This window comes from Castor canadensis, chromosome 4 (genome assembly GCF_047511655.1).
Source record: "Castor canadensis chromosome 4, mCasCan1.hap1v2, whole genome shotgun sequence".
Lineage (NCBI taxonomy): Eukaryota > Metazoa > Chordata > Mammalia > Rodentia > Castoridae > Castor > Castor canadensis.
In genome coordinates, this window is record NC_133389.1 from 65,195,264 (window position 1) to 65,449,734 (window position 254,471).

Consider the following 254,471-nt stretch of genomic DNA (forward strand, 5'->3'; position numbering starts at 1 on the left):
AGCATTGTAAAGCCAAAAAACAGGCCTGTGTAACTCCATTTTGTACCCAGACTCCATTCTGTGGAGGCTTCTGCCTAACCTGGTTTATCTTTTTCAGACCAGACCCAACTAGTAACTTCTCTGTTTGATTCTGAGAAACCACAGAACCAAAAACCTTTGAATACATGTCTCTAGGCCAAACCCCACTGGGGTTGACAAGCCAGTGTAATTAGGAAACCCACCCCACCATCTGTCAGGGGGACCAACAACTGTCCCTTTCACTCCCCCACCCACTTTCCGGCAACCTCTGCCTCACAAACCACTTAAAACTTCACAACAATTATCCCACACCATCTTTGGTGTCTAGCCCCTTTCCTCCTTTGAAAAGTGAATCAAATTCTATCTCTGCTTTAACTCTGGCCTTTGTGAAATCGTTCACACCCCACAGGACAGCCACAGGCCTGGAACTAACAGGCATTGATGAAGGAGGAAGGGCTGAAGTCCTCGAGAGGGGGGTTAGCTGAAAGCTTGCACACTGAATAAGACTCCCACCCCACTCCCTACTCAGCTATCAGAATTGCTAGCATCAAGCTCAAACTTAGACTATAGTGGCAAAAACATAGAAGAAACTTCTAGGAAATCTGATCACCTAGGAAAAAAGGCCCAACGATGCTCAGCTGAGGAGACACCTTCCCCCACTGAAGCATTCTAGCCACTTACCAACAAGGGAGATGTCAGAGGCGATATCCACGTGTATAGGAATTCAACAAGCTTTTAAGTTTTGGAACAACTGAGGGCAAGGATACTGAAACAAAAGAGACTAAAATAAGCATAAAAAGAAAACAAATTCAAAAGTAAGAAAATTTCAGCTGGGTGTGATGGTGCATGCTTATAATCCCAGCTGCATGTGTAACAGGAACAGTAATTGATGCTCACAACTGTGGTTTTAGCCCAGTAACTAACTAAACAGACATTTTTTTCTTTCTCTTTGTCTTTTCTCCCTCCTCTTATTCCCCCACGCAAGGGAAATCGAGAATGTTATTACAGCTTCACACAAAATCGTCATGCTCTCCTCCTTCCCTCACTGGCCACAGGAATAAAGGAACGTCCAGGACAGCAGGGGACACAACTCCAGAGAGTCCTGCCAGCGCATCGAAGCAGACCCAAGGCCACCATCCGGCCCAGCATCACGGCTCAGCACGGACATGTGGAAGCCCATGTGCTGGAGCCTTTAAAAACCTGTGCATGTCCCCACTCATAATAGGACTATAGTTTTTGAGACAGCAGATCATACAGTCCTTATTTTGCCTGGCAAAAATTGATAAACCTTTACTTCCTGTTCTCCAAAAACCGTGTTCTCATTTGTGAGTTGGTGTTGAGTTCAAGGGACCAATTTTCCAGTATTACATAGGAATCAGAGGTAGGAGAATCTCAGATCAAAGATGGCGATCCTATCTGAAAAAAAAAAAAAAACACTAAAGCAAAAAACACAAGCACAAGTTTCTGAGTTTAAACCCCAGAGTTGCCAGAAAAGAAAGAGTAAGACAATTTCAAATACACTCATTAATATCTTCATAGAGGCAAAGAAAATATAAACTCATTAAACACAAACATAATGATTTTACATATATATTTCTACCAAAGGGGAAAAAAGTTTTGGAAATTAAGAGTTTGATAGCAGATTGAAAATCAATGATTGAACATCACTGGTTGTTAGAGGGAGACAAATTCAACCCACAATGAGATACATGGCACACACTAGGAGGACTATACTGCAAAAGGCAAAGAGGAACAAGTTCAAGTAAGGGTGTGAAGAAATTAGAACTTTCATAATGACTGGTGGAGGTATAAAATGGTACAGGTAAGAGTTCAGCAGTTCTTCAAAGAGTTAAACATGAACCAGCAATTCCCAAGAGAAATGGAAACACATTCAGAATGGAAGGTGAAAGCAATGCAAAGATGCAACTGCTGAGTGGATAAATAAAATGGACACTTCCATGCAATGGATCTTATTTTGCAATAAAAAGGAATGACATACTGCTGCAGGTTCCAACTCATATGAACCTTAAAAACATTGTGCTGAGTAAAAGAAAGTAGATACCAGAAGACCTCATCCTTTATGACTACATTCATATGAAATATCCAGAAAAGGTAAATCCATAGGGGCAGAATGTTGATTTGTGATTGCCAGAGGCTGGGGAAGTGACTGTTAAGAGGTAGGGAGATTCCTTGGAGGCTTTTGTGACAGTAAATTTTGGTTGTCAGCTTGATTGTATTGAGAGCTGCCTAAGAAATTAATAAAGCACACCTTTGGATGTCTCTGTGAGGGAATTTGCAGAGATGATTAAATCATGAGGACTCTGCCTTGCTAAATGACTTAATCCACTGAGGAGTCAAAATTTGAATACGCCACTAGGAGTGGTGCAACTGTGGGAGGTGGGACCTTGTTGGAGGAAGTAGGTCATTCAGGGCTGTCCCTAGGGGCTGCTTTGTGCTCTGCTCCCTTCCTGTGACAGATCCACTCTGCTTCCTGGCTGCTCTGAGTTGGAACACCCTCTTCCTCTACTGCCCCCACCATGTTCTTCCTCATAGCAGGCCCAGAAGCCAAGCGACCATGGATTGAACCTTCTGAAACCATGGAGCAAATAAATCTTTCCTCCCTTTAATCGCTTCTTAGCTATTTTATCACAGCTATGCAAAAATAAATAACATGGTGATGGGAAAATACTCTGGAACTGGAAGTAAGTGGGTAACTTGTGCATATAGTGTGAGAAACACTGAAGTGGATGTTGGGGGGCTTGTTTTTTCTTCTTTTGTTGTTTTTGTGTGTTTTGGGGGAGTTGGGCTTTTCTGTAGTTTTAATTTTGGCTTGGTTTTTAAGACAGGATCTCACTATGTAGCCCAGGCTGACCTCAAACTAGTGATCCTTTTGTCTTAGCCTCCCAAGTACTGGATTACAGTGTGAGCCACCAGGCCTGGCTAAGTGTGTGCTTTTAAAGGGTGAGTTATATGAATTACATCTCCATACATGTTTGTATTATTTTAAGAAAATGGTGAAAGCTTGAATTATTTTTAAAAAATGAAAAAATCACCCAAAAAGCAAATCAAACAAGACAACTAGAAAATAAAAGAGAAAAATAAGAAAATCACAAGAGTAGGAAGTCCAACATCTGAATGATCAGATTTCTTAAAAGAAAGAAACCAATAAGTAAAGCCTAAAAATGAAAAAAAGCAAGAAGTACTCAGCAAGATGACTCTAATTAGACTCATAGCAAAGCCCACACTGAAATTTCAGAATACTGAATGCAAGAAAAGTACCCATAAACTTCTGGATGAGGACCAGTTCCATACGAAGGCTCAAGAATCAGATGGTACTGAGTATTTGAAAAGAAACAATAGAAACTAAATATTTGCATAGTGTCTTAAAATGTCTAAAAGAGCTAATAGTATATCTCAGAGCTATAGCACTTACCTAGCCTGGGCAAGGCCCTGGGTTTGATCCCTAGCACTGCAAAAACAGAAAGAAAAGAAACTAAAATAAAAACATTTCTAATCTAGAATTCTATACCCAGCCAAATTAACAACTGAAGCATTGTGATGAAGCAATCTTAGATATCAAAGGTCTCAGAAAATCTACTTTCAAGGAACCTTTCTCAAGTAGTCATTAGAGGCTGTCTTTAACAAGGTAGAAGGAATAAAAAAAGACAAAGCCGTAGCATCCAGGAAGTAGGGGCTCCTACCCTCAAGAGAGGGGATGTAACATGAGTCACTAAGGTGCTCCACAGTATTTACCTAAATGAGTTGGAAAATTATATCTACACCAAAACCTGCACACAAGGGCTGGGGTTGTGGCTCGGTGGTTGAATGATTGGATTGCCTTGCATGCACAAGACTGTGGAGTTGATTCCCAGCAACACACACACACACACACACACACACACACACACACACACACGTACTGTGTCCAGAGGACTATTACCCATCATTAAGAAAAAATGAGCTCTCAAGCCATTAGAAGATGTGGAGAGATCATCAATGAAAGAAGCCATCTGAAAAAGCTACATGCCGTATGATTCCAAACATACCTGGAAAATGCAAAACTTTGGAGACAGTAAAAGAGCTAGTGGTTGTGAGGGGTTGTGGGGAGGAAGAAATAGATTAAGGAGAGCACGGAGGATTTTTAGGGCAGTGAACTACTTTGTATGATACTATAATAATGAAAACTCATCGTTATGCATTTTCCATCCCCTAGAATGTGTACCACCAAGAATGAACCCTAATGTGTCAGTGTAGGTTCTATGCCACACTCTGTGTGGGATGTTGATAGTGGGGAGACTATGTGGGGGGGCAGGAGGTAATTTGGGGAATTTCTATATTTTTCACTCAATTTTGCTGTGAAACTAAAACTGCTCCAAAGTGGTATTGGGATTTGAACCCAGGACCTTGTACTTGCTAGGCAGGCACTCCACCACTTGAGTCACACCCCAGTCCTTTTCTGACTTATTTTGTAGGTGGGGTCTTGCATTTTTGCCTGAGGAAGATCTGAACTGAGCTCCTCCTGTTTACATCTCCCTCATAACTGGAATTTCAGGCCTATACCACTACACTGGGCTTACAGATTAACTTTTTGTCTGGCCTGGCCTGGCCTTGAACCACAATCCTCCTGATCTCTGCCGCCTGAGTAACTGGGATTTATGGAAGTGAGCCACTCTACCTGGCCTTTTTTTTTTTTCTAATCTACTGTATTTCAACCAGTAGCACTGCTTCCAGAAACATTTTCTGGGGAAAGCATCAGGATGAATAAGAAAAATAATGTATGTGTAAACCAGGCATTGTGGCATATGTCTATAGTCACAGCTTCTTGAGAGGCTGAGGCTGGAGGGTTTCTTGATCCCAAGAGTTCAAAGCCAGTCTGGTCAACACAGTAGGAGCCCATCTCAAAATAACTAAGTTAATATAATGAATGCCTATGATGAAATGTTATGTAGTAATTGAATTTTTTGCTTTCAAACACTATGTAATGAAATAGGAATAAAAGACCAAAAAGAAAAAGAAGTGAAAATAACAAATGCGATGAGGATATTTCCCAGGGGAGCCCTCATGACAGCTGCATAACAGGCTGAGGGAGCAATCAGTCCAGACAGGGAGCAGATGAGCCACTTCCAATGGGAGATGATACCCGCAACCTGTGTGTGATTAAATGCTCAGAGGACGGTGTGGGGAGGGAGCAGACTGGAAACCAGAGGAGGCAAAGGGTGTACTTTCTTCAGAGGAAATAGATCGCGTGCAGAAAAGTGATTCTAACACACTCAGTGGTTCCGTGGCAAAGATTATTTACAAAGTCATAATGCTGTAGGTACTAAATACTAAATGAATCTCAGTAAAGCAGCTTTGGGATTTTGAGAGAACATGAGAGTAGCCGTGAATGGGAAGGGAGTTGGCCTAGAGTGAGGAAAAGGTGTTAATAGAGTGAAATTTCTACCTTGATGGAAGGCCCACAGGTAATGCTTCAATTGAACAAATCAAGAAAGATGTTAACAAGTAAATTATAGGAGTTAGATAAACATTTTTTTAAAAAACTAAGTTAAATCTGTTACCTCCAGAGAGTAAGAAATGAGTAGAAAGACGGAGGACTCCAAGCTGTTTTGCTTGGAGAGGGTTGTTTTATTTACAGGAGGATGTTTTTGAGTTTTGTTTGTTTTGGTGGCACTGGGTTCAAAGTCTGGCCTTTGCTCTTGCTAGGTAGGCACTTTACTGCTTGAGCCTCACCTCTAGCCCTAATTCTTGGTTTTTGAGACAGAATCTTGCTATGTAGCCAAGGATGGCCTCAAATTTTTGATCCTCCTGCCTCAGCCTTTTAAGTGCTGGATTATAGGCGCATACCACCACACCCAGTGACACCTGTCTTTCATAAACATCAGTTTGCACAATTTGGAGTGGTTTATTTTCATTGGTTTGTGGGAGTTCATTGTGGATACATGTATTGCAAATGCTGTTGTCAGGGGAGCAAACAGTGATGGGGAATAAATGGCAGAAATGGCTCTGGGAATGTAAAGGAAAAAAATGGCAGAAGTAACTTTGTCTTAGATAAAGGAGACAGGAAGGCATCCTTAAAAGCAAACATCTAAGGAGATGTGAGGATTGGGCTTCTCACCCAGATAATAAAGTGCTACGGTCTTTCTCCTAGATAAGGGAGACAAAGAAGCATTCTTAAAGGCAAACATCTAAGGAGATGAAATGTAGATCCCTTGAGGAAGACAGCACAGCAAACTTTCCCAAAATAAACAAAAAGGGGTCTCACCAAAATAATGAGCGGTAGTCATAAAATGTACATGGCAGGTCTCAAGGACAGGATGGACTAACAAGGCAGTCCTGGAACGTCCAGCCCGATAACAACGGGGTCAACAAAAGTTAATTAGACAGCCAATTACAGATGTAGCTCCAGAGTAAAACTAGGGGGTACCTAAGTCAGACAGAGCCCTATATCATCCAGCCATTCTTAAGCCATTCCTTCTCTTCGCTCTTTCACTAACTCCCACCTGTTAGGGTGCTTTGCTATCCTTTCAATAATCTTGTGCTGGCTTTAACTCTTAACTCCGGGTCCAGTGTCTTCAGTCATCTACTATGCCAGGACACAAACACTCCAGTATCACTTTCTCTCAGTTGACTTAGGTTAGTGCAGTATCTTACAATGAGCAGTTCAATCCCTGCTTATTTGGAGGTAAAACTTGAGGTAGGGAGAAAGTTTGGATCTTCTAATGTGAGCATCCAGTTGTTCCATCACCATTGTTATTAACACTTCCTTCCACTAAGTGACTTCGGCACCTTTGTGAAAACTCAATAGTCCATGTCAGTGTGAATCTTCTTCTGTCTCCACATTCTGCTTCAGTGATCTATTTTCCTGACCTTATACACCACACTCTCTCGATTGCTGTGTCTTTATAGTAAATTTTGTAAAAGGATAGTCTCATCCTCCAGCTTTAGGCTTCCCTATCAAACTCCTCTGGATAATCTAGTTATTTGCATTTTCATATAGATTTTAGAATCAGTTTATCAATTTCTCTGAGTAACACTTCTGGGATGACCATTAAGATTGCATTAAACTTGCAGATTAATTTTGGGGAAGTGGATACTGTGAGAGAATGTCTTTTCTGTCAATGGGTATGTCACCATTTTAATGGCCTGTATTTTGGGCTTGTCTGGATTCCTACTGATCCCCTCTACCTGCGAGAATTGCCCACTACACTGTGTATCTTAACACCTCCCCCAAGTAGGTATAGAATTCCAGCTGGTCGAGAAGAGTGTGAACTTTTGATCTGGGCCAATCCAGGGGAATGGACTGCCCACCCTCCTTTGCGCTGGCTTTGTCCACGTGCATGCTTGGCACCCTTCTGGCCAGAAGTAAAGTTTTATGGTGCTGAGACAATTCTTTGTTTCCGTGTCTTTAATGGGAATATTCCTTTCTAACAGATTTAGTGCGTTGGTGGGGAAACCTGACTTCCATCTGGAGAGAGGTGATTGGAGGCCCCTTGCTCCAGGGAAGGCAGGAATTGATACCAACAGGCTTATTTCTAAAGAGCACCATCTCCTGGACATTGTCCCACAAGGAAATCACTCCAAGAGGAACAAAGCGCTTGGGGTATCCTAAGAGCCACCTCCAGGAATCAGAGAGGTTGAACACCTACCAGATTCTCTCACCAAAGAGAATCTGGATGGGAAGCAACACCAGGTACACCAGGATGGGAAGCAACACAAGTAAAAAGAGCTCTGGGGAAAGTGGACCCACAAATAAAATCCCTTCAGACAGCCCCTTAGGGCAAATGTTAAGATACTGGTCCTTGGATCGGATAACCCAAGGACCAAAGGCAAAAGAAGCAACAGACGATTAAATAGTGCTGACTTATTTTGCTGCAGGGGGGCTCAGATGAGAAGATGGCACCAAAGCTTGCAGGAAGCAAGTTTATTAAGCAGGCCAGCAGCAGACTCAAGTCCAAAGGCTGAGCCCCGAGAACAAAGGGGACCTTTCTTATATACCTTTCAGAGCAGGTTACAGAAATGGGGGGGGGTTACAGCTTGTCCTATACATGGTCACATGCTATTTCATTGACCGCTTTAACCTCTGGAGTAAGGTGACCCTTTTCTGGCCTCTAGATAACATTCCCCAACTCTGGTTTTTCTTTGTTTTACTATAGCACTCATTAATCTCCCTTCCCCTCCCTGCCTTCCCACCACATTACCCACTTTGATGCGTGGACCCACTTGTGGGTCAAAGAGCATCATCTTGATCTAGTGGTTTAGATTTTCATAGCACCATTAGACGAGCAGCTGCCTTTCTTTTTATAGTGGCTTCCGTAACGGTCGTGAAGGACCACAGTACAGGGGGGATTAGGCAGGGTGATATCAGGCATGCTCCTAAGACAAGGAATGTTGTCCCCATTAAGGTCTTGAACCATGCTAGGGTTGAGAACCAGCCCCCGAATAGGTCATTGGGTCTCCATCCCTTCCAGGTCTGCACAGGGACATGGGCGAGCTTTTTCATCTTGTCAGTAATCTCTGGCTATTGCAAGTTTAGGGAAGTTGGCCAGCGGGTGAGGTTGGGGTTCCGTGTGACTGAGACCCCCCACCACTGAGTCTCCTGAGTAGCATCATTGTAAAACTTTTGTCCCAACCAGATCAAGTCCCCTACCAGGGAGCAGAATTGGCTTTGTGGATGGGAGATACAGTAGTTCTCAGTATTAGAGATTTTTAGGAGGCAAACACTCTCCCTGTAGCTAGGGGGAGTGGTTTCATAAAAGGGCTCTTGTGGGTTTAGCTCTTTTGCCTCCCATAGCCAATGGTCTCCCATATTCGTTCCTCTGCAAACATAACATAAAGTTACATTTAGAGTTTGTGCTTATAGACTCAGCTAGTGAGAGCAGCAGGTTTTTGGTTATAACTGAGATGGGAAACTCACTTTGTATCTCCTCATACAAAGTGATCATGATGAGTTGAAAATGCAGCAAATACTGAGGTCTGTTTCCTTTCCATTGATTAAAATGTCAAACTTTTTCCCAACTTCCCAGCCTGTTTCATTGAGGTTGAAAATAGTGAAATTTACAGGGTTACTGGCACCAAGAGTGCAGTCGAAGGGGTGCTTCCCTTTTTTGTAAAAGAGCAGCAGTTCTATGTGACGTATGGACCTCCCCTTTTAGCCAAGTTGCCCATCTTTCACAACCCCAATAAGGACAGTAGAGTTGTTATAGAATGCACAACCGGATGTCCCACTGTCATCTTCTGGGCACATATACTTGTCATTTAACCTATAGGTCCTTTCCCAGGCTAGCCTCCCACAGTTGCCCTAAGGCCCGGTGTTTTCAGCTATTGCAGCACATGCATCAAAGTATATGGACACAGGTTTCTTGGGGTCATTAACTCAGGTGCAATTAATAAGCTTCCCAGTGCTGGTGAAGCTTTGAACCTCTAGCCATTGCTCCTGAGGACAATAGATGGGGCTAAAACAGATATACTGACTATCATGAAAGCACACTGAGTAGGTGGTATGGTTGTGGGTGCACGATCAGCAATGGTGCCTGCACAGGAATAAGTATGGAAAAGCAGAGTTTTGGTAACAGCACTTCCCACTCAGGAAGTGCGCATACATGAGTAACATTCCAAAGCCTTGGGGGTCCCCAAGTAGAGAGCTGACCAAGATTAGCAAGAAAAATACACAGAACAGACTTATCCTCAACTTCCACCATTCATAGACTAGTCAGCTTCCAGAGTGACTAGAGCAGGGCTGACATCTCACAGTCCATGGTCTCCTGTTTTCTCCTGGGAAGCAGGGTCCTCTCAGGGAAGGGTGCAGGCATTCCAAAGGATGATCTTGCACAGTGAGGCTGAGTCAGGGATGCACATCCAGTCCAGGGAAACTAACTTCACTCGACTGTGGTGGATCCAGGGAATGATCTTTGCTGCTATTAACTGTGTTGGGGGTGGATAAAACAACAAAAGGGCCCTCCAGTGGAGCTTTAGCGATTGAACATTCCATTCTTTTACCCAAACAGCATCCCCTGGTTTATAAGGGTGTATGGGAGTTGTCAGGCTAACAGGGAGTCTCTCTTACCCAGTCATTGATTTTTGAAAGAGTCAACCCAAGGGCCTGTACCTACTGTCTTAGGGTGAGGTCACCTATTTCCTTAAGGTCCCCTCACAGGTCCTGGACTAAAGAGGGTGGATGCCCAAAAAGAATTTCAAAAGGGGAGAGACTCGTCCATTTGGTGGGGCCAGACCTAATCCTGAGCAAGGCTATGGGCAGTAATTGATCCCATTGTAGGTGGGTGTCCTAGCATAGTTTTCCCAATTGCAGTTTTAGAGTCCTGTTTATACATTCTACTTTCCCTGAACTCTGGGGGCAGTAGGCCAGGTGTAGTTTTTAAGTTATTTTTAATCCTTTAGCCATCAACTGTACCACCTCAGCCACAAAGGTCATCCCATTGTCTGACCCAATAGACACAGATATTCCAAATCAAGGGATGATTTCCTTTAACAGGTGCCTGGCCACATGTTGGGCTTTCTCAGTCTGAGTGGGGAAGGCTTCCATCCATCCTAAGAAAGTATAGACAAATACCAGCAAATATTTTCATATTGGCCCTTGTCGGAGAGTGTTTCTGGCACACAGACTGCACCTTTCACATACTGTCTTATTTATGCTGGAGAGCTTGGGGCAAGGTGACCCTTTTCTGGTCTCTAGGTAACATTCCCCAACTCTGGTTTTTCTTAGTTTCATTGTAGCACTCATTAACTCTCCCTTATCATTTATTATCTTCCTTCCCCCTCCATGCCTTCCTGCCACAATTTGGACTCAGGAACCCATCCTCAAACCAGCAGTTTTCTGACCAAAATTTGGGTTAGATGAGGACTGGGTCTGTCAATTACTGATTGAATATGTTAATGATAAAAGCCCAGGTTGCCAAGAAGAAATTGAATATGCTGTCTGTTGAAGACAGGGACCTGTAGTCCTAGTCCCTCTAAAATCACAGGAAGATGATAAAACTAAAAACCAAACAGAGCCAGAGGAAAAGCCCTCCAGATGGGACCCTCTTTTCTGTTTGCCACCCTCACACACACACACACACACACACACACACACACACACACACACACACATAATTCAGGAACTCCTCAAGCAGAATCCCAAGATCATAATGAAAGCCCCATTCAGGAGTCCCTGGGGATTCATCTAGCCCCACCTCTGAGCCCTTGAATGACTCCCAATCAGTCTCAGTCCTGCCTTCCAGTCACAATTTGTCCCATTCAGGGCTCAGACAGGAGCTTCAACAATGTCAGAGGGATATTCAAAACCTCCCCTTTCCCTCATCTCCCAAGACGCCATCCCGGACCGTCTACCCACTCAGAGAGGTCCCATCTGGAGATGGAAACTTTGGTTTTGTCAATGCTCTGCTGACGAGTTCTGAGGTCTAGAATTTTAAGAGAGAATTAAAGCTCCTTTTGGAAGATCTGCATGAGGTCACTGACCAGCTCAACCAACTCCTGGGCCCACAAACTTATAGCCAGGTGGAACTTCTGTCAATTCTGGGAATCTTATTCTCTGGAGAGGAGAGAATTATGATAAGGAGGGCCGCCATGGCCATATGGAGTTGACCGAGCTGGTAGAAGATTTCCTCTTGAGGATCCTCCTTAGAATAACAATGATCCCAATGACAGGGGGAAATGAGGAATGTGAAGAACTTGATTATCAAAGGAATCAGGGAATCTGTTCCACAGTCCCAAAACATAGCTGAGGCCTTTGATATACAGCAAAGAAAAGAAGAGGGACCTGCCGATTTCCTCCATAAATTAAAAGACCAGATAAGGAGTTATTCAGGGTTAAATATAGATGATCCCCTGGGGCAGGCAATGTTTAAGCTCAATTTTGTAACTAACAGTTGGTTGGACATTGCGAAGCCATTACAAAAAATAAAAAACCGGAGACAAAGAGTTTGGATGATTTATTAAGAGATACCCAAAAGATTTATGTAAGAGAGGATAAAGAAAAACAAAACAAAAGGCTAAGATTATGCTCTCTCCTCTGGGTCAGGCCCCTGGAGAGAAAAGCTCTTCTCAAAGAGCTAGATATAACTATCCCCAAAAGCCTCAGAAAGGAAGGCAGGGTTCACAGACCCCAGGGGGGAAGAAAGAAAATAAATGTTGTGGATGTGGAAAACCAGGACATTTCAGACAAGAACATCCTGAAGGGGCAAAGGAAGAGGGGATAATTCCCCTAGGGCCTTTGAGGAGGAGTAGGGGTGACAGAGGTTCTTTTATATGGATGAGTCCTACAGAAAACCCTTGACAAATTTAAAAGTAGGACCCAAAGAAAAAAGAGATCACATTTCTGGTAGACTCTGGGGCATCATCTCTCACTGTGGCCCCCACAGGTCTGTCTCTCTATACAGAATGGCTCTCAATTTCTGGGGTAAAGGGAGAGGAATTCAACATTCCTCTTTTTGAGCACACTCAAATGAAATTCCAAGATAAAGCAATGTGGTCATCCTCCTTTTCATACCTGAAGTTGGAACCAACCTATTAGGAAGGGATTTAATGTCTAAATTGGGCATAGGAATAAAAGTGGCTAAAAAGAATTTTTGAGATTTCTTTAAATTTGATGACTATGGAAAATTGAGAGCCAAATTCTTCCCTCAAGTTTGGACTAGGGAAGGAAATGGGGTGGGGAGTTACAAATTTCCCCAATCTATATTGACCTAAAGACCCCAATACAAAAGTACAGAGGAGGCAATACCTGATTTCCCTAGAGGGGAAATTAGGTCTGAAACCCATAATTGAGGGATTGTGGATGGCCTTCTGGAACCTTGCATAAAAAGAGATGACTGATGTCACAGTCAATCTTATAAATTTCCTAGGCCATCAAGGACTAAAGGTCTCAAAAACTAAATTACATTTTATAGAGGAACAGGTAAGATATCTGGGACACCTGATCAGGAAAGGAAAATGTAGACTGAGCCCTGAGAGGATAGAGAGGATTACTAGCTGCTTCTGCCTCTAACCAAGAGGGAACTTCAAAAATTCTCAGGATTGATTGGGCATTGTAGGCTTTGGATAGAATCCTACGTTCTTAAAACCAAAACATTATATTCCAAACTGTCAGAAGAGGAACCTGATCCCTTTGTGTGGAGACCAGAGAGAATTCTGATAATAGAAAACCTCAACTAGTCTCTGATCACTACCCCTGTGTTAGCTCTACCCTCTCTGAAGAAATCCTTTCACCTCTTTGTTAGTGTAGATAAAGGAACAGCCTTGGGGGTCCTCACCCAGAAACACAGAAGGAAGAAACAGCCTATAGCTTATTTGTCCAAAATTCTTGATCCAGTCACACAAGGATGGCCAGAATTTGTCCAAGGAATCCTTATTGACTAAAGAAAGCAAAAAGTTGACTTTTGGTGGATCTCTAACAGTCAGCACAACCCACCAGGTCAGGTTTATGCTTTAGAAGAAGGTGGGAAGATGGTTAACTGATTCCAGGATTTTAAAATATGAGGCTCTCCTACTATAAAGGGATCATATGACTCTGATTGCTGAGAATTATCTAAATCTAACAGAGTTTCTATTAGGAGAAAAAACACAAGATCCCATGAAACTTTATTGCTTAGATATTATTGACTATCAGACCAAGGTCAGACCAGATCTCAGAAAGTCTTCCTTTCTGGATGGATACAAATTGTTTATAGATGGTTCCTCTAAAATGATCCAAGGAAAAAGAAACAATGGGTATTCAGTGGTGGATGGAGAAAAGTTAAAAGTTGTTGAGTCAGGAAGATTACCTAATAACTGGTCAGCCCAGACCTGTGAGTTGTTTGCATTCAATCAGGCCCTGAAGTTCCTAAAGGACAAGGGAGGAACCATCTATAGAGATTCTAAGTGTGCATTGGGGTCGCACACACCTTTGGGAAGATATGGGGAAAGGGGATTAATTAACAAGGAATTGATTGTCAAGCTGTTAGAGAATCTCATGCAGAAATTACAATAATCCATGTCCTGGGACATCAGTGGGGTGACTCCCCTGAGGCTCAAGGAAACAATTTGGCTGATAAGGCTACAAAGAAGGCTGCCCTCCACCTGGAACTCCAAATGTTAGCTCTCACCCCTGTTATCCAAGCACCAGCCATGAACCCCATTTTCGCTCCCTCAGAGAGGGTCCAACTAGAGAAGTTGGGCATACTGAGCAATTCTCACAGGTAGAGGGGGCTCAGTAGGAATCCAAACAAAGGAGCCGAAAATACAGGCAATTAAAATGGTGACATATACTTTGACAGAAAAGACGTTTTCTCCCATGATTGCCCCCTTTTTTATTTTATATTATTTTCTTCAAACTCTTTTATTATTTTTTTTTTTTGGCTTATTACCTGTGTGACTTTATTTTTTTTTTTCATTTTTCTTTTATTATTCATATGTGCATACAAGGCTTGGTTTATTTCTCCCCCCTGCCCCCACCCCCTCCCTTACCACCCACTCCACCCCCTCCCGCTCCCCCCCTCAATACCCAGCAGAAACTATTTTGCCCTTATCTCTATCAAACTCTTTTAACATTTGTTGACTTTCTATTTCAGCTGTGCTTAATAATAGCTGGCGTGACACAGGAGTTTGTTTAGTTAAAGCAGTTTCTATGACTCAAATTGTCAATCCTCATATGCAGGGAATAATACAGCCCCCAAGTGGGTATAGAATTTCGGCTGGTCGAAAAGAGTGTGACCTTTTGATCTGGGCCAATCCATGTCAAGAGGCAAGCTATTCACATTAGGGATAAGGGGGAACGGACTGCCCACCCCACTTTGCACTGGTTTTGCCCACATGCATGCTGACATCCTTCTGGCCAGAAGTAAAGTTTTGCGTTGCTGAGACAATTCTTTGTTCCCATATTTTTAATTGGAATATTCGTTTCTAACAACACTAACAGGAGTCATCATTCATTGTTAGTTAGTGATCTGCAAAGATTTTAGTAAATTTAATATACAGACCTGCGAGGTTCACACCTTCTTAAGATTTCACTGCTAATTTTCTGTTTTCCCAGTTTCAAATTCTTTTCACTGACATCTCAAACCAGAAAATGAAGTAAGATTCACAGGCATGCACCCTGCAGATTCATACAGAGCCCTTGGTTTAATGCTCTGCTATCACTGTCTTAAGATTCTGAATTTTTCAGCAAGAGGCCACATTTTAATTTAAGTACTTAGGTTTAATAAATATCCATGCTATATTCCCATTTTCAGCTGGCTTTAATACATAAACAAAATATTATCTTTCTCATGTAATACTGGTTGATAAAATTTAGTTAATAAGTTATAATAGAGAAGCAATTTCTACCAGACCCTGAAGTGTCAGTTCAAACATCTCTTCCTTTGACAGGCCTTTTTTATCCAAAACACAACTCCACACACACACCAACTTAAATAGGATCTTCTCTTATTCTCAGAAAACCTATTATTTCCTTTCACAGCACTTTGCAATGTATGATATGTTTATTAATATTTACATGATTGAATACATTTCTACCTCATAGCTTATAAACACACAAGGACTGATGTATTTTTCCTCAACAAAAGCCAAGCTGTCTAGCACATTGGTAGGGCTTAATACCTTAAGCAAATGAATGGTGGGTAAATAGTGAAAATGATGATAATTGCTTTTTCTGATTGTCCAGGTTAGATTTTTCTATAGTCCTTTCTTCTATTATTGAAAGATCTAAAAGTTCACCATAAGTTTGGAAATATTTTTGGAATAATGATAGGTTAAAAGTGCTAGATGGTATATACATAGGTTATTAATATGACCTCAAATGTGAATTCCATATCCTCCAAGTTTACTTAAAAGTTTGATCAAATATAATATTTACACCAAGTACCAACTGGGACATTTACAGTGTGCTGCACTGCATGAAACAACCTAATCTCTTGTGTTAATGGTATTTATATTAGATATACTTATAATGCCCCATGTCATTTTTATTAAAATTAAGGACCTGTATTGTAGCAGGCTTATTTTTTAAAGGATATTTTGAAATGTTCATTTGTTACAAAAGCACAGTGAGATGATGTGCATGAAGGGGGAGACAGATGGGAAAGTGGGCCACCTGGTGGACCTGCATCTGCAGAGGCATGAAGCAAGCACACCAGCTCAGACTGTGCCTCCTTCCTATTTATGTTACATCATAGATTAGGAAATGAAAGTGTGCAAGTCCATATTTTCATTTCAGCAATATAAATAGTAATACAATTACCTATGTTATTATTTTTAAGCTTGGAGATTGTTGGAAGTGATATCATGGGCTTCCAGTAGTCCAGACATTGCTGAGATCAAAAGTATAGTAGTCTCAAGAGTGTGTGGGTGTGTGTGCATGCATGTAAGGTGTGAATGGAAAATGTGTGTCAACATTCAGTTGAAAGCCTTAAAGCCAGCACCTCTGTCCCTACACCTGGCTTGCTGTTATTTAACACCATCCAAGATCAAAGCTACCATGGTATTCTAAGTGCTACAACTGCAGTCCTGGTACCAATGAGCTGGCTGGGGCCCTTTTCCTCCACTCAGATGGAGATGACAAATAGGTGAGGAGTAGCTCTTTTAATGCTCTTTTAGTTCTGGATCCCTGTGTGCAGGCTTATAGCTCCAAGTCCTGAGAACTAGTACTTATGGCTTCAGTCTCTAGAGTCCAGACCTAGAGCTAAGTGCTCAGGCTAGTAGCTTTCCTCCCTGGGTTCCAACTCCCAGCAGCCCAGCACTCAGCAGCTAGTGAAATCCTCAGCAGCAGTTAATAACTAATATTAAGCAGGGAGGAGGGCGAGAAAGGAAACAAGCAAGTCTGTGTTCTGATAATGTAGCATGGGGGAGGGGGTGGCATAGCAGGAAGATAAAATTTAAAGAATCTAAACATGAAGAAGTTCACATAGCACTGAGGGGTAAAGTAGCCAATAGAGTTGCATGCAACCGCATATGGGTTAAACCTTGCTTCTTGCTTCTGTAACTTGCTTGCAAGGGTATATAAGGTAGGGTCCCTTTGTTCTCAGGGCTGAGCCTTTGGACACAAGTCCACTGAGTCTGTGCCAGCACAACAAAACATTGCTTCCTGCTGAACTGCCTTGGTGTCCCATTTCCCTGTCCTTAAGTATCCTGCAACGTCTCTTGGGCTCTCCCAGGATCCAAAGACAGTGGTTTTTTTTCTTTCACCTCCCTTGTCACCGGGGTGCATCCCCCAACCGCCAGAAGAGGTGATTCCCACAGGCACCAATGGATGTTTTGATCTGGAAGAGGGACTCATCCTCCCAGCAAGTCAGGGTGAGAGCCTCGGATGCACAACAGAATCTGATGAGGCACAGGAACCAGCGAGGGGAGTGCTGCCCATCAGACTGGTAAGAACCTGGCTTCAAATATTAGGTCTGCTTCTAAGTGGCAGAAGGGGAGCTTGATCACCTCCCAGAGTTACCTGAGTAACTTTGAGCAAAAGTGAAACTGTGACTCCTAGGTGCTGGGAGTAGGATGGAAACGTTGGATGCCTGCATGTGAACATGTGTGAATGAGACAGAGCTTGGTTACGAAGCCAGTGTGGAGTCCTGATCCATGAGTCTGTGGCAAACTCATATGGTCTAGGGTGAGCCCTAACAGGGCCTCTGGTCTGGGGCTTATGCTACTCACTGCAGCTAACAAGAACCTGAAGTTCCCGAGACGGACACGACCAGAGAAGGACAAAGTGAATGACATATTACTCACCCCTGTGTGTTGGAGAGGAGGATCCCTTACTTTTCCTCCAAAACCTCTACCCCTTCGTGTCTGTCTTGACATCTGGTAACGGGAGGAAATGGGTGGGAATTAGAGTAAAAATACTCCCTTGGAGTGTATGGTTAAACACTTGAAAAAGGAATTTAATGGAGACCATGGAGTTAACCCCTAACAAACTTAAGGTCCTTGTGAAGTAGATTGGCCTGCTCTTGGTGTACAGTGGCCCTCAGAAGGGTCACTAGACAAAAGTGTAGTTAATGAAGTTTATAGGGTAATTGTGGGGAAGTCTGGACACCCAGATCAGTTTCTCTATATTGACTGCTGGCAGGATGCTGTCCTCAGCCGACCCACATGGCTAAGGCCTTGTCTGGAAGAGACCTATAGGATTATGGTAGCTAGGGTGGCTGCAACTTCCAAGTGTAGGGAGAAAACAAAGGAGCCTATACTGGCTGAGAAGCCTGAGGAAATGCCACCACCCTATGTGCCACTTTATCCACCTCTGCCCCCAGCACCCAGTTCTGCACCCTCACCTTCAATATCATATGGGGAAACCCGACACACAGTCATACTTGTAAAATCTGGCCTGGAAACCCCTGGGGCCTCAACTTCCTTGACCTCCCTGAGTCCTTTGGACCCCATGCCCACTCTGAGTCATCTAGTTCTCACTCCACATCCCCCATTCGATAGGGAGCATCCAACTGTCTCTGTGAGGACCCCCTCCTCTCCTCAGATTTTCACTGCCCTGCAAATGCCCCTGAGGGAGGTCCAAGGCCCTATGTATTATCACCAGGATGGTCAAATACAAGGAGGAGGGTGAACATTTGTTTACCAGCCCTTTACTACCACAGACCTCCTAAACTGGAAACATCACACCCCCTCCTTCACCAATAAACCTCAGGTTCTGATTAATTTGATACAGTCTAGCATCCAAGCTCCCATAAACCCACCTGGACAGACTGTTGACAGCTTCTTCTGACTCTATTTAATGCTAAAGAGCAATGCCGTATAACGTTGGCAGCTCTAAAATGCTTAGAAGATCATGCACCCTAAATGCCCAAGACTATGCTCAAGTTCAGTTCCCTGAGGAAGACCCCCATTTGACCCTAGTGATGACCAAGGCTACCAGTGGCTCAAATGGTATCAGAAGGCACTACTCAGTGGATGAAGGAGGCAGGGGAAATGCCATGAACATGAGCAAAACATGAGAAGTCCTCCAAGGGCCAGTTTCATGAACGTTTATGTGAGGCCTTCCACTTGTACACCTCCTTGTGACTCAGAAGCCACGGAAAGCCAGCGGATGAGTAATGCTGCTTTTGTTGGTCAGGCCTGGGGGAGATAACAGTGAAAATTGCAGAAACTGGAGGGATTCACTGGATTGAATGCCAACCAGCTTCTGGAGGTGGCCACCAAGGTCTTTGTCAATTGAGATCAGGAGGCAAGGTGGGAGGCTGACAGGAAGATGAAAAGGAAAGGGAACCTCCTTGCAGCAGCCCTTGCTAAATAGTCAGGTGGGTCCTGGTGGGCTAATTAAGGCAGAGGCAGAGGCAATCACCACAGACGGCAACCAATGCCCCCAGGATGCCCCAGCCCTAAAGATGAACTAAAGTGAAATAACTGTCATCAAGAAGGGTACTGGAAGAATGAATGTCCCCAATGGGCCAGGAACTCCCAAAAGGACCAGGAGTAGAGGCCAGTTGTCAAGGGAAAATTATCAGCCCACTCACAGGGGAGCCAGCCCCTGGGAGAAAAACATTGTCAGACTAACAACCCTGGAAGGCTATGAGGAGGAATAGAATAGATTGGGCTCAATCCTTTTGGGCCCCCATGGGGCTATGGTCCAAATGAAAATAGGGGGCTATCCCATTGACTTCATGGTGGACAGGGGTGCAAAACATTCAGTTGTGACCCAACCAGTTGGGCCACCTTTCACAAAAATAAACAACTCTTATGGGGGATAAAAAGGACTGGGCCTGCTGCCCCTTCTTAGGCCCAGACAATGCAATCTTGGAAGGCATGAGTTCCTTTATCTCCCTGATTGCCCTATGGGCTTAATGGGCAAGGACTTATGCAAACTGAGGGCACAGATAACTTTTGATTCAGATGGCAACCTTAAAGTTGAGAGGACCTGAGGTAAAGACTCTAATCTTACAGTCACACAAGAAGAACAATAGCAGTTCTATGTCCCTGAGGGAAGGCCTCCTGAGATTCCTGAGTTTCCCTTAAAGATTCCAGGTATATGGGCTAAAGATAACCCCCCAGGCCTGGCCCAAAACATGCCTTAGTAGTGGTGGAACTAAAGCCCAGAGCCACCCCTGTCAGCCAAAAACAGTACTTCATTCCCTGCAAGGCTCAGGTTGGAATTCAAAAAAACCTTGACAGACTCTTAAGGTATGGGATCCTCTGGCCTTGCTAGTCATCCTGGAACACCACCTTATTGCCCATCCAGAAACCAGGGACCAAGGATTTCAGGCCAGTTTAGTACCTCTGGGCAATAAATTCAGCAACTGTCACTTTGCACCCATAGTCCCAAATCTTTACATGCTTTTAAGACTTTTCCCAGCTAGGACAAAGGTTTTTTTATCTGCCTGGATCATAAGGATGCATTTTTCCATATATGCCTAGTTCCACAGAGCCAGGCTATTTTTGCCTTCCAATGGGAAATCCCAATACTGGAGAAGAGGCAACTAACCTGGACTCGATTCCCACAAGGTTTCAACGCCCCCCCCCCCACTATCTTTGAAATTGCTTTGGCATCTGACCTCAAACCTTTCTCAGCCAACCAGCATGGCTGCACACTCCTCCAGTACACAGATGACCTCCTGCTGGCTGGACCAACTCAGGAGGACTGCATGAAGGGGACCTGCCTCCTCCTTTCTCTTTTATGGGAGGCAGGATACAAAGTCTCTCAGAAAAAGGCTCAGATTTGCCAAAACACTGTCAAATACCTCAGCTTTCACCTGTTCCAGGGGCAATGCAGGCTCAGCCCTGAGAGGAAAGAGGCTGTCTGTTCCATCCTAGCCCCCAAGACTCACCAGCAAATCAGAGAGTTTCTGGGAGCTGCAGGTTTTTTCTGAATCTGGATCCCTAACTATTCCCTCTTGGCCAAACCCCTCTACGCAGCCACAAAGCAGGGAGAACAGGAACCCTTAGTATGGGGAAAAAAACAAGAGAAAGCCTTTAAAGAAATCAAGAGGCCACTCACAAATGCCCCTGTGCTAGGCCTGCTATATGTGATTGATCCCTTTTCCTGTAAGTCCATGAGCAAAAGGGGACCAGCTATGGGGTCCTGACTCAGCTACTAGGCTTCTGGCATTGTCCGGTGGCTTACTTGTCAAAACAACTCAATGCTATCTCCCGAGGCTGGCATGCACCTTGCCTGCATGCCCTAGCAGCCACTGCTACCCCAGTGGCAGAAGCAGACAAGCTTACCCTAGGGCAAGAACTCACTGTCTGGTTTCCCCACTCCATCCTGACTCTCATGGAGTATGAGGGAAATTATTGGCTGACCAACTCTCGGATGGCCAAATACCAAAGTATGCTATAGGAAACCCACACATTCAGCTGGAGGCTGTTAAACCCAGCCACCCTATTACCAGTTGATTTGGGCCCCTAAGCATGATTGCTTAGAGGTTATGGACAAGGTTTCTCAAGCTGGCCAGATGTAACCAATCACACTATAGGCCATTTGGACATGGAGTGTTTCACAGATGGCAGCAGCCTTATCTGGGACAGCATGCACTTTGCTGGATATGAGTCACTGAGGCTCGCCTGCCACGGTTGGAACTTCTGTACAGAAGGCTGAACTTGTTACCCTCATGCAGGCACTCCAGCTCACGGCAGGAGTTTGGGTAAACATCTACACTGACTCTAAATATGCCTTCCCAACCATTCATGTCTATGTGACCTTATACACAGAGAGGGGACTCATTAACTCAGGAGGAAAAAGTATCAGGTATGGGCAGGAAATCCTCAAACCGCTAGACACTGGATGGGCCCCTAAACAGGTGGCAGTTATACATTGCCGAGGGCACCAAAAGGGAGATGTAGCAATTGCTCCAGGAAACCAGGAAGCTGACAGGTAGGTAAAACAAACAGACCTAACAAGGGAACCAGCCCCAACTGCCCTGACCACTGCTTTGTTCCCATGTCTCTTAGCTGAGTGGGACCCAAGGTACACACCATAAGAGCAGGCTTGGGTTAAGATTGAGGAGGGAAATTTTTTACCAGACAGATGGTGGAAGTTTGCTGATGGCTGCATTGACATCCCTGAGTCACTGGCTCCTACATTTGTCAAGCAGTTTCACGAAGGAACTCATTCAGGGCAAACAGCCCTTGAGACCACCCTGGCCCAGGACTTTTATGTCCCCAAGCTCTCCAGCATAAGTAAGGCAGTATGTGAAAGATACAGCCTATGTGCCAAAAACAACCCCCAGCAAGGGCCAAGGGCGCCTCCCCAGGTATAGAGTGTTAGCAGAATTCCTCTTAAAAACTTGATGGTGGACTGAAATGCCACAAGCATGAGGATGCAAATATCTGTTGGTGTTTGTCTACACCTTCTCAGGATGGGTGAAAGCCTTCCCCACATGAACTTAAAAAGCCCGGTAGGTGGCCAGGTGTCTACTAAAGGAAAATGTCCCTCAGTTTGGAATACCTGTGTCTATTGGGTCAGATTATGGGCCAGCATTTGTGGCAGAAGTGGTATAGCTGGTAACTAAGGGTTTTAGGAATCATCTGGAAGTTACATACACCCCCAGAGTTCAGGAAAAGTGGCACATATGAATAGAACCCTAAAATTTCAGTTGAGAAAACTATGTCAGGAGATCCATTTGCAATGGGATCAATTATTACCCACAGCATTACTGAGGATTAGGTCTAGCCCCACAAAACAGACAGGATTTCACCCTTTGAAGTCCTTTATGGATGTCCACCCCCCTTAATCAAGGGCATACAGGGGACCTCAAAGAAATAGGTAACCTCACCTTGAGGCAACAGATGCAGGTTCTTGGGTTGACGCTCTCAAAAAGCAATGACTGGGTCCAGGAGACATTTCCCATTAGCCTGACAACTCCCACACACCCTTACATGCCAGGGGATGCTCCTGGGTAAAGGAATGGAAGGTCCAAAAAAAACCTCATTGGAAAGGCCCTTTTGTTATTATTTTGTCTACCCCCACAGCAGTTAAAGTTTCAGAGATCACTCCTTGGATCCACCACAGCCAAGTAAAGCCAGCCTCTCTCAGATTGTAATGCATCCCTGACCCATCCTCACCATGAAAAAATCACCTTCCAGAATGCCCAAGGCCTTCCCCAGCAGGACTCTACTCCCCAGGAGAGCAGGAACATTGGGATGACAGCCCTGCTTTAGTCACTCCAGAGGATGACTAATATACGCATTGCAAAAGCTTGAGGAATGGCTTGTCCAATGAGATAAACTTTTTTCTGAGCCTGAAACAATGTCAACGCAAACATCAAATGGTGGGCCCCAGATGGACTATACTGGATACACGGGAGGACAGCCTATACTTTACTTCCCCTAAACTGGTCAGGATCTTGTGTGGTGGAGTCTATCCGTCCATCCTCCTCCCTGCTCCCACTTGCCAGGGGTGAACTTTTGGGGCCCAGGTATATGAAGATTTAAAAACCCAGAGAAAATGGCCATCCATATAATGATGCTGTGGAAATATAAACCCCTAAATCAGGATGATGCTCTTTGACCCTCAATGGGCTGGAGCAAGAGACAAGCAAGTCTGTGTCCTGATAATCCTGATAATGGGGGGGTGGGGAACAGCATAGCAGGGAGATAAAATTTGAAGAATCGGAAGGTCACATAGCACTGACGGTGAAGTAGCCATAGAGTTGCATGCAACCATGTATGAGTTAAACCTTGCTTCTTGCTTCTGTAACCTGCTTGCAAGGGTATATAAGGTGAGACCCCTTAGTTCCCAGGGGGGGCTCAGCCTTTGGACATGAGTCCGCTGAGTCTGCCAGCACAATAAAACACTGCTTCCCGCGGAACTGCCTCAATGTCTGGTTTCCCTGACCTTGAGTATCCTGCAACAGTATTGCAGCTCTTAAGCTTAGGATTTTGGGACCCTTGGCTCTGAACACTGACTAAGAGACCAGCGTTAGATCTCTCAGCCCTTAAGGCCTGGCAGCATGCTGGAACTCTGCTAGGGACCAGGGAGTCACAATCTGTCTCAGACTCTTTACAGCCTTCTGCTTCCCAGTCTTGACTTTCCACCTCCTCTTTGCGTCCTTGCATCAGTTTTGGTCGTGTCACTTGCCAGAGCTCCTGCAGTTTTTGCCTCCAGTAGCTGTCTGGAACTCTTCAGCTGCTTTCCCCCTGCTGCTGCTTGTTGCCTCTACCTGCTGTCTGCTCTTCACGTTGAAGACCATTTTGGAGAAGCCGTTTATTATACCACTTGTTGCAACACCAGGGAGCAGCACAAAAAGTGAGCTGAACAGCCTGCTAATATAGGGTAATGAGTTATGGATGTGAATAAAGGATTATATGTGTAAATAATATAATAAATTATAATATAGTACAATGTAATAAATTATAATATAATATAATAAATTATATGTGCAAATAAAGGATTATAGGGGCACCAATCACAGCACAACTTCCAATTCCACCAATCACTGGCTTCTTGCTGAGTAACTACAGAGGGGGGCTTCCACTCCCATTTTGAGTGAGAATAGCTGCAAAGGTCACAGAGGTTTGTCTTGCCTGGAGTGTTTCCTTCTAAGGCAGGTTGTCAGGAGCAAAGTTGACTGGAGCCAGGTCTCCTGGAGTCGTCCTGGTGAGTTGTTCGGTTGCAGTGGTCCTTGCAGCTACAGTGTCGAAACAGCAGAGCTGCCATGAGGGCTTGGCAGAGAAGGTGCTCCTTAGCTGATAGGTCCCTGTTCCAGGCTGCCAGGCATAAGGGAAGGGTCTAATGGCTGCCATTCGAAGGCCTGAAACACCTGCTTTGGGAGTTTCATTCACAGGAAAGGGGAGAAAAATGGTGCTTAAAATAAAAACTTAGAAGTTCAACACAAAACTAACCACCTCAACATCAAACAATGCTTAAGAGAGCTAGCCCCTGCTCCAGTGCCCCCAGGAGACCCGGATCCCTCCCTACCTGTCTGAGGCCCAGGTGGGGACCAAGCCGCCCCTGCAGCAGCCCAGGAGCTGACCATAGCGAAGGCCCCGCGTGCCAAGGTATGGATCTGCAGTCAGCCTGGGTGGCAGTATATACGGTAAAGAAGCCATCAGGAAGCGGTATTTACGGTAACCGGACCAGGCTAACAGGGCGGCGGTATTTACGGTAAAGGGGTGGGGGCCGGCCGGCTCCCCGCGTTATCAGGTGATCTCCGGCACCCGGAGGACGAGGCGACATGGCCTTCGGGGGCAGTGAGGGGCCGGGGCCCTTGAGCCCGGCCCGCCGCAGCGCCGCGCCAGGTGGTCCGCGTGTAGACCCCTAGCGCCCCGCCGAGGGGACCCGGGCCTGAGCCCGTGCGGGAACCCGCGGGACCCTCGGCCCGCCCAGCCGCGCCCACATGGGGCTGTGCTACAGTCTGCGGCCGCTGCTCTTCGGGGACCCCGGGGACGACCCCGGCACGGCCTCGGAGCCGCTGGGGGAGGACGCGCGGCCCGGCGCGGCTCCAGCCCGGCCCCTGACCGGGACCCCGCCACCTCCGGGCGGTGGCCAGAGCCCGACGCGCGCGCGGCCCGAGGAGGAGCAACGATCGGAGCGGCGGCGGCGGGCGGAACCCGTGCGCGCCGAGGAGCGCGAGGCGGCCCGGGAAGCGCGGAAAGTGAGCCGGGGCATCGACCGCATGCTGCGCGAGCAGAAGCGCGACCTGCAACGCACGCACCGGCTCCTGCTGCTGGGTAGGTCCCTGGGGGCGGGGGCGGCGGGGGGACCGCGCGGGGCGCGCACTCGGCAAACTCGCGCCGAATGACTTTGTCCCGACTTAGTGGGAATACGCTCCGGAGGTGACACACCTTGCCACTGTGGCCTGTCGCTCGCTGATTAATTAATAAGCTTCTCGGGGTAATTTCCTCCCGGATGCATTGATTTCCACGGCATGTGTCTAGGGGGCGGCTCGCGACACCTTGCGTTTCCTGCCGCAGTCCAGGCAATGCGCTGGGTTCTAAGACCACAAGTGACAGGAGGTCGCGAGGCTTTTTAGCTGGGCCGCACCGCTGTAGTTCCCATCACAGCGTCAGAGAAGAGCTGTTGGTAGGTGTGGCGCTGGGCCTTTTGAGAAATAACATCAGCGGCTCAAGAGGTGGCACTGTACCGAGTTCCTTGTCCATGTTCCACCCTGGTGCCATCGGCATTACACTCCCCTCGACCCCCTCTCACCGGGCGATTCCACAACGTGGGCTCCTGTCGCCAGTGTTCTAAAGTGATCCACTGCGCTCAGCTTTAGCAGCAAGCGTAAGTCTGCTTCTACTGATTACCGACCAGAAAAGTGTCCATGTACTGTACTGTGGCCAGGAAGGGAAAAAAACCGTGATTTTTTTTTTTTCCGGTACTGGGGCTTGAACTCAGGGCCTGCACCTTGACCACTCCGCCAGCCCTTTTTTGTGAAGGGTTTTTCAAGATAGGGTCTCGAGAACTATTTACCAGGCAGGCTTCGAACCACGATCCTCCTGATCTCTGCCTCCTGAGTAGCTAGGATTATATCGTGAGCCACCAGCCCCTGACAAAAACAAGACAAAACAAAAGACATGAATTTTTGATGCCACTTGTTGTCTTTCAAGTTTTAAAGGAAAAAAATGTGGGATTTTGATCCCAATTTTGTGAGACATACGGAAGAATTATTGTTGAGGCCTGTGCTCTGCTAATTCGTAGCAAAAGGAGCTATTTCATCCATGACTTGAGTATAAAGTCTGCTAATAAGTGTAACTTCTAAAATCTGGAGAACAAGACTCACTTTAAGAATAAATAATTAAAACATAATCCTGGCTGCTGTATCATGGTGAAATATCTGAACTCTAAAACAAAGGGTTTTTTCTTTTTCTTTTCTTTTTTTTTCTTTTGTTTTTTTTGGTTTTTTTTTTTTTTTTGAGAAACAATAAACACAATAGTCCTGCCTTTTCAGCAGTGGATACTTTCCAGGGCCCTGAAGATAGCTGAACCCATGGACAGTAGGGAATCCTGTATGTACTATGCTTTTTCCTATGCATACATACCTATGATAAAGTTTGATTTTTGTAAATTAGGCACAGTAAGTCATTAACGCATAATAAAAGACTATGAGAATATACCGTAATAAGAGTTTCGTGAATGTGGTCTCACTCTCTCAGAATCGTACTGTACTGAACTCGCTCTTGTGATGGCGTGAGATAGAGTGAGGTGAATGACTAGGACCTGTAACCATAGGGTTACTTGAACACAAGTGCTGTACTGCACAGTGAATCAAACCCACAGCTATTAAGTGACTAGCAGATAAGTAGCATATACAGCATGGATACACTGGACTGGAGGGAGTGGGTCAGCACATAATTAGAACAGATCAAATTTTTAAATTGATGAATTGTTGTATTTCTGGAATTTTCCATTTAATATTTTCCAACTACTATGAGTAATTGAACTGCAAGGAGGAAAAGCACAGACAAGGGGGACTACTGTATACTGCATAAATACCTAGGGTACCCTTCAAAAGAGATGAGGCTGGGCATTGTGGTTTATGCCTGCAATCCCAGCTACTCAGGAGGCAGAGATCAGGAGGACCGCATTTTGCCAGCTCAGGCAAAAAGTTATCAAGATCCCAACAAGTTGGGCACAGTGCGCATGCCTGTAATCCAGCTATGTAGGATGAGTAGGTAAGAGGAGGATCACCATCCAGAGGCCCTATGTGGAGAATAACTAAAAGCAAAAAGGGCTGAGGCCTGGCTCAAGTGGTAGAGCAGTCACCTAGCAAGTGGGAGGCCCTGAGTTCCAATCCAAGTATGGCAGAGAAAAAGAGAGAGAGATTGGGAGGACTAGGGATGCAGATTTCTAATTCTAGAATTTCATGCCTACTTAAACTGTAGTTGATATGTGAGGTAAAATAAATTTCAGCTCACTATAGCATATTTTCGATGACTGTCCACTTTGAAGACGTTATCTCAGAGATGACTGTATCGTGTATACCAACCTCGTATCTGAAATGACATGTGACTGTTCATTTTTCTGGAAAGAAATTAACTAGAAATCTTTCCAGTCAAAAAAAAAATTGTAAATGAATCAGATTAAAATAACTCAAAAGGGGGAATTGTGGTCTCAAGAAATAAAGAAACTAGATGAGGTCTAGAGTTATGACAATGCTTTAATGTGATAGTCAAACGTAAGCCTTAAAATAATAAAAAGTGGGACATTGTATGTGCAAGACCCTGGGTTCGATCCCAGCACCAAAACAACAGCAATAATAATAACAATAACAAATGACATATGCAACAGAAAATGCTTGATTCATAATAAAAATTACTAAGCTATGATTCCGTGGAAGAGAACAGGAGCAAAGGTGTGAAGAATGGAATGGTGAGCTCTGGGGAGTCCGTTTCTTTTAACACCTTTTGAATGACAATACAGCAGACCTTGGTATCTGCGAGTCTGTGGCTCCAAGGAGACGGCGTGGAGGAAAGCCTGGCATGCCCAGGGCGCAGAGGTCAGTGCTGCCCCGCAGATGCCAGCTCACTTTCCCACGACACTGTCTCCTGACTTCTGCTAGAGACATGCTGCCTTTCGACACATCTCAAAGTCTCACTTTATCACTTCGGTTGAGCACATTCACTTGGGCGCCATTTGCTTTTTGGGAGGTAGATTTTTTCACAAAATAAAGGGCAGGGAAACCACAATCACACAGAATTTAAACACAACTCAAGATATCACAGGACTGACTGAGTGCTTGTCCACAGAATGTGAGCAAGAATTTAAAATTTTTGTTTTTGAAATTTCTTTTGATTTTTATGTATTTGTTTACTAATTTTCTTTTATTGTGTTTGGTCAAAATCGTGTGTCATAAATCAGCAAGTAAAGCAAGACACTGTTTATCTCTTGGTGCAGTATATAGCTTGTGTATCAACGTCGGATCTGAAATGACAGTAAGTCAGAGGACTCGTACTTTGTAGAGAGAGTGTATTGCTACTCTCCACCCAGAAGATCAGCGCTGACACTCAGGCTGGGGCCTTGGGAGAGCACTTAACCTAGTGTGCACAAGGTCCTGGCTTCCATCCCCAGGAGTTAAAACAAAACATCAGTGGGTGTGGTTTATCTGATTTTGCATAGGTTTGAGTTAAACACAGAAAGGTTCTTGGTTTTGTTAGGAATTAGAATGGATTGAGCTGGACATTTTTTGAATCAGAAGCATGATTTGTGGGCCATTCACAAGCTCGAATGCTCACTTCTTCTGTCACTGTTCAATAGCCATTCACTTCTGCTCTCTGACTCCATTCACTTAACGATCCTGGAAGTGTGCACTGAGAGTGGAGGACTGGGGACAGAAGACACAGACATAGGGAGGGCCCATTCGCTCCTGTGCCCTCTGTGCTCCTGGCACACCATCCTGAGGCCACACTCAACTGCACAGTAACTACTCCTCCCAGACAGCTCTGGTGGAAATACATTTCTCCTTCAGGTTCCCATGAATCGTGTTTGTGCCTCTCATTCAGCCCTGGTTACAAACGCACTGCCCCACAGATCCTTATGTGCTCCGTTCCCCACAGGGCTTCATCCCACATGATTCGCACACAACAGCACAAGAATCTGGCATGCCTGTGACAGCGAAGGCTTCATGGTGTGAGTGGTGTGGTCCTGGTTTTAAATTTTAGCTGGAGCATCTTTCAGGTGTGTGATGGCTGGATGTTAAGGAGGTGCAGGGTGGGATGAAGGTTCCAGTTAGTAGGCAGCAGTGCAAGCAAGCGGTCATGGAGTCCAGCCCGAGCAGCATGCTGGGGTGTGAAGGGCAGGCGATGGGGAGGGGTTCTGGGAGAAAGCACAGTGCTGAGGGCTGGCAGTCTCAGACCATGTGTTGGCGCTGCCGGTTTCTGGTGAAGGCTGCTTCCTTAGTGCTCTCTCATGTGGCCTTTCATCTGGTGTGTACCAAGAGAGAGATCCCTGGTGTCTCTTCCCATTATGAGGACACCAACTCTGTCCTATTAGGAGCCACCCTGTGACCACATTCTACCTTAATGATCTTCTTAAAAGCTCCGTGTGCAAATGCAGTCAGATTGGGAGTTAGGGCTTGGTCATAGGAATGGGAGGTGGAGGAGACACAGTTGAGCCATCGGGGTAAAGCAGGATGTGTACACCACACCCTGTCTAGGGGGGCAGCTGAGTCCTTGCTTCACTCCATTGATGCTCCATGAGAATGCAGGTCCCAATGTTGCCAGTCTTCTGAATTTCCAGAATAAGACAGAAGTGCCAATTTTCATCTGAAGCCTACTTACTTGTAAGCATTACAATAGTAAAACAATCTGTGTGAGCAAGACAGTCCATGGGTCGCCAATTCTTGCCTCTGATCTGCCCCTAAACCACACAGACTTTGCTGTAGGCTATGCACAGGGCTCCTGGGTTCCACTCACATGGAAGGCCATTGACAGCAATTCTGGGTCCATACCAATTAAAAACATAATTGCCTTGACTAGGTGTATTAATGTTTTGTATTACTATAGTGAGTTACCTGAGGCTGGATAACTTTATAAAGAAAAGGGGTTTATTATGACACACTTCTGGAGGTCCAAGACTGAAAGGGCTGCCTCTGGAGCCCTTGGTCTCCAGGTAATTCGAGGGAGTGTACGTGTGTGTGTGTTTGTGTGTGTGTGTGTGTGTGTGTGTGTGTGTATCCTAATTCTCCCTCTTATTCTAAAACCACCAGCAATTCATGGGTGCTCCCCGCAATGACCTTATCTAATCCTAATTGCCCTCCCAAAGACCCCGCCCCAAAACCTCATAAGAGGACTAACTTTCCACCCTCTTAATGCCTCATCATGAGGATTACATTTCAACACAAGACACCTTAGAGGACACCCTCAAGCTACGTGCAAACCATCGCACTAGGTGTGGTGTCAGGAATTTAACCTACCTGAACACCTGTAGTGAGCAGGGCTGCATTTGCTCTTCAGGTGAGCTTTTCTGCCACCAAATTCATGGCTTTTGCTAGAGTTGAGCCCCCATGATTTTTCCACCTTTCATTGGCTGATGGAATTTGCCTGTCACCACATCCCTGTTAGGGAAGAACTCTCCGGGGTCCCACCTAATTCTTTGTTTGATACTCTTTCCCAGACTATTATGCAAATTTAAAATGGCTAGCTGTGCTTTTTAAAGTCAGTTACGGATTGTGTGTCTGGTATTTATCAGGAAGGCGCAGCATCTTGGGTACACGTGCTGTGCTCTTTGGCACCACGATGTTGGGGTGACATTGCCTTATGCCTTTAGGCATAGCTCCTCCACGAGGAAGAATATGGCACAGTTCCTCCCCAACGGCCTCTGGGGTTTTGGTCACTTTTCTTCCAAACCCTTTTCTCCCCCTTAATTAATGGTAATGCATACAATGACTGAGAAAGACAGCAGTTCTTGAGCTGTATGTCTGTCTGCATTTTTTTTTTTTGCCACATCCTGAGGTGTGGTGGCCTTTACAGTCTGTAGAAATCCCAGACGCTGTGCCTTAACTCTTTTTTTTTTTTTTTTGCAGTACTGGACTTGAATTCAGGGCCTTCTCCTTAAGACACTCCACCAGCCCTTTTTTGTGACGGGTTTTTTCAAGATAGGGTCTCACAACTTATTTGTCCAAGCTGGCTTCAAACCACGATCCTCCTGATCTCTGCTTCCTGAGTAGCTAGGATTTCAGGCGTGAGCCACCAGTGCAGCCCTTAACTCTTCTTAACTCACCAAAGCATAAACGTCCTTACAGCCTTGGAGGAGAATGCAGCAAGACTTGCATTTTACATACAACTTTTCTTTCTGTTGTATGAACTGCATCAACTCCAATGTTACAGACTCTGAGCTGCGTAGTTTACCTGAAGCCTTGTTTCATCCCAAGAATTCCTGTTCTTCCACCACACTGGAGGTTCGGAGCACTGCGTGCAGGCTGCTCAGGTGTCTTGGAAGCCCAAGTGTGTTCATACGGATGACAAGTACTGGCCCTTAAAACACTCCAAGCCGGATGTTGACTGCTGATAGAGCATGTGTATCTGGACTACATGACCATTTTACAGAGACACTTCCCTAAGACTTTGGGGACATATTCACAGCCCACTAATATATGCCTGTGAGCGTGATGTTTAAGAATATGGCACTGGGGGAGGATAGACCTTGACTGAAACCCTAGCACCCCACCAGCAGCTATGTGAACTTGGAAAGCCTCTCCCAGCTTCAGCTTGTACGTAGGTAATAATCCTAATGCCAGGGGCTTACTGAGAGCAGTAAAGAAACTAATTAAAGTAATGTACTTGAGCCGAACCTGACGTGGAGTTTCGTTCATGGTAAACACCCAGTGGAGGGGAATGAGTACCAGGTCCTCTATTCACCTGGGTGGATGGGAGGAAATAGCCTCAGTGACACACATACTCTGGATTGTAAACTGAATGCATTGCAAGGTCACACTCTGAAGAGACTCCTTCCTGCAGTTCCAGTCTCACTCGCCTGCCCTGTGACCAGCCCAGGCAGTCTACTTCACTGGGCACTGGCAGGTGGCCGTGGGCCAGCTGGAGATGGTGGCAATGGTCCAGTCGAGGTGTGAAGAGGTGAATGCAGGCAGATGCGGTGATGAGAGGGCAGGTGTGATGGTTGGTGACAGAAGAATGGAACCTCAAGGCCCTGAGGACTAATAAGGTGGAGGACAAAAAGCAGGGCATCTAGTTGAAGTGTTTTAAGTAACTGGATGTGAGATTCTGCACTGAGGAAGAAGAAACCACAAGCTTCGTTTTGGATGTATCCAGACTGATGCCTGTCGGAATCCAGTGGGCGAGCATGGGAAGTGGCTGGGTTGTTTCCTGTGGGATGTCAGCTGGAGACACATGTGCAGGTCAGCCCACTGGCCACTAGTGACACATGAGGTGTGCAGAGAGAGGAAGGGAGGGACAGTAGCTCATGGAACTCCAGCCTTTCAGAAGATGTTAGAGAAGAAGAGTATGAAGAATGGCAAAAAAAACCACTGGAAGAGCCAAAAAAAAAGGTGTTTGAGAGGAAGGGAATGTCAACCGTTTCAGCCAGGAGTTCAAGGATATTGAGAAAAAAAAAATCCACTGGGTTTGCCAGTTCATGTTGTTGGAATTGATAACCCTCCAGTGCTGAAAACAGACACACAAGAGACAGAAAATCTTGACAAGACAATTTTCTCTTGATGAAGAGGGTGCAAGCATGTGCTCACTCCTGCTAAGCCACACGCAAGCACAGAATGGCTGACAGTGGCTCCTCCTTATATCCCTGACCCTCACCTGGGCTTTGTCCAGGCCAAAGGTTCACAGTCTTTCCCAATTGGCTAAAAGGCTTGGGGGATGGGTCAGGGCATGCAGTTTGGTGGGCAATGGACTTGTACAGGAATCCGGAAGAAGAAGCAAAGACCCTTAAACATGCAAGTCACCTAAGATGCCGACCTGAGGAATTTTTAAGTAATCTCAGAGGGTAACAATTACTTTGATAGAAAAGATAATTTTTCTTGTAATTCTCCCCTTTTAATTTAAATTCTTTTCTTCAAACTCATTTAGGGCTCTCATGTTCCTGCGTTTCTAATAGAAACAAGTTATTTTGGTGGTTGGGGGTGATTGGTGAGGGCTGACTCAATGAACCGCTGTATTAGTCCTCGGACACAAGGAATTATGCAGCATCCTACTAAAATTAAAACTCCGGACACTATGACCAAGGAGGTTAAGAGTGAGATCATCCAGCCCTTCCATCTCCCAACCCAGTTTCCATTACGTCAGTGATCATTTATATCTGAGTTTTCAGCTAGCTTCTTAGATAGGGAAGTTAGGAGTGGGCCTTAGTAATAGCTCCATCTGGGGCTGTATTATTTGGTATGCAAACTCCTCCCTTTTTTGAGATGTTGTAGCACGGTCTGGGTATCTAAATGCTAGGGTGAAAGGGAATGCCAACTGCACCAAAGCACAGATGCCTGCCCAGTTACCTGGGAGTCTCGAGTAAAAGTCCTCCGCAGTACCACCAGACATTGGCTCTGCCCACCGAGAGTGTGGGCTGGTTTGTGAAGCTGTTGAAGGACCGGCTTTCACTGCATCCCATCAGGTGTCCCACATTTGTCAATCGTCCCCCATGTCTGGTGAGACACGGGGTATAATTGATGTCTAGGGTGGGTGGCCTAATAGTCCTCGGGGCCTGACCCGCAGGACCTCTGACCTCTGGGAACAGTAGTGATAGCATCCGGCAGGATTCGTTGCCGCAAGCTTTGGCATCCTGAAACAGAGACAACATGCAATACATTCCATGTGGATCTGAGGAATATCCTAATAAACGGGACCACCTGAGACTCTGGCCTCCCAGTAGTACAAACATAGCAATCGCTCTCATTTAATGTGCAGCCAGCATTTTATCCATTCATCCAAGCATTTGTATCCCTGTACCCAATTTCAATAGCCACAGTTTGTCTTAGGTCCTAGACTTCTACTACAGCTACCTGAGTTTGATTGTTGCACAAATGTGGAGGTAATGTTGGAGTGGAGGTAGAACTGGGTGTCACCTAGGAGGGGTTGGGAGCTAGATGGAGCTTAAAGGCACCAAACAGGTCTGTCCCTGAGATATCTGCCCCAACCCATATCTACGAAATATAGATGGTTCTTGTGTCATACTCCAAGGGCTTTCTGTGACTAATCTAAATGGGTTACATTGTTTAGCTTTACAAGTAGGAGAGGGGTGTGTCTGAAACATCTGTAATTTTGACTGTAGTCTGTTAAAAGACTGTCGATTGTTCTGGATGGTAGAAATTGGAGTCTTTCCAGTGCCCTGGGGTCTGGTCCAACCCTTAGGATTGTCATAAAAGGGAGAGTGTGTCCTTTATATCCAGTGTTTCACCCTACATCTGTCCACTCTGGACAGATACCAGCTTCCCTGTGGGTTCCAGGATGAGGCACATAGAAAAGGAATATCCTTAGAGTTGGGACATAAGGCCTCGACAAGGAAGGATCTGGCATGCATCAAATTCAACAGTTAAGGGAAAAGTACTCTGAGTTACACTAATAATAAGAATACCATTTCCCAAATGAAAGGGAAAGAATATTCTAACTATAGTCTTTTTAAAGTCACTTTGGTGTTGCCTGGATGTGAGAGCACAGCCCATTGTTCCTTCTGGTCAGGTGAGAGCACCTTATTTACCCGTATGTGATGAGTCCATCCCCGCTCCATGGTCTAGATGGCTGTCTCCATGGTCAGCAGGACCAGGAAGGGTCTGTCCTAAGCTGGCTCAAGCTTATTTTCTTTCCAGGTCTTAATTAGCACATAATCGCCAGGCTGGTGTGGATGAACAGGAAAGTCAAGTGGAGGAGCCTGTGATAACAATCCTTTTTTCCCAAGACAAAGTAAAGTAGAGGACAATCCAAGTACATAATTTTTGAGTAAATAGTCTTTGGTTTAAAAAGAAAGCACATCAGTAACAGCTAATGTAAAGAAGCCCATAAAGCGTTTCATAGGAGGAGAGGCCAGTGTCCTTCCGAGAGGCTGTCCTAATCCTTAGTAGTGCTATGGGAAGGCATTTAGTCCAAGGTAGTCTGGTCTCTGAGACTAATTTAGTGAGCTAGTTTTTAAGAGTCTGATTCATTCTTTCAACTCTCCCTTAGGAAGGTGGATGCCAGGGAGTATGATATTCCCGTTTGATCTCTAGAGCCTTCATAAGTCCCTTAAGGACATTGGCAGTAAAATGACTCCCGTTGCCTGAGTCTATATTTTCTATTACTCCAAATCTTGGGTTTATGTTTTCTAGTAATAACTTAAGATACTTGTTTGGCTAGTGTATAGATCCCTATACACCCTATAGGGTGTCCCTATACACCCATAGGCTCACAAAACTGCATCACACATGGCTTGGGGTCCCCAGCAGCTCCCCTGATGGAGATAGGTGAGGAGTTCTCTCATTAGGGGCTTTCAGATCATTTCCCTCCCATCAGGGAGAACCCATTTTCCCTGTTCAGTCCTGACTACCCCCAATTTTTTTTTTTTTTTAGTTCTTCCTCAGAGGGGGTAAAGATAGGGTGATGTGAAGAGCAGGGAGTTGCAGAATGAGACAAAAGACTGGGGCCTCAGAGGTGAGAGCGCCTGTTTTGTTGTCTCATCTGCAAAAGAATTTCCACGAGTCTCAAAGTTTACCCCCTTTTGGTGACCTGGCACATGGACTGTGGCTATTTCTTCAGATAGTTTTAGGATCTCTAATATTTGTTGAATTAATTCTCCATGTACTAAGTCTTGGCCCTTGCTATTGATTAAGCCCTGTTCCATCCAGATTTTTCCAAAGGTGTGGACCACACCAAATGCAAATTTTGAACCAGTGTATATGGTCTCTTCTTTGTCCTTTAAGGCCTGATTTAAGGCAAACAATTCACAAATCTGTGCTGACCAATTGTTAGGGAGACGGCCTGATTCTATTATAGCCATGACCTCCCCGTCTACTATAGAATATCCATTATGCTTTTTTCCCCTCGATTACCCAAGAGGATCCATCCACAAAGAAATGGAACCCAGTCTGGAAGGGAGTTTCCCTGAGATCTGGCCTCACTTTTGTTTGATATTCAATAATAACTAAACATTTATGTTCAGGGGCTCTTCCCTCCTGCCTTCCTGCCAAGAAAGTGGCTGAATTTAGGGCCTCATCAGTAGTTAAAGTTAGGTCATCCTTTTCTAGCAAGATAGCCTCATACTTTAGGATCCTGGAATCCGTAAGCCATCTACCCACCTTCTGATTTAAGATTGTCCTAACCTGATGGGGAGTGCTAATAATTAGGTCTCCCCAAAAGGTGATTTTTCTACTTTCTTCTGTTAGAAGGGCTGTAGCTGCCACTGCCTGAATGTGACAGGGTCTAGGAATTTAGATAAGAAGGCCACACGTTGACATTGACCCCCATGTTTTTGGGTGAGCACCTCAAGTGCAACTCCTTTATTTACGTGTAAACTGATTCCTAATCGAGTCATTAGATCTCTTCCAAATAGGTTGGTACCTGCCTCAGGGACTAGGAGAAATTGTATCTTAGTGGTCCTGTCTTGGAAATAAACATCTGTTCCTTGTAATATTTTAGCTGGAAAGCTTTCTCCCTTTACCCCAGAAGTTAGCATCCTCTCCAGGGAATAGATTAAGCCCTGGGCAGAAGACAGAGGGAGGATCTGCAAGCCTCTGAGTCAATCAGGAAGGTGACAGCTTCACATTGTGGTCCCGTTTCTAAATTATCAAGGGCTCTGAGTGGGACCTTTCAAGGTAAAAGAGCCCCTGGGCCCCTATTCTTCATCAAAGGTCATTAAGGGAACAGTTTCCTACACGCTCTTTCCCATTCTGGACATTCTTTCTTAAAGTGTCCAGTCTCCCCACATTTAAAGCACTTACTTTGCCCTCTACTTTGTTTCATCTCTGACTTTCTGGTCTCTTATACCCCATGAGGGAGGCCAGGCTGGTTGACGTCCAATAGGATATTGCTTTGGCCTTTCCTATTAACCTGCTGATCATGGATAACATAATCTTTGCTTTTTGTTTTTGTTTTTCTTCCTTTCTCCTTACATATACCTTTTGTGCCTCTCCTAATAATTCCTCTATAGATCTATTTTTTCCAATTTTCTAGTTTTTGTAATTTGAAGCAGAAGCCTGAGGGGCTGGGAGTTGAAGGGGTGGAGGTGGAGGGGTGGAAGCCTGGAGGGCAGGGCTGGGGCCAGCTCTGGCACCTGAGCCCAAGGAAGAGCAGGCAAAAGGGGAGGGAAGGGAGGAGAGTAAATCCAGTTCAAAAGGGGTTTGGGGTTTTTTGAGTTTTTTTTTTTTCTTTTTTTTTTTTTGATGGAAACAGGATTACAGGACTCTTGTCTCCAACAGAGGGCATATTCCATCTCCTCTTGAGTGACTGAGCTTTTGTCGTTACCATGCTCAATTAATAGTTGACAGACCCAGTCCTCATCAGACCCAAATTTTGACCAAAATAAAAACCAAAGACTTTAAGATCAGTTCTTGGGTCCAGATAAAAGAGCAGTATTTAACCATTCTTTGTTTCTCTTTCCTTTAGAATGGGGGCTGTCATCCCAATATTTTAACATCTTCCCTAAAGGACTCCCAGAGGGTATTTTATCCTGGGCCTTTGTTTTCTGGCCCCCCTCTTTGCTGTCTTTATTTCCCATTTCTCCCTTCTGGTCAACTGTGCTCTGTCAGAAGCTCAACACCCCCCCCCCACCTTTGCCTTGGAGGTTTCTTGCACTCTGATTCTTTTTCACTTGGTCCATCTCCACCCATGTCCTTCGTGAGAGCTTGAGGCACCCCTTGGCAGCCTGGGGGTCAGTGTAAGCTCTGACCTGGATTAGATTTAAGAATCTAATTCCTCCTTAAACAGTCTGATGTCACCTCAGAACAGCAGATCAGGACTTCACTTTCCCTGCATGTCACCCAACACATCCCATTCACACATCACACAGCCTCCAGTATCCCAACCACCAAAACATCTCACCCCGTGACATTTCTTGTCTTGGTTTTTGCACAAAATTTACGTGGTCACCATGGTCCCTGTCTTCAGAGCTCTTTTAACCACATTGTCAAGAAATTCTGCAGTCCAAGTTCATTCGCAGATGTGGAAAGTTGTCCTCAGCCAAACCTTGGGGCCACTGCAATCAGGCAGCAGGACGTGTCTTCTGGGGAAGGGCCGGGACCCCCTTCCTGGATGGAAGACAGGGAGGCTGTGCACCCGGAGAGCGGGGGCATATAGGAAATCTCCGTACCCTGCTCAACTTTGCTGTGAACTCAGATCTGCTCTGAAAAAATAAAGTATTTTTAAAGAATTCCTTACTAAGGAAAATGGATAGGTGAAAGGTTATGTCCTTGGGATCCTGAGGGGAGCTAGTGGGGAAGAAGAGAACATACAGTGGCTAGAGCAGAGGGACAGGATTATTCTAACAAGCCCATCTCAGGACTACAGCACCAGGCGAGACAGTGCCCCATTACTGAGTGTTTCCACTCAACAATTCCATTATGTGCTTATGAATAAGAAAAGAACCATTTAAAGACCTTTCCACCTGCAGTTCTAGTTTGTTCCCAACAACCAAGGCTTTACATTTGCACTGCAGAGCCACAGCTCACTGGAGAAGATGAATGGCACAGACAGGTGCTGGCCCCTACAGGCTGCCAGGCATCATTGGTAAACTGCCTTGTGCCCAGACCTTATCAGGAAGAACTGCAGTACTTCTACCCTGCTCTTGGTACCAGGTGTCATGCCCCGTGCCACCACAGAGGGGACCTAAGAAGCTTTCTATCTCAATGGTCAAGAGTCATCAGACACTCCATTCCACCTTTCCTGTCCTTACGCACTTTCTGGGGAAATGTTCGGAAGTGTGGGCCACAGGGAAAGCCACTGACTGGCAGAGAATAGAAGAGGATGCACACAGCACCAATCGGCTTTACTCTCACCCCCGCAGAAGAGACTTAGAGCAGATGGCAGTCAACATTGCCATGTTTTGGATTGATGTCCACTGGGTATGTTTTGAAAAGTGAGTGTTCTCCCTAAGGAAGTGAAATTCTCCAGGGGAGACCTTAGGAAAAGGCTGTGTTGGTGTAATAGGAAAATAAGGAGCAATTACACCTACACCTTGAGTTACAGGGGAAAGGAGGCTTTATTCCTCAAATCTCTTGTATTACTCACCAATCACAAACGTTTCTTCAAGTTCCCACTGTGTGCAAGTGCTTCTCTGAGTAATAACAGAGATTACACAAAGTAGAGGGCAGTCTTGGCCCTAGAGCAGTTTAGTCCTTGAAGAAAAATGACAAGAACCCAAAAGAAGAATAACAGTCTGAGCACACTTATACTATGAGATAAATGGCAACAGACTGGGTCAGTAATATAAGGATTCACATAGAAATCTTTTAAATTCCCCCTTCCTTAGGATATTTTATTAGTAGGGGAAATACAGGTAGGTAGAAACTTAATTGCTATAGTAATTTTGATGTTTGTACATAGATGCAAACTATCCATAGAAGCTTTGTGGAACCTGCAATGTGAAACTGGCAGCAGAGTTTCCTATTTACCATACTTCCGAACATTTCCCCAGAAAGTGCGTAAGGACAGGAAAGGTGGAATGGAGTGTCTGATAACTCTTGACCATTGAGGTAGAAAGCTTCTTAGGTCCCCTCTGTGGTGGCACTGGGCACGACACCTGGTACCAAGAGCAGGGTAGAAGTACTGCAGTTCTTCCTGATAAGGTCTGGGCACAAGGCAGTTTACCAATGAGCCACTCAAAGCACCCAAAAGTGCCTGCAGCTCCCAGGGTGCCACAGGGACCTGAGCACTCATCTGATGGAAGCAGTGGTTTAGAAAGACCAGGAAAGTGAGTAACAGTATGTGGTAATATCGATTGCTCCTTTTATCTCCAGCCAGCAAAGTGCTTCACAAATCAATGTTAAGAACTTCATGGAAGACTGGAATTGTCTAGAAACTGGCATGAAGAAAAAAATGGAAAGTCTATCTTTTTAAGAAATCAATTCACTGTGAAATTGAAGAGCTGTTATTTGGCCAAAACAACTGTCCACTTAAAAGCAATGAACACTGCTTACTTAACTGCTGTTACAAGATCTACATCGATTTTTTAAAAGTTTTCATTAAAGTGGTTTTTTTGTTTGTTTTGTTGTGATGAATGTGTTTTACAAAACCTTTTTTGGAGGGGAAGTAGCTAATCTAGGATCCAGGCAGCAGCCACTCTTCTCTGAACAGCTTGACCCTAGAGTTCTAATTAACTCTGGAAGGGAATCATTGCAAGGAAGGTAAGCTAAGCTGCAATATGGATCCTCTCACTTGACTGGAGAAGGAAGAGCAATTGTGTTTTGCAGGTGATTCTGGGAGCGTCTAGTTGGAAGTTTCCACCCAGCAAGCAGTAAGAGAAGCATAGATCAGAGTCTGACTCAGGAAATATACATTTAGTGAGACCCATGCTGTATTTTCTATCCCAGGGAAACACTCCCCCAGAATTAGGCGAGCTGCAGAAGTGTGTAGACACAGCTTGTCAGCATAGCAAGACCCAGAGAGCAGCAGCCAGGCATGCACCAAGATAGAAGGAGCAGGCGGTGGTCAGACCTCACCTTCCTTGCAGGGTCCAATGGAGAAAAGCCACAAGCCCACACCTCTTCAGATAAGTAGGCCTGGAACAAGGCCAGCCTGCAACAACATATCCCCAAATAGTGAGCACATGTCACAAATCCATCAGCTGCTTGATTTGTGGGACAACTTGCATACTCAGAAGGATGTCTGCACCGTGTTCTGACTATTCACTTGGATGGGTTTGTAGAGGAATTTCAAAATCCTGTTACTCAATTTAGAACACAAAAGAGTGGCATTGACATTCTCCAGCAAAGCCTGAATGTCATAGATTATGCAGTGAGTCCCGTGCTCTGGGCCACACCCTGGATCACTCCATGATCACATGGCAAATCACACATAGATTGCACACTGAGCCATGCCCTAGACCCATGGATCACATCCCAGATCATGCATAAGTCATGCTCCTATCACCTGATGGATATCTTAGTTCTTTTTATGCTGTTATAACAGAATACCACATGCTGAGTAGTGTACGAAGAACAGAGGTTCATTTCTCAGACTTCTGGAGGCTGGAAAGTCTGAGCCTACGGGTGGTAATGGCTGCGTTACTCCACTGCATCCCATGGCAGAGAGTACACTTGAGAGAAAGAGGGAAGAGGGCCAAACTGATCCTTCTGTAAGAGCCCACTTCTGTGGCAGAGCCTCATGGCCTGATCACCTCCTAAACGTCCCGCCTCCCATCATTGTTGTGACAGGGATTAAGTTTCCAACACTTGAGCCAATGTTCAGACTATACCAATGGATCACACTCCAGGTCACGTGGTGAATCACACATGGATCTTACCCTGGATCATGTGTATTTGGAATCACAGCTCATAGTGCCAAGAACAGAATTTCCTTTCCCTTCTACGAATGTAATCCTGGCCTCTAGAGCTGCCCTTCCATTGGAATCTTTGCTGTGGCCTGGTATACCTTGATTGGTAGGTGTCCAAGGGGCTACTTATGGCTCAGGGTCTTAAGGCAGAGGGTGAGAACAATGAGGAGTGGGTCCAGGGGTGATCAATGAGCAATAATGACAGACACACACACACCCCACCCAACTGTACCGTTAGCATGCCAAGGTGCTGTACTCCTACCAACGCACAGGTAAAAGGGCAGACTCAGGCCTGGCTCTGGTCTGATGTTCCAAGAAAAGGCCCTCCAGCCATCTGGCTTGTTCACTGGCTCCCCCATTTCCTGGAATTTCATGGAGTCACACGGCCTGCTGTAGGACCTTTGGACACTAACTCCTATGTTTTCTTGGCTCTTCTCTTCCTTGATATTAGTAGTTCCTTATCAAAGCTTGCTCTCAAATGGAGTAATGTACTCATTCCTATAAATTGTTAATTGGGTGAAAGGTTAATTCCATTACCTAATTTTTAAAAACTTAATTGCTTTAAGATAATTGATATACATAAAATTGCATATATGTATATAGTTTGATTCATTTTGACATGTATACACTCATGAAGCCATCACCAAAATCAAGACAATAAACATATCTACCACCTCCAAAAGTTTCCTCCTGCCCCTTTGTTTCATTTTGTTTACTGTGATAACAATACTTAACATGAGATATACCTTCTTAAATATTAAGTGTATGACACAGTACTCTTAACCATGGGATGGTATTGCCCAGCAGATCTCCAGAACTTACTCATCTATATAACCCTTAGGTACCAATTCCCTGTTTCCTCCTCCCTCAACCCCTAGAAACCACCATTTGACTCTTTTTTTTGGCTATTGGCTATTACAGATGCTTCATGCAAGTGAAATCAGGCAGCTTTTCTCCTGTGACTAACTGGTATATTTGACTCACATAGTATCCTCCAGGCTCATTCATCCATGTAAGTCACATATGGGAGGTCTTCCTTCTTTGTTAAGACTAAGTAATTGTATCTGTATGCCATGTTTTCTTTATCCATTCACCCACGAATAGACATCTAAGTTGTTCCTGTATCTTGCCTATTGTGAATAATGCTCCAATGAACACAGAATGCAGCTAGCTACCTCTGTGACATCTTGAGGATTTTTTGCCACAAGTGAGGTTGCTGAATCATGTGGTACTTTTATTTTGAATTGTTTTCCACAGCTGTGCCATTTTAAATTCCCACCGGTGTTTTGCAAGAGTCCTAATTTCTCCACTTCCTCGCCAGCACTTGCTATCTTTTGGTTTTTGCTAATAGCCATCCTAACATATGAGGTGATATCTCCTTGTGGTTTTAATTTGCATTTGCCTGATGGTTAGTAATATTAAGCATCTTTTTATAACCTGTTGGCCATTTGTATGTCTTCTTTGGTGATACACCTATTCAAGTCTTTCCCCCATTTTTATTTAGGTTGTTTGGTTTTTTGCCTTAGAGTTGAAGGAGTTCCTTGTATATTTTGGAGACTAACCCCTATCAGATATGTGGCTGTCACATATCTTCTCCCATTCCATAGGCTGCTTTTCACTGTGAATTGTTTCTGCTGCTGTGCGATCTCTTTTGTTTGATGGGGACCCATTTATATGTCTTGGCTTTGTTGTCTGTGTTTTCAGTTTTATTTCCAAGAAATCACTGCCTACACCAATGTCAAGAAGCATTTCTCCTGTGTTATATTCTAGTAGTCTCACAGGTTCAGGCCTTACATTTACTTATTTAATCCATTTTGTGTGTAGTGTAACAAGGGTCCAGTTTCATTCTTCTGCATTTGAATATACACTTTTCCTAACACCATTTGTTAAAGACACTGTCCTTTCCTCATTGTATACTCTTGGTCCCCTTGTTGAAGTCAGTTGACCATAGATGCATGGATTTATTTTTGGCATTTGTGATCTGTTCCAATGGTCCATGTGTCTCACCTTATGTCAGTGACTTACTATTTTAGTTACTGTACCTTTATAATATGTTTTGAGATCAGGAAGTGGGATGCCTCCAGCTTTGTTCTTCTTTTTTTAAGATTGCTTTCTCTAGTCATGATCATTTGTGATTCCATATGAATTTGGGAATTATTTCTCCATTTCTATAAAAATGCTATTATGATTTTCATAGGCCACGCATGGTAGCACATGCCTGTAAATCGTAGGCTAAGGCTGGAGGATGGTGAGCTCCAGGCCAACAAGAGGGATAGAAAGAAAAGAAGAAGGAAGAAGAGGAGGAGAGGAGGAAGAAGAAGAAGAAAGGGGAGGAGGAAGAAGAGGGAGTGAGGGAGGGGAGGAAAGAAGGAAGGAAGGAACAAATGAAGGGAGACGAGATCTTCATGGGGTGTGTGTTGATCTTTGGGTAGGTTTGTGCAGTATAGGCATTTCAGCAATATGAAGTTATCCAATGGATGAACATGAGATGTCTTCCCACTTATCTGTGTCTTCTTTAATTTCTTACATCACTGTTTTTAAATTTTCAGTTTACAAGTCTTTCACCTTCTTGGTTAATTCCTAAGTATTTTACTATTTTTATGTTACCATAAGTGGGATTGATTTCTTAATTTTATTTTTGGATAGTTCGTTTTTTTGTATAGAAATGCAGCAGAGTTTGTACATTGACTTTGTGTCCTACAATTTTACTGAATTTTTTGTTCTAGCAGGTTTTTTTCCTTTTGTTGGTATCCTTAGAGATTTTTGCCTATAAGATCATGCCATCTACACCAGATCATTTGCCTTCATTCCAATTTGGATGCCCTGTATTTCTTTTTCTTGCCTGATTGCTCTAAGATTTCTAGTACTCAGTTGAATAGACGTGGAAGGGTGGGCGTGGTATCCTGGCCTTGTTCCTGATCTGAAAGAAAAGCTTGCAGTTTTTCACCATGGAATATGATGTCAGCTGTGGTCTTTTCACACACACCCTTTATTATATTCCATACCTTGTTTATTAAGAGTTTGGTGTTGGGTTTTGTTGAATGCTTTTCTGCATCTATCAAGGAGATCATGTGACTTTTAGCCTTCGCTCTGTTAATGTGGCATATCACATTGATTTGCATATGTTAAGCTATCTTTGCATTCCAGGAATAAACCCCATGTTGGACTTGAAAGAAAGCTTTGCTTGTTTCATGTGCTGTTGAAATCATTGTGCTGATACTTTGTTGAAGATGTTGCATGTATGTCATCAAGGATATTAAGTGTCTTTTCTTACCTTGTCTTGGATTTATTATGAGGGTAACTGGCCTCATACAATGAGTTTGGAAGTGCTCCCTCCTCTTCACTTTTTTGAGAGTTTGGTGTTAATTCCTCTGTAAATGTTTGGTGGAATTCACCAATGAGGCCACCTGGCTCTGCGGTTCATTGGAAAGTTCAGATTACTGATGTGATCCCTTTATCTGTTCTTGGTCTGGGTTCAGATCTTCTGTCTTCATGGCTCAGACATGGTGAGCTGTGTATTTTCTAGACATCTATCTTTTGCTTCCAGGTTACCCAGTTTGTTGGCGTGTGGTAGTCCTTTACGATCATTTTACTTCTGTGGCATCCGTTGTAATGTCACCTCTCTCCTTTCTGAATTTGAGTCTTCTCTTCTTTTAGTCTTAGTCCAGTTGAAAGTTTATCTTTGAAAGTTTATCCCCACTCCAGAGTTCAAAATGTTGGTTTGGATTTCTTTTTTTTTCTCTCTCTCTCTCTTTTGTAGTACTGGGATTTGAACTCAGGGCCTTGCGCTTGCTAGGCAGACTTTCTACCACTTGAGCCACTTTGTCAGCTTTTTTCCTTTTTTTCTTTTTGCTGTAGTTATTTTTCAGATAGGTTCTTATCCTTTTTGCTCGGGGCCACAAGTAGAAGAAACCCATGAAAATTCTGGATTTCCTTGTCTTAAAGTCATGCTATGTGTTGGTATTAAAGTGCCTGATCCTTGGAGGCCTGCTTGGGTTGTAGCTCTTGGAGTGAAATCCAGTGCATCTGTGATGGCAGAAGCCAGTAACTGATGCTCCCGCAGGCCACACCCCTGTGCCCTGTGGCAGCATCAGGGAAACACAGCATATGTGTGCCATTGGACATAGTGCAGTCAGAGCCAAACCAGCACAGCTGCTCACTGTTCTCTGCAAGTGTTCCAAAGGGGCTTCTCAGATTTCATATACATAGGAATTCCCTAAGGATTTTGGTAACACCCAGGCTGGTTCAGTAGGCATGAGTGGGAGCCGCAGTTACACATCCCTGGCAGAGCACCATATTTTGCTGTTCATGCTGGACTGTGAGCTGCACTTTGAGTAGCAAGTTGAGTCACACCAGGTATTAGCAAACTATTTCTGCAGAGGAATAGTTTAAATTTCATAGGCCAAATGGTAAAACCAAATAACAGGACTGTTTTGGGGGAAGGGAAACATTTCATTTAATTAGGGTCCAAAGTAAGGGTTCCCTATCATCAAAATCAGCAGCAAATGTTCACCCAGTAATGCTGCCTTCTAATGAGATGTCACGTGGTTCACCTTTGCAAATGCCTTTTCACATTTGCAGATGTGGAGATCAACCCATAGGCAGATGATTCCAGCCAGATCATTTTCCCACTCCTGTTTTCTGTGTTGAAATGCTGAATCTGTTAGGAAATCATGAAAATTTGCTGTTACCAAGCAAAACTTTACATCAGGGAGCATTAAAAAACTAGTCTTTGGGCTGAGGTGTGGCTCAAGTGGCAGAGTACCTGCCCAGCAAGCACAAAGCCCTGAGTTCAAACCCCAGTACTGCAAAAAACCAAACCAAAATCAAAACTAGTCTTTCTTTGTCACACCCAAGTCCATTCTACATATGGGGATTCATGCTAGCCAGCATGTTAGAAATTGTGGGGCTGGGAAGGTGCTACAGAGATTTAATTAAATCTATTTTATTGAGATTTTTAATACACTCCCTAATAAATCTGCATTTCACTACCTTCATTATGTTTCCAGCGCTTTGCATATTTCTCAACTAAAATTTCTGAACGCCCTCATCCTTGCTTGTATTAAAAATCCAAATACATTACCATGGCAGAGAAGCCTGTCCAGTCCAGCAGCTATCAACCTCCTCTCCTTCCTTCCTCTGGGCTCTCATGTTCCCAGCACAAAGCATCACCATTCCCCAAGCCCACTGGGGCAGTTCTCCCCACCGTAGTAGTGCCCTTCCTCCTGCTTGATAATGGGCACCGTTCAACTCTCAGCCCACTGTCAACTCCTCCAATGGCCTTCTTGACTACCATCCACCTCATCTCTGTTTTACTGTGTCAACAGCAGTTATTCTCACTTGAATTATCTTTGACTTATTTGTTGTGCCTTGCACACATTTGACTGTGTGCTCCTGAGGGCAGGAACTGTGTATGTCCTTCTGACTCTGTAGGCCCAGGACCTTCGACATCACAGGCTCATAGTCAACATTCATGAGCATTTGTTACATGAACTAATGGAAGTGTCAACTTGTCACTACCCACTAAAACATGAGCTCCCAGACGAGAGAGGAACTGACATACCATAGCAACTCAGTTACATCTGTCAGATGAACAAATGATCAACCTATCTGCCATAACTGATTTCTGCTTGCATAAAGTGTTTAAAAGCTGGACATGGTGGTGCACATTTGTAATCCCAGCTACTCAGGAGGTAGAGGCAAGAGAATTGTGGTACAAGGCCAGCCAGGGCAAAATTTAGCAAGACCCTATCTCAAAAACAAACTGAGTGTGGTGGTTCATGCCTATAATTGTGGCTACTCAGAAGGCAGAGATGAGGATCTCAGTCTGAGGCCAGCCTGGGCAAAAGTGTAAGATCCTGTCTGAAAAATGCAAAAAGGGCTGGGGTGTGGCTCAAATGGTAGAATGCTTGCCTAACAATTGTAAGACCTTGGGTTCAATCCCAAGTACCACAAAAGTGTCTCAAGAAAGCAGATTTTGAGATTTGTCCTGTGCTGCTGTCCACCCAGGCCAGTGCTTGTGCTTTTGTCAGGGATTTTCCTCTGCAGGCACAACTCTGCCCCTGAACAGCTATATGCTCACTGTCTACTGCATTCAAATGCTTTTTCAAATATCATCTCTCTTCACAGATGCCTTCCTGGAGCATCCTACCCAAAAGACACCAGCCACACCCCATCCCCTTACTCCATTTTCCAAGTAAATTCCATCAGGAAGATTATTTCCCATGCTTCTCCCTCCTCTAGGTCATAGGTCCATAAGAGTAGAGACTTCGTGTTTGGTTCACTGTTACCTCCCCTAAGACTTAATGTAAGTGGTGGGTACCTTCTGCATATTGGTTGCACTATTTTTAAAAGCTAGATAACTCAGCTTTCAATCACTATAACAAAATACCTGAAGCAAGTAAATTATAAAGAGAAATGGATCATTCTGCTTTGGGGTTCTGAAAGTTACAGTCCAAGATCAGTTAGCTCCATTGCTTTGGTCTCTGGTAGAAAGAGCACATTATGGCAGGAGCCACTTATATCACAAGCCAAGAAGCAAAGTAGAAGAGGAATAAGTTGGGGTCCTACTATTTCCTTCAAAGGCATACCTCCATTGACCTAACTTCCTCCACTAGGACCCACCTCCTGAGGGTTCCACCACTTCCCAAAAGTAACACCCTAGGGACCTAGCATTTAACACATGAGCCTTTGGGGAACTCTCATCCAAACCACAGCATAGCCCTGAATTGATTTTTCTGCCAAAACTATTATTGTTCTTCATATTTATTCTGGTCAATTGACCGTGACAAACAGAGAGATGGAGCCAACCAATTCTAGGACCATTCAATGGAATCAAATCTAAAATGGCATCATTAAAGTGCTAGGGTAGGATTCTTTTTAAGTTGAAAATAAAGTAGGGGGTATATAATTATTCATGCTACAGTCTCTGTGAGTTAAAACACTATATAGATTCTAGGATATTAATGTTAACTCAGACTAAATATTTGTCACCATAACCTTTTTTTTTTTTAAATTCAAATATCATCTTTATCTTTTTTTTTTTCATTTTTCTTTTATTATTCATATGTGCATACAAGGCTTGGTTCATTTCTCCCCCCTGCCCCCACCCCCTCCCTTACCACCCACTCCACCCCCTCCCGCTCCCCCCCTCAATACCCAGCAGAAACTATTTTGCCCTTATCTCTAATTTTGTTGTAGAGAGAGTATAAGCAATAATAGGAAGGAACAAGGGGTTTTGCTGGTTGAGATAAGGATAGCTATACAGGGCATTGACTCACATTGATTTCCTGTGCGTGGGTGTTACCTTCTAGGTTAATTCTTTTTGATCTAACCTTTTCTCTAGTTCCTGGTCCCCTTTTCCTATTGGCCTCAGTTGCTTTAAGGTATCTGCTTTAGTTTCTCTGCATTAAGGGCAACGAATAGAAGGAAAGTTCCTCAACATTATAAAAGCTATATATGACAAACCTACAGCCAGCATTATACTTAACGGAGAAAAATTAAAACCGTTCCCTCTAAAATCAGGAACCAGACAAGGATGCCCACTATCTCCACTCCTATTCAACATAGTACTGGAATTCCTAGCCAGAGCAATTAGGCAAGAAGAAGGAATAAAAGGAATACAAATAGGTAAAGAAACTGTCAAAATATCCCTATTTGCAGACGACATGATCCTATACCTTAAAGACCCAAAAAACTCTACTCAGAAGCTTCTAGACATCATCAATAGCTATAGCAAAGTAGCAGGATATAAAATCAACATAGAAAAATCATTAGCATTTCTATACACTAACAATGAGCAAACGGAAAAAGAATGTATGAAAACAATTCCATTTACAATAGCCTCAAAAAAAATCAAATACCTAGGTGTAAACCTAACAAAAGATGTGAAAGACCTCTACAAGGAAAACTATACACTTCTGAAGAAAGAGATTGAGGAAGACTATAGAAAGTGGAGAGATCTCCCATGCTCATGGTAGAATCAACATAGTAAAAATGTCGATACTCACCATAACCTTTTGATGTCTCCTTGGTGACAAAGTTTATAAAAACAAATAGTAAGTTTAGCCCTGGTTTGGGAAAGTATGACAAACCAGGGAGTTTTAGAGAACACCCCACAGGTACTCATTGGGTACTAGCAAGGTCTAGATAGAATTCAGTGATTTTGTTTGACCATGGGTGAAAATACTTTGTCATTTTAAAATATTAGCAATATACAAATGTAAAAAGTGTTACTGTTATTAAAAAAAGAAGACTCAAACTAAAAATTAAGAAGTCATTTTATCACCTGTAAATGAAAGGGTGAAGCCAGGTGTGGTGGTGCACATCTATAATCCCAGCACTGAAGTTGCTGAGAGAGGAGGATCATGAGGTGGAGGGCAGCTTGGTCTACACAGTGAGTTTAAGGCCAGCCTGAGCTGGATAACAAGACCCTGTCTCAAATAAATTAATTTAATTAAATAACTTTAAGAAAAAAATAAATAAGGGAGTGGTACTTGACTTTTTCCATAAAGCTGTCTTTGGAGATCCTTACCAACACCCAATTTTAAAATGGCAAATACCACAATAAATCACGATAGCCTTGTCTAAATTCCAAATTCTTGTTGGATGAATGGCTTGGCCTAAGTCTAGCCTCTTCCCACAGGCCCTCAGTCATAGGCAAAGACTTTTGGAATAAAATTTTGCCTTCCAAGGCCATGTCGTAGACATCTGTGACATCAGCTGATCAAGATGTGTCTCTTGTCCTTAGTTCCTCCATACCGAATGAGCATTCCTGAAGGCTTATACCTCATAGAGGTACGCAAGCAATTGACTTAAACTGAGCATATGAAACATTGGAAATTAATAAGTTCTATTTGGATCTTGATACTGCCTTTCATCATACCATTATGTTGCAAATTAATCACTTTCAATTGAAAGCCAAGTGCAATCTCGTCAATTGCACAGTTAAATGGATTTCTAATTTGGAAATTTCCATCACACTATGTTAAAGGCTGAAAAATACTCCTGGAATTGTCATCTGAGCTTGGAAAAATCTTCTGCTGCAAATTTGTGTGAAAACGGAGCTCGCACTTCTTACTTTAACTTCTGATAGCAGCTTAACAGCATTTACATTGGTGTCCTAAATGACTTGATTGCAGCATAAAACTTGCATATACATGCAGTTTTGCCTTATAGTTTTAAGTTGAATTACCTAAGAAACAAATCTTGACCAAAAGCAAATTCCCAAAGCAATTCAATGTCTAACAATAAAGAGTGTCAGAGGTTCTCCTCTTGAGCTCAGAATGTCACAGTAAAATGTTACTGTGGCTTAGCCACTGAAGTGCTGTAAGGCAAGTCAAGGTACATTAGTGGAGCTCGTGATGTCCACAGAGGTAAATGCAGTTCCTTGCTGAGGTAGCGGCTCAATAGCTCATTACAGATTCAAACGTTTTCTGCAGAGTTCCTGCTGGCAAGTAGCGAGATGAATAATGAGATTAAAACCCTTTTCTTTTCACAAGCTTTGTAAGTTTGTCCAACTAAGCCTTTTCCTAGTCCACATGTGTTTCTATCACCCTCAGTGGTAACTCAGTGGATTCTGCTGCATGTCGCACTAAATTGGTGCTTTCTTAATGTCTTTGAAAATATCCTCACCATAGTTGCCATGAAAACTGTTCATGGAGGCTAACTCTTCAGTCGCTTTGAGCTTGGCATTGACTCCTTGAATAAACAACAGCAACTGAGCATCATCTGGACAACTTCCATCACCTCCTCACAAGCCAAGGAAAACCACCTGAAATCACTCACCTGGGTTTTTTTTTTTTTCACCTGGGTTTTTAATTGACTATTAATCTTATTCCCAATGTACTCAATTCTTTAAGCAAGTGTTGACAAAAGACTAATAGCTTACTTTTTCTAGACACATTTTACAGCTGCTACAATTAAACATGATTTATACCACCAACAGGTATTTTTTTTCTTGCTTGGCTAACAAATGAGCCATTCAGAAATTTACTTAGGGAACAAAATTCTGCAGTAATGAGCCATTCCATTTTAATTCCTGACAGTCACTTTTGTGTGAGTTGGGATTGTTGTGATGTTGGTTCTATTGATGGTGACACACGTTGTGTCTTTGAACAGAGCTGTGGCATCACTGCATGATACAACAATGCATGCCACTGACTTCTTAGGAAATAATGCATATACTACTGTGCCAAAAAATGTGAAATCTGAAGTCTACCTTTTGTTTTGTATTGTGACATAGTTTGTTTTGTATAGTGATAATAAAAAATAAAATATGGTAGTATGCATGACACGGAAGTGGCCAGAAAACAGCACATAAATGAGGGAGTATGGCCAGGTTCCAGTAAAATTTTGTAGACACTGAAGTTTAATTTCCTACCATTTTCACATATCATGAAATAGTCTTTTGGCATTTTATTCAGCCACTTAAAAATGGGAAAACCATTGTTAGCTCATACAAAAACAGGTAGATTTATCCCATAAGCCCTGTAGCTAACTCCTGGTTTAGACTCTGGACAATCCAAACATATGAACCCATATTTATTCTGAAAGATGACTTTTATAAGGCTGATAATGATCCCTGTTTATTACCATGTAGAAGTTACACAGTAGATACTCAAATATTGATGAATGCATGGAGAATGATTCAGCTCTTCCTTAACACACAGGCAGAATAATCCAGATTAAGGTACACTTTCCCTTCTCCTAACATCCCAGAAGTGGGTGGGGCCCTGTAGGAAGTCCTCTCCTCCCCAGTGTCATCACCGAGTTCCTGGAGACAAGAGCACTGTGGTGATGTGCTTAGTCACTCCCTGTTCTCTCTCCATGGCCCTGGGAGTGACTGTACCTCCCCTGACAGTCGTAACATGACAGAGCAGTGGCCCCAGTGGAAGTGTGGTACCTCTCCTCCAGTCTGCTCAGGTGCTTTCATTCCAAAAAAGAACTCCTAAGCCTGAAAGTAGCTTTGGCCTGAGCTGAGGGAAGGAACTACTCTGGGGACGTGGATGGGGCAAAGGGTTTGCTTTGGCTTGGATCTTAAATGTCCCCCAAAGACCTATGCGTAAAGGCTTAGTCCCCAACACAACAGTAATGGGAGGCAGTAGAACCTGTAAGAGGTGAGGTGAAATCCTGGGTCATTTGGGGCATGCCTTTGAAAGAGATAATCAACCTGTGGTCTGTTCCCTTTTCTTTCCAGTCCCCTCTGTTTGATTTCCAGACATGAGGTAATCAAGTCTACACTACCAGTACTTCCAGTATGATACACTGTGTTGCCACAGGCCCAAAGCACTGAAGGAAATCCATCATGGCCTTACGCCTCCAAAACTATGAGCCAAAGTGAACCTTTCCTCTCGTTAGATTTATCTCAGATATTTGTTATAGTAATGGAAAGCTGGCTAACACAAGCTGAAAGCCTGAAGTATTTGTTTCCTGTTGCTGATATAACTAATTGTCACAAATGTAGCTTGAAACAGCCCAGATTCATTATCTTCCACTCTGTAGATTGGAGGCCCTACAGGATTCTCTCTGACCTAGGGTAAAGGAGTCAGCAGGACTACGTTTCCTTTTGGAGGCCCCAGGGAAAAATCTGTTTCTAGCTTCTACCCACATTCCTTGGCATGGGGCTCCTTCCTCAGCTACATGGGCAAGTCTTTCTCACACCGCCATCTCTGGCTCTGCCCCTTTTCTCCCCTTCTTCACTTTTAAGGACCTCCGTGATGACATTGGCCCACAGAATAATCCAGGATGATGTCCAGTTTTAAGGCCAGCCAATTAGTGACTTAGTCCCCCTTTGCCATGGAGCCTAGCATATCCACAGCCCCCAGACTCAGATCCCTCCATCCACTCCTGTCTTCTGCCTGGCAGTTCACCCATCTCCTGGTCAGTTCCGTCCTTTCTCACTGTAGAAGAAAAGGCTCCTCTTTTGCTGTCATTTTCTTGTCTTTTTGTCTGATTTTGTTTCTTCTTTTACATTTTAAGCCATGACTAGGAGAGGTTTAAGACAGTACTTCTCAGACTCCACTGTGCATCAGAGCCACAGAGGGTCTCTTTCAAACAGATTCCTGGGCATCCTCACAGTCTTTGGCTCCCCTAGGCCTGCACTGGGGTGTAAAGACTTGCCCCCAGACAATTCAGACCGCACTCTGAGTGGCACACCATAGAGTGCTGCCTTGACAGGAGTTAGTGCTGGACATTTGTCATTGGTTTTGGCCTCCTGGCCTCCTGCCATCCAACCTTCTCCCCTAGTGCATAGGCTTGTACAACCTCTTCCTCTGCTGAACTCTCCTCCCACTGCAGAAGCTGTAAAGGCCAGGCAGGTGCCCAGGAAGCCAGCACAGCAAGAAGCGGCAGTTCCAGGACCTCTGGTGGCCACACCTGGTGTCCAGGGGATGCCTGGTTCCAGGCAGGTCTGGGATGTCGTGGGGCTGCTGTGTATACCCTGGCTTTGTTCCACTGCGCCATTTTGGATGTTGCCGTGACCTGCATAGGCTCTGGGCTCTGATCTGTAAGTTGTGCTGTCTCCTTTATCTTTGGCTTTTTTTTTTAATTAATAAACTAATTCTTAGAGCCATCTTAGGTTTACAGAAAAGTTGAGCAGAGTACATAGTGCCTACAGAGCTCTCCTCTCAGTTAATATCGTACTTTAGTAGGGTGCATCTGTCATATTAGTGAGCAAATTAAGCCATTGATATTAAAAACGTTAATATGCTAAGCCATTGTTATTATCTAGTTTACATTAGGGTTCACTCGTGTGAATTCTATGGATTCAGATAACTGTCAGACGTGTATTCATCATTATACTGTCATGTTTACTGCCCTAAGAAATCCTGTGTTGGAGGTCTCATATGAGAGGGGGAGGGTAAAAGAAGGAAATTAAGAAGGTGAATATGGTTGATATACTCTCTATAAAAAATGCATATAGAATTTTTAAATCATTTGAAACCACTATAAGAAAGGGACTAAGGCAAAAATGAGAAAAATAGAGGGAACGAACCAGTTCAGATTATAATACATATGCACATGGGAAACTCCCTGTAGAGCTATCTTAAACAAGCAAAAATGTCAGGTTTTTTTTCTTTTTTCTTCTACAAAATCAGAGAACAGGAGGGCAGAACAGGTCTTTGGGAGGGGGGTTGATACCAGAGGGGCGAGGAGGTGGGGAAATGGTGTAGGAGAGTGAATATGGTACAAATACTGAGAACACATGTATATAAATGTAAAAATGATACCTGTTAAAAACTATTCCAGGAATGAGAGAGGGGAGGATAAAGGGAGGTGGAGGGGTTGAATTCAACTCTGATATATTTGATACATTGTAAGAACTTTTGTAAATGCCACAATGGTCCCCCACCCAGCACAACAATAAAAAAAAGAAAAAGAAATCCCCTTTGTCAGCTGGGCATGGTGATACATAACTGTAATCCCAGCTCTGGGGAAACTGAGGAAGGAGGATCATGAATTCAAGTCCAACCTGGATTATACCATAAGAACCTGTCTCAAAAAAAACAAAAAGAAAAAAGAAATCCCTGTGCTTCCTCTTCTACCCCCAACCACCAATGTTTTTGTCATCACCATACTTTTGTCTTTTCCAGAATGTCCCCCAGTTGGAATCCCATACAGGTTCGGCCCTTATCTAAAATGCTTAGGACCAGAAGTGATTTGGATTTCAGATATTTTGGATATTTTGGATATTTTGGATATTTTGGATATTTGCAGATGCATAATGAGGTATCTTGGAGATGGACCAAAAGCTAAACACAGAATTTCTGGTTTTGCTATAGCTTGGGTCTTGAATATCCCTCAAAGGACCATGTCTTAAAGGCTTAGCCCTGGAGTGGTGCTATTGGGAGGTGATGGGAATATTAAAATATGGTGCCTGATGGATCCTTCCGTTGTTGGGGAGGTGCCCTTCAAGGAGGTGGTGGGACCTCAGCCCCTTTACCCTCTCTTCTCTTTTCTTCCTCATGATGAGGTAGAAAAGTCTTGTTCCATTATGTACTCCCACCATGATGTACTGCCTTACTACAGGCCCAAAACAATGAGCCAAAATACGACTTTCCTCTTTGTATGTTGGTTATCTCAGGCATTTTGATACAGGAATGGAAGTGACAAACATAGTTTCATATACACATGACCTAAGACATGTGTACCTGCACTTTGACTGTAATCTGTCACATGAGGTAAAATATGGAATTTTCCACTTTGTGTTGTCACTGAAAAAGCTTCAGAATGAGGAATGATAAACCTAGAGAATGTAGTCTTTTCACCCCGGCTTCTGTCACTTAGCAATATGTCTGAGTATAATTTGTATTAGCTTCCTGCATCTTCTGTAACACAGTGCCACAGATTTCTGTTAAACAACCCAAGTTCATTTTCCCACGGCTCTGCCCCTGGGAGGATTCCCTTCTGCACAGTCCTTCAGGGACATCACATCCAGGCTGCAGTGCTACAGCTGCCCTCTTCCAGGTGGTGCCTGCACCCCTGCAGAACCATCTGTGTACATGGCCCATCACCCATCCCTCAGCCAGCTGAGCCTAGGTGACTTCCCATGAAGCCACAGGCTGGGAAAGAGCAGCAGTGCAGCAGGACTGAGGTTGCAGGCTTTTGGGCCACTTCTTCATGGGCCTGCTCAGCCCCATCAGGTGTACACCATTTCCATTTACTCATGCAGTGCTGCTGCGCCCTCCCAACTTCATGGATCTGTGGGTCAGATAATCTGATGGGCAGCTCAGATCACATGGTCACTCGGTGGCCATTTTTCAAAAGGAGAGCAGTGATCCCCAGAGAACTAGGCTTTGTTCTAGAATGCTAAGGGTGTGCACGGGGATTCACCTGTAGGGACCTGCCACGGCCTCAAGCAGCATTTCCCTCCACCCCAACACTCCCAGCACCATGGGACCTCCTGCATCACATGACATTGTGACAGAGTGGCCTGGACCTGTGCAGAGCCTCCCTTCTGCACCTACTCAAAGCTAGCAGCTTTTTAGGTCACTCTGTAAATGGACCAGAGTAACCCACCTGAATATTATGGGCTGGATTCTGTCCTTCCAAAAGCCACATATAGAACACTAACCCCCAGAGCCTCAGAATGCGACTATTTGAAGATAGTCTTTAAAATCTCTTTAAATTAAGGTACAGTGAGGTCTTATGGGTGGTCCCTAATCCAGTAAATTTGGTGTCTTTACAAGAAGTAGAGGTTAGAATGCAAACAACACAGACCAAGAGATGACACACGAGGACACCAGAAGGTGGCCATTCCACAAACCAAGGAAAGAGGCCCCAAGAGAAACCAACCTGCTGACACCTTGGTCTTGGACTTCCAACCTCCGAAGCTATGAGAAAATAAATTGCTGTTGTTTAAGTCATCCAACCTGTGGCGCTTTGTTGTCACAATGCTAGAACACTAGCATATCACAAAGGCAAAACCAGTTTTGCCTTTTCCAGTGGGAGTCACACAACATGTGGCCTTCCAGAATGTCACACGGTTTGGTTCAGACAGTGGATGGCCTTTTCAGACTGGCTTGTGTCACTTAGCAAGATGTGAACACAGTTCCTCCTCTGCCTGTCATGCCTTGTTTCTTTGTATCAGCAAATAATTGTTTATCCGTTCACCTGGTAAAGGGCATCTTGGTTACTCCAAGTCTTGGAGACTATGAGTAAAGCTGAAGTAAACATATTTTGAAGATTTCGTGTGGACACAGCTCTCAGCGTGTTTGGGTAAATATCAAGGAGCGTGATGGTTGAATAATGTATTGAATATGTTTGGCTTTGCAAGAAACAACCAACCGTTTTTCAAAATGCCTGAGCCATTTTGCATTCCCACCAGCATTGAACAAGAGTTCCTGCTGCTGCACACCCTCACCAGAGTTTGGTGTGGTCGGAATTTGGACGTTAGCCACTTTGTGTGTGACTGTCCAGTCTTAGCACCATATGCTAAAAAGACGATCCTTTCTCCATTCAATTGTCTTTGCTCCTTTGTCAAAGATCAATTGACTGTACTTAAGTGCTTCTGTTCCATTGATCTTTGCTTCTATTCTTCTCTCTTTTTTTTTTTTTGTGGTACTAGGGTTTGAACTCAGGGCATTCACCTTGAACCACTCCACCAGCCCTTTTTTGTGAAGGGTTTTTTCAAGATAAGGTCTCATGAACTATTTGCCCAGCTGGCTTGGAACTGTGATCCTCCTGATCTGTGGCTGCTAAGTAGCTGGGATTATAAGTGTGAGCCACCGGTGCCCGGCTTCTGTGTCTATTCTTTAACCAACTCTATAGCTTCATTTATACAGTCAACTCCCCTCTTAATCCTGACCCCAGTGAATGCCTGAAACCACAAATAGTACTGAACCCTATGTATCCTATGCTTTTCCTATGCATACATACCTATGATAAACCATGACCTTTTCATTTAAAGGAATGACATCGTGGCTTCTCTTTGGCATATCTGAACTGCCAACATCACCACTCTAGTGTTTTGGGGCCATTGTTAAGTAGCATAAGGATTACCTAAGCACAAGCTCTATGACACCACAATAGTTGTTCTAATAACCAAAATGGCTACTAAATGACTAATGGATAGATAACATACAATATGGGTACCCTGGACAAAGGAATGATTCATGTCCCAGGCACAAGATTTTTTTTTTCATTTATTCACATGTGCATACATTGTTTGGGTCATTTCTCCACCCTGTCTCCCTCCTCCACCCTTTCCCCCTCCCCCGCTCAGTTCCAGGCAGGTCCCGTTCTGCCCTTATCACCAATTTTGTTGAAGAAATGACATAAGCATAATAAGAAAGACAAAGCATTTTTGCTAGTTGAGTTAAGGATAGCTATACAGAGAGATTCCTACTATTGCTCTGTGGGTGGTCTTTTCAGTTTAGAGATCATTTCTTTTGTTGTGCAGAAGCGTTTTAATTTTATGAAGTCCCATTTGTCCATCCTTTCTCTTAGTTGCTGGGCTGCTGGGGTTCTACTGAGGAAGTCTTTGCCTATACCTATTTGTTCCAAAGTGTTTCCTGCTCTTTCCTATAGTAACTTCAGAGTTTCAGGTCTGATATCTAGGTCCTTGATCCATTTTGAGTTGATGCTAGTATAGGGTGACAGACATGGATCTAGTTTCAGTTTCTTGCAGACGGATAACCACTTTTCCCAGCAACATTTGTTGAAGAAGCTGTCTTTTTTCCATCGTATGTTTTTGGCACCTTTGTCAAAAATGAGGTGGGTGTAGTTATGTGGGTTCATGTCTGGGTCCTCTATTCCCATTCTACTGGTCTTCATGTCTGTTTTTGTGCCAGTACCATGCTGTTTGTATTACTATTGCTTTGTAATATTGTTTGAAGTCAGGTATTGTGATACCTCCATCATTGTTCTTTTTGCTGAGTATTGCCTTCACTATTCGTGGTCTCTTATGTTTCCAAATGAACTTTAGGGTAGATTTTTCAATCTCTGTGATGAAAGTCACTGGGAGTTTGATTGGAATTGCATTAAACATGTAAATTGCTTTTGGTAGTATAGCCATTTTTACTATGTTGATTCTACCGATCCATGACCATGGGAAATCTTTCCATGTTCTGTAGTCTTCCTCGATCTCTTTCTTCAGGAATTTGTAATTCTCCTTGTAGAGGTCATCCACATCCTTTGTTAAATTTACTCCTAGGTATTTGACTTTTTTGAGGCTGTTGTGAATGGAATTGTTTCCTTATAGTCTTTCTCAGTTTGTTCACTGTTGGTGTACAGAAAAGCTAATGATTTTTGTCGGTTGATTTTGTATCCTGCCACCTTACTGTAGCTGTTTATGGTGTCTAAGAGTTTTGGGGTAGAGTTTTTTGGGTCTTTAAGGTATAGGATCATATCGTCTGCAAATAGGGATATTTTGACAGTTTCTTTACCTATTTGTATTCTTTTATTTCTTCTTCTTGCCTAATTGCTCTGGCTAGAAATTCCAGTACTATGTTGAATAAGAGTAGAAATAGTGGGCATCCTTGTCTAGTTCCTGATTTTAAGGGAAATGGTTTCAGTTTTTCACCATTAAGTATGATGTTGGCTGTAGGTTTGTCATATATAGCCTTTACAATGTTGAGGTACTTTCCTTCTATTCCTAGTTTTCTTAGAGCTTTTATCATGAAGTGATGTTGGATCTTGTCAAAGGCTTTTTCTGCATCTATTGAGATGAACAAGTGGTTTTTTCTTTGCTTCTATTGATGTGCTGTATTACATTTATAGATTTGTGAATGTTGAACCACCCCTGCATCCCTGGGATGAAGCCAATTTGGTTGTGGTGAATGATCTTTCTGATGTGTTTTTGGATTTGGTTTACCATTATTTTATTGAGGATTTTTGCATCGATATTCATTAAGGAAATTGGCCTGTAGTTCTCCTTTTTGGAGGTGTCTGTGTCTGGTTTTGGGATGAAAGTAATATTGGCTTCATAAAATGAGTTAAGCAGTTTTCCTTCCCTTTCTAGTTCATGGAACAGTGTAAGGAGAGCTGGTATTAGTTCTTCTTTAAAGGTCTGATAGAATTCAGCAATGAATCCATCAGGTCCTGGACTTTTCTTTTTTGGGAGGCTCTTGATGGCAGCTTCAATTTCTTTTTGTGTTATACATCTATTCAGGTGATTAATATCCTCTTGGTTTAGTTTTGGGTGGTTGTAAGTTTCTAAAAATCTGTCCATTTCTTTGAGATTTTCAAATTTATTACCATATAGGCTCTCAAAGTAGTCTCTGATGATTTTCTGGATTTCCGTGGTGTTTGTTGTTATCTCCCCTTTTGCATTTCTGATTTTACTGATTTGGGTTTTTTCTCTCCTCATTTTAGTCAGGTTTGCCAGGGTTCTGTCAATCTTATTTATTTTTTCAAAGAACCAGCTTTTTGTTTCATTGATTCTTTGTATGGTTTTTGTTTGTTTGTTTGTTTCTATTTCATTGATTGCAGCCCTTATCTTAATTATTTCTTTTCTTCTCCTTGTTTTGGGATTTTCTTGTTCTTGTTTTTCTAGGATTTTGAGCTGTAGTGTTAGGTTGTTGATTTGAGATCTTTCTGACCTTTTAATATATGCACTCATGGTTATAAACTTTCCTCTTAGGACTGCCTTTGATGTGTCCCATAGGTTCTGGTAGGTTGTGTTTTCATTTTCATTAACTTCCAGGAACCTTTTAATTTCCTCTTTTATTTCGTCAATCAATGAGCAATTTTTTTCAGCTTCCAATTGTTTGTTTTTTACTGATGTTTTTGTTGTTGATTTTAGTTTTAATGCATTGTGGTCAGACAGAACGCATGAAATTATTTCTGTTTTCTTATATTTTTCTGAGGCTTGCTTTGTGCCCTAAGATATGATCAATTTTGGAGAAGGTTCTTTGGGCTGCTGAGAAGAATGTATATTGTGCAGAAGTTGGATGAAATATTCTGTAGACATCAGCTAGGTCCATTTGATCTATGGTGTGATTTAGTTCTAGGATTTCTTTATTGATTTTTTGTTTGATGACCTATCTATTGGTGATAGGGAGGTCTCCCACTACCACTGTGTTGAAGTCTGTATGTGCTTTTAGGTCCTTCAGAGTATGTTTGATGAAATTGGGTGCACTGACGTTGGGTGCATATAGGTTGATAATTGTTATTTCCTTTTGGTGTATTTCCCCTTTTATTAGTATGGAGTGTCCTTCTTTATCTCATTTGATCAATGTAGGTTTGAAGTCTACTTTGTCCGAGATCAGTATTGCTACCCCTGCCTGTTTTGGGGGGCCATTGGCTTGGTAAATCTTCCAGCCTTTCACCCTCAGCCAGTGCTTATTTCTGTCGATGAGGTGCATCTCCTGTAGGCAGCAGATTGTTGGATCTTCCTTTTCAATCCAGTTTGCCAATCCATGTCTTTTGATGGGAGAATTTAGTCCATTAACATTCAGTGTTAGTATTGATAGGTACATGGTGATCCCTGTCATGTTGTTTTCTTTGTTGTTTAAGGGTTTGTGTGTAGCTGAATCAGTGTTACTCTTTACTCTCTTGCCTTTTCTTCTCCTGTGGTTTGGTATTGCCTGCCCTTTCATGGTTTTGTTTGCTTTCATTTTCTGTGTGCAGAATTCCTTGGAGAATCTTTTGCTTGGTGGTCATATATTGTTTTAATTTCTGCTTATCATGGAAGACTTTATTTCTCCATCTATTTTGAATGATAGTTTTGCTGGGTAGAGTATCTAGGATTGAAGTTATTTTCATTCAGTGCTTGGAAGACCTCACTCCATGCTCCTCTTGCTTTTAGTGTTTCTGTTGAGAAGTCTGCTGTGATTTTGCTGGATTTGCCTTTGTATGTTATTTGTTTTTTCTCTCTTACAGCCTTCAATATTCTTTCTCTAGTCTCTGTACTTATTGTTTTAATGATAATATGTCATGGGGTAGTTCTATTTTGGTCAGGTCTGTTCAGTGTTCTGAAAGCTTCCTGTACCTGAATGGGCATAGTTTTCTCTAGATTTGGGAAATTTTCTGTTATTAATTTGTTGAATATATTACACATTCCTTTTGCTCGCACCTCTTCTCCTTCTTCAATGCCCATGATTCTCATGTTTGCTCTTTGATGCAGTCAGTGTATTCTGCATTTTCTTTTCACAGGTCTTGAGTGGTTTAACTAATAGTTCTTCAGTTTTTCCTTTAATTGCCCTTTCATCTTCAAGTTCTGAGATTCTGTCTTCTGTTTGTTCTATTCTGCTGGAATGGCCTTCCATTTTGTTTTGTATTTCTGTTCCATTCTTTTTTCTGAGGTTTTCCATATCATGGGTTACTTCCTCTTTAATATTGTCAATTTTTGCCCTTAATTCATTTATCTCTTTGTTTATGGTGGTCTCAGTTTCAGTTTGGCATTTATTTAGGGCTTCTATTATTTCATTTATTTGCTTCTGGGTTTTCTCATATTCTTTGTTTTTGTTGTCTTGGAATTTCTTGAGTGCCTCCTGTACATTTTGGTTAACATGTCTAGTAACATCTCTATGAAATTCTTATTGATTACTTGTAGGATTTCTTCTTTCAGAGTGTTCTTGTGGGCTTCTTTGGGTTCCTTGGTGTAGTTTATCTTTGCTTTGTTGGAGTCTGAATCTGGGCATCCATTTTCTTCATTTCTAAATCCTGTACTACTTTATTTTTGGGGGGAGAATGGTTTCCCTCCCTTTTTCTTCTTCCTATATTTCCAGTAGGTACCGTTTCTATCCCTGGACTATGTATAATTTAGTTAGCTGGGTAGCAATATTAATACTTACAAAACCAAGAGAGAAGGATAAAAAATAGAAAAAGGTGGAAATATAAAAGGAAGAGAAGAGGGGAAAAGAGAAAAAAAAAGAAACAAAAAATGGGAGAGATGGTGGGTGATCAAACAGCAAACCAGGCAGCAAATCCCTTAAAGAAGGGGAAAAAAAAATCACCAGTTCTGGAACAGTAGAATTGCATTCTTAGTTGTTGTGGTGTTACTCCTCTAGCATCCAGACCTGTCTGTGTGTGTCTCTTAGGAAGGTTGGGAGGCCTCCTGTGGCGGGTGGCAGGTGGGTGGGGTCCCACAAGCTTACAGGTGGAGGCTTTTTGAGGCAAACTATTGGCCTTTGGAGCATGGGCCTGGTGTGCCTGAAGGGCGCAGGCTGGCAGAGTGGAGATTCTGCATGTCTGTGGATTTCCAGCTTGGCAGGCTTTAGGGACACCGTCTGGGCAGAGATCTTGCAGGCCTGTGCAGGCGTGAGGGGCACAGCCTAGCGGAGATTGTGGAGGTCTGTGGCAGGCCTTAACGGCTTATTCAGGGGAGATCATGCAGGGGAAATCGTGCGGGTCTGAGAGGTGGGAGTTTGGGGTAACACAGCCCTGGTGGGGCTAAAGAGCAGGGCCAGAAGATCAGAGACCCCACAGTGTGTGAAGCAGTGGCTCCGTGGGCCTATGGGGTGGGGCTTGAAGTGCAGCACCTGCTATTCTTTTAGTATATGGTGGGGTGGAGAGGCCTTCCATGAGCTAGGGGTTCAGAGTGCTGATGTTTCAGCTCTCCCTGGTGCTTTACCTCAGTCAAGCATGTCTCCAGCCTCAGCAAAGTCCCTGGATCATGGAGGCCAGGAGGTCTGTGGCTGTGTCCCAGTCACCACCTTGGATCTGTCTCCCCCAGGCACAAGATTTAATCATGTGACTCAGAATGGCATGCAATTTAAAACTTACAAATTGTTTGTTACTGGAATTTTCCATTTAGTATCTTCAGACCGAAGTTGACCATGGAAGTTGAACTCTTGGAAGGCAAAACTGCAGATAAGGGAGCTTACTATAGTCAGTCTTAAAATCCTCTGACTTTATTCTTCATTACTGTGTTGGCTGTCCAATTTCCTTTTAATATACTCCTTTTATGACTAAACTAACCAGAGTTGACCTCCCTTAAGAATCCTAATAGACCTTGGGAAATTAAAATGCACCACTTCCTCTTTATCTTCCTCCTCTTTTAGGATGCTTGGGAACCTAGGTCTCTTGACTCCTCTACTGTAATCAGATTTAAGCAACATCACCACCACTGCTTGTTGTTGGTAAGCAATCATGTAAACCCCTGTGCTGTGGACACTGTGAAAATGAAAATCAAATCTAACAAAGTGAAATGGAGGGACTCAGTGAGGCGGCAGAAGGCTGGGATAAGCAAGCGCCCAGAATGCATTGTCCTTGAGCTCCTCATCCTTTGTCCCTTCTTAGACATCTCTGGCTGCCTCAAGTCTCTTCTCTGTATTTGTCACAGAATGTTGTGATTTGCTGGTGTGCCACAGGCCTCTGCTATGGCTTGGATTGGTTTGTCCCCCAAGGGTTCATGTGCTGGGTAATTGGTCCCCAGTATGGCAATATTGGGTCTTTAAAAGGTGAGGCTTAGTGGAAGATGATTAGGTCATGGGGGCTCCATTCTTAGGAATGGATTAATGTTGTCTCACAGAAGTGTGTCATGTCTGCTAGGAGTGGGTAAATTGTCACCAGAGCTAATGGTTATAAAATTAATGCGCCTATCTACTAGTTGTTCTCTTGCTTCTCTGCTCACCCACATTTGCCTTCCACACACAAATGATTGCCTTTCTATTACTTCATCATGGGGCCTTCATCAGGACAGTGGTACAAGCTGTTTGGAACCACTTGCCACCAGGATCATGAGCCTCTTTATAAGTTACCCAGCTTCAGGTACTTTGGTATAGCCCCACCAAAAAGGACTAAAAGAGCTTCCTTCCTAGTCTAGACTTTTCTTTCCCAATTCCTGTCACAGGTTCGAAACTCAGTGCTCCAACATGGCAGGTCTTCAGCAGATAGCTGTTATTGCTTAGTATTACCCCACACCCAAATCACCCATGTCCAGATATAATAATGCAGCCACAATTCAAAGTGTAAGAATCATCACCACCAATAAATTCCACAAGAGAACTGTACTGCTTTAATTGTCTCTAAAGTGTTCAAAATCCACCTTAGCCAGAACCCTAGTGTTGAACACAAAATTAGGACTGCTCTGGCAACAGTCACCTTAGGTCCTCTGCTCTCAATGGGTTTGAGCTTTGGATCCCTGCCACAGCACCAGAGCACTCTGGGAATACAACTCAAATTGCTAGCTGAATAGGAAAAGTATTGAGGAAAGTAATCCTGTCTAGTCTTTTTTTTTAAGAGCTCAAGCATCAGATCTTTTGTGGAGTGACACGACGGGTGAAGGTAAAGCTCCCTTCCTAGCAGCCTGAGGGTACCTTCCTCATACTATGAAGCCTGTTTTCCTACAGGGAGACAGCCCCATGCCTTTGGCCACGAGGGATGCACACATCCTGCTTCTCAGAGATGACCAAACCTGTCTTTCCTATTCAGTGTATGACTTCTTCTCACGTGTCTGTCCCACAGCTCTCACCCTATGTCCCCACCACCACCCAGCTCAACCCTTCAGGGACCCACCTTGGGCTCCCCATTCTCTAAGACGCCATTCTGCAACACTCCCATGATGTCTGTCCCAACCTCCTGGCTGTCAGCCTGCACTTGACCCTTGCCCTCAGATACTGCCCTCTCCTTAGCTGCCAGCACCTCAGAGCCCCAAGACCCTTCCCTTCTCATCTCTGACACTCCTCCCACCAGGCAGAGACCCATCCCTCTTACAGGTAGTCAAACTTCTGAGGTCTAGGTGCTCATGGGGTCAGCAGCCCTGGTCCCCTCTGTGCCCCATCCCTAGTGCCAAATGTGGGTCTTTTTTCCCAGGCCATGGCCTTCCTAGCTTGTTCATCTGCTAGCTTTTTATTTCCTTATCCACTATTTTTACAAGTTTCAGTAAAAATATGAACTGGTTCAAAGACAATAGAATGTCCATCCCAAGCAGGAAGCGTGGACAGGATGAAGTTCCTGACACGCAGGGGAATGTGTGTAGTCCATGGTACGAAGAACGAGAGTGGGCTATGGGGCCAGCAGCTCAGGGTTTGAGTCCTGCCTGTGTCTTCACTAGTGGAGTGACCCTCAGCCAGTTCTTTGTGTCTCAGCATCCTCAAACAGTCTTCTGGAATTAAGTGTGTGAAGCTTCTAGACACTGACCCCATTGAGAACTTTCCCTTTTCTTGTCATTGCATGTACCTCATTAAGCTCCAGAAGCTAATTCCATGTGCCCTTTCTGGAGCATGACAAAGATTTCCTTAACATGAAGTCTGTGTGTCAGACACCAGTGTCAAAGCACTCAGCCTGACAATTTTGGTCTCAAAGGGTAAAGACTCTGAGAACCACAAGATTTGCATGAAACCACTTGTCCCATCTAATGCTATACCTTTCCTTTGATGCTGGGGCTTTTCCATTTAATGACAAGTAGATAGGCTCTGTTTTGGAATTTTCAGGAGGTGGAGTCTTTGGAAGTCCCCCCTCCCAGCCCCTCAGCCCTTCTATCATCCCTGGTCACACTCCACAGAGACACTGTGCCTAACAAAATGCTACTGGTAGAAATTCCTTTTTACAAGATGACATGCATTCAACAAACCCACAGAAGGTAATCACTGAGCACCTCTTATCCTTCTGGCATTGTGCTAGGCACTGAGGATCAGGCAGGTAAAATCCCAAAACCCCCTGCCCTTGTGAAGTGCACATTCTACCTATGACCAAACCCAGCATAAAACTCCCTTACAACCTAACCTGTGCTGGGAAGCACCTCTGTGGTAGAGCACTTGCCTGCAAGCTCAAAGCCCTGGGCCCCATGCCCAGCACCACAAGAAAGCAACAAACTTCTCGATCTGAAGTTTCTGAAGAAGAACTCCCAACTTTCCTTTCCTAGGGTGTTGAGGTTTGGTTTTCAGTGTTATGGTCTCGGCATCATGTCTAGGAAGTTGACAGTTTCTCAGATAGAATAAATCTGTTCTGATTCTCTCCCTCCCACATGTCACCCTCTGTCTGGAAACAAAGGCCCAGACCTGTACCCTTCCCACACCCTATTTCCCTCCATCCCCCTCCCTTTCCTAGCTGACTGCAATCACAGCCCACCATTGGCCTAAGCTGAGACCTCACAGGGACCCTGGCAGCCCCTCTTCTGTCTTCTGACCCCTTGTCACTCCTCTGGCGGTACTGGGGTTTGATCTCAGGGCCATGCTTGCTAAGTCTCTCTACCACTTGAGCCAGTACCCCATCTCTTTTTGCTTTAGCTATTTTTCAAATAGGGTCTTGCTTTTTGCCAAGACTGGGCTGGACCAAGATTCCCCCATTTATACTCCCCACATAGCTGTGGTGACAGACATGTACCACCCAGCTCTGTATTGGTTGAGATGGGATCTCACAAGCTCTTTGCCTGGGCTGGCCTAAAACCACAATTCTCTGAGCCTCCACCTCCCAAGTAGCTAGGATTACAGGTGTGAGCCACAGCACCCAGCTGGTTCTCTGATGTTTGATGCCCGTCTCATATCCACCTCTCCTCTGCCTGGCTGGTCCTCTTCTCAGCATGACTGACACCAAGGCATTCAAACTAATTTTCCTATCTCTGACCCCTTGCACTCCATCCAATCCATTCTTCAAGCTATGCTGGTTATCCTCCCAAAATAAATCTAACTTCCCTAGGCCAGCACCAGATCCCTGCCTCTGCCCTTGTCCCTCTCACGCCCATGCGATGCATTCATCCCTTGTCCACTTAGGGTGTCCCACCAACCTGGAGGCCCTATTCTAGACATGCCTCCCACTCTGTGCTGCCCTAGTTTTCTGCTCCTGTGGCATCTTACACGCTCTCCAGCCAACCATTTGTCACTTTGAACTAGAGGCATTACTTGGCTTAGTGTCTGTCACCATCAGGTAGCATGGGTCCTGTGTATTGCTCACCTTTGTGTCTTCAATCATTCCATTGACTGGCACAGAGTTGGCACTCAATAAATTTCTGCAGAAATGAAATACTTCTTTTCCACAAGCCTTCCTGGTGAGACAACTGCATTTACCTGAAGCAGTGTGTCTGTGGGCACAGTTGTAGCCACCCTTGTCTAAGTTAAGAACATTCTTCTACACAGCACATTTCATAGGTGTGACCATGACAGAGGCTGGCCTCGTAATGCAGTAATGAGAAAGAAGGAGACACATCTTCACACCGTTCTGTGACAACCTTATACCAAGCCTGACACCAGGTGATCTCTGGAAGGGAAGAGTATACTAAGCCATTACTGATGCCAGCCAGGGAAAGGACCAGGTCTGGGACAAGCTCCTGCAAGTACCAGGTAGCAGATGGAAAATGTTCTCTGGAGCAGAGCCATGAGCACTTTTTACATCCTTCAGGAAGGAAAGTGCAGTGATGTACTTTGGCTGTAGATAAGCGAGAGGGTAACTCTGCGACAGAAGCATTGGTTGGTAGGCAGAAGCACTTGTGTCAGTGGTTGGGAAAGTCTATGTGTAAACAGGGTACAGTGGCTGAGATGAGGCTCAGTTGGGGTTTCCACATAGCTGTCGTTATTTTTTTTTTTTTTTTTTGCTTTCCAGATTTTTTTTTCTTTTATTATTCATATGTGCATACAAGGCTTGGGTCATTTCTCCCCCCTGCCCCCACCCTCTCCCTTACCACCCACTCGGCCCCCTCCCTCTCCCTCCCACCCCCTCAATACCCAGCAGAAACTGTTTTGCCCTTATTTCTAGTTTTGTTGTAGAGAGAGTATAAGTAATAATAGGAAGGAACAAGGGGTTTTGCTGGTTGAGATAAGGATAACTATACAGGGCATTGACTCACATTGATTTCCTGTGCGTGGGTGTTACCTTCTAGGTTAATTCTTTTTGATCTAACCTTTTCTCTAGTTCCTGGTCCCCTTTTCCTATTGGCCTCAGTTGCTTTAAGGTATCTGTTTTAGTTTCTCTGCGTTAAGGGCAACAAATGCTAGCTAGTTTTTTAGGTGTCTTACCTATCCTCACCCCTCCCTTGTGTGCTCTCGCTTTTATCATGTGCTCATAGCTGTCTTTACAGCTGTCAAAGATTAGCTTTTCTTATCTCCCCTCAGCCTTGTAACTAAATTCAGACCATCTCAAATTTTTCCTCTTATACCAGCAAAGCAGTGTGCTTTTGTAAACTATAAATTTCTTTATCACTGAGTTCCCTACTACTTTTCTACCTGATGGTCTTGAATTTTCTTGTGTTTTGTTTCTTTCTTTCATTTTGTATTTTGTTTTTGTTTTCTCTCTCTCTCTCTCTCTCTCTCTCTCTCTCTCTCTCTCTCTCTCTCTCTCTCTCTCTCATTTTTCATTTCATATGCTGGAGATCAAACCCGGGGCCTGGCATATGGTAGGCAACTGCTCTACTACTGAGCTATACACCCCCAGACTAGGGTTTGTTTGTTCATCTTGTCCCCAAACAGAAGTCATGCACCTGAAACTCCAGGGGGGCATGTTAGAGGTGAAGGTATTCATTCTGCCAACTGTGGAGGAAAGCTATGCACCCCTTGCTTTAACCCATACCCTTTCCATTTTAAGTGATAGTATCACTGTGGGCCAGTGGGTGTCTGAGGAGGTCCCCAAGAGGGAAAGGACCTCAACTCTTGACCCCATGGGTCCTTGTCTTCTATTGCAGAAAAGAATTTCAGGCCCAACACAAGGCAAGGTAAGAGACTGGCAGATTTTTATTCAGAAAGGAAAACTAGGCAAAGTCACACTTCATGGACATAGTGCCACCATACAGAAGAGACACAAGGAGCCTTCTACCATCAGGAATTTGTGTAGGAAAGGAAAGTAGGGCAGAGGTAGGCTTAAACATTTCTTTAGTTTAGAGCTCCCTTGATCTGAGCCCCTGGTACGCTCACTCAGTCATTCTTGTTACAGTGTTTTGGTTTTATCAATTTGGCCCAGAGACATTTTAGTTCGTTTCAAGAAATCTGAGTCATGACATAGATGTCTGATTTTTCTGTTACCAAAGGACTCAGCCAGTGCCCACTGGCGCTCATGCCTGTAGGGTTGGGAGGATCATAGTTTGAAGCCAGTCCGGGCAAATAGTTCACAAGACCCTACCTCGAAAACACCTAACACACACACACAAAAGGGCTGGTGGAGTGGCTTAAGGTATAGGTCCAGAGTTCAAGCTCCAGTACCACAAAAAAAAGACTCATTTTACCTGATGTTTTTTCAAGATAAGTGTTTTTCTTCAAGATGTGCTTGCTTGGGTCCCAGGGCACAGTAATCACTGGGCAAGGTCAGAGCAGGTGTTTTTCCTCCTGCTGCTACAGCTCAATGAGGGACTGTGAGGCCGAAGGAAAAGGCATGTGTACTCCTAACCCACGCATTCACTAATACAGTGTTTACCCTTAGTTCCTGGCTCTTGGTTCTATGCCTCACCTTCTTGCCTCAGTAGAATCCCACCCCAAACTGGTGTAAGCTGCAAGTCGGAAGGGACACCCACCTGCCCTCAGAGCCGAGTCACATGTGCTCTGTGTCCCCCTCCTGACTCAGCCTTCTTCTGACTACATTCGCACACTCACTTTATTTTCAGAGTTCAGCTTCACTCAATCTCAGGACCCTAGAAGTAAGAAGCCTCGGGGACATTTTGCAATTCTGAGTTGGACAACTCCAGGGAGAGCTTGGAATTATCTCTAACTCTTACTTGTTCTATTCACCAAGAATAAAGTTAACCTAGAGGACAACAAGGAAAATTACATTTACTGGGAACTAATTAGGATTGCAGTCCAGGAAAACACAATTCAGTCTTAACAATGAGCTCTAAGGTTTTCAGTGATCATGGGATTCAGACTCTGGACCTCCCACCCATTAGGCCGGTGCTCTAGGACTTGAGCCAGCCTATCAACTTGCTCTAAGGTTTTAAAAAGTGATGGTTGTATTCATTATAGCACTGTTGGAAATTAATCACTTGTTAGTCAGGCAACTAGTGTTGCCAAAACTTAAGCTGGCTTGTGAGAAAGGGACGGGGTGTGTTCTCAGTCTCTGAGTAGTTTGGGAGAAGAGCACAGGTGAGCAATGGCTGAAAAATCAACTCAAATCCAGGAACCTGGGTAAAAGATTCAGCTATAGACAAGTCAGAGTGAGAACTGATTAATAAACCAATGCAATCCCATTTTGATCTTCTTTCCTTGTCAGATCTTATTTCTAACTTCAAAATTACTTTTCAGGATGAATTCATTTTAATGCTTTCTGAAATTAATTCAAAGCTTAATTTCACCATTAATCTTTGAACATTGACATTGATTTCCCTTACAGTGATGAAACAGACACAGATTGCTGAAACAGAGGTGGTGCCTGCTCTGAGATTGACAGTGAGAATGTGCTAGAAAGGATGCCTATGGTCTGTGCTCACAACTGGGTTATCCCTTGAAGTTGTCACCAGGTGGTGCTGCTGCACAAGAAAACTGGACTGCCTTCCTGCGTTTGGGGGCTTGCAACCTACCAACCGCAAGGAGGGCATCCTGGAGTCCAGGACTGACAACTTGGAGGTGACTGGCTGCCCATTCAAGCTTATGTCATACTGAGGGTATGTTAGTTACATTTTCACCACTGAAATGCCTCGGAAAAATCAACTTGAGGGAGCAAAGCTGTATTCTGGCTCACAGTTCAGAGGTTTTAGTCCATGGTGACTGGCTTAGTTGCTTCTGGGCCTGTGGTGAGGCACAGCACCATGGCAGAAGGGCGTGGTGGAGCAAAGCCGCACATCTCATGGTGACCAGGCAGCAGAGACACAGACAGGAAAGGGCTGGAAACAAGATACCCTCCAAAAATGCACCCCAAGTGACCTACTTCCTCCAGCTAGGCCCCCACCTCCTTAAGTTTCTAGCATCCCCCAAAATAGCTCCCCTAGCTAGGGTCCAAGACTTCAAAGACATGTGCCCGTGGGGGATATTTCATATTTAAACCAAAGCAGGACATAGCATTTGTCACACTCCTGTGTGAAGTTAAGTTGTTCACGTGACAAGTTCAAGTGTTCAGTCTGATTTTTGCTGAGCCCAGGTGGCAGTGCTGGATGGTAGGGGCCCACCTTGTGGGGTTGGGAGGCCTTACCTGGACACACAGCAGCGTTCTGGGGTTGGACTAACATAGCAGTAGCAGCAGCATATCATCCTTTCACTTGTCCTCTTCTGGGAATATTTTTTTTTCTGTTTAAAAAAAGATCTCTGATGCCAGGACTTGTATGTCCACCGGTCTGCCTGGTCTGTTCCATTCTACAGACCACCTGTGTCCTGGAGGAGCCCACCACAAGGGGAAGAGGGAGGAGTGTAGCCTCACCCTCCTTCAAGCTCTCAGTTCAGATAACATGGTCTTTCCAGAAGCTTCGTGGTTTCCTGGGGAAGTCGGGGAAGAGAAGTAACATTCCTTTACAGGAGCATATCGCGTCAGAATGCAGACTCGGTCAAAACAAACACAGCAGAGTCCAAGCCCCAAAAATGGATAGACCAGTGGCCCATATGAGTTGCTCTCAGGAGCAGTGAGTTCTAGAGAAGTCATCATGGCTCATGTTTTAGGCAGCATAGGGACCTAGGATGACAATGTTCAGCAGGTGAGGTTTTGGTTCCCAGAGGAGGCACCTGACTCCAAGCATCACTGTCTGGCCAGCTGCAGGAACCAGTGTTTGGAGGCACTGATTCCAGGAGCGAGGCCCAGCATTCACGCAGAACCACAGCATCAGGAAGGAAGCTAAGGACAGGAGGAATGTGGGTCAGGGTCCCCCCAGCATGGTGACTGGGTGTGGGGTGTGCCCAGCCACAGAGCAGAGGAAGGCATCACAGATCTAGTGAACCAAGAATGGCAGGGAGAGTGCTAGACTGGTGTGCGGACTGGAGGCTGTTGTGTGAGGTGTCAATGAGCAGCGCCAATGGTGGCCTGCGTCAGGTGAAGGGGACAGTTATGAGAGGCAAAGCGTTCAAGGAAGAGCTGTCCATTGGTTTCCTTAATGGGCAAGAATACAAGTTCACCATACAAAGCTCAGAGATGAGGAAGGCAGAGCCTTCCCTTCACAGATCCCAACAGTTCTGGGTGCCTCTCATGCCCTCTTTCCATTCACAGGCACATGATAACTGGACACAGCAGGGTGATGTGACCTCTGTGTTCTCATATCCCCATCCACAGCTTCAACTCGTCATGGACCAGATATACTGGGGGGCCCCCAAAGCTGTAGTGAGCATGTGCAGACTTTCTTCCTTGTCGCCATTCCCTGAACAGCGCAGCAGAACAACTGTTTTCATAGCATTTGTGTCATAGTGGATGTTTCCACTAATCGCAACATGGAGTGTGCAAGTACCATGCCATTTATATAGGGACTTGAGCATCCTCTGGTTTGGTATACACTGGGGTCCTAGAACCAACCCATGTGGATACTGAGGGCTGGTTGTGCTGCCTATCGTGTCTCGTAGCCTACTAACATTGTAGTGTAGGCCCGTGTGTCTCCAGACCTATGATATTTTCTTCCCACAGAGGGAGAAACTTACTGAAGATGCATCTATATGGTTTTCTTTTTTGGATGTAGACTATTTGTTTCATTTTCAATAGGGATTAAATAAAATATCACAAAGCCTTAAAATGCCTTTGCATTGTAGTTGTTTTAAAAGATTTGCCCAGAATTCTGCCAACCCTGTTTGCAGAATGTGCCTAAAGATGGGTATACGTCTGAGAGTAGATCCAGAAGCTATTGGTGGTAACAATAGCACATGAAGAACGTCCTTTACAGTAATTACCCCGCGTCAACAATAGGGCACAGACTTCCCAGTTGCATTAGAGACATGACAACTAAATACTCTGTGGTCCTGGGTTGACACCTGGAGGAAGGGTGTCAGGATTGCTATCAAACAAAAACAAAAACATGAGTTAGTCCATTTTTGGTTCCTATAACAGAATGTTTGACACTGGGTAAGTTATAGGGAAAAGGGTTTATTTACTTCAGTTTTGAAAGCTGAAAACCCAAACAGCATGGTTTTCAGCCCTCTAATGAGGGCCTATGGAATATGGCATTGTGGTGGAGGAGTATAAGAAAGGGAGAGATCACATGACGAAAAAGGAAGCCAAAGAGCCCAAAAGGGGCGAGGCTAGTTCTTCTCTAACAACTCCATGTGGTGAGAGTTCATGGGGGTCCTGTGAGAACTACTTAATCTCTTCTAAGAGCCACGCCACCCAAAACCTTCCTCTAGGTTCCACCTCTTACTGGTTCTCCCACCTCTCATATCACTACACCAAGGACCAGGCATCTGTCACATGAACCTCTAGAGGCACACTTATACCATATCCAGACCATAGCAAGACATTATTGGGTCTCTTAAGCTTTGGACATGGACTGTGGATTCATTAATAGAATTCTAGCAATATTTATGGTTGTATAAGAGAACCTGGTCCTTCGGAAACAGGCATCAACAAGGGCATAATATCTGCAACTTCCTCAAATGGGTCAGGGAAAGTGTGTAAATACAAAAAACAGACAGAAAGGGTGTTAATAAAGTAGATAGTGCAAAAAGCTAGCAACTGGAGCCGGTGGTGAAGGGTATGTGGCAATCCTTAGTGTTTTCACAGCTTTTCTGTGAGCTTGACATCATTTCAAACCTTAAATACATAAAGATGATTTGTGGCTGAACATTTATCTGGGAGCTACTGAACATGTTTAAATTATCTTTTCAGAACAGGAAATAGCTTGCTTCTTTACGATGATGACCTACAAATGCTTTACATTGTGTGCGTCATCTTCTAGTCAACTTTTAAGAATCTTGAGCCATTTTCCATGGCCCTCTCTCCATCTTTCAAGTCTAATCAACCACCAAGGCTTTACAACATCTTCTTTCTTTGATACCTACAGGTCCTTGGTTCCAAGGAGATGGTGGCTGAGTAAAAACCACAAATGTATAGGTTGTGTAGAGTTCAGTGCTATTCTGCAATGCCTGATTCATCTTTCCCATAACACTGCCCAATTTCTGTTACAGACATGCCACCTTTCAACAAATCTCAAATTGTTGCTTGATCACTTTGATTAAGCACATTCACTTTGGCCTTGCTTTTGGGGCTCCATTTGCTCTTTGGGAGGCATACTATATTTTCACAAAATGAAGAGCTGGGAAACACTGGGCAGAACACACACACTTTAAACACAATGGATGGGTAGCGTGGGACTGAGCGCTTGTCTGCATTACACAGCCACTGAGCTGTGTAATGTGTGCATGGGAATTAAATTTTTGCTTTTGACATTTCTTTTGGTTTTTATTTTATTTTTTATCACTCTTGATCAAAACCACATGTAATAAATCCGTGAATAAGGTGGGCTCAGTGTAATTTCAAACTTAGAACAAATTTTCAAGAACGAGAATAGTATAAGGAATTCCAAATGCCTTCACCTGGATTCACCTTGTCCATATGTCCTCTTGGTTGACATTTCCCATTTGCCTCTTTCTGTACAGGTACAGGTGCAGATGCAGTGTCAAAGCTGTTTCTTGATCACCTGAGGTTGCCTTTGGGTGTCCTGGCCCTTGGATCCACAGGATGTCAGTGTGTGCTTGCTAAGGACAGGAGTGTCCTTGTGCCATCTCTGCTTCAGTACTTCAGTCAATTGCACTCTGACATGTAAGTGTGTCTGGCCTGCCATTTCCCTGAGTTCATCAGTTCACCTGATTCTGTGTCCATAGCATTTTTCTCCCTGCACACCAAGCTGGAGTCTAGTGCTGCATTTCCTTGTCACCTTCCATCAGCTCCTGATGACAGTAGCATTTGAGAAAACTATAGGTCTCCTCTACCCCCTGCATCTATTTGTTTATCTTCCTTTCTTCTTTCTCTCTTCTTCTCTCTCTCTCTCTCTCTCTCTCTCTCTCTCTCTCGGTATTGGGAATTGTATTCAGGGTCTCACACTTGCTTGGCCACACTACCAGTCACCTCCCTTTCTTTCTTTTTGTTTTTAATTTTTTTATTAGGATATACTCATTGTATATCCTAATCACAATTGTATATCCTGTCACAATGAGATTCATTGTGACAATTCCAAATAGGCTTATCTCGTACTTTGGTCAGATCATTCTCACTGTCTCTCTTTGTCAACCCTTCCCCACTACACTTAAAACAATTGCAAAAGGGTTCTTTGTTCTATTTCATATAAGTATATGAAGTCCATCAGCCATATTCCCTCCCTTAACCTCCTTCATTCACTCTCCCCCTTCCCACAAGTAACCCCCCCCCACTGTACCTATTTTACAGTCCTGTCTTTTGCTATTAAAATCTAAGTTGATGGTCAAAGTGGTTTCTCAATATATCCTTGCTGTGAGTATACTTTACTTTGGTCCGTTTAACCCCTTCCATTACTCTCCTTACCCCTTTACCTCCCACCTCCCATTTTTCAACAGCTTTCAATACACATCCTTATGTCCTCTACCTCCACAGATGTTATGTTTTACAATATTACTGATGCTCTATCATTCTCTTTTCCTCTCCCTCCTTCCCTGAGTTCCATAGAGTAGCTCCACTGCTACAAACATGTTCTACATATGAGTTTGTATATGATCATGATTATTTTTGTGTATATGTTTATCTTTTTGGCCTATCCTCCATGTATGAGAGAAAACATGAAGTCTTTATGTTTCTGAGCCTGTCTTACTTCACTTAACAGTATGTCCTTCAATTGCATCCATTTACCTTCAAACCACATGTTGTCATGATTCTTCGTGGCTGAGTAATACTTTATTGTGTACATACACCACAATTTCCTGATCCATTGATCAGTTGTAGGACATCTGGGTTGTTTCCAAAGTTTGGCTATTGTGAATAGTGCTGCAATGAACATAGGTGTTCAGGTGTCCTTACTGTATCCTATCTTACGTTCTTTGGGGTAGATGCCCAGGAGTGGTTATCACTGGATCCATATGGCAGTTCTATCTCTAGTTTTTTGGGAAATCTCCATTCTGCTTTCCTTAGTGGTAATATTAATTTGTATTCCCTGCAGCAGTGTATAAGGGTTCTTGTTTTGCCACATCCTCACCCACATCTCACTGGGGTGAGATGAAATCTAAGTGTTGTTTTGATTTGCATCTCTTTTATAATCAGGAAAGTTGAACACTTCTTCATGTATTTGCTGGCCATTTGTACCTCTTCCTTTAAGAATCACCTGTTTAATTCATTGGGTGATGATTCTTCGAAGGTTGAGTTTTTTGATTTCCCTGTAGATTCTGGATATTAGTCCCTTATTGGATGAGTAGCTGCCAAAGATTTTCTCCCATTCTGTGGGCTGTCTCTTGAGTCTAGTGACTGCTTCTTTTGCTGTGCAGAAGCTCTTTTGTTTGATGCAGTCCCATTTGTTCATTCTTTCTCTTAGAAGCTGAGCCTTTTGAGTTCTACTTAAGAAGTCATTCCCTGCATATATGAATAAAAGAAAAAAAAAAGAAACTCAAACTCAGGTACAGTGGAAAAAAAAAAGTCATTCCTTATGCCTATATGTTCATAAAAGGTTGTTGAATTTTGTCAAAGGCTTTTTCTGAACAGCAAAGCAACCCTTGGTGTCATATCAGACAGAAATTCTCTCCAGTCTTGTCAATGCTAATGGCATCCATAAACCCAACAGGGTAGGCTATATCAGTTCAGACTCTGCCATCATTTTTTTTTTTTTTGGCAGTACTGGGCTTGAACACAGGGCCAACACCTTGAGCCACTCCACCAGCCTTTTTTAAATGATGGTTTTTTTCAAGATAGGATCTTGTGAACTATATGCCCAGGCTGGTTTTGAACTGTGATCCTCCTGATCTCTGCCTCCTGTGTAGCTAGGATTACAGGTGGGAGCCATTGATGCATCAATTTTAACATAGCACTTCATGCAAATTTTCTTCACTTCCTCTCCTGTCAGGGTGTTTTTAAGTCTGTTCTTTAGGAAAATGACGAGAGGCAGACATTCCTCAGCTTGTGGGGACCAATGGATGGATGACAGGCAAACACACTGGTCAATTTGTTCAGCACCCAAGGCTTTGGAGCTCTTACTCACTTCAGATGCTTCTTGGGACCACACACCATGGCTGTGCTAGGAACAGAAAGTATTCTCTTTCTTTTCTAGCCCAGGGATGATGTTTTAAATTGTGTATATTGTTTTCTAATCAAATACTAAGACTCTTGGGCCATTTTACATGTCCTACTCCCCAATCTTCAAGTCTAATGAAGCATCAAGGTATTGCAATGCATTCTTCCTCTCTCCTCCTTTCTGTTTTTTAAAAATTTGTTTTATTATATTTTTAATTAGCACACATTAATAATGAGTGGGTTTTATTGTGATAATTCCACACATGCATACAGTGTACCTAGAACAAGTGTACCTCCGCCATTACATTCCCACTTCCCTCCCTCCTCCCTCCTTTTTCAGTATTTGATGGGTTTCATCATGCTGTCTTCACACGTATATGTGCAGTGTACTTCCATCCTCATCACCCCTCGATGTCCTTTCCTTTCCCCTTCTCTCTGCCCCCACCCCCGCATACAGTGCCCCATTTACATTCATGACCCATCATCATTATCATCATCATCACTATCGGCATCATTTTAGGTTTAGGTTCCACAAATGAGTGAGAACACAGGTTTGCTTAATGTTTCCACCTAATTTCCATTCAGGTTGTACCTTCCCGGCCAGAATACTATGTTGACTCTGGTGTGTCCTTCTTGGGGGGTGGGGGTATCACATCTGGAAGTCTATGATGTCCATCCTCTTCCATTGGTGGTAGGGGTTTGTTTTGTTTTTTATAGTACTGCTGTTTGAACCCAGGGCCTCCAGCATGCTAGACAAACACTTTACCACTTGAGCTAACCCCCACCCCTTTTGTTTTAAGTTTGTTTTTGAGACAGGGTCTTGCTAACTTTTGCCTGGACTGGCCTCCTGCCTTTACCTCCTGAGTAGCTGGAATTACAGGTATACACACCACATCCAGCTTTGGTTATGTTAATTTTGATTACCCAAATTGTTATCCAGTTTTCCACTGTTGGTCACTCTTTTTTCACTTGTCAGCTAACCATCACATGTGGGCACACTGAGACTGTTCAGTTCTCCTGCTCTTCAGGAAAATCTCTCCCAGTTTCACATCCACTGTGGTTCTGCCCAACCCAATCCTCCCTAGGCTGGTGGCAAGTGCTGACTCTCCTGTTGCAGCCCTCCTTCCGTGTTTGCCAGCTGCCCATGGACCAGCGTCCTCCCTTCTTCATTCATTTATCTAGTTGTTGTTGACATGAGACTACCACATTCCTGTATTTTTCAGTGGTGTGGAATTCATAATGCACTTAATTATTTTGGTGCTCAAACCATCCCAGAGTTGACCATATGACAGCCCTTCCAACCAGCTCTGTTCTTCTAGTGATGTGTCCCTAACATTTTTTGAGCACTTCCTTATTTTCTGGCTTAACAATATGTGGGTTTATTTGTAGCTATCCTATGGACTCTACCCACCAAATCATCTTTTGTTGGGGGAGCCTTGTTCCTTTCCGTGGTGAATAATACTAAACAATATTATGGAAGGAGTGGGCACTGGACATGCCCAGATACAGAGGAGTCTTAGCTTCTTGACCTTCTCAGCAGACAGAACTAGGAAACATGCACAGACAGACACATGTGCATCACAGGCTTAGAGATACACGTGCACACAGGCCCCTGTAGACCTGTTCGTGAACACGTCCATGCACATTCACACCGATTCCTCCAACCCACTCATCTTCATGGGCTTTTTCTAGCCTCTCCTTGTCCTGTATTTGTGTGTACCTTATTTCTCTCGATGACATCAACACACTTCTTCATTTGCTCAGTCATATATTTACATCTGCTTGGGACATTGTCTGGAAAGAACAAGTCTCTCTGAATGTCAATTGCTGTCTACAGTTTGTTTTTTTTCCCCCTTAAGTTCTGAGGATGAAACCCAGGGTCTTGCACATGCTAGGCAAGTGCTCTTTCACTGGGCCACAACCCCAGCTGTATCTAGGGTTTAAGTTCATCAGATGGAGTAGTGATCCATCAAATAGACCCTACTCCATGACAAATGTGCAGACCACGCATGACAGACACAGGAGACACCACACCCTGTTCTTTGACAACAACCCTGAAAGTTTTAGGGTGAGCTGTCCCAGCTTTTCTGAGAAAAGCACATAGTTGCTACCTGGTATAAAATGACTATGCTCTGTTTATTTTCATATCCAATTTGATTCTCTATTATGAGGAATATGGTGGCTTTAAACTCTATAACTTAACCAAATTCTAAAAGAAACCAGTTGCTAAGGCAACTGAGCCAAGAGATAATTAATTCCACAGTCATCATATGCAGATGAACCTGCCTAAGTGAGTGGGAAGAGAGGTAGGCTTGTTTGATATTTCCTTTTGGAGCCAGCAAAAGAGAATGGTGGTGTTTCCTTCAGTCTGTGAAGGACCTGGATTCAAGTTCCACACTCCCCACCTTTTACGGGCTGATGCATTACCTCTAGACCAAATCCTGGGTAGTGATATATATCTCATGGTGATCAGATGAGATGCTGGAAATAAGGTCCCTTTCAGTGTCTGAAAAGGGTATAGAGTGACTTACAGAGTTCAGCATAAATGTCCCTAGGAAAGAAATAATGGTTTTCTTCACTTTTCGAATTAACCACACACACTGCAGTCTGTATAGAATTCAGAGACTGTGAATTCAGGTCCATCCCCCTACTAGTCTGAGACACTTCCTGGGGCATTAAAATTTAATTTGAATGCTTTATAACGAATCAATGGTGAAAATGAAGTGCTTTATAAAAAGCTATAGAGCCCACCTCTGTCCTTCAGTCTCTCCGTTGCCTGCTGGTAAGAATCCAAAATTGCAGCAAATGCTCCTGAGAGAGGAAATCCGAGTCACTGGACTGTAATCAAGTCAGAACAAGAGTGGATGTGGTAGCTCACTTCTGTAATACCAACTACTCAGGAGGCAGAGATATGGAGGACAATAGTTAGAGGCCAGCCCTGACATAAGCGTGAGATCCTATTTGAAAAGTAAAGTAAAAAGGGATTGGGGCGTGGTTCAAGTGGTAGAGCAACTGCCTAGCAAGTGTGAGGCCCTCCCAGCACTGCCAAAAAAATAAGTCAGAACAGCAGGGCCTGGTGGCACACTTGAGCAGGAGGACCTCAAGTTCCAGGTCAGCCTGGGCCACACACTGAGATCCTGTCTCAAAAAAAACACATATGTCCTCAAAGCTGCATTTTCACTCCACCATCTATCTCTGGATTTTTCACCCTCCCAACGTGAAGCTGCACCCATTGAACAAGGACTCCTTGTTTCCCATCCCTCCCCAGCCCTGAGACCACCATCTGCCTTCCGTCTCTGCCCAGTTGACCACTCTGGGCACCGTTTGCCTTCATGGTGGGTTCACTTTACTTAGCACGATGTCCTCAAGGTCAATCTATGTTGCAGCACCTGTCACAATTTCTTCCTTTTTAAAGCTGAATCGTATTCCATTACATATGTGGAGCACATTTTGTTTGCCCACTCATCGTCCAGTGGCACACTTCCCTGACATTTGTCACGGCTTCTATGTGCTTTGCTCAGCTGAGTTCAGGGGGACTCAGCACATCTCTGTTGAGCACACTCTGGTCCATTCCCCATTTCTGCCTGCTTAAAAAAAAAAAAAAATTAGGAGTCTCTCAAGGACATCAGCATGCTGCCTGTGTAGAGGGATGAAATGGACAGGTATTTATTAAATTAATATTGGACAATAATAATAATTAATGGACTCATTGAGAGCTTACATCTTACCAAACACTGTGACAAGATGGACTCATTCAAGTAACTCTCGCCAAAACCCCGTGGACTGAATACCATTTGTCCTCACCCATTTGCAAAGATGGAAGCTGAGAAGAACACAGCATGGGGGGAGGGGTTGAATGCCCTTGCTCAGCAGCCACTAGACTGCATATCTCATGGGAAAGGTTAGACCTTATGGAAAATTCCCACCCCAGGAATGTGTGTTTTCCTGAGGCTCACCTGGTTCACTCCACCTCTGAGACTGGACTCCCACCTCCATCTGTCTTGTTCCCAACAACCCCGGTGTCCTTACCTTTGCTCTTACTTTTGGGGTTCTTACACCTCACTTGTGCATCTTCCACTGTTCCAACCCTCCGTTGTGCAACCCACCCTTCAGTCCCTCCTCCTCCATGAAGCTGTCCCCAGTTCTGTGGACCTCCATAGATCCTGTGGAGTCCCTTCCATGCTACTTATGCCTGTGTATGTACACTGTCATGTGGCTTTCTGGGTGACTGGAGTGTAAAGTTGAGTAGCCCTTGTCCAAAATGCTTGGGACCAGAAGTGTTTCAGACCAGATTTTTCAGATTTTGGGATACTTGCACCTACATAATGGGAGATCTTGGGGAATGAATGTCCAAACACAAAATCCACTTATGTTTTGTACACATGGTCTGAAGGTGACTTTTTTTCAATATTTTTAGTGTGCCTGTGTTTTGACTACAATAATCATGTGTGGAATTTTCCACTTGTGATGTTATGTCAGTGCTCAAAAAAGTGTCAAATTTTGGAGCATTTCAGATTTTGGATTTGGGGATTACAGATACTCTGTAACTAGTCTCTGTCTACCCCTAGCTGTTCACGAATGTAAGAAATTAAGAAATTGGTCTTACAGTTTTCTTGTCCTCTTCGTAATGACCTCTATAGGTGACAGCCTCTGGGGAGGAACAGACATGCTCAGTTACTTGAACCTGTGTTGTGCAGATGTGAACTTGAATTCTGTTAACCAGCTTTCCTTATAGCACATTGTCACAATGTGCTTCAATGCAAGAGCAGCTGTGTCCAGCAAGAGAAGCCTGAAGGCCAGCACGGAGTCAGTACGCCAACACTGGGACTCCACCACCACACCTCCTGAAGCTCTGATTCTCACCCATGCTCTCCCAGCACCACAAAAACATTATTCAAAATTGAAAACACAGGCCATATTCTTGTCTCTCTCCTTGCTCCTAATCAAGAGACTCTGTGGGGTCTGAACGCTTTATAAGAAAACAGTTTAGCAAATAGAACTACTTGAGACCTAGAAATTTCATAGTGTCTACAACCATTGCTTAGTGCAGAAACTATTTATCATAAAATATCCCTTAAGAGGTGAGCTTTGTTCATGTATGATATATTTCTTTGCAAATTTTTGACATTACCCCTCGTCTAACCTGCATTAGAACCATCTTTAAAGCTGGTTAGACCGTTTTAGAAACTTTGCATTTGTATTCAAATATACTGATTAAACAACCTGTATTTGAGTTTCTGCTGGAGTCCAAATTTAACCAGGCTTTTTCAGGTTAAAGACCAGAATGAAATCTAGAGCGGTGCTGTTCCAACGCTGGCTCTTCCTATATCATTGATCCCCCTTATTTGGTTTCTGGTTTGTAAAATGTACTTGAAATCATTTTTGTAAAATGTATTATAAATGCACCTGTGATAGTTGCAGTTTTTCTTAAAATACATCAGTCTCCAATGTGCTTCTGGTGACCATCCAGCCTCATAGCCTGTGCTAGTCAGTTTTCCATTACTGTGACAAATAGCTGAAGAAATCATCTTACAAGGAAAAAAGGTTTGGAGGTTTGTTCATCTTTGGTTCACCCCATTGATAGAAGCATACAGCAAACCCGTTTACTTCCTAACTGAGATGTGAAAAAGAGGAAGAGGACAGGGCTGAGGTTCCAGTGCCCTCTTCAAGGGGACACTCCCAGAGACCAGAAGACCTCCCACTAGGCTCCATCTCTTAAAGGTTCCACCACATCTCAATAGCAACCTAGCTTGGGGACCACGTCTTTCACACATGGGCCTTCTGAGACACTTGTCCAAATCACAGCATAACCTGACCTAGTTCAGTGGCTTCCGCAGAGTTTTTGAACTATAAAACATTGATAGTTTCTTCTGTTTGCAGCTTTCCCATTAGGCTTTGTGGGATATTTTATTTTTGTGTGTTGGTTTGCTTTTTAATGTATGTGCTTGTTTCCTACCTTGTGTCATAATGTAGCGACCCAGGTCCTCTCTGTGTTTAGTGGGGATGTTTCAGTCCTCGGCTTTGGACACAGGAAGAGCCAGAGGCACTTAACATGCTCCTGCTGATTTCCTGCTACTTCAGCCTTTAAAGCTGTCAGCTCCTGTCTTCTGTAGATGGCACCTTGAAAGATAGTTAATATTACTTTGGTTGTAGGAGTAAGAAAAAAAGGAGATACATTATTTCAGTAAAGTCTAAAATATTTGATCTTAGAGGATATACAGAAAAGGAAACTTGAAGCTATTTCTCTGATTTTCTATAATAAAATGTACCATAACATTTTCAAGTATATTATAATTAGGTCACAGAGTGATTTTGCTGCTAAAAATGAATGATAATCCACACAAGTTATTTCCACCAAGAAACAGGAAAGAAAAAAGGGATGAAACAGCCAGTTGTCCAAACGGCCATGGGTCCCTGGAAGAGGATGGAATGCACGCTGGGAACTCAGGGCTGGTTTGTTCACAGCCCTCTGGCCATAGCTGTTAAGTTCTTGGAGCAATCATTGCACAGTTAGTGACGTCACTTTTCATGAACTATTTTGCTCGTGCTTTAAAATTTTTGATGAACCTGTACCAAAAGTCTCAGTGTACTTTCAGTCTTTAATAACCTTTGAAGTGTAAATACTACAGAAAGAGTAGTTACTAAAATTTTAATAGATTAATTATTTTTGGTGATACTGAGGTTTGAACTCAAGTTTGAACTCAGGCTTGCCAGTTTAAGACTATACCAATTGAGCCATACCCTCAGTCCTTTTTGTTTTTATTTTTCAGATAGGGTCTCATGCTTTTTGCCTGGGTCTGGCCTCAAACTGTGATCCTCCCACCTCTGCCCCCCCCAGGATGGTATTACAGGTGTGTACCACCACACCCAGCTTGTTTTACTTTTTTTTTTGTTTTTCAGATAGGGTCTCACACTTTTGCCCAGGCCAGCCTCCAACCATGATCCTTCTACCTCCATCTCCCAAATAGCTGGGGATTACAGGCATGTGCCACATGCTCAGTCTATATATTGATTTTTTTAATTAAAATATAATACATCCACTATTTTGTGCTACACACCACACTAGTCATTTTTCAAATTTGCTCAGCATCTCCTGGATCTAGGGCTGTCAGTTGCCTGAATGTTTTTCGTCCAGCCATGAATTAAATTTCTGTGGCAAGCCTCCCTTATAAGAAAAGACACATTTCCTTCTTCCTGTTTCCCTGGACTAACCAGAGAATAGGTGCCATTTTTTAAAACATTTGCCATCTTCAATCAGAGGGACTGAAACAAAACTGTAAATCTTTTTTTTCAAAACTAGGGCTGACAGAGTGGCTCACAGAGTAAGAGCACCTGCCTAGCAAGCGTGAGGCCCTGAGTTCAAACCCCAGTGCTGCCAAAAAACAAAATAAAACAACAAAGAATCACAAAACTAAATATAAACTTAAATAATTAAACTTTCAAATGAATTAAGATTTCAGAGACACTTTTATAATGTCAACAATAGTAAATAAAACACCACTTTGTTTTATCTTTTCTTTTGTCCCAACTTTCGTGCCTCTCATACTCTCCTGGACCTGACCAGAGCCTCCCTTCACCCGCCCTTGGGGCACCTGCCTTTCTCGGAGCCTGTCAACCTGCGCCCTCTGCTGGCAAAACTCCTAGAGCAGTTCTTCCTACCTTCCGTGGGTGCTGTTGCCTGGGGAGCTGATGATGAAGTTGCCTAGCAACAGAAGCTTGTGCTACCCCAGCACCTGTCTACTTTCTAAGCTATCCAGCAGCTCCACTCCACTGTTCCAGATGAGCCAGCTAGGATCTGCATTCTGATCCAATAGTTCAAAGCATGAATGAGGATGCATTTTCCATACTAGAATAGCAAAAGTCCAGGTTATTGGATGTAAAATTTAAAAGTTGAGGGCTGGGGGATGTAGCTCAGTAGTAGAATGCTTGCAAACCATGCAGGGAGCCCCAGGTTTTATCCCCAACACTGAAAAAAATTTTAAATTACCTTGAAATCATACCTAACAATTGACTAAGATTGGCCTTGCATGTTATACGAAATGTTTCATCACTGAGTAAAGTGGCACTTGTAGGTTTTAGAACATTGTGCCTGTCATTAGAGCAGTGTGCAGGGGCACACACGGTAGGGAGTGTTGTACAGAGGTTGCAGCCAGGCAGTTACCCTTCTAACTCACCCCCTCAGCCCTTAAATTTATGGTAACAATAGTACTTATCTTTTAGGATTACTGAAAACACTAAAAATGTTTCCAAGGGTGAAATTTAGCCCAGTGCCAGCCATCACTCCACAATCAGAAGCAATTTTACACTGCCTGTGTTGTCATTATATTACTGACACACTAACTTTCTGGATATAGAGTGATGTTTCATCACCTCTCTTTAGCTAATCCTTCTGAAATTCCAAATATAAATTATCTATAATCTTAATTTCTAAATTGGAATGTGAGACTCTTCTGTTGTATTTTTAGAGTAGCTCAGTAGCAGGCTATCTGAAATGTATGGTTTCTGGGTTCTAACCTACTTCTCCCTTCACAAGTTTTCATGGAATTTGTTTTATTCCCTTCTCTTCTAATAATTTATAGAAATCTCAGCATTTAAAAAATCAACAATACCTATTAGCATAGCACACTACACTGTCTTTTGTGCTTTTTTTTTTTTCTCACTTTCTGCCCTTTTAGCCAGGTACCTGCCAGGTTGCTACTGCCATGTGTGAATATGTGTGTGAGCATATTCACAAGGTGTGGTAACTGTGCTAAACAGTCCCCTTCCAAAAAACCAGAATGGTCTGCCTATGCCAGTAAGAGTTATTTTTTAAAACTTTTTCAGAGTGTTCTGATTTTCAGTAGTGCCACACCAGAGAAATATTTTATGAATTTTAAGTTTGAGCATGAAATTCCTTTCACAAGAATCCACACTTTGACCAGGAATTATCTCTGGCTTTCATAAGTTCATTCATCCATTCAACAAATATTCAAGGAGCATCTCTGGCACAGACCCTGAGGTCGATCAGGCACAGCAGGTACAGAGACAGATCCCGCCCAGCTCTCAAGGTGCCCTCAGCCTAGCTCTGATGATAAGCAAACCATAACACGCAGTACGATGGGTGAGACAACGGAGGGACTTGGCCTCTGAGAGAACATAGGGACTTGTGAACATGACCATGAGGGAGGCAGTGTGGCCCAGCTGGAGGCAAGGAGGGTAACTAGGAGTTGGCTAAGAGAAGAAGGAGCCACAGGTATTGCCAAGAAAGGAGCAACCATGCACCTGAACTAGCCTAGTCAGGGAAGGAGGTGGGGGTTTGCGGGAGAAGGGAGAGCTGAAGCAGGAGAGTCAGGAAGGACCATGCCAGGGGTTTGTAGATGGTGGGGACAGGGGTGTGGTTGGGTTTGCATCATCATGGTGGCAACATTGTGCAGGGCACACTGGAATAAGTGAGTCAAGAGGCAGTGGGAGCAGTCAGGATTCTCCTGCTGAAATCCAGCTTAGACTTGGTGATCTAAGATGGCAGTAGCACTCAAGTGGAAAGGACAGGGATGCATTTAGGAAACAGATCCAACAGGGAGTCCTGAGTGATTTCTATGGTTCTAGTTTGGAAAACCAGGGACCCTTATTCCAGAAAGAGGACAGGGGGCGGGGGGTGGGGGGGGCGTAGGCGATGGTGGGGGGTGGCATGGGGGCATTGTGCATGTGTTTGGGACAGAGGTGGACAGGGCTGGTGAGCTGGGCTAGAGATCTGATGTGGCTGTCTTCAGAAGTGAGTTCAGAGATGGAAATGCAGTGAAGTTACCAGTGAACAAGAGGCAGAAAAGGCAGGCAGACTTGGAAGCCCTTTTTAAATTTTAGTGGATAGGAGAGAAACTGATGGGACTAACTAGAGGCACGAAGTTGAGGGTTTTGTTGGTTTTCAATGGGACCCAGTAGAATGTATTTGCTTAAGGTGAGCAAGCCGGTAAGAAAACAGAGGTTGAGGAATGAAGGGAGCCCCTGATGAGGCAAAGGAGGGAGAGTCAGACAGAAGGAATACCACCAGCCCCGACAAGACAGAGGCAGGGGCTGCGGTGGTGGTAGAGAAGCCCAATGTGGCCTTTGCTCACAGGCCAAGGCGAGGTCGTGCAGAAGCCAGAGAAGATGTGGGTTTGGAGGAAGAGGTGGGTTGGGGGATTGAAGACCACTCAGCAAAGGGTTGTAGGACTTGGGCCCTGCAGTGGCCAACTCGAAACCGTCCCCTTCTTACAGTCTTTGGAAAGAATGATCTTCAGGGCTCAGTGCTGGTGTCCACCACTTGGGCCCAAGCACTACTTCTGCACTTGACCCACGGCGGGTCCACAAAGCAGCCTGCAGTCTGGCCGTGGCCTTCAGTCACATGCAGGACAACAGGTGCCAGTCTCCTGTCCTCATCCGTTCCTCTGCCACAAGGCCAAGTTCAAAGCCATAGTATCTTCTAGAAAAGTAGTAGATCCGTTCGGGAAAACGGCAAAGCAGAGACGGGGGGCTGGAAGTAAAGACAGGCGGCGTGGGTGAGCTGGAATAGTCTAGAAAGCGAACGGAACAAAGGCGGTGTGACTGGTGCGCCCCTGGTGATGCTCCTCCCTGATAGAATATGCATGATCCCGCGCGCGTCCCGTCGCCCGCCGGGGAGCAGCGAGGCGTCGGAGCGCAGGCGGGGAGCGCGGGCGCTCTCGGCGCTGGGAGCAACAGAACCACGCGGCCGCGGCCTGCGTGTGAGTGCCCCTGCACTTCCCCCGCCGCGCCGGTGGCGCCCCTCGGGGACCCCTCAGGGTTATACGGCCCCGCTGCCCCTGAGCCAGCTCCTCTTCCCTTTCCTCTTCTCGAGGAACCTGGATTTCGGAGGGGGCGCGCGTCCGACGGCGAAGGCCGAGCGAGGCTCGAGTTGACCTAGCAGGTGGCCATCGCCGCCCTGCGGGGACCGGGTGGCATACTCTGGCCCTTCGCACCGCGCTTGGCCACTACACCGGTGGGGACCCGACCCAGGCCGAGCGAGCCGCCCCCTTGGGATCCCTGCTGGGCGGTGCTGAGCGGGGCGTGGAGACGCGGGGCGAGCTGAGAGCGCAGCGCCACCCCGACTGTCCCCAGCAGAGCCCGGCACTCTCAGTCCCGGTCCCCGTAGTTGTACGGTGTTTACCAGGCAGATTTAAAACATCGTTTCCTTTAAAAGAAAAAAAAGGTGCGCCTTCCTTCCGCCCCTCTTCGTCGCGAGTTCGCGGAGGGAAGAGGGAGGGAGAAGGTAGCCGGCGCGATCGGTGATCTGCACGCACCGAGATACCGGAGCATCTTGTTCAGCAGCCGGGATAGGACAGAAGTCTCCCCGGATCTTCCCTCCCTGCCTCACCTCCGTGCGCCTTGCGACCTGCCTGACCTCCATCCGAGCAGGCAGGCATGGGGTGTTTGGGCAACAGCAAGACGACAGAAGACCAGGGCGTCGATGAAAAAGAACGGCGCGAGGCCAACAAAAAGATCGAGAAGCAGTTGCAGAAAGAGCGCCTGGCTTACAAAGCTACCCACCGCCTGCTGCTACTGGGTAAGGCCGGAAGGCGCGGCCGCCCCGGTTCCCCGCGCCCGGAGCTAAGGCCCCGAGCGGGGCCGGGAGTGCCTGCAGCCAGCCCGTCCCCGCGCGGGTGCAGGATGCCCATCCCGGGTGACCTGAGGGTTGACAGCGTGCTTTCTGTTTGTTCGCAGGGGCTGGAGAGTCTGGGAAAAGCACTATCGTCAAACAAATGAGAATCCTGCACGTCAATGGATTTAATCCCGAGTAAGAATCCGCTTTGGCTTGCAAACTGCATGCAAACTTCACTTCCCTCCCAGACTTTCCAGAAGTGCTTTCTCTAAACAGTTGCTTTGTTACCTGTGGAGACTTTCAAGGGAAAAGACGATTCTTGCTTCACAAAACGATTAAGTAATCTTGGAGTATTGGTCTGTAGTACTGTTATTGCTCTGAGCACTCGACCAGTACTTTCATCCCCCATCCGTCAATATCTGAGGGGAATCGGTCCCGGACATCTGCGCCCCCTCCCCAAGACCAAAATCCAGGGATGCTCAAATCTGTTACGTATTTGCATAGAACCTAGGCACATCCTTTAACTTACTTTAAATCACCTCTAGATGACTTATAGTACTTAATACAATGTAATTGGTACATAAATTGTTATGCTGCATCATATAGGAAGTAATGACAAGGAAAAAAGGCTATACGTGCTCAGTACAGGTGCAGTTTTTCCCAAATATTTTCACTCAGTATCCAGTTGGTTGAATCCACCAATGTGGAAACGCTGATAAAGAGGGCTAATGCTGTCAACAGTGTGTGCTTTCTCTGTGGTATCACTGGCTTACATCTGTTTCAGTTTATGACTCTCAACATAGAGATAGGTTTCTAGCCAGCACAAGACTCTGAGTTTAGACCCCGGTACCATCAAAATCAAACATAAAATACAGCTAGATTTAAGTAGAAGTATTTAGTCATATTTATATGCAATATCCATAACAATTTTGCAATTCTTTTGTGTGACCTGCACAGTTGTCTAAAGCTACAGGTTATAAAATGGGTACACTGAAGTTTGTTTAGAACACAAATCAGAAGCAAGGATTTTTTTAGGTAAACCTTTGCAGATGTTGTCTGGGGGGATAGCTACTGAAATCTAGTGAAACCAGCCTACCTACCCTGGAAAATCTTACTCTATCCATCCTAACTGGTGAAGAGCAAATTAAATTAATACCAACTCTCTCTTTCAACACAGGGAAAAGAAACAGAAAATTCTGGACATCAGGAAGAATGTCAAAGATGCTATTGTGGTAAGGACGTTTTTCTTGACATTTGTTTAGCAGAATAGTTAACTGCCCTGGTTTGAAACTGTGTAGGCAGAAGTCCTATACATAAGACTACCACACGTGAACCCGATGAGTTACAGTTCTCCCTATTTTCCCTTCGTTCTGTTTAGACGATTGTCTCAGCGATGAGTACTATAATACCTCCGGTTCCACTGGCCAACCCAGAAAACCAGTTCCGGTCAGACTACATCAAGAGCATAGCCCCTATCACCGATTTTGAATATTCCCAGGTAAGTAAATTCTTGCTGAAAATTTTTAAATAGTCAAAGATGGAGCCATGTTTGGTGAGGTTGCTTCTTAGGAATTAACATCAATGCTAATGCATCATTAACTTTCTTCAAAATCTAGCTCTATATTTGCTTCCCGTACGTGAAAATATTTGTGTTTATTAAAAATATTAAGGACAGTAGGATTGTAAGAAGTGCGTTTATGAATGCGTGGTACCTGACAATCAGGAAGAACCACACCTTTCAGAAAAGTTGCTAGTGCTTTTCTTGTGTGTGTTTTTTAATGGACAATTGAGCAATGGCTCAGACAACAAAAGTGAAATTACATGACAGAGAGGAGAACTTAGGGTGTGAGAGCGCCTCCATGGCAGTAACAGAAAGAAGAATTCTGTTTGTTCTCCAGGTGCACAGCTGTCAGATCACATAAGAGACTGTAAATAACATGGGCCACTTCGGAATGGCTGCTGTCTCCTGCTGACATGTAGTCCGTCATATCTGCCCCACTGAGGGCTGCTTTGCCTGTCACTACACTGCAGTACTGCTTGTACAGAAGGCCAATGTCAGTGCTAGTTGTCTCTTGTTTGGTGGATTTACATTTCTTTAAAATATTGTTTGGTCATTTGGTGAAGCAGGTTTAAGGGAAAACTGCTAAATTTCTCATAAAGTCATTTTTGTTACATTTGCTCCAAAAAGGCATATTCATGTGTGTAAGCACAGCATGTGCCAGTACAGCTATCAGTAGCAGTATTTTAGAGTCTGTGGCCTAGCAGGGTGACTTAGAGACCTTAAAATCCTCAGCATCCTCTCTTCCAACAGTAGCTTATGCAGAAATCAGTGTGTAAGCAGACCTGCTCTGCTCTGGCTGCAGGGCCCCGGGGCACCTGCTCAGTCCCATCCTTCTCAGCACAGCTCAGTTGTCCTGTGGGCTTTTTGTATCAGTATGACAGATAATTACATTTTTTAAAAAATTTAGTTTGCTTTCTTTACTGTGATGCTTGTGCCTGGTAAACATCCTCCTGTAGCCAGTGCCACCCCTAGAATTTCTGGAAAGGAGTTAGGGATGGCACACTGGCTAGAAGAAGGGGTCAGCACCTGACATGGGGATGCACCAGCTCTACTAAATTGTGTTTTGGGTAACTGGGAAAGGGGTCAAGAGATGGTATGGCAGGCGAAGGGTAACCAGAGCCCTGCTTCAGCCACACTGAGGAGCCTCTTAGTACTAGCCAGATCTGTAGGGCATCCTCGCTGCTCTCTGGCATTTTAGTTAAGGGAAAAATCACCAAACTTCACTTTGTTGAAGTCAGGAGTGGCATTCCCATTCAACCTACAGTGCAGGCAAGTATGTGAGTTCTTGCATCTGTCCTATCATTTACTTAAAGTCATCATAAATATCTTATATATTCCTAAATATTTTCTTAGAAGAAAGCTATTCTTAGCATATGGTGAGAAATTACGATTAACATTTATCAATCAGTTGCACACCTTCCTTCTTCTGTTCATGATGCACAGATGGCAAAGCATCCTTTATTAAATCTAAAATTCAGAAAGTATCAGTAACTCGCCGATTATTTAAGGAATCCATCTAGTTTGTGAAAGTGGTTTTTAAGTTAATTCACATATTTTTAATAATAGAAAACTTGAGGAACCATTTCCTTTGAATTGCATGTATTTTCAACAAGGCTTACTAAGGTTACATAAAAGTGATTATCAAAAACCATAATTAATTATCCCTCAAACTCCAGAAGGATAGCACCTGCAGGTACATATGTAATAAAATGCAGTTTGGGAGGCAGTCTTTTTTTTAGAGGGTAGCTTTACTGTTTTATTTTTAACTTGTAATGTTCTGTTATCTTACACGTCTGTGCTCATGTCAAATGAGCGTGTTTTGTTTATAATAAATATAGACTTATATAAACAAGGAATTAATACTAAATATATGATATTTCTTCAAAAAAGCCATTTTTTTATTCCAATGTTCACTCAGTTTCAGAGCCACCTAACTCATGCTCCTTGGAAATATATTACTGGTATGATTAGATTATGTCATTCTTGGTGCACATTTTTGTGATCTCACTAAGAATGTTATCAAGACAAATCTCTGGTTTACATACTTAATAACAACTGGTACATTTGGAGACAACTGTTACTTAATGGAATATTATTTAATAAACATTATAAAAGTGGAGCTAAGTATTTGAATAGAACTATGACATTACTATATCTAGTACATTTTTGAGATTGAATCCTTGCCAAAGTCTGTTGCTGTCACAAGCCACAGCTTAAGTGTGTTTTGTTTTGTGTTGCAGTGCTGGGGATGGAACCCAGAACCTTCTCCCTGAGAGACAAGTGCTCTGCCACTGAGCTACCCACCCATCCCAGTAAAATAACTTCTCAACAAAATATATTCTGCCACTAAAAATTCATTTTAGGGGCTTGACGTGTCAGTGGTAGAGCTTGTGTTTAGCAAGCACAAGTCCTGGGTTTGATCCCCAATGTCAAAATAATAAATAACTTCTGAGTTCTTCAGGTTAAGAAGGAAAAATAAGAGGATAACTTGTTTAGAAGTATTTGCCATGGAGGTGGTGAACTTGTTCAAGGTACACTGTACGCACAGATGGAATTACCACAATGAAATCCCCCTGTATTCATGTATTCAAAAGTCAAATTAAATATTTTTTTAAAGAAATATTTTCCAAACTTTGGTAATACCGGGTGAATTTCCTTTTGTCCTTTTGCTCGTTGCCTTGCATTTCATTTGAATTGATATGAATTCTATAAAATTAAGTTGCAAGAGAACTAGCTGGCGCTTGTGAGCCAGAGTCACGATGGGGAAAGTGGAGACGCGGCCAGCTCTCGGGGGGCTGTGGTCAGCATGTGTTGTGTGCACCATGCTGGAGCTTTAGAGGGTGCTCAGCGGTGTCCCTACCAGATGGGGCTGGGGTTTAGAGATACCACAGCTGCGGGCAGAGGACAGATTGTGCGAGGCAAGAGTTGAAGCCAAGCAATCATCTTGGAGGTGATTGAATAATCCAGATGCAAGATATTGAGGTGGTGTGGTGGTGACAATGGGGACAGAGAAAAATGGCCTGGAGTGGGATTTATTCTGTAAATAGAGCCATTCAGACTGGTCGGTTTTTGGATGTGGGTATTTAGGGAAAAGGAGAGATCAAGAATGCCTTGGGATTCCAGCCTGCATTTCTACACAGATGATAGAAACCAGTTGGGAAGAGGAAGGTATGAGTTTTTGTTTTCCTGGTGAATTGGAGACACTATTTAGACATTCAAGTGCCAACATGGAGTGGATATGGGGTTAGGAGTGTGATAGGGAGAACTGGGGATCTTTAGCACAGAGATGGTCTGATGAGATGGGCCACTCAGGGAAATTCTGGAGCTAACCACGAGAAGAGGGCCAAGAATCGGGGATCCAGGGAAGGCAGAACAGTGTCAAGGAGGCCCTAAAAAGAACTACTCAAGACAGAAAGAGGTCAGCCATGTGCAGTGCTGAAGTCAAGGAAGTCAAAATGGACACTAGGTGACTTAACTTTGGGGGCTGAAAGCTCACCAGTGGCCATGACAGTGACTCGGCCAGTGTGTGATGAGGAGAGGATGTGGTGTGAGCTAGTGGAGCAACAAGAGCAGATTGGGCTTCTCCTGACCTTGGCAAGAAGGGAAGCTGAGGATGGGACAGGAGAAAGACAGGAATCCCAGCGCAGAGACCACACCTGAAGGCACATGGCCTGACTGTCTGGTAATGCAGGAGAAAGTGACAGTCAGGAGTTGGAGGCTATTGTCAGAGCTCAATCCCCGAGAAAGTAGATGGGGTAGGACCCAGAACACAGAGGAACCTCCCCACTGTTGAACAGGAGGAAGGGAGGGCAAAGAACAGGTGCACACATGGGTAAGTTTTCAGATTCGTGGCAAAAAAGTGAGGGAGTCTGCTTGCAGAGCCTTTTAAAACAAATTGTTAAGGCACATCAGCAAGTTCCATGAAAATGATTGTCTGCTTTGGGAATTTCCTCAAGTGACCCCACATTCATGGTTATGATGAGCAGCGCTAGGGGATAAAGTTCCACCAGAAGTGCAAAAGGGGTGTGAAGCCCCGAGTGCAAACTCCAGTCCCACATACATACAAAAAAAACCCTGCAAAAGGGGATTTCATATCTGATTTTGAAGCAAAAGATCCCAGTTGTCCTAACAGTTAACTAACAAGGTATTTGCACTGAATACTATGAGATTTTTGGAAACAAGGCTAGCATATGTTTAAACTTTCATTTCAAATGAAATAAATCCAAAAATACTTTGCAAAGTATAAATCACAATAGAAAGGAAAAGCCTGATGTTAGCTATAAACAATTAATTGACAGTTGCCTGATTACGTTTTTCTTCTCATGAATATATCCAAATGTTAGACGGCCTTGGCATGGGACTCGACTTACCCAGGAATCCCTTTACTAGTCGGCACCATGTCTTTGCAATCAAATTTGGCATCTGGCACATCTACACAGGAAGAGCTGGGAAATAGTCTTTGTTGACAGTTACTGTGCAGTGATCAGTTGATCATTATGAAACCTTTAGCATAATACTAAGAAAATCAGCATTGAGGTAAGCTGAATTGCCCATCTGTTTGATTTTTTTTTTTCTTCAAATGTGGATATTGTATTAGCTCTTTTAAAATTGTGCTTGGTTAGGTTTCTCTAAGGGGGAGAACAAATGAGAACAAATGAGGTTGAACAAGAAATGCAAAAGCAGAGCTAGGCATGGGGGTGCACACCTGGTACCTCACCTCTTGGGAAGCTGAGGCAGGACGATTGTGAGTTCAAAGCTGGCCTGTGCTACATAGCAATTCCCAGGTCAGTCTGGGATAATGGAGAGACCCTGGCTCGAAAGACCAAGAGATAGGCTGGTGGAGTGACTCAAGAGGTAGAGAGCCTGCCTAGCAAGAGTGAAGCCCTGAATTCAAACTCCAGTACTAAAAAAAAGAAAATGAGGGGACAAAAAAATGCAAAAGCAGTCTGATCTGTCAGTCAATCCTCTGTCATTACTACCTAATGGTATCTAAGTAGGCATTTTACCAAAATTCCACAGCAACATAAACTCAGGATAGCTAAGTGTTAAGGTATAAGCAGTGGATGCCCCAGTGGACTGGGACCTTGTCTCAGGAGCCAAACTGCCCACCACTGTCTAAACACTAAGCACCTGACCTTGGGCACTGCAGTTTTCCCACGGTGACACAAGGAACTCCTAGAGAGCACATGAGCTGTAGGTAACAGGCTGAGAGTGAGGCTGGTGCCTTGAGCTTTGTCATCTCCTGGGGTGTTTTAGGGGCGGGTGTGGGGTGTTTTTTTTTTTTTTTTTTTTTTTTTTCTTTAAGGTAGGGTCTTGCTATATAGTGCGCACTGGCCTCAAACTCAGGGTTCTCCTACCTGCCCATCCCGAGTGCTGGGATACCTATAATCCCACATTAAACTACTCTTTTTTTTTTTTTTTTTTTTTGCAGTGCTAGGGATGGAACCCAGGATCTTGCACATGCAAGGCAAGTGCCCTACCCAACCCTTGTGTTTTTTCAAATCAGCCAGTCTAAAGCCCACTATATATACACCAGTTAAGAGCAAGTTCTTGTATGGGAGCTCAGCTACAACCCCTGCCTGGGTCTTCAGCACCCTCTATGATGGCTCCTCACCACAGCCCAAGCACCATTGAAAATGACAGGGCTGCTTTGTTAGCCCCCCGGGAAATAGCTGGGGAACAGGCTTCCCTCCCCACCTCCTTTCGTGGCAGCTCACGTGTAGCTCATATCATATGCCAGGTACCCAGAAAATGTCACCAAATGCCGTGGATCTAGATTAAGGCAGAATCCCCTAATCTCCATCAGTCACAGGACCTGTGGGTGTCAGTATGAAAATCAGTTTCCCAAGCAGCCTCCTGTCCTCTGCCTTTTGAACTAGTGAGGTTTCCTATGTGCTTTAAGGCAGGAAAAAAACAAGGGCTAGAGCTAGCATGCTCAAGTGATTTGATTCCCCAGCACCAAAAAAGAGAAAGAGAGAGAGAAGAAAGGAAGGGGAGGAAGAAAAAGAAAGGAAGAGAAAGATGGAGGGAGGGAGAGAGAGAAAAAGAAACTAAAGAGAGAGGGAGGGAGGGAGGTGGGAAGGAAAGAAGGGGGGGGAGGGAGGGAGGAAGGGAGGAAAGAAAGGAAAGAAGGAACCATGGAACCATAGAGCAAGTTGTCACAGTGGGGAAGCTGACACTCTATTTTCTACAAGGAACTGAAATGCTTAAAAATTTTCAAATGTGGCGTGTAGAAAAGTATCATCTTAGATATGTTCTGATCTAATTCATCAATGAAGTTACTCCATAGGTTCTCTTGGAGCCTGGATGCCCCGTGCTGGGTTGTGAACCACAAGTGGGAGGGAACTGGTCTTCTTGAGCATGACTATGGGGACAAGGCGTGATTCATGGGGACAAGGGGTGTTTGCGCTTGATGCTGCCTGTGTGTGTTCAAACAAAGGACTGGAAGTGGACAGGGTGACTTCCTTCCAGGACCTTGAGTGTGCAAGGAGGTACAGGAGTCTCTCTCTCGTGCTGTAAGGGCAGTCCCCACAGTCCACTAGCTGTGGGACCCTAGCAGTCACTTCATTGTTGCCATCTTTTCTTGACAGTTCAGTAGAGGTGATCACAACAGCTGCTTCACGTGGCAGCCTTAGAGCTGAAACACAGCTGGCTTATGGGAGGTATACACTTTCAGTGAGCATCCCTGCTGTGCCAGAGAAAAGGCAGCAGGTGGGGCCAGAAGTGTCGTGTCTTTTGGGTTCAACTTGGGCTGTGTTCCTCCTTTGCCCTCCATGTTATCCAGTCATGAGATCCTGGTGGTCTCAGTGGACACCAGCTCACTGTCCTATCCTTACCTCAAAGCAACCCACCCTCTCCTCTGCATTCACAAGAAGTCTCTTCTGTCCTGGTCAAGAGCTCATGTCCCCAGCACTTCAAAGTAGCCCTGGGGAAGCTTGTCCCTAAGTATCCACAGAGGGTTTAGCTCAGGAATCCTGACTTTGTGACCTCTCCAGGTGAGAGTCCTCCAGGTGCCCAGCTGATTAATTTGGACCTCATTTCCTATTTGGTTTCTGTCTCTTCCCACTATGTCAGGTGTCAGCCTCCTCATCCCAGTTTGCCTTATTTTCAGTTAGATTTTCACCAACAGACTAATGGTCCTTCTTCGCCCTACCTGTATGACTCTGGCCACAAGTTTCCTGCAACTGTCTTGCTAGATTTCTACTGTATTTTCTGCCTTGTTCCCTGAGGCTACAATTTCTGCCCTGTTTTGCCTCAGGCCCCAATGAACTTTGGCTGATGGAACCATACTCAGCCCAGCACAGCTTGTGCTGCTGGATGAAAGGTAACAGGCATGGCACTCACCCCACCCAAGACAGTTAATGCAGAAGTAAGCACTTCATAGCTCCAATGACAGTGCTTTCTCAGTAAGGCAGAGAGCATTTGGAATTCTTGTAAATAAAATATTTTGAATGCCTTAGGGTGTGTTCTCTGCTTAAAAAAAAAAAATTGGACTAGAGACATAGTTCAAGCCATAGAGTACCTGCTTTGCAAGTGTGAAGCCCTGAGTTCAAACACCAGTCCCACAAAATAATAATAATAATAATAATAATAATAATAATAACAATAATAATCCTAGAAAGGATCCTTTTTAAAAGGAACAGTACTCAGGACACTGAGGCAGGAGGATCATGAGTTAGAGGCCAGCTTGGGCTACATGGTAGACCCTGTCTCAAAAAAATAAAATAAAATAGTAATAATCATTCTTTCTCTAATTTACACCTCTGTTTTTTTCCTCTTCTGGGGTTTGCTAGAAGTGGTATGTGCCTGTCTTAGATCCAGGACAGCCATATTGGTTCTATAGAGGACTTGCACTTACAAATGCACGTGGTGGTATGTGTTGAAACAGATTGCAGGGAGGTCTTCGAGACCACCTAGTTGGCTGCCAGGTTCAGGGAAGGGAATCAGAGGAGATGAAGAGTGCCAGGGGAGAAAAACACCCAAGGGCCTTTGGTTCCCCAGGCTGGGATGGAGGCCAGGCACCTTCTCTTGCTAGGGTTTTGTAGGGAGCTACTGGGAGCTCAGCAGCTGACAGGTGCTGAACCAAATCCTCTTCAATGGTGAAGGTATACACACGGGGACAGAGGCAAGGGACAGCACCTTGTGACCTGCAGGCAGACAGTGGGGTAAGATGGAGAGCAGTGGGGAGGTCAGCAGGTTGGGAATTATCACTGGACCACAGGTACCTGACTGCCTCCTCAGGCTAGGGAGGGCCATCTGGCTTTCATCAGGGGTGCCACTTGTCTCTGGAAAGATCACCCGCGAATCCACAAAGAAGTCATGTGTTCATGTCTGCAGTGGCAGTGATGTCCTGGAGCTTATCACTGGGAAAGGGCATCTCCTGTCAGAAACCTGCTCCCAGCCTCACAGGCCTTAGGTCAAGTAACAGGAAGGAGTGAAATTCCACTGAGAGTTACAGTCATTGTTACTAATGTGTTGTATATCAGTATTGTAAAAAGAAATTCTTACAGTAAAACATTCCAGCTAGACATAGTGACCATAATCCAGCTCGGTGAAGATACTTTTTCTTTGAAATATTATCCAAAGGAGTATTCCTAATGTTAACTTTTTCTTTTGAAACTTAAACTTCCACCCAAATTGCAAAAACAATTGCAATTTGAAAAACAATTGTGAAAACTCCCATGTGTCTTCCACCCAAGTTGGTGCTACTTCCTCACTCAGTGCACTAACATGTTTTCAGGAACCATTTCAGAGTCAGTTGTAGACAGTGTGCCCTTCGCCTCTGAATACTTCAGTGTGTATTTCCTCAGGGCAGGACATCCACTGTGTGCCCATAGCTCAGTTATCACAATAAGGAGATTGAACATTAACACAATACTGTCTTATACTCTGCAAACCTACTCAGATTTCACCAAGAGTCCCAATAATTGTATAGTGAACAATAGTAATAGAACAGTAATGGATAATGACAATAACACTTGTCTCAAGGGACATTTCTAAAATTTACTTAAGGATTACCAAGAAGACAAGGCACCTTTGCAGTGGCACATGCCACCTTTACTAAGTGACATCAACTTCTGGTCTTCACCAGGAAACCAGGAGTGGAACCATACACCTTTTATCTAATGTGTTTGTGCTTACGGAATACAAATTTTAAGTTACAAAGTAACTAAGGCAACATTTTTTTAATTCCTTGCGTAAGTTATCACTGAAACTTCAAGTTATGAAAGTACAGTGCTGAACAAAAAAGATCTTTGGTCCCAAAGCTCCCCTATGGCTTTCACACCCTGGAAGTTTGTTGCTTGGCTCACTACAGGGGGAGTTCACATCTAAGGGCACATGCCCTTTTCAGAAATATTACAGGACATGAAAACTACCTTAGCATTAGAGGATTTTTGTCCTTATCATTGCTAGATTTATGTAACTCTGAAAGAAAATAATTTTGAACTGTTCAGCTGTCTCCCAGGAAATGGCAGAGGAGCGGTAAGTAGGCTATTCTTACGCCAAAGTAAGACTTAAATGAGTGAACACAAGTGGTTTGGAGTGCACACTGAGGCTTCAAGGGGCAGAATAACGGAGTTGCTCCTGACAAGATTCCTTTGAACACCGACTTTTAAATGTGATTTTTAGTTTTGCACATCCATGAAGGTGTGGATTTTTTCTCCCATCCTTGTCTTTACTCCTCCATTTGTTAGCTCATGGGAATGGATGAAATCCACTTTCTGCAGAGTGTTCTCACTACACAAAGGGATTTCTGTGGGGGCAGGGGGGGGGAGTTTGAGCAATTTCATTTTTAAAATTATGTTTGTTCGAGTAGGAAATATTTATGTGTGGCATAGAATCCAAAAGATAAAAAGACATGGAGGAAGGGTCTCTCGTACTCCCACCCCCAGCTCCCCACACAGAAGCAGCCGGTGAAATAGCAGTGCACGGTGTGGTGACAGAGCGCCGACTTAGTGCAGTAAGGATCCAGCTACTGTTTTAATCTAACCCATCCAGGGCCTCACAGTGCTTGGCTTCTGTACCTCTGAGCTGCAGCCCTGGCCCTTAACATATGTTTTTCTCATAATAAAGAGAATCTGTTATAAAATATAATTGAAAATTGCAGTCAACTCTACTAGTATAAAAATATCTAACCAAAATTGCAAAGTAATTGTTTTTCAAATAAAATTTAATATCAAAGTGAAGTGCACGGGGTCCTTCTGGGGGCTGAGACAGAATGGCAGAGTGCTCGATTATGAAAATGCAGAATGATTTTATGAGACGTTCGTTCACTGCTGATGTTTCAAAGCACAGTGCATCACTCTGAGGAAGATCACTAATTAGACCACTAACACACAGGAAATTTGGAGAACATTAGATCGCTGGGGCCCTCGTGGTGGCTACTCACCTATGACAGCAATGCACACAGTTTGTTTAACTGTTTTAGGTACCTGTGCTTCCTGTTCCACCTGCACCTGTCCTATAGTCTTCTTTTGTCTTTAGGACATCCTGTCCCTCCCACACCTGTGTCTGTTTCACAGCTTGTTTGACATTTCTGCCCAAGAAAGAATCCCGGGCTCTCCTCCACCCCCTCACATCTCCCCACCCCACCCCGTGTGTCACACTTGCCTCTCTCTGTTCCCCTGACACTTGCTCGCACCTTCCTACCAGATCTTGCTCCTGTCACCTTCAAAACTCTACCTTCCTTGCTGGTTTTCCTTCCTCTTCCTGAAAAGTCAAGGTTCCCACGGCCACCGTTTGCATACTAGACCATTGTCCTTCTCACACACTGGTTTGCCAAAGGTCAGTCTCACCTCTGGCCTCAAGAACACTTGACTCAGTGAAGAAGTAGCAATACATGCTATGGTAACACATAATATGTAACGTAAAGTAATGAGCAAGAAGGCATTGTGTGACGTGGTGCTGGCCAGTGGCAGACTTGGGATTCTGTAGCTATTTACAGAAGATTCATAAGGGCTTACAGTGCTCAGATATAAGGGTCAGGAGAGCACTTGGCGTAGTGTAGCTTCCTAGCGAATAAATTCCTATCAGCACAACTGTCAAGAACTCTGGACCACAAAGGAAAGAATCGCCAGGTACCGGTGGCTCATGCCTGTAATCCTAGCTACTCAGGAGGCAGAGATCAGGAGGATCTCAGTTCAAGGCCACTCCAGGCAAATAGTTTGTGAGAGCGTATCTCAAAAATACCCAATACAAAAAAGGGCTGGCACAGTGGCTTAAGTGGTAGAGTGCCTGCCTGGCAAGCATGAGGCCCTAAGTTCAAACCCCAGTGCCGCAAAAATAAGAAATGGGAAAAAAAAAAAATGGAAAGAACTCACCTCAGTTAGGGTCAAAGGCAGATGATGGAAAGGAGAGGCAGAGAGACGGAACATGACTACCAAGCGTAAAAAAATGCTTTTTATTTAAAAAACAATGTCATGGACACACTGTAGGTTTGGGATATGGCTGCTGAAGACAAAAAGGAAAAACACAGAAATGAGAAGGAAACCTGAGGAGACCTGGCCTCTCCTGGTCAGGAAGCCAAAGTGAGACTGTTCAAAGTGAGTGCAGCATAGCAGCATCAGACCTGAGGGGACAGCGAGCTTCGATTGGAACTTGGCACAAGCTCAGAATCTGCAGATTCCTTCCATGGGTTCTCAAAAGCAGACAAAGGTAGTTTTCATGGTGCATTCAAACTCATAGCACTCAAAATGCCAGTAGTGACGATGTGATCAGGCTAAGTATTATAGTTTGGTTTTTTCCACTTTATAAAGCATATAAATTTAGGTCAATAAGATATACATGACTATTGGCTGCTTCATTTATTTCCATTTAAACTTTCTCATGCCAAGTCGAGGTAAAGTAAACCTTCCCACAGTCCACATGCATGTCTCTGTCACGCACGTGCTTAGACACGCATGCGTCATGCACACACACGCACACACACACAGGCAGAGGCCGAATCATGTACAAAATATTATCTAAATTTTGAAGAATGTTTTTAAAATATTCTCCCAGATACACTTAGCTCCATGATTATTCAAAAATATCTAAAAAGAAAGTAAAACCTACTCAGACACCAGGGGCTCACTCCTGTAATCGTAGCTCCTTGGGAGGCTGAAATTAGGAGGACTGTGGTGTGAGGCCAGCCCGGGCAAAAAAGTTTGAAACCCCATCTGAATTGAAAAAACCTGGGTGTGGTGGCACATGCCTGTCATCTCAGAGACTATGGGAAGCTTAAAATGGAAGGGTTGCAGTCCAGGCAGTCCTGGGCAATAAAAAATAATAATAAAAAAAAAAAGTGAAAACCTCTCTCCAAAAGGGCTGGAGACCTGGATCACTGGGTAGAACACCTGTTTACCTAGCAATCGTGAAGTCCTGAGTTCAAATCAGTACTGACAAAACAAGTAAGAATGTAACATCTTTTCATAGCAGAAAGTCATCTCAAAAAAACAAAAAAAGGAAAAGTGCGGTTTGTCTTGACTTCATCCCCACTACCACCCTCCATGTGAGAAGGATGTTTCTCTGCCTATTGTTTGTTTGTTTCTAGAACTATCTGTGCAATCTCAATGAAGTGAAAAAAATTAGCCAGCATGTTTGTAGAAAAATGGCATTGTTATTTGAGTTTACATTTTTATCAAAAATCACGTCAGCAGTTTTGTAGGGTTAGCAGCAGGTGCTTTGGTTTTAGCTACATACTGCCCTGAGAAATTCCTTTCATGAGAATCCCCCAAGTCAGCTGACCAGGGCCTGGGGCGGGGGATGGTTTCTGCCCATTCTCCAACGCCTGCTCTTACCCAGCTCCTACCTGTTAGATTGTCTTATATATCACATGGCGATATGTCATGTCGAGGTACTCTTTTTCATACTTCTTACAGATTTCTTAATAACGCCTAGGCTTGTCATTTATTCCTTTTTGTTAAACTGTGTGATGGCCTACCAAAGAAACTAAAGTAGTAATGACTGGCATCTTTAACTGAGCTTCTAAAGCTTGGACCATTGTACCTAAGACCTAGTACAGCACATGACTTACCTGAGCTAATACAGCATTTCAAATAAACCACTCCACCGGGCACCAGTGGCTCACACCTGTAATCCTGGCCATTCAGGAGGCAGAGATCAGGAGGATCACAATTGGCTTTAAGCCAGCCGGAGGCAGATATTTTGGGAGATCCTATCTTGAAAATATCCAACACAAAACAGGGCTGGCAGAGTGACTCAAGTGGTAGAGCACTTGACTTGCAAGTATGAGGCCCTGAGTTCAAACCCTGGTACCATCACCACCAAAAAAAAATCAAATAAACCACTCAGTCTCAGTTTTATCTGAATCAGGATTCAGTTCAGGTTTTTCTTTTGTTTTCTTCAGTGCTAGAGATGGCACCCAGGGCCTTGCACATACTAGGCAAGCAGTCTGCCACTGAGCTACATCCCAGGCTTTGGTTTTTTGAGATAGGGTTTTACCACGCAGCCCATGCTGGCCTAAATCTCACCATCCTCCTGCCTCAGCTTCCGGAGTGCTGGGGTCACAGGTGTGCATCACGCCTTCCTCAGTTAAGTTTCTCATTTGGTTTTCGGTTTGGTGTTTTGGAGGGTTCTGGGGGTTGAACTCAGAGCATCACACTTGCCAGGCAGGTGCTCTACCTCTTGAGCCACTCAGTCAGTAGTTGAGGTTTTTAAAGCAATGACTGGATATGTGCCAGGAGCAGTGCTCTGTGTTGGAAATGCCATGCTGGGTTGTGTTCCCATAAGGAGCCCTGGCCCAGGTGTGTGGGGAATGAACCTGCCCGGCAGGTAAACCAGGGGCAGTGGGAGGGAAGTGCAGCCAGAGCAGTGCTGCACAGCACTGAGCTCTGCACGCATCCAGGGGCTCCTTCTCAGAAGTCCCATCATCGCAGAAAGGGTTCAACACGGTCTAACCTTACAAGAAGGTCACAGAGACTTCCTCAGAGTAATAGTTTTTTGGTTTATGCTTTTTCTTTTTTCAGTACTGGGATTTAAGCTTGGGGACTACACCTTGAGCTACTCCACCAGCCCTTTTTTGTGATGGGTTTTTTTTTTTTTTTTTCAAGATAGGGTGTCTCCAACTGTTTGCCCAGGCTGTCTTTGAACCACAGTCTCCTGATCTCTGCCTCTAGAGTAGCTAGGATTACAAGCGTGAGCCACTGGTGCCTGGCCAAGTAATGGCTTTCTTGAAGAGCGTTTTTAAGTAATTCAACTAGAGATTTTGATGCCTACTATACTATAAAATACTACGATAAGAATGCAGATGAATATTATGATAGAAATTAAAAAAAAACAGCACAGATAACAGAAAAGAGTTACAGGAAATTCAGGAAATGCATGTACTTCCATAAAAAGATTGCATTAGGGGCTAGGTATGGTGGTGATTGCCTGTAATCCCAGCTATTGGGATGACGAAGATCAGGAGGATAAGATACAAGGCCAGTATGGGCAAAAAGTTAGCAAGACCCTATCTAACCAACAAGCCAGGCATGACAGTTCACACCTGTAATCTCAACTACTAAGGAGGAATAGAAAGGAGGATCACAGTATAAGACCGGACCAGGCAAAAATGTGAGACCCTATTTGAAAAATAAATAAAACAAAAAGAGTTGGGGGTGTGGCTCAAGTGGTAGAACACCTGATTAGCACACACAAGGCCCTGAGTTCAAACCCCAGTACCACCAAAAAAATAAAATAAAATTTAACATTGCTTTGAATTGTCCTGTTGATTTTATGGAGGGTAAATTTGAAACTTGATCATTTTCTATCCAAATGCTTACTCTTGTTTCTCTTCTCGTTTGCCTTACCAAGAAATCCAGGGCAGGAGGTGTTTAGGATTTCTTTGTCAGGTGACTCCTCTGCACCTTGAGCCATTTCTCCAGTCCTTTTTTGTGATTTTTTTTTTTTCAAGGTACGGTCTCACAAACTATTTGCCCGGCCTGGCTTCGAACTGTGATCCTCCTGATCTGTGTCTCCTGAGTAGCTAGGATTACAGGCATGAGCCACCAGCACCCGGCTTATCTTTAGTTTTTTTTTGTTTTTTTTTTAATTCATATGTGCATACAATGTTTAGGTCACTTCTCCCCCCTCCCCCCAATCCCTCCCTTACCCCCCACGCCCGCTCCCTCTCCCCCCCTACCCCCTCGCTACCCAGCAGAAACTATTTTGCCCTTATCTCTAATTTTGTTGAAGAGAGAGTATAAGCAATAATAGGAAGGACCAAGGGTTTTTACTAGTTGATAAGGATAGCTATACAGGGAGTTGACTCGCATTGATTTCCTGTGCATGTGTGTTACCTTCTAGGTTAATTCTTTTTGATCTAACCTTTTCTCTAGTTCCTGGTCCCCTTTTCCTATTGCCCTCAGTTGCTTTAAAGTATCTGCTTTAGTTTCTCTGCGTTAAGGGCAACAGATGTTAGCTAATTTTTTAGCTGTCTTACCTATCTTCATATCTCCCTTGTGTACTCTCGCTTTTATCATGTGATCAAAGTCCAGTCCCCTTGTTGTGTTTGCCCTTGATCTAATGTCCGCATATGGCATATGAGGGAGAACATATGATTTTTGGTCTTTTGAGCCAGGCTAACCTCACTCAGAATGATGTTCTTCAATTCCATCCATTTACCAGCGAATGATAACATTTCATTCTTCTTCATGGCTGCACAAAATTCCATTGTGTATAGATTCCACATTTTCTTAATCCATTCATTAGTAGTGGGGCATCTTGGCTGTTTCCATAACTAGGCTATTGTGAATAGTGCCGCAATAAACATGGATGTGCAGGTGCCTCTGGAGTAACCTGTGTCACAGTCTTTTGGGTATATCCCCAGAGTGGTATTGCTGGATCAAATGGTAGATCAATGTCTAGCTTTTTAAGTAGCCTCCAAATTTTTTTCCAGAGTGGTTGTACTAGTTTACATTCCCACCAACAGTGTAAGAGGGTTCCTTTTTCCCCAGCATCCTCGCCAACACCTGTTGGTGGTGGTGTTGCTGATGATGGCTATTCTAACAGGGGTGAGGTGGAATCTTAGTGTGGTTTTAATTTGCATTTCCTTTATTGCTAGAGATGGTGAGCATTTTTTCATGTGTTTTTTGGCCACTTGAATTTCTTCCTTTGAGAAATTTCTGTTTAGTTCACTTGCCCATTTCTTTATTGGCTCATTAATTTTGGGAGAATTTAGTTTTTTAAGTTCCCTACATATTCTGGTTATCAGTCCTTTGTCTGATGTGTAGCTTGCAAATATTTTCTCCCACATTATCTTTAGTTTTTAAGGACATTCCATACTGATTTCCACAGGGAATGCACTAGCTTGTATTTCCACCGTCCCCCACCCAGCCCAAACCCCTCATCCCCCTTCCACATCTTTGTCAGCATTTTTGTTGTTTGTTTTCTGACTGGGGTGAGGTGGAATCCCAGTGTAGTTTTGATTTACATTGCCTTTATGACAAAGGCTGTTGAACATTTCTTCATGTATTTATTGGTCATTTGTACTTCTCTAGAAAACTATTCAGTTCTTTTGCCCATTTATTAATAGGATTATTTGTTCTTTTGGTGTTTAATTTTTGGAGCTCTTTATATATTCTGTTTATCAATCATTTATCTGATGAGTAACCAGCAAGAATTTTTTCTCATTCTTTGGGTTTTCTTTTGATTTTGGTACTTGTTTTCTTTGCTGTACAGAAGCTTTTTAATTTGATGCAATCCCATTTTTTCTGAGCAGCTGAGGTTCTATTCAGAAAAGTGTTACCTATGCCTATATCTTCAAAGTTTTTCCCTATGTCTTCCTCAAACAGTTTCAAAGTTTCTGGTCTTACATTAAGGTCTTTGATCCATTTAGTATTGATTTTTGTACAGGGTGAAAGACAGGACTCTAGCTTCAGTCTTCTACATATGGCTATCCAGCTTTCCCAACACCATTTGTTAAACAGATTGTCTTTCCTCCAACATAGGTTTTTGACACCTTCATCGAATATCAGATGGCTGTAGCTGGGTGGGCTATTAGGAAAGAATTTTTTTATATAAAGAGTACATTAAAGAAAAGACGGTTCAAACTTCTGAGAGCATAGCACTTTCTGATGTGGATGAGGGTGATTCCCATGATAAACACTTAAAACTGGAGTGACTGCATTCGTGGGCTTTGAAAGAAACTTTGCAATTGTTTTGTTGGAAATTCACTCTGCTCATACTAAGATGTGTGCCTGGATGATAGGCCACAGGTCCCTTTTCAGTTTCAGACTGCTCTCCGCCCCCACCCTGCCCTGTGCTCTTAATCATCCAAGCGTCCAGGAGGTCTCCCCAAAAGGAGCGAAAATACAAGTACATCATGAAAGCACAGAGGTTGTATCAGAGAAAAAGCTGCTTTACTTTTTCTCAGCATGGTTGATGTACTTTGCATACATGTATGAAAACTAAACGATGAAACCTGTTGAAGTTGTTATAAGAAGGGAGAGAGGAGATGAGGGAGAGTGTAGCAGGGGTGATTCTAATTAAATATATTATAAGCACATGTGTAAATGTCACAATGAAACCCCCTGTACAACTAATAGCTGTTAATAAAAATAAAAATAAATTTTAAAAAGAAGGCCAAATACATCTTCTTAACCACTCATCTATTCTTTGGTCCTCTTTTGAGAGATAAATTGACAATGTGTAAGAATAAATCTAGAGACTGTTACAGTGATTTCATGGATGAGAAACAAGACTTCCAAGGGGGATGATGAGACTTGTCCAAGTTCACAGCATATTAGTGGCAAGATTGAGACTAGAAGCCACATCTCTTTTCTTCTGACACCAGTATTCCTACTGTTCATACGTCAGCTGACATGGAATTCAGGGAGAATTCCTCTTTTTGTGGGGGAGGGGGATGAGACAGGGTCTCCCCATGTAGTGCAGGCTGGCCTCAAACTCTTGATGCTCTCAAGTTTTGGTATTACAGGCGTGAACCACCATACCTGGCCACAATTCTTAGTTTTGAAGTACAATGAACTGTACAACCTAAAATCCCATTCAACCCCAAGTTAGTCCAGCTGGCCTACATAAGGAAGTCTGCCAGTACTGGCCTCGATGTCTTTGGAGGCCTCGATCACAGGCCTTCAGGCTTATACTGATCTAGCTTTATAATGTGTTCAGAATACAGAGAACGCATGCCTCTGGTCATGAGGACGTAATACAGGCTACAAACAGAGAGATATATTACTTTTCTAAGATTAAGAGACGCAGACATCATTTGAACAGACCAGTGAGAGTGCAAAGCGTACGTTGGTGAATAAGGGCTTCAAGTCTTAAGGATAACAAGATAAGAGAATAGTATCTCCTATGTCTGGTATATAATTAGCACTCTTAAAAAATGTTTTCCTGCTGTGCGCCAATGGCCCAAGCCTGTAATCCTAGCTACTCAGGAAGCAGAGATCAGGAGGATCACAGTTTGAAGCCAGCCCAGGCAAATAGTTCAAGAAACCCTATCTCAAAAATACCTAACACAAAAAGGGCTGGTGGAATGGCTCAAAGTATAGACACCTATGTTTAAGCCCCAGTACTGCCAAAAATATGTATATGTATGTGTGTTGTATGTTTTCCTGCTGGGCACTGTGGTGTGCACCTGTCATCCCAGCTGCTCAGGATACTGAGGCAGGAGAATTTCTGGAGTGCAGGAGTTTGAGATCAGCCTAGGCAACATAGTAGGACTCCATTCTCCCCACACCAAAAGAAATGTCTCCCTTATTGCCTTCCTTGTGCTTTTCTTTGCAACCTGTTTAGTCAGAACCAAGTAGGTAAGCCAGATGGGCACCAATGTGTATTTTGAAGGCTGTCAAGGATTTCAACTGCCCAGAAGGGCACACTGGCACTTGCATTCATCACTTTCTAGGGGCTTTTAGACACAGGAACCCATTTGGCCTTCACAGGAGAATGGGACTGTGGAGCAGAGGTGAAGGTTGGTGGTGGGCACAGGTTGGGAATCCAAGAGTGGTCCTGGGGTCTGTGTTCTTCTTCTCTCCCTGGGCCGCCTCTGGGGACAGAATCTCCACCCTCCCACCAGCTTGTCTTGTGCCTAAGGTGCCATTCCAGAACTACCTCTCTTCCCACAGCCACTGTGCTATTTTGAAAGGTGTCTTTTGACCCCTCCCCCTGGAACATGCAGCCGTAGTTGAAGATCAAAGAGGAGTTTGTTTCTCTAGGATATCTAAAACTGACTCCCACATGGATCTTGTGTGTCTGTGTTAAGTCCCATTTACTTCTAGCTATTTCCTCAAAATGGTGTCATCTGCAGATGGCTGAGCATCCTCTAGCTCCTCTATTGACCCTGGAGTAACATCTGCAAAGGCCACACGATGTCACAGAGAAGCACTCTAGGAGGGTCTTAGCTGCTCCGCCCATCCCCATGCGTTAGCACAGCCTTGGAAAAGGTCACCTCATATCTGGAGCTTTGGGTGCAGGCTCTGTAAAGGTGACTGCTGGCAAGGTGGGCCCTAGAAGGGCTGCCAGGCTTGAGAATTATGACGCAAGTGTTAGTGGATGCATGCAGTGGGGACATAGGTGAACACTTGAGTAGAAAGAAAACCTACTTTTATCACATCCCGTCATGGATTGGGAGATACATTGCATGGATTGGGAGTAGGAAGAGGCAGAGACTGTTGGGAGAATCCAAGGCGGAAGGCAGAGGTAAGGAAGAAGCCAACTTCTTTCTAGCTCAGAAACAACGGCATTAGTGGGGTGGAGAAAAGACACTGCAATTTGGAGAACAGCCTTATGGCGCTGCTAACTGGAAAACGGATTACAAGCAATTGTTACAGTGGAAGCAATTTCCTCATGCACCAAATTCACACCCTCCTAAGCAGTTTATCATTGCACCTAAATTTCCACGGCATAGGTTGAAATATGTGTGACCTGCGTATAACTCATAACTGTGCACCGCTTGTGTGTGGTGACACAATGCTCAAAGCGGAAAGAAGTTACTCCTTTGATAACCTGCCTTGATGTCGAATGATAGACTCTAAACAGAGACAGGGACCTTCTGACAGGCGTGCGTCTGTGGGGGTCAAAGTTCAGGGAGCAGCCAGAAAGAGGGAAAGGACCTGGAGTAACAGGACGGTCTTCCATTCACGGTGGTCCAGCCACAGAACATCCTTGACTATTCTGCAAGAGTGCGATCCAGAAGTCACTCAGTGTTGGGAGGGCAAAAATGCAAATAGGTGAGGATGCCATTGTGGGAGTCACTAGGTCATTCGTAAGTGCAAGGTGGATTTCCTAAACACGTGCTGGTGGGCCTCTGCAAACTGGGCTATTACAGTGACCAAGACACTCTCCCTATCTTGGAGGACAGATTGTCAACCAAACTTTTTGGCTGAAAGTTAGCTATTGTCCCTTGGGTACTCTCGAGGTTTTATTCATTTCCTTGCATCATGCTATAAAAATTTAATGGTGCAGTTATTAACAAAAAATTGGGATGGAAAATATCCACCAGGGTTGTTTCTTCCACTCACTTGAAGAAGGGTTCTTCAGCTTACCGAGCAGTGAAAGGGGCCTTTAGTGTTTGTCGCTGCCCTGAGAACACAGATCTCGTGCAGTCAGCACCTCGCACAGCTTTGGGGTTGTACTTATTCTCTGTTTGTGGGTCTCTGATGGTTTGTGTTACATTTCTCACATGTAATACAAAAATATCTCTCCAGCAAATTCCCGTGCTTTCTTTTTAACCCTTTTACATTTTTGACCTGAAACTATTTTGGAAGGACTTGAAACCAGACCCTGACGCAGAAACATTTTTGCATAGTCACATCCATGCTGTTTTACACGGGACCTCTCCCTGTATGCAGTTTTGAGGGCTTTGATTCCTACACATAAGGCCTTTCAGAGCTAATAGCCGACCTTTTTATTATGCCTTTTATATAGATTTATAAAAGGATAGATTTGTATTAAATTTAAGACATACCAATTCTAAGCTTTAAGTATCTTAAGGTTTTCAAAAAAAAAAAAAATTCATGATTTTGTGGTGGTTCTTCGTCCCCTCGCAGTCCTGGGGATTGAACCCAGGTCCTCTGGAATGCTAGGCCAGCACTCTACTAGTGAGCGACATCCCCAGCCCTTCTGTTTATATTTTTGGTTTTGAGGTAGAGTCTCACTAACTTTGCCTGGCTGGCCTTGAACTCTTGATCTCCCCACCTCCACCTCTGGAATAGCTGGGATTACAGGTGTGTGTCACTGCACCAAGCTCTTTTTGGTCCTTTAAAACAAACGTATTCCATCTATAAATTGGAGGAGCCTCTTTAAACTCTCCCATTGGCTCCAGTGAAGCGTGGTACAGGGGATGAATCCAAGACTAGAGAGACTTGAGTCACTCCTTGGTCAGGCACAGTGTCTTTGCCTACCTTAGCTTTTGAGGGTTCCCATCTGTGACGTTAGGGATGTGAATACCGACCCAAAGGAGTTGCACTAAAGAATGAATTGAATCACATGCATGCAGAGGCTTGATAGGCTTAAGAAACACACAGTAAATGTGAATTTGTTATTGTTATTTCTATTGGCTGTGATCAAATACAAGAACCAGAAAGGCACTTGAATTATATTGAAAGTTAGCCAGAAACAGGGAAGCCTTTGACTTACACATTCCTGACAGCTCTGTTCCTACAAGTCCATTCTTAGACAAGACCCAGGTCACACTAAGATGTAAATGACTTGTGACAGATCAGCAACCTGTTGCCCTCCAGACATCTTTAACTACCAGATTGATAATGCTACAAGTTAAATTTTTAAATGTCAAACAGTGAATGACTAAAACTTATCAGTGTCTTTTTATGAGCTGTTTTGAATTAAGACTAAGTGTTTGATTTTTTTCTTATCTGCTTTTACTTTCCCATGCATTTTTTTCAACATGCAATGTGTGTGGTAACTGCAAATAAGATAGTCCCCAACTTTCAAATAAAAATTGGTCTTAGAAATGTCTAACCATTAAATTATAACTGAACAACTCTTAAAGTTTCTTTGGGTTACCCAAGCCAGGAAGCTCAAACTTTAACTGAGAAAGCCTTAATATACACCTTTTAAAATGTATGATTTCTGTATCTTATAATAGATACGCATATCTAACGTGATGAGAGCATTTCTCCTCCTATACACCCCCACACCCTCAAAAATCTATTATTAAAACAGTGCTGCATCAAGAATGGAGAAAAGAGAGCATTTTGTAGGAAATTAAGCATCATATTACTTTAAAAAAAAAAAAAAGAAAAAGAAAAACACTTACGGACATTTCCCTGGCTAATTGCATAATTCTTTTTTAAAAATCCTTTTATATAATGGACAAATTCACAGATTGCTGAGCCCTTTGGCCATAACCCTTGTCTTTTGTGAGAATCGTGAGCAGCACTGTGCATTTGATCATGGTCTGTACAAAGCAGTGGCACTGGAAAAATAACATGAAGTCACATTGTGCATGAGAGTCACCAGGCCACCGCCTGTGTTTATTCCAACAATGTTGAGAAAAATAGGAAATGGTACTGCAGAGGTGGACTTGTAAGGGATTTCAAAATTAAATTTCTTTAAATAAATATTATCATGAGGACAGGAAACGTGTTTTTAGAATATTCACAGTGGTACTGTTCATTAAAAAAAAAAAAAACTAAGAACAACCCAAACGACCAGTCACAGGTCAGTGGATCCACCACCTGTGGAAAGTCCACACGAGTGACAGTGAGTGAGAGCTGTCACACATGCCAGCACGGAGCACATTGGGCTCAGTGTCTTCATCATGAGAAGAATCAAGTGTTAGCTTGGGCTACGGAAGGAGACGCCAGCTCAAAGAACAAACCAAGAAAAAACTCAAGTGCTGAGAGATCAGATGCTATGCAGTGCTGCAGTGCTCTTTTGTAAAGTTCAAAACCAGGCGAAACAAAGGACTGTTGTTTAATCATGCATACATTCATAGCTTTTTTGGAAGGAGAGAGTGGTAATCACAAGGTATAGGATGGCGGAGAGGAAGCAGAGGTGGAGGAAGGGGGTGAGGAAGAATGCAGGGAATAGTGGTTTCTGAGCACAGCCATGCTGGAGGAGCGTGTGGGTGTCTGTTGTATTATTAGAAAGGGGGACCATGCAAAGACCAGTGGTGACCTCTGTCTTAGCCAATTCTCTTTACCTATAGACAAAATTAAAAAGAAATTGGAATTTTCCTCTCCTTCCTCCCTTCCTCCCTCCCTCCCTTTCTTCTTTCATTCCTCCTTCTTTTTCCTTCCTTCCTTCTCTTTTTTTTTTCCTTCTTTTCTTTTTTTCTTCTCTTTCTTTCTCCATGCTGGGAACTAAACCCAGGGCTTCATGCAAAGTCTCTACGACTGTAGAAAAATACCACCCAGTATTTTTCTAATTTATATTTTTCTTTCTATCATGTCTTTTTTTTTTTTTAATAAAACTGAAGTTTGAACTCAGGGCCTCACCCCCAGCCCTATTTGCTTAGTTATGTTTCAAATAGGGTCTCACACTTTTGCCAGCTGTGTGAGATTGCCTCCTGCATGACTGAGATTACAGGTGTATCCCACCACATCTGGCTTGTTCTTTGAGATAAGGTCTCACTAGCTTTTTACCCAGTCTGTCCTGAAACCGAGCTCCTCCTATATGTGCCTCCCAAGTAGCTGACATTATGGGAATGAGTTACCGTGCACAGCCCTGTTATGTCTTCTTTTAAAGAGAAAAGTCACATAGCAGACATTGAAAGGGCTATGTGCACATAATGTACAATGAGAATGGTAAGCCTCAAGAATTATATTTGGGATTTGTATTTATAGATAGATTTGATAGGTGACAGTGCTTTAAGAATCATTGCCACCAAATTAGTGAGGTTAATATCTCATAAAGACAGGCTCTGATTATGTAAAAGACATGATAGAAGAGCAACCAAGCCAAGTGTGGGATGCAGGCCTGTAATTCCAACATTTGGAGGCTGAGGCAGGAAGATCCCAAGTTCAAGGTCAGCCTGATATCATAGTGACTCCAATTGAGCCAACACATGTCAAAGTCATTCCCTGTCATCCTGTAAGTTCCTTGCAGTTAATCAGGCGCAAATCCAGTCATGGTGTGTCTCCATTGCTTTTTTTTCTGAATATAATCCAGGCTGACCACTTCCCAGCCCACAGAAGTCGGGGGGAAGGGAGTAGTGTAGGAGTTTGCTCCCTGTCCTGAGCACAGAGTCTGTGTGCCTCCCTTTGTTTCTTTGTGAAATGGGTTCAAAACCAGCCCTTGGCTCACAAAGCTGTCATAAGGACAGAAGGGTCAGGCTCAAAGCTTGCACTTCCTAAGTGCTCTCTGTTGTCTCTGCAGATGAAGACATGTGTCTGCAAAGCCGAGGTCGTCTGATCTCAGACTGGCTGCATTGACTGTGGTCAGGTCTGTTTTAATAAACACATCCTCTCCACCAGCACTGACCAAACAGAGGAAACAGAAAGAAAATGTGAGCCACAAATGCAAACCACATATATAATTTTACATTTTCTAGCAGCCATTTTTAAGTAAAAAGAATAATACAAACATAAATATATTAAAATGATATATTTTACTTAACCCAATGTGTCCAAATGTTTTAACATGTAATTTTTAGAAATTACTAATGAACTACTCTGTACTCTTCCATCATAACAAATCTTTCATCTAGTGTGTATTTCATGTGCCAGCCCATTTCAATTTGAGCAAACCACATTTCAAGGGCCCAGAAGCCACCTGTGGCTGGAGGTCGAAGTAACAGACAAGCCAGGTCCCAATCAGGATATAAGGACAACTGGTCTGTCCTCTGGAATGTCCACATTCCATGTCCTTGAGTTCAACCAACCACAGGTAGAAAATGTTTATGAAAAATAGTTTGGTACAGAATAAGTACAGACTTTTTTCCTTGTCATTTTCCCCTAAACAAAATAGTACGGCAAAGAATAAGTACAGACTTTTTTCCTTGTCATTTTCCCCTAAACAAAATAGTATGGCAACTATTTACATAGCATGTACCTCATGTTAGGTGTTCTAAGTGATCTGGATATGATTTAAAGTGGACCAGAGGATGTGTTAGGGTCTATGGCAAATCCGACTCCATTTTATTTAAAAGATTGGAGCATCCTTTAGCTTAGATATTTGCAGGGGTCCTGGCACCTGCCCCCCACCAATACTCAGGGGCAACTGCATTGATTTCTTCTCTACCAACATCAGTAATCATGCCATGGGGACATGTGAGCCAGGTGGGGAGCTCCGCCTGGGGTTGGTCATTGTCCTTTGAGTGAAGAGGATGGCTGGCTGCTGTCAGGTGGCCCCCGCTGTCAGGAAGAACATCCCTCATGTCCACATGGGTCAGCAAGCCTGTGATGGGTGGAGGGTGGCATTGGTTGAGGAATAGGCACTGCTTGGTACTTACAAGTACCAAGGAAGCAATACTTCCTCCTGGTGGGGACTGGCACACTTGTCTTTGGTCTCCCTATGCTGACAGGAACCTTTCGTTCTTAGAGATGTCTGTGCAATGCCTTCCTCTGTCCAGGTCAGGAGAGAGGTATCTGCCTCAATGGCCATGACCCCTAATCCTAGCGCCTGCTTCTAAGTCTCCTGTGTCCTCCAGCAGTGCCTCTATATGGAGACAAACCCAACCGTGCAGCCATCTCCCATAGCGACAGGCTCACCCACGGGTGTTGCACACAGCCTCTCCTGTGGCAGCAGGTAGCATAGCTGCACCTTTCCTCAGCATACCTTCATGAGAACATCCCTAGACTTTTCAAAGGCTGATGCTGTGCTTTTCTAATGTTTTCTTTTTTGCAGGGCTGGGGGTCAAACTCAGGGCTTTGCACATGCCAGGCAAGCGTTTCACCCCTGACCCACATCCCCAGCCCCTACCCATAGCCTCCACGCCTCTCCTCAGAGACAGCCACATGGTTATGTGTTGTTCAGGCAGAAGCAGATTGGGTGACTTTGTTCTTTTTGTTTTATTTTATGCATGCACTTTTTAGGGCACTTAGTAATTCACTCAAAACATACAATTTCACATTTTATTCTGAGCCAAGAAATTGACTCCGGTCTGTGTGTGGGCTTAAAAGCAGCACTTTATGAATCTAAGTAGGATACATAAAGAAAGATTCTTTTCAGCCTCGGTGGAATTGGGGAAGGGCCAGGGGACAGAAAGCCAGTACCTGGCTTCTGAGCCTTAGAGGAGCTTGCTTAGCCTGGCCCATTGCATCATGGGAAAGCTGCACAGGCCTGGCCGTGCTGTACAGAAGGGAGCAGAAAAGTGGGAGGAAATCCGTGATCCATGGGTGTGCAAAGAATCCGAGTTTAGAAAAGGGAAAAAAATGAGGAATTACTCAGGCACTACTATTTAAAACTGGGAAGACGATGAACACATGAGTGCTAGAAAGTTCCAGGTACTGTATTGTTTTTAGTTTCTCCAAAGTCTGGAATTACTGATTCATACTTTGTCAGTCCCACACTCAGTTTTTGTCCCTTACGGCCATTTGAAATGAGCCTGTGCCTTCCCTGCTCAATCTACCAGTTTTCTAAATAGTTCTAGGAGAGATTTCGCCCCCAGGGGAGTTTGGCACTGAGTCTGAAAAGCTGAAAGGCGAGAAAGGCCAGGGTCTGTGGTTGTTGCCATGGTGCCGTCCCTTAGGCAATCCTTCGAGCGAAAGAAATTGGTACCCATCAGGCACGGGGAGGGAAGGGATGTCCTGTAGTCCACTGTGCACCCAAGACAAGCCATCCCTGGGTGTCCACAGGAATTGGTTCCAGGATGCCAAAATCCAGACGCTCAGGTCCGTTGTGTGCTTAGAACCTGTGCACATCCTCTGTATGCTTTCAGTCATGTCTAAGTGACTTGTAACAGCTAACACAGTGTAAATGGTTATAATACTGCATTGCTTAGGAAATAATGACAAGAAAAAGTCTATACAGTTTTCTCTGAATATTTTTGATCCCTGGTTGGTTGAATCCAAGGACATGGAAACTGCAGATACAAAGGTCACACTATTTAAATTTCAGAACCCTGTAACAGCAAGAAGTAACCAGGACACTGGGCAGTGGCTGGACTTGCCAAGGCTGGTGTCCACATGACAGTTCTCCTCTCTATCCAGGCCTGGAGCTTGGCCAGCCAGGGCCCAACCATGGCCTCCACTACCTCTGAGAACCACGGTCCCTGGAGAACATTCTAGCCTGCCTCTGAAGGGATTTTTGTTTTCTCTTTCTCTGGAATTCAGTTAAATAGCCTAGGTAGAAGGAACTGTTGCCAGGGCATCACATTGCTTTTTTTTTTTTTTTCCCCCAAAGTGTCTTTCCCAAAGTGAGTCCCAGTTAGTGCAGGAAAGGGCAGAAGGAACCATTTTGACCTGACACCTATTTTTATTCTCCCTCTCCTGGAAAATCCAGCAGTGGCTGTGGCTGTGAAGGGGTTAAGCACCAACCTCCCCAGCTCAGCTGGTGTCAAGCTGTTATTGAAGGTCCTTAAAGACTTCTACCCACCACCTCCCACTCTCTTGGCAAGTGAAAGACATTTGAATTCCTCTCGCAAAGGAGGAAATTATTTAAATGAAAGAAAATGACTGTTCCCTGTTCTAAAAAGAAGAGAGAGGGAAAGTGGGCCTGCCCCTCCTTTATTCTTCCTTACCTATGAAGGATATGATCAGAAGCGGGGCGAAGAACTCTGGCTCCCAGAAGCCAGCAGTCAGGGGAATGCTCCCACCTGCCCACGTGTGCTTATGTCCACTCCTTGTCATTTGGTGTCCTGAACTATGCATGCTCTAACACAGGTGCCTTCATGCCATGGAGCACACAGCCATGATCAGTGGGGTTAGACCCAGAAATTTCTAGAATACAGATAAGGATGTGAAGTGAGATAGAAACAGTTTCTTTGTCCTATTCCTTTGAGCTCTAGAACACCCACGGAAAATGAATCCACTCTGGGGTCAGAGCTGAATGAGAAGTAATGTGGCTGAAGAAGTGTCGTGAGATCAACTTCCACAAATTCCATTCAAATCTTTTTATATTTTAGGAATTTCATTTCATAATGTGCATGTTAATTCAGATTGCTGTTCTACATCCCATGCTATGAAATAACTGATTCAACTTGTTCCTTTCACCTAGCACTGGCCAGGGCACTGGGTCAGGTGCAAGGGTCTGGTGTGAACCAAGAGGAGAATCAACAAGACTTTTTAAACAACCCCTGCTCTGAGGCTTCTGGTCTAATGAGGAAGATAAGACCAACACTCATGAAAGCTAACTATCAAAAGATCACAAGGTTTAAAATTGTCTCTGCCTGCTCAGAGCAGCCATAAAAGAATCTGACAGTGGCAAAGGTACCACTCCAAGACAGCGCATCTCCTTCCATGTAGAGAGAGTACAACTAAGGTCTCTGCTGATAACACCGTCCTTCTGTGGCAGCAGGTACTGTGCCTGGAAGTGACAGTGTCCTGCTCTGGATATTTACAGCACTATTATAATGTTAGCACTTAGCAACTTTTTGCAACATTGATACAAGGTATGCATGCAGATCATTTCAAGTTGTGCGAAATCCAGTGGTGACTGGGCACCGCCTGTATTTGAGATCTGCCTGCCTCGGTGAGCTTTCATGATGTTTCATGTGATTTAGGGAATGTCTGCTTGATAGGGTCCAGAGCCACCTGCACTGGACTGGCCAGCCTCCTGGACATTGCCACTTTCCCATTTCCTTCCATAAACTCCCTTTCCTAGTTTTCTTCTGTCCCCTGTAAATTAATCCTGGAGCCGTTAACATAACTGGAACTCCAAAGCCTGAGAACTTCCATTCGGCTGTGGGATCCGTGTTATTCACAAACCTGGCTGTGTTTCACTTCACCAGGGAGCTTTTTAAACCCAGTCTCTGAGACTGAAATTCAGGAATTCTTGGGCAAAGATTTGGAGGAATCTATTTTTAAAGTTCCACAAAGGTTTCTGAGGCACCATCAGGTTTGGCATTAATGTCACAACACCCAGCATGGCTCTCAGTGTTGGAGGAAATCAAGGTGTGGTCATAAATTTACAATGAACTTGTAGTGGCTTCCTGGTTCCATGATGAGTGGAACCCTGACTCGTCATCAACTCATCAACACACACACAACACACACACACACACACACACACACACACACACACGCATGCACACATGCGCACTTCCTCTGTAGTTACCGTCCACGGTCATACTGATAATTGAACTTCCTCTAGCCCTTTTTATACTTACAATGCAGAACAAACCTTGATTTTTAGAAGCATTGATGGGACTTTTGCTTAAAACAAAATGTATGTGATAAATTAAATGCAAGTGTTGGTTATATGGAGGCCTTGATACCAGCCACCCTCTCTAGACCCATCTCAGGTCCCATACTGCACCACCTCTCACTGATCCTACACCTCAGATCAGCACAACCTGTAGATGTCATCCTGTCCAGCCAGCTCCCATCCCTGACATGCTGTGGGAATACAAAGGAGCCCTGAGCCCCGAAATCACTGTCGTTTAGTAATAGGGTATTGCTTTGACTTGCCAACAAGTTAGCCAAGGCTAGCCCCTGGAAAAATTGTGGAATCAGCTGAAACATTTATTTCATGGTGGCTTCCAGATAACTTCCAGTAATCAATACAGAAGCCTGAGTAAGCAATAAGTGATAAAAAGAAGTTTAAAAATGGCTTTGAAAATTCTGGCACCGGTAAACTGTTCTCCAGAGTTATAGGCTATGACTAATTGGGTCTTGCTGGGTTCCCGTTATTTAAAGACAATTTGAAGCCCTGCTTTACTCTTTTTCTCACAACTTCCTAGGTGATCACGTGTACATGTAGCATAAGTCATGACACCTTATGGTGACAAGGCTATGTATAGCAACCAGATCCCCTCAGATCAAATAATAAAATTATGCCTTTCGTAGATTATAAACAAACAAAAAGTCCTTTAGTGGATTGCTTCAGTACTGTACTCTGGGTTCTCTTTTTCGTCTCCTTAAGGTTTACTCCCACTTTTATCTTGGCATTTGCTTCCCTAACTTGGAAACAATCTTTGACTGATCCAAAGTTACACATGCTGTTAATATAAATAGTGCTCCTCCAACCTTCAGAGGAAGAGTGTGAAGAGGGGAGGACTCAGGCAGGAAAACCAGGCCCTGGTACTAATGCCTCTGTAACAAGAGGTGGCTGGTAACTCAGTAGTGTGACTGTGTTTTAGAGTAGAAGTCTCAAGTGCAAGCACATATTTTGTTGGAAGCAGAGCACATCACTAGTCTGAATACTCCTAATATATAGGACTCCTTGAAGAAGAAAATGCTCCCATCACTGATGAGGAAAATGAGAAGTCAAGTCTAGGAAACTAAGTGGAATGCTTCCAGGAAGGGGCTCTTCTTCAGAACTAGTGGATGGCCGTCAAATGTGTTCACAGTGAACACTGCAGTAGGAAGTCGATTTAGACAGTTCGGATGTCTCCAGTTAAAGTCATTCTTCTGGTGCGTGTGGGTGTGCAGTACAGGATCCCTGTCCCTGGGACTTCACCACACCTTGCTGGGACAGAGGCATTCTCCAAGGCACTCATCAGCTTGTCACCATTCCCCCCAGCTTCGAGCACTGACGTCACTGTGTCCTTAGGGACGGGTTGTTTATGATAGTATAATGTTAACACTAAGGTTGACTGTATTTTAAGTAAAGATTCATCAAGGTTTTCTTTGGTTTTTTTCACCATTTTTTAATTGGAATTAGCAATTCTTAACACTCCAAAGAGGGTCAGAGTACATGTCCTGGCTGGAAATGAGTGTGTTAGTATGTTTGCTTCCTGTCTATGCAGCCCCCTTGATACTTCATGTAATGTAAAATCTGTGGATGTCTATCAAAACTATTCTAATACTTAGGGCTGCTGGAGTGGCTCAAGTGGTAAAAGCGACTGCCTAGCAAGTGTGAGGCCGAGTTCAAACCCCAGTGCTGCCAAAAAAAAAAAAAAAGATGGAAAGAGCAAAACTATTCCAATACTTAAACTACTGGCTGGAGGTATGGCTCAAGTGGTAGAGCACCTGCCTAGCAAGCATGAAGCCCTGAGTTCAACACATGAAAAAAATAAAATAAAACTGCCACTCAGGATTTTACACAGCCAAATATCCAGATTTGGAGAAAGAGAGCATACTAATTTGCCAGGTTGTTTTCTAAGTAAGCTATTACTCTAGTGACCGTGAAAGAAAGCCCAGCAGCTGTGTTAAGAGAGACCACTAAGCATGATGGTGACTGCCCCTGAATTGCGAGTATGTGTTCTCTTGTCCTGGCTAGGATCCTAATGAAGGTTCCCATGAAAGTGGTGTCACAACACTGAAGAGATCCGCTGGCCACAGTTACCTTTTAATTCCCTGCCTGTTTGTGTCTCTGTTGCCAGCCACACCAGTGGGAGCTGCAGGCTGTTTTCTGTAGCCACAGCAGAACAGGCTCCTGTGTTGGGCATGAAGACACTCAGGTGGGAGGGGTGAGATCAGAGAAGCCACAAGGGACACTATTTGCCTCCTAAACAGAGGTTCATTATCAAGAGATCAGGCTTGTTTGTTTGAAATAAATGAGCTGATTTCTCTCCTGGGTGTTTTTCATGGTAAAACACTTTGAAAGTTTTTAGAAAGGGGAAAAAATAACCCTATAACCATCTCCACACTGTCTTAGTAAGATGCTAAGACCACCTAATAACCACAGGAAAATCAGCCTAGAGCACTTATATGGTCAAAAACAAACAAACAAACAAGAAAAAAAAACATAAACTCCAGCTACAGCCACACATGCCTGTGAAACTTTCTGCTCCATGGGATTTGGTGACAAGGATGCAAAGAAGTAGGAGACAAGGGACACTGGACTCAAGTAGCCTTTCCACATCTTTCTCTGCAGGAATTCAAGAGTGCAGAGAACCCCCCCAAAGACTTCCCCCACCTCCATGGTGCAGCCCACCAGTCTCAGCCACCATGGCTCCCTGGGATACCTCCTGCCAGGGAAAGCCAGTCTGTTCAAGGGCTATTGTCCTTTTGCTAGTGATTTTTGTCATTTTCATTTTTCAGTTCCTGCTTATTCTCTGAGGTGAAGCTCCCTCCTTTGGAGACATTTCCAGTCTGAGCTGAGATGAGGGACCCCTCTTTTCCCTGATTCCTTTCACTTCAGCTTGTTTTGACTTCATGAACTGGTACCATACTTTCAGCTGCCTTGTGACATTCAGTATTTACAGCCTTGTATCATTTTCTAAGTATTTGATTTATCTTGGCCATGACCTCCCCACTAAAGTATAAACTTCTCTTAGAACAATCATGGTTGTGACTTGTCCCCATGTTCCCACTCTCTAGTACCGGACCTTGCACTGGACACATACTTTGCTACATACAAGTTCCTTGAGGACAAGAGCACCTCTTTCTCATTCCCCAGCTCCTAGCATGGTGACCAGCACAGAGTTGGAACTCAATAAATATTTATTGAATGACTGACCAATTGTTGGCAGTTAGGGAAGGTTTGGATGTTGAGGATAAGTTCCGAGAGAAAAGGGAATCCTTATTTTAAAATGTATTTGACACATTCCCTTCTCACTGGTAGAACTTTATGAGATAGTTCACGTTCTATTTATAGAAAAGAAGGTACTAGAAAATCTCTTAATAAAATTAGGTAGGTTTGTAGACTTACTTAGTGTGAATTTGAGAAATAATCTAAACTCTATAATAAGTATGAAACTCCACATCATACACAATTAAACTCAAGATGGAACAGCCATGGAAATAAAAGATCTGTAACTGTCAAGCAGGAGACTGAATCACAATGGCTTGGACTTGGCAGTGGCTTCTTGGACCTGACACCGAAGGCTTGAGCAACAAAGGCAAAAACAGGAAGTCATACATCTTCAAAATTGAAAAACTTGTGCATAGGAGACGTTATCAAGAAGGCAAAAGGATGGCCCACCAAACCGGAAAAGTATTTGCCAATTATATATGTAACGTGAATCTGGTATTCACAGTATATAAGGAATTCTTACAATCCAGTAACAAAAATGCAAGCTCAATTTTAAAATGGAAAAAGAAGATAGAATAGACATTCCTCCACAGAATCTCTAGTTATTAGAGAAACGCAAATTGAAACCATGGGAGCTGCTACTTTCTACCCAACAGGATTTCTATAACAAATAGACAGAAGACATGGAGTATTAGCAAGGCTGTGGACTCTCGAGGTGAGACTGTAAATGACGCAGCCAGGTAGAATGGTCTCTCCCAAAAGTAACAGTAATGCTCAATTGTGAAGTCATTGAAAGCAGAGAATCAAACAGCTATTGTTAACACAGCACTACTCACGATAGCCAATGGGTGGAAACAAGCCAGTGTCCATCAACAAATGAATGGATAAACAAAATGTAATGTACATATATATACTGAGATATCCCTCGCCATAAAAGGAATGAAGTACGTGCCTTACCTGGACAAGCCTTCAAAGCATTACATTAAGTCAAAGAAGCCAGACACAAAAGACCACATACCATATGATCCATTTATATGGAATATTCAGACTAGGAAAATTCATGGACTCAGACAGCAAATTGGTGGTTGCCAGGGATTGGAGGGAAAAGAGATAGGAGAGCGACTGACTGTCTGGTAGGCTCAGGGACAGAGAATTCCTTTCTTTTGAACTGATTAAAATGTCTTCAAATTAAAGAGAGGTGGGGTTACACATTGTGAATATACCATCGCCACTGAGTCGCATGCTTTAAAATGACTAATTTTATGTTTTGTGAATTTTATCTCAATTTATAATACATATACATACCTGGAAAAAATACATCTAACAGTGTTTATCATCAGGGGAAAAAATCACTTTCCTAAATTTCAGTTCAGTGAAAAACAAATTCAAGTTATTTATAAATATTGCAACATTACCTCATTGATAATCTGAAGGTTCTAAGGGTGGTGTCAAAAGAGCATATGTGATGAAATCCTTTGTGCTTAAACTAACGGAAATGCCATCGTGAGAGAACCTGGCTGGGACCTTCCATAGACAGACATCTCCTTGAAACATGAGCCTGATACTATTTTGGGCCTCAGTCTGCACCCTTGGCCATGGCATCGCAGGACGGCCACTGCTCCTGCTGCTTTGGTCCCCTGATTAAAGAGCCTGTCCCTCTGTCTGTTTCATGTGGCTTCTTCAGATCTCCTCAGAATCCACAGTGAGAATAGTGTTGTCCAAGGAGAAATGGCCTCCCCATGAGTTGAGGGTAAAAAAATTCCTATTTCACGAGCTGCATGTGACCAAAGATAGAACTCCTATGGCAGCAAGCACTGGCTTCTGCCAAGAATGGAGGACCAAGTAATGAGGTCGTCATAGTTGAGTTTAGCTAACAGGTACCAAAGTATTCACCCAAAAGGAGAATGTCATTGCACTGGGGGAAAATAACCATTTTTGTTTCATCCCATTCATTAATTCTATACAGACTTGCCATCTGTATAGATGCAGAAAGCCAGTGAAGGGGGACCTTGGAGCACCAACCACGTGCTGTTTAAAGTGACAGTGGTACATGCTTATTGTAGGACTTTTAATCTATTTTTGGTTTTGGTTTTGTTTCATTTTTGGTTTTGTTTTGAGGTAAGGTCCCACTATGGCGCCCTGGCTGGCCTCGAACTCATTCATGATCCACCTGCCTCAGCCTCCCTAGTGCTGAATTACAGGCCTGCACCACCACACCCTGCTTACCATCAGATTTATAATGGCTACATTACAAAGTATTCACCTCACGAGTATTCCTTCTATTACTCATTTAGCCAAGTCACTGTTACAGACATTTGATTTTTTGCCATTGTAAGTAATACTGTAGCTTCTTACAACGCTCTGATTTTTTTTCTCCTGAGGATAAATTCCTAACAGAACTGCTTTAAGAGACATCTTTAAGGCTTTTGATTTATGTTATGTTTTGGGGGCTGACCTAACTTTAATTCAAACGTTTTATTTACAGTGTACAGTGTTTCTTTCTTGAGTCACAGTGGTATGTTCCTTAAAGATACAGAAACATCTGAGAAGTGCATCATTTAGGTGTTCTCTTGGTGGTGTGAACATCATGAAGTGTGCTTCCACAAACCAAGACAGCTGCAATGTCACTAGCAGTCACAGCTAATGGGTCACCTATCATATATGCAATCTACCATTGACAAAAGTTGTCATGTGTGGAGCATGACCAGGCTTGATTACTTCATATTCTTTTTTTTTTTTTTTTTTTTTTTTTTGTAGCTATTTTGGACAGTGTTACCAAAGCAACAGCTTCCTGAGTTTGGAAATGAACCTGGTGCTGGGGTTGAAGCTCAGTGGTGGAGGACCTGCTCAGCACAGGTCCTGGGTTTAATTTTCAGCTTTGCCAAGAGAGAGGGGAGAGAAGGGAGTCTGTCAGAATTTCATCTGTGTTTTCTGAAACAGGCCCGTGGGAGAAAGGCAACACTGCATGACCACAGTGTTTGGGAATGGCAGTGAACTGACCCATCACCTGCAGTCGGAAATAGAGGAAAGGCTTAGTTCATGACATTGGGCTGCCCTGAACACTGTAACTTAAATGAGTGAATTAGGGTTTTTTTTTTTTTCCCAAAAAAACATATTCCAACAAGTACTTTTCTATAACAAAGGCAGAGAAGCAATCTATCGTCTGTGGCCAACATGATAAATGCCTGTGAATTCATAATCTTGGGTTAGTTACTTTCTCCACTATCAGTCTTTTGCAGGTGACAAGAAACTGTCACTAGGGTGCTTGCTGCTCTTCTCATTGAACAAACTAGACAGAGAGGTTCCATTCTGTGCTAGAATAGTTCACCTAAATGGAATCTGCACCCTCCCTAGCTTTATCTCTTTATCCCTTGCTCCTTTATAGAAATTACTGTTTAACTGTTCTCTGGTGTTCTTTTGGCTTTACAATGAAAGTAGACACTGGGGTTGAGGGGTGTGGCTCGGTGGTGCAGCACTTGCCAGCACGCACGAGGCCCTGGGTTCCATGCCCAGAGCTAGGGAAGGAGGAGAGGCACGCAGTAGTCTAGCTCCTCAAAGATATAGGAATGATGTTTATATTTACACATAAATGTCTGCAGTGGCATGCTGACATTCCTCATGTGCACAACTATAGTCTTGGAATATAATTTTGATTGATACTGAATGGCATTTTCTCTTATTTAGCAGTATTGTATCGGCAAGCGGAATATGTCTATAGTTCAGTACACATGCTGAATCCCAAGCTTTAAGCACTGAAGTTACAGAGCTATTTTAAATAAGTATGCCTTTTTATCAACATCTTTGGAAATTAAGCCTCAAACTAATGAGTCCCAAGATCCCAGGCCTGGTTCCTGAGCCACAGAGGGCAGCTGTTCCCCTGTGGTGGCTTCTGAACAGGGCCAGAGGCACTATGAGTGCCTTGCTACTCTGTCATCTTCTTAGGAAAGCTATAGCCTTATCCTTTTTAAACATCTTCCATGATACCTTCTAATTGCTGTTTTGTTTTGTTTTTTTTCTGGTTAGACTCAAACTCCTCCTGCCTCAGCCTCCCAAACCCTGGAGGCATGCACCTCCACACTCAGCTAATTGCTCTGTCTTAAACATAGTTGTTCTGTTATTTCTGCAAGGAGAAATGATTCCAGTGTTTGGCATTCTACACTAATGTAATAGGGTCACGGCCCACCCACGTCAAGCCTTTAGTGTGTTATCAACTGATCCATATAGCTTTTAAAAATTGGTTCAACCTGTAGCACCACAAAAAAAGAAAAAGAATGTTCTGAAGTACTGCTTTTGATCTGGGTGTGGTAGCTCACATCTTTTTTTTTTTTCATTTTTCTTTTATTATTCATATGTGCATACAAGGCTTGGTTCATTTCTCCCCCCTGCCCCCACCCCCTCCCTTACCACCCACTCCACCCCCTCCCTCTCCCCCCCCAATACCCAGCAGAAACTATTTTGCCCTTATTTCTAATTTTGTTATAGAGAGAGTATAAGCAATAATAGGAAGGAACAAGGGTTTTTGCTGGTTGAGATAAGGATAGCTATACAGGGCATTGACTCACATTGATTTCCTGTGCGTGGGTGTTACCTTCTAGGTTAATTCTTTTTGATCTAACCTTTTCTCTAGTTCCTGGTCCTCTTTTCCTATTGGCCTCAGTTGCTTTAAGGTATCTGCTTTAGTTTCTCTGCATTAAGGGCAACAAATGCTAGCTAATTTTTTAGGTGTCTTACCTATCCTCACCCCTCCCTTGTGTGCTCTCGCTTTTATCATGTGCTCATAGTCCAGTCCCCTTGTTGTGTTTGCCCTTGATCTAATGTCCACATATGAGGGAGAACATATGATTTTTGGTTTTTTGAGCCAGGCTAACCTCACTTAGAATGATGTTCTCCAGTTCCATCCATTTACCAGCGAATGATAACATTTCGTTCTTCTTCATGGCTGTAGCTCACATCTTTAATCCGAGCACTAGGAACACTGAATCATCAGTTCCAGGCCAGCCTGGGCTACATAGTAAAACCCTGTCTCAGAAAAAAAAAATTTTAATATTCTATAGAGTCTGACAATGATAGCACTTAGAGAAATCCCACTTTTTCCTTGTCATCAGGCAGGTTTGTGCCTCTGTCCCTCTGTGTGCTCCTCTGGCCTTCTCTTTGCCTGTCTTCCTGTCTCCTGTCTTCCCCTCTCTCTTTATTTGACACTTTCTATCCTTCTGTGTGTCCCTATTTCCCTCCCTGTTCCATTTCCAGTTCTTTTGGGCCATGAGACTACAGTGTCATTATTACAACAATAATGACATTAAGCTGAATCTACTCTCCCATGTTCTGGAACAGTCCTCAACAAAAATGCCAGACGTGTGTGCACACACATAAATCATCACTCAGCATCCTCGGGATTGGTTCCAGGACCCCTAAGGATCCCAAAATCCAATGAAGCCCAAGTCTCTTAAATAAAATGGCACAGCATTTGCATATAACCTGTGCATATCATCCGGGTACTTTAAATCACCTCTAGATGACTTATAATACCTAATATAACACAAAGACTATATAAGTAATTGTTATACTGCAGAGTTTAAGGAATAATGACAAAGAAAAAAAGTGTCTACATGCTATCTACAAATGTATCCACCGATTTTTTAATATTTTCTGTCTGCGTTTGATTGAATCCATGCATAGGGAGCCCACTGGTATGGATGGGCAGTTGCATATAACACATATGTACATGTCCATCTTTTCATTTCAAGCATGTTTACATGATAGACAATCGCTAAGTAGGTAGGTGCATGGATGACTAGATGAATCATTGATAGATAGACAGTAGAAGCTAGACAGAGTGACAAACAGGAGGTGTGCAAGCAGTCCCTGCAGTGCATGGAACATGCACTGTAGACTGCAGACACATGGGAATGTAACAGGGTGGAACTGGACACGCGTATTGCATATCACCTTATCACTGGTCGTAAGTTAGAGTTTCACAGGCATGGTGTGCTTTATCCGGATGGACACTCTGGGGAGGTGTGCGAGCACCCAGAGGCAATTTGCACTGCGTCAAAACAGCGTTTGCTGAGAGGAGAAGAGGCATAAATCCTGGCAGAAGCCAACTGAGAGAAGGAGGCCACCTCCTCACTAGAATGTACCTCAGGCCATTCTGCCCTTTGCCAAACCACACAGCCACGGGTTAAACGCCTCAAGACACACCAGTGGCTGCTCTGCCAACAGTTGCCACCCGTCTTTGCTCCCAGTCAGAGGTGAGACCGGGAAGAATGGACAGCCTGTGTGGAAGAAGCTTTGTCTTTCTGAAAAAGACAGCTCTTTTCACTCACTGCTCAATATTCTTACAATTCCATGAATTACCTGTGACTTTGTGAGGACGGTTCCATTCTTGGACTCCAGAAAAGTTACTTTCTGAACTATTCAAGGAATAGAACCATGATAAACATGCCTATAAATGTCAAAACACAAAATCCACTTACAGACACAAACCAGACTCCCATCAACCCGATTATCAACAAATACTTTACATCAATTCCCAACTTAATTAGCATATATTTTGCATTGAGGTGAAAGTGTACACTAAAATAGGACCAAAGGAGAAGACCCTTCCTTCAAGATTTATTTCAGCTATTCACTCATGGGCTCTGAGTATGTGTCCAGGGCCATGTCACAACACTTGTGCTTGATACAGGTCAAGGAATGAACTAGAAAGACCCCTGCCCTACTAGGTGGCAGAGAGATGCGGGGAACAAGTAAAATAAAGTGCAGAGTATTTTAGAATCTGATGAGCACTAGAGAGAAAGGAAGGATTAGAGTAGGCCAGGAGCTACTCCCAAGGAGTGGTGGGAGGGCACAGTTTGGAAAAGGATGGTCAGAGGGGTCTCACTGAGGGCAATGGAAGAAGGATTCCCAAGAAGGGAAGGCAGTGAGCAGGTGTCCATGGGGAAGGCAGTGCAAGGATCTTGACCCCAGGTGAGAGCACCTCTGGCGGGGGGCGAGGGAGCTGAGCGAGCAGAGAAGGCCAGTTGGCTGGAGCAGGGAACAGAACGAGGACATGATGTGGGGTGGTGGAGGTAAAACATGGGGTCTTGCAGGCTGCTGTAGGAACACTGAGTGAATAAGTCCCCACTGGAGACTTTAAGCCAAAGAATGGCGTGAGCTGACCTGAGCTGTGAAAAGAAAACATCACCTGGCCACTGCCTCACAGGATGCTCTGGGTAGGCCAGAGTAGGAGTAAGGATACCAAGCATGAGGCAAAAGTGATCAAATAGTGGGGAGATACTCAGATTTAGATAATTAAACCAATGGATTAGAGGTGGCATGAAAGAAAGAGAAGGATCCAGTATCACTTCACAGTTTGGTCTGAGCCACAGAAAAGAAGGTGCCATTCACAGAGATGTGAAGGCTATAGGTAGATCAGGTTGGGGGCCACCAGGAGTTCAGCCCTGATGGAGTTTAAGATGTCCATCAGACATCCAGGTAGCACTGTCCTGACTGCATCTCCACCATCTCTGGGTAACGGGTTCTTTGAGGAAGGCTCTCTGTGGTCAGGAGGAGGCACTGTTTCTCAGGCGATTGATGAATGCCAAAGTGACCCAGGCAGTGACCAGGTGTAGTGACCAGGTATAGCCACCACCTAGAGTTTCAGATATAAACTCAGTTCCTTGCTTGTCTGAAAGTTCAAAGACATTTTCCTTGTGGTAGGAAGAAAATTTAGTTTCATATTAAGATGACAAGAAAAAGATTTCTGCTGCTTTGTAATTTGTCAGATGTCTTAATGTATTCACGCTGGGTAGAACACTTGCCAAGAAAATATCATTTTCTTCATATTTACAGTCAAATTAATACAAAAATCTACTAAAATAAAGATTATGCTTCTTAAGGACTTACCCCAAATCCTATTGCTGCCTACTGATGTTCTTGTTTGGCCCTAAAAGATTGACGGAAGAGCAAGAACTGAAGCCATTCTGTTTATGGGATTTCTTATATTGTGGAGAGCTCTGGAAAGTTTTTTAAGTTCATATGGGAATAATTGAATTGATTTGAAAGAAGTAGTTTATTACTGTTTGGTTTTTTGCTTTGGTTTTGGTGATATAGTTGATTCCACCTTGTCAACATTTTCTTCACTGTGACAGAGTATCTGATATTTACAACTTAAGGGAGGAAAAATTCATTTTGGCTCATGGTTGCTGGTTCCATTGCCAAAGACATGTGGTGAGGCAGAACATCATGGTGGAGGAAGGCATGGCAGAGAAAGTTGCTCACCTCGGGGCAGCCAGGAAGCAGAGAAAAAGGAAGGAGCAAGGGACAGGATACATCCTTCAAAGTTACACCTCTGGTGACCTACTTTCTCCAACCAGGGCCCACCTCCAAATAGGACATTCAGTATGAACTCATGGTCTAATCACCTCTCTATAGCACTACAAGCTGGGGACAGTGCTTCAACACATGAGCCTACTGGGGAAAGGACATGTCGTACTCAAACCACAATGCCTCCTAGAATTGTCTCTACCCTATGTGGACTTGTTGCTGTCTATCTCACTGTACATTTGTTTCTTCTCCTAACCCCCCTCTTCTTCCTCCAAACCTCTACCCAAATCTGGGTGTTCTTCAGGGTCATTCTTTTCTTCTTTTCTCACTTCTCTCCCTTGGCATGTCTTTTGACATTAGGACCTCAGTCATCAGCCTTGTGTAGACCCTTCCCCAAATACACCAACTCCAACTCTGAGCCAAATTCCAGTCCTCCATCATAATCCCTCCTAGATGCTCTGACCGTCGCACTGGTACCCAACATACGTGACTGACTTAAACTTATCACCTCTTTCAGAGCACACCTCATCACAGTGCTCCTCAGAGTGATCCCCTGCAGATGGTAGTTTATCCCTCCATCCACATCTCTGCTGTCTCCCTGAGTGCCTAAAGCAGAGCTTGAGATTCTCTTCCTCAAAGCCCTTAGTGACTTCCCATTCATCCATAGATTCTCCAGATATCTTCATTGACTGGTGTAATTCTAGACCCTGGATTCAAAGCCCTGGATTTCTCATGAAGCTTAATCAAAGCAGTAAATGAGTAAGCATGTTGATGCTGGGGGTGGGATGGAGCCTATAGGGCCACAGCCAGAGCACTATTTCATACAGGATTGTTGAGGGCACTGCAGCATTCGAGAAGAGACCTGAGGTGTCCCATCTGAGTGAATCAGAGGGCGACATAGCTTGCTTTGATAGAGGCCACTGTAGGGAGTAGAAGGAATAACTGCTGTCCCCTACCCTAGAAACCTGTCCTACCAAACAAAACCTTCACTTCTTCACTCTGAGTTCCAGAAAAGAGCTGCCCTGCCTTTTGTCCCCAAACCTAGTACAGTGTGGCCCAGGAAGCAGCCACATGGGAGACAAGGCATGCCTGGGTAGAGCTGACTCTCAGTCCATCTTTGAGGTTCTTTGGTTTTTTGTTTGTTTGTTTGTTTGTTTTTGCAGTACTGAGGCTGGAATTCAGGGCCTACACCTGTGCCACACCACCAGCCCTTTTTTTTTTGTGATGGGAGTTTCAAGATAGGGTCTCACAAACCATTTGCCCAGGCTGGCTTCGAACCATGATCCTCCTGATCTCTGCCTCCTGAGTAGCTAGATTACAGGCATGAGCCACTTGTTTTTTGTTGTCTTTGTTTTGTTTTGTTACCCTTTTGTTTTTGACACAGAGCCTCACTAACTTTGCTTAGGCTGGCCTCCAACTCTCAATCCTCCTGCCTTCTTTTCTCAAGTAACTGAGGCTTTCTTATGGTTTGGGATTGCCAAGAATTCCAAGAGCACTGGGTCTGTCTGATACATATTTGAAAGCTGACGACTGGCCATCTAGTAACATCATTCACCCTACCCTCCGTGAGCACAGTTCAGCAATTAGTGACGCTATTGAATGCTGAGAGATGAGCGAAGCACGTTCAGTCAGTGGTCCACCTTGGAACTCTATAAAGTTGATCCAGTGTTGCTCTTAAAGAGAGTCCCCATTCTAAGTACATCCCCAAGAAAAAGGAAAACGTGCCCACAATGTTGCTAGCAGCGTTGATCAGAAGAGGCAAAAGTGGAAACAACCCAAATGTGCAAGAATGAATAAGCAAATGGCAGGTCTGATAGTAATGAAACCAACTGAGGCTGTGACTCACACTGCAGCTGGATGAGCCTTGACAACACAGTGCTAAGCAGAAGTCAGGCTCCAATGGCCACGTGTTGGGTGATTCCAGTTATAAGAAACATCTGGACTGGCAAATCTTTATGCATGGTCAGTAGCTTCTGGAGGCTGGGGGAGGGGAGAGAGAGGAGCCTGATAATGGCCCTGAGTTTCTTTCAAGAGTGATGAAAAGGCTTTCAAAGTTCTGCTATGACTGAGCAACACTCTACAAATATACTAAAAATCACGGACTTGTACACTTGTGCTGGGTGACTCGTTTGGTATATGGATTCTACCTCCAGAGATCTTAGAAGGAACCTTAAGGGTGACTTGTGCAGAGCTGCATTCTTCCTTACATCCTTTTCTGTTGCTAGTCACAGCTACTGTGGAATTTCACGGGAGCTGGTGTTTGCCTTTGCAATTTGCCTTTGCTATAGATGTAGAAATTTGAGTTCCTCTAGTCCCTCCAGCCTAGGTGTCACGTTTCGTAACACCTTGTCCTTCTGCTTTGGCAGAGCCAAAGGGCTCTTCCCACACATAGGCCCAGCACTCTTTCTGTCACTCCCATTAAGGAGGCCACTGGCTAATTTTAGGGTGGTGCTTATCCATGCAGTTGTCCCTTGATGCAATAGAGACCATGGACCTGCACCCACATCATCACTCCTGGACCTTCCTAGTCATCCAGCTGGCAGGTATGAGTTGGTGGCCAGCCCCAACCCACTGTGACCCCTGGAAAGATGAGCCGGAGCCCTGTGATTGTCCTTTGTGTCCTCTCCTGTGTGGAGGATGTGGAGGCTTGGCACACAACCTTTCAGGAGCATCTAGAAGGTACCCTGCAGATGCAAAGGATTCTGTGCCCCTTCGCTCCCTGTGGCAGACTGTTTCTGGTAATCTCTGTCCATGCCCAAGTCTATGAACCTTGACCTAGCTGAGGCCTTTCTCAAAAGGGCCTGGGGCTGAGGGTCAATCCCAGAATCTGCAGAGCATGGCCAAGGTTTAAGGCCGTGGCTGGTGGCACACATCCCCCCTGTGTGTTTTTGCAAACACTTCTCTCTTTATGATCAGAAACCTGTGCCTCTCTCTCCCACACCCAGAGCCCCAGCTGCTCTCAGGTGTTTCTAGATTTACTTCTTGGCCTGCTTGACTTCTCCTTCACCTATCACTTCCTATACACCTATCAAAATCTTGGGCCTTGCCACATCTCACCAAAACCACCCACGTTCCTACCATCTCCCTGAGCCCAGAGTTACCAAAGGACTCCCCTAGAGTGTCCCCAGTCTCCTGCGGCCCTTCTGGAGGTTGCTCATAAGACCCACCTGTAAGCCAGGCACTGCGATTCCAGCTGTAATGCCACCCTCTGCCCAGAAATCTTGTCTCTACTGTACTGTCCCTTGGGACAGGTAAGTCTAGAAGCCAGACCTAAGAACCTTCCCAGCTGGATTTGAAGCCAGGCACTCAGATACTAAAATCCATGTGCAAACCAACATACATAACATTTTATAACTCATTAGACATTCTTAGTATGTTTTACTCTACAGTTTTCCCAAACACAAAGAAATTTGTGTTTGTCAGTAGGAACATAGCAAATCTACTTTCTCAGAGATTTGCTTTAAATTTAACCTTTTACTCCCCAAAGAAGAGATCTCCTTTCTCCATTTTGCCTCAGTACATAAGACAGAAGAGATTCAGAGTGACTAAGAAGACCAAAAATAAGAACAATACCTTAAAATGTTATATAATTCAACCTTGGTGTTCTGATGAGAATTTGTCAGATAACTTAGCACCTTGTCTGAGAGCAAAGACTAAAGTCGTGATTCTTAGTGCCTCTTCCCCTAATGAAAATACCTAATTATTGTATTTCTGTTCCCACACAAATAAGTTTCTCTTGTGAATCTCTTTGGCATGCAGCAATCTCACAATTTTCTCAGAGAATTAGGATCTTACAGAGTATCTTAGGTGTAAGAGTGGGAGTGTTGTGAAGAGTCTCAAAAGCTAAAACATTAATTTTGTGGAAAAAAGGATACTTAAGGAGAATTATATGTTCCCATCACTAGAGGATAGATTTATTAATTTTCCACTGTGGGTCATGAATCCGATTACTAAATCTTTATACCTATCATGGTTATTTTCTGAGATTATAATTTGGAAATAAGAGAATCTTAAATTTTCTTTCTAAAAGAAGTCTTAAGAGCAGCCAAAACCACAAAAGTTGACCATGGTGGCTATAATGGTCCCTTGGCTCAGTCTCCCTATGCTTTGGAGCTACATGGAATTCTGCTTCTGCCTGAGGCCAAAAAAAAAGGTCTTACAAGTTTCTAAAGGAAACGCATATGTGAAACTGAAGCTTTCAGAAGACAAGGTTAAATGCAAAGGTTGACTGTATTTCTATGTACCAACCATGAAAACCTTCAAATTTAAAAGAATGTGTGCACTCAAAATAACATCCCAAAAAAATTGACTTCAGAAGACATTTAACAAAAGATGTACACATTGGAAACTATAAAATATGACTGAGAGTATTTCAGTAAGACAAATAAATAGATATATTTATGGAATTGAAAGATTGATAATTAGGATGGCGATTCTCCCCCAAAGTAACCTCAAGGTTCAATGTAATCCCACTCAAAACACTAGCAGTCTTTTTAATGGAAACTGACAAGCTAATTCTAAAACATACGTGAAAATTTAAAAGACCTTAGCATAGTCAAAATAATGTTGGAAAAGAACAAAGTTGGAGAACTTAAAACTGCCTAGTTTGAGGGCTGGGCATGTAGCTCAATGTTAGAGCTTATACTTAACATGCCCAAGGTTCAATCTCTGCACCAAAAAGGGGGAAAAAAAAAAAAAAAACTACCTAATTTTAAGACTTGCCAGAAAGCCCACAAGGAAGTCTGGTGTTGGTGTAAAGATAGATCTCAAATCAGCAGGACAGAATTGAGGTTCCAGAAATACACCACATTTACAAGGTCATTTTCAACAAAGGGACCAAGGTAATTCACTGGACAATGGATATTCTTTTCCCTAGATATGCTGAAGCTGGGCATTCCTATAGAAAAAAGTGAAAATTGACCCTTTCCTCACACCATACCACAAAATTAATTCACCTGTATCAAGACTTAAATAAGAGCCAAAACTATAAAACTTACACAAAAACATGGAAGAAGTATATTTTACTTTGGAATATGCAAAAGTTTCTTTGATAGAACATGAATAAACATAAATTCTCTCCCCCAAAATAAAATTGATTAATTGGACATCATCAAAATTTTAAACTTTGTTCATTAACAGATATTTAACAGATTTAAAATGCAAGCTAGTTTGAAAGAAAATATTTATAAAACCTATAGCTGACCAAAGATTTGAATCTTGGTGATATTTTTAATCTTACATTCCTTTTTTGAAAAATAAAAATAAAACTCAGTAATCAGAAGACAAACAACTCAATTTTTTTAATAGACAAAAGATTTAAATAGACACATCAAAAAGATGTTGCAAGTAGGCAACAATCACATAAAATAGTATTCAACACCATTTGTCCTTAAGGAAATGAAAACTAAGACCACAGGGATAGCACTGTGTGCCCACTGGAGTAGTTAACATGAAGAAGACTGGCAGAGCCGAGTGAATGTGAATGTGAAGAAACTAGATCCCTAGACACTGCTCCTGACGATACAAAAGGGAACAGCTACTGTGGAAACAGCTTGGCCATTTTTTAAAGTGAAGCATTCACTTACCATATTACCCAGAAATTCCAGTCATGCCAAAGAGTCAGACAAAGACTAGCACACAAATATTCTTAAAAGCATATTATCAAAACTGGAAACAACCAATGTCTGTCACTTGGTAATGTAGTCACACAATTGAATAGAACTCAGCAATTAAAAAAAAAAAAAAAAGAACAGGACTGGGGATGTAAGTCTGAGGTAGAACATTTGCTTAGCATGCACAAAAAGAAACCCTGCTGATGTATATGTAACAAAACGGATGCGTCTCAAGTATATCGTGCTAAGTGAAAGAAGCCAAACTCAAAGATTATTTCATTTATATGAAATTTCTAAAAAGAAGGCAAAACAACACCCACAGTAGATTAGCAGTTGTCTGGGACTGGGGGGACTGACTGATGGTGGCAGGGCTTTGACCCAAAGGGTAAGGGGTCTGTTGAGGTGATGGTGTGTTCCAACCTGTATTGTTGACTGCGTGACTGTAAAGTGGATTTTATGATATATGAAATGTACTCCAGAAGGTGTAAAATGATGCTAAGCATAGTGGAAGTAGACTCAGTCCTGCGGAGGAAAATAGATCCCCGTGGTGCATATTGTCAGGTCAGTTTACCTGTGGCCTCCATCATCTCCCAGCCCCGGGGAACGGCTGAGGACCAGAGAACAAGGATGCTAGCTGAACTCAAACACGCTTTGAGTTCAGGATTGACCATTTTCTATTCGCATGAATGTGAGAAGCATGAAGTGTACTTAAAGATTCTCACTTGATCATGTGGAAAAGGAGAACCCAATCACCTACCTCCCACCTGTCTCTTTGTTTGAGAGTCAAGAGAGAATATTGCCTGGAACATAAATGCATGCAGTGAAGGTGGGATATGACCTGACGTTATTTTGTTTAAATGTCGATGTAATATTTGGTAGTCATACTTCATGCTAACGAAGGCATGGGCTCAGGACTGCTTGTTATAGTAAGGGTCTTTCACACAGTTTCTGAAAGCTGTTCCTAACTAGAACTTTAAACATGCAATCAGCCCATATCCATGGGTTCTACATCTGAGAAGTCAACCAATCAAGATAAAAAATACTGGAGAAAAACAACTGCAGCTGTATTGGACACGTGCAGACCCAAATGATATCATATTGTGCTAGGTGTTATAAGTCATCTAGAGGTGATGGAAGGTGCGTGGGAGGGCGTGCATGGGTTCTGCGCAGATGTTACACTGTTTTGTTTTGAGCATCCTCTGATTTTGATATGGGGGAGGTCTGGAGCTAGTCTCCCATGGATACTGATATGAGGATGGGCAGAAATATCAAAACCATAGAGCTAACAGTCATGTCAGATCCCACACAGACTTGGAAGTTATCTACATCTCCCTAAAAGAAAAAAGAAAGAAATGACAGACACTTATTAGACCATTCTTAATACAAGGGATAAAATGGAGTAGGTGTGCTTTAAGTGACTCAGATCTAAACTTGAGTTTTAGAAAATTCAATTTATGTCGCTACTGTCCTGAAACTATTTCTAAGACTACTGCAGTGAACTTAATTCACCATGCTCCATAAAAACTCACTTGAAACATTTGCTTGTACTTCAGATTATTCCAGAAAGAACTTGACACTACTGATCAAATTACAAGTTAATAAAATGACCAAAAATGCCAGAAAATGAAGCTAGCAAGGCACAGGAGAGTTAAGTCTCGTGGACCAATAATGTACATGAGCGAAAGCCCTACCCACGCCTGCCAAGACTGACAACCACAACACTTAGTTTCAACCTTTCATGCATTCAACTCAGTGAATGTAAATAAAAGCAACAGAAAAGTCCCAGGATCCATAGGCTTAAAAATTCATAATAAAAGGTAAAAGGCAGTAGCTTGAGAAATGTGCAAGTATTCCAGACACTAAAATTGAAGAGGAGCATTTTCCGCAAGTCACCTTACACAGAATGTTGTGCATGGACATAATAAGAAGGGTCATCCCTCTACCCAGTGTCAAGTTCCACCAGCCCGCCGGGCAGGGCTGGCCGGGGACTGCTGGCCACCTGCATGTGCGCAGCTGGAGTTCAGGGCCAAACAGATCGCACAGCCTGCCTCTCAAAAGATAAGGAAAATGATTGTGATTTTTCTTTCAGAACGGGAAATGTACTCTAAGTGTTGGTGCAAACAAAAAGCAATTTGATTTTCCATGTTGCCACAAAAATTACTCAAGAAATGTTATTATTGCATGTCTTATTGTTGTCTACTTGTTTCCATTTTAGAGCAGTTATGAAGAATTTAAAAACAAAAAACGATTATCTGTTACTCATGAGAGAATTTCACGTTAGTGTTGGGTGCATGCTGACTGTAAAGCCAGCGTGGTAGATAGCAGGAGCAGAAGAAAAGTGTGAATATGACATGGAAAGGTTAGGTGTTTCCGTTTTATTATCAGTTTTACTTTACATCTTGATTTAAAATGTGACTTAAAATCAGATGTATGCTTTAAAATTTTTAAATTTGCTTTGAAAAGTAGGTATTGTCACTTGTAGTTTACTTAACGCAACTCAAACCCCGTTGAACAAGAGTAACATATGTCAAAACCTGTTGCTGAACATCTGAGGGTCACAAGCTGACTCTTCTGTTGGGTAATACAGAAAAATAATTACATTTTCTTTTCATGCTTTCTGAGTTGCTGTTCTCTCCCAGAGTCAAAAACAGGTTACGCATCACTGTAACTCACCCTTTCTTTTCAGATACAAACACACACTCAACACAGAAATTATCTTCATGTAGTGTTATTCAACAAATTCCCAGTTGTTTTAGAAAATGTATGACAATATAGGGGAGGAAAAAACTTTTCTATTAAGTGCTTGTGAATTAAACTGACAAAATAAGAGAAAAGAAAAGCATACAAATTGTATTAATAGCCTTAATTTTATGTACACAGAGGCATCACAGAAAAGAAGTGAAAAGTCCTTGGGCTCAGAGACCTATATACCATCTTAACAAAGGGCAATAAATTGTGAAGTACCTAGGAACTCTATGGGGCGGTATCATGGGTGACCAGGGTTACTTTAATAGGTTTATTTATGCAGACCTGTTTTGGTGCCCACTTTCTGTCTCTCACTCTCTCATCCTCGTTCAAGAAAGTGGGGAAATTCTGCCCTTATTTTAGGCAGAAAGAGGGAGAGCAGAGAGTTGTTATTACATCTGCTGTTTCTCAGTTGCCTTCAGCTTGAAATAACCATATGCCAACATGACATATTTGGGGTGGCATGTTCTGAACCCCCCCTTCAGAACCTAGCCTAGCTCCAGACAGACGTTCAGTTATCACTAAAGTTATAACACTGGCTGGATGAATATTTCATAATTTTTACAGTCTTTTAACCTATTCAGTTACATATTTTGGGCAGAGAGAGTGATATTATGACTATGTTTTTTAAGTCTTCTAGAAATAATGTTGAAATAAAGCTATATGGCATCAAAGATTTGCTTCAAAATAGTAAAAAAGGATCAGATATAGAAGAAAAGAATTGTGTGAGTGGATGTGGACAGTGTAACAGGTACCTGGGGTTACTTGCTACTTTTACAAGTATGAAATTTTTCTCAGTAAACATTGGTGTGGCAACAGCAGCATCAGCCCTAGAATTTTCCCTGAAGATCCTACAAGTAAACACGTAGAATCCTAGCTAAGTTCTATTCCAGCGTTTGTGCTCACCAACGAGGAAGCCAAAGCTAGGAGAGATAATTCTTGGTTTTGTGTTTCTTTCCTCTTATCTGAACCATCTATTTAAAAATTACTCCTCAGCACCACAAAAAGTAAAACAAATAAAAATAAAAGTGACAGGGCCTACAGTTCTTATTTTACTATTGCTGTCAACACATATTCTAGAATGATGTATTTTGAATCTTGGTTCAAGCACTACTCGGTAATTCTGCCTCAAAGCCTGTGGCTCAGAGGCCTGGAATTCTCCCCTGAGAAGTATTTACAGTTCTCACCAGAGGATCTTTCCCTAAGGCAGGAGATGACAGCTTTTCCCTGAACCTGGCCCCACACACAGAGTCTCAAAGTACATTTTGAGTTGGGGGCCAGAGTGAGTCTTTGACCTTTTGCAATGCATGGGAATCCCCACATGTGCTAGATCCCTTGTACTGTGTTTTTGCTGTTAGAGTGTATTTGCTAAAATAAATTACATTAACAGTGGTTTCAAAGAATTCCAGTGGGAAACTAGAGAACAGAACATTATTTAATATATATAAGAAAGTAGTAGTAAATGGTGATTAAAAGAAAAGTAGTGTGTGTGGTGGTTAAAAACACAGGTTGTAAGATAAGATGGGACCCCTGCCACTGCCAGCAGTGCGTCCTTGGGTGAGTTATTTTACTTCTCTGAGCTCAGATGGAAGCAACTACCCCCTCCAACCTTGTGAGAAAGAAAGGATTATGTATGCTGAAGTATTGTGCATAGTTTCAACAAAATAAGAACCGCCTAAGAACTAAGCAGGAAGGACCCTTACTGTGACCTGTAGGGAGTTAACATAAAGTGAGTTAGGAGAGGGTATTGGGAAGGAAATGACAGAACAGTGCTGAGCCTGGAGGAGCGAGCTGGGGCTTGGGAACTGGAATTGCAGCCCGACCAGGCAGGACCCAGAGCTGAGTAGCCATGGGGAGAAACCCTTTCCAAAGACAAGTGAACATGGAGTTGGGTGGTGCTGACGTGTACGCAGGAGGGAGCTCAGATAGGTCCTGAAGCGGGGATCTGAGGAGGCGCTTCCAATCTTCGCTTGCCATCAGTGTCACCAAGGGCACCAATGCAGGATGAACCGCAGTCTCTCATCCTCTGCAGGCTACCATTAAGTGACTAGAGGAGCAAGGGCTTCTAATAGGAGCATCAGTTTCGCATCTGCTACCTGCACCGGAGGTCAGGTGGGCAGAGCAGGAGATGCTTTGTAGTGCGTGGTCTCCCCTTGGTTCAGGCCCTGGGCCAGCCTCTCCACAGCCCAGTGGAGAGTAGCTCCAGTGTTTCAAGACTGCTTTCTTGTCCCCTTACTGTTCCTCATCCCACCTCATTTCTTTCTTTCTTTCTTTCTTTCTTTATGTGTTTAGGTGGTGCTGGGATTTTTACCCAAGGCCTTGGGCTTTCTGGGAAGGTGCTCTGCCACTTGAGCCACACCCCCAGCACTCTTTACTTGGGTTTTTGTTTTTAGGTGGGGTTTCCCATTTTTTATCTGGCTAGCCTCCAACTGCAGTTCTGATTTTTGACTTCCCAATAGCTGGGATTACAGGCATGAACCACCAGTCCCATTTCAAAAGCTCTTGGTCAGCTCTGTGTAGTCACATGTGTGGCTGGTAGGTGTGACCATGCCGTGACCCACACCACACACAGTTCGGAGCCCTCTGCACCCTCGGCTGGAGCACCGTCAGACGCTTTATAAAGATGTATTGAGCAAGCTGCCAGTGCTGCTTTTTTTTTTTAGTGAGGGCTCTTCCTAAATCTTAGAATCCAGATAAAGGCATTCACTATTTTGTTTATTTCTCTTATTGTCATTTGGAAACTGATTATAGTAGATAACTGGATATAGTGACTAATGTGAACTTTTATAAAACAAGGAGTGGTATCTGTGGTTCCTATGTTCAAATCCAGTGACATTTATTTTTATATATAGCAAGTCCACCATGTGAAGAGAAACAGGTGCCCCAGAGGTAGTGTCAGGCAGACATCTATCCCCGTGATGTGGGAGTTATCCACCTCTTCCAAAACCTTCTTGAAAGCAGCATAATGAAGGGTTTATCTTTAGGAGGCTTTGTATGTGTTCCTGTGTGTAAGGAATTATTTTTTAATAAAGCCTACAAGCTTCTTTACTGGAGTGATGAGAACATCAGAGGAATGTTCCAGAAGGAAACAAATCTAAGGCGAGCAGATTAAAAACAGAGAGAACAGAGATTGCCTTTTCTTTTCTCAGCTGTGGAGAGTTTGGATTTGTTGTTGATGATGATAAACAGGTAGAAAGATATAAGCCATAACTTAAAAGATTGCTTCTGATACTACTGGACTTACTAGAAGCTAAGAAAGCTTAAATTTGGGGTGCCTCACTCTTACATTCCATGTTTGGTACTTAATTTTGTATTCATCATTTTGCTTTTTTATTTTTCAAAGACCCCCTTCATTGGAAGGCCTCACAACACTTGGATCCACTCTGTATGAAACTGTGAATCTCTAAGAAAATGCAACAATCCTTTAATTATTGACTCCAAAGGTTCTAGGGCAGGTCTTACAAATCATGGCGGCTCTGATGAATGGGGAGGCAGGAATTGCTGAGTAATGGAGATGGGCTCAGAAGCTGTGTGCAGATCAGAGACGTCATAGGTTCTTCCTGGGGTGTCTGAGGGACAGTGCGAGCCATGGGGATGGTGTGAGTACCCGGCGGAGGGTCTGGAAGCATTTAGCAGCTACTGTGGCCTCCCTAGCACTGTTCGGTCTAGTTGGGTGATTTGGGAATAAGAGCACACAACCACCTTGACTCTGAGAAGGGAAGTTGCTTCCGAAGGTCCTGGTTGTCATCATGTGTGAAATCTAGCAACGTGAGCTCCTGACTCTTGGGTGAACCAAATTCACAGTCCACACTTAACTCATAGTGTTTTTAAATGCCAAAAATAAACCTCACAATAAATGATTATGCTAAAATGTGTGATTTTAAAGGTCTCTTTTTAATATGCCTAATGGGCCAAATTTAATTCATCCACTTGGAAATGTCCATTCTAGGAAAGTTAGAGGCCTGCTAAGACAGCTAAGGAGTCTGCTCAACTCATCAAGTTACTGAATACTAAGAACCTGAAAATTGTCATCCTAGTTGTGTTTATAGTTAATGAATAGCATCACTTTTTGACTTGCAAATTTCATTTGGGAAAACTTCCTAGAATAATAAAAATGTTTTGCAACTTGCCTCAAGCAATGAGAACACAGCTACATACATTTTTTATCACACTGAACATAAAATCTATCCATTTTGCTGTGCGTAAAGTACACTTTCCATAAGAAAAGAATTTGTGTGCTATCTGCAACTGTTTTTGCCGTTTTCTTTTAACTTTTAACTTTGTGAAAGATTGTCATGCATGTGTTTTCTCATTTGTAATTCTTCCAAACTTTAGGAATTCTTCGATCACGTGAAGAAACTCTGGGACGATGAGGGGGTGAAGGCATGCTTTGAGAGATCCAACGAATACCAGCTGATCGACTGTGCACAATAGTGAGTTGTTCCCTGGGCAGAGACAGCCTTCTGTATGGACACTGTTCCGCTCCCCACCGTGCTGCCGGCGGGCAGTTCTAAAACTTTACAAATGCAGGGTGCAAACAGTTAATGTTTCACTGCAAAAACCAACTTTTTAAACGAGTCGCATTTAATAGGTGGAAAATTGAAAATCCACTAGGAAGCAGTGCTTCAGGGAGGAACAACAAACAAGCTCACTAACTGTTGCTTTCGAATGCAATTCATTTTTTTTCGTTTCTACACAGAAATATAGACATATATGTAAATTGTGTACGGATATTCATTATTATATTTAAATTTTGAAGCATGGGTCCCCAGACTAAGTTTTAAAATAATATCAACATTGGTGATTAAGGCAATACTTAAAAGTAATGCAGAGACAGAAAATACTAATTGGAATTTCTTTTTTTATATATATTTTAGTCATAACTTTTTTTATTCATTTATTCATATGTGCATACATTGTTTTGGCCATTTCTTCCCCATGCCCCCTGCCCCCTCCCTCTCTGTCAATGTTTCTTGGACAGACTCCCCTTGAGACGCTGTGGTGCTTCTCAGTATCACATTAAGGATTTCTCTTTCTTAAGTGAAAAAAGAAACAAGAAATAGCTTATTTTTTACATCAGCCTAGTGATAGAATTTAAAATAGATCTGTTTAAAATAGTGATTTCATTTAAAATGGAGTAGGCAGAACTAAATCCTGTTTTGAAGAGTGGTATGAGTTTGATAATGGGAAGATCTTGATTCAGATACCTAGCTCCTCCACTGAGTACTGTGGACAGTGGACAGATGATTTCAATGGGAGAAATAGCATCGTCCAGTCTCATACAGTTGTAGGACTAATATGTAGCTATCCAAAGCCCTGAGAACAGCACCTGGCACATGGGTAAGTGTTCTCTCCGTGAGAGTGTTACCAAAGCAGAACTGAGGCCCAGAGAAGTAAGCTGAGGGGATCACAGCTTCCCCATAACGGACAAGACCACAGGAAGAGATCGGCTCTTTCTTTCACTTCCGTTCTGTCACTTTACAAACAGCCAGTGATATAAATGACCTTGTGAGCATGGCTTCGGGGCCTTCAGCCAAGTCCCCTTCCAGGTTTGCTGGGAATAGAACACCTAGAACTAAAACCTCGACCCAGCTCTCTCAAGCCCAGACTAGCAGCATCACAGGACCAGCCACCCTCGCTCATGAGCCTGATTATTCAAAACTTCTTCAGCTCCACTTATTTTCTCCATTTCGCACACCCAGGACTCATGCTGGGCCTATCACCTTTCTCTTAATAACCACATTGTTCTCCTTTATATTCCGATTCTGGGATTGAGGAAGGAAGGGCTTTAGAAACAAGATAATTTCAATAAACTTGTTAGACCAATACATGACTGTCACAGCATTTTAAGTTGCTAAATAAGATGTTAGAAAAATATAAGCTGCACCTGTCTCCTGTGCCTGTCTTTTCTAAAAGAAAGAGCATATGCTTATCAGATCATCAGAGGGACAGACCCCAGGGCCCAGGGCAGTGCTAGGATCACCATCTTCCTGAATTTTGTCAATCCTATTGGGCTTTGATCTCCCCAGGGAATGTGTCTCATTCATCTTTGCATGTATAGCATGTAGGTGAGTGTTTTTGCAGGAGGTTGGTGCTCAGTAAGTGCTATTTGAAATAGAGTCATGTGTCGCTTAACAACGGGGATGAGTTCTAAGAAATGCTTCATTAGGCAGTTTCATCTTTGTGTGACATCATAGCGTGTACTTACGCAGACCAAATGATAGAGCCTTCTCTATACCTGGGCTGCAAGGTCGGGGGGAGAGGTAGACACAGACGTACATACAGATGTATAACAGCCTATTGCTCCTAGGGCCACGATGAACAAAACAGCATAAGATTAAATCAAGCACAAGAGAAAATGATGCAATCAGGAGACATGGTAGGGATGGGTGTGGTAATCCCAGCCACTCCGGAGGCAGAAGCAGGAGGATCACAGTCTGAGGCACGCCCAGGCAAAAACACAAGACCCTACCTGAAAAACAGACTAAATGCAAAAGGGTGTGGCTCAAGTGGTAGAGTACAGCATGAGTTCAAACCCCAGTACCAGCCAAAAAAGAGACAGTAGACCCAAGGTGTGTGGATGAGGCTGATAGTGTTGTAACACAGCACACTGTCTTACTGTCCACTGTTTTTCCACAGGTAGGAGGGCACTCTAAAATAACCATAAAGTTACATGTCACAGTATGCTACCGGTTCGTAGTAAGTACGCAGAAAGCAGTGACATAGTCACTTACAATCCGATCGAGTACTATGTACTGCACATACTGGGTGTGTTGCACTTTTCTCTAGCTGGTGGCAGAGTAGATTGTTGACACTGAGGGTTTTTGTCAATTGCACTGTGACATTTCAACAGCTGCATTCTCAGCTCCACATAATCTGTGGGACCACCATTGTATTCACATCTAATGGCGACTGAGATAACATGGGCCACATGTGACTGTACCCGGATTAGCAAAACACGAACCCAGTACTCAGTGTGCCTCTGACCAGAAACGATGATCCTTGTGTCCTTCAGAAGCCCACACGGGACCCCAGGCTCTCGCACCTGCTCCTGCTCTTCCTTCCCTATGCTGTTTATTTTTTTCTTCTCGCCCACATTGCTCTAGGAAATGTTCTGGCTGTGTGTGGGGGTGACTTGGGGTCACCATGTTACCTGCTCAGCAGTGTTGCATTTTGAACCTTGCTGAAGCAAATGATGCGAAGGCCTTCTGTGGAATCTCTTTGGTGGCAGAACTCACAGAAATTTTTGGGAAGAGGGTTTTCTCAGTGATGCTGAAATTCTGTTAGGGTCTCAGAAAGCTAAACTGCCAGTTACAATCTCGGAGTATCTGGCAGGTAGTAAAATGTTCAGCCTATAAAAGCTATACCCATACAAAATTATGCAGGCCCATGCTTACAGCAGTCTTATTCATAGTTGCCCAAAGTGGCCATCAACTGATGGACAAGCATTATATGATACCTGCACACAGGGGAACATGCCCAGCAGTAATTCTAGCTGCTTGGGTGATTGAGATCAGGAGGACCAAGGTTCAAGGCCAGCCTGGGAAAACAGTTCGAGAAACTCCCATCTCCAAAATAACCAGAACAAAATGAACTGCAAGTGTGGCTCAAGTGTTAAAGCATCTGCTTTGCAAACACAAAGCCCTGAGTTCAAACTTCAGTCCAATACAAAAAAAAAAAAAAGAGAGAGAGAGAGGAGGAACAAAAGTACTAATATGTATGGCTTGGATGGACCTTGAAGATAGCACCCAAGTAAAGGAGGCCAGACACGGAAGGCCACAACAAATGATTCCATTTGTAGGAAATGTCCACACAAGGTAAATCAACAGAGACAGAGACAGAGTAGTGGTTGTCAGGTGCTGGGGAAGGAAAGCTAAAAGAGACTGACGGCCAGTGGGGAAATGGTTTCTCCTTAAGAGAATGGGAATGTTCTGGAATTGGATTGTGGTGATGGCTACATAACCTTGTGAACGTACTAACCCACTGAACTGTGCTGTCTGGCACATGAGGAATGGAAACTTCCTAAGGCTATTTCACGAAGAGGCAGGTTTCTTCTGAGGCTGTTTAGAAGCCGGGGTGAGTCAGAGGAACTTTGGGAAAGGCCCCGGGGCTTCTGGCTCTGGGCACCTCCACTTCCTTCCCCATCCTCTCCACCTTCCCTTGTCTACTCCATCATCTGCAGACCAGAGTCCAGATGGAGCAGGCAGATGGGCAATGCTAGGCACAGGCCACCTCATATCCCTTCTACTGGCCCCCTGGCCTGTTGCTGGGGTCCACTGATACCCAGTCAGTGGCCATTTCTGTGTCCCTGAGCAGGGGCTATAGAAAGGTGGGGGCAGCCACACTGCTGCTGCAACCGCAGGATTACATAATTAGAGCAGTGTGGAAATAACCACCGTGACTGAGGTAGAAATAGTGGACCCTCAGTAAAAATGAGTGTCTTCGAAGCACCAAGCAAGCTGCAAGAATTACCAGAGATTGTATTTGGTACCAAGATCCCAGTTCCCACTGTGAAAATTAAAACATAACCTCTACTGAGTTATCCCCCAAAATACATTTCCTCTAAGTCCTAATAATAAGTGATTATGTCGCCATGGAAACAGCTATTTTAGGAGAAAGAAAATCAAGAGAAAATTGGATCTGTAGAATAGCTTTATAAAATCAGATTTGCTTAATGTAACTTTAAACACCATGCCTCCAAGAGTGTAGGCTTGTGTGCTCTGTACCCATACGTAAGCTCGTTTAGGAGTGCGTCCTTTTGGATAATTGTTTTGTGAATACTGTCAAAGAGACTATCCCAGGAAAAAGGAAGGAAAGAAGGAAGGAAGGAAAGAAGGAGCAGGAGGAAAACTCTGACTTTTCTGCTACCATCTCAGATCTGTCTTTCATCATCTGTCAGGACTTTTTGCTGTCTGTAGCATTGATTTTGATCTTATGACTGTCAAGTCTTAGAATAATAAACTTTTAGGACAATCTGGAAATTATCGGCGCCAATGAAGTTTCAACTCCAAAGATCATCTTTTGCAGGTCACTTTCAAATAAAAGAAACTATAATTTTACAGATTCATGTTATTTATATCACTGAATTCATTAAACATGTAACCACCACCCAGATGCACATACAAGTTCTTCTGAACTACCATTTTGAACTTTGTTTCTAGTCAGATTATTTCTCAGATTTGTTTTCTAGATCTGAAAAATTGGAGCTATTCCTGTTTGTGAGCTTTTTTTTTTTTTTTTTCTTGCTATGAGCAGTAAGGGCAGGGATGGTGTGGTGGACTAGATATCTCATCACAAGTCTCCCACCCCCGCTTCCCCCCAACCCCTTCCTCATTTCTTTACCCTTGTTTGGAATGCCTGAAGCTTCCCAAAGGCATTCTGGAGATGTTTGCTACATGTTTTCCGTGTAGAAAGTCTTTTAAAATATGCCAGAAGGACTCCCTGGAATGGAGAGTTCCAGGGGCTCCCATTGTCATGTAATTGAATCCCCAGTCTTTGTATAAAAGGTGTGACAACTGGGACAGGGTGGGCCCAGCCCTCCTCTTCCAAGCCATCACACTCCTTCTGGTGATGTTCATGGTTCACTGCATATGGCTAGGTTCACAGTGAAAGCTGTGAACATTAGGCCTTCAAACTACATAGAGGAAAATAAAACAAAATCAAAAGAGCATACTTTGGATGCCTTAGAGCTGCATGTTTAAATATTGTTTAGAAACGGACACCTGTGTCATACAGACCTGCACGTGTGCCAGTAACACGAAAGTAAATCGAGACTGCTGTGGCTGAGCTGGGGGTGAGGACCCCACCTTAAGCCCTGTCATGCTGCTTCTGAGCCCCTCGGTGGGCTCCAAGGTCCGGGATCCCCAGGCTTTGCTTTCAAATCTCTACCATTTTTCAGTGTGCATAGCACAGAACCAAATGCAACTGACAGCAAATTCCAAGACAAAGTGGTATTTTATTAGAAAAAACTTTATTTTTTTTTCTTTTTGCTCACTTTTTATTTGAAGAAAATTTTACATTATGGTTACTTTGGAAATGAATAGATGGTGTGCTACAGTGGAAAGAGTTAGGAATGGAGACTCAGAAAAAAAACACATCACATTACCAGTTGACTTTCTCCATGAAAATTTTCCAGTAGGACTCATCACTTAAGGGTCAGGTAGCCTTATGAATTGGGGGACACACTCATGGAGATTTTCTTTTGTTCCCTGTAAGAAGAGTCTCCAGGCTCTAAGTTACCACCAACCAGTTTGAAAAAACTTCATTTAGATGTTCACATTTAGCATCTTTTTTTTTTTTTCATTTTTCTTTTATTATTCATATGTGCATACAAGGCTTGGGTCATTTCTCCCCCCTGCCCCCACCCCCTCCCTTACCACCTCCACCCCCTCCTCCCCCTCACCCTCTCAATACCCAGCAGAAACTATTTTGGCCTTATCTCTAATTTTGTTGTAGAGAGAGTATAAGCCATAATAGGAAGGAACAAGGGTTTTTGCTGGTTGAGATAAGGATAGCTATACAGGGAGTTGACTCACATTGATTTCCTGTGCATGGGTGTTACCTTCTAGGTTAATTCTTTTTGATCTAACATTTTCTCTAGTTCCTGGTCCCCTTCTCCTATTGGCCTCAGTTGCTTTAAGGTATCTGCTTTAGTTTCTCTGCGTTAAGGGCAACAAATGCTAGCTAGTTTTTTAGGTGTCTTACCTATCCTCACCCCTCCCTTGTGTGCTCTCGCTTTTATCATGTGCTCATAGTCCAATCCCCTTGTTGTGTTTGCCCTTGATCTAATGTCCACATATGAGGGAGAACATACGATTTTTGGTTTTTTGAGCCAGGCTAACCTCACTCAGAATGATGTTCTCCAATTCCATCCATTTACCTGCGAATGATAACATTTCGTTCTTCTTCATGGCTGCATAAAATTCTATTGTGTATAAATACCACATTTTCTTAATCCATTCGTCAGTGGTGGGGCATCTTGGCTGTTTCTATAACTTGGCTATTGTGAATAGTGCCGCAATAAACATGGGTGTGCAGGTGCCTCTGGAGTAACCTGTGTCACAGTCTTTTGGGTATATCCCCAAGAGTGGTATTGCTGGATCAAATGGTAGATCGATGTCCAGCTTTTTAAGTAGCCTCCAAATTTTTTTCCAGAGTGGTTGTACTAGTCTACATTCCCACCAACAGTGTAAAAGCGTTCCTTTTTCCCCCGCATCCTCGCCAACACCTGTTGTTGGTGGTGTTGCTGATGATGGCTATTCTAACAGGGGTGAGGTGGAATCTTAGCGTAGTTTTAATTTGCATTTCCTTTATTGCTAGAGATGGTGAGCATTTTTTCATGTGTTTTCTGGCCATTTGAATTTCTTCTTTTGAGAAAGTTCTGTTTAGTTCACGTGCCCATTTCTTTATTGGTTCATTAGTTTTGGGAGAATTTAGTTTTTTAAGTTCCCTGTATATTCTGGTTGTCAGTCCTTTGTCTGATGTATAGTTGGCAAATCTTACCTATACTTACTAACTCCAAAGTATTTCCTACTCTTTCTTGTATCAACTTAAGAGTTTGGGGTCTGATATTAAGATCCTTGATCCATTTTGAGTTAATTTTAGTATAGGGTGATATACATGGATCTAGTTTCAGTTTTTTGCAGACTGCTAACCAGTTTTCCCAGCAGTTTTTGTTGAAGAGGCTGCTATTTCTCCATCGTATATTTTTAGCTCCTTTGTCAAAGTAAGTTGCTTATAGTTGTGTGGCTTCATATCTGGATCCTCTATTCTGTTCCACTGGTCTTCATGTCTGTTTTTGTGCCAGTACCATGCTGTTTTTATTGTTATTGCTTTGTAATATAGTTTGAAGTCAGGTATTGTGATACCTCCTGCATTGTTCTTTTGACTGAGTATTGCCTTGGCTATTCGTGGCCTCTTGTGTTTCCATATAAATTTCACAGTAGATTTTTCAATCTCTTTAATGAATGTCATTGGAATTTTGATGGGAATTGCATTAAACATGTAGATTACTTTGGGGAGTATCGACATTTTTACTATGTTGATTCTACCAATCCATGAGCATGGGAGATCTCTCCACTTTCTATAGTCTTCCTCAGTCTCTTTCTTCAGAAGTGTATAGTTTTCCTTGTAGAGGTCTTTCACATATTTTGTTAGGTTTACACCTAGGTATTTGATTTTGTTTGAGGCTATTGTAAATGGAATTGTTTTCATACATTCTTTTTCCATTTGCTCATTGTTAGTGTATAGAAATGCTAATGATTTTTCTATGTTGATTTTATATCCTGCTACCTTGCTATAGCTATTGATGATGTCTAGAAGCTTCTGAGTAGAGTTTTTTGGGTCTTTAAGGTATAGGATCATGTCGTCTGCAAATAGGGATATTTTGACAGTTTCTTTACCTATTTGTATTCCTTTTATTCCTTCTTCTTGCCTAATTGCTCTGGCTAGGAATTCCAGTACTATGTTGAATAGGAGTGGAGATAGTGGGCATCCTTGTCTGGTTCCTGATTTTAGAGGGAATGGTTTTAATTTTTCTCTGTTAAGTATAATGCTGGCTGTAGGTTCGTCATATATAGCTTTTATAAGGTTGAGGAACTTTCCTTCTATTCCTAGTTTTCTTAGAGCTTTTATCATGAAATGATGTTGGATCTTATCAAAGGCTTTTTCTGCATCTATTGAGATGATCAAGTGGTTTTTGTCTTTGCTTCTGTTAATGTGGTTTATTACGTTTATTGATTTTCGTATGTTGAACCACCCCTGCATCCCTGGGATGAAGCCTACTTGGTCGTGGTGAATAATCTTTTTGATGTGTTGCTGAATTCAATTTGCCATTATTTTGTTGAGGATTTTTGCATCAATGTTCATTAAGGAGATTGGCCTATAGTTCTCCTTTTTGGAGGTGTCTTTGCCTGGTTTTGGGATAAGTGTAATACTGGCTTCATAAAATGTGTTTGGCAGTTTTCCTTCCCTTTCTATTTCGTGGAACAATTTAAGGAGGGTTGGTATCAGTTCTTCTTTAAAGGTCTGATAGAATTCAGCAGAGAATCCATCAGGTCCTGGACTTTTCTTTTTGGGGAGACTCTTGATTGCTGCTTCAATTTCATTTTGTGTTATAGATCTATTCAGGTGATTAATTTCCTCTTGGTTCAGTTTTGGATGATCATATGTATCTAGAAGTCTGTCCATTTCTTTAAGATTTTCAAATTTATTTGAATATAGGTTCTCAAAGTAGTCTCTGATGATTTCCTGGACTTCCATGGTGTTTGTTGTTATCTCCCCTTTTGCATTCCTAATTCTACTAATTTGGGTTTTTTCTCTCCTCATTTTAGTCAGGTTTGCCAGGGGTCTATCGATCTTGTTTATTTTTTCAAAGAACCAACTTTTTGTTTCATTAATTCTTTGTATGGTTTTTTTGGTTTCTATTTCGTTGATTTCAGCTCTTATTTTTATTATTTCTCTCCTTCTATTTGTTTTGGGATTTGCTTGTTCTTGTTTTTCTAGGAGTTTGAGATGTATCATTAGGTCATTGATTTGGGATCTTTCAATCTTTTTAATGTATGCACTCATGGCTATAAACTTTCCTCTCAAGACTGCCTTAGCTGTGTCCCATAGGTTCCGGTAGGTTGTGTTTTCATTTTCATTGACTTCCAGGAACTTTTTAATTTCCTCTTTTATTGCATCGATGATCCATTCTTCATTAAGTAATGAGTTATTTAGTTTCCAGCTGTTTGCATGTTTTTTGTCTTTACTTTTGTTGTTGAGTTCTACTTTTACTGCATTGTGGTCAGATAGTATGCATGGTATTATTTCTATTTTCTTATATTTGCTGAGGCTTGCTTTGTGCCCTAGGATATGATCTATTTTGGAGAAGGTTCCATGGGCTGCTGAGAAGAATGTATATTGTGTAGAGGTTGGATGAAATGTTCTGTAGACATCTACTAGGTCCACTTGATCTATTGCATATTTTAGATCTTGGATTTCTTTATTGAGTTTTTGTTTGGATGACCTATCTATTGATGATAATGGAGTGTTAAAGTCTCCCACAACCACTGTGTTGGCGTTTATATATGCTTTTAGGTCTTTCATGGTCACATTTAGCATCTTTAACTAGCCAGAAAACCTGTATGACCATTTTGATAGAAACAAGATGGAGGCCGGGGATGGTGGTTCATTCCTGTAAATCCCAGCTACTCGGGAGGTGGAGATCAGGAAGATCACGGTTCCAGATCAGCCCAGGCAAAAGACACAATACCCTACCTGAAAAATAACTAAAGCAAAAAAGAGCTGGAGGCATAGCTCAAGTAGTAGAGCACCTGCCAAGCAAGCATGAGGCCCTGAGTTCAAACCCAAGAATTGCCAAACCAGACAAACAAAATTGAGATTCAGAGATGAGTCTTTCACTGGGCTCAACACCCTGTTTGTTTCTGCCAGAGAAGGGACCATATGGAAGTATTCTGACATACTTGTATATGAGGAGTTACAAATGGTAGGAAATTTTTTTAACTTTTCCTTGTAATCACCAGAAATATTTTTTAATTAAATTATGCAGAAATGTGAAAAGGAAAATAATGAGAAATTTTCTCCAGGTTGAATTCCTAACAGTGTCATCATAGTTCTTAACATAAATGTGAATTGAAGTCTGATAAATAGAATATTTTCTCCTGCTGAGGACATGCTGGTTGCTCTGCAGGAGAGCTTGGGCCCTGAGAAGAGCACACTGCACATGCTCTGTGCCTCACAGGAATTTGCTCAGGTGACTGTAATCCTGCTGTCCTCCATGGGTGTGCATGTCTAAAGAGAAATGAGCAGGGCTGGGGTGCTGCTCCATGTAAAGCAGGTGCTCAGCATACTTGAGCCCTGACTTCATCCCAACACACTCAGAGTATATCTTCCTTCTGGACGATGGTTAGAAATAGTTTGAAGGAAGATAAAACGTGTGTGATGTATTGATAGGAGTCTGGGTGGCACAAGTATATGCATTTGTCAAAATTCAGTCTTGAGTACACAATTAAGATTTGTGTTTCAGCCAGGGGCGTGGCTCAGCAATAGGGTACTTGCCTAGTATTCGTGAGAACCTGAGGCTGATACCCAGCACCTCAAAAATAAATAAATAAATAAATAAAAGGTTTGTGTTTCATTGTATGTAAAGTTTACATCAAAATAAAAGCCTGTAAACAAATTGATTTCTAGATAATGGTCTTCTGTGCTGAGTAGTTAGGAAGAGGTGTACTTCTGTCTTCACTTTCTTTAGAATGCATCAAGAATAGCATGGACTTGAGGAATGGGTACATAGGGTGATAGGATTTTGGGCGGGGGACTGAGGTTTGAACTCAGGGCTTTGTGCTTATAGAGCAGATGCTCTATTACTTGAGCCACACCTCCAGTCCATTTTGCTCTGCTTATTTTGGAGATGGGGTTTCAAGAACTATTTGCTGGAGCTGGCCTTGAACTGTGATCCTTCTCATCTCAGCCTCCCAAGTAGCTAGGATTACAAGCATGAACCACCAGTGCCCAGCTGTGATTTTTTTTTAAATACAGCAAAAGTAAGCCAGATGGGCCTGGGAGTGTCTGTGGTCCTAGCTGCTCAAGAGACTGAGGCAGGAGAATCCTTTGAGCCCAAGAGTTCAAGACCAGCATAAACAATGTAACAAGATCCAGTCTCAGAATAATAAACATATAAACAAAAAGTATAGTGAGATAGTAATGGTAGGAGATAGATAGTGGATATTCAGGTATTCACTATAAAATTATTTCACGTTTGTTTAATGTTTGAAATTTTTCATAATAAAATGTAGGAGAAAGAAAGAAAAATACACATAGGTATATGTGATCAGAAATCCACAGAAAAACAAGTTACATAGTAGCACAGGCTAATAAATTAGTGGTGCCCTTCAAGTTACAATAGAGCAGGGCCTGGGTGTAGTTCAGGGGTAGAACACTTGCTCTACTTTGGGTTTGGTCCCCAGTGCTGGGGGGAAAAAAAAATCACCAATATGCCACATAAGACATTTGAGTATGTGAGGTTTTTTACAGTTACTTTTAAGTGTTTACTGAATTCTTTGAAGGAATCCAGATAAACACTTTACACTTAACAAAGTGTAAAGTTTCAGAGTAATTTCAGAGGCATGGTCCTGTGTACCGACCAGCTAGCTCAAGTTTATTGAAACCCATCAGGTGAGGATGCTATTCTACACACAGCCTATGACTTAACATCAATCCTCACACTTGCCCAGTCGACATATTATTTCTGTTTTGCAGAGGAGAAAAGATTACATGATACCAGACTATTACCTGATGTACCCAAGATTTCATATTTTCAACCTAAAGACTGTGAAAAATTAGTTCAATTAGTGTTCTGTGAGCATCAGAGCAGCCAGGCACTGCCAGATGATAAGCTACAAAGATGAATGAGGCCTGGCCCCCAGATCTAGGCAGCGTCCTGTTGAGGGATGCCCTCTTCCTCTCACTCTTGCCAGCTTCACATTTCCATACAATTCATATCTTGGTCTCAGCGTTCAAAAGAAAGCCAGGAAAGCTGGTTTTAAAACAAGAGTCTTCATGGTTCAAGTAGCATAAAGACAGCTCACAGAATGTGAACCGTATTTGTTAATAACTCATCTGATAAAGGTCTCTTGCCCGGAATATATAAAGAATTCTTACAACTCAACAAAAGATACAATAATTCAGTTTTTAAATTAGCAAAGGATCTATATAGACATTATTCCCCCACATGACATATAAATAGCCAATAAGTTTATGAAAACATGGTCATCACTAGTCATTAGGGAGTGCAAATTAAAAGCCCAGTAAAATACCACTTAACACCCATCAGGATGACACCCACCAGATAAAAGCTGATGAGGACAGGGAGCAACAGGTACCCTGTACACTGCAGCAGGAAAGTAAGATGGTGCAGCTGCTTTGCAAAGCAGTGTGGCAACCCCACAAAAAGTGCAGCATACTACCATAAGACCCAGCAACCCTACTTCTGGTGTGTACCCAAGAGAACTGAAAACATACATCCATATAAACTTCTAGACATATGTCCATAGCAATAGCCAAAAAATAAAAGCAAGCCAAATGCCCATCAGCTGATGAATGGGTAAACAAAATGATTCATCCACACAGTGGAATACTGTTCGTCTATAGGGAAGAATGAAGTACTGTCACATGCGCCAATTGGATGAACCCTGAAAACATTATGCCAAGCCAAGAAAGGCTCATACTGTGTGACTCCATTTACACCACGTGTCTGGAGTTCCTGTGTCTATAGGGACAGACAGCAGATTAGATTTGCATAGGGCTGGGGGATAAGGGCTTGAGTAACGTCAGATGGTTGAGGGCTTCTTTTTGAAGTGGTTAAAGTGTTGTAAAAGCAACCGTGGTGATAGCTGTGCAATTCCAGATATACAAAAAAGCCACAGAATTGTGCACTTACTTGCGCTTTAAATCCCAGCCAGGCGTAGTGGCACATATGCCATCCTAGGCAACACAGCTGGAACCATCTCAAAAACAGAGACCGCATGATGGTGCATAGCTGTAATCCCAGATACTTGGTGGGGCTGAGATCAGGAGGATCAAAGTTCGAGGCCAACCCAGGCAAAAAGTTAATGAGACCCCCCTCCCACCTCAACAAATAAGCCAGGAGTGGTGGCTCACATAGAAGGCATTGGTAGGAGGATTGTGATCTGAAGCCAGACCAGGGCAAAAACATGAGACCTGAAAAATAACTAAAGCAAAACAAGGCTGGAGGCGTGACTCAAGTGGTAGAGCCTACCTAGCAAGCACAATGTCCTGAGTTCCAGCCTCAGCACCACAAAAAGTTTGAGACTCAGTGTTGGAGCTGGCATGTTAAGATTTTAGCTTGGATGTGTTGATAGAATTAGGCTTACGATTATTTGAGTCAGCCCAGTTTTGGATCCTTTTTATTTAATATCAATGGTAAAAACGTGGGACTGCATTCAAAAGTAGTGAACAGGTTGCTTGTAGAAGTCACAGCACTCCTTGCCCTGTTCTGTGAACTCTGTCATCTGTGTTCTGAACCAGGCAGCCACATGGACGTGCTGCTGAGGTGGTCATGCCACAGCCATAAAATAGGCTGTGCTTACGCTGACTGGTAAGCACATTTTACCCATTTAGAGAGGAAAAGAAAGGAAAAAAGTAGGAACGCAAAGTGCAGATTCATACTGTAATTCCCATACTGGAAATATGTCTTAAAGCTTCCAAAACAAAAATCACCTTTGTGGAAATTGGCATGTAACTTACAATAATAAGTTATTCCCATAGGATTCACAGTAATTGTTTTTTGCAGTACAAGGCCTTCACCTTGAGCCACTCCATCAGCTCTTTTTCTTTTTCTTTTTCTTTTTTTTTTTTTTTTTGTGATAGGTTTTGCCTGGCTGGCTTTGAACTGTGATCTTCCTGATCTCTGCCTCCTGTGTAGCTAGGATTATAGGCATGAGCCACAGGCTCAGATAGTGTCCAGCATGGTAATACCTCGTTAATATGAGACACCGCTGCATATATCTGTACTTCAGAACTTTTTATATCTAAATAACAAGAATGAACAGATCTAAGAGTTCTATAAACTCTTCTTTATGGATGATGGGTTAGTGTGCCATTGTTAACTGCTCATGTGGAATTACTGTTTTACTACTGTGAACAATAGTGGATATTCCATACATCTGTAAATGAATGGATATTTGCATTTTAATTGTGCTTTTTCCGACACTCAAACCTGTAATCCTAGCTACTCAGGAGGCAGAGGTCGGATTGTGGTTCTTGGTTCAAAGCCAGCCCAGGCAAATAGTTCACAAGACCCTGCATCCAAAATATCCAACACAAAAATAAGGCTGGTGGAGTGGCTCACGTGGTAGAGTGCCTGCCTAGCAAGCATGAAGCACTGAGTTCAAACCCCAGTTCCGCCAAAAACAATAATAATAATTGTGCTTTTTCTGTTTTTTTCCGTACTGTCATACTCATGTATACAAAATTAATGTTTCTATGAAGCTCGGCTTTTCACTATCTGACACAGTGTCTGTTCACAGCATTATTCATAGTAGAAACAACCTCACTGATGCATGGATGACACGCACAGGAATTTCAGATGCTCAGGGTTCTTGAGCCGGCTCTGAGAATGAAAGCACAGACAGACTCTAACAGCAGAGGTCGGAAAGATTTTATTTATAGAGAATTTAGTTGGAGAAAAGAGAAGCGAAAAACTGCATATTGGAGAATGCAGGGGGACCCGGAAACCAGTGATCCCCTGGGTCAGGTTGGGGTGTGGGGTTTTATAGCCTATTTGCATTGCCTGATGGCAGAGATGCCTTTCAGATGCAAACTTCTTCCTAGGGAGAAGTGTCTCCTTGACCACTTATCGCCTTTTGGGACCTCCCGCAGTCCGTCCTTCAGTCCTTCATCACAAATATACAGTGTGGTGTATCCATGCAATATTATCCAGGCATAAAAAGAATAGAGTTCTCTGTGTTATGTGCCGGTGTGAAGTGTTGTGGGGGTCCTGGCCTTCACAGGCCAGGGAACTGGCTCGTGGGGCAGCTGATTGATTTGTAAGCCAAAGCTGGTATAGGAAGTGGGATTTATTAGAGAGAAAGGAAAGGCTACAGCTAGATCAGTGCAGCGGAACCCGGAAGCCGGTAGCTTGCTGCACAGGTGGAGGCTGGGGTTTTTATGGACATTCTAACTCTGGCTTAGATGGGTTTTTCTCATTGGCCATGGATTCGTGGGCGTTCTCAGGTGAACTGGTTTGGTTTGCACCTTTATTGGGGGAGGGGAAACAATCTTGAGAGCATTTTGCTCATCAGCCCTGTGGCAGATCTATCAGACCCTGTATCTCCTCTTCAGGGTACAGGAATGCATGTTTACACCTCCTTCTTGGGATGCAGGAATCAGAGTGCTCTCCATGGGGGATGGGATACTCATCCGCCTTAGGTCTCCAGACCCAACATCTGGACTGGGGTTTCAGCTCAGTGACAGAGGGTGAGTTTAGCATGGGCGAGGCCCTGGGTTTAATCCCTAACACCAAAAAAACAAAATAAAAAAAAGAGAGTTCTGCTGCATAGCTGCCTTTACAACAGAAGTGTTAACTGCATCAGAGAACATGGGAAGCTGTATTGATAGATTATGTAAGGACTTCCCTCCAGCCAGTAAATAATGAGAATGTGCTCACAGCAACGTAATTAAAGCTTTTAAAATAGAGTTTAGAGTGTAAGAAAGCTGCTCTTTGATCATTTCCTATCAAAGCAAGCATTCAAAAAACGTGAAAGAGAAGCCTCGCCTGGGCTTGTTCACACATCACCGCTTAGAATTCCGGTTCCATTCATGGCACAATAATTAGGATCCCACATTGTCAGAAGATGACATTCAGACCGTAAGCGATAGCCTGTTACAACTTTCGCTTATTTAAGAAAATCAAAACACGAATAGAATTCCCATTTGCTCACTAACCGTGTTATTCGCACAGAGACAATGAAGTGCACAGGATGGCCTTGCTTTATGAACTCGATATTCATAAAAACGTAGTGTTGGGTGCTGTTTCCATGAAGGAGGAAGGACAGACGGCTTTCTAGGCTGCCTACTGAGGTAGCAATAAGAAAGTTGCCACCTGGGTGTGAGTTTTGCTAAATGTGTGTGGTGACTAAATATATCTTCTGAGACAGATAAGACTTAACACATTGCTTTGCCAAAAAAGGAAATTCTGTATCATCCTCAGTTGAACATGTGTAATGACAGTTCAGCTCTCTTGAGAAACTCAGCGTGAATTGAGCACTGATGGAAGGTCAGGTTCCCATCCGTTCTTCTCTGAAGGATGGTGTGATCTCGACAGAAGAAAGCACCATTGTCCTGCAGTGTCGTGGGCCCCCCACAGATGCTCAAGGTCGTTTATATAAAATGTCATGGCACACCCGGCCTCATCCTCCTGTCAACTTGACATCATCTCCAGATGACTTATCATTCTTCATGCAACATAAGTGCTATGTACATCGGGTTTACACTGTATTGTTTAGGGAAAGACAACCAGGGGACGGTCTGCATGTGTTCAGAATAGACTTGATTTCTTTTTCAGTCAAATATCTTCTCTCGATTGTTGGATGAATCCTAAGATGCAGGTCTCACAGATACAGAAGGCAACCGTGCCTGGTGTCTGGGCCGCCCTCTCAGAAAGCCGTCTTCATGTGACGTCCTCTCTACTCACTCCACAGTTAGCATTTGTCCTGTGGGGATCAAGGTGCATGGGGAGCTGTTGGGAAGTGAAGCAGTGACCAGTGCACAGTCGTGGGCAGCTGCAGGAGAGGAGGCCCTGGAAATTTCCAGTGAGCGAAAGCCACCCCGATGCACTCTGGTCCTTGGTTCCCTAGTTTGGTTCACATAAATGACACTGAGGAATTGACAAAGATTTGTGTTCGTATAGTAGAGATTCAGTTAGCTTTCCACTGTTCCACTGAAAACACTGTATGACTCACTATTTAGTGTTGTTCTCCACGTGTTAATCTTGGCTAGAATTTTCCTTCAGGCCTTGTACCTTCGAGGCAAGCACAGAGTTGTACCCCCATCCTTGGCTAGGATTTATTCCATTAGAACACAGTTAATCATAGTTATTTAAACACTGCCTAGTGGTTCTGGGAAGAGAAATACACCTTGCCTGTCAGCTCATGGAGCATTCCATGCAGCACCTTTGCTTTGACTAAGGAGACCCTCCTGGGAGAGGACACGCTGGGAAAACAGACACCTCAAGTACATCGGCTTTGCTGGTGACTTGTCTGTCTCCTGTACCGTTATGGGATACAGTCATGACCTGTAAGCTTCTACCAAACTACAGAAGAAAGCACATCCATACCTCAGTTCATAAACCTCCTGCTGAATGACTTCATTCAAAGTCATTTTAGTCAACACTTCTTTTCAAGTCTCTTCCTGTGGCCGCCCTTAGGCCACAGTGTTAATGACTTCCGAGGAAAAGGAATGTGCTGGTGCATGACAAAAGTTTAGAAGTGATAAGAAATAGTCTGCTCTGTTATGGGGTGTTTTACATTCTAATTGGAGGTGTAAAGTAATTACTTCTAGTAAGACTCAAGTTTTAAAAATTGCCTGAGAACAAGCAGCTCCACACTCCCGTAGAGCAGCAGCATTCAGTCCTGTCCTTTTGCATCTCTTCCCATCAGAACCACATACATGGGATGAACTTGGACTTCCATCAGACAGCCAGGCAACTGTTAGATGCTGCAACAAACACCCATGCAGGGAAAGAAGTTTTTCTTTAAAAGAAAAAGAAAAAGCATAGTAAACATGGAAATGTTACGGAAATATTGTCCAGCAAGAAACCAAGCGACACTCAGAGAAGTAAGAGATCTTGGAATTTATTTGACGCCGGCAGTCCCAGATGAGCTCACACTCAAAATTCTGGCTCCCGGAGCAGTGAAATTGTAGGATTCTTATAGGGCAGTGCAGGGAATTGGGTTAGGATGAATGTACTGGTTGCTAATAGGTGGGCTTACATTGGGGGATAGGGATCGGGCTATTTAGGCGGGAGCAGCAGGGGACCTGTGTCAGGAAGTCTGTTTACAGAAGGAGACAAAGAAAGGCAGGAATGAGCAGTTATCTCTGTGTGGGGCCTTTTATCTTGGCCCTGGACCCATTTTATCGCTTAACTAGCAACTTCTCGCGTCCTTATAACCTGCCTTTGGGGTGATCTTCCTGTTCAGAAATACATGGCATGTTTCACAGATAATACAACCAGGTTATATTATCAGGTTTTTGATTTGCTGCCATGTTTCTTTAGTTTCTGCCTCTGTTTTTCATTTTCTTAGGGGTAGGAACCTACCATGGAATAGATTTTCTGTCTATGACAGGTTTCTTTGAGTGAAGTCGTTGTATAGAAGTAGACACAGTCTGCCTTATCTGGTTGCCAAGCATGCTGTGCACATGCTCCATGAGAGATTTTTGAAATTACCAGGAAAGAAAAAGGTAATTTTTCTTGATAAATTTCACAGTGTTACAGATGGCCTCAGGTTTTTTTTTTTTAAGTGAGTAGTTTGAGGGAAACTTCTTTGGCAGTCAGACCTGATGAAAGCTTACCACCAACTGCAAGATCAAATATTTTGTTTTTCCAATTTTATAAATGAGGAACTGAAGCCCAGAGAAGAAATCTGATCTCATCTAGTCACACATATAATCACACTGCTTTACCAAGAAGGACCTGAGCCCAGTGCCCTCACAGTAGGCAGAACCTCACTGATTCCTGGGCAGAGGAAGCCCAGGTCATCTGAAAACAAGACTGGACTGAGAGAATCTGAAGTTATTCTTTAGCAAACCCAGGCAGAGAGAGAAGAGACTGCTTTTTTTCTTTTTTTTTTTTTTGGTGGGACTGTGTTTGTTTGTTTGTTTGTTTTTAAAAGAATTCTGTTGACTTTTCTCTAAATCCAGATCATTCTTTATTCCAAGGAAGACTTGGATCAAATCTGAAACTCACTATCGTGATACCTCAGGGCAAGGCAGTCATTGCTTTACCAGTGCCAAAAGAACTCCCAAAGTGCCTTTGGAGGGGCGGGAGTACTTAGATTTCATTCTCTACATCCCACAAATTGGCAAATTGTCCCACGCAGACAAGGGACACATGTTAGCACATGTAGGCTTCTCCACACATGGGGAATGCACTGCGCAGTGCAGAATTCTGTCTGTGTGCTCCTCATCCATTTACTGCTAACTCCTTCCTGTTTTCATTTTTAAAACTTGACGTTAATGTATTTTGAGGGACAGCAAGTTTACTGTTTCCCAAGGCTTAAGCAGTCTGAGTTTTGAATTACAGCTGTGTCTGTGAGTGAGAAGGCGATTCAGGAAAGAATTACATACAAACATATGTGTACCCCAGTTAATCTATGTAATACCTATGGTATACATATAGTGCATATGCATAATGTATTCCAAGAGAGGAGGCCTTCATTCAGACCTTCATACAGTCAACAGAAAAACACGGAGCATCTGCTGAGATGCAGAGGTTGACTAGTAGCAGGCACAGGTACCAGTAGGTCCCCACGCTAGAGCTAAAAAAAAGTGGGGGGGGGACTGCTGCTGAGCAAATAAACACAACTATGTGCATACGTACAAGTCATGACAAGTGATTGATGAGGATCTCAGAATTTGAGGTACAACCTCCCCATATCACTAAAAACGTACCAGTGAGAATCCATGGGGAGTGGGGCCATGTTTGCTTTGAAGATTCTGGGGCTCTGACTCAGCTTCATGCATGCTACACCTGCAGCCCAAATTCCAGTAGGATTTAAACACAGTGAAATAATTTTTTTGTATCTTTTCCTTCCTTTTTTTTAGTGGTTTAGATTTAGCAAATGATTCTTTCCTAATTAAATCAAACCACAAGCCCTGATTCAGTATCTCAAGCCAGTTGCACTGGTTCAAGGAAGGAAAATAGGCTACATGTGCCAATGATACATATTTTTCTTCCCCTTTTTTGTGTTTGTTTGTTTGCTGCTGTGGTGCTGGTGATGAGCCCAGCAGGGACCTTGCACATGCTAGCAAACACTCTTTCACTCAGCTACCTCCCCAGCATTTTATAGAGATAATTAATTGATTTGACTCACAGCTTTCTAGAAATGTTTAAAGTCTAATCAAAAATTTCTTTTTCTTTTTTTTTACAAAAAGGAGATTTTCTGCCTGGCTATTTGCCTTGTAAGGTAGCAGTGTTGTTGCAGAAGTCGCAACTATTCCAGTAATTATAAACTATATTCTTTTCTCACATCAATATTGGGTACAGAAGGTTCTCAGATGCCATTGGCATTGTCATAGGACTAAAGTCTCCTTTGATAATAATCCCCAAATAATCTCCCTCTGCTACATACAACCAGCTCTGCAGGCTGCAAGCCCCAATGGAGTATGAAGAATGGAAAACACCTGGAGAAGGGTTTTGTGCAGATGTAGACAAGGGCACAGGCTGGGAGAGCTCCTGAGACTCTGACTTGAACAACTAGTGTAAGTGGGAATGAGTAGATCTGGAGGAAAGAACTGAGTTCAGTCACTTTGAGAAGCTGCCAGATGGTCTTGCACCACAAATTATCCAGGGCCAAGGAGCTCCAAATAAAAATGTCCTAGTGTGAACCTGAGAGTTGTTAGCAACACATCCTGTTGCACACCGTGAGAATGGCTGGGGGTCTATGGAAGAGAGAAGAGGCCTGGGGGGTGCTTCGTCGTCAGCTCAGGGAGAGGAGAGAAGCTGCCCAGAGCAAGCTCAGCCTTCTCTTCTGCATTCCAGCCTGCTCTGTCTCTGAAAATAGGGCTCTGGGGTCCATCCCACAGACATTGTCCAGCCCAGGGAGGAGCCTAACTGTGATCACCGAGTGCAGCTGCTTTTAGCAAGTCCACAGCAGCTCACCTTAGTCTTGCAGTCATTGCAGCCATCCCCTCAGCCTCCTCAAAATGATGGCTGCCAAGTCACCTTCTTCTCCTAAGCTACATGATAGTCCTCCTTTTTTTCTTATTCATTTGTTTTAAGATTGTCTCTCCCTGTATAATCCAGGTTGGCCTCAAACTTGCAATCCTCCTGCCTCACCCTCCCTAGGCTGGCGCAACTAGGCCTGCCTAGGCTTTCTTTTATTACTGAGTTATCCGTTGTAGTCCCCGATGTATCCATGGAATCTGATGTTTGACATGTGCCAGATTTATGGTCTGGGGCAAGTTACTTAGCTCTCTGTGCTCAGGTTTCCTTGCCTGCATACTGGAGCTATTAACACAATGTCTGCCTCAAGGTTTGTGAGGATGGAATGAGTTTATTCATGGACAGTGCCCAGAACAGTGCCTGGCAAGTAAGTGTTTAAGAAATAAGGGAAGTCATCATTGTCATCATCCGTCGCTTTTTCATGATAATATTCCAAATCATCCCACCTAATTAGAATTTGTTATGAGGAATCTGTAGAGCTGGGGTGTCATTCAGACAGAGTGCTGTATCTAGGTAGCATGCATGAGGCCATGGTTCAAACACCAATACTGCAGAAGGAAAAGAGAAAGGAAAAGAGGGAGGGAAGAAACTACAGAGAATAGACAGGAGCTAGTTTGCAAACTGTGAGAAAACCATGAACCCAAAAGAAGAAGAGCCAGGACTAGGTGAACAGAGGAGGAGCTTATGCCTTTAGCCCAGTTCAAACAGATTTCTTCCTTTATTGTTTATATAGCACACTCCTAGAAAAGTCTCACTGGAGGGAGAGTGCTGCTGTAGGGGGAAAAGGAACCTTGGCTAAGCTCCCGATCAGGGTGGTGTGCTTGCCCCTCTCCACCACAGGCAAAGCCAGCAATAACTTGGATTCTGTGCCTGCTGGGAACCAGGTACCTGCTGCACTCCACAGGGAAACAGAGTAAGAGAGCTCTCTGCCTCCAAGTAGTTAATACCAAATAGGCATGAGCCAAGCCTGTGCCCTGTGCTGTGGCAGCGGAACAGAACACACGCAGCACCCCAGGGCTCCTGGGAAGTCCTCCCAGAGGTGACAGGATCTCAACGGGCAGCAGTAACAATGTCCACAGAGAGAAGCATCCTTTCTCGTCCTCTGCCTCGGTCAGTTAACACAAATAATGAGCAGCTTCCATGCCACACAGAGGAGTTAGCGTGTGGCCCCACGTGCCTGTGGCAGAGGCGCTCCTTTAACTGATTGGCAAGCCATCACTGGAAGCCCGGAGAGACGTGAGCTTCCCATATCTGGATTAACGTGATCTCTAAGCAGAATTCGCTCTCGGTTTCCCGTATTTTCAATAGCTCATTAGGGCAGATTGGCCTGCTTACATTTTGTTACTGCTGTTTATCAGAGGAATCCTTCCAAAGAAGACGTTACAGCACACGTTGCTGCACTGTCGTTGGAAAGCCTGAATTTATTTTTCAAGGGTTTAATACACAGCGACTGATTTGATGTATGCCAATGTGTGGGTCCCAGCACCTCGCCATTCTCTGCCTGCATAATTTAAGGTGACAGTTCAGCCCTGTCAAACTAAAATGTAAGTGAAATTCCTCAGCTATTTATAAAACATCAAGAAAATAGAATTGTATCAGCAAAAGATGGGTCTTTTGTATTACTAAGCCACAGGACGATTTTCCGATGATAACTAACAGCCACGGGAGGCACTTGGTGTCTGGAAAACATAGTCACCTATTGCCATAAACAGGGTATCCCACAACTCAAGCATAAACTGTAGGCAAAGCCTGAAACACAGGTTATTGACAACTTTTGCATTTTTTTTTTAATCCCCTGAGATTAGGTTCCCCTGAGAAAGTGGAAGTTACCCTTGTAAACAGAGCAAGCTTTAGCCCGATGGATGACCTAGTTGCTATTTTGCAGGGTTTTAGCACTCTGGCCAAACATTACGTGCAGGTCTGGACATATCCGTCTGCGTCAGCAGACACATTCCTAGGGAAGCGCCGGTCAACGCTAGTTTTTTTCTAATTTGCTAATGACTTGATGGTTTTAAAAACCGGGTGAAACGCAGCACAGAAAGCGAACGCACGCTCAGCCTGGGCAGCGTAGCGCGCAGCCGCGTCGCGGTTCCGGGAGGAATCTGGTCGGAGCCCCGCCTTTGTGGGCGGTCCCGGCGCTGTCTATCATGCAGGCCCCACCCCCGACGCATCCGACCCTTGGGCCGCGGGCCCCGCCCCGGCGCCGGGTTCTTACGTCACCGTCTGCGCTGCGCCCAGTAGAAACAGGAAGTGGGACCAAAACAAAGGAGCGGCGGCCGGGAGTGGACGTTCCTGATCTGGTGTCCCTTCCGCGTACGCTCCGGCCCTGGCCGCTGACCCCAAGGAGCCGTCCGACCATGTCCAACATGGAGAAACACCTGTTCAACCTGAAGTTCGCCGCCAAGGAACTGAGCAGGAGTGCCAAGAAATGCGATAAGGAGGAGAAGGCCGAAAAGGCCAAAATCAAAAAGGCCATTCAGAAGGGCAACATGGAAGTTGCGAGGATACATGCCGAAAATGCCATCCGCCAGAAGAACCAGGCGGTGAATTTCTTGAGAATGAGTGCGCGGGTCGATGCGGTGGCTGCCAGAGTCCAGACGGCGGTGACGATGGGCAAAGTGACTAAGTCAATGGCCGGTGTGGTGAAGTCGATGGACGCGACGTTGAAGACCATGAATCTGGAGAAGATCTCTGCTTTGATGGACAAGTTCGAGCATCAGTTTGAGACGCTGGACGTCCAGACGCAGCAAATGGAAGACACGATGAGCAGCACGACGACGCTGACCACTCCCCAGAACCAAGTAGATATGCTGCTCCAGGAAATGGCAGACGAGGCGGGCCTCGACCTGAACATGGAGCTGCCGCAAGGCCAGACCGGTTCGGTGGGCACGAGCGTGGCCTCGGCCGAGCAGGATGAACTGTCCCAGAGGCTGGCCCGCCTCCGGGACCAAGTGTGATGGCAGAGCCCGCCGGGGTCCCCTCTTGCACGTCGGAGAGAGAGACCTAGAAACATGTCAGAATGCAGTGACGCCCTTCCTTCTATCTTTGGGATTTCAGCCCTCTCCAGACACGTGAAGAACGTCCAGTCTTCTCCACCCTTACCTGGACTTTTTAAGTTCTGTGTAGCTTGTGACGATGTGTATTTTTATAGCTGCCTTTAACAAAACTGGTTAATTTGCTTTCTATGAATCTCAAAAATTCGCTCAGAACTCTAGTCCTCATGTATTCATTTTTCCACTTAGAATTATCATATTGAAGTTTTATTTTAGTGTGGTTGGTGATACATAGAATGATAAGTGGTGAATAAAAATTAAAGAAGGGGGAATGATTGGTTACAAGACTATAAACACTTTGTTCAACTTATTCAATGAAGAGTGCTATTATATAGATATATTCTTTGGGTTTTTTTTTTTTTTTTCCTGGTCTTGCCATCCAAGCAAGACTTAATTGACTATTAATTTATTCTCATAATTTACACTAAAATTACCTTAGAAAATTTTTGCATAATACTGTTTACATTCTGTAAGCTCATGTGATAATGGAGTTTGTGTAAGTGGGAAAATGCCACATAACTTCATTTGTTATCAGGAAAAATTAAATTTGTTCACTTATATTTTCTATTTAAGTAGTTTTTACAAGACTTAGAAGGTTAACATTTGACAATTTCTAGTGATTTTCCTATGTCAACACTTTAATTACACATCTGATAAAGTATGTTAATTAGCATGACAGTCATATTACACATTTAACATTGCCAAAGAACTGTTGATTCATTTGGATAAACCCTGGGACATGTGTTTCTAGGTTTTGTTTTGCTTTAACAACCAAAACTAGAAATAAAATTAGAACTGCATTTTAAGTTCTAATTATTTGCCTTTATTATTTTGTCTTAAAGCAGCAACTTTTTATTTCAAACCTCAAAAAAATTAGGTTGGAATGTGTTAGCCATGCAAAGCTTTCATTGACAGCCAGCTAGAAGTCTGGGAAGAAGGCGGCAGGATTAGAAGGAGAGAGGCTACAGGCCAGCTGTGACCTCCACCTTCCCGGGAATGGGTGCATATAATTCCCTGGCTGAAAAGCAAAGCATGTTGCTACCACTTTCTCACAGCCTCAAACATGGAGAACAGCGACTTGCTTTTCCTTGGCAAGTATATTAACCTAAGTTAAATACTTACAAGGTTGTTTCTGTTTATTTTTAATCCCCTCTTTTCTTAACTGGAAGTTTTCTCCAGAAGAGAAACTAATTACAGGAACTCTTCTAAGCCCCCTGAGAGCTTCATTTTTAAAACGTGCTTTCCAGTGTGAGTGAATATTGAAGGGAAATCCAGGTGTGTGAGATGAATACTGGTCCTCATAGTTAAGTTGTGATTTGTTTTGCTTTGGTTGTGCTATGGACTGGACATTACTCAGAAGTCTCCTATAAGAGCACCTGTTGTTGCCCAGCATCTTCCCCAAAGGCCCTTTAGCAGGCCTTGTGTCCTCTTGTCTGCACAGTTGTGCAGAGGCAGCTGTGTGAGTACAGCATATGTCTTACCCCTCTTTAGACTGGAAAAACATGACTAATTACAATTTTAAAAATAGCTCAGTGTTGAACCCTTTGGTAAACTGAAGACCCTTTTATACTGCAAAGATTCCCATCAAAATATATTTTGTGAGATTAAACAATGCTGTATATGGTTGAACTTTCTTAAAATATGTTCATTATTTCATACTATACGAATGTACATTTTTGTGAACCATAAATATTATTTTCAAAAGCACTACGGGCCTATGAATTATTTCCTCACTTTTGAAATTGATGCAGTTTCGAAATGTAAACCACAGAAATGTGTTAAATAATTTTTAAACTGCATGTTATTGCATGTGAGAATGGATTCTATTTAAAAAGCTATTTAAAGGCTGGGAGTATAGCCCAGTGGTAGAACACGTGCTTACATTGTGTGAGGTCCTGGGTTGGATCCCCAGTACTACAAAAAGGAAAAAAACAATTAAAAATCTACTTAAAGAATTCGGGCTGACAGAGTGGCTCAAGTAATAGATGCCTGCCTCACAAGCATAAGCCCCTGAGTTCAAACCCCAGCACCGAAAAAAGAAAACTAAAAGACAATTCAGAGGTGGATTTGGTCCAGAGGACATGATTCTTCTCACTTGCCTTCAGTCTTGCCACCTGGACTCTTGCTTGGCCAGCATGGCATTTTCTTGCATATTGCTAGGATCCTATTACTTCTTTACTGTGATTGTTTCTTCACAGCAACAAGATTGTTTTTCTATGTGACCTGCCTTAGACCAAAGACAAAGAAGCCAACTCAAATGTACCATGGAAGTAATCTTCCATGCCACTACTAGTACTAGTTTCAGTCTCTTAACATTTTTGCCCTAAATGCACAATTTTGCCGGGTGTGATGGCCACATATGTGCAGTGGAGAGGCTGAGGCAGGAGGACCATGAGTTTGAGACTGGCCTGGCCTATATAAATGCAAAAAAGAAAATGCTTCATTATTTCTGTGCTTCATTTAGAAGTAATGGGGGAAAAATAGAGTGGACTGATTCACAAACTTAACTTTCCTCTCCACTTTATTTTAGTGCAGGAACCCAAGTGTGTCAGTTGGAGAAGTGTCTAAAACTGTTCTTCCTGCTGTCTTTGATTTGGAAAAAACTACATAAGATAAGCAATCCTCTAATGACCTTGTTGACACAGTATAGAGGCAGCTGGACCATCACTAAAAGCAGAAGTGAGGAATTTCTCTGCAATACACACATCACCCTCTTGGGGGCATTTATGTAGCCAAAATCCTAAACTCAAGAATTTAGTAAACTGTTAGCAAAAGCTACAAACCAAGGATGTTAAACAAATTGGTTAAAAGGTCTCTGTAATTAGGTTTTTTTTCTTTTTTGTGTTTTTTCTTTTTCTTTTTTCTTTTTTTGTTTATTGTAATTTTTTTAATCAGCTTCCTGGAATTAGCAAACTGCCTGCCTGGTTTCCCCAAGTTCATTTTTCTACAACTAGATTGTCAGGTCCACCAGGAGCAGAACCAGTCAGGGTCTGTCTTGGTCTGGATTCCTGGGCCTGGTATGGTACTCACACACTGGGTTCCTGGCAGTGTCTCTTGGAGAACACATGCCTCCCCTGGTGTTCTTGTGGTGGTGTCCAGAGCTCTCTGATGCCAGTAGACACAGAGGAGTGAGCACAGGCAGTGCCCTTGTATGGATGCCAGCACCAGGAGAAGGGGTTCCCATGTCCACAGCAGTTAGCATCTTGGAGCAGGTAGGATTTAATCTCAGCTTTCAAAAGAAAATGTGGCGATAACACAGGATCTAAGAGGCCAAAAACTGCATGAAGATTGGGCCAGACTGGATGTTTACTTGCTGTCACAGAATGGAAGACTGGACCGATTGCATAGGGCTAAGAGGTGGAGAATCATGACTGGTTGTCCAGGTATAGAGATCAGAGCACAGAGAGGAGGCAGAGAAGGCTGGGAGCAGTGGTCACTATGGATCAGACCACCTGGAGACCTCCTTCCACTGCAGACTGATTCAGGGTGTCTACAGCCAATGTGGGTGCTGCCAGTGCTGGCCTGAGGACCCCCTTTGAGGAGTGCGGCTCTAGCCCTGGCTGTGCATCAGAACTGCCTGGACTTCCTTGCCGCATGGGTAATATATTTTTCTCCACCAAGACTTTTGTATCTTATAGGTAAGCATCACGAATTAAATTTCACTAACACTTTGAGAAAAGTTTTTTACTCACCTTGACACTTAACAGAATTATTTTCATCTTTTCATGACCATCTTGTCCCCACTTCATGATCATCTCTATGGCCATACGAACTCTGACTTTTGAGTTGTTCTAATGGGAAAACAGACAACAGATGGAGTATAAATAATTATGGTTGGGAGGATTGTTTTGGGGGTGGCAGTGTTTGTGTTCTTTTGTTCTGGTTTTGATTTCTGTCAATATCAGCGATGAGACTAAAAACATTTCTGCAAACACATATCCTCATTTATAGCAGAAAATAATGAAAAATATCAAAGTAGATTGCTTTTAACTACTTTCTATAGTGGCCACAATGAAAGTGATTTCTTTGCAGTTGTAATTTGCTGGTGTTTTACAACTCTGTATATAGCAAAGGGCATTCTTAGATTTGCTTAATTTTTCTGAATGGCTTGTAACAGCATATCTATAACCCTTTAAAATGTAGTCATATGCAAATTTCTGTGTGTAATCTGGAAGACCCTTTTTAAAACTTTTCTTTTTGTTTGGTGGGTTTTTTTGTTTGTTTGTTTTTGGTGGGACTGGGCTTGAACTCAGGGTTTTCACGCTTGCAAAGCAGGAACTCTACTACTTGAGTCACACCTCCAGTCCATTTTGCTCTGGCTATTTTAGAGATAGAGTCTCACAAACTCTTTGCCTGGGCTGCCTTGAACAGCGGTTCTCCTGACCTCAGCCTCCCAAGAAGCTAGGACTACAGGTGTAAGCCACCGGCGCCCGCAAAACTCATCTCCATGTAATAATCTTAGGAGCCCCAATTTGAAGACTTGCTTCTACAGCATGCTTGGAAATAGAGCAAGTGGCAGAGCTGGAAGGAAGCTTGAATACCAGCTTGGAGAGGAGGGTGGGGAAAGACCAACACCTCTGCCACCTTTGCCTTTGTCATGACATCTCAGAGCCCCCCGCATCTTTAATCCTGTGCAGGAAGTTCCCACCACTTCCTCTGGAAGGCGTCTTAATTACACCCCTCAAGAACCTCGGATGTACTTTTGTCAACCGTATCTCACTCTTTCTACTTATACTTGTGATTACCATCTGTATAAATTCACCCACCTACCTCTGCCCTACGCACATTCGATCTTACATTGGTTGTTTCCCAAACTCTATAGCCAAGGGCTTCGGAGTTCATTTTCAGCTCCTTCCAGCCCTTCTTGTCAGAGCTGAGTAGTTTCTGTGTCACACGCTTAGCACTGCAGCTCTCTGCCGAGAAGACAGAGCAAGTCTGGATCAAATTATCCAGGCACCTGACACACGTCGGGGAAACCAGGGTTGTCCGGGCCATATTCCAGAGCCCTCCCCACCAGGGCTGAAATTTCTTTCACTTTGTCACACACTCCAAGTCCTCTTTGATTCATTTCTAGGAAGTCAAGAACAGGAAGTGTCCTTCCCTGATGCTTCCCCACTCCCCGCATTGGAGGCCAACAACCACTAAGCCAAATAAAATCGCCCTTAGTTTTCAACCCCCGCCTTGGGCAAGGGCAAGGGCTAGGCCAGGGCCCTCCCTCCTTCAGATCACCTGGTTTCTGGGCTGCAGTAGTATCTACCTGAATTTTCAGTTCCTGTTCCAAAGAGGCCAGCGGTAGATAAGGGGCCCTTTGGCTTCTCAGTGGCCCTATCACCTGGGCCACAGCTCTGCAGTCTCTTCAGGCCAGTGCAGTCCCAGATATCACCCTTTATAACTTGCCTTCCCGGCTCTTCCAGCTAAAACAGCCTTGTTCCTGACCATGGGGGTCACAGTTGTCCCCACCACTCCCTGTTCCTCTGACAGACCATCCCTAACACTGGAAGATCTGTTCTTGCCCTTCCTACATTCTGCTAATTTCTCACCTGCAGCCAGGGCTGCCTCTTGTTGCAGCTATGACATAGGTTTTGTGCCTACCCAAGGGTACATAGATGAAGGCTACCAAAATGTCATCTCAGCACTAAGGAACATTTGGGACTTAGTTTCTCAAAAGGAGGGAGTCAAAGATGGCCAAGGGAACTAAGTGGTCATTCTGGGTCTTTGGCCAAGCAGTTCATAAAAACGGTCCCTTTGTTTCTATAGAAGCAGGGAAAGGACTTCCCACTGTTATCAGAACTGGTGATGCTCCACGGAAGAAGCTTCCAAATAGAGAGGAGGCCTCTGCCTGGCCCTTGGGTACCAAGTTTACTCTGTTGCAAAAAAAGAATTTTAGAACACATCAAGGTAGAAACCAAGAAAGCTTATTAGCAAAGAAAAGCAAAGGGGAGAGACACAGTGCACATCGGTGCAGGCACATCTGATAACAGGTGCCATGAGTAATCTAACAGTGGTTTGGGGATTTGCTTCAAATTTACCTTAGGAAAAGTGCTCCTTTTTGTTCTGACACCTGCTATATTTAATCACTTTTACTATTTCACCAGTTAGGCCCAAAGACTTTAAGGTCATCTATGTCAGTTACTATGACATAGATGTTTGAACATCCCTTCAAACAAAGAATGGGTCCTGCCAGATGCTCCTTTTAGGACAGGTGTTCATTCTTACAATAAGTATTTTCCTTTGTAAACACTTGTGTTCAGAGGAGTCATTTTTCCAAAGTATTTTTTCCCAGGATCTCTTTCTTTAAGACATCCTTGCTCATTCCCAGAGCACACTAATTATTTGGACAAGTGAGCAAGGTCAGAGAGAGGGAGCTGCTCTTTCCCACTTTTTTCCTTTTTACTAAATGGAATGCTACAGCTTACTGAGGGGGTATAAGACTTCAAGCAAAGACAACAGTGACTGTGTGCTTTTAATCAAGACATTCATTAATACAGTGTTCATCTCTGAATTCCTGGCTGCCATTTCCCATGCCTCTATCCTTCTCACCATTCTGTCTTACATTCTGTCTGTGCTGGGCCCTAGAGAGTAACAGACAAAGATGGTTCATCAGGAAAATGCACCCAGGGACATGGACTTGGAGAGTGCTCAGTTGCTTTACAGCACATACCCTGGATGGCCCAAGGTCCACAAGTGTGAAGGTGGCCATGCCTGCTCAGCTGTTCACCTTCCTTGTGCAGGGCTGGTGCCTCACCCTCCTGATACCCACGTGGATGCCCTAGACAGAGAACAAGCATTACTCAGACTTTCCCTTGCTCTTCATTCTCCTTCCAGAAGCCTTCACTACCCCTCTTTTCCCAGAAGTGGGCTCTGTTCACCAGTTAAGCAGCCCCTGGACTCTTCCCGTGTCAGGAAATCTTCCTGAGCCCCCTGGACGTGGGCTGGGTCTCCAGCCCCCTACTCAAGTGTGAGAGGAGGAGGGGAGAGAACATTCATTCATATCATGAATATTTCCTGGGATCGGGTCCTGTGCTGGGTGTTGTGGACACTGGAGCCACTAAAGACCTATTCTCTGGGTCTCACATTGGTAGAAGAGATAGATAATAGCACATCAATGAGTAAATGAAAATGTGCCATGCATGCTGGAACACTCTGTAGGCCAACAGAGCCAGGCCACATGGAGCTGGTGGGTGATGTTTGGGACAGGTGTGGCTGTGGCTTCTGCACAGGAAGAGATTGAAAGATGGTGTCAAGTCGCTTTACCTACCGCATACCACACCGATCCAGCTTCCCTGTCTTTAAACTGACTTCTCCCTCCCTCCGTGGGTCTTCTAGGGCCATTCAGGCTTCGGAGGGTCAGTCCCCAAATCTGTACCAGAGGAAATCTGCAGACGGACGACACACACTGTCACCCACTTATCCATCTTCCACACACATGAAGTTGTTCACACACTCCCTTACACACATCTCCAATCATTCACACACACTCACATTCTCACACAGACACAAATACATTACAACTCACAGTCAGTCATACACACTCATACACTCATGCTGTTACACACACACACTCACAAAACTTTTAGTTCCTATTAGGAACTTATTACATTAAAGGAACACCTGGCACTTCCATTGCAATGCCTTCTACTAGCTTGTCCTTGGTTTCTTTTTTTTTTTTTTTTTGCAGTACTGGGGTTTTGAACTCAGGGCTTCCTCTTGCTAGACAAGCACTCTACCACTTGAGCCACACCTCCAGCCCCCAGTTTGGCCATGAAAACGAAGCCCCATGCCCTTCCCAGTTCCCGAGTGGCCGCCACCCCCAACCCATAAAGACCAGGAAAAGGGAAGGAAGGGGGTTTAAGGAAAAAAAAAGCAAAACAGAATGCAGACTTCTCCCTCTGTCGGAACTCTGAGCTACCTAAACACAGGGAGGAAAGCAGAAATAATCTCAGCTCCTTACCTGCGCCCTGCCTCACTGTCCCATCAGCACACCCCCAGCCCCAGCGGAAAGTGAGCTCAACACATCTGGCTTTCCTTGCAGCTTCCTGGAGAGGATCGACAGTGTCAGCCTGGTGGACTACACACCCACAGACCAGGTACGTGGAGGTAGAACCACCAGGACCAATCTGAGGGATTATTTTAAAATAGACTAAGAAACAAATCCTCTAAATAACTACTGCCAGCACTCGCTGTTCTGCCTTGCATGTGCAGAGCCCAAGCCCTTGCCGTGTGCCACCAAACCCGAGCCCTTGCTCCCTCAACTTGCCTCACCAGTACATTGTACAGCTCCATGCTGCCTGTGAGGAAAGTCATCAGACTAGAAATACTGCGTTCTGCTCCTCATGGGCCACCAACAGGAAAGCCTGGCTCCATCTCCTTTCACATACTGGGCCCATTCTGCTTGTGACCCCAGGACTGAGTGCTGTATTCCACAGGACATTATTCTCCAGAGTGCCCCAGAGTGTCTCCCTTGGGCTGACCTAAAAAAAAAAGAAGAAGAAAGAAACGTGTAACTATCACATAGGGGTTCTTGGTGCCCTTTGTCCTTGAAGTACCTGCAGAGATATGGAGAACCTGGGGAAGAGGGATCAATTTAGGACCCCAGGCACCTCTGGAGCTAGCGTGTACCACATGTGCCAGAGATGGCAGCTTTGTGAAACTGCAAGGCTTTCTCCTCCTCTTAGAGCTAGATCACTTTAATCTTAGAGAGATCATAACTGCAGGGAAGAAAGAGGAAGTCTAAAATCAGGTAGCATCCAGCCGGAAGATCCATGTTTTACCAGTGCAGACCTATACCTTCTTTGGCTTCCACCCAAAGGATTTCACATCTCCATGGAGGCTTTGGGTTGTCGCAGCAGAATGCAGGCAGATTTTCTCCCCACAATAGTAAGCACTGGGATTTGGTCATCAGGTGCATAAGAATCAGCATGAATTGCTTTCTTAAAAAGTCTTAAGGAAAATAAAAACACAGTTACTGAGTCTTTAAGAAGCAAACCAATATATTAAGAACGGTATTTTCTGGGGGATAAAATGATCATTAGTCTGAGTTTTGAGTTATTACCATTTGTTTTTTACAATAAAAGTTGACCTTTGAAATTGCAATTATTGTAGTTACACCAAGGGCTCCTTTTGCTTCTCTTCTTGCCCCAGGACCTCCTCAGGTGCAGAGTGCTAACATCAGGAATTTTTGAGACCCGATTCCAAGTGGACAAAGTGAACTTTCAGTGAGTATCTTGTTAACAGGTGGCTGTGACAGGGATGGTGTCTGGAATCCTAGGACCCAGCCCAGAGGAAGCAGAGTGGGAGCTGCAGGGCCTTGAAACTGGAGGGATCCAATCCTGGAAGGGTGAGGGCAGCTTGCTAGGGGTCAACTCTTGCAAGGTTCAAACATTGCTTTTTACCACTAGCTCCCAAGTAGACATGAGAGCCAAAAAGGAAATGTGTCTCACCTCAGTTGACATGGGTCCTTATTAAGTTAGGAGTTTGAGAGCTGAAAGTAGCAACCTCTTGTCTCCAGTGTTGTCTTCCAGGTTGTCCACACACAAACTGCTGAATGAGTACACTTTCTTCATTTTTAATTAAAAGTTAATGATTGGGCTGGGGGTGTGTGACTCAAGTAGTAGAGGGTCTGCCTAGCAAGCATAAAGCCCTAAATTTAAACCCCAGTACTGCCAAAAAAAAAATAATGGTAATAAGTTAATTCTTCTTCCCCAAAGCCTTTTCCTCATTCTGGCTTCAAGATCATGACCCGAGGCCTCCCTGCTTCCCACCCAGACCATCTGAGCAAGAGGCTGGCTGGTCTCTCCCCACCGTGAAACGACTCTCCCCAAAGCACAACTCACATCTTTATCCCTTTGAAAAAGATTCAAAGACTTATCACTGCCTCTGCTCCCTAAAACCCAGGCCTTCCAGCATGTGACCCAGGCCCCTCCCAACCCTGCTGCTCTCCTCTACCTGCCACCTACCTCACCAGTTTGGACTATGTCATGTCTTCTAAGTTCACCTGGTTCTTCTGCCCCTACTCCTTTGCTCCTACCCTATTCTCTAAGCCCCAGATGCTATTGGAGCTTAACGCCCTTTGAATCCAAGCCCATGGTGACCCCTGGAATTTCTGCAGCAGCTACTGTGTGCCCAGAACTCAGTGACATCCTGCCTTAGCCCTTTCCCAAGTTACTCTTGGTATGTGTGACACACACCTGACTCCACAACAAGTCGATGGTGGGGCCATGAGAGCAGGAGTTTTGAGAGCTATGTGCACTGGCTCAGCTCTCCCAGTGCACTGGTGACAGTCATCACTCAGGATCTCCTGACAACACAGTATAATGCCATGGTCAGCACCCGAGTAAAACCCGGCCAAGTTCATGGTCACTGAGCTGCAGGACACAGTGCTGCCCACATCATAGCCAGGTCCTGGTGGAGGGGACCCATCAGCTGTGACATTTTCCCTGCCAGTGGGGTTGGTTTTAAGGCACCCTGTCAGGCACCGTGTGTGTGCTAATGCAAAGCATGCAGGTTACTCTGTTGGGATCAGTGTCCTGGCCCTGGTAAGTCTGGGGAAGGGAAATCTGAGAGAGAGAGCCACCTAGGTACAGAGAGGCTGTCCCACAAGGCAAGGAAAGGGTGTGTTTCAAGGAAAGGGTGCCCTGGGCAGGTGGCCAGGAGAAGAGGGCTGGAGTCTGGCCTGTTGAACTGCAGGGCGTAGCAGAGAAACACAGAGTGCAAACTGGGTGTGGGCACCTGGTCAGGCCAGATCAGAGAGCTCAGGGCTGGGCAGAGGTGTCTTGTGACCGAGAGGGATGTGAGCATAAACCAGGAGGGGGTGACATAGGCCCTGACAGCTAGAACAAGTCTGCCCAGCTGCAGACTTAGCACAGACTCAGAGAAGCCCAGGTGAGCAAGGGGCCAAGTAAACAAGAACCACGCTACTTATTAGGCTCCTACTGTGTGCCTCTACACACCGTGCAGGCAGCTGAATCCCTCACCCCTACAGTCATGCTGTAGGTGACAGAAGAGGAACTGAGGCTGCATAATTTGGAGGCCTAGATCCCGTGGGACTGACAGTGCCCATGAGACATTGTGAGCAGAGAAAGAAAGTGAAGAACTGAGTCCCTGCTTGCCAATGCCCTGAATCACACCACCTTCCTGTTGCTTTTCACAGCATGTTCGATGTGGGCGGCCAGAGGGACGAGAGAAGAAAGTGGATCCAGTGCTTTAACGGTGATTGTCGTACTCTCCAGGCAGCGGGCTGCGGCTGTCTTGCTGTCCCGTCCACCTTCTTCTGAATTAGATAGTCGTGTCCACGTATCATGCAAAGCGCAGTGCTCCGTAGACTGGCATGCGCCCTCCTTGAGACGAATGCTGTAACTGAAGGACCTAAGCCCCCAGCTTGCAGTGGGTAGGCTCTTCGGTGTGTGCCGCAGCCCAGCTGGGCACCTGTGGCTCACACTGTTATCCTAGCTGCTCAGGAGACAAAGATCAGGAGGGTCATGGTTGGAAACCAGCCCAGGCAAATAGTTTGTGAGACCCTATCTCAAAAAAGTCCTTCACAAAAAGGGGCCGGTGGAGTGGCTCAAGGCGTAGACTGTGAGTACCGCAAAAAAATAAAATACACCAGCCAGTGTTCAGGTCACTCTCATCTCACTGAATGACAAAATCCTGGATCTGAGTAGCTATTGGGTGTGTACCTGACCATAGCCCCACAGTGACTGTCATCACCCAACTAAGGTGCTTCCATCTTTCTCTTTCCCTCTACCAAGATGTTACCGCCATCATTTACGTCGCAGCCTGCAGTAGCTACAACATGGTGATCCGGGAGGATAACAACACCAACAGACTGAGAGAATCGCTGGACCTTTTTGAAAGCATCTGGAACAACAGGTTATAAAACAATAAATTCAGACGCACCACTGGATTGCAGATCTTTTATTTAAAAGACATTCATAGGCCAGGTGCAGTGTCTCATGCCTATAATCCCAGTTAATTGGGAGGCAGAGATTGGGAAGGTCAAGGTTCAAGGCCAGCCCAGACAAAGATTTAATGAGGCCATCTCAATCAGTAAGCCGGACATGGCAACCTGTGCCTGTAATCCCAACTATAGGGGAGGCTGTAGGTAGGAGGATTGTAGTCCAAGACCAGCCCCAGGCAAAGACTTGAGAACCTATCTGAAAGATAACCAAAGCAAAAAAGGGCCAGAGGTGGCTCAAGTGGTAGAAGGCCTGCCTAGCAAGCATGGAGCCCTGAGTTCAGACCCCAGGATCACAAAAAAAAAAGGAAGAAAGAAAGAAAAGTTTCTTCTTGAACTGTTTAGGAAAAAAATGTCACCAAAGAGGACAGGAAATATAAATTGACCTTGAAAAAATGTGGATTATTGGAAAAGTAAAGTAGTTCTCTATCAAGTGTTGAAATGTCATCCTCAATTTTATGGTATCAAGACCATAAATGGGAAAGAAATAGGGCCAGGAAGCAGCAGGTGTGCAGAGTGCTCTGGAGCCACTGTAAATTCATACACACGCACACTCAGACATGTAGTCACACAGGCATGTTACCACCGTATTGCAGTTTAAGAGACGATTTCAAAACATGGTAAGATCACGGGATGTAGCTCAGTGGTAGAGTGCTTGCCTGGCCCTGTGTTCGATCCCCAGCACCACACATACATGCACACTCAAGATATGTGAGAGTAGAAAAAATCCTGGGCATAAAAACATAAAAATTCTAACAACAATTGTCTCTGGCTGTAATTTACATCTGATTTTTCCTATATCTTTTTCCAAAATTTAAGAATATTGTAGAAAAAATAATAATCTTAAAATAAAACCTTTATAAATATTATACATTGTATAACTAGAAGAAAGAGCAAAACTGTTTCCACTTGAAGGGGAAATGGGTTGGGGGATTTTTTGTTTAGTTTTTTTAGTTTGTTTGGTTTTTTGCAGCACTGTGGCTTGAACTCAGAGCCTTGTGGCTGCCAGGCAGGCTCTCTACCACTTGAGCTACACCCCAGCCCGGTGTATTTTCAGTTAGGGGAGAATTCCTGCAGACTCATCAGTCAGCTTGGTTCCTGGAATTAAGAAAATTTCTGGAGTTTTGCTGATTTGATTTGCACAGCAAAGTTTCTTTTATGGCTGTTCTCAGCTCCCATTTCATGAAACTGAAAGAACAGAGAGCTTTCCATACTTCTCTGTCCCTGGGCCTCCTCCCTTTAGCTTGTCCCTTGAAGAGGGTGAGTCCAGATCTGATGACATCATGTCCCACCTGGGAGTTTAGTCATGCTGTACGCAGGTGTGAGGAGTTGTTATTAACACTTAACTTCTCCCCATGTGAGTTTTCTGACTCGTTAGTAGTAAATTACACCACAAAAGTCCAAATGTATTCATTGCACGAATAGATCTCAGCTTTGGTACCAATGCACTTAAAGTTTAGAAAGTGCTGAAAAACTAAATTAACCATCAGTGCTTACTTGTCATTGCTTGTAGATAGGATGGGAACACTGGCGTATCAATTTTCAACCTGAACATTTCAGGAAAATGACAATGTGACCACCACTTCTTTCTTTCTTTTTTTTTATTTCTCTTTTTGAGTGTCGGAGCTGGGGATCAAACGCAAGCCCTAGTGCTGGGCAGCGCTGTTCATCGAGCCGCACCCAGGCCGGGCACTCGCAGGCACCACACACAGCAGCACACCTGAGACTGTGTCCCTTGCTCCTTTCCAGGTGGCTGCGGACCATTTCCATCATCTTGTTCTTGAACAAGCAGGATATGCTGGCAGAAAAGGTCTTGGCAGGGAAATCAAAAATCGAAGACTATTTCCCAGAGTATGCAAATTACACTGTTCCTGAAGATGGTAAGATTTCTAAACGGGCCTCGCCATTGAGGAACACAACTGTGTTTTCAGTAATTCAAACCCATCTGATGAGTCTAAGAAATTCCACTAATTTAAATCAATCCTCTCTTCCTCTGCCCCATCCTTAAGAAGTACAGGACAGGGCACCTGTTCCCGGTCCAAATGCTAGGGACCACAAATGTTTTGGATTTCAGAATTTTTTGAATTGTGGAACATTTGCATATGCATAATAAGATATATGGAGAGTGAGACCCAAATTGTGCACACAATTCATTTGTTTTGTATGCACTTTATACAGTTGTTCAGTGTGCCTGTGTTTTGACTACGACCTCTCACATGAGGTCAGGCATGGAATTTTCTACTTGTGGCATCGTGGTAGTGTTCAAGGTTCAGATTCTGGAGCATTTTAGATTTTTTTTTTTTTTCAGTACTGGGGCTTGAACTCAGGGCCTACACCTTGAGCCACTCTACCAGTCCTTTTTTTGTGTGTGTGAGAGGGGTTTTTTCAAGATAGGGTCTCTCAAACCAGGCTGGCTTCGCACTGTGATCCTCCTGGTCTCTACCTCCTGAGTAGCTAGGATTACAGGCATGAGACACCAGCGCCCAGCATTGGATTTTAGATTTTCAGATCAAGGATGCTCAATTTGGTTTCAAATTCCTCTTTAAGATTCTACTGGTAAATGGTTTGGAGTTTGATTTTCCATTCAAATTGTGCAATACAGCCAGGCGCTGGTAGCTCATTTCTGTAATCCTACCTACTCACAAAAAAAAAAAAAGAAAAGAAAAGATTGGTGTAGTGGCTCAAGGTGTAGGCCCTGAGTTCAAGCCCCAGTACTGCAAAAAAAAAAATTTTTTTTGCAGGGCTGTTTGGGGTGTGAACATGTCACTTACCAGGTAAGTCCTTCTCTTTGGTGCCCCTGATTGGGTCTGTTGTGACCAGGCATCTCACTTGACCTCCTCCCAACTGGTAGTTTCTGCTATTTTTCCCATGGGACAAGAGAGATGACATAAAGAGTTCAAGGCCACCCAGGTGGATCCTTCAAAGGCAAGGCCTTCCTTGAGGACTCTGTGCCCAGGCCAGTGCTTTCAGCCATGTGTCAGGGCTCCTGTCCTGAGACAGGGCCCTGCACTGAGGCTGGGAAGGTAAACCAGGAAGAGCTTGTCACTCTTGTTCTACTATAGTTTTTCATATGCGCCAGGCCCACAGGGGCTTGTAGGAGGGATTTGTTGAAGGCAAAGTAACACCAGTTCTAAAAATTTGAACCCTGCAATAGATAAAGCCGAATGAAAACGGCCTACCTAGAAAGTAGACTAGAGGTCTTGGGATGTATTTTTATCATCAGTGAGGAGGGAAGAGAAACCTTGCATTCATTTATAATTAAGCTTTCTTGCTCCTCACGTTTGGTTTTCTCTTCTCCATCATGGTGGGTTCCCTACAGAGGTGTATACCTAGTAAAGTCCTGAGTCCCGCTGGCTCTTTTAACAAAGCCCTAAGCCAGGTGGTTCCTTGTGAGAATGGGCCTGGGATCAAGGTCCTGCTCTGGCCTCACAAACCCTCCTTCATCATGAACTGCCTGGGTCACCATCTCACTGCCAGAGCATCAGCATCAGATCAGGTTACACCCAGAGCTCACCATGTCTCTTCTGACCTCACAACCTGAGACTGAGGCAGCACTGGTGCCCCCAGAAGCTGCCAGAGTGTGGCTGCTATTGCCTTCTGAGGCTGGCACCACTGTTGTTGCAGCAGGTCAAGCCTTTCTCTGTCCTCTAAGCCACCTCCTTTCCCTCAACATCCAGTCTAGGTAATAGCTTTGTGGTGTGGAGCCACCTTCAAACATCCCCCTCCTCAGCCTCCACCTTCTTTCCCCACTCGTGGCCTTGGTCCTAGTTCCCCTCATTCCCCTCATCTCAGTAACTGCCATAGCTTCCAGCCTGGCCTCTCTCTATGTTCCTCACCTTTCTAGAGCATTCTCTGAACTTCTGTCACAGCCGTCTTTCTGATATACAACCGTACCCCACTCTGCTCCCTGAAAAGGACACCACCCCCAGTAGCTTAAGCTGCCAGGCCAGGGAATATCCAACAGCTGAGAGACCCAGGTTGCCAGCCATATTGTCACATGCTTACCCAGGTACCATATGACATGTCCCTCTGTGGCTCCCAGGGTGCCCATCTCTCCCTGGCATTGGTAGCACATGCTGGTGGCTTGGACTTACCAGCCACCTCCATGCTTCCCAACTCTGCCTTACTCAGCAAGAAACAGGAACAAAGCATGGGTCTGTGTGACAGCATGGATGATACTCATGGTGAGTGGCAGAACAAAGGAGTTAGGCCAAAACTACAGGCCACATGAATCCATTCATAGAAAGCCTAGAAAATGCCCATCTGGAAGAGTAAACATCTGCCCACAGTGGCAGAGAACATATCAGTGTTGCCTGTGAACAGGACTGGGAAAGAGGGATAACAAAGGGCACAGGCACGCCTTCAGACATGTTGGGGACATTAGTTTTGATCATTATTTTAATTATAATGATAATTTCACACATCAATACATATGTCAGAAGGCATAATCACATTGTACGTCTGAAGCATGTACCGTTTGGCATAAGTTACCCCTCAGGAAAGCAGCACCTGGTTCCCACCCACAGACCACTGGGCATCTCTAGAGGTGGTGAGCGTCACAAGCCCCCGGTAATTCCCGTGCACAGCTCAGGTGGACAGCCATTTGCTGCGGTTGACTCCCTCAACCCCAAAGTCCTGAGCCTATGCAGGACCAGGGATGGGGTGGGGGAGGTCTTCCTAAGAGTAATGCTGACAAAGCTGGGAGCGCAGCCCCAACAAGCCCACCTCTTAGCTCAGTGCTGAGTGATGCTGACCCTAGGAGGTCAGAAGGCAGCCAGCCTCCTCTCCTTGATAGCTCTGCAGGAGAAGCTGGCCACGGGGCTCCGTGTGATCAGCATTCGATAAGATGCTTTCATTTTCCTTGAGCAGCGGTTATCTTGCCCCCAGCCTATCTTAGCCCATTTGCATTTTATGGAAAAATACCTTAGACCGGGTAACTTATATACCACAGAAGGTTATTGCTCCCAGGTCTGGAGGCTGAGAAGTACAAGAGCAAGCACCAAGCAGGTTTGGTGTCTGGCTAGGGCTTTGTAGATTACTGGGTCCCCACATGGTGGAAGGCAGGAACAAGCTCCCTGTCTGTTATACGAGCACTAATGCGTTCATGAGGACAGTCCCCATAACCTAATCGTCTCCAAAGGCTCCACCTTTGGAGTTGTGACCACAGCATTGCCAAAGAAACGTTTGTCAAAGCTGTAAGTATTAAAACAATTTGGGAGGAAATGAAATTTTCATTTTCATTTCTACCTTGCTGTATGCTTATTTTAATGCTATGAACATTCAGCAGTCAGCACAACTTCTTAACTTCTTCTGCACTTCTGTACGGTTCTCTTTGCTTGATATCAGTTAAATAAAGTTTCACCTTCAATTTCTACAGCCACACCGGACGCAGGAGAAGATCCCAAAGTTACAAGAGCCAAGTTCTTCATCCGGGACCTGTTTTTGGTAAGCGGTTTTGTTGACCCATTTTCCCTTCCACCTTGGAGTTCTGTCGCTCTCTGCAGTTTGCAAATGACTTCCTCTTCACCATCTCAGTGGGTCCTCCCCAAATCATGAGCCACACGAAAAGGGACTCCCGAGTCATTTCATGGCTGAGCACACAGAGGTCAGAGAGATTAGACTTCTCATCCAGGGTCACACAGCTTCCCAAGATGGCCTCAAGGGGACAGTACTCAGAAGGGCAGATTTGTTGACTTGTGTTTTCCCAAAAGGACAGCAGAGTCCTTCAGCAGAGTCAGAGCACAGCATTCACACTCTGGTACCCCACGTCCTGCTAAAGCACTAATGGGCTCACATTAAAATGGACTTGCTCAAATTCTGACAAACTTCCATAAAATGTGAAAGAATTGTGCTAATGACTGCCGTATACTCTTCGCCCAGATTGACCAGTTGGTAGAATTTTGCCACATTTGCTTTATCTATATATACTTTTTACAATTTGGTTTTGGCTGAGGGTGGAACCCAGGGCCTTGTGCATGCTAAGCAAACACTCTACCTCTGAGTGCTTGCTTAAATACCCCAAACCTTGGGGGTATTTTAGGGACAGGCTCTTGCTATGTAGCTCAGGCTGGCCTTAAAACTCGAGATCCTCCTGCCTCTGCCTCCCTTGTGCTGGAATTACAGGCTTGAACAACTACAGCATGTTTTTTACTTTTGAATAAATTACAGTGTATATCAGGCTATGAGGGTTTTTTCTAGTGTAAATCTGGAGCATGTTCCAGGTGTAGGGATAGGTGTAGGGATAGGGATAGTGGCTCAAGTGGTAGAGTGCCTGCCCAGCAAGCATGAGGCCCTGAGTTCAAATCCCAGTATTGCCAAAAAAAAAAAAGAGAAGAAAAAGACTCCAGGGGCACTTGAGAAGTGCTAATGCATCATTCACTTCTGGACAAGTGGGAATTGTGGTCCAGGCAGCCAAGGGATGGCCCCTGCCTGGCCTCCTGCTGTTCCCAACCTCCATGCCCCTTGAATGGTTCCCTCTTGAATCCTATAGTGAGTTAGAAAGTAACTCTGGTGAAAAAGCAAGTCCCACCCAGTGATACATCCCTGTAATCCCAGCTACTGAAGAGGAGGCAGGATGATCACCAAGCTCAAAGTCAGCCAGGGCGACGTTAGCGACACCTGGTCTCAAAACTCAGAAGGGCTGGGGGCATGCCTCAAGTGATAGAGCACTTGCCTAGAATGCAAGAGGCCCAGGGTTCAAATGCAGACCCCAAAGAAGAGCAGGAGTTTCCCAAGAAACAGAGGGCAGTACTGAGAAAGCTTCCGCCACTGCTCATTAAATACAGTGAGCCAGCCTCTGTGTTGTCACATTCTCAGTGCCTTTGCTGTTCTCATGAGTGTTGGAAGTCTCTTTAACACAGGAATCAGCTTATGGGCAGATCAAGGGCTTCTAGCTTTGAGGAACATCTTGTGAGACCATAAAATACAAAGACACAGTGTTCCATAAAATGCTATTCTAACAAGAACTAAAAGGTAATTAAGCATGCAAATGAACACTTAGATGAAGATTAGAAAGGGCTCCATGCCCTCTCCAAAACCAAAGGACATTCAAAACTTGGACAAACCTTTTCTACCCTGGCAGAGGACCAGACCTGGCTTGCAGGCAGCTTGCACACGAGGGGAAATACCGGTGCAGAGGCTTCGCTTACATTTTGAGTTGTAGAATTTGCCTGGGGTGGAAAGAGCCCTGGGAAGCTGGCACAGTTGGAAATTGTGATGCCAGACTCAGAAGGCAGCCAGGCAGGCTGTCTTAAACTGGACAGAAGCTACTCTTGGGTGAAATAGTACCTTTGGTGACACGGGGGCCTTGGGGAGTTAGGGAAGCCCATGGAAATCTTCATTTAAGGAAGGAGGGTGAATTTGGGCAGAGAAGGGAGAGGGAATGGGCCGTGTGCCTCACGAGTATTCTCCCTAACATAGTCACTGCACAGTCTTGTCCTTCAAACAAAACCAGCAACAAGGCCAAGCTCAAGGTTGAGGCAGCCTGAGGCCTTTAAAGCAGACGGTGATGACAGCAAGGCTGAGGCCTGCTTCTTGACACTCAGCATTGTGGCAGTCTTCATGTCTCCCGGGCTAGCCACCTGGTGGTGTATCAGGTCACATGAGATTTCTTTTACCTCAAGCATTGTCTCCACAGAGAGGGCTTTGCGGCCTGGGGACCCACGACACTGAGGGTCTAGGGCTGCCCAGTTCTCTTGACAAATGTATTTCTATTATTGTTAATGAAAATCGGTGAACAAATTGAGCGTGCTGAGAGACTTCATTCTCTCAGTTTTTGTCCCAGACAGGGAAAAGCTTGATAATTACAGAAAAAGCCCATTTTTGCATTCATTCTCAGCACACTTATTTGGTATGTACCAAACTCCTCAGCAGTGCGTTAAGGCTAAAAAGAGATGTAGCCTATTCATTTCAGTGTCCATAAGTGTACAGAGGCAAAGCAGGGGCTGGGGCAGAGCACAGTGGTGGAAAGTTTGCCTAGCACGCAAAGGCCCTGGCTGTGATTTCCAGCACTGAACCACAAAAAAAAAAAAAAAAAAAAAAATCGCTCAAGAGATGTCTGACTATAGCTAAAATTCGGTCTGATCCCATGTGAGGAGTTTCATACCACAGGAACATTTCTACCAGGCTCTTCTGTGGTCCCTGCAACTCCCCAAATGTTGGGTCCCAAGATGCTTTGCAGACAGAGGTGGTCTACCAACCAAGGATACCCCTCACCAAGTAAGCGTGACTGTTGAGGGGGTCACTTATATGGGGAAGGGGCAGTGTGACTGATGAGGGTCACCTGTGTGGGGGACAGTGTGACATGAGGGATCACCTGTGTGGAGGAGGGGTACTGTGGCTGAGGCTGCCTTCTCCAAGACTACCAGTCATGTGAATATTGGAACCTAAACGAGTTAGCTGGGCTCTGTGGTGCAGGCCAGTCCCAGCTACTTAGGAGGCTGAGGCAGAAGGATCACTGGATTCCAGGAGTTGGAGGTCAGCCTGGGTGACATAGCAAGACCCCAGCTCAAAATAAATGTAAATGAATTAAAACTGACTAAATTAAAAGTCAGCCCCTCAGTGGCCACCAAATTGACAAGGCAGTGAGAACATTTTCCTAACCAGAGTAAGTTCTGTCCACCATGCAGGACTACACCCAGGCTGGCTTCATTTCTGGACACTCAGCCTGCCTGTCCTCTCTGAGGCTGTCCTCTACCTCCTGTGCTGCCTCCTCAGCTCAGTTCTAAGCCAGGTGGCAAAGATGAGCTGGAGGTTGTCTCGCCTTGGTACATCTCTGAATCTAGGCAGCAACTCCTGCTAGCCACTCCCACGTGAAGCCAGCAGCCCTTCAGCTCCAAGCTCCTCCTGCTCTGGCAGAAGTGTCACCCAAGCCTTCCTCCCTCCCTTCCCCAAGTGCATGGAGCCAGTGGCCCTCAGCACAGGTGCTCTGTTTTGCAGAGGATCAGCACGGCCACCGGTGACGGCAAACACTACTGCTACCCGCACTTCACCTGTGCGGTGGACACGGAGAACATCCGCAGGGTGTTTAACGACTGCCGGGACATCATCCAGCGGATGCACCTCAAGCAGTACGAACTCTTGTGAGGGCCACCACCCTCCTCCCTGCCCGCCTCTCCTTCCTCTTGGCCACCCCATGAGGCGGAGCACTTCCTCCAGACTGTGTGTCTGTCCACCCCAAGCCGTAGTAGGACATAGCGTCTAGTGTCATCTGCTGTCTGTCCTGTCCTGGGTATGCCCGTATGTGACCACCAAGCCTCTGGCTACCTCCATCCCTTGGGTTTGGTTCTGTAGAGTTCATTTCCACTGAACACAACAACCTCCCTACTCCACCAATTTGTGGCACTGCAGACTCACCTGGGTGACTGCAGTCAATCTCTCTGGGTGGAGCCCCTTTTAATCGTGAATTGATTGATTGATGATTGACTTGGTAAATGGGAGGAAACGCAATTTTTTTTTTCAATTATCAAGCATGACTGAGAAATGTACAGTTTTATAAGCTGCGGCTTTTTGACTTTCCCTTTGTGAAGCTGCAGACAGACTGGCGGCTGTCCCTTCTAATCTGCTTTGGCCCAAAGCCTAGAGTAGAACCCAAGCCAGCAACAGAGGAACGCTTTGTCAGCCACATTTATGGTCACTAAAAGCCACAGACATTTGAATTGAGTGCTCCTTTTTACTTTTAGGCAGAAAACCTGCCCCATTCACTACTGAAAAATGTGTCCTGTGTCCTCTACACTTTCACCATAATTGGCCACAGTCGATCATATATTCTTTTTGTTGTTGATTTATTGCTGGTTTATTACACTGTACAGACTACAAAAATGTAATATTCTTTTGTATCACTACTGAAGAGAAATCCTTGTAGATTTCTGTGCCTTGGTGATGGCTACACCTGTAAAGGGAATTGGTTTTAGTGGGTTGAACAGCTTAATGTCGACATGACCTGCTGCTTACTCCAAAACAGGGAATGAATGGTATCTGTAGAATTGAGAGTATTTTGATCAGATTGATACTGGCAAAATTCTTGATTTTAAAACCATCCACACTTTACCAGCAATGTCATCCCAACATCACAACTGTGTTGCAGCCACCAACAGTTACTGCTTTGAGCCTTGGCTGTAAAAACCAGGACTCAACTCCAGGGCACAGTTTGTAAGTTCATCTTACTTTGGGGAACTAGGGTTTGTTTTTCTCCCCAGAAGATGTGTATCTCTACTTCGGTTCCCTGGACAGGAGCAGGCCACCCATTCCCTTACTTAAGGCTCCATCGTTACAAAGAAACAAACGTAAGAGCAAAGTGGTGTCAATGTCTTTGTCTGCCAAGGAGAATGAGGTTGGTGTCTTCATTTGTCTTTTGAAGATGAAGCCAGGTCTAATGCATACTAGGCAAGTGCTCTGCTGCTAAGCCACACTGCCACCCTGCAAAACCTTATTTCACACATGTGCAAGATCTGCATATGCTGCTTCAAAAGTCAGTGCAGCACCATCCCTAGAAAGTAGAATCATGCAGCAGTGGTTTCCTGTTCTGCCCACTGCCATGGCTTTGAGGGTAGTTCTCGCAGATCTAAAAAAAATCTGTAAAGACGTCCAAAGTTACATTCTCAACCGTACAACTCCACAGCCCAATTCCTTCATTAATTGCCTTTCAGTCTGTCTAAAATTTTAAAGTTTACTCTACAAATCGGCATTTTATAATCCTTTTGTAAACTCATGTAAATGTCACTTTTCCTTGGAAGGATGGCACTGTAACAGACAGTCGGTGCAACAAGCACCCAACTTCATTATCACCATCTTCTTGCCGCTCCCATTCTCCACCAGTATATGAAACTCGAAATTAAACCGAGGTATAAAAATGCAAATGATTTGTGCTTCCTCTTGCACTTTCAAAGTAAAACAAGAAGAAAAGTGAAGAGCCAGCCCTTCACACACAAAAAAAGTGAAGCTGTACAGTACAGCCCCCGTAAGAGAACTATTCCTTAAAGCTGGAAGGACGGGGAGTGTAGCTCAGTGACAAGAGCAATGCTTTGTAAGCACAAGGACCAGGATTCAATAAAAGTAAAATAAACAAATATGAACAAGTAAATAAAGTTGAATTTAAGAGCCAAGCTCTTAGAAAAAAATATGCTGGGTTAAAATTATCACACCATTTATTTTTAAATAACAAAGCCACACCCTCTTCTATTTTTTTCAGGTTTTGATCATTGACAGGCATTGAGATGTAACAACGTAGTCTCCTGGAGAGAAATTTGCACTTACCTAAAAATCTGATTCCATTAGTTTTAGCTCAGAAATACAAAAGTCTTTTTTAAAAAAATGTGTTCCTGCACATTGAATATGTACTTTTAAGTGTGCAGTTTCATAATATATAGGAATTTGAGAGCTACTTTGCAGAAGGACAGAGCAAATCCAACATTTATGTGCACACATAGCCCCAGGTGTGCACCAGGGCTGCCGGTCCTTCCTGGGGAAGCAATGGTTGTGTGTCGTGCATGCAAGTGACAGTGTCAACAGCATTTACACACTGTACAGACACAACCTTGGATTCTACATATGTTTGATAAAATGCGAAAACACATTTCCTGTAGAGTACATGTTCCATTTTTACAGCATGAGAACAGTACAGTCAACTATTTATTCTGCAGCCACTGACATCACCGATTCAGTTTCTACCATACACATAAAGACAGCCTATGTCACTCTCATCCACTAGACTCTACTGTGAGCTCTGCCAGGAGTTCTGTCTTGGCTTTGATACTCATTATCATATGAACAATCACCTGCTCTTCACCTGGTCGTGGGAGTGGGCATTCTCAGCAGGTTCCATCCAAACAGAAAAGGTGAGGCTAAACACTCAAAGTGAGCTAAGACGAGGACCAGAACGAACCCAGCTGCTCCGCAGTATGTGGTCAGAACCGTGTCCTCAAATGGGAGGTAGCACTTGGAGAGAGCATAATCCCTGGAGGTCAAGCTGCCCTGGTGAAGAAATGGAAGGTTACACTGCAGTGTGAGCCCCAGGGCAGTCTGACTTCAACAGTCAAAAGACTGCCTCCCAGGGCTCTCCTCACCCAAGACCCACAGGCCCTCAGCCTGACAAGTCACCACCAACTACACAGACACTGGCAAGAGAAGGAAAGGTCTCCGTGAAAACGCCCCCTGACACAGGTGTGAGTCACACCTGACATCTAGAGAGGCAGAATGCAATCTGAGAGGTAACAACCAGGAGGAGTACGAGGGTGTTTTCCTGGTCCTTGACACTGAAGCATTAGCTTTTCCTTGTAGATGTTTTGCAATGTGGAATCACAGTAGCAAATGTTTTCATTTACTTTGAATTTGAAAACACGAGGGGCCCCTGCCTCTTTATGAAGTAGGAGTGTAGCATAAAGGCACAGAAACCAAATGTAGGAACCCATGGCTAAAAGGCCATGGTGGAAAGTGCTCATTCATTAAAACAACCTTTGATCAGCATAAATGCTACAGCTTGTCTGCCGGGAGTTTGGAAAATAAGAGCTGACCTGGGATCCTGTTTCCTTAAAAAACGTAAAAATGCCCAGTGTGACCTCAGAGGACACTGCTGTCCACTGTCAGGACAGCACACTCCTGAAGTGGCTCCCTCGCTCCCCCGAAAGCGCCCAGGGGCAATGTTCTGCTTATGAGTTCCCAGACAGGTGTCTAGGGCAGGCGGAGTGAATTTATTTCTGGCTTTCGTCAATTTTAACAGATTGCAGCAATTAAATAGTTGATGACTGTGTTGACTTTAATACTTATTAAAGCTTTCAGACAAAAATAAACTTTCATTTACCATGATGAAACTGGGGTTGTTTCTGTTCCTCCAACTGAAAGATGGGATGCTGATCTCCGGAACTCCTCCGGCATGGAGCACTTCACAGGCGCTGTGTGTGTGGCCACTCAGGACCAGGCGGGGCTGCAGCCACCACAGCAGCTGAGGGCACCAGAGAGACACAAGGCAGGCAGTCAGCGCTTACTCCAACCTCAGAGCGCCACTGCCCAGCTGGACCACTGGCACAGTCACTCACTCCTCTAAACTAAATGCTAGCTCTTACTACATAGGACTGGCTCATTTCCTCCTCAGAATATTTGTTTTGTTTATACTAGCCTCTACTCTTTCCATCAAATTTTATGCCTTTGTCATTTTTTTTTTTTTTTTTGGCAGTGCTGGGTTTTGAATTCAGAGCCTCATCCTTGCTAGGCAGGAGCTCTACCACTTGAGCCACACCCCAGCCCATACTGCTTTAATTTTGAGACAGGGTCTTGTGTTTTTGCCCAGGCCAGCCTGGACTGTGATCCTCCTATTTACCCTTCCTGAATAGCCGGGATTATAGATACACACCGTCACACCCAGCTTTTTATTTCTTGAGATGGGGTTTAACTAATGTTTTGCCCAGGCTGACCCTGAACTGCAATCCTCACAATCTCCAGCTCCTGAGCTACTGTAGCTGGCATTTTATTTTTATAAATTTGTTTCATAAATATATCCCACAAATATATTTATACTTTAAATATAAGTTATATTTAAAATATAAATTTTATTTTCATATTAACATGTTTAATAAATACTCTATATTATGTTTTTCTTAAATATGTATCTTTAAGAAGGACTATTTTTAATTAAGTCCATAAAAGTTGGACTCAAGTCCATTTACACTTCCCAATCCATCTAAGTTGATGAAAAAACTTTGAAGCAAAAAAAGGCAAAGGGGGCTGGCAAAGTGGCTCAAGTAGTAGAGCCCTGCCTAGCAAGCATGAGGCCCTGAGTTCAAACCCCAGTACCACCAAAAAAAAAAAACCCCAAAAAAGCCAGATTATAATCGAGTTGAGATTAAGAACTAGGGTGTTGACTGAAAAACAGAAAAGGAACACATGAGGAAACACGACCTGAGACGGTGACAACCCTCCCAACCTGGCAGCTCTAAGTGCAGAGGTCCTGGGTGCTGCGTGGGGGGACAGTAACACGGGTACCTTTTGTGAGGCCTCCCGAGAAAGCACATCATATCGTTCCTCAAAAGGGATGCTCCTCTCTTCTGGAGGGGCTGCATCGTCCCCAGAGCAGTTGGCATCGCTGATCCGGTAGAGTGGGTAATGCTGGCCGGGGTTTAAGGAAGGGTCAGATGGGTTCTCAGAAGCCTGGCGGCCTTGCCCGATCTGTGCCAAACCACTCCCCCACCCCCACCCCCACCTCACCTGCAGGAGCACTGGGGCAGACCAGGGAAGCCACTGCCCATCTCCACACTGGTCGGAGCCCTGTACCTGCTGGTCAGAAGTCAGCATGCTAACCCAGCAGAGCCGGGGGAGCTGGGTAACTGACAGCAAGGACGGGAAGCCCATCCACAGCCACGGTCTCCTACCTCTCTCGAGCAGTTCAGCTTATGAGAGATCTCAACGAGTTCAGCTTCTGCTTGAGAGCAGATGTCACAGCCGTCCCCTTCCAGTGCGACGCTGTTGACCATCACAAAACTGAGGTAGATGGGAGCAGGCAGAAGGTCAGGCCACCAGGGTGGTGTGTGTGCTGCACTCAGAAGCATCCAGGGTGGGAAGAAATGCCAGGAGCAGCTTAAATCACAGCTACACTAACTAGGTGTTTTGTGAGTCAATGTTAACAAAACATGGGAAGGGGACCATTAACCCCTAAACTTCTCACACCACCTAGATCACAGAGGCTCTGAGGTTGGACTGCCAATCCGCACACATCCAGCCAGAAACACGCATCTTCAGGCCTACTCTGTAAAGGTGGGGTAAGAACAGGCAGCCGGCACCAGCAGCTGGGTGTGAGGACTACATGAAATGATGCAGGGGCTGCTGAGCACAGCCTGATGCTAGACAGGACCCGGGAGGGTTAGATAGCATCCTCTCTGCAACGCAAACCCAGGAACTCTCAGGAACCTCTGTGCACTCTGCAGGTATGACGGTGGGCTCGGGAAGCTGGTGCTAATTGGGTTAGATAATCCTAATCCAGAGTAGTAACAATGTCAAGTTCCGGTACCCTCTACAGCCCCTTTACCTTCTTGGTTTTTATAGACTCCCACTCAATATGCTTTCATTTCCCATGCACAAGTCAATAAGATTGCTTGAAATTCAAGCAGTTTTAGAGATAAGTAATCAAGTGACCTGAAATCGGCAAGTACGTTTAAGGTTTCAGAAGCACTATGTTTGGGAGAAATAACTCAAATGGTACCAAATTACCATAGGACAGGAAGCCACCTCCTAGGAACTGCCCTCCAGGCAAAAGGAGGGAAAGGGAGCACAGGGGATGGGGAGATGGCCTGGTCTCCAGAGCTTTACAGGAATGTTCTCACTCCACAGCCCAGGAGCTGCTCATGCCATGGTCAACAGAGTGCCGGCCCCCACAGGAAAGGACCACCCCGAGAAAGCTGCTGCTCCCAGCTCCTCCTCCTTGGTATGGCAGCCAGAGCAATGTACAGTCTTGCCCACTAGGCTGCAAATGGAACAGCCCAGAAAGGTCCAGAGACAGGCACTGGGATGGCCTCGCAGCAGTGGACCCATCCCAGTGGTCAGACTAAGGGCTAAAATGCTGGTCTAAAAGCCATGGCTGATGGGAATGGGGTAGGCCCCTGCTACAGAAGCACCCCGACACACCTGCCACTGAGTCCCAGGACCATAACAACGGGAAGAGCCTTTATCACATGAAAGAAGTGCATTCTTATCAAATAAAAAGACAGCCTTAAACCATGCATGGTGGCACACACCTATAGTTCCCAACTTCTCAAGAGGCTCAGGAGAGATCTCATCTGTCCTTATCATAGTGAGCTCTCATCTCAAAAACAAAACAAAACAAAAAAGTTGCCTTTACAAAATGGACTGGTGAAATGTGCAGGACAGTGCAGATAGTGGCTGGGCAGTCCTAGACTGACCTATCAGGTGGTGTGGAGTTTCCCATCTACCATCTCCCACAGTGCCCATCAGCAAAGACAGCCGTGGTCAGATGGAACCTAGGTCTGACCAAGTATGGCAGTCACCTTTGAAAAATGAAGTTTCTGGGCTGGGGGGCAGCTCAGTGGTAGAGTGTGATTAGTGATTCCAAAAAAAAGCTTCCAAGACTGAAGATCATCATAAGACCTCACAAATAAGCTGGGCACAGTGGCTCATGTCTGTAATCCTAGCTACTCGGGAAGCAGAGATTGGGAGGATCATACTCTAAAGCCAGCCCAGGCAAACAGTTAGTGAGACCCCATCTTAACCCATAAAAAAAGCTGGGCATGGTGGGGCACACCTGTCATCATAGCTAAGCAGGAAGCATAAACAGGAACACTGAAAACAGGCTGGAATAAATGAGAGGCCCTATTCTCAAAATAACTAAAAAAAGGAGTGTAAACCATCTGCCTAGCAAACAGGAGACCATGAGTTCAAATCCCAGTATAGGAGATAGGGAAGGGAGAAGGAGGGAGGAAGGAAGGATGGATTCACAAATAATACAGAGAGGAAGGGAAAGCAGGACTTAGGGAAGGATGGAGGGAGGATTCACAAATAATACTCACTTAACTCCTTTCCAAGAAAACAGCCTTTCAGGGCTGAATACTTTCTCAAAACGTTTTACTCGGTATTCACTCATCCTACGTACAATTGTAAAAAGAAACATTTTTCAGATCAAGCCATCTCAGAACTTCAGAGTTATCACGAGCATGGAAAATAACTGTCAATACCCAAAGGCCAGCTAAAGGCTTTAACTTCCCCAGCCAATCAAGGTTCAGATCTCAGCTCTCCTCCTCGCTGTGAGGCCTGGGCAAGTTACGTAGATCCCTGAAACCTCAGTGTCCTCACTGGGACAATGACTAGAACAGCAGGACCTCAGTGAACACTGTACAAGCTAACACACGGAAGTCAAATTCTCAAGATGCACTGAGGAAAGCTCCGTAGCACTCTGTGAATGTCAGTTATGAAGCAGAAATGAACTTGTTTGCAGACTCCCCAAGAAAACAGTTGGCCATTAAATGTGCATTTCGACCAGGAAGCTGACAGAAGGACTGCAAGTTCCAGGCCAGAACATGTCAAGTTTGCTATTTCCCAAGGGCACACACAATTCACTCCTGCGACAGATACCTGCTGAGGGGCTCTTTGCCAAGACTGTTTGAATCCCTTGAGCAGCTTCCATTCCAGAGCCTCCATCTTTGGAGGAAAATGAATTTCCTAGTGAGCACAAGGGAGGCTTTCCCCTGAACTTAGCAGGTTTGAAACAACAGCTCACAAGTGCTCCCAGGGTGCCAGGCATCAGTGAACTACTTACTGGTAATGGAAGCCAATGTCATGGTTGCCAGCAACCACCTTCAGCTGCATGTGGCTGGGGTGTCTGAACATCTTCTGAAAGCGCTGCACGTCATCTGCCCAGGCCTGAGGGAACAGAGCCACAGCTGACAGCCAGAAAGCCCTCTTCCCTGTGGCTAAAACAGGGCCCTACACTGATCTGAGTAGTTAACTTCCCGTTCCAAATCAGATGTTCATATAGAACTTTCAATTTTTAATTCTTTTCTAAGACCACTTTGATACTTTTAATACTTTAAATTATTTGATACCAAATTTTAGTTAAATAGTATCCCCCCAGTTTAAAACATTTTTAACCTCACAGTTCATATACTTATTCAAAATCCCCTGAATTCCATGTGTGGACCCTAGTATGAGAACTGCTTCGGATCTGGACACATTTTAACAACAGACCCAGAAAATGTCAAGTGCATTCTTCACATGTCTCCATCAAGAAAAGGAGGGTAACAATCTTCACATTCCCCCATGGTTAAGACTGTGAGAATGAGAACTAATAAGATTTGGGAGAAAGACAAAGATATTTATTATAACAAATATTTTAACATTATTCTGCCATTTGATTTAACTATAAAGCTTTGGAGTTATGTTAGTATAGGTCTGTTTGCTTTTTTTAATTTTTTGGTGTCAGAGTTTGAACTCAGGGCTTCATGTTTGCAAGGCAGGCACTCTACTGCTTGGGCCATGCCTACAGCAGTAGGCCTAAAAGAATCAATTGGACATATACCTACAGTAGCAAAAACCCTCCCTCTCCTGGATTGTAATCAATTTCACCCTGAAGCTTTAACTATGGTACAACCTAAGGAGATCTGCTGGACAGTCCTTCAACTATTTATGAAGTCTCTGCTTTAACAAATGATACTTAAAGTCAGAATAACAAATTTGGAAAACTCGTAAAATGTTCTCTTAGTTGCCAAGGCAGCACAGATAGCCAAGCTCGTTGTGTAACTAGTTATTTTTACATATGGCATTTCTGGAATGTCATATTTAATTAGAGGCTACATTATATCAAACATTACCACTGTGTAAACAGAGGTTCCTATCGTATCCAAACCAAGCTTTCTTTGTGGAGCTTCTGCATTGTCCTGGGAAATGTCAACGGATTTTTTTAAATACACTCCTCAAATAAAATCCCTTCCAAAACCCATGAGTGACTGCATGGTTTTAACTAACCAGCAAGAACACTCTTTTCATTTGTTGCAAGCGTGATCAGCAGAGCACGCTGACAGCTGAGAGCGACTTTCTCTCTGGTTTCTGAACTGACATTATCCCAATACCCAGCAGTGGACCGGGCCCCCAGAAGGCAGAGGAGCTTCATCCCGTCCACATGGCTCCTTCTACCCCACTCACTCCCGGGAAAGAAAACCAGAGGCAGATGGTGAGTAACTCCATAGTGTAGTTCTCCTAAGGCAGTGATTAAAGAAGAGGGCAAAGTGACAGGCTGGGGTATGGCTCAGTGATAGAGTGCTTGCCTGGCACACACAGGGCCCCGGTTCCATGGCCATTCCAATGTGTATTCTGTGACTTGGGTGACAACTGACATTGCATCCATCTTGCCCGCTTTTCCTTGTCCCTAATCCACAATTATTTCCCACACAGATAAACACAGGAATAGCCAGCCTGAGAAAGATTCCCACAGGCACAAATCCTAAGACTTGTCAAGGCAGACTACACTATTTTTGCTGCTTAACAGCCTCGGGCCTCAACACATGCTAAGCACGGGCCCTTATGGCTGAGCTACACACCCGGCCGGGGGACCGCACAGTCCCAGTGCCAGTACTAAGCAAAACATCCAACTCAAGCCAGTGAGCTTCACGGACTCTCTGGGCTGCCTAAGGTGAATCCTCAAGCAGAATCAGGTTGCCTGGGCCACAGGGTCCTACCTGGGAGGAGCTCCACTTCCCTTCATCAAAGATGTCCCCCAGGATGAAGATGACTTCTGGTTGCAGCCACCACAGAGCTGTCTGAAAGGCTCGCTCCATTTGCCATTCCCTTGAAGACAAGAGGAGAAATTAATGTGGCTGTCTCTTTCTCGGGTGGAAGCTACTTTGTGACTTCCGGGTCATTTAAACAGTGAACTAAATGGTCCATTCTTCTTCTATGGCCCTACTCTTGCCTTTCCACCCTCAGCTTCGGAGGGGCCACCAAGTGTGTATCTGGTCAACTGTGGGGAATTAAGGCACCAAAAGGAGAGCAGAGCCCCCCTCCACACCTCCCAAATGCTGAGCTCTGTGTGGTGTCCAGAGACGGGCCTCACATCACACCCTGCAGCCATCACTCCATCGAGAGAGCCCAGGGAGGTGAGGGCTTAATGAGGCTTCCAGAGATGCCCAGTGTATACCGATCTTACACCACACCTACAAGATGACTGCACAGAACTCAAATTTCTTTTTTCTTTTCTTTCTTTTTTTTTTTTGCAGTGTTAGCCATTGAATTCAGGGCTTACTGTATGCAAGATGAGGACTCTACCACTGAACTACAGTTCCCACCCTTTAGGTTTCACTTCCTAAAGGGACCTCACATTCAGAAATGAGAAGAGACAATGAAAGAGCAGCCAATGTCACGACAGCAAATCCCGTGAATTTCAGATGACAAGTAATCATCCTGAAAGTGAACTTATAAACAAAGGGAAAAAATCCTGAGGTGTGCTCTTTTAAACCATTGCCCATCAGACTGTGCTAATCTGTTTAAAACCCCAGCTCCATCTGTTGACAAGATGTGGCCTAGAGAAGGTGCCTACTGTCTCTCAATTTCTGCACTGGTAAAACAGGGTTTGAAAAACACCCACTGCTGGGCCTAAGTGGCCCATGCCTATCATACCAGCTATGCAGGAGGTGTAAGTAGGAAGATGGTGGTGCAGGTCAGCCCAGGCAAAACTAGCTGGAAACTGCCAGGTGCCAGTAGCTCACACCTGTAATCCTAGCTACTCAAGAGGCAAAGATCAAGAGGATCATGGTTCAAAGCCAGTCTAGGAAAATAGTTCACAAGACCCTGTCTCAAAAATACTCAACATATACAGGGCTGGAGGAGTGGCTCAAGTGGTAGAGCCCCAGCCTAGCAAGCATGAGGCCCTGTGTTCAAAAACCTCACTACCACAAGAAAGAAAAAAAGAAAATTTGCCAGGCACGGTGATGGAGCACTTAGGAGGTGGAGGCAGAATTAATCAGCTTCAACCAGCTTGGGCACTGTAGTAAGACCCTGTCTCAAAAAATAAATAAAAATAAAAGCCACCTGATTGCAGGATAATTACAGGATTAAGTTAGATAGCATTTGAAGCGCTCCCAGCACAGCACAAGCACACAGTAGGTGAAAGACAGCCAGGCTTCCCAGCCCTCCCTTCTTCCTCCCTCTCCTGTATCATTTTCCGAAGGACCCCAAATCTCCCATTCTCCTTATGGCATGCACCCCCAGCTGCTCCTCTAAAGGGAAATGCTGTGTCCTGGGGTGGATACAGGAGAAGGTGAATTTTTTCGGTAGTACTGGGCTTTGAATTGAGGGCCTGGGGCAGGCCACTTGAGCCATGTCCCCAACCATTTTTGCTTGAGGTATTTTTCAAAGACCTTTCAAAGAAGCTCATCTATGCTCAGGCCAGCCTTGACCTCAGACCTTTTGTTTATGTTTTCTGTGTATCTTGGGATGACAGGCATGCACCGCTCAACAAGCTTTTTACTGGTTGAGATGGGGATCTCAAGAACATTTTATGTGCCCCAGGCTGGCCCTAAACAGTGCTATTGCAGCCTCCTGAGGAGCTAGGATTAGAGGATTACAGGCAGCACTAAGGAAGGTTTTGTGTGTGTGTGTGTGTGTGTGTGTGTGTGTGTGTGTGTGCGCTCAGAGGAGGTTTTCATGCCACAATAAAAGTACTGTATGGTGCACACCATGCTTCCCCCCCAGGGCTTCTGTACCTCAATGGGAGAGTACTTGCCTAGCATGCCCAATGTCCTGGACTCAATCCCTAGCACCACCACCCCCTAAAAAAAGATTGTCACTCCAAGTAGCTCTCAAAAGACATTTCTTAGTTTTTCTTAGTTTACTGTTACTCACTCTGGGGAAGAAAGAATTCGGCAGCAGCAAAAAAGCACAGGAAACTGCCTAGAGGCACTGGACTTGTGAAGCCAGACAACGTGCAGTCTCAGCTGGCCTTCTCCAGCCCATGCCTCCATGGCTTTAAACTCTTCACAGAAAGGCCCAGCAGCCCCTCTTTCCCATGCCTCCCTCACCCACATGGGACATCACACATCCTGTCCACCCAGCAACATGGGGTTTGCCCACGTCTGCAGACTCTAGGGTACTTCCTCTCACAAGTGTTCTGAGGCCCGAGGAGGCCACGGTAAGCCAAGGACAGCACGGTTATCTGAAACGCTCCCGGCCGCTCAGGTACTGACTCCTCATCCTCTGACCTAAGCAGTGAATGAATTCCTTGGTGGATTCGCACTAGGAGGTGGGCCTCGCTGGCAGAAGTAGGCCACTAGGGACATGGCCTAGAAAAATATTCCTGTCCCTGCCCCTTCCTGTCCACCACAAAGTGAGCAGTTCTGCTCCACACACCCTTCATCCTGATGGTCTGCCTCACTACCAAGACCAGAAACACAGCCAGCAACCACGGCCCGAAAGCTTGGAAACCAAGAGCCAAAATAGATCTTTCTTCACTTTCAGTTGTTGTATTCAGGCATTTTTGTCACGGTATCAGAAAACTGACTAACACAAAAAGCTAGGGTACAGGGTCACAGTGACAAGGAGAGAGCTCTGAGGAGCCGCTGGTCAGAGCCCCCCATTCATGCCTTCAAGTGCCAAGAGGGGAAGGCAACCCAGTGTCTGCCACGGGTGAATGGGCACATACGGCGTGGCCCACACAAGGGAATATGATTCAGCTTCAAAAAGAGATACTGTGACACTCACACGCACGTTGTAACACGTTGTACAGTGTGTATGAACCCTGAGGACACCATGGCAAGTGAAACAGACCAGTGACAAAAAGATAAATACTGTCTGATTCCACTTCTATGAGGCCTCTGGAAAAGCCAAGTTCACACAGACTGAAAGCAGAACAGTGACTGACAGGAGAGAGAAGGGTGAAGAAGGGCGAGAGTTTCCGTTTAAGAAGGAGAAACTCTGGAGATAGGTGGTGGGGATAGTAGGTGAACACACGTAATGTCATTGAGCTGGATGCTTCACAATGACTACGATGAGAAGTTTTATGTTAGGTGCATTTTACCTCAATTAAAAGTAGTCAGAACGCTAGAAAAGCTTCCTTGTGGAAACGCTGATGGCCGATGTCACAGCAGGTCTGAACTAGAGAGACAGGACCTGCTCCCTCCCGGGAGGCAGCCATATAACCTGCCCTGCTCCTCCAGCTGCCCAGAGGAGGAGAAAACCCAATGGGTTCACACCAACAAGGCGAGGGGGCCACAACACAGATCTGCATCCTCCACCCGCTCCCAGTGTTCCGTGCCCCCTTCTTCAGGTGGCTGTGAGGGTTCTTAGCCTCAGTCCAGGAGGGTGACAAGTAACAAGGAGGCAGGGGGCCCAGGGACTCTCAAGTCTGATTCTCAGCTTACCTGGTCCTGAACACAGTACATGCTCAGTAAAGTGGGAGAAAAGTAAGAGGCCCCCCACATGTCCTTCTCTGAGAGGAAAATGACTAGGAGTGACCTGAAGTCCCCCAGCTGGCCTGTGGAAGAGGATCATACCTTCCTGCCTACAGGATTCCAGGATTCCTGGCGTTACCCCTCACCTTCGTAATTTGTCTAGCCAGTGGCCTCTTCTTTCCCCAAGCAAGTGGGTATCAGCCAAAAACATGGCTTTCAGAAGAGGCTCCTGGGCTCCATGGGCGGTAGTTTTGAGTTCAGGCCAACTACACTGAAAGATCACTATGTGATAGATAAAAAATTCACAAAACAGAAGCACAGCAAAGACAATGGCTGCAAGTGTCAACAGCAGGGAACGCCTCCTCTGCAGCAGGCGGATGTCCTGCCTTCCCAGAACCCATCTAATCAGAACCATTTCTCCAGCCCAGGAGTTGCCAGCAAAGGAGTCAAGTCCATCAAGAAGTCACCGGAGAACACTGAGGAAAGTGAAGATCCATCCAGGTTGTGTACCTACAGGGAAAAGGAAAAGTGGGTTATGCTCCTTAATAAATCTAGTATTACTGCCCCACTTTGTTAAGAATAAGCCAGGCACAGTGGTATACACCTGTAATTCCAGCTACTTGCTATTTGGGGAGGCTGAGGCAGGAGGATCATCAGTTCAAGGCCAGCCTGGGCTACAGAGTGAGACATGAGAGCCCATCTCAAAAGAGAAAAAAGAACAAATGAACTACAGAATCCAAAATTCCCAATTAAATTGCCTTTTACTGTTACATGATAATATGACTTTACTAATAAGAAAATGACTACCCAAGCGCTAGTGACTCATGCCTGTAATCCCAGCTACTCAGGAAGCAGAGATCAGGAGGATTGCGGTTCAAAGCCAGCCCAGGCAAATAGTTCTCAAGACCCTATCTTGAAAATACCCAACACAAAACAGGGCTGGTGGAGTGACTCAAGTGGTAGAGCACCTGCTTAGCAAATGTGAGGCCCTGAGTTCAAACCCCAGTAACACACACAAAAAAAATCATCTCTCCATCAAGAAAATAAATACTCTAGAAATAATTAATACTCTAGAGATCATCAAGAGAGAATCCATCAAAAGGATGTATGGTAGCCACCTTGTAATCCCAGATACTCAGGAAGGGAGCTTAAGGCCAGCATGGGCTACACAGCAAGATCCTGCCTCAAAAAAAGTGTCAGGCACCAGTGGTCATGCCTGTAATCCCAGCTACTCAGGAGATAGAGATCAGGAGGATCAAAGTTCTAAGCCAGCTGGGCAAATAGTTCATGAGACCCTATCTTGAAAAAACCCTCCATAAAAAAGGGCTGGTGGAATGGCTGAAGGTGTAGGCCCTGAATTCAAAATGCAGTACTACAAAAACAAAAAAGTGTTAAAGTAGGAGACAGAATGGGAAATGTTAAGTATTTTGTAAGTGTAACTTGACTCCCCAAGTCCAGCATGGGCTACACAGCAAGATCCTGCCTCAAAAAAAGTGTCAGGCACCAGTGGTCATGTCTGTAATCCCAGCTACTCAGGAGATAGAGATCAGGAGGATCGAAGTTCTAAGCCAGCTGGGCAAGTAGTTCATGAGACCCTATCTTGAAAAAACCCTCCATAAAAAAGGGCTGGTGGAATGGCTGAAGGTGTAGGCCCTGAATTCAAACTGCAGTACTACAAAAACAAAAAAGTGTTAAAGTAGGAGACAGAATGGGAAATGTTAAGTATTTTGTAAGTGTAACTTGACTCCCCAAGTGATCCATCATCACCCATCTATGGCTTTAAAAACCAACAATAGGCTCATAAGTCCCCTGTGATATGTATGCACATTTTTGAAAATCTTACCTAAAGAAAAATAATTAGGGCCAGCAGAGTGGCTCAAGTAGTAGAGTGCCTGCTTAGCAAACGTGAGGCCCTGAGTTCAAATCCCAGTGCCACGAAAACAAAAAAAGAAAAGCAAATAGTTGGACCTGTCCCTGCAGACATTATCCAAAGCTGAAAAGCCAACTGCAGAACTGGAATGACCTTTGCAAATACACAGATGGGGAAAGGCCTTCCTGGTGAGTCAACGGGAGCGGTGCCGTTGGTATGTTATATGAGTATGAGTAAGACCTTACTTCCACTGGGGCTTTTCAGAAGGGATGGAACAGTAAGGGAGGGGGAAACGGATGGCCTCCTCTGGTTTCTGGTAGAGATGGCCCCACAATCTCCTGCCAGCTTCACAGTCCACAGCTGAGCTCCACCCTATCGCCTCCTTCCCACCTTCATCTGAATATTAAGTACTTATTTGATTAACGAGCTTACAGCCCACACTCACTAGATTTTGATTTCCTCCTTTCCATACCGAAGGCCCAAGGCAGCTCTCAAAGGTGCAATCAATCAACAGCTCTCACTGGGAATTTCCTCAGAAAAGCCACAATTTGATTATCAGGTCCCCACTTTCACACTTCTTTTTTTGAACCCAGGGCCTCGTGCATGCTAGCAAGAGCTCCACCACTTGAGCCATGCTTCCAGACCTAGCTTTTCTTTTTTAAGATCGGGTCTCACTAACTTTGCCTGGGCTGGCCTCCAACTTGAGATCCTCCTGCTTCTGCCTCCTGAGTAGCTGCGATTACAGACGTGTTTCACCATACCACACTTTATCTTCTTTATGGAGAATGCTCTCCTCACCTGTTTTATTTGAGGTCAAACAACAAGTGCCATGAAACCAGAACTGCCACATGTCTTATCTCCCAACTGTGGACACTTTGAGTGTGAAAACAGCACTTTACTGACAATAAGAGAATCAGGGCAGTGACACAAGGCAGGACTGGCCCAGGTTACTCAGGATGTACAGCCGGTCTGCAGCCCATTCTGCCCTGGGATGCTAGTGCTCCATGTGACACAACCAAGGAGAGCAGCAATGTCAGTCAGCAGTCACCACCTTATCTGTGACACACATGAGAACCATGGCCAGATGCAGTCGGTGACCGGCAGGCAGCACTGTGGCTGACTCTTGTAGAGAAAAGAGAGAGGCCCCGAGGAATAGTGCAACTATTTCACCTCAGTACCTCATTTTCTTTCAAAAGGCCTAGAATCTTCTAAATTCCTAAAAGCTAAGGCCAAAACAGCAGCTGGCACTTCCTAAAGCCTTGTTTCCTGAAATTGTGGAGTAGGTTGAGGGAAAGGATCTCTGCCCTTCCAGGCCTGGGCTTCAGATTCTTCCAGTGTGCAAACTTTGTTTGCTTTACAGTTTCCAGTTTCACATTTCCTAAAATGAAATACCAGAATGACAACTTGGGAATTACTCGTCTACACCCACCTCTTTTCATCAGAGAGAACCTTGTCTGAGCAGTTATGACTAAGAGGCAGAAGGAACCCATGGGGTGAGAGGCTAGAGACAAGGCCACTCTGACTGAGGGGGTTAGGGTGACCTGGGACACAACAGGCAGTCCTCCAGCTTTCCTGGATCAAAAAGTGGAGGATGGATGAGTCAGAGACAGTCCAAAGTTGGGTCTGCACCTGGTAACCTCGGCTCTGCCAGACCTGATCCCTAAGCAGCTGATCCCAGAGCCAACCCTGCAGGGCTGCCTGGCACGGTGCAGGCGCTGACTTGCAAGCCACTCACCAGAATGGCCACACTGCAAACAAGCCAAGGTGGGGGAGCTATGGCTCTGTCCCAAACTTCTACCTTCTTCTTTCCACAAAGAAATAAAAGTATCCTACACAGACCCATTTAAACAGAGGAGAACTTGGAAGGAAGGGAAGAGAGAAGGAAGAGAGGGAAAGGGGGAAAGGACAGAGAGAGAAAAGAGAGGGAGAGAAAAGACAGCAAGCGAGCTGGTGCCGTCACATACTTTCTCGAGAAAACCCTAATACCACATGAATCAGCTTACAGTATAATTTGATCATTTGAAAAAAAAAAAAAGTGAGAGTGAAAGCCGTATTTGGACAACTTCTTACACTAGATCCTTAAACAAAGTTCCTTTTGCTCAAATCTTGGAAAACTCCTTTTCTTCCTCTATCCAAAGCTGGCGGACTGAATTGATATTCTCAATGTTGTATGCAATGTGGCCAAGTAAGTCCCCTTGTGCTCCTGAAATGAAGATAGAATCATTGGTGGGGGGACAGGGAAAGGGTTCCACTCTCCTCCCCTAGAGGTGGCACCAGCAAGGCCACATGCCTTCCAAAGCAGTGGACTAGGAAATGAAGTCACTGTTACAAAGCAACCTCACTTCCTGGCCTAACTTACAGGTCACAATTGCCTCTTTATTTTCTGACACAGCTGACACTGCTACAGCCACCAGGAGCTAGGCAAGTACTTGGCCCCAAGGGTTAGAGGAAGGTAGGGAAGAAAGGGGGGATAAGGGAGGCTGGCTTGTGCAAATGTCGCCCAGCTTTCTTAGCAGGAAAATGTGGGAACTCTAGGAAAGTCAGCCACCTGCTCCTCTTCAAATATTTCATCCTACCAGCAGAGTCGGCAGCTGAACTGAAAAGAACCCAACTGCAGCTCTGCTGTAACTCTAAGCCGGCCACTTAACATTCCCGAACCTCAAAACCATAGTTATCACTGAACTAAGTTCTGGGCATGACAGAGATGACATAACAAGTACCTAAAAAACCCAGTAAGGTTAGGGACAGAGTTCAGTGGTAGAGCACCCACCTGTCATTCCTAAAGCCCTGGGTTCCATCCCCACCACCAGAAAACAAAACAATAAATAAACAAAATACAAAAGTAAAAAGCATATCCTTTTGCATAAACATAGATCCATGTGTGTGGCTCAAAGAGCCAAAGTGAGGACCAGGCCCAGGGGTTCACACCCTTAACCCAAGCTACTCCAGAGGCAGTGGGGGCCAATCCAGGCAAAAAAGTTATCAATACCTCATCTCAACCAAGCTGGGCATGATGGTACACACCTATAATTCCAGCTACTTAGGAGGCAGAGATGAGGATGATTTGTGGTTAAGGTAGACTGGGGCAAAACAATATAAGACCCTATCTGAAAAATAACTAAAGGGGTGTGTGGCTCAAATGGTAGAGCACCTGCATAGAAAGAAGGAGACAAAAAAACAAATAAAAAAGGAAAAGAAGCCAAAATGAAATTAGGAAGAATGGCAAGAAGACAAAAGAAGCTCCAGAGACTGTGGCCATGTTGAGCTGATGCCCAGTTTTCTCTACTTACCGAGTTGTACCAAGTGATCCTCCCCTTTCCTCATCAAAGGAAACTGTAAATCTGTCTCTACCAATGAACAGACCAATCATTTGAAACCTCCACATTCACTGGGAGGAATAAGTGAAAGCAATGATCCCCTTCCAAGTCTAGGGACTTAGAGGGAAAGGACAGAAGATGTTCGGGGTCTTCATCAGAGCGGGTGGGGTGCTACACCCAGCCCAAGATGGGACCTCTTCCTGCCTACCCAATAAGTGCCTGGAGCACATGTGTTTACTCACCCTCTACTGCTAACATGCAAACTGAAAACCAGAAGGTTCTGATGAAGACTGCAGTCTATGTCACCTCCTCTTACCAAAGGGTGAGAATTCCCTCCCAATAAGAAGCTTCCCTTTGCATTAGCACACTAGGTTTTAAAAATCAAAACTACATAGTTACTATTTTCACTTCCCAAGCTCAGTTCACCAGTGTTATGATCATGTGAAGCTGGGAGCTAATGGCTCTCACCTATAATTCTAGCTACTTGGGAGTCTCAGACTGGGAAGATCGAGGTTCGAGGCCAGTCCAGGCAAATAATTCACAAGACCTCATCTCCAAAATAATCAGAACAAAATGGACTGGTATTGTGGCTCAAGCAGTAGAGCACCTGCTTTTGCAAGCACGAAGCCCTGAGTTCAAACCCCAGTCCCACAAAAAAAAAAAAAGAAAAAAAAAAAGATAATCAAGTGATAACGCACAGGAACATTACACCGTCCTTCTCCACAATACAGTTCAGGTTGGCCTGTGATGGAAAAGCAGGCAGACATCGCTGTGGATCCCTCCTGACGGATTTGTGAAATAAGGGAGCTAGATTGGAACTTGAAGGTCCTATGAAGAGCTGAAATATTGAGCCCATGATATTTTGATTTCTACCATCCCTCCACCATATACTTACATCTTGAAACAAAAAATAAAAAACAATAAAAATTTGAAAAAAACAACACAAAAATCCAGCTGTAAGCATGGTGGGTAATGCCTGTAACCACTGTACTTGGGAGGCTAAGGCAGGAGAATCTCAAGTTTGAGGCCTGCCTGGGCTACATGAGGAGACTCTGCCTCGAAAACAAAACAAACAAAACCCCAGCACAGTATCATCTACTGTTTTTCACAAAGCTCAAAGAGACTCATTATTGGTTCATGAAATCAGTTTGGTGTGACCAGAATTTTAAAAAAATGAAAACACAGAATACATTAGCTTGCCAGGTAGTAAAGTTAATTTTATGAAACTTTTGTTTCCAACTTAATATACTGGCCATGATATAAAATGTATTTCTTTCTGCACTAGACTATCAGCCCCCTTCAGACAGGGACCTTGCCTTGTATATCTTTAAATTCCCATGTCTAGCAGGTAGCATGCACACAGTAAGTGCTCAATAAATGTTGACTTAAGGCCTCTTCTTAGTCTCACTGTTCCAAACATTTTAGGATTAGAAACATACATACACCTACTCTTTCTTTCCACTCCCTATTTTAGGTGCTTATGAATTTACAATCACAGCAACAGGAGGAGGTCACCTTTGATGAAAGGGTCTAAAATTAGCAAGTACGTGCAGAGAACACATTTCTCACCCATCCCTGGGACTCTACAGAGCAAAACTAGATGCACTGATGTGCCTCATAGGTAGAGCACTTGCCTAGCACACCAAAGCCCTGGGTTTTAGTTCCAGTGCTTAAAAAAAAAGTCTTGGAGCTTTGCTTTCCAGGAGAATCAATGAGTCACCTTACCTTTTAAAGAACACTACTGGTAGACTGAGGCATCCCAAGGCTCCTAGCAGGCATCTGCTCCAAACCAGAGCACATTCATCTGCAATAAAACAGAAAATGTTTTATTTAGTTAACTACCAACAAGTAACCTGACCAACCTTGAAAGTAAAAAGAAAGCTGAGAAGAAAAATGACTGACACAGCCAGGCGCCAGTGGCTCACACCTGTAATCCTAGATACTCAGGAGGCAGAGATCAAGAGGATCACAGTTTGAAGCCAGCCCAGGCAATTAGTTCTCAAGACCCTATCTCAAAAAAAAAAAAAACCTTCACAAAAAAGGGCTGATGGAGTGGCTCAAGGTGTAGGCCCTGAGTTCAAACCCCATACCGCAAAAAAAAAAAAAAAAAAAAAAGCCTAACATTCTGTTGTTAAAGAACAAGTCTTTGCTGATGGTGCACACCTGTAATTCCAGCACTCAGGAGGCTGAAGCAGGATAATTGCAAGTTCAAGGTCACCTTGGACTACATACAGTAACACTGTCTCAAAAAAAAAAAAACAAAACCAATGACCAAGTCTTCTTAGGGGTGGGGATGTAGCTCAGGGGTGGGGATGTAGCTCAGCGGAGGGCACTTTTGTGCCAGGTCCTTGGTTCAATTTCTAGCACCACACGCACACAGTCTTTTAAACTATAATATAAAATATTTGTGCATAAAACAAACACAGAACATTGTTCTATATGCCCAGCACATAACAGCAGCTGCAATCCAAAACTGAAGGCAAAATATTTTACCTATTGACTGACTTTTAACTTTAATGCTATCATTAAATATCTAAATCCTCCCCCAACGCAGCATGGAAAAATATTTAAATGTAGTTTCTTCTCTTGTTCATTCTCTTATTACCATAATTTCATCAATCGCTGTTTGTATGTGGAAAGTTCCATCTTAGGTGATTATGTAGTCGTTTTGTTTGTTTTGAGGCAGGGCCTCTCCATGTAGCCCAGGCCTCCCAGGTGTAGGGATTACAGAAGTCCATGCGTGTGCCCCTCCTCCTAGCTGAAGTGTTATTTTTAATGCTAAGGGTTTTTCAATATACATACGTAAACTGCGGAGAGAGGTCCATGCCGTCTCGTATATAGGCCTTAAGTAACGGAGACCTTCCAGTGACTAACTCATTTGCAGAAAGCTATCTTTCAGCGAGTTCACTTGCAATCCTGAAAGGGCCAGGAAGTTGCACTTTGCAGAAAAAGGAAAAAGCCTTGACCTGGAAGTTTAAATGCTGCAACACGGACATGAGAACACATTTGAAAAAAAAAACGAAAAAACCTGCGTTCCCCGGGCGCTGGGCAGCTCTGGGAGTCCTGTCACCGGCCCTGGGACCCAGACGCGCAGTGGCCCGGAGCTCGAGATCGCGGCGGCTTCCAGTTCGCTTGTCTGCGGCCGCGGGAGTCCCCGCGCCACGCTCGGAGGAGTGTCCCTTCCGCGCCGCCCTCCGTCCGCCGTCCGCCCCAGGTCCGGACGCGCTCGGCCGCCTCGGGGACCGCGCGGCAAACTGCGGAGCGCAGCCGCGGGAGCGAAGCGGACGCCGTGCGCGGGCGCGACGGGCGGGGGCGCGCGGTGGGGCGGGGAGGAGACGGGGTCGGTGGCCTCGCGCGCCCGCGTCCCCGCCCTCACGTCGACCCAGGAAGCCCCAGCTCAGCCGCGGGCCGCTTCCGGCCTCTCCATCCTCCACCCTGGCCTCCTCCCCGGCCTCCACCGCAGCCCGCAAAGCCTCGGAAACGCGCGCGGACCAGAAGGGCGCGCGGCACCAGGAGACTTGAGGCACCCTAACCCCTGAGGCACCCTTTGTCTTTGTATTACAAAAGCAGGGTTGCAACATTCCAAAGGGCTTTCGCATGCATTAGTCTAAATAAGGCTGAAAATCAACAGAAGTCACTGCCAGCAGCAAGTGTGCAGAGCAATGACCCAGCTGCTGTCCTCCAGCCAGCCGACTGCGGCACGTGTTTGCAGATCTGATGCGTGACAAATCAGGAAAACGCCTGGCACACGGTGAGTACGCGGTAAATGATTGTCATATCACTATTATCTATTAAGAAGATTGTGATCTTTTCAGCAACATCCAGCTAGACAACTTTCACATCAGCAAAACTAGGGGAACCAGATTTTTTCTGTTTTTCCTTTCTTAGGTAGGACTAGAGTTTGAACTCAGAGCTTCGCATTTGCAAAGCTGGTGCTCTACAGCTTGAGCCACACCTCCAGTCCATTTTGGTTATTTTGGTTATTTTGGAGATGGGATCTTGGCGATGCCCAACAAGGCCTCAAAAACAGTGATCCTCTGGATCTCAGCATCCCAAATAGCGAGGATTACAGGCGTGAGCCACCTGTGCCCCTCTGAGAACCAGATCCTTTATCCATGATAATGTAGTTCCGTGGACAGCTGTGGCATCACCTCTAAAGTGTTCTTCTGGCCCAAAAAAGAAAAACCAAACACAGGCAAACCTGTAACTCAACTGCAAGCTTAAGAAATACAGAGGCCAAATGAGCACACTGGAGGACACAACCAGGAGGTAATCTGCCCTATCAAATGTGCGGGAGATTCTGCATAACAAATGGCCTAATTTCTTTATTCAAAAGTAAAGCTTCTGGCTGGAGATGATAGAGCCCCTGTCTCAAAAAACGAATAAATAAATTTAAAATAAAATTTTAAAATAAATAGCATCAGAAAAAAAGGGAAGGAGGGAGAGCTGTTACATTTGTGAGCAGATCAGGAAACTTAAATACGGACTGGGTGTTGAGAAACATCGGAGAATTTCTGGTGATTTTATTAAGAGATCCCTTTTGTGGTTATGTATTGTTTCATTTTGTTTTGTTTGAGATAAGGGCTCACTGTGCAGCCTGAGCTGGCTTTGAACTCACAAACTTGCTGCCTCCACCAGGATCACAGGTGTGAGTCAGCCTGTGGTTGTTTTTTGAAAAGTCCCTATCAGAGAAACATACTTAAGTATTTACAGGTAAATTATGATTTCTGAGATTTTTAATAACAAATTTCTAGAATTCTTTAGAAAAACAAAAGTCAGGAGAGAAGAAAAAAAAAAAATTGGCTTCAGGTTCCATAGTGAAGCCAGGAGGTTCCATGGGCATTGTGCTAGGCAGAGTACCTGCCCGAGAGACGTCCGTGTCCCAACTCTGAGCCTGTGACTCTTTTACCTCTCATGGCAAAAGGGGACTTCTAGGATGTGGCCGAGCCGGGCGCGGTGGCGCGCACCTGTAGTCCTAGCTACTCGGGAGGCTGAGGCAGGAGGAGCGCTTGAGTCCAGGAGTTCTGGGCTGCAGTGCGCTATGCCGATCGGGTGTCCGCACTAAGTTCGGCATCAATATGGTGACCTCCCGGGAGCGGGGGACCACGGGTTGCCTAAGGAGGGGTGAACCGGCCCAGGTCGGATGTGGCTGAGCAGAAGATTATCCTGAATCATCCCAGTTCCATTTATCTCATCACTTGGGTCTCATTGCAAATCCCAGGCCAGTCAGAGGAAGGAGACAGTACACTAACCCTGGAAGGAGGGGCTGGAGATTCACCCTGACCAGGGCTCCACATATTATTGCTGGAGGTTGAAGATGGAGCAGGAGCTGTCGCTAATTTTTGACCTCAAATGGGGTCCTTTTCCCCTCTCAGTTCCAAAACCCAGTATCATGACCAAGGGTCAATAGAGCAGGAAGGAACATTTATTCTTGGCCAAGAAGAGAAGTGGGAGGTAATCTTGTAAATCAAGTTCCTCTGCTCACGTGGGTCAGGAGGTTACAGAAACCGGGCCAAAGAAAGGGGGAGGGGCAGGCTAATGAAGAAGAAGAATGGCCATGCCTTGTCTGGGAATGGGTGAAGATTGTCTGGGAATTTGAGTGCCACATTACTCACTCCTTTTATGGTTCTTTTTGGTCATTGTCATGGCAGTCCTCTACTGTCTTGGCCTTAAGGTGGGTATTTTACATCCCATTGGGATTTTAATGAAATTAGAGCCGTCTAGCTACATTCTGGCAGCCATCTTAGATCAACTGGTCTGGCCAGCCCACCTCGGGTATTCTACCTGAAATCTAAAACGTCAGCTAGGTCACCTGGGCCTACAAGATTAGGGCAGGATATCAAAACCCCAAGCAATGGAATTCCCAGGCCACCTCTCAAAGCTGGAAGAGGCAAGGAAATGGAGCCTCATAGAACTTCTAGGTGCCTCGACAACAGCTTGATTTTAGCCCACTCAGAGAGACCTTTGTGGGACTTCTGACCTACAGAGCTAAAACTTACTTATTTGGTGGTACAGGGTTGAAATCCAGGCCTCTCACTCACAAGGCAGACACTCTTACCACTTGAGCCATGCGTCCAGCCCAGGTGTAGGGTCATGCACAAACCTCGGATTCAATCCTTATTAGGTAGCAGTTAGTCTTGACTGATGGGGAAACTAAAATGGAGGGTTCTCCTGGGTCTCAGAGAAACACACTACAACTCTTAACAGCTTCTGTTAAGATCAGAATAGTTCACCGAGGTCATGGGATGTCACAAGATGTTTTTAAGTCACCCACCCTAAGGTGAGCTGATACCAATTCCTGAAACAATAGAGCTTCACAAAGACCTGGACCAAATAATAAATTGCTTTTGTAAATCTGTCCAAGCCCCTTCCACCTCAATAAAATCTTGTGCCAGGGTAAAAATAACTGTCCTCATCTCATTCTAGAAACTACTAGCTATATTAAAAGTGACCTCCTCTCCTAATAAACTTTACATCATTTTCAGTATATTTTCGTGTCTTGCCTGAATTCTTTTGCTGGACAGAGGTAGATACTAGTTGCTGACTGACTTTTGGGTTACCGTCTCCAGCAACACTAAAAAAAAAAAAAACAGTTGCGTTGTTTTAAGTCACCAAATTGGTGGTAATTGATTACAGCAGCAATAGAAAACATATACAAGCATTCATTGTATTTCTCTCCACTTTCGATTATGTTTAAAATTTTTTGTGATCACCTAGTAAGAAATACATTTTTCAGAGTACTTCATTTATATATGAAGAGTAATCTGAGGCAGGCTGAAATAAGGAAGGTTCTGGACTCTTAAACATATATGACTTATCATCTTGTATTTCAGATTGAACGTTTTCATTTTCCCTCCCTCTTTCTGGCTCCCTCCTTTTCAGTTGCAAATAGGCACAGTGCCCCTGCCTCTGGGACAGCCCAAACCCCTCCCCACTCACCAATTACTGGTGATCAAGAACTGCCCAGGTTTTTCTCCTCCTACAGGTTAGCGCAGGTTTTTAAAGCACCCGGATACAGGGAAGGGCGCTCTCTCTGCTCCCAGCTTCCACCTGGCCCACCACCATGGCATTCGTAACTCCTTCCCTAACCTTTAATAAAATTTTATTATCACTCACTGCACCCACATATCCTGCCTGGATACATCCAAATAGGATCTAAAAGCATGAAATTTTCTGTTCCCCAGCCACTACAACATGACCTGGCATGGAACTCTACAATGCATTTTAATTTGAAAAGGAATTACATACAACAATGCACATATAAAAAGAGAGGTAGCAATTAGAGCAATGGGGATATGAAAAGGGAACCTAAAATGGAGAATCCTTGGACCTTGCATATGTTCTGAGAGCCCCGTTCCCTCCTCTCTCCTTTCCTGTTCTCTCTCTCTCTCCCCCCTTCCCCTCGCTCTATTTCTCTGCCTCATATTATCTCTCTCTTCTTCTCCCCCCTCCCTCCTCCCTCTCTCTCTCTTTCTCTGTCTTCCCTCCCCTTCCCCATTACCTGCTTGCCTACATGCTACAAGCTACACTTTTCTACCCCTAGGCTTTTGGCTCCACGTCCTTTGAACACCTGTGACCCCACCACCACCATGTGACCTGTAGGAAAGAGTCCTGACGAAGCCCAGCCTTCCTCAAGACCAACCTTGCTCTTGAAGATTACTCATTGTGTCCTCCTGTGCCTAGGTCCACGTGAAAAGCAATTCTGGTCCAATCCAGTTAAGGTGGGCTACCTTTTCCCATTGCCAGGTCATTATATTCTCATTGTACTTTTACATTTTCTGCCCCCCCCACACACTCTGTCCATGTGGGTTTTTAATTTGTGCAGAGTGATTCCAGAGACTTAATTCTTTCACAACTCCCATGTCAATCGCTCTCCTTAGGCTGCTCCTGGGGAGGAACTGACACTCCAATCCAGTCAAGCGTCAACAAAGCCTGTGCCAGGACAGATGTGAGTGTTGTTCTAGACCCCTCTTTCTGAGATGACCCATTTTCACCCCCTTCTATTCTAATAAACTACTATCCTTCATAAGCTTTGCTATTATATCACTACATTTTGAGAATTGCCTAAAATCTTTTCTCTGGATGCAAGAATCAAGATACCTGTGCTGACCTTCTGGTAACAAAAGTATAATTAATTAAATAACATTGATTTTCAAAGTTATGTTAGGTCTGGAAACCTAAAGGACAGATGAGTGAGTAGCCCATCCCCCATGAATAGCACTATGAGCCCTTCACCCTGAGAAGGAGTTATAAATCTACATTCCTGCACCCTGGGAGGAGATACAGGGTCTCTTAAATCTGCCACGGGGCAGATAAGTTTATTCTGATAAACAGAATGCTCTCAAGGTTGCTTCCCCCCATAAGGAGCAAACAGACCAGATCATCAAAGAGAGTCCTAGCCTCGAATCCACAGCCAATGGAAAAACCCATGTAACCTATACCCTAACCCAGAGTTAAAGCGTCCACAAGAAGCCCCAGCCTTCACCTGAGCAGGAAGCCACTGGTTTCCAGGCTCCGCTGCACTGCTCCAGCTGTAGCCTTTCCTTTCTCTCTAATAAATCCTACTTTGTGTACTGCCTTGTCTCACGAGTCAATCAGCTGCTTCACGAGCCAGTTCTTTGGCCTGTGCAGGCAAGAACCCTCGACACCTGCCTGTAAGTTACAGATAGAAAAAAGCACAGTATAACCTGTCCTCAACTTTAGAATTGGTGTCACAATGACTAAATAAAGTTCATAGGAGTTTTTTGAGAAAACAAGCTCCCAAGATGCGTAAAAGTAGAATACTTTGAAATAGTCCCCAGGGGTGGGAGGTGTAGCTCAATGATAGAGCACTCACCTACCATGTGTGAGACCCTGAGTTCAAGGCCCAGCACCACTAAGACAGAGGAAAGAGGCAAAGGGAGATCCTCAATAATTTAATTTCTAATATTGAGCATTCTCTATTTCATGAGCGCACTATCCACATTTTATCAAATTTGCTACAATAAGCAAGCTCTATTAAACTCCATATTTTGAACTAATTTCATTGTGGGCTTTCAATTCCATTAACTGATTTAATGGAATCTCCTAGTGGCTGGCTTCCTCTAAATACTTCAGCTTCGTATTTTAGCTCACTGTCTTGTAACTTAATCCCAGTTAACACTTAAGAAGTCATGGGACCTTGCTCTTTCCCATACCAAATGGAGGTGAAGAGCCCCCTAAGGCAAGTGAGAAGACATCCTCAGTGATGGCTCCTCCCATCAGTGAACACTGGCAACCATACTCCTCCTCCTTCCCAGGATAGGCAGGCATTGGGCTTCCTGTGACCTAGGAAGAGACAGTAGGAACCCTAGAGAACAAGGAAAGGACTTATGTCTGACTTGGCTTGCTAGTTTTCTCCTACCCTGTAACTGTAAGGAACTGCCAAATAAAGACCACGCCACGTGTGGAAAAGAAAGATTTATTAGGAACCAGATCGCGGGGCTGTCTGTCACTCTCAGGTTCAGAGTGCAGCGGCTTGGCTGAATTGGGTAGTGGGCTTTATAGGAGGGACCAAGCCATGGGGGAGAGAGAGAGTCTGTGGTTTCAGATTACCTGTGATCACCAGATGGAACAGGTCGACATGCCTGGCTGGTTGAGTAAACTGGAAGTTCCTGAGGTTTTGTAAGCAGAGCAGGGAAACAAGCAGGGGAGTTTGGCAAGCAGTCATAAATGAGGCGGTCTGGCTTCGCGGTGCTAGCCTCGGGACCTTCTGCCCACCCCAAGAATGCCAGGGACCTAATAGTAACAACTACACAAACTTAGCAATCTCAGCCACCTACAGTTATCATCCGAAAGCATCTGAAGGTCAGGGTTCCTGCAACCAGCTGCCAGCCAGATTGGTGTCCTCATCTGGAGGCTGAGCCCTCTGCCAGCTCACTGGTTGTTGGCAGAGTTCAGATTTGTGGCTTAGGACAGAGACCCTCAGGCTCAGAGGCCACCTGCTGCTCCCTGCTATTGTTGAAGTCACTGATAATTCTAATCAGAAGATTTTGGTCCTTGAGCTCTTGGGGGGGGGGGCGGGGTGCAGAATCCAAGCAGAACACGTGGATGTTTGTAGGAGGAAAATACCAGTTTTATTATAGGAAACAGGGAGGGGATTACAGGTGGGTCTCTGCCAGGTGGAATGGAGGTGCAGTGTGCAGGGACAAAAAGGGAAGAATTTTTATTGCAGGTGGTTTTTATATCATCCTTAACTTGGAGGTGGGGAGAACACTTTTGTCACTTTCTGTCTCCAATGACCTTTGGGCCAAGGAGGTCATTGGAGACAGGAAATGACACAAGTGTCATTGGAGGATCTGGAATGACTCATGCATAAACCTATGCTAATTCTTAGGTACCCTGTTTAACAAAGGATTTGCAATTGAAATGTTGCTGTCTGGGCAGAGGGAATGGGTAAGGGAGGGGTTGCTGAGGTGCTGTAAATCAGGCTGCACAGTTTTTAAAAGTTCATGACTATCACTACTCCTAGCCTGCCTCACTATGAGCTACTGCTTTTTTCAAGACCAAAGGGAAATCTCTCCCCTCCATGTCTGACTGTGTCTAACCTCCGGTCCTCCTTATGATTAAGTCAGGCCCACCCAAGACAAACTGTCTTAATGTCAGTTCATTAGGAGACTTAATCATATCTACAATATCCTTCCTTTTGTCATATAGCAAAACTTGATCCAGGAGTGAACAAAGTGACAATTTGCACAGCATCCCGGGTGAGAACAAGTTCAACCATGCCATGAGTGTGTTAGCAGCACCTGGACTAAGGGAAGCTAGGAGAAACACTATAGAGAAAGGAAGGAAGTTTTCAGTAAGGGTTTTTCTTTTCTTTTTAAAGATTTAAAAAAAACTCCAGAGACTTATGCAAAAAGAGCAAGACCAAACTATATTATCTCCTCTGGTAATAAAACTACAAAGAAGCAGAGAGAACTGATGATTATAAAAGCCAGGGAACACTTACTCTTGGGGAGGGCACATGGAAGTTGCATTTCTGTCTCTCTCTCTCTCTCTCTCTCTCTGTCTCTCTCTCTGACAGGACCTAGGTCTTGCCATGTTGCAGTGTTGCCCCAGTTGGCCTCAAACTCTTGGGCCCGAGAGATCCCTCCTACCTCAGCCCGGGGAGGCTGAGTGGCTGGTACTGTGAGGTATGAACCACCACACCCAGTTTACAAAGTTGCCTTTCTTGACCTCAGTGGTGCTTACAAGGGTAATTCGTTACCCTCATTTAGTTTAGTGTGTAATTATTCATTAATTCATACACTTGGTCTGTGTGGCTATGCAATTTTTTGTTGTTGTTATTTTTTTAATTTTACAATAAAAAGGATTGTTTAAAAAGTATTCCAAAATAAACTGAGCAAGGGGACTCAGGCCTATAATCCCAGCTACTAGGGAGGTGGAGATAGGAGGATTGCATTTCCAAGCCACTTTAGGTAAAAATGTTAGTGAGACCCTATCTCAAAGAATAAGCAAGGTATACTGAAAGAACGCCTGTAATCCCAGCTACAGGGAGGCATAGGGAGGAGGACTGAGGTTCAAGGTGGGGGGAGGGAGTGAGACATAACTAAAAGCAAAGAGCTGGAGGCTTGACTCAAGTGATACAGCGCTTTCCCTAGCCTGTGTGAGGCCCTGGTTCAATCCCTAGTATCAGGCCAAAAAAAGGAGAAAAGAATGATGATAAAATATAAAAACAAAAACTGCAAATTCGAAGGTAATACGTTTAATGTCACTGTAAAATGTAGCAAATGCATTCACTGTCAAATTGAATACTCAAAATATTATTGCACTTGAAACAATCTCTGCTCTCACTTTAATAACACTCCTGGGGCTGGGGTGTAGCCCTGTGGTACTAGCACGTGCATGGCTCTGGGTTCCATCCCCACCACCAAACAAACAAACGAAAAAGGTCTGGTAGAGTGGCTCAAGTGGTAGAGCACCTGCCTAGCAAGCATGAAGCCCCAAGTTTAAACCCCAGTACCGCCAAAGCAAAAACAACAACAAAAACCCGTCCCAATTCTACCTAATGATTACCAAGAAATCCGAGTCAGACAGATACTGAATATTATTTATTTATTTTTACAGTATGGATATTGAACCCACATGCTAGGCAGGCTCTCTACCACTTGAGCTACTCCCCCAGCACTTTTTGTTTTCTGTTTTTTGTTTTTAAGACAGGGTCTTGCTACCTTTGGCCAAGTTGACCTCGGATGATCCTCTTTCCTCTGCCTCCTGAGTAACTGGGACTACAGACGTGTACCACCACACTCAGCTCTAAACTGAATATTATCCAAAGATAAATCATATCAAAGACAAAATTATTGTTTTTGTTTCAACTTCTGGTGGTGCTGGAGATCTGACTGAGGTCTTTGCACATGCTAAGCACATGCTATGCCACTGGGCTACATTCTCAGCCCCTAAAGGATTTTTGAAATCCTTTAAAATGTATTACAGCAAAAATATAAATGCACACATGATTTTTTGTTGGTTTTGTTTTTTATTTTGAGATGAGATCCTGCTTTGTGGCACATGCTGGCTTGAACTGGGCTCAAATGATCCTCCTGCCTCAGCCCCCAAGTAGCTGTGACAATAGGCACGCCTGGGCCATACGGTTTTTAATGTGGATATGAGTGTACTTTAATGCTTAATACATTCTACAGTTGGACCTTTGATTCAAAGCAAGCTCGGAGCTTAGAAAGTTCTTGAAATGGCCCCAGATGAGCACCATCTGGTGACTGGAATCTGGCATAATGAGGTATGTCTCTTGGATCTGGCACTTTTCTGAGTAGTGTACTGTAGGGTGGTGCAGTGTAGTGAAGTGGTTACACTTCCACCTGGAGTTGCCTTCCCGGATTTAAGTTTCAGTTCTACCCCTTACTAACCATGGCACTAGAGGAGTTATTTAATTTCTTTCTTTTTTATTTATTTATTTTTTTTGGTACTGGGGTTTGAAATCAGGGCCCCATGTTTGCTAAACAGGCACTCTAGCACTTGAGCCACTCCACCAGCCTTTTTTTGTGATGAATATTTTCGAGGTAGGGTCTCAAGAAGTATTCGCCCAGGCTGGCTTTGAACCACGATCCTCTTGATCTCTGCCTCCTGAGTAGCTAGGATTACAGGTGTGAGCTCCGGCATCTAGCTAATTTCTTCAGTACTTAATCTCTTTGCTCCTCATCTGTACGATGGAGATGATATCAGTGCCTACTTTACAACACAGCTGTGAGCATTAAACACTTTACTAGGTATAAAACATTGGACTATTGCCTGCCACACAGAACTTCTCAGTAAGTACTAGACACTACTATTCTTGGTTTTTTGTGGTATTAAGGATTAAACTCAGGGCAATTGCTAGGCAGGCATCTACTACTTGAGCCACACCTCTAGCTCACTATTGTCATTCTCATGATGGTGGCCGGCCACAGATATGACAAAAATTGGTGGGTGTCCTGGGCTGGACCAACAATGGCATAGCAACCTATCCTGTCTGCACGTGCCTCCACCACCAGAGCTGGCATGCACACTGCTGCTGTGCGGGCATGTGAGCTGCAGCAATCACTGAACTAAGTAGGTTCTGGATAAGGAAGAAAGGAAATGGGAGAGGAAGGGCCCTGGAATGGGCTGGGGGTATAGTCAGTGGTAGAACACCTGCTAACCATGTACAGGTCCTGGGTTCCATCCCCAGAACCAAAAGTAACTAAGTGGATAAGAAGATTGAATTGGAACCTGTATCTGTTTCCTATTGCTGCTGTAACAAATGGTCACACAGTGTCTCGAAAACACACAAACGCATTACCCTACTTTGCTACCAGTCAGAAGCCCCACACAGGGAGGACTCTCAATACTGAAATGAAAATGTCTGCCAGACTGCACTCCTCTGGATGCTCTAGGGAGGTGCTCTCTGCCTTTTCCAGTATCCACAGCTGCCGGAGTCCCAGGCTCACAGCCCCTGCCCCACCCTCAAAGCCAACAATGGTGGTTGAGTCTTTCCACATGGCCCTACTTGACCTCTTTGCCTCCCTCTTCCAATTTTAAGGACTGCTGTGATAATTGTGTTGGGCACACCTAGATAGTCTCGGGGTTTTTCCCTGATACCAAGTACATGGTGTCTTTTCCAGCACCAATTCTCCACTTTAGTAGTGCCAGCTAAGTGTTCCACAACTGAATTCAATTCTAACATTAACTACTTGGAGATCTTGTCCATTCCACAGGTGTATGGGCCAACACAGTCCCACAAGACTGCCCATAGTTCAGACCCCAGCCACAAGTATTGGGCTCCCTAGTGAGCCTCACTTCTGTCTGTCTGCGCTGCAAAGTCAGGGGTTCCCACAACACCAAGATTCAATTCTTGTTAGAATTCAGGAACTGCCACACCCACTATGACATTTCCTCAGACACAGCACCACATCTGGATGGCCAGATGAAGAGACATGTGAGGTAAGGAGGGTCCCAAGCACAGGAGACCCTGTCCCCTTCAGTGCCTCACTCTCTGGGCATGAGGATGTGTTCACCCAAATTTAGGAGGTGTTATGGAGGTTTCATCACACAGGCATGATTGTGGCCAATCTTCAACCCCTCTCCCTTCCCCCAGAGGTTGGGGAGCTAAAAATACCAAGCTTCTAATCAAAGCTTGGCCTCTCTAGCAACCAGTCCCCATCCTGAAGCTAGCTGGAGAACCAAGAGTCACCTCCTTCTTGCAGAAGACATGCCTACCACTGCGTCATTCAGGAAATTCCAAGGGTTTCAGAGCTCTATGCCAGGAGCAAGGGACAAAGAGCAAATAAATACCTTTCCTCTTATACCACAGTGACTTATTCCATCTACAACCCTGACTCCCCTTTGCACAGGAAGGTGACATTCACAGTTCGGGGAGAGGGGTTGGAATGTGAGTATCTTTGTGGGGCATCACTCTGCTGACCACAGCATCCAAAACAGTGTGGGTCAACCTGGGCAGTTAGGTGGCCAACACATGGAACGTGGACTCGAGGATTTGTCAAAAGGCTGAACTTTCGAGTACTGTACTGTGGACTGTGGTAACAGCCTCTCCACACCCATGAACAAAGTCCTCTGCTTCCCGACATGCCTTAGGGTGATAGGGAGAAATAGAAAGGGAGGAATCTGTGAGACAATTACAAAGCCAAGATAAGTTACACAATAAATGTGGAGTTTGTGATCACTCAGTCAGACCACGCCCTAATTAATTAATACAACTCTCTGAGACCTAGCCCATGCATTATGGAACATTCACCACCTACGTTAGCTTTACATAAACATGCAACTGTTTAATTCTAGGGACCCGAATGTCCCCTGCTGCCACACTACCTTCTGTTACCATGGAGAAATTTTAAAGCCCCTCATCTCTAGTCCTTTCTTCCTCCGTCCTTCCCCCTTTCACCTCACACTGCTTCTGAGGCAGGCTGACAGCTGCGTGGGATGTGGGGAGGGGGACAGAGACAGAGACATCCTCCCCCAGTCTGCACCCTATCATGCAGGCTCTCAGTGATTTGTGGATAAGATGTAGAAATCACAAGAATAAAATCCCTGTGCCCCCCAGATGATTCCCCAGAATGACTTTTCTCTGTAAAAACAGCAAGAACACTTTGATAGTCTAAGTTACAGACTTCGAAGTTGTCGCCCCCCCACCCCCACCCCAACCCACTCAGCATCTCTTGCAGTTCCTTCAGACTACAAGAGTTATGTTTAGTTTCCCAGCCAGCCAATCATTGCTGCAATCCCTCTAGATGGCAAATGTGCCTTTGCATCTTTGCTTTAAATTCTCAGTCATTTGCTCCACAAATAAAGAGTTTGGCACTTTAAGAGGTATGGTGCCAATGGGGGGAAATTGATCAAGTAACTATACTTCATTTAGGAAAAAGACAGTATTTTCTCATACTGGGCACTATCAACTGTAGATGTGACCATATTTGAGGCACATTAAGAAAGAAAGAAGGGCTGAGATGTAACTCAGTCTAACATGAGCAAGGCCCTGGCTTGGATCCCCAGTACTACCAAAAAAAAAATTTGTTTTTAATTAAAAAATGGAAAGAAAAGTAAGAGAGAAAGAAAAGGTGTCATAACTTGTCCTCTTATGTAAGATTCACTCCAGTGTTTCTAAGAACAGATGAAATAATTATCACCCAGTCTTAGAAAGAGCAGCTGTTTGCCCTGGAGTACAGTGAGGACGTAGATGTGTTAACATAAGAATTGCTCGCACATGGCTTTTCTAAGCTGTGACAATACTTAGCATATAGCAAACCTCTTGCCTCACATGGCTTAGCTGGGAGATCTGCCACAGGGACTCCCACAAGGTGGCAGCTAGGATCGCTCTGGCCTGGGGTTGGGGAGTCCGTTCCAGCTCATTTGCAGGGTTGTGGGAGTTCTGTTGCTCCCTGGCTCTTGCCAAGAGAACCTCTTCAGGGCATCCTGAATGTCTCCCCAGAATCGGAGGAAAACCCAAAAAGCCAGAAGCCTCGGCCTTCTAGCACCTCATCTCAGAAGTGCCACACCATCACTTCTGGGGCATTCTACTGGCCACACAGACCACTGTGTGGGAGGGGAAGACACAAGGCATGCTTCGCTATGGATTTGGAGAGTCTGGCTACCACAGTACTATAGAAATGAAACTGAAGCTAATGTTCTTCTGTTTTCAGGTAACATTTATTGAGCACTTTCTGTATACCATGCCCTACACTCAAGCCCAATAACTCATTTAAGATAATTAAATGAGAAAAACAATCCAATGAGCTGAACCCTACTACCATCCCTATTTATAGTAAAATAGGGAAATCAAAGCATAGAAGGGTTAAGTAACCTACCCAAGGTCACAGAGCTAGTAAGAGTGACAGCTTGAACTTCCGGTTTTTCAGTGAAACACTACCCAGGCTTTGTTGCAATGTACCACTGAAATTCCACAAGAGAGACTTGAAAACTTGTAGGAATCTCTGTTTTCTTCACTTTTGCCATTACCTGCTCATAAGAAAGTTCTCTATTATGCTGTAGCACTTTTGGGGGGTGGGGCTGGAGACTGAATTGGGAAGCACGCTAACCACTGAGCAATCCCTCCCTCCCCCGACCCACTCTGCTGTAACACTTCACACAAATTTTAGCTTATTCAATATGTTCTGGCATTGTAGTTTTTAAAAATCTAGAGAAATGGACTTTGGCCTTGGACTGTCTGCCCCTTCACAAAAGAGGCAAGGAGCTAAGCTTGACTCTGCAACACTTGGCTCCGATGATTAGTAGGCATCGTTTGGGAAGATAAGGGAAAATAATAGCTGGGGCACAGGGACCCCTGTAATCCCGGGGACATCTACTCCAAAGGCAGGGTGGGAGGGAGGTGAGTTCACCACCAGCCTGGGAAAAGTTAGCAAGAGCCAATCTCAAAAACAAAATGCAGAAAACAAAAGGGCTGGTAGAGCAGATGAATCAAGAAGCCCTGAGTTCAATCCCCAGTACCAACACACACACACAGAATTAAAGCGAGGGCCTTTGAGAAAATGTGAACAATTTCTTCTGAGCAAAGAATAGTCTCAGTTGAAAGTAGTTAAAGATATTTTCATAACTTTACAAAAGAAAGATGAGATAAAAGAGAGCACTTCTTATTCTAACATAAAGATGCTCAAATACTAATTATCCTAACACCCGTCAAGAGCAGAGGCACCGATCCAGGTCCCCTTACTTACTACATCAGGTCCTCTCTTCTTGCAGCCCCCTGCTCATCACAAATCACTGTCAGGCAAGTGACATTAGGCCACTGGATTTCCAGCTCATGTTAGACAAAGCAATTTTCTCCAAACTCACTGGAGCTGTAAATGCAGAAATTCTTCCATCACACAGCAAGGGAAAGCCAGGATCTCACTCTGCTACCAAACTAAGAAGGCAGCAGCCCAGGGCCAAGAAGCCCAATAGTGCAGACTGTCACACAATGGGGGCACTCCCCAGGGCGGGGATGGGTTTAGAGTGCCGATGAAGACTCAGTTGTATAGGGAAGTGCTAGCAGTAGAACACAAGGGAATTAGTGATGTCCCCACCAGGTGGCACAAGCGGTCTCTGCTGTGAGTAGCCCCACCAACAGTGTGATCAACTTACCGTCAAAATTGTTTCCTCCCTTACATGAAAAACGATATAGTGGAGCCTGGGTTAGGAAAGAAATCATTCAGCAAGATTCCAGGAGATACAAATTAGGTAAGATACAATCTAAAAGTATTTTTAAAAATTGGTAGTAGAATTTGAACTCAGGGCACCAGCTTGCTAGGCAGGCGCTCAACCACTTGAGTCACTCACTCCACCAGTCCTTTTTTTGTGTTGGGTATTTTTGAGATAGGGTCTCACTTTTTTTGTTTTTCTGTTTTTTTTTTTTTTTTTTTTTTTTTTGCTTGAGTGGGTCTCAAACCTCAGTCATCCTTCATCAAGAAAGCTTCTCAGATCTGGGCACTGGTGGCTCGCACCTGTAATCCTAGCTACTCGGGAGGCAGAGATCACAAGGTTTGAAGCCAGGCTGGGCAAATGGGCAAATAGTTCAGGAGACAGGAAGGGAGGGAGGGAGGGAGGAGAGAGGGAGGGAGGGAGGAAGACTTCTCAAATGTCAGCCCTGAGAAATTTCCAGAGAAACAAGAGTCAGAATGGTCAGACCAGTGAATAATTTCCATGAGTAGTGGTCATGCCAGTGCCTGCTGTCTTCTGTCTCTCCTGCCCCTTGCTGTGGCAACCCTCTGCAGTCTGCATCCTATGTCAACCTGCCATTACAACTTTAAGTTGTTTTGTTTTGTTTTGGTGGGACTGGGGTTTGAACTCAGGTTCTCACATTTGCTAGGCAAGCACTATACCACTTGGGCTACTCTTCCAGATCTCCTAAAATATTTTAAAATATAAAACACAGGTTGACTATTTCTTATTCAAAATGTTTGGGACCAAAAGTATTTCTGATTCTGAATTTAAAAAAATATTTTAAAATATTTGCACACACATAATGAGATATGTTGGGGATAGTTCTCAAATTCAAACATAAAATCCAGTTGTTTCATGTACGCTGATACATATAGCTTGAATGTAGTCTTACCCAGTTTTTAGTATATCTGGTTTTATTTGGTTTTGGATTTTTGAGACAGGGTCTTGTATGTAGCCCAGGCCATTCTCAAATTCTCCATCCTCCTGCCTCAGGCTCCCGGATGCTGGTGTTACAGGCTTGCACCAACACACATGGTGCTGTACCTACATTTAGACTTCCCCCTAGCACATAAGATCAGGTATGGAATTTTCCCACTTCTGGAGTCGTTTTTGGTGCTCAAAAAAGTTTCAGATTAGCTTTCAAATCAGATCAGTTTAGATTTTCAGATTAGAGATGTTCAATCTCTAATGTGTTAATTGCAATCAATTTGGAAACTAGAAGGTACAGAAGGGAAAAATTGCTATGCCTGAGTAAACATGAACACACATGCTTTTGATAAAGAGCTTGTATCTGGAGTATATAAAGAACTTGTATGAATCAATTTTTCTCTAGAAAATTTGAACAGCAGTTCATTTAAAAGGATACCTGGATGAACAATCTCAATTTTGTTAGCAACCAATTTTAAATTAAAATCATGATAAAGTGTGACATACATAGACAACGGAATGTTATTCAGCAAAAAAGAACGAAATCCTGTCATTTGCAGGGAATGGAAGACACTGAGTTAAGTGAATTAAGCCAGACACAGATCTCTCTCAGTTATAGAAGATTGGAAAAGCTGATCTGCAAGTGGACTAGTGATTACTAGGGATTGGGAAGGGAGGAGAGGGAAGGGTGGAAGAATGAGGTCATGATCAATGCATGCTGCATGCAAATCACATGGAACCCTATTAATGTATGTTAGTGAAAATAAATTAAAACCATAGTGAGGGCCGGAGGTGTAGCTCAGTGGCAGAGCACTTACCTAGCATGCTGTAGGTCCTGGGTTCAAGCCCCAGCATTGCAGAAAAACAAAAGAAAACATATAGCAAGATGGGTTTAAAGTATGTTTGCAGATTCTTTGGTACTTCTGTCTTTGAGAGATGAACCTAACTGCCCTCCCCTGTCAGTGGGCTAGATTTCATCATGCACTCATAGTAGATAGAATAAAACAGGCACAAAGTGTGAGCCTTCAGTGACTGCTCCTCACACTCCAGGGACACAACTCTGTCTGCTCCCGGTCCCTTCCCTGCGGTCCCAGGGAAAGGCTGCTCCTCTCAGACTCCTTTCTGTCCCCTCTCCCAGGACTTGGGGCCAGTATCTGCCTCCAGTCTTGGTAGCTGCCAAGTGCCTGGAAGCGTTGAGTATCTGACTCCCCAAGTCTGTGCAAGTCCCCTGCCCCTCCCCCAACACATACACACCAGCCATCACACCCGAGGCCACCTGGTACCAGGGGCTAGCTTGAACCAAAGGGCAAGTGCTTGACTAGCACCTACTTGGGCTCACTTAAAGAACTGCCTACCCTCACCCAGGCCCTATACCCAAGCCAAGGTTTTGTAGCTGTCATAAAGCCAATTTGGCTAAAAATCCACTGGATAAGGTATTGGAGACCATGTGGTTTGTTTTTTGTTGTTTTGGGTCTCCTCTCCTCCCCCACCCCTGCCCAGGAAAGACAACTGGGTGACTGGAAAATGGATTGGGAGACTTATTTTCATAGTACCCTTTTTACCTTTTGAATTTCATGCCACATGCAGAATTACTATTCATATTAAAATAACACCCTGCTCTTTAATTCAATTTGTGACAATTCAGTGGATTCTATGTTCAGAATATATGTGTTTTTCTGAACGCACATGTGCTTCAATGAGAAGTTTCCAAAAACAAATTTGTGGGTTCAGAGCAGAGCATGGCCCCCCTGTCATGAAGGCATGGGAGGGATGGAGGCTACCTGTGCTTGGACAGACAGACAGACAAGCACTGCCATTCCTGCTCTGCCTTTCTGTTGCCTGACTTCTGGGACACACACACACACACACACACACACACACACACACACACACACACACGGTGGTCCTACTTTCTTATCCTTCTGGGAAGCCAGCAAAGCTGCAATGTTAGGGTCTAGGTTTTGGTGGAAAGTCATCCATTCAAGCCTACTGTGCCCCTGAGTCCTGCGTTTCAGGCCCACTGCTTTGCTTTCTGTTAGGAGCACTCCATGCCGTGTGCCATCCCAGTGAAGGAGATTACAGGAGGAGTAGGGGGCCTAATAGGTCTCAAGAGCAGACATGCTTTACTCCACTCTTCACACTAGTCATATTTCACACAAGGCCCAAGAACAGAGCCTGGTACAGAATGGGAACTCATGTTTGTTGGATTAGTTGTCATCAAATGAACTGAGATGAAAGTGACCGATGGGGTCTGAACTAATGGTCTTCTCTTTTTCTAAACCCCCAACCACTGACACCAGAGTCTCCCAAATTCAAAATCAAGGAGAAAAATGTTATACGGTATGGAAGATAATACTGATGGGCATCATTGGCGCTGCTGGCGGTTTACCACCAGTGCTCGTAAAGCAACCTATTGACTGGATATGATGAGACGTAGGGAAGGGTACTTACTTTGTCCGTGTTCCAGTCCTCATGAACTCTGGCTCCTAAAAGAGTGTCAAAGAGTCTGGAACAATGACTAATGAGACATGAAGGATTTTAAAAGAAAAGGGGGGTATAATTGCAACTCAGGTGCACATTTATGTAGCAGAAAGGCTAGATGATGGGATGTAACCAAATGGTTGGGGACAATAACACACAGCATAGCACAGTAACATTGGTGAGAGGCTATGAGTATGTCAGAGAAGAGAGAAGTTCAGAAAGAGTGCAATATATGGAACATCTTATTGTAGACTAGAATTTTTTAAACAAAAAGTATTCAATTTAAGATGGAGGTAAAGTAGATAAATGCAAACCCATGATGTCTTAGTGGATTTTTGTCGATATGACAAGATACCTGAAGCTGGGCACTTTATAAAGAAAAGAAGTTCATTTAGCTCATTAACCCAAAGGTCCAAAAGGGGCAGACAGCATCACATGGGAACATGTGTGAGAGAGAAGTCATATGGTAAGAGAGGAAGCAAGAACCAGTTGAGAAAGCTGGGGGTCTCATTAGGTAGCCCAGACTGGCCTCAAATTTGAGATCCTCCTGCTTCACCCTTCCAAGTAGCTGGGGATGCAGGCATGTGCCTCCTTTGCCAGGTAACAAATCCATCCTGAAACCTAAACCACTTCCCCAGGACGGCTCATACCTGGAGCTCTCAATGACCTCCTCACCTTCCAATAGGCTTTAACTCTTTTTTTTTTTTTGAGACTATGTAGCAGGGGCTGGCCTTGAGATCCTCCTGCCTCCACCTCCTGGTGCCACCATGCCTGATTTAGGCCCCAAACTGCTCCATTGGGGACCACACAGCTAGCACATGAGCCTCTGGTGAACAAATCAGAGCACAGGGTATTTACTTCAATGGCTCCAATCGTTGTCACCCCCCCCAGGTTTCCTGGCTGCTTTCACACACAGCAGCTGATTCTGTGTTTCAAAGATGAAAAATAAAAAGCAACCGGACCTTGTAAAGTCTGCAGGATGTTTCAGAAGTCTCAGAGAGCTGGCACTCACGTGCTACATGATGGTGATTCAAGCATTGCAAAGTAAAGAAAACTGGCCTGCTGTGAAAAGGCCGGGGTCCATGTTACCTCAAAAGGGGCAAACAAATGAGGAAGGGTAATGGACAGCTACGCACAAATTTCCAGGAACAGGTGTGTTCATGTATGTGCAGGTATGTGTGTGCATGAGTGTATGTGTGCACTGTGTGTGAGTGTGTATATATGTATTTGTGTACATGTGTGTACGAGTGTGTACATGTCTGTGAATGTGTGTATATGTTTGTGTGTATGTGTACATATGTATTTGCATGTGTGGGGGTGTGGGGACATGCACATGTGTATTTGTATGTATATGTGCATGTGTGTGCGTGTGTGTGTATGTGTGCATTTGTGTATGTGTCTGTTCCTGTATATGTGTTTGTGAATGAATGTGTATCTGTGAATGTGTGTGTATGTGTGTGAATGTGTGTGCGCGCGCGCGTGTGTGTGTGTGTGTGTGTGTACATTGTATGTGTGTGCACGCTAAGCTCTGGGTGCTCACCACGCTGGAACATGAAGCAGGCAGTGAAATCAGGGAAGGAAGAGATCATTTCCAGGTCCCTGCAGATGCAGGATCGAAGCCAGGGCTCCCTGGCATTGGGGGCAGAGATTAACTGTCATAGGGAACAAAAAACATTGAGAGTACAAATCACCTAAGGCAAAGAAGCAAGCTAGCAGGCAGCTTGTTCTCCAAACATTAGCTGCCCAGTCTCCCCCCAGGCCCAGCTCGCCAACCTCAGCAGTGCTCACTGGAAGAGCCTGGGCTATAGAATCCATTCCCTTGGCTTCCCAACTCTAGGAGAAAGAAATGACCCAAGGCTGTACTATAAGGGAACGTAGGGAAATTGTGTTATGTCTTTGTACTAGCAGGTTTTAGGATTCTGGTGTTTGTTTTATGTGTGCTTCATCTGCAGTTAGGCTGCTTGTTAGGTAAGAAGAACCTGATTTGTTAAGGTCTTAAGCCTGACTTATTAGACATACAAGCCACACCTGGGAAGATTTTTGTCTTTGAGAATTATGGGAGTGCCTAGTTATTGCATATTTGAAGTGCTTGAAAGAATTAGGTATTGCATCAGGTAGGGCGTGGTGGCTCATGCCTGTAATCCCAGCATTCAGGAGGCCCAGGTAGGAGGATGGAGAGTTTGAGGCCAGCCTGGGTTACAAAGCAAGACCCTGCCTCAAAAAACCAACAAGATTAATCATTGCATTCATAATTACAGCTTGAATTTTTTTTTCATACTTATTCTTACAACAGTATCAAAAGTGGGCATTTTTTTCTTTTTTATCCTTTTTAAAATTTTATATATCTTTTTTTATTATTTTGATACTGGGGGTACATTGTGACATTTACCAAAATCCTTTCAATATATCATAGTTGGATTTACCACCTTCACCATTCTCCCCATTCCTGGAATAGTTTCAACAGGTCTCATTTTTCCATTTTCATACATGAGTACATAAGATTTCTGCTACATTCACCCTCTGTACCCTTTCCTTATAGCCTCTTCCTACTGCTGGTATCAACCCCCCAGACAGGACCTGTTTTGCCTTGTTGTTATTGTAGCTTGAAATTTCTAAGGCAATTTAATCAAGTTTGGAAATCTGATAATTTGGGGAAATTTAATCTGTCAAATTCATATACAAGCAGCATTGATTAGAGAACAAGAGAAGCCAGGTGCTGGTGGCTTGCACCTATAATCCTAGCTACTTGGAAGACTAAAATGGGGAGGATTGTAGTTTGAGGCTGGCCTCAGCAAATACTTCAGGAGACCCCATCTCCAAAATAACCAGAACAAAAAGGACTGCAGGTGTGGCTCAAGTAGTAGAGCACCTGCTTTGCAAGCACAAAGCCCTGAGTTCAAACTCCAGTCCAAAAAAAAAAAAGGAAGGGGAAGTTAACTCTTTTGGCTTTCTAACATTATTAGGTTGTTTAATAAATCAGCAAGACTTATAAAGTGAACACAAAGACTTAAAAAGATCAGGTTTGGGTCTGGGGATGTAATTCAGTGGTAGAGTGCCACCAAACACAAGGCCCTAGACCTGATCCCCAGCATGAGAAAAAGAGAGAGAGAGAGAGAGAGAAAAAAATTAGGCTTTCAATTTTATAATTTTAGTTCATAAAGTATCATTAATATAAAAAACATAGCTGGTACAGTGATTCACACCTGTAGTCCCAGTATTCCCAGCTACTCAGAAGGTTAGTGTGGGAGGATCACTTGAGTCCATGAGTTCAAAACTGGCCTGGTGAATACAGAGAGACCCCAGTTCAAAATAAATCAATTAACTGGGTATGGGGGTGCATATCTGCAAGCTCAGCACATGATGAGACCCTTTCTCAAAAAAATTACTTAATTAATTAAATTAAATTAAAAAAAAAAAACACAAGCTCTAAGCATCCTTTTCTGAGCATAATACCCCTCCACCAAACATGCAGGTGACATGTCTTCAGGCACGAGTTTAGAAAAGCAAAGGAAGTAGTTGCTCAAGCCATAGAAAAGATCAAGGCTCTTTTTTTTTTTTTTCTCATTTTTATAGTTTTATTTTAGGAAAAAGTGCATTTCTTCCTTTTTTTCTTTTTTTTTTTTTTTTTTTGGTGGCACTGGGGTTTGAACTCAGGGCCTCACACTTGCTAGGCAGGTGCTCTTACCGCTTGAGCCACTCCACCAGTCCAAAAGTGCATTTCTTAAAAGCTGTTTCAATAACCAGCTTCAACTGGGAAATGACTGCGGTCAACTCTCCATAATTCGTAAAAGGTTTTATTGTACATCAAACCGATTCTTCCTCGGAAATACTTTTAAAGGTAGGCCTACCTGCTTTAAACATTGAATAAAGTATTACATAATCATTAAAAATGCACCCTTCTCACCTACTTGTGCAGTTAATGAACGAACTACCAGGTACTTCTGTGAAGTTTCAATTTAAATTTTGAAAGACTTACCAAACATAAAAATGTTTTGCGAGTGTAAAGCCAAGTGAGCAAAAAATTATAGGGTTGATAAAAGACTGGCTTGGCTCCTGCCAGTACTTTCCTAAGTATATATGGGTTAGAATTATCTACAGGAGGCACTGTTAAGATAGGTTGAAAGCAACTGGTAACTCACCGCCACTGAAAGAAAACTCCTATATCCCTATTTCATAGGCATGATTTAACATATCAGTGTCAAAGTCCTTTAGTCCTGGCAAACCCATACCTATACTTTTGACAGTATCTCCTACTATATCTGTGTTTGAGAAACACACAAAAAAAAATCAGGGGCATACATCTTATAAACGAAACCTAACATGGTAATGGAAAAGCGGTCCAAACGCCAGTCTGCCAGCAAGAAGCAACTAACTAAATTGATTGCAAGTCACAAATGAACAATAGGGATTTGACAAACTCTTAAAGGAGCAGATGAGATAACAGGAGCTGTAGGTCAGTTTTGTCTACTAAACTGACATCGTAGCAGGAAAGCGGTCAAAATCAGCACATAAACGAGCATGAGGTGTTCCAATAAAACTATTTCTGGACACAGAAATTATGACATTTTTAAAACCTTCCCCAACCATTTAAAAAAATATAAAAGCCCATTTTAGCTCATGGGCCAGTGCAAAAAATAGGGGTAATCCCTGTTCCACTGCTCTATAAAAACTTAATAGTACTGACATCCTTTGGTTTCTATATCCAAAACTGATTCTGCTCCTCAGTCCATTTTCTTTTAGAAAATGCTCATTCTACAAAAATAAAACACTTTAGACACTTTATTCAATTATGTATAAAAATAGTTATTATACTGTCTCATTTTCAGTTCTATGACAGGGTCTTCCTAGTAACAAATCTTTGATCCATTAAAGAAACAAAGCTGCCTTTTGTTGGAATTATTGATTTACTGCTGGAGGGTCAGAGTACTAAATTAGATACTGTTACTTTAGGCCAGGCACCGACAGCTCACACCTGTAATCCTAGCCACTCAGGAGGCAGAGATCAGGAGGATCCTGGTTCAAAGCCAGCCTGGCCATAGTTTGGGAGACCCTGTCTCAAAAAAACCCTTCACCAAAAAAAAAAAATTACTTTGGGTATTTATGTTATGTATAGAATAGCACCCTGGGAACAGTGAGTATAAGGACTTCTTGTCCTTATACCAAATGTACTAATTTCATCATTAAAACTTCAACTCCATGTTTCTTTCCCTTTCTCTTCACTGTATCACTTCACAGTGCATCAATTTCTATCAGCATATATACTTACAGTCTAAAGAACTTAGGGGTTTTTTTGCGGGGGGCGGGATGTTTAGCCAGGCATGGTCGTACACACTTGTAATCTCAGCAGCCAAAAAGGTGTAAAACCCTTTCTTAGCATACGGTTTTGTTTTGGCAGCACTGGGGTTTGATCTCAGAGCCTCACACTTGCTGGGCAGGCACTCTTATCACTTGAGCCACTCCACCAGTCCCATAAAACCCTTCCTTAAAAAAAGAATCCCTCTGGAACCCAAGCTGCCCTAACACTAGTAGTTCTCCTGCCTCAGCCTCCAGAATGGTGGAGTTACAGGCATATGTCACCTTACCTGGCTAAAGAGTGGCCAAGGCTCTTTTTTACCTAATGACCATGTGATCTTTTTCTGATTAGTACACTTTCTGGTTTATATAAAAATAGGTTCTCCATTGGGAAAGGCATTGTGAGAGAGAGTTCTCTGATCAGTATTTGAAAAAGTTAGTTGAGTCTCAGAAGTACTGGAGATTCTCACCGAAAGCTTGTCTTTCAACTCTTAACTGGGAAAAGATGACATGTTCCTGCCATCTCCCAATTCTTCCCTTCTTGATCAAGGAAATTCTCATGGGAGGAGCCCTGCCCCCTGAATGTGCCCTTCACCACTGTGCTAGGCTGATGCCCAGTTGTGAATGACAGCCCCAGAAAACAGGCTGTGCTTAGTTGGTCCTGCCCCTTGTCACATCTTCTTTGGACGCCAGACTCATCAACTCCATCACCAACTTCTCCATCTTGCACTGGGAGGGGCTCTGCTCTCTCTTCTGCCTCCTCAGAGGAAACTCCAAGTGGGCTGGCCCTCTCACCCCCTTTACAGAAAGAGATATCACCTCATTCTCTCTCTCTCTCTCTCTCTCTCTCTCTCTCTCTCAACAAAGAGAACTGGAGATTGGACCAAGACCCTCTGCATGAAAGCAAGCTCACCTCATTCTCTTCAAAACATCTCTCTCCCTTGATTAAGGCACCTTTCAAGTCAGTGTTAATTGAGTTTAACTTTCAAAGTTGCCACTGGGACATTCCTGAGCATCCCATGATCCCCTGTAGTCTCTCAGGAAGAAGAGGAAATGGCCTTGCCTCAGGAAAGTGGGACATCCTAGTGTCGAATTGCTGTGCTCCCTGGAAGGACACTTAGAGTGACGCTGCTATTTCTATCATCCATAGTAAGAATGACCATCTTTCCTAAAGGAAACGTGAAACAACGTCCATGTTTAAAAACACCCCTTGGGGCTGGAGATGTGGCTCAGTGGCAGAGCACTTGCTTAGCCTGAACAAGGCCTTGGGTTCGATCCCCAGCACCACAGAAAAACAAAACAAAGTAAAAAGAACCCCTCTTCTGCTAGGCGCCATGTGCCTGCCCCTGTGGTCCTAGTTATTCAGGAGGCTGCAGGAGGAGGATCACTTGAGCTCAGGAGATTGACACAAGCCTGAGCATAGTAAGGCCCTGCCTCGATAAATAAATTAATTAGCTAATTAAAAATACTTTTTATGCTTAGGCCACAGTATTTATCTGTGTGATGTGTAATTATTACACAGCAGTGGAAGATGTTACAGTGGCAGAGAATAAACATGACACATTTGATGACTACATGACAGAGTTTTCTATAGACTAGGGAAAATAGTTCAATAGTTCAGGGCTTCATGCTTACAAAGCAGGCGCTCTACCGCTTGAGCCACACTTCAGTCCCTCTTGTTCTGGTTATTTGTAGATGGAGTCTTGAGAACTATTTGCCCAGGCTGACCTCCAACTGTGATCCTCCTGATCCCAGCCTCCCAAGTAGCTAGGATTATGTTTGTGTCTTGATCTCATTGGATAGAAATCTTCTGTACCAAAGAACCCCTGTGGGAAGATGGAGATTTACTTCAGAAGAAAGGACCCAAACAGATTAGGGCAATTGGCTTTAACAAGTTTTTTGGGTTTTGTTTTTGTTTTGTTTTGTTTTGTTTTGTTTCACTTGGGGATAGCAGAGTGGTTCAAGTGGTAGAGTGCCTGGCTAGCAAGTGTGAGGCCCTGAGTTCAAACCCCAATCCCATCAAAAAAAAAAGTTTGAAGAGATTAATTTGATCTCTTCCAGTTAAAATATTACTGCCATAATAAGCATTCCTTTATTTGACAGATCTTTTTTTTGGTACAATCATAAATTTAAAATTCAAAAAAACTAAGAACTTGAGGGGCCTGGCTCAGGTGGCAGAAAGCCTGCCTAGCAAGCACGAGGCCCTAAGTTCAAACTCCAGTAGAGCAAAAAAAAAAAATTGTTTTGAATTTGCCGTGTGCCAAATAGTAGACTGGATGCGTGCGAATGCAGTGATGTGTAGGCACTAGATTAAGTGTTAAAGTAACCTGGAGGTGACTTAAGCTAGAAGAGGTAATGGGTGTAAGCTATATGCATTTTATATAGGGGATCTGAGCATCCACAGAAGTATGGCGGGGGTGGGGGGATCCTGGATCCCATTCCCCCACAGAGAGCGAGGAACGACTGTACTGACCTTGGAGAGATAACAAGGGAAGCTCATTCCTGTGCATCAAAGCACTTAGGGGTTTTAGTGGGGGAAATAGATATGCTGACCGATACGTGCATGATGGTCCCCGTGTTTCATAGTCACCTGAGCAGGCATCGGAACATAAGGGAAAAAGGTGTCATTTGTCCTACTTTCAAGTGCCAGAGAAGCAGGAAACATCCTCCGTGTTGAGGGAGATGGCAGCCAGGTGAGCAGCCATCCTAGGAGGTTGGCTCTTCTGTGGGAGGAGAGGTGTGCTGGGCAGCTCAGGCCCCTCCTCTGCTCTGCTGATCCTCATCCCTTTGAAGCTCCCAGTTAGGACCTAGCAGTAGGCGGGCTCCACGGCCACAGGGAAGCTGCAGCAGGGAAGGGTCTTGCCTGCCCACTGTGCTTGTCAGCATCCCTCTGCACATGTCCAGCTTTCTTCCATCGCACTGTGCCTTGCAGAGGTCACAACACCAGCCAGGCAACAGCCTTTGCTGGAAGTTCCCTTCTGAACCTGACCCAACAGCCTCAGCAGCTCCCTGCAGAACACTGGCTCTCAGCTCTGAGGCACTCTTCCACTTTCATGTTCTGACCACCCCCTCCTCTGCTTCTGGTTCCCTAGCCTAAGACTGGTAAGGTTGGTGGGATGTAGTTCCTGTCATTGCCATCTTTATTTTTTTCTAAGGCAATACTGCCCTCACACTTGCTAGGCAGACACTCTGCCACTTGAGCCACTCCCCCAGTCCTTTTACATGTTGGGTATTTTCAAGATAGGGTCTCATGAACTTCCCCCACACACACTGGCCTCGAACCACAATCCTCTTGCTCGCTGCCTCCCAAATAGCTAGGAATATAGGTGTAAGTCACAGGCACCCAGTCCCCCCATTACCATCTTCACTGCCTCTGTTGTCTGTTTTTGCCTTTTTACCTGAGGAACCAGTTTCTTTTATTATAGCCTTTCTGTTGTAATGCCTAGAATGGCTTGTTTTCTTGACTGGACTGTGATTGATGTCTACTGGGTGTGACAAGAAAACAGGCTCTCAAAGATCAGATTATAGAGTCAATATAGATGTCCCTTTGGCCTTGATCGCAGTATTGAGCTCTTTGCTGGAGAGGAAATGGAATAGAGTTAAGCGTTCCTAATCTGAACTTCAGATCCCTGACACTCCCAAATCAGAAAGTTTGTGAGCACTGACATGATGCTGCAAGTGGAAAATTCCACACTGTGAAACTTTAGTCTATGCATACCATTAATAGAAATATTGTGTAAAATCACCTTCAGGCTATGTGAATTTGGCACATAGGAAACATAAATTAATCATGTTTAGACTTGAGCTCATCCCCAAGATGTATCATTAAGTATATGCAAATATTCCAAAATTCAAAAAACTCCAAAAGCTGAAACATTTCTGGTTTAATTAATTAGCTAAATATTTTGGATAAGGGATAGTCAACCTGTCCTAGTAATCCACAGGGGATGTCTGTAACCACTAATTAGTCAAATTATCAGCAGTGCTTCACTGTGAGGAAGGATCTACTGTTTTGAAGGATCAAGTGGCCACTGCCCTTGACCTTTAGGGCAGCAGTGATGATAAGCTCCTGAGATGGGACTGAAGAATTTACAGAAGGCATAAAACCACGCTCCAGGCTGTTTTTGAGCAAGGAAACCAGATCTAAGAGCATGCCTGAAGGAGGAAACACTAGGAATTCAGAGCAGGATTCTGGGGCAGGTTAAATTTGGTAACTTCTGGTTGGGATCTGTTTGAGAAAAGGCCATTCTGAATATGCAATGCTTTGGAGTCTGTATTTGCATTACTTTCTTGTACTCTGGCAATTTAAAGATAACAAACCACCCTGTATCTGGATGTAGGGTGCCCATATAACATATAGACAAAAAAGAAACTGAATGCTCTATGGCTTGTTTTAGAGATGGGGATTCCTGCTCAGCCTCCATGGAAGGCAACCCAGGTTGTGCTCCCCACTTTGTTGAAGGCTAACCCAAGTTTTAGTAGCACTGAAGGGGCTGGACTCCAGGTCCTAATCAATGCTCTGCCAAGCTACAACTTCCTGTCATTATCCTGGTTTTGTCCAAGGAGTTATGTAGGCTCTTTCCAGCTGAAGGGTGGACCCAGGTTCATTGGCCGTGTGGACTTGTTCAATTCGGGCGCCTCCCTCGGAAAGAAGAACAGCAATTAGAAGACAAAGTCAGGTTGAAGGGGAAGAAGAGGCAGGCGAGGGGCCTGGAAGCTCCTGTTCCCTTAGAGTCACAGCACATGCTCCTCTGTTCTGGCCACCCTCCCTGAGTCCTTCCTATCACCTTCTCTCTACCAGGTTGCAGCAGGGAGGGAGGGGCCCCTCTGCCCTCCTTAGTTTTTTGGTTGTTTGTTTTAGCGGTACTGGGGACTGAACTCAGGGCCTTAGGATTGCTAGGCAAGCACTCTACCCCTTGAGCCAGGCCCCCAGCCTTTTTTACTTTAGTTTTTAATGGGGTTTCACACTTTTCCCAGGGCTGACTTCTGACTGGGATCCTCCTCCATCGGCATCTGCCTCCCTAATGACTGGTACTGGTGTATACCATCATGCCTAGCTTGTTTTTTTAGAGTCTCTAACTTTGCCTGGGCTGGCCTCAAACTGAGAATCTCCTACTCTGCCTCCTATGTAACTGGGATTATAGTTGTGCACCACCACTCCCAGTCTTTGTTTTTGTTTTCTTCAGACAGTGTCTTGCTATGTGGCCCAGGCTAGCCTGGAACAACCATCCTGTCTCAGCCTCCCTACCTAGTAGGGACTACAGGTGAGCATCACCACACTCAGCTAGTTCTTACTTCTTTTTTTTTTTTTAAGTGAATCACTGAATCTTTTTATTTTTAATGTATCATTGAATTTTCAGAATTTTTGGGTGTGTGTATGTGTATATGTGTGCTGAGGATAGAACCCAGTGCATGCCAGTCAAGCACTGTACTACTTAGCTACCCAGCACCACTCCCCTTGGTTCTTATGTGGGCTCTCTGGCTGCGTCTAGGAACCCAATTTCTACAACAGCTGATTAATCTGAGAAAAGCATAAAAGTTTCATTAGTTTTATATGTACATGGAGATCTTCATGAAAGAGTGAAAAAATCCTAAAGCATGATGCTTTTATGCATTTTAAACAAAGAACAAATACATTTGTGAAGGAATGACAGGACAGATTGATATCTGGAGTAGGAAAATAAGTTCTAGGGGTGTTACTGTGAACTATATGGAGGGCGTGGGAGCTGGAGGGAGATAAAGGTCACGCCATTGAATTTGTTTATTCAGCGTGATTGCAGCCAACTACCAGTCTCTGGGGATTAAGGACATTTTCTGCCTTGGTACAGGAAGTTGCTACCCCAAAACAGCCTTTATGGCTTGCTGCACATAGGAAAATGCAAGCCAAATGTCTTTCTTTCTTTCTTTCTCTTTCTCCTTCCTTCCTTCTTTCTTTCTCCTTTCTTCCTTTCATTCTTTCTTTCTTTCCCTCCCGCCCTCTTTCCTTCCTTCCTTCTTTCTTCCTTCCTTCCTTCCCCTCTTCCCTCTCCCTCCCCCCTTCCTTCCTTCCTTCCTTCCTTCCTTCCTTTCTTTCTTTCTTTCTTAAATATGATCTTGATATGTAGCCCAGGCTGGCCTTGAACTCACTATTCTAGACTAGGCACAGTGGTACACCCTTGTAATCCTAGCAACTTGGGATATGGAAACCAGGAAGATCTCAGTTCAAGGCTGGCCTAAGCAAAAAGTTCAGAAGACCTCATCTCAATGTGGTAGTACACACCTATAATCCCAGCTATGCAGGAGATATAGGTAGGGATCACAGTTTGAGGCCAGACTTGGGAAAAATGAGAGACTCTACTAAAAAAAAAAAATAAATAACTAAAGGGCAGGAGGCATGGCTCAAGTGGTATAGTGTCTGCCTAGCAAGCATGAGGTCCTGAGTTCAAACCCCATACCCCCCTGAAAAAAAATAACAAAACAACTCACAGTCATCCTGTCTAAGCCTGCTGGGGTTATTAGCCTGCACTAAGATGCCTGGTCGTCATGGCCTTTTCTGAAGTTACAGTTCCTCAGTTGGTTTTGACCTGAAATCACCAATATACCAACTTGGAGAGCTTTGGCATAGGCTTCATCCTTAACTCCACCCCTGCTGCTCTTTCCTTCTCCAAAATAAGCATCCCATTTCACTCAGTATTCAGACTTGTTCTCAGTGAGTAACCCTCCCAAACAATGGCGTGCAGATGGGACCACAGGGTCCCGATGCCAGGGTAGAACGAGAGTTTGCAGTACGAATGTGCATGTTTGCATCTTTAATCACATATTTAAATTAATAACTTTTCAGGGCATGCCTAGACTAACCATGATGCTTAGTCAGTCGAAATTAGACTATACGCCACACACTCCTCAAGGGCAGAACTTCGATGTGCTGATTCCTGGAACCGCTAGTTAATCCACACCCCCCAGTCCATTAACCCACAGTTCCGGCGTTACACCTAAAGGGAGGATTTTACATTTACCCCAACTGCATTTCCCTTTCCAAGCTGTCCACAAGATCTCCTTGAAGCCTAACTCTGTCCCTCACTGTTGATGATCTCTCCAAGGGTTTGTCATGTGGAAGATAAAAACATGCTTGAATTCATTCAATTCTAAAATCACTGAGGTTCTCCCGGTTTCAAAGACAAAGAAAACCAAATGATTGCATAATGTGACTATTTCTGGAGCTGAGTTGGAATAAGCTGGGCTGCCAGGACCTGGTGGCCTGGGGACAGGGCGGAGGAGGTGGGGGAGGTATTGAACACTTTGTCAAGCTGCAGAAAATGTCTTCAAGGCTCCCTAGAGAAGCTGGTCTCACCTGAGGCAGCTCCCCATCTGGGAATAGAGGTGTCTGGGCCAGGTGTGCTGATGTGCCATGAAGAGTGGCGTGGTGCGGGAGTGGGTGGGTTTTTGAGTCTTTGACTGAAAATCCCACCACAATGTGGGGTGTGCTAGCTGTGCACCAAGCCTTGTAGGGAGGGTACCCCTCATGCAGTTTGCTATTCCCTGGGGAATGGTTCCTATGCCTGAAATAACCTATCTCTCCTTGTTTCTTTTTTAAAATCTAAAATTTGTTTGGCAGGCCTGGGAATGGAACTCAAGACTGTACACATGCTAGGCAAGTGCTCTGTCACAGAGCTATATCCCCAGTTTTGTTTTTTGCTTTTGGCGGTACTAGGGTTTGAACTCAGGACCTCATACTTGCTAGGCAGGTGCTCTACCACTTGAGCCACTCTGCCAGCCCATTTTGTGTTGGGTATTTTCAAGATAGGGTCTCCTGAACTATTTGCCCAGGCTGGCTTTGAACCACGGTCCTCCTGATCTCTGCCTCCTGAGTAGCTAGGATTACAGGCGTGAGACAACAGCACTGGATAATATCCCCAGTTGTTTTTGAGTCTGGGTCTCAGGCTGGCTTTAAACCCGAGATGCTCCTGCCTCAGTCTCCTGAGTGCTGGGATTACAGGTGTGTACCACCACACCTGCTTCTTTTCTCCCTGTTTGTGAACCACTCTTATCTTTGCTTCCTTCACAAAGCCTTCCCCATGCAGCTCTAGTCCTCCTAAGAATTGGTCTTGTCTTTCCTCTCCTTAGTAATCACCTATGGTCAGGTTTGAAAAAATCACCAATTTTATGGGTTTCAACCAGAGGCCTGGAGCCAGACTTCTCAGAGGAGGCTTAAAGTAGAGCACAATTTCTCATCTTCTGCGTTATTAACACACAGGGCTGGATGGTTTGTTGAGGGGCTGTCCTGTGCATTGTGGAGTTTCTAGTAGCACCCCTGGCCTCTGCCCATGAGTTCCTAGTAGTATCCCCCCACACACACAAGCTGTGACAACCAAAACTGTCTCCAAGTGTCCCTGGGACTGGGCTAGATCACCCTGGTTGAGAACCATGGATACAGAGTGACATGCTGTCTCTGAGAAGCATGCTGCATGATTTTCCCTCCACGTGCCTTCTAGGCATTGACCTGGAGCTGTCTCCTGGCCTGAAATCACGTAGGTGAAGCCTTCCCCCACCCCCACTCCCACTCCCCCCATGCCAGGGTGACCTGTCTTTTTAGTACAGAATTGTCTATACTAAACAAAGATTCTGTCATTACGTGGGGGCACACTGTGTTTCAAGTATTCCTCTACATTCTGGGATTTGTTTTATCTACATTTTTTTTTTTCAGTGCTGGCTATGGAACCCAGGGCCTGGAGCGTGCTAGGCACAAGCTACACTATTCCTATTTCACCACCAAGCCAAGCACACCCCAGGCCTTGATTTACTTTCTGCTCTTCTCTGAATGTGGAGTTCTCTGAGGACAAGGCCATCCCTTCATCTCTCTGATGCACACACGCAGACACAGTCCTGGCACTCAGCAGGGACTCAGAGCATAGTGAAGACAGTGGACCTAGAGTTGGGGACTGGAAGGAGCAGTCAGAAGGTGCAGGAACTACAACAGTAGAGGAGAGACTGCCACATATAGGGGGACCTCCAGGAGCAGCCATCCTCTGAGTGAGATGCTAGTGAGGCCAGCATGAGGGTTCTAAGGGTCCCTCTGTGCCCCCTTAGAAGGGCACTGGTGAGAGGTGGGTGGAGCTCACGGCAGAGCGCTTGCCTGACATGCACAGGGCCCTGGGTTCCATCCCAAGCACTAGAAAGTGTACTAAACAGACTTCTTTGAATCTGAAACCCACACCTACATCACAGCTAGGTTAGTGTGGGGGTGGCCATGTTGGTTGATAGCCTGGGATTAACAGCCAGTGCTCTCTCATTACCTGCTGGGCAGTGGCTCTGAGACCAGGGCCCCTGGTCTGCTGTAACAATACATCTGTAGGTGGTCATACTCTGGCCTAAATCGACACGTTTGCCTCAGAATGTCTCCTTGTTTTCTCTCCGGAGACTAAGGGGCAATGGCTGTATACCCTTTCTCTCTTTCTTTACCGTTTACCAAAGTCTTCACCCTTAATCACAAACTATTCAGATTGGGGATAAATATGCTCTTGCCTTAAGTAATACCTTTTAACATGATTATGAAGTAATGAAACTATACCTATGTGAAATAAGAAATTTAGACTTTGAGTAATTTGAAGGGTTGAGTATTTAATTTGTTAGTAATGATGGAATGCAGCTGGATATGCTTATACAAACCTATAATCCCAGTACTCAGGAGACTGAGGCAGGAGTATCTCTCCCCAAAAATTAAATAAATAAAGATTGAGCGTGGTGAATTCAGGCCCAAACATCAGAACAACACTCATGACACACAGTCTTCTAAATAAGGAAAAAGTCCGGGCGCCAGTGACTCATACCTGTAATCCTAGCTACTCAGGAGGCAGAGATCAGGAGGATCAATATTTGAAGCCAACCTAGGCAAATAGTTCTCCAGACCCTATCTCAGAAAAACTCATCACAAAAAAGGGCTGGTGGAGTGGCTCAAGGTGTAAGCCCTGAGTTCAAACCCCAGTGCCACAAAATAAATAAATAAGGAAAAAGCTGGGTGAACTTTGTAGAAGCTAACTTTATCAACAGTAGTAGAACTCTGCAGATGGAGCACTGTGTTTTCTGTCTCTGTGATGGCTCCCTTGCCATTCCACTTCAAAGGAAAGGTACTCACAATAGCTGAATGAGTCAATATGTGTTTCAGAGTGCTTGAGGATGTTTTTTCATGTGCAGAGAACAGATTATTCAGAGGTGACTCAATGTTAAAAGCTAACATTTGATTTATTATTAAATTTTCAGTCCAATTTCATATTCTCTTCTTTTTTGGTAGGATTGGGGTTTAAACTCAGGGCCTCATGCTTGCTAGGCAGACGCTCTACCACCTGAGCCACTCTGCCAGTCCACCAACAGTTACTTTAAAAGTCACCTTTATTATAATTTAATTATTTACAAATGTTATGAGTTCTCAAATGTATTAATTTACTTTTATATATTTAATAATTTCTTTTTAAGCATTCCTATTGTATTATATAAACAAAATCTCTCTCAGTTTTGAAATGTTAGTAAGTCTAAATCCAACTCACAAATATAGTGAGTCTTTAGGTCACTTAAATGTTTTAACACTTAGTTTAATTTAAATGTTTTAGTGAAATTTCAAACTTAAAATCACAAATTTATATCATTTATTCAATTACAAATTTTAACTTGAATTATAATCTATAAGAAACCCTAATATGCCAGATTTTACCAACTATACATAGATAATTCCTTAACATAGAGATATTCGTAATCTGAGTCTCTCCTTAGTATTTATTTTTTTCTGCAGTGCTGGGGGTAGAACCCACCTCCTTGCACATTTTAGGCAAGTGCTCTAGCATTCAGCTACACCAGAAAGCGACATTTCTGCCTAAGGCCTTTGAACATAATAGAATTGTGCTTTATTTTCATCTTCTGAAACGACAATGACTGGTGTGATGTACCACTTATGGAACACGCCTCTGGTTTCTCTCTGACTCTGCAAGTCAGTTTCCAAGCCCATTCTACTGACAGTCTGGACAGTCTGTTGCTATGCTGCCCACCAGTTTAGTCATCTATTCCTCTTGTCCTCTATATAGTATTTCTTCATGTCTTGTCACTCTCCCAAACCAATTCGGGACCTTCAGTAGTGCCTGCCTTTGATGAGCAGGGCCATTAATGGAGCAGGTGAATATAACCCCAAATCTCACCTTCCCTTCTTGCTTCCCTGACAACCAAGGGCCAATATGCAGTAAATAAACATGTGTGGAATAAGAGAATAGACGAATGAACAACTACATGCTTGAGGAGAGATCTGCCCGGAAAAATGAAATGCGTTTGTTTTGCTTCTCCCCCTTAAATGTGTCCCTCTCTTGGCAGAAGAGACTCAAATGTACTTACTGATTCCTTTTTGAGACACAAACAAGTAGGATACACACACATCTCTTTTGAATCCTATATTCATCCTTCAAGATGAAAAATATTCTAGCTTAATAGTGGCAGCTGCCTTAGAAGCAGAAATTCCTAATAAGATTCTGTACATACTAGCTTTCTTCTATATTCTTGGAAGGTATATGGTGCAGGCTCTCTCTTGCTCCCTCTCCCTCTCCTTCCCTACACACACACACAGACACACACACACACACACACACACCTATACCACACTATATTAAGTTGGGGGTGTAGCTCAGTGGTAGAGTACATGCTTGGCATGTGCCCTGCGTTCAATCCCCAGTACAAAAAAAAAAAAAAGTATTTTAAATTCAGATAGATTTTAAAGTATAATATAAATTGTTGCCTTAATTAAAATATGACTAGTTTTGAGAGCTGCTGGAATTCCATTTTAATCAACTTAGTCTGCCTTCAAAAGTTTTTGTGCCTCTTTAAGGCATTTCTTACTGCAGTGACTGCTTCAGGAAGCATGTCCATTGTGTCTTTTAAGCATGGGTGCTAGACACAGACTATTATCAAAGAAGTCTCTTAAACAAAGAAGGAGAAAGACCTGTTAGAGTGGAGAAAGCCTGGCAGGACTGAGGCAGCTCACAAAAGGCCCCTTTCTGCAGCTACCAAAACAACCAGGCACAGAAAGCATGACATCAACACTCAGCCACCAGGTTTGTATAATGAAGACAAAAGCTGCACTGATGTCTCACACCTGTAATCCTAGCTACTCAGGAGGCAGAGATCAGGAGGATCACGGTTTGAAGCCAGTCCTGGCAAATAGTTCACGTGACCCTATCTTGAAAAAAGTCCTTCACAAAAAAGGGGTTGTTGGAATGACTCAAGTGGTAAGAGCGCCTGTCTAGCATGCCTAGCCAGTGTGAAGCCCTAAGTTCAAACCCCAGTACTGCCAAAAAAAAAAAAAAAAAGAAGAAGCTTCCACATGGATTTCTTCCATCGGTGCCCATTCAGGAGTGTCAAGTATCCAGACACTTGGATCAAACACAGTGCTGGTGTCTTCCTCTCCAATGCTATCACATTGCTGTGTGGCATTTTTGTGTGGACAAAAATGTGCTGTGTGGACAGACTCTTTGCATGCAAATGGAATATAATCTTTTCATAAAAAAGAGGGAAAACTTGAAAACAATCCAGCTTTAAAATACAGGCAGGCAAGAGAGTTTGTTAGCGGTTGCCATCTCCATTCATTTTCACCCCCAAGTCTTCCCCACAGGCAGAGTTGAGGCTTAAATGACCCTAAAGGGCAGGTGAGCACTTGTCACAGGAAGGGCTCAGAACATGGCCATGCTGCAGAGCTAATGCTGATAACGAACATAAAACGATCTGGGAAAGGTGATTTCTCTGTGAACCTAAAATGCTCTAAGAAAAAAATCTTTAAAAAAATTAGTGTGGAAGGACTGGAAGTGTAGCTCAGAGGTGGAGCACTTGCTTAGCATCCTGAGCCCTGGATTTGGTTTCCAGCATCATAGACAGTTAGTGTGTGGGAGTGGGAGAGATGGCCCGTGATCCTCCTTTGTGCAGTTGAGCCAGAGCTGGAGCGGTGAAAGCAGGAGCAAGAGGCACAGTAAAGCCAGAGGGAACAGAGGTCCAGGCTCTAGACCCAGGCGCTCCGTCCTCCTGCAGAGGAGGAAGAGGGGTCAAACAGAAGAAGACTTGTCTTAGAAACATTTAGGAACTGGTGTGCGGGGGGCATATGGCAAGCAGGAACTCTCCTGGTTACCTTGTGCATAACGCCAGCACAGGAAGGGAATGGGCAGCAAAGTGAGTCCTACCCTGCGGCGCTGGAGAGGAGCCTGGCCAGCACAAGGAGCCTCTTGGATGGAAGAAGAACTGGTACAAGGGGGATTAAAATAACTGTGGTCACTCAAGAGAAGCTAGCCGATCTGAGCCAAAGCCAGGGTACCTCTCAGCATCTGCTATTAAAGGATCCAGCAAGGGCCAAGGCCCAAGTGTCCTCTCCCAAAACCAGGCCCTCACTGTGAAGCATGCTAGGAAACAGGGAAAACAACACACCTTCTCTTAAACAAGATATCTTCATGCTAGACTTCTTTCTCTTCTACCCCAGCACCACACTGAGCCATATCTACAGCAATAAATCCCCTCAAAGTTGTAAATCCCTTGGCAGTTGCAAGTATCTTTGCAAGACAGTGTCCAAAGAGGCACATCTGGGTCTTGCCTGCTTGGTAAAAGGAGACCTGCCTCCAATTTGACCTCCCAGGTCAAGTACTCTACTTAGGAATTTAGGAATATTGGTTTTACCCCATACATACAATTAAAGGCCTAAAAACTAGCATAAGCACATTCGAAGGATACCCATGTTATGTGATAAGGCTGTGTTAATTAAACCTGCCAGCCACCCCAGCCCCTCCCTAGGGACTGCCCAGATTTTTTTTTTCCCCCCTGCCTTATAACTTATAAACTGATCTTTAAACAAAGAGATCAATGCTCCTGTGCCACCTGGCAGGAGCCCACTGCCTCTGTTGCAGAGCTTTCTTTTTCACTCTCTTTCCTTTTCTTTCAATAAAATTTTGCTACTGTTTTGAGATTTGTGTCCCTGTCCAGTTCTTTGTTCAGGTGACAAAAGAACTTGTTATCTTCTGGACTAGTATCTTCTTAGGCCCTGCAGTCCAGGAATAATTGCACACACAGATCCATGTCAGGGGCAAGGGGTGGCTCCAGCAGAATGGACTTAAAGTTAAACCTGGTGTGGCTGAGAAATCACCGATGTGTGAAATAAAACATTCCTGAAGAAACTATTATAATACAATTCTTCAAGCAAGCACCAGATAGACAACTTCTTCCTTCACAGGGCACATGGGCCATCATTGACACAGCCTGGGGGACATTTGTGAGATAAGGTTTACTTGACCTTTAGATTAACAAGTCACTATTCTGCTCTCAGGACAATTAGGTAAAAGAACAGCCCCTGGCTTGACCAATCCTCTTGCTAAGAAGGCAGTAAGGTTCCACCTTAGTCCAGTGGTCAGATTCCCTCCCCACGCACACCTTACCTAAACCCACCACGTAATGCCCCATGGAACGTATCACTTATTTCTCTATACAGGTCATTCTACTTCTTAGTTTTCACAACACTCTTTTGGGGTGACTTGAATCCTTGTTCCTGTATCTAAGTCACTAGTATTTGGCTCAGAATAAACCTTGTTATTTTCCTTTAAAGCAGATTCTTTATTTTAGGCTAATGATACTGGATTATTGATACTGAATTAGTGTCCTGGCATAGTCAGTAATTGAAGATACTGGACCAGGAGTTAGGTGTTAAAACAAGCACAAAGTTTATTGAAAGGACAGCAAAGCACCCTGACAGGTGGGACCTAGTGAAAAAGCTAAGCCAAAGGAAGGCTGAAGTCTAGGAGATGCTATAGGGTACTAACTGGCTTAGGTCCAACGCTCCTACCTTGAAACTACATTTGTGATTGGTTGGCACCTAGTCAACTTCTTACTAAATCCAACTACCTGTCTGTTCCTCTCCTTTTGGAACTGGACCTTCCAGGAGGATCTGATCAGCTCATCCTGGCCCTAGGGTCTACTACCCACATTGTACAGCTGCATCTTGTTATTTTGTTTGGCAAAGGGTTTGTTATTTCTCTGAGAAGCCTGTTGTTTTCTATTCATCTTTAGATGTCTGCTTTTAAAGTGTTTCTCTCATCCAAAATGGAGTCACCTCTGTCATTGTTCCCTTTACATTAACACATGTCTGCACCATCTGAAAGAAAGAGGGGAAGCAAGAATTGAAGTTCAGCTATGGGAAAGTGAAGAGACTAGAGTGTTGTATGGCTGGGTCTACGGATTGTCAGATATCATCGCTGGGCTAGCATTGCTAATTTCCACTAAAGACATGAAGAATTTCACATATGTGGAACTGGAAACCCCAGACATTTATTTTAGAGGACTGAGGCCTTACTTCCTAGAGTTTAATCAATAAACAGGGCACCAGTAATTGCAGTGCCATTTCACAGTCTGCAGGATCCATACGTGGGATCCTAAAGCGGCGACTGGAGGGTGAAGCAGAAAAGAAATATGAGGCTGGAAAAGCTTTGCAGTTTTGAAAGCCAGCATTCTCGGGGAGTCTCTGGTACAAGGTTACACTCAGCAGGAATGGGACCAACCAAAGCCATTAACCCCTTCCCCAATGGCAAAAAATGACTCTAAGATTTTTTTCCCAGGGAAGGAAAAAGTGGCTCCAGTTTTACAGCAGAAATAAATAAGAAATAGCCTGGGGAAGAATTTTTTAACAGACAACTCTGCTGGAATAGAGCTTCACAAGTATTCCTAGAATTGTGCATTGTGGTGGGTCCATGGTGGTATTAGGTGGCAAAAAGTGTGACAGTCGCTGACTCCAACTGATGCTCTTGCCCTGTGGTGGGCACAGGGGTTGGCTCGGATACTTGGTTCTTGGTGCCCCCTGCAAGGTCAGTCCACTAAAAAGTGTTTTTTATAACCTGTGGTGTGGGTTGCACAAAGTGCACCTCCTCAGTTCCCAGTGGAAGTACCACAGCTTGGGTGGTTTGAACAGAAACATGCCTTCTGAAAGTTCTGGAAGGCTGGATGTCCAAAGTCAAGGTGTAGGCAGGGACTGGCTTCTTCTGAGGGCTATCAGCTTGCAGATGGCTACCTTCTGGTATGTCCTTATGTGGCCTTTCGGTATGTAATTTCCCTCTTATAAGGAAATCGGTCACTTTAGACTAGGGCCCACCTTAAATCCAATTTGACTTAATTAACTCTTTAAAGTCTCATTATCCAAACTAGTCACATTCTGAAGATAAGACTTCAGTAAATAAATTTTTTTTTGGAGGGGGGCACAATTCAGCCTATAACATCAATTTTCTCTACATAAGGTTAAGAATGGTCAGACATTATCATAGGCCTGCTTTTAGGGATTTCCATGAGATGAAACAAACCATAAAGTTCATAGGATATCTGTGTTAGCTTGCCTCGGCCTGGAGAATAGTATCAGATTTCGTAGTGACCTAGGCAATGAGAAAAGTACATAGAAGAAAACTTTGCCTGACATTTTGCTTAATAAGCAAAGTCTTTGCTTTGTTCCAGAAAAGACACCAGGGGACAGAACTCCCAGAATAATAAGGACTTGAAATCCAGACCAATGCCCTTCCACCTGCTCACTGCCTCCCCCTGGCTTCTTTGGTCCCTACCCACATACTTCTGCATGTGGCTTCCTGGTGACCTAGAGTGTGCCCTGGAGATGGCGTGGGAATGGGCAGTTGGGAAAGTTTTCTAACCCAGAGCACAGTACTGTGGGATTTGTCAAAGTTTATGTGGCATTCAGGGCCTCTGAAGGCAGCAAAGTGCAGACTGGTGTCCCTGGTATGCTGGAGAACAACTATTTTACATTTCCACTCAGAACTGCCATTAAGGAATGAGAGCTTTGCGTTATCCATTAGAAAGAGCTGTTTTCAGCATGCAGTGATTAACTGAGATTTATCAAGGATCTAGCATGGCCAAACAGGATACTGATCCCTTGAGGCTACTTTGGTGCAGTATTTTTGTTTACATTTTTTTGGTGTTGGGGACTGAACCCAGGGCCCCACAGGTGCTAAGCAAGAGCTCTACCACTGAGCCAAACCTCCCAGCCATGTCTTTAATAATAGTGGCAAATACATTGTGATAAGCACATGTTTATTAACTCATAACAGTTACAAAAATCACTGGACAGGTTTTTTTTTTGAAAGAAAATTAAAAAGATTATTTGTAACTTGTGCACAGCAAGGAAAAAGTGAAGTCAGTATTTTAACTCAGGAAAATCTGTCTGGCTCCAAGCTTCAGGCCTGTGAAAAAACACACTATTCTGCCTTAAAATATGTCAGTTAGACAAGGAAGTTATTAAGTCTTTTCTGCAGATGTTTAGATAGGCTGGGATCCATAATAAAAGTTTATCTAAAGATATAACTGAGCTTCCAGTCAAGGTCACACTCCAGGGAAGAGGGGGAGAGATGTTTAGAAAGGGGAGCTGGGAAGAAGTCAAAAGAAATTTCATCATTTTCTAGTTTTGATCTCTGTATGAAAATCAACAACTGAATGCATGTCATTTTAAATGAAGCACTCAGCGGCAGTCTCAAGTGTTTTTAGAAGTCCCGCCTCTATCATGAACTTTATGAAAAATATGAACAATTAAGATGGAGGAGAGTGTGCCTTTAGCTGCCCCAAAACTGCCCAGGGCAATCCTTGTGCAATAGGATTGAGGAGGCTGGGCAGGCAGAGTCCCCAAACCTGTCCCAGATTCCTCCTGCTGCAACTTTGTCTTATACCACTAACGTCTAATACCACCTGCTTCTCCACAAGGTGTTTCAACATAAGTGTTCACAAACGAAAACTAAAAAGGTTTACTCCCATTATTCGGTTAACTGCATAAAAAATGTCCTATCACGGTTCTTAAACTCCCATTGTCCTTCCAGACTCAGAGAAACGGCACTCTAGAATAATTTTATGTGGGTCAACAGCTTTTATGAAAGGGGTAGACAGGGTCAATTAGGAACTTAAACTTTTGCACACCACGCAGTCACGTTCGGGAAATGCCAGCGTTCGCTAGCGTTAAGAGCTCAAGGTTGAAAAGGTCACTACAGAAAGGCTAATTACAATCCCGGCTCGGGCTCTACGTTTGAGTTTCGAGTTAAATGGTTTATAAAGCCCAGTCTGACTTTTAGCTGTTTGCATTGCAACACTGCTGTGTGCTTCCCCACGCCGGCACTCGGGCCTGCGCGCTCTGCAGGACCGCGCACCGAGACCGCCCAGCCCACCGCGCAGGCCCACTTCCAGCGGCCACCCGATGACCCAAAGCGACTGGTTGGAAAGTACTGATCTGGACTCCGCCTTGCGCCCTGGGCCGGAACCATCAGACACAGACCAGAGAGTGCTTTGAGCCCGGTGCGGGCGGGGACGAGGTTCCGAGGCGCCCCCTGCACATCCGGAGGTGGGCCAGTGTCATCGCCTCCACCATGCACGTTCACCACGGCAGCAGTCCGCGGCCGGACCTCAGCCTCTCCCTTCCAGGTCCGTGTCAGCCCACCAGGCCACCTTCGGCTTGCAGGACCCAGCGTGCAGCGGAACCAGGTACCGCAGAGTTCCGCGTCGAACCCAACTCGGCAGGAGGGGGCGGGGCTCGGAGCAGGGCCGGGTTTAATCTGGGGGCGGGACTAGGGTCTGGGCGGAGCGTGGAGGGGCGTGGCCTAGCTCTCAATGCGGCGGGAGGGGCGGGGATGTGAGCCCGGCTGGCCTTAGTGTGGTGGG

At 44.2% G+C, this 254,471-nt stretch overlaps 3 protein-coding genes and 1 long non-coding RNA gene across 17 annotated transcripts; 3 read left to right on the forward strand and 1 right to left on the reverse strand.

The window, feature by feature from the left end:
* Positions 1 to 25,268: 25,268 nt before the first annotated feature.
* On the forward strand, positions 25,269 to 192,474 carry Gnal (G protein subunit alpha L). 3 transcript variants are annotated; one of them, XM_074070358.1, is made up of 12 exons: positions 25,269 to 25,617; positions 89,882 to 89,954; positions 90,937 to 90,991; positions 91,138 to 91,257; positions 144,741 to 144,838; positions 176,953 to 177,007; positions 178,062 to 178,135; positions 180,070 to 180,128; positions 180,668 to 180,788; positions 182,623 to 182,753; positions 186,251 to 186,318; positions 189,811 to 192,474. In XM_074070358.1, exons 1-12 carry the CDS (start codon positions 25,284 to 25,286, stop codon positions 189,955 to 189,957), a joined length of 1,335 nt encoding a protein of 444 aa, XP_073926459.1. In that variant the 5' UTR covers positions 25,269 to 25,283; the 3' UTR covers positions 189,958 to 192,474. The 3 variants fall into 3 exon arrangements, with proteins under 3 accessions (XP_073926459.1, XP_073926461.1, XP_073926460.1); XM_074070360.1 differs by lacking the exon at positions 25,269 to 25,617 and adding an exon at positions 75,620 to 75,760; XM_074070359.1 differs by lacking the exon at positions 25,269 to 25,617 and adding an exon at positions 88,845 to 89,723.
* Positions 168,101 to 169,720, forward strand: Chmp1b (charged multivesicular body protein 1B). Its single transcript, XM_020178962.2, has one exon. The coding sequence runs from the start codon at positions 168,225 to 168,227 to the stop codon at positions 168,822 to 168,824; it is 600 nt and encodes a 199-aa protein (XP_020034551.1). The 5' UTR covers positions 168,101 to 168,224; the 3' UTR covers positions 168,825 to 169,720.
* Mppe1 (metallophosphoesterase 1) lies at positions 189,810 to 212,549 on the reverse strand. Of its 11 annotated transcripts, none has more exons than XM_020178970.2 (13): positions 211,963 to 212,022; positions 210,660 to 210,738; positions 207,688 to 207,820; positions 203,894 to 204,257; positions 200,043 to 200,151; positions 198,128 to 198,231; positions 197,382 to 197,456; positions 195,234 to 195,342; positions 195,070 to 195,138; positions 194,848 to 194,970; positions 193,670 to 193,810; positions 192,659 to 192,843; positions 189,810 to 191,445 (listed from the first exon to the last, which is right to left on the reverse strand). In XM_020178970.2, the coding sequence occupies exons 4-13, from the start codon at positions 204,160 to 204,162 to the stop codon at positions 191,373 to 191,375; spliced, it is 1,257 nt and encodes a 418-aa protein (XP_020034559.2). In that variant the 5' UTR covers positions 204,163 to 204,257; positions 207,688 to 207,820; positions 210,660 to 210,738; positions 211,963 to 212,022; the 3' UTR covers positions 189,810 to 191,372. The 11 variants fall into 11 exon arrangements, with proteins under 11 accessions (XP_020034559.2, XP_073926457.1, XP_073926456.1 ...); XM_074070356.1 differs by lacking the exon at positions 211,963 to 212,022 and adding an exon at positions 211,737 to 211,954 and having other exon boundaries at positions 204,160 to 204,257; XM_074070355.1 differs by lacking the exon at positions 211,963 to 212,022 and adding an exon at positions 211,737 to 211,954 and having other exon boundaries at positions 195,070 to 195,135.
* On the forward strand, positions 212,549 to 224,812 carry LOC109696099 (uncharacterized). Of its 2 annotated transcripts, XR_002213282.2 has the most exons (5): positions 212,549 to 212,685; positions 216,478 to 216,655; positions 216,815 to 216,882; positions 219,979 to 220,087; positions 221,111 to 224,812. It is a non-coding gene; the product is annotated as an uncharacterized lncRNA (long non-coding RNA). The 2 variants fall into 2 exon arrangements; XR_012447149.1 differs by lacking the exon at positions 219,979 to 220,087.
* Positions 224,813 to 254,471: the final 29,659 nt, after the last annotated feature.

Excerpts from the sequence above, each read along its gene's own strand:
- Gnal (XM_074070358.1), top strand. The coding sequence starts at position 25,284 with ATGGGGCTGTGCTACAGTCTGCGGCCGCTGCTCTTCGGGGACCCCGGG. Across the intron at positions 89,955-90,936 it reads GTCAATGGATTTAATCCCGA|GGAAAAGAAACAGAAAATTC; the intron begins GTAAGAATCCGC and ends CTTTCAACACAG. Across the intron at positions 177,008-178,061 it reads ACTACACACCCACAGACCAG|GACCTCCTCAGGTGCAGAGT; the intron begins GTACGTGGAGGT and ends TTCTTGCCCCAG.
- Mppe1 (XM_074070350.1), bottom strand. The coding sequence starts at position 212,533 with ATGCGAAAGCCCTTTGGAATGTTGCAACCCTGCTTTTGTAATACAAAG. Across the intron at positions 210,739-211,962 it reads CCAGCGCCCGGGGAACGCAG|ATGAATGTGCTCTGGTTTGG; the intron begins GTTTTTTCGTTT and ends GTTTTATTGCAG. Across the intron at positions 191,446-192,658 it reads ATGCCCACTCCCACGACCAG|ATTTTTTTTAGATCTGCGAG; the intron begins GTGAAGAGCAGG and ends ACGTCTTTACAG.
- Chmp1b (XM_020178962.2), top strand. The coding sequence starts at position 168,225 with ATGTCCAACATGGAGAAACACCTGTTCAACCTGAAGTTCGCCGCCAAG.